This window comes from Corvus cornix, chromosome 14 (genome assembly GCF_000738735.6).
Source record: "Corvus cornix cornix isolate S_Up_H32 chromosome 14, ASM73873v5, whole genome shotgun sequence".
NCBI lineage: Eukaryota > Metazoa > Chordata > Aves > Passeriformes > Corvidae > Corvus > Corvus cornix.
In genome coordinates, this window is record NC_046344.1 from 3,655,674 (window position 1) to 3,862,500 (window position 206,827).

Sequence of the window (206,827 nt, forward strand, 5' to 3'; positions counted from 1 at the left end):
ATCACCATCCTGATCCTGCAAACACGAGGGTGTGAGCAGGTTCCTGAGAACACTTTGTTGGAGAAAATAGCCTCTAAATACAGGCAGAATCATGGCCTGGTACATTTACAATGCTCTCTTTCCCTGGAATACATTTTCCTAAATGACCTTTGCATTTGTGCTGCCAGACAAGTGACTGTATCCAGGTTGGTTTCTGACTGTTTTAAACTGATGCTGGACTGTTCCTTGCTGACTCAACCCTGTGTCACACATTGTGCTGGGTTTGCTGGTTTTACACACATAGCTTGGTAAGGTCTGGAAATTCACTCCCATCCTAACCAAAAGCATAATCCTCCACACAGACCTTTTGTGGGGAAACTGAGCTGCTGCATCCAGACCCTCACCTTCTTCAGCCTCTGAGTCACGAACCTGGAGCACTGACTTCTAACACACTCTGAGTGAAACCAGCTCAGCACAGTGTCTTAACCCTCCACACCTGTGCTGTGTTCAAGCTTGACAGCGTAAATGCTACAGGATCAGAGCTTTACCTAAGCCCAGGTTAGGCCAGGTTTTCATTTGCAGTTTGGCTTTTCCAGAAGAGGCATTTGCTGAATGCTTCATGCAATAGCCAGGATGATGCACATCATCATGAACTTACCACGGGCCAGGGCTGGGAGGAGGGAGGGGGTTTGGTTTGAAAGTCTCTGTTTAGCTTTCCATTAAGACTTATTGATTCTCTTAATTTTTTGTTCTCCTGGTTGCTAGGCAATTCCTCTCTCTCCTCCGCGTGCTGGAAGCCAGGGCTGCAGACAGAAATTTATATCTTGTAATAAAATCAAATAAAACAGAGCCTGTTGTCAATGATGAGAGGAGAGAGTTTCATAAAGGACAGGAGGAGCAGGAGAGCAGGGCCAGCAAGGGTCGATCAGCAGCATCCTCAGCATTTAAGTCTCATCACAATTACTCCAGACTTCACATGGGGAAACAAACAGCCCACGTGGGTGGAGGGAACGTGGAGAGACAGGGAGAAAAGTTGGAACTAAATGAGCCAGAAATGAAGATAAACTTTTGTTCAGTGGATAATCAAAGGCTTGAGCCTACCTCACACGTACAAGGGTATCTCTATAAATTTACTCCTGGTTTATCCAAGGGAAAGAGGTTGGGTATTGCCCCAGTGTTGGTTGGCACAATGTTGATCCAGGGCAGGCTCTGAGGTTCTCCTGATGGACATTGAATCCTGAGGACTGTGATTCCTGGCATAGAGCAGGGACTGCATCTGAGTTTATATCTCACACGGGGTAAAGAGCAAAGGTTGCCCCTGCAGGGCTGGTGGAGGCTGATGGGCATCGCTGCTCAGCCCCGTCCATGTCAGACTGTTCCCTCCTCTGAGCTTTGCCCCACACTTTTCCTGTGGGTAGCACCTTTCAGGGAATGTCTGAAATGAATTTGCTCTTACTTCTTGTGAAGTCTCTGACCAAACTCTGGAGATGGGTTGTCGCTGTCAACACATCACCCTCATTCAGATGCTTCCTGTCTCTCCACTGCTAAGTGACTTGGAGGTCTGACATAAATTCATATCCATATGTATATAAATACTTACATATTTATGTGTAAGATGTGTTTGTTTGTAAACACACACACTTTTAACTCAGTCTTTCCAAATCACAAGGTTGTTGCCTTAGAAACGGACGTTATTAATGTGATCTCCTGAGGTGCTAAGCACGGTGGCAGCAAGGGCAGCCTCTGGAAATGCCAGATACTGAGGTCAGGGCAAAGAACACTCAGAGATTCCTGGAAGCCTTTCCATCATCTTGGTGGTGACGCCCTGAAAATGCACAGACATAACTATACCTTCTCCTTGCCCTTCCCTATCAGCTCCTTTCACTGCCTTTTGTTAGGAAAGAGCTGTTTACACTGGGGTGTAGTTAATTTCACAGCCCTAGCCCTGCAATGGCTAAATCAATGCCACAACTATGCAAGTAAAGGGGTGTTAAACACAACCCTTGATGTGACCCGGGAGCGCATTCACAGCGTTAACGTGGGGAAGCATTACAAATTCCTGCGTGAACAGCAAACCTGAACAGAAATATCAATAATTCATGCCATGGCAACTGCATTCAAGCAAAACTCTGGAGCAGCAGATACATCAGGCAGGATTCCATAGGCTTCCTCAGCACCACAGCGGAGGCAGCTCTTGCAGCTGGAGGTTTGTGTGAACAAGCTACAGCACTGGCACCCGCACCTATGTTAAAGCAGCTCATTTCCGCTGCAGCATTAGTTTCCTGTTCAAAAGGGGAAAAAAAGAAAAAGGAAGAAATAAATCCTAGAGGTTTTTCTTCAAAAAAAGAAAGGGTTTTCTGGGTTATCCAGTTAAATCAAGAGTGGCTGTAGCTGGGAGGGAGGAATGCCACAGAGCAGAGAGCTCAGACCAGGGCAGCTAAAAATTCTTGAACCAAAAATCCAATACTGATGCCAACTTTCTCTCATTTTGAGCAAATTGCTCTATGGAGCCTGTGGGATTGTTTTTGTGTGGAACAGGGAAAAGCACACTCACAGCATCTGTATGGATAGGATGTGTTGATCAAGTGGAAGAGGATGATGCAGGAGATAATGGTGTGAGGGTGGAAAAAGAACTGCTATGTCCTGTGTCTGCAGAGCTGCTCTGCACCTGCAGCAGCCCTCAAAGAAGACAAAGAGTTGTGCAGCTCTAAAAGTGTCTCACTGCGGAGTGATCTGCAGATCAGGGTGCACTTCCATTTGCATAGTGGTTAGTTCTGTTGCAGCCCAGTGTTACCAGTGTGAAAAAAGTGGAGTCCTTTACTGCCATGATTTAATACTCATGCAGTTACCACCATGCAAACCAGACCACAGAGATCCTCTGTAGGGAAGCACAACTGGGGAGAATGAGGACAAGGTGGGGTTTAGACCAAAATCTCTTTTTCTAGATTTCTGCACCACCCTAGAGCTGATCACTGCTCTCTCGCAGCCATGCTACCACAAAAAGGAAAATTCTCCAACCACCAGCCCATCATGTGCTCAGGACAGCCTTTCAGTTTCTTTTCTGCCTGCCTCTGGCCAGCAATGGGCTGGTTTGGGTGTCAGCACATGGTTGCAGGGGCTGCTTAGTTGCTCAGACAGCATGGCCGGGAGCCAAAATACATCTGAGAGAGAGAGTGAGGGGGTAATTGATGGCGTGAAGGTGTTGGATATTTGTATGTCTGCTCCACAGCACCGGGGGAAATCTCAATGTAAGAAAAACAGCTCTGCAACAGTCCTGTTGTTGCACCAAACCCATTTCCTACGATGTAAAATATGACATGGAGGGGGCAGCTGAGGGAATTGGCTCCATGGCAGCTGCAGTGAACCAGCTGGAGCTATGCTGATTTCTATTGTCCAATGACAGGTTCTTTTCTGCTCACAGAGGAGATGAAATTAGACCAAGGAAGTCAATAGTTCACCTACATCCATGGTAGACCACTGCTTTTAGCATTATTCTTGATTTATGCTAATTAAGAGACTCAGGCCTGTGGAATCTCTGTATGGAGAAAGCCAACGTGTGTAAAGACAGTCGTACATCAGGGGATCAGCTCGTCCGAAAAAAGTCAAAGTGATTATTCAGAGTGGGACGTCATCAATTCAGTCTGAGTCTGAGACACAGCAGGACAGGTTCGGTGTGCAAACAGCAGGGCAGCACTTACCATGGAAATTGCTTTTGCTCAGTTCCAATAATTTAATCTCTTCCTGGCTCAAATGGCTCATCCTTCCAGGAACAGCTTGGAGACATTCAAGCAGGAGACTGAGATGTGCAATGTCATGTTCTAGGGTGGGGACTCCAGCAGCCAACCCACCTGCTGCCAGCTCTGGGCTCTGGGAACCAGGGGCTGCTCCAACCAGGGACACAGAGCAAAGAGGATGATGGAGATGCTACGGGCAGGACCACGGGACAGAGGGGCTGAAGCCCAGCACTTCATTTCTGGTCTGGAAGTCTCTTCAGCAGAGCCTGAGTCACTCAGAAGAAAAAAGAACAAACCATTTTAAAAGGGCACAGAAGAAGAGAGAAAACAGAGCAGTTATTGGCCCCAGCAGTCGGTTTTGTGTCTCAGACTGCTGCCTTCAGCTGCTGGTCCAGCTCAGGCAGCTGAGAGCACATCCCCTTCTGTAGCACTGCTCAGCTGTGATTTGAATAAAGCAGTAGATGGAAACAAGACTGTGGTTTTTCTCTAGAAAGAGATTAAAAATGTTGGCCTGAAGTGAGCTGCCAAACAGCTGGAGATGGTAATTCAGCCTCCCTACAATTAATTTTGTCCACAGAAAGTTGAGGGCCACATCCTGCCCTTTCTCTCGCTGCTGATGAGATTGTTTGGATGTCACTGTATGCTTCCTAAAAGCTCCCACAACATCAAGATACAGAGCATGCTGCTCACTTATCTGTTTATTTCAGTATGCTTTGCCAAAGAAAAATCAGCAAAGAATTAATTAACAGCAATTATTTCTAGCAACAACAGAGCAGCCCTGCTCCAGAAGCCATGAAAACAACATCATGAGACCCCTGTGGCCAAAAATCCTTTCTAAACAGGTGCAAAAATAAACAATTTTAGCAGGGTGTAAAAAGAGCCCAAGCCAGGTTGGGGAATGGCAGGAGAGCAGCCATTTCAATGGCTGAGTCGGAGCAATCACCCAGGTGACTTTTGTGAAGGAGCTTTAATAAACAAACCAGAGTGGAAGCACCAACCTGAGTGAAAGAACCAGCAGGACCAGGTTATTGCTGCCATAGAGGGTTTACTACGCCCGTCACCCTGTGTTATTAGTGCTGCTGAAGTGATTTACTGTCCCAGTCAGTCCAGCCAATTAGAGCTGTGATCTAAAGTACAGCCAGCTCCAGTTTCAGTGATAAACATCACCCCCCTGCCTATTACTTGCTAAAATAAGCCGAAATAAAGCCATCAATCCAGACATCTCTGTGCTCAAATTAGTCCTTCTAGCTGGCACCACCACACCTGCAAGTCTCCTGCCATGCCTGCTAAAAGGATGCACGTAGATGTTCCAGATGCATTCTCATTTTTCACCTGCCTGGTTCTTTTTCAGCACCCAGTGAACTCTGTCCCTTTGACCAGAACTTGCACCTCCTGTCAGCACAGCCCTGCAGTGCTCTGGTTCCTGTAAATCTCTGTGCTGCCCATGCACTCCCTGAGCATCTCCCTTCACACAGAGGTCAGGATGCACCTCCTGCCAGAGATGTTCCCCTCCATGCTGCATCCTAGCTGTTGGCAGCAGACGGTCCCTCTTCTCCACCAGACTCTGCAGCACAGTTTGGGGATGGGGAAACTAAACTAAACCCCACACTCCACCCACCTGTACCGCTCACACTGATGTCTGTGCGCACAGGCTGTTCAGAGCTGATCCATGGCACTGCCTCTGCTTTCCCATACAGATCCTGCCCTGGGACTGGGCTGCATGGACCCAGTACACCTATACCTCTGGATCAGACAGGAACTGGAAGGCATAGAGAAGGGGCACAGATATGTGCTGCCTTAGCAACCACTGTGAGCATGCACATGGACACAGGAGATGTGCCAAACAACGGGCACACCCTGGAGCCCGTGCTCTGTACGGGCTGGGTGGTGAGGACAAGGCTAAAGGCAACCTGCTTAATCCAGGGGCTGAAGTCAGCACGGCTTAACTCCCACCTCCACACTAAAGAGCAAAAGCCAAGGGAGGCAACCTCAGCACCCAGCAAGGAGCCAGCCTCATTACACCCCTGGGAATTCCTACTTGGTGCTTGCTCATGGGGCCATGAAGGCTCATTTATCAGTGGGAGGTTCAGCGTCCCGAGTTACCAGCAATTTTCTCAGCACTGATCTGATCCGCAGCTTCTCTGCAATCCTGAGTGGCAGCAGGAATTTTTTTTCCCCCATCTGGGTCTGCCTGCCCAAAAACTGGCTTCCTGAGTGTGGTGAAATGCTTTTCCATCCACCCAGCCGTGCTACCTGGGGCTGTCAGTGCAACCCAGAAGGGAAGAGCCCTCGGTAGATTGGCAGCAGATGGCTGCAGCACACAGCATTACATCAAACCCTCAGGGCCGTCCTGGTGTCCCAGATTCAGTAGTGCTCTCATTCTCCTGCCCTGCCCACTAAGGAGAGATGCTTCCAAACCCTGCTGAAAACAAGAGCATGGTTTAATAACTGAGAAATGTAAATTGAGCAGACACAACGGGGCCTGAGTCCCTCGCAGAGCACCCCCTCCCATGCTGCTGCCTTCCCACGCGCTCCCCTTGTTCAGCAGCTCTGCAAGCAGGAGCAGAACTGGGTGTGTGAGCAGGTTCTTGCTGAGCGGGGCTTGCTAGCAGCAAGAACACTAGGAATCCTCCAGAAATGAGAGCTGCCAACTTCTCAAAGGTTACTAAAATAGACAAAGGACTCAGTTACCCAAATGGGCTGCAGAAGCACCCCCACCACCTGCTTTTTAAACTCATCGAGGTGAAGTGAAAAGCCTGGGTCATCCTGTCTCCTTGCTTCCTTCACCCCCCTGCTCTTTCTTTGCCAGGCTACTTTCCACCACTGCTCCTATCTGAGTTTACCATAATTCATAAGGACCTGGACAGAAAAGCATCCACAATACAAGCTGGTTTATGGTGCTGCTCATTGCCAGGCAGCAGGACACGTGGCCAGATGGACCCCAACATCCCTCCCACTCTGTGTGGGAGCTGGGAAGGGCTGCCTGTGCAGGCATCCCACTGGAGGTGGGGGAGTGTGGGACACCAAGGACTGGATTCAGCCCACCAGATTTGATCAGCTGAACTGTTTTACCTCACAGAGAACTGTGGCCTTTGTTGGGCTATATGGAGAATGCCAGGCTTGTCATTCAGCCAAGCCCAGCAGGAATCACCAAGCATAAGATTGATGCACCCGCTAATGCAAATCCCAAAATCTCCTGGATAATGAGAGAGCACAGGCATCGGAACCTCTAAGGAGAGCCATAAAAACCTGTCCCTGTATCATCATCAGTTCCAGGAAACAAAAAATGCATCAAGGTCTATCAAGTCCCCTGCACGCACTCATTGGGCTTCTAGGTGACTTTCTATGAAGCTCCTATTTTGAGAGTGATCAATTATGCATTTCAAGCCATATGGCACCTTCATTCCAGAAGGAAGGCATTTTGTCTTGAAATCTGTAAGCTAGAAAATCTGCTGCATCCTGACAAAAATGCAATATTGCCAGTTACTCACAAAAGCAGAATCATTAAGAAAAAGAAAAAAAAAAGCAGGGTTAGTTTAATCAGATGTCCAATGTTCATTGAAATACCCTTGAAGAGGAAGTGTACCCTTGTATGAGCACTTCCAGTCTTTTTTAAAATTAACCTGAATCAGAGCTTTGATTTTTGTGGGAAACCTGATATAATATACAACATTCCCAATTTAGCAGAAGGATCTCCTCCAGCATGGATCTCCTCCAGGCACAAAATACTGAAGTCCTCTGGGGTCACTGGATAGATATGCTACCAGACATGACAGCACTCCTGCACACTAGCAGAAGTATCACTCCCATCCCAGGAATTATGGATGAGAAACTTAGAAAAATACTGCTCTCCAGTGGAGCCAGGAACACCCAAGGCACTTCTCAGAGCAGCAACAAGTGATGCTCCAGACATTTTTTATATGGGAGCAGGCTGTTCCTTCTCTCATAGCCTCCTACAACACAGGTTTCATTCCAGAGGCTCAGTAAAAATGGTGCTGCCTCTCAGTTATCTGCTTGGAGTGAGACAACAACGAGGTAAAATTTAAGAGGTGCTTTAACTCATTGCCCCTCACCTGGTTCAGCCAAAACCAAAGGCAGCAATAAGTAAAAGCTGTTTGGATTGCTGCCCCAAAGGGCAAATAATCACCAGCGACAATGTGGTCTCCCAAGGAAACCAAGCTGGTGACTACTGACCATGAGTGTAATACCCAGCCCAAGGAATTCCTTGGACTTGAAGCCGGCAGGACAAAGCAGGGAGAACGCTCAGGGGAAGGACCAAGAGTGAAAGTCAGCAGCCACACCCACTGCCTGCTCTGACTGCTCACAACCGCAAACATTCACTCCACAGGTGCTGACAGATGCGACTCTCCTGCTATGCCAGGTATGCCCTTCCAGGTGGCAGATGCAGCAACAACCCCTCCTCAGCACTGAGGCACGGCCTCATTGTGCTCCTACAAAGGACTTTGGACCATGGCCTATTTCCAGAGCAAGCACAGGAGGCTGTCTTTGCGTAGGCTTTTCTGTGAAAGCACACGCAGAGCTCTGGAAATGTTTATTAAACCCTTTCTTCCTGGTTCTGCAGGTCACTGTAGTAGTTTGGAGAGATACACCTAGAGCTCAAGGTCTCCCAGGAAGATGTAACGATGGTTAAATTGCAGCAATGTTTCCTCTGTAAATAACTGCTGTGATCAAGGTTAAGCTTTTTGTGGTTGAGTGGATTTTAATCTGAGCAAAGAATGCATGGGCAAAGCTCTGCTGATCCAGAGCCCTCCGGGGACTCCCTGGGACGGATCCCAAGCAGCTGGGTGCCTCATTAGGGTGTGAATGAGGCTTTGCTGCAGAAAAGCTACAGAAAAGACAATTACAACTCCCTGGCTTATTGATTTCTATTGCTATGGTAACAGCTCACATAGATCTTCACTCCAACACAGTCACCACTTCCTCCTGCTTCGGGCTATCCCTTCCACACCTGTGCAATTACATCCAGGTTGGCAGGCTGTACATCAATCCCAGCTGAACCTCGATTCCCAATGGTTTGCCTTTCTCCAAGTCGCAGGATCTGTCAGCAGGTGGAGCTTCACGGCAGAGCTGGCACAGGCAGCAGCACCTGGCAGGCTCCTCACAGGAAGATTGATGCACTTGTGTGGGACCACTCCCACAGCACAGCAGCTCATCAACTCCAAACAGCTCCACCAAGAAATCAGTGCCCTGACAAACTGCCTCCCCTGCAGGACACACACCTCAGCTCAGCGTTTCCAGAATACAGATTTTTCCCAACTTGATGACAGGCTCCTGGAGAGGTTCCTCCTCAGCATGGGCACAGGAAAGCTGGCTATGAACCTACTGCTTTCATTTAGCTTAAAACTTGCTGTCAGTTTAAAGAAGCACAAACCTGGATACCAGAAGCAAAGCTGCAATAAAGAGGTTTTAAATGGAAAGACTTTAATTAACAATCTGTATGTTGGCAGGAATTAATTGAAGAGCATTCTGGGAACTCTCCCTGATGACTCTGGTGTTGCAGGGACTTGTCCCATTGAGCAAGTTGGGAAAACTGTTTGACCCCAGGTCTGGCACTAATGGCTTTTTCCCCACCACTTCCCAGCTGCATTAGATCTCAATGTCTGATGTCCCTCAGCAGCTCTGAGCTCACCTTACAGCTCCACTGAACATATTCCTTTCTGCAGCCAATGCTTCCAGCCAGGACAGATGTGCCTCTGCCCATTCCCTGAATTTTCAGCTACCCACTCACAGCTCTGGCACAAGGGGACAGCAGCTGACTCACTGTGCTGGGAAGCAGGATGGAATGTGCCCATGGATCTGGACAGGATGAGGATGTGATCTTTAGGCTGGTGAAAGGTGCAAACCTCTCACCCCCACATTCTCTGTTAGGCTGGCAATCACTCAACACCTCAAAAACTTTGTAACAACCCAGAGGACAGAGCTGGCATCAATGTCTCAGGGAAACACGGATGGAATTCACGAAGGAAATGCTTGGCCAAACCACAGTGCAGAGTAACATCCAAAAATGAAACCACCACTGATAACAGCCCAGATTACTCCCCCACCACTGGTGGATTCTTTCAGACCTACCAGGAATTCCCTTTGCCTTATAATATTCAGGGAGCACAGAAGCATGAAATTTGATTTCTTTCTTCTGGAGATGCTGGAGATTATTTTAATTCTAACTTGGCATCACTGAAAGAAAGCCCTTATTCAGTGGTTTAATATAAAGTCTTTTAGTATCTGTTGCAGCAATACAATTTCTGCTTTCTTTCCTATAAATGTACTAATCTCACCAAAGGATATAATTTGAACAGTAGAATGAAGTGGAATAAAAATATGCAGCAGCAGGCAAATGTCCTTTTCAAACAGGAACCTGCTCTGAGCAGTGTGCACTCTGTTCCATCAGATTAGACAGAGCAACAATTTAAATCTCAGCCCCAATGATCAGTATGAAGAGCAGAAAATGTTCTTTCACCCTTTCCTGGAACTCAGTATGAGCAGATGCACAGTGGAGAGAAGCAGAAGCAAAAGCAGCCAGCCAGGGAGGTGAGATATATCAAAGAGGGGACACCAGCTAAAGAGGGAAGTGTGGGAGAACTGCCTTCAGGGCATGTATGACTCTCTGCAGGCCCTGGACCCTAAAGCTTAACATGCCAGAGCCAGATACACAGAGAAATTATTCCCTGGGTTAAAAGAAAAACAAGAGAAGCAGCGATAACAGGGCAGAACATACAGTGGAAAACACATCCAGAAGATTTACAAATTTATTGCCTGCTTGAAACACATTTCTAGGGGGCTAACAGGCCAAATTATTTCTGCTTGAACTCAACATTAATTAAGAAAGACTCTGATGCATTAGAACATGCAAGAGAAATGCCACTATTCCCATTTAAAGTATGAAAAAATTAGGTGAACACTGCTGGCAGAATCACTCCCTGACTGGTGTGTGGAACCAGAAATACTCTCCCAACAATGATGGAAGATGAAATGATTGAAAAATCACCCCACCCCGAGTACCCCCACAGGACCCCAGTGACTTCCACAGCAGGGTGAGATGACCCCAGGGATAGGGACTAATGCGAGTATTTAACAAAAAGCAATTTTAAAGTACAACAGCTTTATTTCCACGTGGAAAATAACTGCTGTGAGCATATCAGTACTGCCCACAGAGGAGTAATCAGTAGTTCAAGCCCTACACAATAAAGGATTGTTTGGTTTAGGTTTTTGTCCTCTTAAAATAAGACTTCACTGTTTTTACAGGGACATGGAGAACACTTTGGGTTGTAACTGTTTTGCCTCTAGAGAAATTAAAAGAAAGAAGTTAAGAAATACTGGAGCAAAGCAGACAAAGGCAGTACTTTTGCTCATTTAAAGAAAAATCTTATTTTAGGAAAATTAAACTTTGGAAAAAAGGTTCTTTCAGGAAACACTTCCTATTGCAATATGAACAGAATGTACAATATGTACTACATTCAGAGTTATGCTTTCCCTTCATGAGGAGCAAAGTTATCTGTCTTCATCACGACTTTTCAGGTTTTTCTTCTGATTTCTCATTTATCAGGTCTTTAAATCCCAATTTTTCCAGTGGTTCATTAGCCATAAGTTGCCTAAGTAAAAAAGAAGAAAGCAACAAAAATATATTTTAGAGTACACAGCCTATAACCATGAGAACAGCAGCATTTTCTATTTCATTTACTATTATTTACCCTAAACAAATCCAAGACATCTATACAGAGTGACTGCTGTTTGACAAGACCTCAGAAAATTCAGTTTTAAGAAAGCAACATTCAGGGATTATTTATTTCCCCCTTAACAGTGGTTTTCCAATTAAATGTGTTGTTTCCTCATTTTAGGTACTAAGTTTCCTCAGAAACCAACCTGACTCCTGGTTATCTTTAATTGCATAAGAGCTTCCTAAAATTCTACCAATGCCATTTACATTTTCAAGTGAATATGGCTTAGAACAGCATTTGTGGTGCCACTAGACTTTGCTGTAGTGCTTTTCAAACTCGTTTTTTATTTGCAGCCTTCCTCACCACGAGCCCATGCAGTGTATTTTCCCTAAATACAGGGAAATTGGTGCATTTCCCGCAGTTCCCTGACTCACCCCTGTGCTGGAAGCATTGCAAAGCAACGCACGAATGGAAACATCCCTGGAAAACCAATCACCAACACTTTCTTCACTTGAACTGAGGAACAAGTTAGACTTTTAACTCTCCTGCTTGAAACCTATTTCTAAAGGGCTAACAGGCAAAATTATTTCCACTTGAAGTCAGCACTAATGAAGTATATGCAAGAAAAATATCACTGGCTCTGATAATTCATGGTTAAGTTATACACAGCACCTTCAGGGATCTTAAAAACATACTCAGCGCTTATTGAGAAGGCCACGCACAAGGTGAGCCAAGTATGGGCTACGAGTTAAAAGTTTAACTTGTAACCGCAGTTGAAAACAAAAGAATAGCTTCACACTGCCCGTTGTGCAGGGTGGAAGCTGCCCGGGTCTCGCTGTTACCCCGCAGTACGGGCTGGATAACACCGAAACCACACGCCAGGAAACCTGCTGGTGCCACACGGGGCACCTGTTTCCTTCCGGGACAAAAATTCCTGCGTGACTGCGGGCTCACTTCCCCTCCCGGTCCCGCAAGGGGATGCCCGCTCTGCTCGCCCCGGGGCCCAGCGGGCTGGCCCGCAGCCGGGCCGGTGTGGCGGGGGCCACTCGCCTGTCCATGCGACACTCCAGGTAGGCCATGGCGCTCTGCCGGCAGGCCGCGCTCTCGTAGCCGCTGCGGCGGAGACACTCCATGAAGCGCTCTTTGAAGGCGCTGCACTCCCCTGCAACACAGAGCGAGGGCCGCGCTACCGCCGCGCTCGGGGGCGGCCCGGGGGCGGCGGGGCGGCGGGGCGCGGGGCAGGCCCGGCGCTAGGCCGCGCTACCGCACCGAAGTGATCCAGCGGGAACGCGCCCTTGTCCGGCGGCCGCGGCGTGAAGCTCTTGTTGCTGAAGTTCATGGCGGTGGACATGTCGCCGCCGGGGGTGGAGACACGGACGGCCCGGTCCCTGCGGTCACTCGCCGGTCCCTGCGGTCACTCGCCCACTCACTGCCGCCGCCGGGGGGAGCCGCGCGCCGAGCGCATCGAGCGGGTCACGTGACCGCCGGCGCGCGGAGGGGCGGGGCCGCGCCGCCATGGAAACGGCGTGGGCGTTGTTATGGCAACCGGAGCGGCGGCGGGAGCGAGGCGCGCGTCGCCAGGGCGACGCCGCCGCCCGCCATGTTGGGCCTGGCCCCGAGCGGGAGCCGCTCCCGTCCGTGCACCCAGGTGTTATAAACATATATTGTAATATTGGCTTCTCGCAAGTATTAAGGTAGATATTATATAATGTTAGAAATGCTTTTTGCTGTGTGGATGTAGTTTTCTTTCTTTTTAGCAAGAATACTAGCAACTGTAAGCGAGTAAGATAACCTCCAAGCGAACAGAGGATGAGGCCCAAGAGTGGCTAATCACCGCTCTGCCCGGGGGGCAAAGAGGCCAAAGCTGCAATCAGCCCTGACTGTCTGGGAAATTAAGAGGCCCACTCAACTATCAACTCGCACCTGGCGAGCCCAAGGCCAAGAATCAAAAGAAATAAAATCGCAAGGCAGAAGAATACGCATGCTCTACAAAGGCGGGAGCGCCACGCAGAACAGCTCCGGGAAAAGTTTGAATATGCATAAAGAACAGACAGTAAAAATGGTATAAAAAGGACTCACCTCGAGAATCAGGTGTGCTCTTGGCAGAGCGCCAAGGCACCCGGCCATTACCTCCTTGCTTTATTTTATGTGTCTCTTATTGTCTTTATATTAAACCCTTTAAATTCTCACAGGAGAGTGGACCTCGTTTTTCACACAGGGCTGCGAAATAGACTGGTTCCTCCTCACAAAACCCGTGTCATTGTCCTCATTCCCCTCTGAATGCTCCGAATGTCTTCTGTGTTGTCCTGTGCAGGACTTTGATGATCCTTGGGGGTCCCTTCCAACTTAGGGTATTCTGTGAGTCTGTGATTCCTTTCAGTGAATGGGTGGCTGTGATGGTCATGGGCTGCCTGCCTGGGGAGGGGCCCGGGAAAACGGTCTGTGCTTGGCATTTGTGCATTGGGAAATGGAGGGGGAAAGAGCCAAACTTGGAGCCTGGCGTCAGCAAATCCCTTCATACAGGATCCAGCCTTGTCCAGCCTTTCCCTTTTCTATCCAGGGCTGAGGCCGGGCTCCTCCTTCCCTTCTGCCCAAAGAATAAATCCCTCACGTGTCACTGCTGAGCTCTGGCTCTTGACTTAAAAGCCCATTTTCTGGACCTAGCTGCGGCTGGCATGTGACCCCAGAGCCTGGGGAATGGCACCGGCAGGAAGGCAGCACCAACTTCCCTTAGAAAGAAACCCAGCAGGATTTCGGATGGGCCATTCCCATTCCGCTCAACCAGCAGCCACCTGTGGTGGCCACGATGAGATTCCTCATCCCGCATGAATCCTCACGGTTTAAGTTGTGCACAAACCCGATGGACAGCGCTGAGTTGTTTTGTGCCTGCTGCAAGCAGCGGGAGAGCAGTGGGTTCCCATCATGTGGTGTAAACGCTGGTGAGACCAGTGACACCAAGGGGGTGTCAGCAGATGCTTGGGAAATGGTGAACTTCCAGATCCTCAAGATGTACAACGAAGAAAAACACCCTTTTTGCCTGCAGGTTTACGGCACAAACTCTGCAGATCCACAGTCTGCTTCTGAAAGGAGGATGAGAAATTGCTTTAATTTAACTCACTGGGTGTTAACCGTGAATTATGCTGGTATTTTTTCTTCTTTGCCCATAGCTGCAATTGGTTTAAGACAGTATTTTATCTAAGTTGATTTTCTTTTAATTAAAAGACTGAGCTAAGCAGAAAGAATTCAAGGCAGGGGAAAAAAAATGAAATAGCTTCAATTTTTAAGGACAGCCATTATGGAAATATTAACTGCAGTTCTGTTTAAAGTGTCTTTTGTTTATGCTTTGATTGCTTTCTTATTACAGTATTGAAATTGTAAATGGAAAATTACACCATGTTCTATTACATAAGCAACTGGTTTGCACAGCTTGAAATATAAGATTTGATTATTAGGTTTTCAGGGCTATGAACAATAGATGGGTTTTATTATACAGTAAATAGCACTTTTCCACTTGACTTCGTTATAACACTTAATGGTAAAAGGGAGATACTCCTCTTTCATAAATACATGCAGCAAACTGTCTCCCAGATTTCAGATGACCGAGCAGCAGGGAAGTAACTTTGCTTTATCTGGACAAGTTTAACTGAAGTGTCAAGGCACTTCACTTCAGCAAACTGCCCGAATTACGTTCCTTACTTTCTGCCACAGTGGCCAACTTGCTGATTTTCCATGTGATGAAGGAAGAAGTCAAAGGAAAAACATGTGCAAAGATCCCCCAGTGGAATTATTCCCAGGCAGACAGCAACAACCCTTTCCAGTTCTGTTTAATATCTTTACCAGTGATCTGGATGTTGGGATCGGGTGCACCCTCAGCAAGTTTGTAGATGACACCCAACTGGGCATGAGTGTGGATATTAGGAAAATTCACTTCCCCAGGCATTGCCACAGGCTGCCCAGGGCAGTGGAGGAGCCCCCATCCCTGGAGGTATTTAAAAGCCATGTAGATGTGGCACCTGGGGACATGATTTTAGTGGTGGCCTTGGCAGCGCTGGGGGAACAGTTGGACTCAATGATCTTAAACGTCTTTTCCAACCTAAATCATTCTATGATTCCCTGCAAAGGCTACATCAGCTTGCTATATTTTATTATATCCTTTTTTTTTTTTACCTATTCATTAACTCAGGGTCTTTCTTTGGAGTCTTAAATGTTGTAGTTACTCAAATTCAGGTCAGGTACAGTAGCAGGTGTTTGGTTATGATTACTTAATGTTTTTATTGCAAAAGCCAGTTGTATCTTCTAGAATTTCCTTTCAAGGTACAGGTTGTCATACAATCTAATACATGTGCTTTAGCAATTTAGGATATATTTTTCCCAAGGAGATCGAATGAAACTCCCATTAGATAATCACTGTGAAGAAAAAAACCTCATTTGCGGATTAAACCAACCAGGTCCAAAAGAACTCAACAAAAGCAGGGCCACAAAAAGTAGTGCTACAAACAGAGAATTAAATGCTTTTCACATATTATCTTTCAAAGGACTGAGAGACTTTGACAGCATCAGGTAAATCTGAAATAGCTGCTTCAGCAAAAGGGTGCCAAGAGAGATCAGATAATTCGTAGTGTTTCACAGTATCTCTAGTATGGAGCCCTGAGCCCTTGCCAAAAATTAGAATGCCCAAATTAGAAGACTTCCCAAACTAGGGAAAATCTTGGCTCTTCCCCTTTCAAGTTACACAGATTGATAGACTAAAAAAGAAATAAAAATCATTTGCTTGAATTGGAGCCTTTCATCATTAATTATGGACTGAAATAACATTTACAGCTGTTCTTTTCCAATGTTGTCAGATAGTGCTGAAAACTTATTCCACTATTGGTGTTTATCCATCAGCTGGACAAATGTCTCCTTAGAAGGAGGTATTACACACTCACCCTTACTTTTTGGAAGCACCAAATTGAATAATACTTCAGAGAAGAGCCTTTATTCTTTTTTACGGGCAGGGTGACGTCCATGACTTCCATTATTTTCCCTCTCTCACCACGCTGCCTCTTTTAAGAGCCTGCAGACTCAAATTATCAGGTAGTTAATTGGAAAATAATTTATTGACGAGCCATGAAAGGCTTGGAGTAAAGCACCAGGGGATTTTGTAGCTTGACTTGGGATAGCTGTAGGAAATTAATGAGCTGAACAAGACCAAGCACATTCAGATGCTGGAATTTGTGCCCTTGAGACTGCTGTTCCCAGGCCAGGCACAGAACACACCTCAGAGAAACATCCTTCCAGGATCACTCATTCCTGCACCTCACCTTCGTGCATGCTGCCAGCTCTTACATAAGGCCTCTTGCTACATCACTGCCACAGGCTGTTGTAAACCATTTTTCTCCCTTTTAATTCAGATTACTAGACAAGCAAAAATGCAGAATATTGGCAGAATAGTCTGGGGAATGGGGATTTCTGTTGTGGATGATTAATGAAATATTATTGTTTTGCACTTACAGGGAAATTGTAGCTTCATGCCAATAAGGTCAGGGCCTTAATATGTTATATGCTCTACAAAGATGTACAGAGTGATAGCTCATTTTCTGTTATTACTGAGCCAAAACCTCATCAGGTTAGAGAAGAACATTGTAGAAATAGCAATGCTGCACTGAGAGGCGAAATAAACCTTTATCTCAAACTGCTCACTGCAATTCTGGTACATCTAAATCCACATCTCCACCTGCATCAAGACAGGGGCCAAAAGTAAGATGCTGGAACCCTGCTTCTGTAGATACCAACTAATCACCCTTCATGATATGCCTCAAATTTCTCTTGGATTAATACAATTTCTGCAGTATTTTGTTGAGATAGACAGAAGCCAGAGACCCAGAACAAAAAATCCTTGGAGCTATGTTGAGGCATTTGATTTATCAGTTGTCTTTTGAAAATCAGCTCTTCATAACCCAGCCTACTCAATACTCACTTCCCAGGTCAGGCTGCCTTGACTTGGTGTAAATGTAGATCTGGAAGATCATGGTTCTAGCTACAGTTACAAGGGATTTTACTGCAAATATTTTTGTAGATAAGCATATTTAAAAGTACAGTACCAGCACCAAAGCCAAGGATGTCCCATGTACTTTCTCACTGAGTGAGACTCCTGAAGGAATGGCATCCATTCAGTACAAAAAGAAGGCTTTTATAAGCAACAAAGTTCCCAAGAATGGTAAATACTCAACACAAGTGGGAAATATTCTCACCTTCATTGCAGGGACAATGCACTAAATCTCATGCACAGATTTTTTTATTTTCTTCTCCCAGTGACCAGTCACATATAATCTTTCAGCTCAGAATATGGAAAAATAACCAACCATGAATCTCTTCCTAGAAAAAAAAAATATTGCAATGAAATAATGATTTAAAAAAATATTTTTCAGGAGTCTTTCTTCCCAAAGTAGATTTGCAACCCACACTGATTTGACAGATAAATGAAAAGAAGTTAAAGAGTTGTTTGTATAAAAATGAGCAAAGTGAACACTTGAGATACTGATCACTACCCTGTAGTGATCCTGTAGAAACAAAGATTTTCAGGGTGGGAAGAAGTGGGTGTAATCCAATAAAACAATGCAATAATGATGAAAAATTGAAAGAGGTCAGAGTCGGAAAGCTTTTGATTTCTTTTTGCACTGGCATTTGTCAAGGCAAGCAAAATCCATTAGCAAGGAGCAGCCTGAGTTTTAACACATCTGGGTCTTTAAAAATGTTAATGTTTAATAGGGTGTGCTCAGGCTTTATATATCCCTGATAACAATGCATGGGCTGATAGGCATCTCTGGAGGCTGTAAATCAGTGGCAGAGCCTTGCAAGGCACACAAGCACTTGGTGTTCACTCTCATGGTTTATTATGTTATCAGCAGTCATTGACTGAATTATGGCCTTATAACAACTCTTTCCCTGCATTATCCTACGGTTACTGTAGCACTGCTAACCTGTGTCCCATTAGAAGGTGATGTGACCTTCTCCAGATGAGCACACAGGAGTTACTGTGCTGTTTAAGGTGCAGGCTCATTTTCTAGGAGGAACTGATGAGTCCCCTGAACTGTGCCTACAAAGTCTGCTTACCTGAAGATGGTTCTGCCTTGGGCTGGTAGAAAGACAAAGACATGAGCAGAGAGCAATGTTTTCTCCCCAGTCCTGTGTGGGATCCTCACCTGCAAGCCTGTAGCTGTAGGCTGAGTTCAGGATTGCATACTGGAAGCTGAAGGATGTGAGGAAGAAATGGAGGTGAGGAATCACACTGGCTGTCTTTTAAAACTGCAAAGATTCCCTCCCTCTGGAGAGCTCATCCATCATTTCTCACAGCACACCAATCCAGCAGGCTGCAAGTCCATGGGCTCAATACTTGAGAAAGGCTCTCACCCTGTATTGTTACCACAGAGTGAAGTCCTTGGGAAGGTGCTTTTGCTCACTCTGGCAGCAGCCAGCTCTACTCCAACAGAGTTTTATGTAAACAGAAACAACAAATTTCCTCCTTTGGTACCCAACTAGCCCCATGTAGGGCTTTTTCCTTCCTTTGCTGCATATTATGAAGTCTCAGGAGTCCCAGTAGTCACACCATTTGCTCAGAGAAGAATCTGGCAGAACAGGATATTCTTGGAAATGTCTGGGAGAGGAGGGTGCAGGCCAAGACCTCATAACTGTGCAGCAAATGTTGAGATGGACGTGACCATCCATTGCCCTCCTTTCTTTGCCCACCCTGCCTGGTCCTCTTCTGCACAGGAAAGTTCCCCCTTGTGAAAAACTCCACTCCTGATAACAAGCCTTGGAGAGCAGGCAGACGTGCAGGCTCCTTTTTCTTGTCAATCTAGTTAGAGTTTATTGATTCCCCTTGCCTTTGGCTAATGTACTTTTATTATTATTAATAAATAATCATCATTTTTCCATCAGTGTAGCCTGCACCCCGGAGCCTTGGAGAATTCTAGCAAAAGAATTATTAAACTAAAGATTTCTAAAGGGTTGAACAGCAGCACGGCCCAGTAATCTGCCAGAATCTGCAACTGGGGAGCAAAATATCCCCACTGGGGAATATGGGATAGAGCATCAAATCAGCTCCTTCCCCCAAAGCCACCATCTCTAACAGTGGCTTCCTGTTCATGGTCACTTCTGCTTTGTTGTCACCCCCCAAGGATGCAGAGTGTGGGGGTGGCTCCTGGGGAGCTGTCACCCGGGCACGTGAGCTCTTGCAGGACCGTGCCCTGGCTTGGGACATGACTCAGTACCTGCAGGGCCAGGACTGCTGCCATGTGCTCCTCCTTGGCAGCAGCTGCCCAGGCAGCCTCCCTCCTCCATCCTCTGCCTGGCCAGCTGCAGATTCTGATCCTGGCTCCTCCCAAGTTACAAGGATTCAGGATCTCTTGCCCAATCTAGGCAGGATTGCCTGCAGGGGCAGGGGATGGTTTCTCCTAGAGGATTGCAGCTGCTCATGAACAGAGAGAGTCATCACCAAATGGTGATGAGCCAGACACGGCCATCCAGGCACACAGTTCTATGGGCAGTAAACTGCAAAATAGTGACTGAAGTGGTTTCAGGAGCATTTTGGGGTTGCTGGTAGAGGATTTTTGGGACAAAGACAATAACAGTGAAAACACTGCAATGAAAACACTGCAATGAAAACACTGATTTGTTCAAAGAGGTGTCAGGAAAGCAAAGAGAATCAGAACTGTCACCTGTAAACAGATCTGCTCCTGTCAGCAGTCCTGAATCCACCATTCCAGCTTCTCCATGGTCAGTCTTGTCCTCCCCGAGGGCTTCCTTGCCAGCTGCACCCTGGGCCCTGCATTATTGTGGGCTTTCCCTCCTGTGTCCTGCTTCCTCCATTGCACCACCAGTGGTCCAGCTGAGTCCTGTGACCTGGCACAGTGACAGCAGTCCAGCATGGGTCCTGTCCTTGAGTTCTGGCCCTGAAATCACACAGAGAACAACACGCCCATAACACAGATATTCACTGGAAAACAAATACCTCATCCCAGTGTTACAGCTGAAATAAGAGCTCCAGATTATGATAATCCATGGTTCAGAATAAAAGAGGGTGTTTTATCTGGCAGGAAAATTGAGTACATCTGGTCTAAGTGGACGTAAACAAGTCTGCAGAGCCCTTTTCTCTGTGTAAAGGCACTTTCCCAGAAGGTGTGTTCAGGCAAGGACAGAAGGGCTATAAAGGGACCCCAATATGCTCATGCCCACACCTGGGTCTGGCCATGGCTGTGCAGAGTTTCCTGCAGTACGTGGGCTCCAGCTCACTGCTCTGTTTGGCAGCAGGGCTGTTTGCTCTCCTTTACTTTTTCTCCAGCTCCAAGAAGTCAGTTTGCGATTTGCCCCCTGGGCCACGACCTCTTCCTCTGATCGGAAACCTGAACGTGGTGGACCTGAAAAAGCCGTTCCAGTCATTGACAGAGGTAGGGGCTGAGCGAGCAGGCAGGGGGCAAATGTGCAATTCCTGAAGCGAGAAACGCAGCTGGGGAAATAGAGATGTGGTTGTGTTTGCTTTGTGTGGAGGGCAGCAAGGAGATATTTGGCATACAGGTAGGCTGGCAGAACAACTTCACCTTCAGAGGTGCACATGCACATACTTGTATTTATATATAAATATAATACACTCCTTTCTTTATACACACTCAAACGTAGACCCCCCTCACACACACACACCCCCCTTGCAATCCACTCCAAATCGTTGGTGTTTTGAGCCCTTCAGAGGCTGCAGGTTGGGCCAGGCTGCTGCCATCAAGAGATGTCTCATTGCCACCAGACCTCTAGGAAGAATGGGTGGATAGAAGGGATGAAGCAAGAACAGGCATCATCCCCACAGCAGAGAGAAAGGGGGTGTCCTATGCACACTTATTTCCAAAACTAATTATATCTCTGCAATGCAAAGCACAGCTCTGCCTCCCCAGCCCTTCCCCTGCACACACTGCCCAGGGTTGTTAAGGACTTGATGCATGGATTTTATATGTCTAGCTAAACAAATTGCTTTTTCTTACACAGTTCCATGGATACTTATATTTCTAGAAGAGAAAAATAAAAAAAGACTTAAATATTAAAAAGCCAGGGGCAATGTTTGTTTCAGAAAGTGTCTGCTGTGTTCCCATAGGGAGCTGGGGACAAGTCAGGGGGAATTCAGATTTTATCTGGTTTCTGTAGAGACAGTTGAGGTGCTGTGAGTGATATGTCACATGCCCTGTGTCTGTGCTGCTTACTGGACACTATGATGGGGGAAAGCTGGTCCCCAGAGAACTCCTTCAGCCACTTGAACATCTGCAGTGAGAGGGCAGTGCAGACACTGAAATCCTCCAGTTAGCTGTAGAAGAAAGGGCATCCTGTGTTGCCAAAGTACAGAATTCCTACAGCAGGCACACAGTGCTCATCTGCCTTGATTTATGGGGCAGAGGATTGTGTAGAGATCAGTTCTGACGGGCTTCTGGTCCTGAGTTCCCATCTGATCCTGGGTATGTTTGAGGATGTCAGTATGAAACTATGAACTATTTTTGGCGGTGCTGGGGGATTTTATGATACAAATGTCATGTGATGGCACCAGACTGATCTCCTATAATCTACCAAGAAGCTTTATTTGGGCTTTCAGGCCTGCCACATTCAATACTTGTGCTGCTGAGCAAAACCAGAGTGGATGCCAAGAAGCACTAACGCAAGGAGATGGCCAAAGGAAGGCTCGGAGACAGCTGTGATTCCCTGCCCCTGGCTCTGCCACACACCCTGTGAGCTGCCAGGGATGAAAGAACCAGCACTAATGTTATCTCCCAAGCCGTCAAACCACCGTTTGATGAAAACAAATTCAATTTGTCTGGCGTAATAACAGGAGCTGCTTCTAATCTGAAATTCAATTTGTGGAATGTATCTAATGCATAGAAAATGGTAACCCAGGCATAGCAGAAACAAGAAGGCATTTGGAGCGGATGGCTTGCAGTGTGTTTGAACGAAGCCTAAAATACTGAGTGAATGATTAGCTTGTCAAAGCCACCTTTCTGGGTAACAGATGATTCATATTTAATTTGCTATAAAAGCCTAACGTTCCTGTGACATTATCTACCAGAATATGCTTCCTAGTTGGATTCAAGTTTCTGGTGGCCAGCAAATAATTTCATGATGACTGCAACACTACCCACCTTGACATAATTAGAGACAAGTGCTGTCCTGAAAGAAAGAGTTATTGTCTGGCTTTGTTTTTGCAGTGTTTGTGGCTTCAGCAAAGGTGTGTGCACACCCGCTTGCCTCAGGTCACCAGCACTACAATAAACAGGCCTGCCTGCTACAGCATTCTCTAACCAGCCTCCCAACGTGGTATTGCTGGCCTGTTACTGCAGAACACCACAGGAATGCTGTGGCATTTTCCTGACTCCCCTGCTAGGAGCACTGATAGCAGACACCTTGTTGTGCAAACAGGGTGCAAGCAGAGATGCTGGCAATCGATAGCTGTTGCTCACTACTTGAATTACCTGCAGACATCAGGCAGGGCTGGGAGGCTCCTTTTGGACTAGAAACCGCCTAGGGTGGCCAGTACTAGTGTTTGAGTCCAGATCTGGCTTTGAATGAACATATTTATTCACCTTGACAGCTCTCCAAGATATATGGCAACGTCTTCACTGTGCATTTTGGACCCAGGAGAGTTGTGGTACTGGCTGGATATGAAACCATCAAGGATGCCCTCTTAAATCATGCTGAAGAGTTTGGAGAGAGGGCAGAAATACCCATATTTAGGAAAATGACACAAGGAAATGGTAATTGACGTTTTGGTTGGATAAGTTTTGTCTCTGTTCATTATATTCTCACAGCAGAGAGCAATGTCCTCTTAGAGATCACTTTTTGTGATCTTAGGAGGTACCAGTGCATAAGAAAGCCTTACAAACGTTTATGAACCCCAGGGGCCATAAGGATGTTACACTTTTATTTTAGGCATAGCATTCAGCCACGGAGAGCTGTGGAAAACTATGAGAAGATTTACCTTGTCCACGCTGCGAGATTTTGGAATGGGAAAGAGAACCCTTGAGATCCGAATCCTGGAGGAAGTAAATGCCCTTATCAAATATTTTGAATCCTATCATGGTGAGTGTCAAATCTTTCAGCCAGAGACAGAGAACAGGTCTAGCAGAACAATAAAGATTAATGAAAGTTTAACTCTGAGCAAATGGTATCTCGTGGTTAAAGTTCAGCATGCACTGCAGTAGTTATTGAACCAAGGCCTTAAAACACTGAAACAGAGTGCCCTGCTATGCATTCTGGGTGGGGAATGAGTTTTCTTTGGGAGCTCAGGACTACATTTCCATAGGAAACCAGACTGAAAGGAACATAATCACATCATTATTTGTTTTCATTGCTTGAAATACAGGGAAACCATTTGATACGAAAATGATACTCAACAATGCTGTATCCAATGTCATCTGCTCTATATTGTTTGGAGAGAGGTTTGAATATGATGATCCAGTGTTTCTAGCTTTGCTGAAGCTGATAAATCAAAATACTAAGCTGTTGGGCTCCCCTATGGTGCTGGTAAGAGCCTAATTTTATGTTTTAGCTTTTAGGTTTTTGGGGGATATCCAGTTTCCTGGGTTCATTCTCCTGGCCTCCCACATCTTTCTTCTTGAGAACAAGAACATTATCAGCAAGTCATCCTGTACAGAACACATCTGTGGTTCTGTATCTGCAGTGCACAGATTCCCAGGCTCCTGCACTTAGTCTGTGAAGCTTATTAGTAAAAGAAAAAAAAAAACCAACAAACCAAAGTCTTCAGAAATGAACAATTTTATCCTCTTTGAAGTGCAGAAGCACAATCCCAAACCTGCCTTCTTGTATTACAGAAAGAATACTATTTCTGCAGGAATCCAGAGCTCCTTGGACTGTAGAAGGGGGGCAATTACAGCCTGAAATGGCAGGGCATAGGACAAGGGACCAGAAGTGAGATTTGAGATACCAGTATGTGTTCAAAAACGCCAATTAACAGTAAGACCTCTCTTGCTCCACAGTTATATAATTTCTACCCATCCTTTGGATTTCTCTCTGGAGCTTCCAAGACAGTGCTACAAAATATCAGTGAATTGAACGCTTTTCTCCAGAAGCTCTTCCAGGAACACAAAGAGGAGCTGAATGAAAATGACCTAACAGGCTTTGTGGATGCCTTTCTGCTGAAGCAAAAACAGGTACTTTAAAGCTGAGTCTCAGTGTCTTTCTGTTCCCTTAGCTTTGGCTTATTCTTAGGACTGGCCATCTGTCAGGGACTGGGAGTGAGTGGAAACAGAACAACTGCAGCAAGCAGAATATATCATACTCACAGGGAGCTGTGCTGTGTTCGCTCCATGGCCCCTCTGGAACTGCTGGTTAAAGGGATTTTGTTGTCGAGATGTCCCACGTGGGTGAAATAAGTTGCCACTCAGCACAGATGAGGAAGAGATCATCCCAAACTTTCCTGTGAGAATGGTACAGTGATAAACTGTGTTGCAGTAAATAAATTCCAATTTATTGGAATTATTTCTAATATCTGGGCCTGGGGATTGCACATATGCTTGGGACCAGACAAATTCCACACAGCATAGGCCCTAAGGCTAAAAGACTAAATGTTTAGTTTTCCAGCACATATAAAGCCACAGAAAACTAAAATGCAGATAAAAATGGTGGCAACACAGTCACATATGGGTGTCACTTGCTGTATTACCCACATGTTTTGAAGGAGTCAAAGAAGCCCCACACTGCATTCAACAATGGAAACCTGATGTTTTCAACTCTGGACCTCTTTGCTGCTGGGACTGAGACCACATCCACAACTGTGCGCTGGGGGCTGCTTCTGATGATTAAATACCCAGAAATTCAGAGTAAGGAGGACAAGTCTCTTGTACTATTTATTGCTGCATGCTTAAGTCTTTGGTTGTGGAAGGGAGTGGAACTCATTCAGTGTTGCCTAGAGTAATTATTCTGAGTGCTCTGGGAGATATAAAAACCATTGACTTTACAAAGGAATTTTATTCAGCTGGGTTGCAATAAACCAGCCCAGCCAAGTGGGAGAGGCTAAGGGGCAGCCTACAGGTACAGTAAAGCTCCCCCATCGTTATTCACCTGCAGGCTATGGGCTGACATCACTAAAGGTCTCCTCAGGAGCTGATTCTGATCTGGTTTCTGTTGAAGGTTATAGGGTAACAAAGGTGTGTAATGAGAGTCAGGCATGGGATGGATGGTACTGACTCTATTCAAGCTGCCTTAGCTCAACAACAAAGCTGAAAGAACGACACCATGCCCTGACTTACCCACTTCTGCCTTTCCCAGATATTTACAGTTTTTCCTTTTCTTCATCTCTGCCAAACTGGTAGCCATTCCAGTTGCAAGATGAGATTGTTATCAGCTTCTTAATCCTTTCCTCCCTCTAAGGAAAGATTCAGGAAGAAATGAACCATGTCATTGAACCGGGAGAGCTGCCTAAGTTGGAGGACCGGAAAAAAATGCCTTATACAGAAGCAGTAATACATGAAATACAGAGGTTTGCCAATATTGTCCCCATGGGCGTATCACGATCGACTCCCAGCGACGTGAATTTCCGAGGCTATGTGATTCCTAAGGTGAGCTCTGAGGCTGGCAGCTTATGCTGCACAGATTCCTCACAGCTTTCTTTAAAGCAGATGAAGAAACACATAAATAACTTAAAGACACGGTGATGCATGGTTTAATCTGTGCTGTGACCCTTTGTCTTGGATCCAGGATAATTATTATAAACTTACAATGGATTGTGGTCTGCTGCAGTTGATTGAATCACGATTAACCAGAGATTTAATTAAATCACACTGGTTTGAATCTTTTATGTCAATTGTGGAACCTCTACCCCAGCACCTTTCTTGAAAGATCTGACTCTGTAAGAAAGGAATGTTTTGTGGTCCAAAAAAATAAAACAGCAGCTACTGAAAACAGACAGAGCCACAATGGGGCAGGGGAGCATTCCCCAGTTCTATTTGTCATGTCTTATTTGCCTCTTCACATTGGAAAAAAAAAAAGTCTGGCTCAAGTAGGGGAGTGATCTCCTCTTCCATGAGTTTCTTTGATCTCTTTCAGGGTACTGAGATTATTCCACTGCTGACCTCCGCTCTGAATGATGAGTTACATTGGAAAACCCCAGATCAGTTCAACCCTTCACATTTCCTGGATGCCAGTGGGAACTTCATTAGGAGAGAAGCATTTATTCCATTCTCCATAGGTAAGAGAGGTGTGGGTGTACCATCTGGGACAAGGCTAATGGCAGTTCCCCCCGATTTCAGGAAAGTATGAAAGCCAGGGACACAGAACAGAGGGTAAGGGATTTCTGGTCATTTCTCCTGTCCACCATTGCTGTAGGTAACCACCTCTTCTTTGGGAGAGCTGGGAGACACTGAGTTACCCACAGTCACTGAACAATTTCATACACCTACAGGCTTCTGTGTAGTTTGAGACCAAGTCAGTAGTACCTCTAATATATGGAGAGAAGGAAGGGAAGATTTCCCATCTCAGCAGCCTGCTCTTCCAAACTGTACCTCCAGTTTAGAAGGTCTCAGACATCAACATTAACAGTTACAGTGCTGATCATTAACTTCTCCCCTGGTTGTTTTCAGGACGAAGGGCTTGCCTTGGTGAAGGACTGGCTAAAATGGAGCTGTTCCTCTTCTTTTCGGGCTTGCTCCGCAAATTTGTTTTCCAGCCCCCTCCAGGAGTGGATAAGTCAGACCTGGATCTCACTGCTGATGTCGGCTTTACCTTGACTCCCATGCCTCACCTGGTTTGTGCTGTGCCCTGTGAATGATCAAACAACATGGCATTAGAGTAGTGAGCACTTCAAGCTTGAAAGCAAATCTAGCTACAGTGGGGAGAAGCTGTCTGGCCCTGAGCTTTAGGGGAAGGAAGACACCAGGCACTGTTACTTTCTCTCATTCATGACATTCTCTCCAACAGCTCTTGCAATGTCTGTATCATGCAAACCCTTCCTGCTCTCAGAAACTGATTCATTCCCAGAACAGCACATCAGAGATCCTGTTTTCAGGACAGTTTGAAAGAGTGAAATGCCTTCAAACCTCCTCTATAGATGTAACCCATGAGAACTCTCCCCTGACAGCCTCTATGGGGAATTTCTCAGCCCAAAGTCCAAACCCTAGAGCAGAGCTGATTATCGATGGCCCAGCTGGAGACAAGAGACACTCAATGGATCTGGAAGTCTCCTCAGGATGGTTGTTCAGCTGAGCCTCAGACTGAGCTTCCATTGTGCGATACAACCTGCCTTATCTTTATTACAGAGTCCCAGACACAAGGGTGTAACATGGGCTGATGCCAAGACCCAGGCATGAGACAGTTATCAGAAAACATCTAAGTGGTTTGGGAAGTGGGTTCTTTCCAACTCACACCAGGCACTTTATGCTTAACAGCCTATTTATGATGGGGCCAGTTGAGCAGCTTTCTGCTTCTGCTGAGAAAGGCATTTCTACCCCTCCCTCACCTCTCCTGGCTCATCCTGGCTCTGGCACTTGTCCAATCCCTTACTGGGCCATCTTAGATCCCTAAAGTGGCAGAAAATGAGAAGCCATGGCAAGGGAAGAGTTTCCGAGTCGGTGTGGCTGAAGCGATACAAGCCTGAGGCGGTGTGAGGGCAATGGAGCTGGGGCTGGGCAGCAGGACTGCCACGCTCCACCAGAGAGCTGGGAGAGCTCAGCCCCCTGCTGCACTTGCACCTCAGGAGCTGTACCTGCTCAGGAGCTCTTCTCTACCCTTCAGAGAAAGGATCCTTCAGGGGATGAATCAGCTGGCATAAGGTAATTTCTCACTCTCTGCATTGACTGCAGGGTGAACCATCATCCACAGGCTTCTAATTCCAAACTTCAGTCTCAATTAGCAGGTGTGTTGTGATGAATAGGGACAGTATTGTCCATTCAACTGAAAATGGGGCAGTTATGGTAAACCTACAACATAAAACTAAAGCTGCTGTCATCTAAAGCTGATCTGTGCTGCAAATGGAAGGAAAGAAAGGAGGAAGAATATAAAGGGATGACAAAGTAGGGCGGCCTCGGGCCTCACTAGCTTTAGTTCACGCGACTAAAGGTAGCACTGTAGTAGTTATACTCCAGCTTGTACTTGTGCTGGTGTTGCACTTGGACAGGGGCTGTACCACATGCCCAGCTCCAGCTCCTGGGCACAGCTCAGGGAGTGCTCAGCAGGCTCTGCGACAAGGAAGCTGCTGCTGCTGCGCTTGCTTGCACTTGTTTTGCTGTTGCTCTATTTGCAGTCTAACTACTGCAAGCCTGACCTTATCACCTACTTGATCATTAAATATTTTGTTCTGTTGCTCTATCTGGTGTGACAGTATGAAGTTGATTTTGGGTCAAACCGATAAAGCTGGGCTGCACCACCTTTAATACACCCGCACAAGAGAGGTGAGCACAGGGATCCCCGGGGCAGCCTGCAGCCAGGACATGTTCAGCAGCACAAAAAGTGAGCAATATACTCATAGCCACAGACATCTCAAAGGAAATGGCTGAATATTTAACTCCAGAAAATCACAACTGCTGTGTGAGGCAGGGTGTAGCTCTGCATGCCTCTCTGATGTGGCCCCTTACAGTGCTTCGTGTGTCTCTTGCCCATGCTCACAAGGAACCCATCACAGTAAAATCCAGCAGGAGTTATCCAAGGGTGCTGTCTGGGATGCACTGCTGGTCAAGAATGGGACTGGCATTGAAGGGAAGGAGCAGAGACTTGGGGGGGGGATTTAAGTTACAGGATGCAGGGCTGCTGTTTTACTGGCCCAGGCTGGCTGACTGGCAGTGATGTGGTTGCCTTTAGGTGGCTGATGCTCCCCATCCTCACCAGCACCACCCAGGTCACAAGAGGTGGCAGAGCGCCACATGGGCACGAGGGATGGAGGACAACCGGGCCACGAGCACCCTGAGGGACCCGGCTGCCCCAGGAATGCACCCAGAGCAGTGTCAGTGCCTGGCAGGTGTTTTGTGCTCGGCTCTGTGTGCTCAGGCAGGGCAGCACGTAGCAGCGCAGCTCCGGAGCGAAACACGTACCAGACACATTAGTGAGACAGGAATTTCTTGTCATCGCAAGACTTTTACTTACCTTTGTCATTTTAATGCATTGCACTCAGAGCCTGGCTTGAAAAAAAAAACACAATACACTCCCCCTGGCTTTTCAGAGATAATTTAAGTCTCTTTCTGAAAGGCTTTTTTATGAGTTCAGAGGCTCCCAGGGCAAGGATGAAATACCAGGAGAGCAGCAGCAACACGTAACTTTTGCCCTGCAGGGTGCTGCTGGTCCAAGAAAACCCTGCAGGAACATTTTGCCCAGGCACAGGGCATGTGCCATTGCAAGTTCTTGTCGCAGTGCCCACATTCTGCATCCTGTGCCAGCCATGATCCTTCCTGCCTGTCTTTACAGCCCCATTGCGTTTTAGCTCACTGGAGCAGGCAGGGCTGAGTCATCCTAAGCATGCTCTGGGAGAAACTGTTGCCTCCAGCCCATTTCTTGGAAACTAATAAAAAAATAAATCCCAGAAATGTTGCGACACACTTGCTGCTTCTGCTTCTGGGTGGCTTTTGTGCTGCAACATCTCCACACGATGCAGGCAGCTCCAGTGAGTGCCCAGCAGCTGTTTGCTCCAGGACCCTGCTGCCTATGCCCTGCTCTGGATCAGATTCACCTCCTTCCCTGCCTTCTTTGCATTTCCAAGGCTGAGGGCCCATATTTGCTGAATAATGGCCTTTATATGATCTAACCTTTGGACAAATGTACCTTTAGCCTTGCGCTTCCTCATCGTGTAAGACAGCCCTTTCTTCCCTGAACAATCTTATTCCTCTGGCTGGTTATGCCCAACTTCCTCCTGAAAACCACTATTCAACCAGGTAGACCTCAATCATCTTCTACAAGATTTAAGCCTTTATGAGGGATGCAAGCTCCAGGTGTTTAGTATCTTTGACTTAAAATCATTGCATTCTCCTGTCTTGTTCCCTTCTGGAGCCTGCCAGGTCAGCTGGCTTCATTAACTTCATTAACTTCTTCCCTCTATCTCTTAGAAGCTGCCCTTGCAAAATGACGAGTCCTCACAGAAGCTTCAAATCTAATTTTGTCTTTCCATTGCACTCATGAATCCACTCATGATCACTTGATCCAAGCTAATTTTCCATGGCTAGCTATTACATGTCTTCTACCTCAGACACAAAGTCTGAACTCACATCCCCCCCAGGCAGTTCAGAGCTGACTTTATGAAGAAGTTTATGGGCTACAAGCCCCCAGGGATAGTTGGGCTTTACCATTATTAACAACCTTTGATCTCCACTTGACATCAAGAAAGCGAAAGTCTCCTGTAACTATACTGATTTTTCTCTCTAGTAACACAGAGATCTCAAATCCTACCTAAACCTGAAGGTTCTGATAGGATTCCAAGAGCCTTTTCATTTCCCTGTGTCAGCAGAGTGTTTGGAGGGTCATCGTACCGCTAATGAAGGACCTTGAGGTCTCAGGGAGGAGGAGGTTACAGAGGAATGCCAAGCGCCTTTTCCCATGTATATGTTCTTGCACACACATGCATGGGTTTGTAATTTGAAACTCTCTTTACTTCTGGACAGGCTTTGCAAACTGCTTAGACCACATTCTCTGAGGTGTTTAAAGAGGGTGGAGTATGCAGTATTTATTTAGGTACTCTACAAACCTTAATAAGAATTGAGTGCTTGTAGCAATTGCAGAGAGCAAACAGAAAGCCAGCTGGCAGAAACTGAACAGTGCCACTGCATTTTTATTGCTTCTAACCCCAAAAACCAGATTATTACTAAAAAAAAATGTCTTTTTTAATTTCATTTCTCTCTGATCCTGCATTAGTTTGTCTGCTGTGTGCAGCAGTATTATTAGCTGTAGTCTATTTTTCAACTGGCTATAAAAATTCAGCTTTTAAATTACCTCCTGGTCCAACTCCTCTTCCGATCATTGGTAACCTGCACTTGGTGGATCTTAGAAGGCAAGATAAATCACTAATGAAGGTAGGAAAAAAAACCCCTAACCCAGACCCTCATAGATTTTAAAGCTGCCTGGGATGTATCAGTGAGAACTTTCTGTCTTTTTAAATTCAAACTAAATTGTAAAGGTGTGAAAATAGCTTTATAATATCTTTCTGGGCTTCTTCTAGTCAATGTCTGTGTTGATGCAATGTAATTTAGGAGCAATCAACCATTAAAAAAAGACCTCTGGGTAATATGGGATTTCTTCATGTAATTGTGATGATGTACAGGAAGTCTATAATGCTTGTGGGATTTGAAATATTAATTTGACAGCTTGGAAACCCAGAAACTTTTAAAGCATTAGGATATAACTAACATGAATTAAATTGCTTCCCTCCTCTATGCCCCGGAGATCTGGCAAGAGGAATTCCACAATGCAGTGACCCCAAAACTGCTGCGGAGAGGGCCAAATCCAGATGCTCCGTTGCAAAATCTCTTTCTCTCTGGATGAATGGGATACGCATTAAAGTCTAGAAGGCAGTGCAAGAGAGAGATGGGAAGGCTGTGCTAAGGAACCAGAGGGAAAAACCTGTGAGCTCTTCCCCTAACCCGTAATTAAGACAACTTACCCCACTCACGGTGGTAAACTGTCCTTGTGTGCAGGACGAGGCTGTTCCTGGGGCTGCCGGGCATTCCCACCTGGCTTTGGAGATGACCCACACCGGGGTCACAGAGAGAGTGAGCAAACAGGCAGCGGGGGTCACAGCCGGCTGTCCACACGGCTCCTGTGACCCCAGCGCTCAGCAAACACGGGCTGTGCTGCGGGAGAAGCTGCTGGGGCTTTCTGCTGCCATGGGGTGAGGCTCCAGCACCTGGAGCTGTTACGGGCAGTGTCAGGGTTGGGGTCAGTTTACCCAGCAGGGCTGGGCAGACGCGGCTGCAGCCTCTGAACGGCGCTTTGGAATTACCTCCGCATGCTTCTGTCCCTTGCTAGGCTGAGTTTGGTGTTGCCTATGTTTGCCTTTGCTTTGGGATTACTCCAGAGGGGTTATCCCTCCATCTCACCCCACGCAGAGCAAAAAGTGGTGTTTGCACTAAGCAGCTGGCACCAGCTGGGGTTTGTTGGGTGGGTACTGCTGGGTGCCCCCTTTGTCCTGTGAAAGATGCACTGCTCCTCTGCTCTGGTAGCAGGATGCAGGAGTGCTTTAGGACATCAGGAGCATCAGACCAAAGCTTTCCTCTGTGACAGCATCATTGTTTGCACTGAACTGCCTTCTCTTCTTTGGTCTATCTCTGGTTTGCCAACTTTCGTTGCCATTTGAGGTCTAGTCTTTAACTCTGGGTGGGTTTTTTGGTTTCCATTTATTTTCTCCTTAACAGCAAAAACAGATTAGTGATGCACTGATGGGGTGGGGGCTCTTTCATAGCAAGAAGCCTGAATTCCATACAGATGCCAGTGAGGCATCTGTACAAAATGTTTGACCATGATGAGCTCTGGCTCACAGGCGTCCTTCTGCAGGTAGTGGCTCTGCAGCCATTCCCAGCAGGATCTACAATGAAAAATGTCCTTTCAGAAAGCAAGAGCTGTTCCATGCAGGTTTCCTCCCTTCCTGACCATCACAGCTCACCTCTTTTTTCAGCTTGCAGAAAAATATGGCCCCATCTTCACCCTCCACTTTGGGTTCCAGAAAGTTGTGGTCCTGACCGGGTACGAAGTTGTGCGGGAGGCGCTTGTGAACTACACAGAGGAGTTTGTAGACAGACCATCCATCCCAATATTTGACCAAATTCAGAACAGAAACGGTACTAGAGCAATGAGTGGGGGTGGGTGGGAGGGACGACACTGCTGCTTAGTGCCCATGATGATGATGGTGATGAAATACAGCCTAACTGTGCGTCCCCTGAGCCCAGCTTTTAAACATCCCCCTTGGGCCCTTCTGAAGCCAAGCCAACAGAAAATATTTGGCTTTCCTTGCACGCAATGACTCCTGGCTTTCCATCATTTTTGCTGATGCACTTGCAGCCCATCCATATCCTAAAAGCTGAAGGGTGGGAGGAGTGGGATTTTTAAAGGCACTGTGGTAATTGTGGGGTTAATCTCTGTGAGATGTTGGTGCAAGCGGCTCGCTGTCACCACCGTGTTTATGAACCCTCCACACGTTTCCAGGAGACTTTGGACTACCTGGCTTGGCTGTTCAGAGCTGTTGGGTTTTTGCCTTTCTCCCACTGCCTTTGTCATGTCAGTTCCCACACCTTTGCCTCCCCACAAAGGTTCTTAGGTTGACCAGCCTGAAACAGGTTCAGGCAGAAGCAAGAGGCTGAGGCTGGAAATTTACCCCCACAAACAATCCCATAGTTTTGCCAAGGTAACTTTCCACCCCTGACTATTTCAGAGCACTTTTAGCTCTTTGTCCATCCTCTGCTTCATCTGAGGCTTTAGCTTTGAGAACCAAAAGGCAGCTTTATATGCTGGTCACAGGCTGAAGCTGGGATTGGAATTAGAAACTAAATTACCCAGCCATAATATCAATAGGTGAATCTATCGCTACACAAATAAAAGGAATCAGTGGGAAGAAAGGTATTTTTTTGAGCTAATTTACATGTAAAGCATCCCTGTGGGAGGCTATCAGTATTGCACCATAAGTCCTTTCACAGTTACCTTCTCAACCCGAGTCTGAGGCACCCAGAGGTGACCCAAAGATGGAAGTTCTCAAGGGCTGTTAAGCAACAATGGTCACAAATTTTCCCATGAAACATTTTTTCTTCAGAAAAAGCCATTTTGTTGGCTGTGAAGATGGTCTCAGAAAAGGAATGATCCAGATGAAATTGCATAAATTAAAGAAAAATTAGAAATTGAAGTTTAGAAATTTGCTTCGACATTTTTAGAGCAAAAGGTTTTGCTATCCAAATTAAAACTACACTGCTTTAAACAGAAAAGCAGACATATTTAAAAGCCTCACAGCCACGATGAAGATGTGAAGTGCTGGTATACAGCTTTTCAACTGACCATAATCTGAGGTAGTTTTTGGATTATTGACTCAGTTTTTTCTTTACAGCACTCTGATGGGATGAAATAGCCATCCCTGCTTGGAGGTGCTAGAGATCATCGAGGCATGAGCTCAGAAACCTCCACAAAAATGTCAGTATTTTCACCACTGCTAAAAATACAGCACTGCTGGGAATCTCAATAAAACCATTTAGGGTTGAGGAGACTGAATTATCCCATCCCACACAGATAAATTACCTTTATGACTGGAATAGGATGAAGGGAGAAGCTTCAGAGATACAAGGTGCTTGAGGCCCTAGACTTGCAATCAGTGGAGTCAAAAATGTCCTGTGATTGACTCAGACCAACACCTCCCCCAGCTCTACAGCCAAGCCATACTGATCTGAAAGCCACAGCTGCCCATCTGCCACTCAGGAGAGGGCTGGGGTAACTGGGCTGGGAGGGAGCTTGCTTTTCCCAAACTACAGGCTCAGTGAGATGGGAAGAGTGGAGCTGAGAGGATACAGGGACGAGACGCACAGAAAGGGGAGACCTTTAGCCCCTAAATCCATGGGAAAACAGGCAGCAGAAACACCTGTGGAGCTCCCTGCTCACCCAGTGCCCTGTGTGGTTTGGTGTGGGGGGCTCCTCCGTGCCTGAACCCAGCACATTTCTCACGGGCTCCCCAGGTCTGTTCTTCTCCATCGGGGAGCTGTGGAGGACAACGCGGAGGTTCACCGTGTCCAGCATGCGCAACCTCGGCATGGGGAAACAAATGATAGAAGGCAGAATCTTCGAGGAGCTCCACTTCCTCATCGAGATGATCAAATCCTTCAAAGGTGAGCTGGGGACAATCCTGGGGCTGTCCAGCCTCCTGTGTGTCACAGCTGCTCCATGGCTCACAGCTTTCCCAACCTGCTCCTGCTGCAGGGGAACCTTTCAGCCTGCCATCCTTCAACTGCGCTCCCATCAACGTCACCTTCGTCATGCTCTTTGGGGACAGGTTTGACTACAAGGACCCAACGTTTCTCACTCTCTTAAGACTCATAGATGAAATTATGATTCTTCTCGGATCCCCATATTTAAACGTAAGTAGCCTGTCCCACAGATAAACAATTTTTTTACACTGGCATGTGAGCCACACCGACCATAAGATTGACTTCAGCAGCTTTCGAATGTTCAGAACCAGCCACCACACCTAAAACGTGACAGTTCTCCGCGTGCCACTTTGGTCACCAAAATCTCCCCTTGCCTACTTTCCTTTTGACCAACCTGCACATTTGTGTGGAGCTGAAATAAAAACTGAACTATGGCTATTTCAGCTTATGAAAATCTGCCCAGGAAGTCCCTGGGATGCTGAGATATTGCTACTAAAGACAAAACTCAACTGATATGTTGTGCCTTAGGAAAAAGCTGTTTCAGCATGTGCCAAGGTGATTCTGTGTGATATTTCTGCAGGCCTAACGCTTCTCTTCTTTAATTTCTCATTAGTATTTCAATTTCTACCCGTTCCTTGGATTTCTTTTCAAAACCCACAAGATTATGCTCAAGAAAATCGAAGATGTGCGTGTCATTTTAAGGCAATACATGAAGGCGAGCAGGGAGGACATCAACGAGAACAGTGTGAGGAGCTACATCGATGCACTGATATTCAAGCAACAAGAGGTATTGGACTGCTTAGCTCTGTTGGCTGTTTGCAATGTTTCCTTTGGATTTTCTAGCTGAAACAGTTGCTGAGTCTTGATTCCAGTCATGTCATGTAAATCTTTTGAAATCCATGCTGTTATTCCAGTGGTATTTAAATCAGATGCTAGCCTCTTACAATTGGTACATTTTTCTATCAAAATTAAGATACAAAAGCTACTCTCATCCACTCCTGAAATAGCAGCACTAATAATGTGAGATCACTTACTTGCTCCTAGTAGAAAATGCCTGAATTCACATGAAAGCTGACTCTGCCTTTCTTTTTATGAAAACAAATCAATTAATCATTGATACTGTTGCTCCATCAAGATGAATGATCCCCTTAAAGTAAGTACTTGAATGACAAATCATCAGTACAAGCCCTAACCTTGCCCTGCATCTTACTTAGTAGAGGCCTGGCAGTTTCACACATCAGTTGATTTCATTCAACACAAAATATTTGGGCTCTGAGCTTTTTCTTCTTTCCAGCTGGATCCAGGCTGACCCTAGGCACTAAGTATTCTACTCAGCTGTGTGGAGGAGGAGTTAGCACAATTCTAAAGCCCAGGCAGAAATGGCCTGAAAGGTGATTTTGAGCATTGTGGGGGATTCAAACCTGGCCTTGGGCAGGAGTCCCTCAGAGGTAGGATGAGCTGAATCTACTCTGTACAGGGCAGAGACCAGGCACTTTCCAAACCTGTGAGGTTGAGTCTGTGAACAGCACCTGGCTCTGGGTTTCAGCCTGCTTCCAGGGGACATGGGTGTTGAACCAAAACTCCACTCCAGACCTTCCACCTGTGGTGCTCTGTCTCTGGGGGATGCTGTGCATTCAAGATCAGGTCTATTTTATCACCCAGGTCACAAACACGAGACCACAGCCAGCAGTGCTTTGGGTTATGCAGTGTTTCCTGAGCTTGCTGAATACTCAGACTGATGGTTTTATGACTCCTCTTACATCTCGTGTTTTTCAAGGAGAAGAACAAGAAAGACAGCCTTTTCCATGACGACAACTTAATGGCATCCATACTTGACCTGGTCATGGCCGGAACAGAGACCATTGCCACCACACTCCAGTGGTCCATCCTGCTCATGATGAAATACCCAGAGATTCAAAGTGAGCAGCTTTTACCTACTCCGTCCATGGCAAGGCTGAAATGGGGAAGGGAGAGGCCTGGCCTCAGATCCACAGAAGCTCTTTTGACTTAAGAGCTGAATCCTGTCCCTTCACTGTGATGAATCCCTAATGTACCTAGGTGCTGATCAAAGTCACAATAAAGTAGCCCCTTTGACTTGCTAGGAGAGAGGATGAGTGGAAATCCAGTATGATGCTGAGAAAACAACCCACCCACATGCCTGAATTAAACATATCCACACTGCTGCTTTAAGAATCCTCTCTCTCTTCAAACTCTGGGAAAAAATGGGGTTTTTTCCCCCAAACCAAATCCAACGAGGGAGTTGGCTTCCTTGCTGGGACACATCCCTTTTGTTTGTTCCTTCCAGAAAAGGTCCAGGAGGAGATTGGGAGAACGGTGAAAGCGGGGAGCTGGGCCACATACGAGGACAGGAAGAACATGCCCTACACCAACGCGGTGCTGCACGAGGTGCAGAGGTTCATCACCCTCCTGCCACACGTGCCCCGCTGCACTGCTGTGGACACCCACTTCAGGGGCTACTTCCTTCCCAAGGTAGGTGACTGCTCCCTCCCAGGAATCCACCACCCTCCCCAGATTCACCAGTGCCACTGGAGGATGGTTTCTTTAGAGGGAATTACCGGACAGAGCCCAAAATCATGCCCAGAAGAGTTCCTGTACTGAGCTCGGAGTGTGCCACAGGACTCAATCCAGTCCTTCTCATGCTCAGGACTTCCCCACTCCATGACAACCCTGGTTTACCTCCTTGCTGCCATCTGCAGCAAGATACAGTGAAGTATCTGCCAGAGAACTTGCAGGATCTTGCCTTCCACTTGAGGTTTCCACAGCACCATGTGGGGTTTGGCTCCGATCCTTGGCACTGGTGGGACAGTCTCATTGATGTCTCTCCACTGGCTGATGGGATAAAACCCTCGTGGTCTCCACCTACCCCAGGTAGAGCAAATCTCCTAGGACACCAAAGTCTGTGTGAGAAAATGAACCAAAACAGAGCACTTTGCTATCTTTTGTGCCTTCATGTACTTTTCTTCCAGGGTATAATTGTAATCCCATCACTTACCTCAGTGCTGCTGGATAAGACACAATGGGAGACACCACATCAGTTCAACCCCAACCACTTTCTTGATGCTGAAGGGAATTTTGTAAAGAAAGGAGCTTTCCTGCCCTTCTCCACAGGTAACTAAAAGGCTGCTCTGCACAGAGCTGGGGCTATGGCAGGGCCATTTCATTACAATACACACTAATGAGGTCTTCATGTCTAAATACTGCCCCTAACTCCGTCAATAAGCAACCAGAAAACAGAATGGAATCAATTATTCTGCATCTGGGCAAATGGCTGCTCTCAGAGCACAGCTCTCCCACTGCTAAATATAGCACAAAGAAGGGTGGTAAAGAAGAAACACACTCTTTTCTTAAAGTGGGATGTGAGGATAAATTCCACAGGAAAAGTGAGTTTCAAACCATTCCACTTTGGAAGAAGGTGGCATTCTTCTATCAGGCTGCTTTTCCAAAGAAAGGGTTAAAGATGCTGAGAGGGTTGGAAGAGCTAAGGAGAGGAGAGGGCACACCACAAATGTGTAATAACCCTGTACAATGGCTGTGGCTGTGACAAAAGAGACCAGGCAGGAGCCTTTAGCAACACAGGCCCCTCTACTCCAAAATGCTTTAGCGCATTTCAAGGTTTCCCTCCTGCTCCCACTGCAGCATCTCGGACGCTAACGTGTGCATGGCAAACATTCCAGTCGGGTTTTCCATCAGGTAAAACACTCTGCTTTCACCTGCAGGGCGGCGGAACTGCATCGGAGAAAGCCTGGCCAAGATGGAGCTGTTTGTCTTCTTTGTAGGGTTGCTCCAAACATTCACTTTCCGACCCCAGCCGGGAGTTTCAGAGTCTGACTTGGACCTCACCGTCCCCCAAACGACTTTCACACTACGGCCTCAGCCTCAGGCCACCTGTGCTGTCCTGCGGGAATAACCACGGCCTCATCCAAGAGCTTTGGGGGTCCCAGACCCCAACTTTGCTCCAACTCACCATCCCCCCATGCTGCCTCACCATCACATCCCCTTCCCACTGTCTCCATCCACTCCCCCTCCACTGCTCCATGCCCCCCACAGGCTGCTCTGTGCTCCCGTGCTGTGGGGGAGATGCAAACACAAACCATGGTGCTGACAATCACACCCCACTTCTCAAGACAGACCGTGCATGGAGCTGATGAAGGGACCAAGCTGCTGGTCTGGTGGAGGGGATGCAGCCCATGAGCAGTAGGGGCAACACCCAGGCTCCCAAGGTTCACCACGTCACAGAAATCTGCCCAGAATCCTGAGGAAGAACAAACCACAGTTTGCTGGAAGCCACAGAAAGACACTGCTTGAGCCATCCATAGGTACCTCCTGAGCTTTCCCACATCTCACAGCAAAATCCTATCAGGATTTCACCTACCAGGCAGCCAAGTCAAACACCAAGAGTGAAAAAACAGATTGGTTCATGTGATTTGAGGACTAAGTTATTCCTGCCTTGGAACAGTGTCCTGGAAGATGCCCCAGGGTCTGCAAACCCATTCAGATAAGCAAGTGCTGCTACCAAGCTCAACACTTCTCCCCAGTCTGAATGAAACAGGAGCTACATTCCGAAGTTTGCAATTTAAATCATGAGGCCACGTGAGATTTGCACCAGCATCCAGTCATAAAAGGCTAATGACACAGAAAAATAAACTACACCCACTGCTAGTTTTACGCATCTCTGTCCTTCCTGACCTTGTTAATAGCAGCAAAGACTGTTCCCTCTCTTCAGCTATCCTGGTTAATGTTAAGAGCCCACATCAGCAGTCATTCCGGTGTCTGGGATGGTCTGGCCTTTGGAACCAGCCGTGCAATTCCCCTGCAAACGCCGTCTCATTTCACAGGGCTTGTTTTGCACACACACACATGCACAGAGAATTGGGATCGGGGATTAAACGAGACCTGGTTTGGGTTGGCTTCCTTTCCTCTGTAGCTCAGCCTGGCTGTTGTTTCTCTCTGTGGCACTCACATTCCATTATATTCCACAACCTTACTCGAGCTGACATATGGCTCAGGCAGCTTCCCATTCATTTATCTGCCTGTGACTTCCCACTCCTCCACATGCATTTTCTTATGTGTTTTATCATACTCTTTGTTTCCCCTTCATGGGAAGCCAATAAAGTTTTGATCCCATGTCCTCATTACATTTCCTATGCCTGGCACCCAACTTTGCAGTACACAGAAATGCAAACACCATGAAAGGTTGGTCCTGAGCCCAGAGTGACAACAAATAAAATGTTAGATGTATCCCATGGCTGAGAAGTTCTGCATATGCTCATCCTAGTGAACACCAGCTCAACAGGAGACCCTCCATAGCTGCAGGGTCGTTTCATCAGGGCAAATTGCTCAGCTATGGGCTGTGAGTCAGCCCTGGGGACAGCCTCAGTTCTTCACTTCTATGCCTCTTGCTTGCAGAGGCTGAACCAAAGGTTGCCACCACAGCCTCACTGATGCTGGTGCTGGCCCTCTGCTCAGTGCTTTGGATGGGAAGGCAAGGAGAGACAGGTAAAGCAACTGGGCAGCAAACCGCATATAAACCCTGTGAAGGAAGTTTTGGTCTTGCTGAAATAATAAAAAAAAGACTTTTGCCTTTGGCTTCAGAAAGGCCAGGATTGTTCCTGTTTTAACCCCTCCGAAAATAGTGTGACCTCGAAAGACAGGTAAGGCAGCAATGTAGTGCTCTAGGGGACAACAGTGGGCTGGGCTCAACTCTGCAGGATTCACTGGTGGAACCTCAGACCTGCCCCTTGCTGTGGGCTCTCAGGTCCTCAGCTTTCAAGTAGAGAGATGGATCCCTTCCTCCACGGCACAGCAGCCTTCAGAGCTGCAAACATCCAAGGAAAGCAGGTTCCTTTGATTCCTTTGAAAAATGCATCCTACTTGTGCCTGTGTCAGCAGATGGATAGAAGTGATCCCTCCCCAGCACACTGAATTACACAGCTGAATATATCTCCACGAAATAAAGTACCTCTCTCCCATTTATTTGCTCAGCCAAGCGATGGCAGAACATTGATTATGACTCAGCTATCTATTTATCTAGCAGAAAACATTGGCTCTCAGTGGTGGAAATACCATTTCCACATTCCTCAGTGGCCCTGAGGGTCTTCCCTGGAGCTGCAAAACATGTTTGTGCCTTGCAACTCTCAGCTGGATTGAAGGCAAACACCTTGAGGCAGGACAGGTACCTGGATGTTTAGAGTCAGATCTGAACAACACCAACTCATTTTGTGGCACTGTCCCACGGCCCAGCCAGCAACCCCCAGGGCTGTGTGGTGCTGGGACCAGGGGCTCCTGCCCTGAGAGGGGCAAGGACCAGGGACAAGGATTGCAGCGACTCCACCTGCAGCTCCTCTGCACTGGCCAGAGCAACGAGCATTGCACACAATCCAATTTCTACTTTATTTTTGCCACGAGATGGCACCACGATCCCTCCGAGTCCCAGCCGGCCCAGCCCTGTGGTCCTTGCTGGGCTAAAACACCCTGCCAGCACAAATTTGGGCTGGGGAAGGAGTCAGAACTAAGCCTTTAGGGTTTATGCCCCCCCTTCAGTCCACCTGCATTCACCTGCTGCACGGCTGGGCGCAAAGACACTCATTTCCCAATAACCTGGAAGAATCAGGTGGTGTGCAGGTGCTGGCTGGGGTTAAATTCATCTGGCATCTCCCGTTTCCCCCGTTCTGTCTGGCAGCACAAGGGTGAGCAGAGGGATCCCTGCTGCTCCCCGCAGCACAGCCACGCTCGGCTGTAGGCCACTCAGCATTCCTCCCTGGGGGCTGTGTCTGGCAGCCAACTTGTTCCTCTGAAGAACTAATTCCTGGGCTCACACACGCCAGTAAGACCCTTCATTAGTGAAGATACCCAGTTCACTGGAATTACTGACTAATATGTGATCTGGCCCTAACCCAGCAGGGAGGTGGAAACCCAGAGGTGTGATGGAGTGTTCAAAACCCACATGGATACAGCACTTGAGGACATGGCTCAGTGGGGAACATGGTGGTGGTGCTGGGGTTGATGGTTAGATTTGATTATCTTAAAGGTCTTTTCCAACCAAACCAATTCTGTGATTAAGCCACAACAGTTGTTGGCTGTTCCCCAGTGATGAAGCAGAGGAAAGACGTGGGCCAGGCTCCCTTGCTGCCCAGCTGCTCTCTGCTGGCCTCCAGCAAGGCAGAGACAATGTCCTGGTAGCTCAGGAGCAGCACTGCTCTGCAGGGCATGGACAGCAGGGAGTGAAGAGAACAAGGAACAGACTCCAGGTTATGAAGACTGAGCTATGGGAAAAGGGAGTTGTGTGCCTAGCCCTGAAGTCACACTGGCATTGGACTGAACGTGTAGGAGATGAGGGATTAGGGAACTGGCTCTTCCCCCAAAAGCCCTGTGCTTGAGGCTCACCCAGTCCTGGTGCTGTTATGCCCAGTGGGTCACTGGTGTGCTGCACCCCCTTCACCTGGAGAGCAGCAAGTGCCCTGGGGGTGAAGCAGCCTGTAAAGGGGTGTCAGCTGAGGTGCACCAGGGAATGTGTGGCAGGAGAGTGACAAATCTCCACACCTCACAGATCGCTGCATTGGGAAATGACAGCTTTTCCCAGTCCTCAAAGGTAGGGAAGCAGCCAGGGCCAAGAACTCAGTCTGTGTTAACCTTTTCTGCAGAGCAAAGGAAGGGCACAGAGCTCCAGTGGTAAAACACCTGCAAATCCCAGCTCCTGCTGAATGCTGCTTGGAATACCCCGGGACAGGAGGTCTGCAGCCCCTGGGGCAGGTAGAGAACAACCTCTCAGGTGCTTTGATCTTGAGTGGCAGCATTCAGTGCTTGGATGGAGGTGGACAGCATCCAGATTTTGGATGCTCTGGCACACATGAGAGGCTGTGAAGGTTTTCCAGGTGAGCATCACTTACAAAGTCACTGCGGAATACTTCAGCACACTGTGTAAGCAAAGCAAAGCCTTACTTTGATTCTTAGGGTCCTTCAGCAGCAGCAGGATGGCCCCATTGCAATGTTGAGGATGTTGTCTGAGTGCCAGCCATGAGCAGGGCGAGCGCAGGGGCATCATGATCTGCATAAAGAAAACATGTATTGCTCTTATTAGGGATATATGAAGGAAAAAACCTCTGTTGTTAGCATGAAAAGAGAGAACTAGGACAGGTAACCCCGGCTCCAGAGACATTAGGGTGGGGTGCAGGTGAGTAACAAGTTGCATCATACTGACATTCCAGTGAAGAATTTCTTCAGTTTTCAGAAGAAATATTTGCACACTTGAGAAATATTTGCCCCCCCCCGAAATGATCCAATTGCACAAAGTCATCCATTTTCCAACATCACATGGCATTTGTCTGCTTTAGGCAGTGGTTGTATGACCAGCTCAGGACTTCCAGCCGCTGCCTGTGGATCCTGGGAAGGCAGAAATTTGATGAGAGGTGCAGAACAATACCCTTGTAAGTTGAGGAGCTGGGGTTTATCTGTCTGTGTTTGTGTGCCAGGCCTTTCTAGGAGCCACAGGAGAGCCATGAAGGCCCAGGACACCACTGACACATCAGCCCCACTGTCCCTGCTTCCTGCTGCTGGTGGGAAACACTTTCCCCGTTCACACTGCCCGGCCCAAGAATGCGGATGCAATTGGAGAAAAAGGGCAAACGCAGGCTGATCCAGACTCCCACACAACTGCTCCTGTTGTGAAATCCACCACGTGGGAGCTGGTGAGGGGGATGCACAAACGCCATAGGAATTCCTGCATCTCTGTAACTCTGCTGCCTCTTCCCATGCCTGGAGGGAGGGATGTGTCTGCCTGAAAGTGCTGCAGAAGTGACATTGCCTCTCTCTCGCTCTCTAGCAAGGAATGGACTGTAGGTGACAGCTGATGACTAAATTTTTCTTGCTTTTCCTTCAGTATGAAGTATTTAAAGTACTAAAATAGGAGGATGATTACCCAAAATTTAAATATTTCTGTATGAACAGTCACAGAGCGTGTTGGTTAGACAATAATCTCATCAGCATCTCTGAAGAAGGTACAGCAGGAATCATCATCTGGTTAAAATGCCTCTTGTTTGAATACCAAAGCATCAATGTAGCTCATCAGGTTGCACTCCTTAATACTCCCTTTCCTTGCCTTGAGGCACTTCTTCAGGATTACACCCACCTCTTCTACCTTTTTCAGTATCATCTTGGGAGGTTTGAGGAGAATGGGTAGAAATTAAACAACTAAAAAGAAAACAGGAAAAAAAAATTTAAAAAAAAAGATAAATTCATCCATTATCTTATAACACTCAAGTGTCTTAATGGAGACATCATTTATGTGAGGAACCACATGACGTGGTTGGAGTCTCTTTTTTGCTAACTAAAAAATTTTAATGTCTAAGAGGGCCTCCTCTTAGTTAAAATTCTCTACAGAAATAAATGGGGCCTATCAGACTTGTCTAGATAGAGCCTATAAACATGAATTAAAAAAAATACAATTAAGAGAAAGTGATACTAAACTCATGAAACAATGAAATTACATTTTTAAAGAGGTAATAAAGCAAAATGATAAAGCATTTCGCAAAGAAAACTCCAAATGTTTAGTAAGCCAAAACACTGCTGTTTTGACGGTGGATATTGATTTTATCTTTCACATGAATTATAAATCAATTACACTCAGCATCGTTAAATTTCACAGCACAATAAGCAGCTGCATTTTATGTGCAGGGAAGTTACTTACACTATTTCTCAATGTTATAGATAAACTGGCTGCAGAATAAGATTCACAAATCTCTTGCTCTTGCTAACTGGCTAGAATTTCTGCTGGTTGCTGCAAAACCTGAACCTAGAAACCCCCAAATACACGTGCAATTGTCCCTAAGACAGGAGGTTACTTCAGGATGTTCACACAGCATCCAGCAGAAGATAACTGGAATGAGCCTGGCTAATTGTCTTTCTACATCCACAAATAAAGTCAGTTTTTCAGTAGTTTTATCACTGGTCTGTTTTTAAAGAAAGGAACTCTGGCTATGCCTTCCCGGAAGAGACCTGATATCCCTCCTCTCTTCCACCTTAGTTTGGACTGAAAATCCTGGGAAATAGAGAATGCTGGTGTTTTGTGGTTCATTCTGGGTACTGCTGCAAAAAATACTGACAAAAGCAAAGAAGAAAACAAAAGCCCCCACAAAATCCCAGGTATGCAGCGTCTTTCTGGGCAGGAGGCATTATTTTAGGCATTATTTTAGGCAGTTGTGTGCTGTTCGCACCAAAGCTCTGGGTTTGGCTTGGTTATAGCTCTCTCTCTGCAGCCTGACACAGTAAGAAGCTCAATGCATGGGATTTGTCTCAGGCTGACTTGCTTTTCCTTAGAAAAATGACCCAGCTGTTTCAGAGAGCAAGGCTGGGAGCAGATGACACTGCTCCATCCCTGTTGTGAACAGCACAAGGGATTTCACTGAACAACTTGTGGTTTAGAGGATGAACTGTGCAGGGGGACAGGAGCAGAGGCAGGGAGGCAGCTCTGCTGACAGCTGGGGAACTCCCTCCTTTTGGCTGACCAGCAGCCAAAAAAAGTGCTCAGTCAAGAGGGCACGGAGGTGTTTGGGTACAGTGCAGAAACCTCTCTTCCCAGGAGGGCTCTCAGGGCTGAACACAGCCTGGATCTTCATCCAGTCACTGGGAAATAGCACAGGTTACCCTTCCTCACTCTGGGCCTCCCTCTTAGCAACAAGATGAACCCCCCCCCCACACACATGCTGCATGCATTATATACATATTAGGTCATCAAATCTTTCTCATTCAGCCTTGGATTGTTCCCTTCGTTTTCCAATGTCTAGTCTTGGGCAGTGTATTAGTTTTTAACATGCAATTCAGAAACATGTCAAAATTCTGTTTACAGAACTAATTGTTTGAGGTACAAACAGCCCGTGCTGCTGCACTCTTGCCAGTTCTTGCAGCCTTTATCATGAGTCATCGTGATCCATGCTCTGTCTGAACTCCCAGTAACTGCACAGGGGATTGCATAAGGACCTCAGCCTTTGCCTTGTCAAAAATCATTTCCTTCCCTCTGCACTGCAAAAAAACCCAGCCTTGAAATGTGACCCAAGAGCCCCTAAAAAGCAAAAATACTGGTAAGAGAAACAAGAAGACCCCCAGATGTATTTTTCTTAAGAAAACAATGTCCCCCAAGCCCTACAAGAGTAGCCCTGACAATAAGGACACAGCTCAAATCTCAGCTCAAGACTTTTACAAACCCTTGCACTTGTAACAACACGTCTGAGAAGCAGCACAGCCAGCACATCCTTATCTGCCCAACCTGCTGGCACTGTGTGACAGAATATGGCTACAGCTGCTCTGCCTGCCCTTGCTGCCAGCCAGCAGCACCTCTGGGAACCCCAGAGGGACAGTGAACACCGGGTGTGCCTCTCTGCAACCGAGAGAAGGAGAGAAAAAGCAGAGTGTGGAGGTCACCAAGGCGAGTGACAAGTCCTGCTGGGCGGGTGAAGAGTGGCCTTCGGGCAGCATCTGACAGTGGGACGACACAGCATTTTAGTGAAATTACCCTGATCTCACAATGGCCCTGTCAGAAGGAAAAGTGCACTTGACATCTGTTTTGTTTGAGTCCTTTCAAATCACAAGGGTGTTGTACTGCTCCATACCGTGCTCTGAGATGGTATCAGCCTTGAGGATGCTTTGGGATTGTTCCAAAGGGCAGGAAGGGTCACACCTACACTGGACACAGCACCCATTTAAACCTGTTCCCTCTGCCCATCTCAGGAGGGGCCTGGGCTGACTGGAAAGGACATGACCTCAGCTTGCACCAGTCCTCTGCACCACCCAGGAACACCCCAAAGCCACTTGTGTCACAAGCAACAGCATCTGTGGTGAGAGCAGGAGACTGGGAGTCTGGATATGCACATCCACATCCCTGCCTGGACAAGGACTTGCCTGTGTGGCTTTGAGGAGACAGGGCTGTGCCCCGGACAGCCCCGGGGCGTGTGTTGGGCTGGTGTGAATGAGCCCTTGTGCCTGGAGCCCCACTCCAGGGCTGGCTCAGCTCCTACCCTTCCCCACCAGCATTTCTGGGAGGTCCATGCAGAGAAGAGGTAAAGCAGGACATGCTGCAGGAATGGCATTGTCACACAACGTAAGAATTACCAAAAGCAAGAGGCAAAGAGATGTCACTCTGACACTAAAAATGTGTTTGTGATTCCCAAAGAGAATGGAGAAGGAAGCAATCAGATCACCTCTGCCAGCCCTCAGCCTGCCCAGCAGGAGGACAGGTTACTCATTACCTGCTGGGTGAAGCAAACGAAAGAGGCAAAGCTGGACAAAGATAACAGGTTCTTAGATGGTCTACAAAAGCATTGTCACCTCAGAGGCATAGGTTAAAAATTAAAATGAAAATTAATGTTTATCTAGGAGTAAATGATCTCTCAAAAAAACCCAAAACTTCCCCTGTCAGGGCAGGGTCATGTCACAAGTCACAAGAGACATCACAGAAAGGGAAGCCCAGAAGAAAAGGCAGGGAGCTCTGGGACTGAACCACCCACAGGGTTGCAGTTGGGAAAGTTATTGCTTGGGTTGTGTAGAATTATTTGGAGGTTGAGCCCATCCAAATCAGACACTCTTGGACAAAGAGGATCAGAGAGCAGAAACTGAGGTCTCCCTCCCTGCACCTGCCCTTGGAGCCAGCCAGGAGCAGGTGGGGTTGGGGCCATGGACAGAGCCCAAGACTGGCAGTTCTTCCCAAGGAAACCCGAAATCACGAGCAGGCAACGCCTCCCACCTGCACAGCCCCGTGCTCCTGCACTCCAAACTGGAGCCAAGAGGACGAGGCCAGGTCCCAGCCTGGGTTTGTCAGGTTGCATCCCAGAAGATGCCATTCCCTCTCTCTGCAAGGAGGCTTTCCCTCCCCACTGCTGCCTCCACACAGGCCTCACAGCAAGCCCAGGGGTGCTGGGGGCTGTGCCAGGGACACTGGTGGGATCCTGCTGGACACGGCAGCCGGGAAGCAGCCGCAGCCCCCCGGCGTGGGTGGCCTCGGCAGCACTCTCTCCTCACGGCCACAGCTCGCAGGTGGCCACAGGAAAAAACTGAGCCCTCCTTCATTTATTTTTCTTGCAAGCTGTGTTTTAGATGTTCCCCTGAAGGGCCCTTTGAGGCGGCACAAGCTGCCCCAGACCCTTCTCCTCAGCTAATTAACACGTGCCGACAGCCGCGACCGCTGGCGCAGCTGAGCCAGAACAGCCTTGAGCAAGCTCTGGCCCAAACCCACACCCCCAAACTTACCTTCAAACTCCTCTGAGCCTCCCACAGCCAAAATGCTGCTGACCCTGAACCCAGCAGGCTCCTTTAAGCCATTAATCCATGTGCAAGCTTTGCCTTCCAGGCTGGAGCTGCCTATTGTGAACTCGGGTCTCAGAACAGAGCTCGGGGGAACCAGCTCTTACTGGGTTTGAGAGGTTTTGGGTTTTCTGTTCAGAGCTGCAGGTCAGGCATTTGTCAGAGGAAGGTTAAAGTGTTTTAATGGTGTTAAGTGTGATACCAGCTTCTACAGTCCTGTGTAGATTGTCTTTAAAAAGCCCCATCCTCTTTCTCACTGCGTGGGGTCTGTGACACATTTCAGGGAGGGCAGCTCTGCTCCAGCAGCAGCACTTGAATGTGAAGAGCACTCCAGCTAAAGAGATGCCATTATCCCTGGTTTAGAGAAGAAAAATCCAGATGGAAAAGAAAAAAGATTGGTTCAAAGGCCACATGAGACAGTGACAGGAACATGATCAGAACCACAGTCACCACTAACAGGTGCACCAAAAGGGGCAACAGAGTAGACATGCCCCCAGCAGATAATAGATTACACAATCTATCACAATTTGGGTATTTTATCACCCATGAAGAACTTGAAATGTGACTTGCAGTTGCAAAATCCAGCCTGCGGTTCCATACCTGTGGTCTCAGCAGTGGCAATACTGAGAAACGAGCTCATCTCCATCTGAGAGCTGCTTTAAACAGACCCTGACTGCCCTGGAAGCATTTCAGGGATTTCCAAATTGTGGGGCTCAGAAATGCTAATGGATCACTGCACGGCATCACCAGCCAAAGGGGCACAGTGCTCCTTTGGAGGTTACAGATTAATATTTAAGCTAATCACTAATTTCAAGTTAAAATGTATCAGTATTATCTGCCTGGGTTAACAGCACAGACAGGCATCAGCCTGCAGTGAGTGAATGAGGCACTTGCCCATTTCAAAGCAGGAGCACAGCACCAGGCAGCTGCATTCCCTCTTGAGTGATTCTTCAGGAACCAGACACAAAATCCTTAGAGGTTTGCTCCATAAACCATTAGCCAGTAAAAGTCTAATTAGGTTAGAGACATATGGCCTGAACCAGTAAAAAATTCAGCATCAGTGCACACTACAGTGTTATTAACCTCACAAAATGTGGATGTATTTCACAAGCTGCTGGGCTGAACATTGAAAACTGCATCACATTCAGTCTTCAGCAGTGAGACTTTGCTCTCCTAAGCCAGCAGAAATGGCAAAAGGCAACAGTTTTGCTAATGAAAACTGGTTTTTTCTTGCTATGATATCAATGATGAACATGAAGATGATACAAAAGATCTTTTCTGAACAGGCTTTCCCAGACACTGAAATATTCAAGGTTAAGCCCACCTGTACAGGTGAGCTGAACTGTTACCCCAGGCCTGTGAACCTCAAGGAGACACTCCCACCTCCTCACCATGCCCCCACTCTCTGGGCAGATGAGCAACCACTTGGACCCACAACTCCTCAGATCCAGGCAGTTTCTAACTCCAGAGAGAGGGGATGTCCTCAGCTTGCCATCTTGATTTGTGTTTCATCTCATCTCACTTATTTTGGGCTTATGTTGAGTGGAAAGGGATTTAGAAGGAGCTGAATTCTGGGATGTGGGAAGATGCATCAACTTCAGCAAGGCCAACTCTCATCCCGTTGATTTCAGCTGAGTTTTCCCATAGTTTATATTAAGCTTGCCATTAACAACAGCAGGAATTCGGGACAGGCTGCAGCGGCTCCAATAACATTCACTTTCCCTTTCAGGTGTCCCAGTGATGATGTGTCCACATTCCCTCTGGATTTAAAGTTTCTCTGGACACAGCAGTGAGCCACACACGGCTGTCCCTGGCTCCACAGGGATCTGAACTAGTGCAGCCACATCTGAAATGCTGCTCACACAAAGACATGCACGTGAGGGAGATGGGCAGAATTTAGCCCTAATTTGCATGTTCAGTCCCTGTAATAAGCCCTGGGAAGTGTCTTTAAAAGGAGACTGCTTCCTAATTGCTTCTTAAAAAAGCCTTTAACGTGGACTCTTTGGCATGACTCAGGGGTGCATTTCTAAATCCAGTTTCTCCCATGAAGTTTACTCTGGCTGTTTGGTTGGGTTGCATCCATATGCTATTTTTATTTTTTTGATCATCAAGTCTGTTTACAGCATGGAGGAAGAATATGGGAACAGAAATAAAGCTGGGCCAAGCCCAAAGGAATGAGCCCAGCAATGGCACTGCCAGCATCTCTGGCTTGGAGAGCAGGAGGCCCTGCAGCTGTGCCATTCCTCAGTGAGACACAATTCACTCTTCCCTTCTGGTTGTGCATTTCAAACCTCAGTTGTGTTTGATTTACCCATCATCTGCAGACTTAATAGCAAACAGTTAAAATGCCTGCATGTCCTTCTGCTGCCAGCTTTGGATCTGCGGTGCATTACAAGAGAGAATATTCTCTAGAATACACAGGCTGAGGGGACTGGCTGTCACAACACTATCACTTTTGGCTTCCTTAAATACAGTAATCAAAGTATTTTGAACAGTAGCCTACAGCTACTGAATACTTTCCTGTCTCAAAATAGACACGAGTCTCCTCCCACCTTCTGCCATGAGCTCTTTGGTCACTCTGAGGTTTCGGTGGTCCAGTCCAGTTGCCTTTGCAGTATCCTGTGAGCACAGCCCAGCTGGTTCCTGGCTCTTTGATCCAAGTGCTACCAGGTTATTCTGCGAAACAGAGTCAAAAGGACACAAAACATTTGCAGGGAAGGTTTGAAAAAGGAAAGATTGTCTATGTTTGCATTTACATTTTTAATATAGTCGTGTTGTCTAGAGGCCAGATTTGGGGAATGGAAACCAGGAGCCTGGTTTCTATTTTCAGCACAGCCACTGATTGCTCCGTGTTCCTGGCAAATCTTTTAATCTCTTTTCCTCTGTTTTACCCATCTGTAATAAAGGGATCATCAGACCTCCCCAGCTCTGCCTTGTGTGGCAGCATCTTCTGATGAAACACGGCAAGGACGAAGCATTAATAATCATTCCATACATAAGAGCCAAGAGGTCACAGGTATTTAAGTACAGTTTAGCCATTCAGTGCCCCTTTATGCATGCAGCAAGCTTTGATGTTAATAGAAGTTATATATTAAAATGGAATGGAAAAGTAGGCCCTTCAGGGCACAAAAATAACCATATCCAGAGCACCATTAAATAAATACAATATAAAGATGAAAATCAGTTCAAATACTGAACAAATTGAAAGGCAAGGAGACATTTAAGAGGAAAAACAAAGTCATGCAGCCCTACTCCCAGCTGACCTCTAACTGCCCTCAGCACAAAATCAGGGACGAAAAGGAGTGTCAGGCACCAAAGGAGACCCTACAAGTGGTCCCATAAGTGGTTCAGTGTTCCCAGTCCTCCATTTCTTTACCTCTCTGGCACCTTCCTGAGGAGGTGTCAAGGAGGTGGGTAAAGGACTGAGCTCCTTAAATGCTCATGTTTAATTGACCCTGTGAATTATCCCATCAGTCCTGCATCCTCCACATCAGTCCATTTGTCCTTTCCTCCCACAGAACCACCCTGGGGCTCCTTTGACGCCGCCATCCTGCACTGCCAGGCACCAACCCCCTTTCTGGGCTGTTCCATGAAGCCACTGCCTTTTGGATCCCTGCAAAGTGGTTACAGCTGGGAAATGGCTACCTGGGATCTGCCAGATCTTCTCTGCCTGCTTAATGCCAGCTGTGGCACCTCTGGCCAGATGTTCCACTCCCACTGTCCCCATCCCTCGTGTGAACATGAACGACCTCTGACACCACTCTCAGACCAGGGCAGGAGCCATTCCTATCATAAGCAACCTTTGCTCATTTCATTCACGCGAGCAGCTGCAGTGGCAGATTTTGGGGAGGATTTGAGGGATCTTGGTGATGAGCAGAGATCTCTCCAGTGGACCACTGCAGACAGAGGAGGGTGTATCTTTAAAACCTTCAGCATCCTCTTGTCTATTCCTTCAGTCCAGTTAATGAAATCATTTCAAACAAATCAGTGTTGCCCAACACTGTTCAGCAGTCAAGCTGCTTATTCCTTGCACAGCCTCTTGGCTCATCTCAAAATAAGGGGCATATGCTTTTGGGGCAGAGACCAGCATTTATTTTGAGAGATGCTTTAGGATCAGGACAGTCACTGCTAGCTCATCACATTTACTATTCAGGATTATTGGACCACAAGCGACCTTTCGGGTTCTTAAGACTTGGATTACGAAGGGCTTTATGTACTAAGCCTAATGACTTGAATTACAGCCTGAGCATCCTGACAATCAGAAAGGGACTACAAGCTTTTTACTTTCTTCTATCCACAAAACAGCTTGGGCCAGATTTTGAACCCATTTCAAGGCTATGTCAAGCTGGTGCCCATCAGAATGATCTAGCTGAGTTGCAAGAAAGGCAGGATGACCTAGGTAAAGGTCATGTCTGAGAGAAATGGCAGGGTTTTCTAGATAAGCCAGCTGGGACATCTGTCTGCTTTCCTCTGAGACAATTATTTGATTATTTCCACATGTTAAAAAAATCACTCTGAAATGCTACAGCACATTTTAATCCGTGGGGCTGCAGTAGCAGTACGTGGTATTTTGTCATTTTCAAATCTCAGTGGTAAAAAGTTTTATGGGATCGACAATTACCTTCCTGTAACTGGCTGAACTGGAAATACCTTTCAGTTCTCAAAACAAAACAAAACAAATTTCAAAATACAAGTATCAGCAACTTCTGTTACCCCACTCCAAGGCACGTGGGCTGCTGTTGCTACACACAGTTCCACGTTAGTGAAATTGGCTTCCTGTCTAAAACATGTGAAGTTTCTGCTCCCCATTACCTGCACTCAGGTGCCCTTTTCCAGGACCAGTGACAGAGCCCACCCAGCACCCTCTGGATTGTTCCTGTGCACAATCCAAACCACCAGTGCCTTCAGCTGCAGAGTGGGTCAAAAGTTTATTTTGACCATTAAAGCAATTTTATAAGGGAGACAGGACCCACGGCCACAGCAACGATGCAGATAAAGGTTTTTAAAGGATTGATCCGTTCTGCCGGCTGCAATCCCGTTCCATTAGCAAGGAGGGGGAGGGAGCACTGGCACCAGCAGGGCAGGAAAGTGAGGACGTGCTGTTTGCAGAAGGACAGCACTGGTCACATTCCCCTCATTCCCCTGGAGCAGCAACCACCTGCAGCACCCATGTGGGGAAGAGCACAAAGCCAGGCTACCTGCCACCCTTTCAGCTTCTGCTGAGACCCCTCAAAACAAAAGCCAAACAAAACCGAACTGAGACGCTCTGTCTGCTCTGTGTTAGTGGGGTGATTCAACAAGAGTCACTGTTTTCTCATTAAACAATGTCAGAGATGTACTCCTGAGCTCTCTGCGGTCACTTTTCCCCCCTCCCTTTGTCCGAAGACAGCTGCAATAATAAAAAATGGATTTAGCAAACAACAGGCAAACCCCTGGTTTTTTTAGTGAGCCAATGAGTGTCTCCTAGGACTGAACCAATCTCTGGAAATACATGTCAAGTTCACTGTAGTTTTCCTTCCACATTCTGTGCTCTACAGTTGGCAGACCTGGCTGCTCAAAAGAAAAGTAACACAATAAAGTGCACAGTGCTGCACAGGGGGTAATTTTTGAATGAGTTTTATCAGACTCAGAATCCAGACAGCAATACCTGTCCTATTTTAAGTTTATGCATCTCCTAACTTTGATAAGCTGTCTTCCTCCTCATCGTTGCTAATTTAGCCAGCTGAACTTTTCCATCTATCAGGTAAAGTAAATGATAATCTGCTCAGGAGCTTGCACAGAAAGGCAAGAAGGATGCTGGTGCAATATTCATAATGCAACCATCTGCCCACTGCAGAATGTCCATCTCTGAGATTAAACAGCATGTTAAAAGCACTGGAAATTCAAACTATCTAAAGTGTTTTCTTCTTTTCAGTCATAAAAATATCTGGCAGTGGTCTGAGTTCTGACTGAGGTGTGTGTCCTCTGCAAGGAATTAGTAATTTCTAAGAGCAGCATCTCCATGCCACTGTTCCTTCACCGTGCTCACGCTTCCCACTGCTGAGGGGCTGATGAGCAACCCTGTAATTTGGCCAGTGAGAGTTTGTTTACAGGAAAGGACAGCCTAGAGAGTGACAGTGACCCTCCATGATCCTGCCTGGCACCTGCACCCAGGAGCCAGAGGAGGCACACACACGGACTGGATGCTGGAAAGCACCAACACACGTGCCATTCCCCAAACAAGAGGCAGAGCCTCACAGGCCTTACCAAGGCACTGACAACCATCTGTTTGAAAGTTTCTTTTCAGTCATCTCAGACACTTTTCAAGTGCTTAAATAATTTCTACCATCTCACTCAATTTTTACAGGACACACAGTCTGGGATGAGGTTCAGAGTGGCCTCATCTCTCCAAACAAAAGCATGTCCAGATGCAAGGTCTGAATTTGTTTGGTGGGACATGTCCCCAGGGAACTTTTCACACAAAGACAGAAAGTGGAAGCACAGTTGGGGTCATGGAGGTGGTATGGGTACAGCTGGGGACCTAAAAGGGAAGTGTGAGCAACATCTGCTGATGAATGCTCCTGCTTCCAGCAGGCACTGAAAGCTGCCAAAAATTTTTGGTAAGGGTTACAAGTAACAGCTGTACTGACCTGAGAGGGATCACAGCCAAAGAAATGATGGTTCAGGCAAAGCTGTGCAGTCAAACTGGAAGTAAGCATAGCCTTTGACAGTCCTGCAAGCTGCCACTGAAACAGGAGAACCTTGGACACAGGCTGCAGGATAATCACAGACAGCGTCTCATGGGATGCAAAGGAAAACCTGAGCTTTACCATCGCTTCAGGTTCATTCTTTAACTGAAACCAAAGCAGGCACTTCCTTCATGGGACTGGCAGGGAGCTGCAGGCAGGTCAGGTGGGTGACAACGATGGCACTGCTGGCCTGAGTTTGAACATCATCCACAGTAACTTCCACAGCTGCTCCATTTTACTGCAAGAAGCCCAGAAGGTGGCCCATGGACTGCAGCCCTCCAGAGGGTTCTGAGGCTGCTCTGAACACACAAATCCTCTCTATTTATGTTGTAGTCACGGCATCATCACAAAATGGGACCCTAAGTCCTTCCTGGCACTGAGATGTCACCAGTGCAGTGAACTGGGCCGAGGCTGCTGCTGAGCACGCTTAGACACTGGAATTTCATCCAGATTTTGCCTGTTTAATGCCAGCAGTTCATACACAGGACCCTGCTTGCAATCAGCCCTGGTATTTTCAGCTGCCTTGGCCCGAAGCACTAACCACAAGTAAGACTTCAGAGAAGCTCCATATTTATTCTTTGTGGCGTATCATAGTGCCCCATTAAACAAGGACAAAAGACTTCCTTATGTAATAGAGATGCTATTTGTTATTTTTAACCTTATGGCAGCCAGGATTTGTGCCAGGTGGCGTGCTGCCTTAACCAAGGAACTTCAGGAGGTTACATTCCTTGCTGTCATCCCTGCCCTCTGGCAGTCGATGCCCATACATGGTTTCCTGGCTGCCTGTCCTTGTGCCTATCTGTGAGCATTTATTTGTGACAGCCCACGGAAATACCAGTCCTGTTGAACAAGGTAAGTCAGGATGCTGATCAGTCCTTCCAGGATCCTGCAAGAGCTTCTGCTTCTCATAAAGGGTCCTGTCTATGTGAAACCCATGAAGTCTGTTTCCACGGATCTATGCTACTAGAGAAACACCATCGCTGTAGCTGTAGTTTTCAATTTCTCCAGATAGCTTTAAAACATCTTGTTTAGTCCGATTAAGCCCGTGGAAAGCAGACAAATAAAATGGTGGCAACTCCCCGCAGCACAAGAGTGAGAAGAGGCAGCAAAGGCCATGGAGAGCACTGAGCCATGGGCTGAGCATCCTGAGCAGCTGGGATCCCGCAGCCTCCCAGCTCCCGGCGCTCCACGGACTCACGTCACTGCTCGCCTGGCAAATTCCATCAGCAGCATCACCGGGCCAGATCTGGGCAACTTCATGGAGCTTAAGCAAGCCTGGCTCATGCAAAGGACGCTGCCAAAGCCTGTTGTACCTCCAGACCAATCCAGGGAAACAGCAGTGCCAACATCCTTTGGGTCCAAAGGAGCTCAACAGCAAATGATGATTTTCACAGTGCCATGGCTGGTCTGGCTCTTTGTAAGCAAGTAAGAGCGACAGATCCTGTGTCCCATGGCTTACAATTTTATAAAATACACATGGGACCATGAGGAGAATAGATGTAAGTTGTCACAGATGTGGTATTTCAATTAGCAGCAAATACTCATTAAAAAATCAGAATAACTAAAGCTAATAGGGAATGTAACTCCACCTTCCAGTGAACAGAAGGGTAACTGGTAATTATAACTATGTGCTCACATAATTTCAGGGTTTTTGCTTGTTTTCCTCTAACACAATCCCCCTTCATTCAGTCTCAAGGCTGGAGGCACAGAGAGGTAGAATTTTAATTCTTCTGGCCATTTATATACATGTGGCATTTCTTGACCTTTAAGTATTTGATTTTGAAACCTATTTGACTTTTTGACGTAGGTGTTTTTGTGGGTTTTGTTGGGGAATGCCAAAAATTTTCTGCATGTAAGGCAAAAGAAATCAATAAGAGCAACTGTATGAGTGTTCTTCTGTTTGTACCCAGAGGGGCCTCCCTCTACGTCTGTGACACCAGTTAAAGTTTCTCAGTAGCACAAGCTTCTTATTCAGCTTTGTTTTGACAAAGAAAGATAAACCACTGTTTTGCTTTGCCCTTCCCCCACCATTTACTAATTAGTTTTATTTAGTTTGCTATTCCCTGCTCCTTGCAGGGGAAAAAAACCCATACTTAAAAAAAATAATTATTTTAAACCGCATTAAGTTGTTGACTATGTAGGTTCTTAAAAGAATTTAAAATAGAACATAATTATAAATCACTGAGAAAATGAGCTCGTCCTACACAGGCAAGGACATTTAATTGTGTCCTTGTATGACTGGAATCACTGTAAACAACTAATATTCCTATTTGCAGAGACAGAAATAACAAGCTCATTCAGCTGTACAGAAAGGGAGACATAAAAGGAAACCAAAGGCCAAACCAGAATAAGCCACTGGAAAGTTTTATGTCAACAAAACTGGATTTAAATTAAGTAACATCAATTTGCTATTTTGACTGTAAATGAATCAGAACATTAAAACATGTTTTAAAGGGAACATTTTTGATGAAACATCTATGACTGGTTCCTACACCAAAGGGATAGGAAAGTTACTACTTATTTCTGTGTAGGATCAAAGCCCAACTGCAAAGTTACTTCTCTGGCTTTGGGACTGCTTTGTAGATCTACATTTTGAAAATGAGAAGAGCAGCAGAACTGCAAGGAAAACACTGAATAAATGACTTATCAGTTGCACACAAAGGAAAACACAGCCCTGATGACATAATTAAGAAGTTGCATCACAGCACATACGCATGAAGGACTAAAATTTAAATTACACGGACAATTTCCATTCTTATGCTTTCTAATTTTCTGACTGCTTGACTTTGCAACTTAAATCTCTTTTATGATTGTTGTTTCTGACACTGATTTGCAGAAATGGGAGCAGATTTTAACGTTTGTTATTCTGCCTTACTTGGTGGCAAGGTTTAGAAAAACGCACAAAACAAAACCAAAACCCCCAAGTTCAAACCAAAGATGTGCATTTCTAAGCTATTTGAAATAATGGGAGAGGAGTCAATAGTCACTTTGCTTTAAAATCAAGAGAAACACAGCAGAGCAGTTCTCCAGTAAGAGGAAATAAGGAAATAAACCACACATTCAACAACTACAAGATGCCCTTTCCCAATACAAACAGAATCCATTTACCCAGTAATTTTACAACGGTGATAACAAATTAAAATTGTGGGCAGACAGTGGAGAACCAAATAGATACACAACCCATAGCAAGGATGAGCCAAATTAAAGGGAACTTCTTACACTGTCAAATTTTGAGTAATTAGTACTTCCATTAGAGGCACACTTCCAGCTTTAAGCAATTCTAAGTAATTAATGTTCCTTTATTTTGCCTGGAAGTCCTGACTTCAGCATTCTCTTAGGACATGCATTCTGCTAGCCAGAGCTACACAATGCAGATTAACTTGACTAGAAGGTGATTAGCACAGGCAGATGAAGATGTAATTTGTCATTCTGTACCCACTGCTACTTCCAGCCTGGGATGCAATTTTATGTAACACAGCAGACTGATTCAAACAGAGGCAAAGACACGATTTTGTCCTATCTGTACCCAGATGATTGTCTAAGATACCAGCAATGTTGAGATTTGAAAATTGGACATGACCAAACGACAAAATGTGAATGAAGTGCCAGATTACATCTTCCCACACAGCTCCAACCAGCTACAGGAATTCAGTAACTGACTGCACACTTAATAATTTAAGATAAATAATTTTAAATGCATGATGGAGGAGGTTTTTCTATACTTACTCATCACATAATGTAAATTTAGGGATGAAAATGCCAAGCTGAGCAGGAAGCAGAGGCTGGTGTGGTGGATAGTACATGGACAAGGCAAGATTTGCTTGCCAGAGGCACTACAGCATTTGCACAGTCTGTGGATAAGCTGTCTGGGTCCTCACAATCTTTTCTTTACAATGGGCCTAGCAATACAGATCCCCCAAAAATGTGGGTTCTTGCATTTCCTGCCTGTTTTGAAGATGACTTGTTTGCCCACCAGCTGAAGATTCTTGAAGAAAAGGTGTGAAGTAAAATAAATGAAATGGAATTAAAGTGCCCTTTTCTATTTGTACTACAGCATCAAGTATTAGACAACTCTTAGAATATTTCATATTGAGCTTTGACATGCGAGACACAACCCCACCAAGCAGCAGTTTTACAAATCTTTTACCCAGTTTCAAGACCCCTCTGACCCTTGGACAGTACCCACACCAAGAAGCACGTGGCAGAAAGCACCATGCCTTGCTTTCTCTGCCAAACACAACCACAGCAGCAATTACCTTCAACTGTAGCTTCTGGATTTTCTGAAACTGCAAGAAGCAGAACCCCAAGACCATGATCTTCACCCAGCAATTGGTGGGACTGAAGGGAAAGCTGGAATTGCAGCTGAGGAAGAGGAGAGACAAGCAGGACCTACTCCCAGAGGTCTATTACTGTGCTGGTGAGAGCCTCTCAGTGTTCTTCTCCAAATACTACTGTCCACATGGACTCCAGATTGACAGGCCTTGTGCTTTTAATATCAATTGATATAAAATTAACTATGACATTCTTGATCTACAAAGCTTCTTTTCTTACAGATTTGTCAGCATTTACACACTGTCAGAACTAAGATCCAAGAAAGGCATATCTCACCAAATATGTCAAAATCATAGAAGGTTCCCACATTTTTGCCCAGACCTTACCTTTATCACCTTCTTTACAATTCTCTTCCAAAGTGCACTTGCAATGTGCTTGTGCTTTTGAGCTACAAGGTGTCTCAAGTGCACAACGAGGACCCAGATTTTTGTGTGACAGAGAAATCAAAAGCGGTGACATTCAAATATCTTGAGGGAGAACAAAAATTCTTCTCTGACATCTAACATGCAATGATAAACTCACAAAAAGCCACTTTGCAAACTTCATCCCTGAGAAATTCCTATTTTCCCTCATGAAAAGAAAAAAGTATCAGCTTCTGCTTGGAGTGACAGCAGGTTTTCCCAGCTGCATATTCTCCCGTGTAAAATATATGACCCAATGATCTTTACGAGTTCACTAAATGTCAGGATCACTTCTTTTTATTACAGATCCTTTACACCAGGTTTCTCACTGCAAGATCAATGCTATACGGCTCAGAAAGGCTTTGACTGTGCCCCGAGGCACTGTCAACAGCTCAGTGAAGAACCTGGACACTGCTGCTCAATTCTGCCCATTCTTGTGCCAAACTCCATCCCAATTATTCTTTTAGAGCAGGGCATGCTGGTTTTTAGTCTTTTTTTGGCTGAAAACATCCTCCTCAGCAAGTCAAAAAGCATAAGTTATTTGTTATTAGTAATATATTTCATACTTTTTTGTGATTTGTACTAAGCCATGACTAGGAAGACTGTCAAATCCACTCAAATGCTTCTTATTGAAAAATCAGGCCTGCATATCCATAGATCCTCCCCTCCTTCACCCACCCAAATTAAAGCTGTAATTCCCAAAGACAGACACTCTTCTGAAACACCACACATTTCATATAGTTGTTATTAATAAAGTATGAACAATGTTTGCAGAAATATTAAAGAATCAGGTCAAGAACTCTGTCTGAATACCAGTGTTATTAAATAAGCCAATCATCCAACTTTTCAGTAGTTAATGTCCTTGGTTTTTACTTGAAAGCCTCATTTTCAGCACGTTCATAAGAGACAAATGTCCCATGCCAAAAGGAATGAACCTGAATTAACTCTTTTGGATGCCAAGTGCAGGAGGAAGAGGAAAATGCAATATTGGCAGGCTGGATAGAGCACAGTGCTTCTGATCATAGGGCAAGTTTAGATACAGTCTGATGATTACAGCACATACAGTCAAGGATTTGATCTGTTCCCATCTGTGCATTATCTGAGTATCTAAACAATTGCCCTAATGCATTTGAAAACTTTAAAATATAAAAAGAAAACTAACAAAGCTGATGGTATCTCCAGATCACTGTGTGAAGTACTAATAAGCAACTGTGTTATACAACCCGTGTTCAACAGACTGAAAATGATCTTTCCCAAATCCAAATGACATCCTTCTGAAGCTGAAAGTGAGAGATTACAGCTGGCTGAGCACACACTGTACTGTACATTCATTTTAAAAGCTGCCATTGTAAAAGACTCTCCAGGCTTGATGTTGGGTTTCTTTGCTCTTCTTATTAAGAGCTGCAAAGTTCCTCATATTTAGCAGTAATTACAGGGGGAGATGGAGAAAAACTAATGAGACAGAGAGAGGTTTCTTTTTTTAAAGAGGTGCAGTAAGATTAATAGCAAGACTATGGGCTATATATGTTATTTTTATTTCATCACCTCCAAACACGATAAATATTTTCAATTGGAAAAAATTATGAGTATAAAATTTAGTATTATCTTTACAAATCCTTTACAGCCTCTGTATGTGACATCCTCTCCTTCCCTCCACCAGACAACAATTATGACACAAGAATACTCTCAGGACAGCAGTTGCAGAACTTGTCTGATGCGCTCGCACTTCTCCAGCAGGTCTGGGTCTTCTCCATCAGAACCATCAAATTCCTTCATAAAAGCTTCTGCTTTCTGCACAGTTTTGTCTCGTGCATTGCCCTGAAGCCCTTGCAGATAATCCAGTAAAATGGTGAAATACTTGTCTGGAACCTTAAAAGAAAAAACAAAAGGAAGGAAAACCAGCTTTATTTTCTCCCCTCTCAATACTTATTTACAATCACATCACAGCAACACCTGAAAGACAACTAGGAAAACGGCATGGGCTTTGGTGTTTGCCAAAGTCCAACTCCAAGTGGAAATCCAAGTGGAAATGTTTCCTGCCAAGGTTCAAGCTGCCAGGAGGGAAGGACCCTGGTGAGAGGACTGTCATGTGCTTGGATGGGCAAAGCATCTGAGAGGAAATGCTCAGCAGATGTGGAAATGCTCATCAGCAAACGCAAACACTGCCTGACAGGGAGCCCAAGGCCCTGAGGGTTGGTGGAAAAAAAACCCAAAACACATTAGCCAAATCCTCCTTTTGGAAACACAGATGCAAATCTTACTAAAATCAGTGAGAATTGCATGCAAATGTCTGAAGAAAGAATTTTGCTGGAATTCCCCTTGCCCTTACCCAAAATTGTTTGCTGAGATACCACCCACCATTGCACACTTTGACAGAATGCTTATACAAAGGAATAGAACTTAATTTGAAAAGCAAACTGAAATTAAGACATATGGAAATAATTTTTAAATCATGCTGACTAAAACTGATAGGCTCTACTACCGTGTCCAACATTAAAAGCACTTTAGTCATCTACAATTGCCTTACCCCTGTTTCACTCCCTTTCTAATTAACTAGTCAGAGATTTAAGTTTTAGCTTATCTTGTACAACATACAATTTAAATGATCATTATATTAATCTTGACAATAACTTAGCAAAGACTTTGGAATGATTTATTCAGTACTTCATACTGAAGTGCTTTCAAAAGTAATAGGTGAGCAAACCTACGCTGATCTTAACTTCGTGTTGTGTATCTGTGGAACAGGCTCCAGCCAATAACAGGATATTTTTTGCTGTGAATCATGAGATGTTAAGATGATCTCATCCTGCAAATATGTTTCTCCATGTTTAACTTTACACATATAACTTGACATGAGTCAAGTTAAACACATACGTAAGTATTTAAAGGATTCGAGACTAATTATTCGAGGGCGGTTTCAATTCTGCAAAGTACCAACATTTCAGAGAAGACAGAGCTTCAACAGACACTTAATTTACAACTTACTTCTCCAGGGACATTTGGCAGCAGAACTTTGATCACTAAAAACTTCTATCACTCCAAAAGAAGAGGAAGAAAGAATATTCCAACACTGCCTTCATCAATCAGGGGTATTACAAAGTAATAAATCAAAACTAAAGTCTGTGTTCAGCTTCCAAACTTGTACACTATGGAAAACCTTCTAATTCTTCACACAAACACTCTTGCATTAAAGAAACAATACAGTTACAAAAGAAATATTAATTTTACAATGATTAACACTGAAATGGACGATATATGAAGCGTTGCTATACTATACAAATCAAACACAGTGAAAGATATCTGTATTTTTGGAAGTTTTCGCTCACAGTAAGCTGGTACTAATAACAGATGAACCCATTTAGACACAAACAATTCCAGTGTGACAGCGCTCCTTTAATACACATACTCAGTACTAAGCTTTTAAAGCTCAGCAACATTTCCATGTTTCAAACCTTGGCCAAGTTATCTCTGTAATTTACAACTCTTGTTCTCAGACCTCATGGCACAGACATACCTGTGGAACTACAGTTATTATTATATCATTTAAGCAAAATGCTTGAGGGGGCAATTGAAAGCCTGCTCTAAATTTAGAAATACTAAGTGTGCAGACTTAACATGTGGCTGCCTGAAGCCTAGAAAACATTTAGCATTTGGCCCTGAGGGTGCTCAAGTGTTCAAAAGGTCTGATTTTTTCCTTTAACATAACACAGCTCTGAGGTTTATTTCATCAGGAGCTCAGAACACAGCACCCCGTGGGCAAGGTAAGGTAAGATCGTATTTCCTCCTGGCTTACACAGACAGTAGAGCCACAGCAAGGACTGGAACACACAAAGTACCAGCAAAGAAAGTTAATGAAATCCAAATTCTAGTTCCTCAAATACAGTAGTACAAAAGCAGTCATTTCAGGGGTCTTGGCGAGGTTTTTCAAGGAGGAACACAATCCTTGCTCCAAGGTCAGTTCAAGGCTGGTTTGAAATTGGAGATCAAGATCTCCCACCACAGCATTGGCAGTTGAAGCAAGGCTTATGGGATTTTGTTATTATTCTTTTGTTAAACTGTTTTGACCATTTTCTTGTGTCTTCTTCTCTCTCACACACCAAATCTTGCCTCTGTCCTAACTTCCTAATATGCACTAGAGCTGATTAATATGGAAATAACCCCAAGTGAAATAAATACGGAAATAACCCCAAGTGAAATAATTCCTGTCTTAGGGAAAAAGCAGGAAACATTACAAAAGAGTACCAGGAAAAGAACAGTTATCACTTTTAAATTATCCTGTGCAACTCTGAAGTGTTCAGACCTGGAGACCTGCAGACACCCACATATTTTGCAAAGCAAACACAGACACCAGCCCAGAGCAGCTCAGCTCGTTGCCTCCAGGCTGCATTTTGGGCCACCTTCTGCAGAAGCTTCAGACAGCCCTCCAGGCCCTGAAGTCCAGAAGCTGAAGACTGTTCTACTAACGTCCTAAAAATGCTGTGCCAGATGATAAAGACCAACAAATGACCTAGTGCTTATTTTATTCTGGGTGCTGGAGAAGTTTACACACCATAGGTACACAGGCCTGGCTGGGAAGCTGTCAGCCAACCACCAGATGGATTTTAAAGGAGCTTAAAAAACCATTCATCCAGCAAACAATTTCAAAATCTCAACTTATTTCTTAGAGAAAGAGGCCTATCAGTACAGGAAACTCAATTCAGGCCTTTGCATGGCTCTTCAGTAGGCATCCAAGTGACACCGTGAGATCAAAGATGTGGCTTAGGAAGGAAAGAAACTTATGTCTCCTTTTGTACTTTAGTCATGCTTGGATTACCAGCAGATTTTATTCTGTAATGGACAGGAAGCTGAATTTGGGTATAAAAAAATATTCAAAAGAAGCTGGGTGTGCCCTCCCTATGGTCCTGATGAAGAAAGAGACTTCATCATACGCTTAATTATAAGCACTTGGCAGTTGTACTAACTTCACTGAATCTGGATGCAGATGTTAATCATTCTCTGAAGCTCATATTCAATGCTTCTCTGATTATTAAACTACAAAATATGTGAATTTAAATTAACCAGAGCACTTCCATCAGAATTTAAAATAAAAGGAAATTTCATTTCAATGTTGAGAAATAAGGAGATAATCTGTGTTTTGATACATAAAACAAATGCTACTTACAGTTCATTGTGTCCCAGTGTATTTCAACACAAACCCCAAAGTAAACAGGTAAAAGAAGCAAAATCATCCCTCTGCCTGCCAAACAATTTCTAGGTAGCTTTGAAGAGCATACACTGATTTTGAGAGGTTGATAAAGACTTTTAAAGGAGAAACTTAAAAAACAGAAGACAGAGCAAACAACGCAGAAACCAAAATCAAATTTGTACTCTGCAACTCATCTTTTTAAAGTATTTACACCATGTGAACATTTTTGCCTTCATGAAACTCTGCTGTTAATTATCTGGCTGTCTAAAAAGGTAACACCCAGAGTCAGGTGATTGGCTTAAGAGCTGCTGACTAATTTGAGTCAGGAAGATTGGTATGAGTAAATGTTCAAGTGCACACAAAAAAATCAGCAAAACCTAACTGAATATCAACAAAATGAACCAATAAGTGAGGCACTGTGCAAATGGGCAGATGTTTGTTCTATTGCACAACAAAATGAATGACCTGAAATCCTCATTTGATACCATGACGGTCAGACACTTATTGGAAATTCAATTTATGTTGTTTCTTAAGTTATGAAATGAATGGATTTCTGTATGGATGCAAGCCTGGCTTCTGGTTATACTTTATGCTCTTCACAATCAACATCGGGTTTCACTTATATTTAAATGAGAGAGCTATTTTAACATCTTGGCAATATGGATGTACATCTTCTGTGGAGCCAGAGATATCTGAAACAATATGAGAGCTGCGGTTTGCAGTATTGGGTTCCACATTAGGAAATTCAAATTAAGGATATGACTCAAATTCTCAGCAAACTCCAGATTTAAATAAAACATGAATCTGCTCTCTTTATGCTTGATATCCATCAAGTATAAAAATCTAGCATACACAGGACAATGAACACCAACAAAATAAAAAGATCAATGATAAGCAATTAAAATGCTTCAGCATCTTGGTTAAAAACAAACTAATTTGTAAATTATTAAAAAATTATGAGACAAGTGCATGGCTAGTACTAGGAAGTTTTGGTTAATAAAGAATAGCTATAACTAATGAATAAGACTATGTCATGTTTGTTCTGAGAAAAAGCAGCATGAATACAAACCTTGTCTTTATCATACATGTGCAGGAGAAGCCACGTCTGTCTTGTCTTTTGAAACTTCCATTCTTCTGGGTTTTTAGACCAGCTGTAGAAAATAAGGAAAAAAAATTGCTTAAACTGTGATATCAAACCATTCTTTATTTAGAAAATATTCCCTACAATTCTTCCAAGTGACTCTTTGTATGCATGACACGGAGTTTCATGGCACTGTGGGACACAGATACTGGCACATGTTTTGTACAAGGCCACCTGGCTTCTGTGCCAAAAAATCATAGGAAGATATCATAGCCAAGAAGGTTATAAATTTTCCTCAGAAAGCAGTGATTCCTTGAAGTTAAATATCAAGTCCCACTCCCCAGCTTTGGCCCATCCTTTATGAGAGGTCATTGCCCTCGTTTGACCAGGACAACTGAGCACCCCAAATCTTTACCCCTGCTGCAGGGCTCAGTATCTGGGGAGGTGGAGGGGACAGGAATCAAGTTTGGGCTTCAGAAAGTTGGTATTTCACATTTATCAGAAATTTATATGAAATTAAGCAGCCTCTGAGAGACTTGTGCTACAATGGTCACCTCAGCAATGGCTGCAGCCCATCACAGATGGCTCTTCTAGAGCAGACAAAATTCATCCTTCAGGAGCAAATGTTTTAAGGCTTGGGCTTGTCTAAATGTGTGACTTAAATGCTTATATTTATAGGCTGGAAAAATGGGGGGGTTATGTCTTTCATGAGGAATACTTGAATACTGTTAAAAGTGAGAGGCTAAACAAATTATTAACATCTGCAAATGTTTTTTGGCTGTTCAGCAAACACATTTTCAATATGCAAAATTTTAGCTGGGTTAAAATAGCACATTTATGTGCATCTTGAACATGTTTTTAAAGCTGGTATATTCTGGTTTAGATGAAGAAAGAGGCATTTATTTCTATAAAAAAATGAGCAAACCAGTAAATCTCGCTATAAAATGAAGACTACTTTTTAAAATTATGTGCTTGAAAATATGTATTGTAACACATACAAAATCTGACAGTATGCTAAAGTATCACTTGAAAAGAAAGAAAAAAAATATAAGGAAAAAAACCAGAAACTTTCACATTTATTTGATTTTTCTCTAAAGAAAAGTAGGTCTCCAGAGGGTAGCATGCAAGATGCCATTAATGTTCCAGCTTGTTTTACACAGCAATAGAGAGCACAGAGATCAGTTGAAAAGCCAGCTGGGTAGGAGAATTAGTATTGTTTAAACACTGTCAAGTCTAATAAAGCAAAAGAGTCCTCATCTCTGGTGAATGCTGCACCAGCAAATACATTGTTCAGCCAATTCAATGAAAGAGAAAAAAATGAGACAACAAATTTGTACAGAAAGGTTTCATGGAAGCCTCTGAAGAAAATCTAAAGAAAAAGATTATTGTCTTGATGTTCAAATTCAAGATAAAGAACCACAGCTTATCATTAGTTAAACATAATAAAATAGCTTATAACCAAAATATAAGGTAGAAATCAGACAATTAACAGTAAACCAGGAAGGACAGACAAAACATGAAAAACCACAATATATCATCCTTTACGTGCTCAAGTTAAACCTACAGATGAGCTGATTTAGAGGCTTCTTTTGGAACACTGTCAATAAATAGGCAGAAGTTTGCAAAACCAATATTGCACAAAAGCAGAAGGCCAAAAAGCTGACTGAAAATGTTACAGAATTAAATAAAAAACTACTATTATGGTGAAACCATCCCTTCTCCCACTGCCACCCAGCTAGAAACCACAGTACTTGCAAAGCAAAATCACACAACCCTTGGTGTCACTTGTCTTTGCAGCAAAGTGCCCAACTGGACAACAAATGGCACCTCCTGAAGTGAGAGGAGCCAACAGAGAATGAGGTAAAAAAGGCTTTTCCTGTGGGTGCAGTTCGTGGGGTCAACAACCACCTGCTCATCTGTACCAGGCAAACACAGCAACTCCTAACTGAGCAACTGGGACTTCTGCCACCAGTCCTTCACAAGAAACAAAATAAAGCAATGACAGGACTTGCTGATTTTTTTAGCGTGTTCTTTCATGAGGTTCATCCTCAAGAAGAAGGAGGTAAGTTTAAAATTCTTTTCTACATGAATAAAGCCTGGAAACAGTTCACATTACAGTCTTTGCAAGGTGACAAGAACAAGCTGAGTGACAGATCTGTGACTGCATCCCAGGAAAACAGGCCCTCTGCTAATGGAAACCTTTAAAATATGTCTATTTCTCTAAACCATTCTATGTATTTCAACCTTTGTGATGATATCCATTGGTCAGACACACCACAGAGTACTCTGAATCTTCTGCTCTCTGCTAATTTTATGTTTCTATCACAGTATCACCTGAGTACTGTTGGCATTAAAACTTGAAAAATACAGCCTGATTTCATTTAATCTCCTATAAAACTATAGGATGTTAAAATATCTTTATTACCTAGTTTATAAACAACTGAGACCAACAAATGAGTGCACTATAAGGTTAATTGCTCTTATTAACCTATTACCAAAACCATATGCTCTCTTCTACGTGTTAAGGCAAGTGATTGTACTCCTGCATCCAAGACTCCATATGGACTTCCACTCCTGTGAATTCTCTTGTAGAAACAAACAAAAGCTTTAGTATGTCTTCCTGGAAGGTTCTGCTCTGTATACACCACAATAATTCACATAAACAACAAATACTTTACCATAATCAACTGCAGAAAGTACATTTGTGTCCATTAGGGCACCAGAGCCTCACAAGCCATTTCTTTCATTTTGTGACCTGTCCTATTAGAATCAAACACTAAATTATTACAACAAGAAAAACCAGTATTTTCCTTAATAGCTATAGGTGTACTTGTATTTTCAGAAAATACTCCTAAGTTTTTAACTGGTACGCCAACCACGGCTGTATCAACAACTCCTGTTTCTTCCTCTTCAGAAAAATGGTCCTTCTCTTGACCCGAATTCCTATCAAACTGTGGGCAAAACACTCCTGATAATGGGTGCACAATCTTTAATGCAGATACCATGACAGTTGCTCCCCCAAACAGTTATTAAAATAAAACTTTTCCACTGATTCCTCTGATTATGACAGCTTTTTCCTACTCCTGTGACAGCTTTAAAATCTATGGAAAGTATCGCTCCATGACAAAGTGAGAGCAGTATCTCTTTTTATCAGGATGACATCATTTGTACATTTTTAGAAATGCTCAACTTTTAAACTAGAGAAGTTCAACCCTTGCAACACACGAGAGGTCTCATTTTGCTGTTTACATGCAGATAAGCTTCCTTGACATATTACAGCAGGAGAAAAGGCTTTTCCTTTGACTGATCAAATATACAGCGCAAGACCAACTACGTTACAGTTAAACCCCCTGTTTTTACAGACAATCACAACCTCTTTCGCAGTTTGAATTCACTTGGTAGCTTCTAGAATTATCTGTGTCAGGATCTAATACAAACTATGGAATTGGATGAAAAATATACATGTGTAAAACATGTATTTTTCCAGTGTGCCTCGGGCTAATTTTCAATCCATTGTACAAACGCTAATCGCCTTCTTTAAACAGCTAATGTTTGAATCTTTCTCATGAGCTCCCGCTCATTGAAAAAACACACTGGTTGACTTTAGTTAAAGAGAACTTAAATGTTTGTGCAAATGATCATCCTAAATGGCTTTGAAATTGAATAGACGGAGGAAATGAATCAAATAAATCAAGCAGCTTAGGAAATTTTACATTTGGGCTTTTGTTTTTTAGCAGGAGAGTCTTATGTAGAAAAGCTGCCCAAGATTCTCACTAGTCTATCTCATAAATGACTTTTAGTGTCTACAGGCATCTCCCATAAATCTATTCCCAAAACACAGAAATTGAGGCAGTGTAAGTAGGCAAGCAGAAGGCAACAGGTGGTGTGCAGGGCAGAGCTCTCGCTGGGATGTCCAGGGAGAAGGAGATGGGGAAGGGAAAGCAGGAAAATTGGTTCCAGAGACACAGTATGAGAAAAACATTATTGTTTTAAATTGGATTCAGGAAGTCAACACAATGCATCTGCTGAGACTACTGGCCAGGACAAAGCTCTCCAGAGCTGTCACAACTGGCAAATAATCACTGAGTGCAGAAAAGCTCTGTGCTGAGAACCAACCCTTTTACTGATTCAACCTGAAAAAATTATCATTGGGTAGGAGACAAGTTTCAAGAAAACAGAAAGACTGACAGGGATGTGACTGCTGACACCTTCCAGAGCACACGAGAGCACTGCCGCTTGCCAGATGCAAGGACACGTAGCCTCACATACATCCACTGCTCCAGGTGAGTGCCCCTGGCAGAGCAGCCCACCCTGGATACACCTTTCAGCCTGGCTATCTATCCAAGGAAAAGCAGATTGTCACCAAATTGGGATTTCACCAGCATACAGCCCGGGTTTAGCATCAGGGAATTAACTTGAAAGGTTTCTCCAGCCCTGAGGACCAGCTCAGAGCACAGCCTCCTGCTGCTCTCCTGTGATTTATCCCATGCCTGACATTCCCAAGTTTCCCTCAAAGGAGAGACAAAGCCATGGGTCTGGCCCATTACACCAAAGTCAGGGCTTAAACTGAAAAGATCTATGGAAAACGTTAAAAGCAGCATTCTACACTACACAAAAATGGTCCCGTTCTTCCCCCCTCATTCATCTGGGTTCTTTTCTGTTCTGATACACCAGTTATTCACCAGCCTGCAACCTGTCCTTAAGGATCACCTGTGTTCTTCTACAAACCCCCCAAGGAAGGCTGAACAGGAGTTATGGCACACGATTAAGGCTTGCAGGAATCAGGTTAGGTGCATTATTCCCCAAACTCTCTGCAAACAGCATCATTTCTGAGCTCACTGCCCTACCTGTAAAATGTGGATAACAGGTGTTTCCTCAATAAAGAACAACCATACTCCAAAAAATTCCCTTAAAGATATTTAAAGCCTTGCTGAAACACTTGGCACTCAAGGGATCTGCTGGAATATTTCACAGTGCAGTGCATACAAGAGCAGCCCCTTTAAAACCCCATGCCCTGGTGTTTAAGGCAACTCACTGCCCTTATAAGGCCCGAATTTGGAAACTCTGAATGCTGTTATCAGGTCAGTCCAGAGGTGAGCCCAATGCACATATGGCCAACGGGTGAGCAGGGAACACTGCACCTCAAAGAGGCTCCCTGGAACCCCTGCAAGCAGCATGGAGGGAGCAAAAATTTGGCATAAGCTCGTTCTTGTGGGAGAAGAGGCACTTTGTGGATGAAGGTTTTATATAGATATATAAAAAATATATGGATATGCATGGAAGCTTAACATATGCCCCAACAGTGCATAGAGTGAAGCAGGAATAATAATTTTTCCTCCAGTTATAACACATACAATTATTTAAAGGGAAATGTAAAAGTATTTATTTTTATTGGGGGTACTCAGAGTTTCTTCTATTTCTCTAAGGGGCATTTAAAAGGGATTTACTTTTACAAAGATGTTTTTTGAAGGTCTGGTTTTCCACACAAAACTGCATGCCCAGAAAGCTGCCTCATGGTGAACTTCATCGCTCAGTCCAATGTAAGAAGAAATGTCAGTTCAGGTGCATGTGATGCTGATTGTCCTCATTTGGAAAGAATAGGCAAAATTTAAATTCTGAATAGATTTTCAGAGACTAGACTGGAACAGCTGTAGTTAAAATCCTGGAAGCATAGATCTGTGGCAAGACCCAATATTAGGCATAAGAGACAACTGTAGCCTTTAACCGTGTTTTTCTCATGTTATGGATGAGTCTGTTTATTTCCCAGCTCCTGGAGAAAGTTAATATATTTATGCTGATATTCTCAAATCCAGTTTGGAATCTAACTAAATTGTGACTCAGATAAAGGTTTTCCTTATTTTCCTGGAAGAGAGAAAAGACACTAATGGAGCTCGTTTGCCAAAAGAAAACTTTCTAAAATTGTCAACAGATTTTAGAATCGGTGCCACATTTTTGGTTGAAAATCCTGGCACCATTTTTCAATCTGTGGTTTAAAAACATTTTTTAATATATTCTTCCATCTGGTTTAGACACAGTATAATAACTATAGACTTGTGAAAAGGCAAGAGGAGGAAGCTTTTTTTTTTTCAATTTAGGAATCACACATGCAGGAAAAAAATAAATGTGCTTTTAAGTGTCCCATTTTCATCCTGATGTCCAGCATTAGGACAGATTGTATCTGTACAGCAAAGAGGTCACAGGATTTTCTTAGAAAGTATTTATAAAGTGAAAGGAAGGGGCCTTTGTGCCATAAAGCCAAGCTTTGATTAAATCTACATAAAATGTTTATCACAGCTTATCTTTTATTCTACGTACTTTTATCACTTGCCATTATTTGTAACGTTTTATATTATGTTTGCATCCTGCAGCTTCAGCCAAGCTAGAAATCCTCTTCCTCCCCCACCACAGGCTCTGTTCAAACACAACATGAGACGTTCCCTTGAAGAGCTTCAAGTGTAAACAGATGAGACAGATGACTGGTGGGAAGAAAAGTTGACCCAGAAAATTGTACCAATGCCTCAAAACCATGCAGCAGGTCGTGAGCAGAGCTCCTATCTCTTACACCTGGAACAATACACGTGGGGTGCCTCCCTGTGATTCAGCTTCTCATAGACACCAACCCACCTGCAAATGCCAACAGCATTCCACTGGGGAAAAAAACCTTTATAACTTCTTTAAAAATTATTGTCCTGATACAGTTATTTACTTGCTGATATCTGCATTAGCCCACCTGCAGCAAAACTGCATTTTGATTTGAAAATATATATATATATATATATATATAGCAGTAATAACATGCTGAGAACTTGCTGTTGTTTTCAGTAATAACAAAAAGGTCAGGCTTGAAAGCCCATAGCTACTATTACTGTATTTCTAAGCTAAATGTGCTTTTTATTTTACATACATTCATAAAAAGAACACAAAGCAGGAGTTGAACTATCACCGAAGAAGAATAAAAAATAGAATTTGAGCCCTTCACAGCCCTGCAAGGAATATACAACCAAGTGCTATCCCAAAGTCCCATCTCCTCTCCAGATGTCCATCTTTTCTTGCACTTAATTCTGGTCACACTGATGCCTGAACCAGAAATAAGGGAAAGGGAAAATGAAAACAACTGTTATGCCTCCCTCCCATGAAGAACATCCTGGGGGGTACGAGGAGATAAAGAGGGCCTCACACTCTGTATGAAAAGCATGTAAGGAGCCAGCTGCACGTAAAATCCTTTCCAAAAGTTGGCAAAAGTCCATTTATATAAATGCTTTCTGAAGATCAGATGGGGGATATGCTACCCTCATGCTACCCAGAAAAAACAAATATGGTCAATTCTCTTCTCCCTTACTGTTACACCAAAAAATCTCTGACTGTGGTACAGAACACTCCTGCAAGGGCACAGATTCAAGCTGAGTAGCTCATTTTCATTGCTTTTAAAATTTTAAATCAGCTTCTAAAACTTTAAAGGTTCATACAAACAACAAAATAAAACAAAAAAGCACACCAGCACCAAAAAAACCCACAAAAAACCCCCCCCAAAAAAACCCCCAACAACAAAAAGAACAAAACAAAAAAAAAACACCCCAAAACCCCAATAAAAAAACAACAACAACAAAAAAACTCCAAACAACAAACCACCCAAACTTTTGGGTTTTATTAATAAAACACAAGAAGTGTATGAAAGTGTCATGGTTTTCCATATAGCGATGCTAAAAAAAAAAAAAAAGCTGGAAGAGAAACAAACTTCATGTGAAACTTTATCTGTGAAAGTTTTTGAGGAGGGATGAAGAAATGGCCACTTGGAGGAGGATTTGGATACTGAAGATGTTGGCTGATTGATTTTGCTTTGAACCAGCCAGGACACCCAAGAACCAATTTATTGCTCGTTACACTGAGTACAGGTTTGTGCTCCTCAGCTCTGCACGGGCTGTTTCAGGCTGCCCTGAGGCTGCAAAGTGATGCTGGCACCCTGGGAAGGTGCCTGATCCAGCTGGGGCACTGATCAGCAGCACTGCTGAAAATGGGCTGTCTTTTTGTACCCAGATGTCTTCGATTTGTCAGGCTGGGTGTTCCTGAAGGCCTAAGGGATTTCCACAGCCAACAACTGCTCTTCTGCAGTTCCAAAGTCCAGAGCAGGATTTCACTGTACCAAGAAAAGCAGTGCTCTCATTCTGCTAAGGAGATGCCAAATGCTGAGCTGCCCTACATCCCAGAACCAGGCACGCTCTTCCTTTCTGGCTCAGCATCCAGCAGATCTAGTCCCAGCTGCAGGGAGCCCAGCTGGCCTTCTCTCCTCCCCACAAGATTCAAATCTTGTTCTGCACGTTTCCCAATAGGGTTTCCCCACCTCCTTGAGGAACAGGAGCTGCTTAGAGGGTGGATCATGGTCTCAGTGAACCTGAGGGGTGAAACCCAGCCCAGCTGTCTGGAGGATGGCCAGGCAGCAGCATCTGTGAAGAGACACCACCAGTGTTCCTCTCTTTGCCTGACAACCCTGACAAAGAACTGGCCTCAAATCAATCCCATCCCTTGTGGTGTCCAAGGATTCCCTCATGCACCCTCCAGGAAACGGGAAATCCCTCCCTCAGATGGAAGCTGAACCTTGAGCCTGTGTTGCAGGACTGGCCTTGTAACTCCTCTACAGAGCTGGCCTGTTCTGGTGGCCATGTCCTGCAGGTATACAGCTGCCAAACTGCCAAATATTGGACTGTCAAATTCCTACTGAGCCCCTTTACCAAAGTGAGCTCTCTTAGGACAGTACTGAAGAACTGCTATTTATTAATTTGGATACCAGCCCTTGATGCACTGTTGCAGCAATTACATTTGTGGGCTTTTTAAATTTTAAATGAAATCCATGTATTTTTATTACTGGCTAGTTAGGCAAAGTTCATTTTTGCTACTCAATGTAGCCCTCTTCAAATGACCCATCACACAAGTGGCTCTTACAGTGCATCTGAGAAGTACCACAATTTGGGGCTATTCTGGACGAATGACAAGAATATATATAGAAGCCTTAAAAAAACCCCAAAACAAAAAAGACGTCAACCATCCTTGTCATTTGGTACATCCCAGTTTGGACATCCCACGGCTGCATTCATTAGGAACTATGGCAGAGGCAGATGGAGATGGAGTGTTGCAGACCCCATGGCATCTGAATCTCCCAAGTTGTAATCTTACAGAATGATTTACTCTTCTTTTTGCAGAAGAGCTCTAAAAAGGGACAACATCAAGATCAACCTAAAAGCACTCAGCAGTTCACAGCCCACTCACATTTTTTCAATTTAGCTGAGATATTCAGCTATCTCTCACTGCACAATAAAATCTGCTGTCACACCAAGGTGTTTAGGACAGTGTAAGATTCCCCTCTTCTAATACCCTGTGACATGTGTTGCACTACTAAGATTTTAAGTCGTGTATGCTTAAAGAAATGGATCTACCAATTACTGCTTCCTGCAGATGGCTCTCATTCCAATTCAATTTCACTCATATAAAAGTAATTACTGATACCTTTTTAGGCATCATCATATTAATATATGTGTGAAGGAGGAGACAAGTTTTATTAAGGATCTAGTTTTATTATTTCAAAAATATTTCTTGTTATTCTAACTCTGGTTAGGAAGCCTTGACAGCTCCCTGGAGCTAATTGATTAATAATCATTGCCAACAGCATTTTAAATTTTAATTTTGGCTTTGGCTGACTAGTCTAAATGATTCCCTAGAGCTACGAAACTCCTCACCACTACTACGAGTATTTGGGCACTGGATGAATAGTTTGAATGTGTTTGAGGAAGTGAGTAGCGGTGTTAATTCTCCCAGATCTGAATTTTATGACACAGAGAAAACATAAAAACTCCCTTTTGCGTTTCTGCCATGTCAAGAACCTAGTCTGAATGGAAGAAGATGGGTGAGCACAAAATGCCTTTTCTCAAAGCCAGAAGGAGGGTTAAGGATGGGATGCCTGGGCTTGGAGCCAGGAGTGAGGCAAGGAGTTTGGGGAGCCTGGGGGGAGCAGACTTCAGAAGCTTGGAGAAAAAGCTGTGCCTCACACTCCCTCAATGCAAGCTCACTGCAAATGAAATTTTCCCAAAATAAAGCAAATAAACCTTGCCATCTGCTTTTAGTTAAAAATATCAAGAGGTAGTTTGTTGTAATATTTATATGTGAAATGGATTATTTTAATTATTCTGGTTTTATTGGACCTGAACAGTGCCAAATTCTCCCCCAAGACAAATGGAAAAGATCAAAGTGCTTGTGTGAGGTTTTCAGTGAGGACTGAAGATGTCTCCTTACTGTCAGGATCCAGTCCTGAAGCAGACTGGTCTGTTATTAAAGACTTCTGAATCTCCCTAATATGTCTCACAAGGTTTCTAAAATTAGTATCAGATGAAATAATATATTAAAGCTGCTTAATTATTTAATCATTCAATTAGATACAATCTCTTTTGTATAATACTATGGAAAGATGAAAGCCGGAACTCAGCGATAAATATCTAATGGCTACATTTAATAAACTGTTAAGAAAATTCATTTATACTAAATTTTATTTTACTGGAAATGAGTTATTAAAAAAGGAGACATTAAATTTCCTTAACCAGGTTTGGAAATCAAGATGTTCTTTTACGGGAAAGAGAATCAGACAAAGAAATCTTAACTATTTTTACCTGAGTATTCATGGATTTAATGCGTGTAATCTAATTTTCCTCGTCTGAGGAAGCACTTTACAGTCCAGCAGTTAATTACTAATACAACTTATAGTTGTGACTACATATATGTGAAGAATTATGAGAAGTTGTAACCATCCTGCTGATAAAATTATCAATAAATAAAAGCAAACTAAATTTTGGGGAAAAAAACCCCTAACAATTCACCAAGAATGCACTGGAAGCCTCCTCAGGCATAAAGTCATCTGAAGTGTCACCATACATCCATGGCAAAGCTGGGAATTTTTGTTCCTAGTTCTATCAGCAGCAATGAAGTGGAATAAAGCTGTTCTGATCACCTGCAGCAATACTGGCAAGGAGCACAACTGCAAGGACACCCCAACCGTGGAAGACAGAAACCCCTCCCAAGACACCCATGGAAAGGTTTGGAATACTAATCCATTAAGCCTGCATGCCCACCAGAGACTAGTGGCCTTCAGGACTGCCTTGAAATGCCACTACAGAACAAAATCCATGCAAACTTCACTTTCAAAACAAGCAACTGAGAAAAATCCTGCAGGTCTGTTGGGAGCAGGCACTGGTACAGGGCCAAAGACAACAGAGCCTGTGCTCAGATGAGAAGAAGGTTATGTCTACTTTCCCTCATATCACTTGTCTGAAAGGAGACCTTTGGACAGTACAGGGACTTTGGTGAGTCACAAACTTCATCACTGTTTAATTTATCACCTGAAAAATGGGGTAACATAGCACTTTCTCAAAAGCTGTCATAACGAGAATAAATAAATCAGTGTCAAAAGACTTTTCATTTATCAAAACGCAGTTGTGATATGCTATCAGGAAGGGTATTATGGAAAAGCAAATTATCATTACTGTGGTGGGGAGAAGATAGAGACAGTATGGTTTTTAAAAAACATATAAAAACCCCTTTAAAGATGGGGCTGAGCAGTCAGGTATTTTTCAGTTGATCCTGTAAATGATAGATGTCAGATGAAAGGATTTGTGAATTCATGTTAATGATGTTATTAAATACAGCATTTCCATATGAGAATGTTTGAACAAAATGCCCAAGTAAATATTTTGACAGCTTTGTTTCACACTGAAAAAATGGTAGAAGTGCAAAGAGACAGAAGGTTCCAAAGTAAATCACTCTGCAGCTTTTACTGAAATATGCTTTGAGAGGTGTACTTGTGACCTTCCATAAAATTAATTCAAAGATTTAGAAAGACAAATAATTTGATTTAGAGCCATAAAGCAGGATTAGAGTTCCCTATTCTGATTTTTCTGTTAAATTTAGTCACCTTTTATGGTTATGGAAATTAGAAATCTCTTTCCTCCGCATAAACTAAATAGGACAAGGAGGAGATTCTGAAAGATGGAACAGCTACTGACTCTGACTGAGAGAAGTTTAGCATGGACCTGAGCTTCCCTTGCTTTCTCCACTCAAGCCATACATTAGTGCTAATCAAAAAGAAAGCTACTCCAAAACCATTCCCTATAGAAAAGTAGTTTATGCAGGATAATATTAATAGCTAAACCATAAAATGTTTGGTTCAGGGAAAGTTGTGTTAGTCCAGCTGCTTTTCCAAAGCTCAGTTGAATGAGTTGCATCATAAACATTTACTAATTTGGCTGGAAAATCATGCAATCATTAATGTTTCTAAAACTTACTTCTGAATGAGTTAAGAATACCCCAGAAATACTTGCAACATCTCAGAACTTCCAGGTATAACTAAGCTTAAAAGTCTTAGAAGCTGACATATCAGAATCTCCCAAACACCTATTTTGTCTCTAGAAACCAGAGCTACTTATCTAACCAGCTGGAAATGGCAAAATACATCCAAAAATATTTTAAGTATCCAGGATCTTCACAATTCAATCCATGACTATGGAGAGGACTTGCTAGAGATTATTAGAATGAAATTATTTTACAAAGTAATTCTATCCATCTGGAGCATTTCCAGGATAGTATTACAGATAAGGTTTGTTTTCTTCCCAGAAATTATTGGTAAAAATAGCCAAGATTGGCTCTGAGCCACTTAAAAGGGGGGCTTTGTTGTTGTTCCTTCTTTTGGTTGCTGTTTTTAGAGTTGTGTAGTAAATGATACTATTATTTGTCAGCATTACCTTGAACTGACAAGTTTGTCTTCAGCAGCAGCTCAAGAAGCCTTGGTGCCCACTCTGGCTCCGGACGTCACTTATAAATCAGCACCATGCAGTGCCTGAGCTCATTTGCAGAGAGCCACAACTTCTTAATTCAGGCTCATCTGAGTGTGAAACTGGTTACTCAGTTTCCAGACCCAAGTACTCCTGCACAGGCACCTTCCTCTGTTCAGTGCCAGTGCAGGCATCTCTTTAACCATCTGCATTGCAAAACTGGATTTGAATGGAAGAGCAGAAGACCTTTTTTTTTGGTGTGCACTCTTCACACAAAGTCTGGCTCACTCACTCTGGATAGCTGCAATATTTATAAGTGGAAAAAGACCTGAGATATAGATAAGGAACAGTAATCTGCATGATCTCACTAAATTAAGAGTAAGATATTCATGTGCTTCTTGCAAAGCAGTGAAATTGTTGTATTAGAACCATAAAAAGCAGCTAACCTAGCAGGAAGTTAATAACAGTTTAAAAGCAATTTCTGCACAATCTGACATCCTGTGGATGTCATGTGGGGGTTAGAAAAACACTGGCATGTCTCCAACACATATCTCCATATCACTTGCCATCAAGATACAGAAAAGTGAATCCAGAAGTCAAAGACTCTATCACAGGGAATGAAAATCATCGACTCAGGCTGCCACCAGACATCTTGATTAAACAGGCAGAAGCTGTATGGCGCTGTTACTGAGAGTGTAATGTGACAGTCCCAGAATCCTAAATGCACAGTTTGAATAATCAGATGATAATGAGAACACTGACACCTGGAAATGGGTACCATAAAGCCAACTCTGAAACAGGAGTGTGTCTGCCTTGCTGCACGCTGAAGTGGGATGAGAAACCCTGAAAAATGTATTGTGGCTATAGTGGTATATTCATGCCAACACTGTCATTAACACAAAACTCAGTAACAATTTGAGGGGGTGAAAAAAAAAGAAAATGCTCTTATTGTTCAGAAAAGTCCATGTGAAATCTCAACATTCTATGGCTCAAAGAATCCAATGCTGTTGCCCACAAAGCAAAGCCAGAGTGACAGGGAGCAGGGAGGAATCACAGACCCTCAGTCCCTTCTGCAGGAGCTGGAAGGCAGCTCCAGTAAAACCACATTTGTTTCCAGGTGTTGCATTTCCAGAAGGATCACAGGCACAGGAATTCAAAGAAGAGCAAGAGAGCACATCAGGGTCTGGAAGGAGCAGTAACAGATGAAGGATCATGGATGTGCTGCTTCACTGGAGGGGCAGTGAGACTGAGAAACCCAACACAGCCACAAGCAGGATGTAAACACCAGGATGGGAGAAGTATTTACAAACTATGGGGAAATACAATGGTTTAAAAAACCTTGCTTAATAGGTTTGCTGCTTCATATACCCTACCAGGAAGCTTTGTCTTCTGCAGAAGATAATCTGCTTGAGCACGATAACGGAACAGCTCTAAGCAGCACAAAATCTGTGGAGTGAATACGCCCCCTCCACCTACCCCCACCAGAATAACTGCTGGCTAAAAATAGGAAAGGTGTGGGCATTGCAACAGAGAGCTTTGTAGAGCTTGTGAGTAATGTCAGGGCTGCTAGGGAACTGCAAACAAACTGAGGTGGCTTCATCAGATGCCACCCAGTATAACTGAAGTTACACAAAGGAGTGTAGGATAATGATAAGGTAACTCACTCTTAGTAAGCTGAGACTCCTTTACTACAGAGACAGTGGCTGCCTTGAAAATGAAGATCTGCCCAACTATTAACATCAAATGGAAAACTTGCAGCCTTACAGACACACTGATTTAGGTCAAGGAGAGGAATCCCACTTAGAGGCAGGTCAGGCCCTGGTAGAAATTAAAAGCCAACCAATATAGAAACTTGGAGAAGTGCTAAAACAAATTCACTGATCTCTAGAGTATTAGGAAAAGTGCAAGCCTTTGAAATCAGATAGCAGCAAGTGCCTGCCCAAGTTCATATAAAACAGCCACAGAACAACCCCAAATGCAAATTTATCCTGTATCTGACTCTGGATTCATGAGCCTTCTTATGGAACTAATGAATATGACAAAATGACTAAAAGCATGTAGGAATAGATTAATTACATCCATAGTTAATGCTTGCCCCAGAACCTTTAAAAAGTAGTCCTGGGATTATTAAAGCAAAACTATTCCCCTTCACTATTCCCCTAATCTTTGAGGAAATGTGGCTCTTTCAAGACACCTTAAAGCCCCAGTTGTTGAAGGGAATTCAGGAACGCTGCTGTGTCTAATTACAAGGGTTTCTCTTAAGTTCACACACTATTTTTGTTACTGGCTAATTGAGATTCATCACTTGAGCAGTTCTCCAATACTTTATGAAATTCAAGGTAACTGGTGAGCTTAGATACATGCTGCACCTTCCAGTCAGGAAGCAAACTTGAACTCCATCTGGGAGAGCAGGGGAAGGAGAAATGCCACTAAATGCTAATGTTAGTTGCTATCCAACCCAAGGAGTCAGTCTCTGGAAGGAAAAAAGAAACCTGTGTATGTTTAGATTTCTAGTGCATCAGTTAATATCTAAAAGCTTAAACTGTTGATGGTGAAACATCAACACCAGTGCCAAGTTTGAAATGAATACAAATTTAGGCCAGCAAGCAATGAGAAGGACTAAAATTCAGAATCAACCATCAAAAGCCATCACTGACCATGGCTAAACAAGTAACCTGTAAGCAGTAAAACAACTTCAAAACATTATGAATCAACAAAGGAAACTAAATGTGACAGAAGGCTGCTCGAGGTACTTTAAAATTAGAAACCGGTTTTCAACATCAATGAGCATGGTTGTGTTTGTGCAGAAGCTCCTCCAACAGAGTCACCTGCCCCAGATGGGGTTGGATGAATGGGTTTGTGATTTCCTGAAGGGCCACCATCATCTGAGCTGTCTGGCCACAAATCTCAAAAGTTGCTGCTTGCTTTACAGCCCAGCACAAGCCTCTCCTTGTTCCTTCAAAAATCAGCAGCTTCTGAGTGAACACTGATCTACCTCTTGATTCCCTTCTCCAGACAGCCTCTGCTCCAGAAGAGTAAAAACTTTATATACTTTCTACATGTTATTTCTGTTTCTGTATCTGTATAACATATGACATATATTAAAAAATACCAGACTATAAAAATAAATGCTTCCAGCAACACCCCTCAGATTTCTGTATTCTTTGAAAGGAAGAACAACATTTCAGCTTTAAAATCTCCCAGGCTTGGCACTGTTTGTAACAACGTTTGACTGAGGACCAAGATCTGTTTCCATTCTGCAAACCCAGCAGATAAACCACTGCCCTGGGCTGTCCAGGACTGTCAGCAGTGCTGCCACCACACTCAGCAAAAACCACCTTGGGATCTGCAGAATCAGACCATTTCCCCACGCCATGGGAAATTCTGCCTGTCTCTCACTTTTGTGTTTCTGTAACATGCCCTTGGTTTCTATTATTCTAAAAGCATCTTTTTACTTTAAAGGAACCTCTGACATTCTCTGAATCTTGCCTGAATTCAAATTAGACTTGAGAAAAATAAGATCTATATAAAGAAAAGTGACATATACTACTAGTAAGACATCAATAATTTTTTTTTAAATTGTAGTTCAGCACCCTATTTTTCAAATTTTAGCACATGATAAATAGTACTGCAAGGCTTAGGTAATTCACAGCACACATCCAGATAATTTAATCTATTATTTCTACTTCAGATAATATCAATCTTGTAATTTCACATTCTTTTAGTGAGTTCTTTTCAGATCTCTCTCTATTCCTTTGATGGGTGATGGAGAAATCCATATGTGCAGATCCATATGGCAATGAACTTTCCAAGCCAAACACAAGAACAGCAGCTTCTAGGAGAGGGTGGCTTGCCAAGACAAACAAGTTCTGCCAACATTTTAACACCACAGAAGGTCAGTCAGGTTATAATTAAACCTAATTACCATTCTCAAGAATTGCAACATCTTTTCACTTGAAGTCACCTAATACTCAGAAAAGGATGAATTTTTATTCTAGCTTTCCCAAGAAATGCAGCAATGAGACAATCCAATATTCCCTTTAAATCTGAATCATCACTTACCATCATAAAGAAACAAGGCATGTCATCATTAAAAGGAAGAGATTTGAGCACTTTATTTAGCCACTAATACTTCCTCTCTCCTGCTTTCCCCTATTCCTCTGCAGTAATCGTACAGGGTTTTTTTCTCTTCTGTTCAGTACCACTCTGGGGTTTTTCCATTATTTCACTTTCTTTTTTCCCTTTTCAGAGTTTTATAACCTTTCTGCTTCAGCTCCCTACTTTTAATCCTCTCTGTATCTTCAGATCTTCCTGTCTGCTCCGTGGGTAAGATGAGGATCTGACAGCAGTGACTTTTCTCTACCAACTGCTGCCTTGGAAGAGAACTGTGCTGGGAACCACCTGAACTCATCTCACCGAGGAAAAGATGAGATAAAAATTGGTGAAGCAAAGACTTTTTTTTCTCTCCCCCTTTTCTTTTCACACAGGCCAAGAGAAAGTGGGGGGGGGGGGGGGAACAGGAGACATTTGGCTGCTTTTCCTCCATCAGGAGTGCAAACCTGCTCATGCTCAGCCTGGTCTTGTTCAAATGAGCAAGGAGCTGAAAATCCTGGGCTGTCCAAGTCACCCAGCTCACAGGGGAGACCCTCCAGCTCCTCATGTACAGTAGCTGGGTGCTGCAGTCTGAGCTGGCATCAGCTGCTGTTGCATGTGGCCATGTCATGTGCATGGTGAAAAAAGCCTCTCCCAGCTAGGATGGCCTTCCAATAAAATGATAATTTGATCCCTCTGGAGACTGGAAAGCATCGTTTGTTTTTAGACTCAAATAACAAAACTGGAACACCGGACGACCTGCTCAGCCTGTGGCACACTGTGCCAGCACGGAGGACTGCAGCAGAGGGGGCACACGCTGGCAGGGCTGCCAGAGAGAGCCAGAGCCTCGATGCAGCCCTTGGAATGCAGCTCCAGCGCTGCAGGGCTGCTCTGAAAGCAGCAGGAAGAGCAGGATGCAGGGAGCAGCCCTGCCCTGCACACTGGGTGCCTTATTCCCTCCCGTCAATGCTCTCTTCATGAACTCCCCTCGACTGACAGCATGAGGCAGAGCTTTGTGAAAGTCACCTCGTGCCTCCTACAGCTGTGCTCTCCTGCTGCAAACAGCCCCCCAATTAATAAAGATGACTGTTTCAGTTATCATATGCTACATCGAGTTCCACCTGTCCTGCAGGAGATTCACGCTGCATCAGGGAGTTCCGATGCTACTTCACTTACCAACACTTATGTCATGTAATATAAAATGAAATAAAAGGCTTTTATTGTAGGTGGGGCAAAACACAAATCCACAGCACTCTTGTTTACTTCCAATTATATTAATCTCTTGCATCTATATGATTTACTTACCCACAGATTATACATGTCTGTAGCCCTGCAAATGCACATAGACTGAAATCCTTCATCCACTGAATATGCTGGAGAGCTTGCAATGTGTTTCCAGAACCTGGATTTTTGTTTCCCCTCCCTAGCTAGTATATTACTTCTCAGATTCCTTTAAATCCAGTTATTTCTTTTGCAGTCTTACTGGGTTGGAAAAAGGTCTGAGGTGTCAGAGGACTAAGTTGTTTTTCTGTAACTTACAATGGTGCAAGATGGTCCTGGCACAGTTGGGGCTAGAATGGTGACTATTGGCTGTGTTTGCTTGGCAGTTCAACATCTTACAACTATCCCTGTTAAGTCGACAAAATTCAGATTGTCTGTTGCTGAAATAATCCCTCACAACCTATTGCTGCATATACAGCCCATAGACTCTGTATTACAAGACCAAATGACAGAGCTGCTTTTCTATTTCAAGGTAATTTGGTACAGGTTAAGTGAAACTCTTGAATCAAATTAGTTCAAATATTAGTTTGAATATAATTTCATATTCTCCCACGTAACAAGACAAAAATGAATACAGGTAGAAGTGGAATAACAAGCAAAACCTCACAGCTCGTTCCTTTACTTTCCAAACCTGAAATCCATTATCTGGAGATCCACCACTTACAGAGCACACACACCAGAGAACAGGCTGAGCAGATGGTTCAAAGCTAACTGTCAATCCATTTGCAGTTCAAAACAGCGGTGAACTACTCCAGCTGTTTTCCAGATCAAAAATATTATTGTCATTTTGCTATCGCTGCATGCTGAGGGTTATGTAACAAAAATGCACATGTCCCTCTGCCTGGAATGCAATTAATTTCCTCCCTTCCCACTGCGAGTGGTAAATAACAATTCAGACAGTCTGGATGCTTCAGTTTTGAGCACAGGCAGGGATGCAACCCTGGAATTATTCCATCTGGTAACCCTCTATTTGTAACATGCCAGTCTTCTGGAGGTCTTACAGCCAGGGTGTATTTTGCAGTTTGGAAAAAAAATAAACATTATCTTCCTGTTTATACACGGCCTCTTACTGTCTGTGGGGTACCCTGAGTGCTTCACTGCAGTTCTTCAGTTTAACCACAGACTCTGCTTTGTGCTGGAATTTTAAGTCTTCTAATAGGTGTGCTAACTGGATGAAGTAATTGCTTCCAATCAGAAATCAGCCACTATACTTGCTGTGCACTTTGGTATGCAAAAATCAGGCATTGTACACTTATTAACTTTAAAATAGTGGCAAAATCCTGTCTTAATCTACAAATATCCAAACATTCTGCAGGTGGTTAAATTCAGACTCCATAATGCTTAACCACTCCATGGAATTTGCTTATATAAAGAGAACAACTGGAAGTCCTCTGCCTAGAACAGCACACTCAAGAAACAAAACTCATTTGCTCAATGCAATCTTTTTTGCATTGTGCCTTTCATCTCTGTAAGTGCAGCTACGCCTGTGATATTTATGCAACAACCAGAAGATCTTCAGGACAGGAGCTGCCCTTCTACAAAATGCTTGCACCATACTTAACCTCCCTCTGTTGTTGAAATACAATGGGGTGATCAACTGTCCTCCAGGGTGTCAACTGAGATGAAACATTAACTTAGTACTTAACTGCAGCCAATTTCCTTTAACGTGTTATTGCTTGGTACAGCTTGTTCTGGGTTACTGGTTTACAGCTTACTTCTGTAGGCAGCACCTGCAGTGGTTTTACTGTTCTTACCTGGTTAAATAGGCCAGGGCCCGCTCAGATCCCGATGGCTTTTTGGGCTCCACCTTTTTAATGGGGATTCCAGCTTCCCTCATCAGCTGTTTCTCCTTCTTCTTGCGCTCTTTTTTTAATTTTCTTTCCAGTTTTCTCTTTTCCTCTGGAGTAAGCTCTTCCTCTTCTTCTGCAATAAGCTCTTCCTCTTCTTTTGTAGCCTGAAATAGTTAACACTTAAATGAAGTGTTTACCTTTCTATAGGAAAGTGAAAAAAATACGCATAAATGTAATTAAAGGGCACAGGTAATACTCAAAACCAGAAGGTTTAGGTTTCATATTTGTACTGTTCACTGTACTTCCATCACCTCTCTGCTCTGCCCAATTCCCAGAACTGCAAATGCCGCACTCAGAGAGATCTGTCAAACTGCCCTCTACAGATGCTGCTGCTGCTCTGAGCACTGCTGGAACCCGAGCACCTTCCAGCTATGTATTAAACATAATTTCTAACATTTCTTGCTGTTCGTTCTCCCACACTCAGACCTGAGGAGGGTGTGTGAACAGCAGAGGCTGTTTCACAGAGGATGGAGGGTTTGGATGTTTATTCAGCATACACACATTTCAGTGGGAGCAGTAGGGTTTCCTTAAGATCCTCAGTTTGTGTTTGTTGTGTAACCACACACTTCCCTGGACTGAGAAAACCTCTGTGTGCCATGCAGAGGCTTCCTCTCGATTCTGCCAAGGGCAAAGCTGTGACAACCATCACCTTCATCCAAGACCTCTTGGAGATCCTTTAGCAATCTCGAGGAAACATATGGACAATCTTCAATAAACACATACAGATACATACCTCACAAAGGCTGACATTTCTTTAAGGTTGCAGACAGAACAGTTAATTATTCACATCTGAAACCATATTACCATAAATATATGCATCAGTATATCCCAAATGAAAATAAATATTTCACGTACAGATGAAGAGCTTAAAATAGTTTATCTGACTATAAACACTGAGTTTATCCTGGAATATCCAGTGTGAGATCACGTTGTGTAGAAGTAAAATGCTGTTCTGTAGCAAGACAGGATTCACTCCAGGCATTCCTAGATGTGTGAGGGAGGTACTCGCTAGGCAAGGTCCTTTGCTAGAGCCTGGGACATCCATGGATGGGTGAGAAAAAGTACTCTTCCTCCTCTCTCTGCTCCTCCCTCACCTGTTCAAAAAACCTGTAACTGAAACCTGAATGCACAAGATAACTGCTTTATGGCAAGATTGCTTAGAACCACTGTGTAAGTCCACAAGTTCTTAGTGTTACATTCCTTTGTGTCAGTCGAGTGTTCTCACACTCAAATCCAGACAGAGAGCTAAATAAGGTTATTCTTGCTGACATTCGACCAAAGAATGTTAAACAAGACAATACCTGAACACAATCTTAGTTGCCAAAGACACCTGCTGGGCTCTAAACATTTGTTCAGTGTCAATTCACCTATCATCTGAGCTTACTCTGACTCATCTTTTCAACTTGGTGTTTTCACAGACTGAAGAAAGGTTAAGGAAGCAGAAATCAGAACAAATGGAAGTCGGACACTAAAGTGGAGTTGCTTTTTCTTGTTTAAAATACTTTTTAGCTACTTTTATGGAAAAGCCAGCATTCATTGCAAACACATGCAAAAAAAGCAACATATGTTGCATTTGTATGGAAGACATTCTGTAGTTCACGCTGAGAACAAAATAATATTTAGGGTGAAGGTAGAATTGGATTGTTACACAGGAAACAACGTTTTCATTTGAAAAGCCACCCTGGTACTTACTAAAATAACAATCCAGCCACACAAAGCCCTGGAAAACACTGAGGGTGGTCATTTATAAAGTGTTTGTAAAAGATTACTACAGCAGCTGTCCAACAGACGACACACTACAGTTAATCTTCTTTTAAAAATAATGTAATGAATTTGTTTACTTTTCTGTGAGCCATGAAGCTTTCAAATAAAGTGACTGTGGCACATCATTAGAGCCAGCCTGATAAAGAGGCCTCTGCCTCTCCATACTTACAGTAAATGCATATCTCAGTAACTCCCCTTCCCCCCACATTCCTCGCATTATCAAAAAGCTTTTTATCCTTCTCCCTGACCGCTCCATTAAAAACAAAACAAGTTGCTCCCTCCCTGTAAGTCCCAACGTAAATACCGAGCCCTAACAACATTTGTTTCCAGCATGGATGGGCCGTGGGCTGTCTGACACAAGAGTATTGTTCTCCTGCAGGGCTGTCCTGGCAGGAAAGAGTCGGGATTTACAGCTGGAGGTACCTTCTGCTGGCCCACAGCATCACCCAGGGAAAGCTGGATACGTCAGGCTTCTGCCTTGGACTCCCAGCACATGTACTGACACAGTCCTTACAACAGCTCAAACACCTTCTCTAGTTCCAAATATACTTTTATCCATCCATGTTGATTTGGTTAATTTAGTAGGACGGGCCACAATCTGTCCTAGACTGGTTTTTAACTTGAAAACCTCAGGTTTTATGTGTTTCAGAAAATGCCTACGTTTGGTGGTATAGTCCCCACTGAAGCTGAGGGTGATTTTATCACAATTTGTATTAAAAAACCCCCTTCCTCCAAACCTGGGACTTGAAAGAAAAAAAACCAAGCCTCCCATTGCAGTTTAAGTCCTAGCAGTATTTATTATTTATTAATCTGTTGATGCACCTCTCCTTTCCTTAAATCAACAGCCTTAGTTTTTAATTTTGTTTTCCCAAAACCAGTGGTGTGACTGTTCTTCTGGAAGATGTTTGTGACCCATTTGGATTAAGAGTTTTAGTGTTATATCATTATTTAAACTAAAAAAAAAAAGCCCAACCAACAGGACTTCATTGTTTTGAGGTCATAAATATTCCAGGTTGTCTCCTCCTATATTTATAAAGTGACATCACAATTTGTAGCACTACAATTTAGCCTTAACTACAACATTGTAAAGTCCCTATTTGAGCATGTGAGACACTTGTTTATTGACATGATAAATTTAAACCACATGCACACAGAAAAACACAACACTTGCTTATTTGCAAAGCCTGCTGAGAGCTACCACACCACCTTGGGTTGTGGGCTTATTAGATCTCAATCTAAACAAGGTCAGGCCAGGTCAGCACACTTGAATGAATGACATTCAGAGGAGAGGCAGTGTTTTCTTGTGATTAAAGAGGTGGGAGTCTTCCACTTGGAAACTTTCCAGAAGGCCTGAAAAGGTGCTAAAAGGGATATTGCCACTGAATGCCATTTTTTGAGCAAAAGCCAGACCCCCAAATCTTTCACACTTACACTCATAAAAGCCCATGTCAACTTTGCATGGGCAGGAAGATGTGAGCTCAGGCACCCTTGAGCAAATTCCCAAAGTTTGTATCATACCCCATCCATCTCCAGGCAAAGTGCTGTGAGTGCCAGTACAGTGCCTTTCACCAGTGCCAGTCTCCAACCTTCTGAACTGTGGGTAAATACAGCAATATGCTCTAAATAGTCCAAGACATCTGACTCAAAATAGCTGGAGGCTTCAGCTGTGGCAGTTTTAGATGCCATTTAAAGTTTTCCATCATTCTTTGTAATCTGGAAATATTGCACAAATTTGAAACATTTTATGAATGATCTTCAGAAGTGAGCTTACGATCATAAATGGGGAGCCAGCTCACACAGAAGGGAAACTTTTAATAGTATAAAGCAGCCCTGCTAAGCAATACAGAACAGAGAAAAATAACTAGAACTGCAAGAGAAACCAGCAAAAAAGATGCTCAGGTTCTCTTGAAGATATCTGACCCTTTTTTTCTGCTGCAACAAGAGTGGCAGAACCAAACAGGTGCAGTTTTTGAGGGTAGCTTTTGTATCTGCGTAAAAGCTTGTACTGCCAGGGGACTATGAACTGCAGTAGCTGAGCAAGCAGCACCAAGAGGGGAATAACTGCACTAATAACAGCACACTAATTGTGTTGTGCTTCCATAGAGCACTAAGTGCATTTTTAAATTTGTTTCCAGTCCTTGACAGACTCACACTTAAGTAGAACTGAAGACATCTCCTAAAGACTTCTGTTCCTCCTCCGCACTTGTCACTGCTTCAAAATTCCATGTTTGCATCCCTAGTTGTCCACTGCCAGCACAGAATAATGTTGACAGAGTCAGAAACTCTGAGGAATTGCCACAATGAACAGAATACTCATCTATTAAATTTTGCCTTTGGGATTCGTCTCTGTAGGTCTGAACTTCCTGCCTGATCAGGGTTTTGGCTTTGCTGCCAAACCTACAGAAGGAACCACAGACCAAGCCACAACACCAAATTCACTATTTATTAGAACCAGTGAATCCAGCTCCTGCAACACCAATACACTTTTATCCTTTTCTCCCAGCGCAGCACCACAAGTCTGTACAACAGCAAGGCAAGCAACAGCAGAAACTCAAAGGAATAAATAACAGTGACAAACATATAAAAAGAGCACCACATTTTTGAACTCCAGAGAGTTCAAAATGGAGGGGAAATGGATTATATGGCTTATTTCATAGTAGGAGCATTGTATCGCCTTGTTTGTTCATGAAGCTCATGTTATTTCATAACTTTTTACATGGAAAAATGTCAAAAGGGGCTTTGTTCACTGACCAAGAGCTACTGACACATCACGTAATGGCCTCTGCTTAGGAGTAGCCTTTTGCCCCCCAAATGCCCCGTGAACGGTATCAGCATGCAAAACGTCCTGTTTCTGCCTCACACAATACATATGAACCCAGATAAATAACTGGCCATCTGCCAGCCTAAAAACAAAAAGCGGAATCTATAAACACAGTTCAAAACCCACAGAGAAGAAAGGCTGGCAGACCCTTAGACACAAGGTTTGTAAAAGAAAGATTGACAAATGATTTACTATCCAAGGCTGGCCAAAGAGCTGTGCTACAACTACAGCTAGAGCATTTGCATAGAACAGTTCATGGCCATAATGAATTTAAATAATTATTTTCTATCATTCAGCATCCTATGAAAAGAAGTAGTGTGACCAGAGAGGGCATATGAAATTTCATTACCATGCAGAAAGCAAATTTTAAATGAAAAGCAACATGTAGAAGTACTCCTTAAATAATGTCTGTGGTGCTTACAGAGGAAGTTATATACTGCTCAAAGTTTTATACTGAACTTTTAGAAGTTATATACTGCTCAAAGAAAAAGATAAAATTTTTCATAAAAGCTAGGTGGTTTTAGAATTTCAACTCCTTGCAAGAAAAACACTGGCAACAATTTATATTAAGCTGATTTGGAAAGCTTTCTGTAGATTCAACCCAGGCAGAGAAGCCTCAAACAAGTTCTGCAGGAAACCAGATTTAAGTAAGAACAGCATTTTTATCTTTCTGCTCCAGGAAAGGATTCTTTTTGTGGTCATGTAAATGTTGTTGGTTTTTGTTGTTTAAAAAGCCTCCTTGTGTATACAGCTATTGTATCTCAGGAACACAAGTGATCAAGGTAGCACCCTAAATTTGCAGCTGTAATTTAGAATAGATGCAGCTTGATGAGCTTGAAATGTGGTTTAATTTACAACTGTGTGATCTTTGCAGTCTCAGATTTACAGCCAACTGTAAAGAACACATAAAATGTTATCATTAGCAACTGCTGAATAAGAAGGAATTGAACAATTTACTAAATTACATGAAAGCATTTACAGGCACACAGAATACACAACTTAAAGAATGCAGCTTGTTGAATTCCACTTTACAGACTGTTACTCCTATAAAGTACATACTCCTGTGCTGTGGCAGATTAAGTTCTAAGGCATAAATTAGGATCGTATTGTATTTCTCATTTTTCTCCACCAGTATCACAGCCCTGAGTACAACAGAAATACTTGAGACAACTGCAAGCTTGGGGAATGCAGTTTTGCTTCATTTGCAACTACAGTAGGGCCAGGAATTTGCACATATTTGTTGAAGGATTTAGCTTACTCCCCTACTCTTAATTAAACCATGTTAACCAACGAGGAGAACGTGGAATTAAAAAAAAAAAAAAAAAAAAAAAAAAAAAAAAAGAACCCCCTTGGAAATCATTTGTATCCACATCCCTGTGGCTTACACACATCCCTTTTAACCCCTCCCCAGAAACGCAGAGGAATTTTAATAGAAGGAGCACGAGACTGTCGCAGCACTCGGCGCTTCCATTGCCACCAAAGTCGCCCCCTTTAGTGGTGCTGACAATTTCTTCCGAGGCTTAAAAAGGCTTTGGGCTGCGAGAGGAGGTAGAAGCAGAGCAGAGGCTGTTTTGAAATCCTTGCTGGAGAATTAGAAAAAAAATAAATAAACCAACCCCAAACCACGAGCTCGATCTCCTCCAATGAAAGAGGTACCACAGGGTGTAGGCAGGTTGCCAGGCGAGCTCGGCAGCGTGACCGCACTGCATTGAGTTTCTTTAATGAAAGCCAGGAAAGAACACATTACACAGTGTTTCTTCTGAGAGCCAGCGAGCCTCCAGTGATTGAAATCAATAAAAACAGTCGGCAAGGGGCCCAGTGGGGGAAGAGAGAAATCTCCACTACAGCATTCAGTTTGCTTTCCACTTTCTCCCTCCCCCTCTAAAGTTAAACTCCGAAGATCACCATGACAAGCTACTTCGCTTCCAGCGCTGGGAAGACACTGGTGGGGATTTAAAGGAAGCGAGCGCTTTCCTTCGCCTCCCTGCCTTTGCTCTCCCCCCAGCGCGAAGGAAATGAAAGGCTTGTTTGGAATTTGAATCCCGCCTGGAAAAAACTTCATTGGACAAGTGCATCGTCCTGCATTTCAGGAAAGGGATGGATTTTACGGTCAGAGAATGCTAAAAGGTGAGAGGGGGAAGAAAAGCAGGAATCTGATCCAGCCGGAGCCCACGAACAGGGTAGGATGTCCAAGCCGGTAGAGGGGACCTCCGGAGCTGCGGGAAGGACTGCGAGCAAGCGCCTGAGATCATCCGCATCCTAAGGCACCTGGAACGCTGGGAACACGTGACGGACACGCCGGCCCAGGTAAGCAGAACCTGCTTTTGACAATCCTGTGTCCCGGTCCAAAAGCCGAGAGACCCTTCTGCTCCAGCCTGCACAGTCTGCCCCATGCCCGCCCTCGTTAACCTCGGGCGGCTTAACGCTAAGCTTGTCCCGTCTGAGAACCGTGTCAGGCCACTAATCCTCACTGAACTATAAACCGTGCACAAAAGCCCTTTGTTTACCCGTTTTGTGTTGAATTTGCGAGCTGACAAGGTAGGACAGGGCCACTGCACAAGTCCAGCCCCCCCAGGAGCTCCCGCTCCACGCGGGCCCGCTCGGAGCAAGGGAACACGGCTGACACCGCACGCTGGAGGCTGCCTGCGATCTGAGAGAGCGCCACTAATGGGTTTCTAATATGGTCCATATTTATCTATTTTATTTATGTATTTCAATCACCATAGCAGCCACATACAGCACATACTTGCACCGAGTTCCATGTGCTGCTCTGCACCACAACTCACATGCACGGGGGGGGGGGGCTAGGCTGATTGTTTTGTCAAAAAGAGCTTTGCAATTAGTTGTTAACACAGCCAAGGGGGATTTCTGGCACGTTGTGTAGGAATGACCAACACAGGTTTATGCAGCACGTGTGTATTTGCCGTTACCCTCATGCAAACAGGCTTTATCCCCAACAAACATGGGCAAGGCACAGATAACAGCTGTAGATCACAACGTTGTTCTCAAGATTTTGGCCAATTTCAGATGATTTATGTAGACCTCAGTGAGACATGGAGAGTGAAATCAAAGCCTGCCTTCTGCAAGGCAAGCAGAAATGATGATAGCTACATCTCTTCTCCAGCAGAGGCAGGAATTCACTGGGACAGATAATAAATAGGTGCCTGTGGAGCAAGAGCAACAGTGCTTGTCCCCTTGATGCTGGTCATCATTAGATGTTGACAGCAACACACATGCTCACTGCTGGAGAGAGCTGGGGAGGGATTGGATGCCTCCACTTCCACTTAAATGTTTCGGCACCTCTTTATCCCCAGCCTGTAGGGTACAAAGTCTGGCTGGCTCTGAAGGTACAGAGAAGAAACTTCCCAGCATCTCCTCCAGCTCAGTACCAGCAGACAGAATGCATGAATTTAGTACAGCAAGTGCAGATGTGCATCTGCAGGTGCAGTGTTGCTCTTTCCTTGGAAAACACACACTTTTAAAGGGTCATTTTGTTATTTTCACATCACACAGAAATGGATGACTCACCCACTCAAAGAATGACCTGGAGAACACCCCCATGACCAAAAGTAAAGGGCATAAGTTGAAGCATGAACTATTCTAATAAAGCTATGAAAATAGCTGAGGCAGTATTTAAATAGTAAGAAGTTTCTAGACTAATTTATTAATCCAGTTTTGAACTTTTCACACAAAGCAATCGCAAAATTATAGCCAAAGGTGTAATTAAAGAGCAATAATGTACAACAAAAAAGCAAAGTTATGGTTCATAATAGAATAGGACTCTATATAAAGTTCTGGGCATACCCACAGACCCACAATTCATTTTGCAGAATCAGTTCTCTGTTTTGCCTCCCCTGCAAAGATCCTTTGCAGAAATGACAGCACCTTCATAGCTCAGGAATCACAGCAATCATTCCCACACCAATCAACAAGTCTGCTTTGCTCTGCTCTTGGAGCTAAATTTATCCTTATGCAGAGGAACTCATTAAAGTCTTTATTTAACATTTCAGACACTGAAAGCTTAGGTGGGACTTACACAACACATATCACTTGTACTGACATTCTCAGGCTCAAGTGATATTCCTCCCCATTACTCCCTCAGCAAAAAAATATATATATTATGTTTAAAGCGTGGGATATTTTTGTTCATAGTGATGCATTTTTCAGAAGCCAAGTGGCACGAGTGTCCACTCTTAACAGAATATGTTCTTTTCAAACACACAATGTAAGAAACAAATGCATTTTCTCAGTCAGAAGCTGTGATCAAATACAGATATCCTAGCAGTCATACCAGGGTTTTTCAGTCATGTCAATGTTATTAAAGCAGATTCTGTGCACAGTGACCTATCCTTCAGACTCTCCCTTTGGAGTACGGAGATCTGGAAGAATCCCATCTTGCTTTGCTAAGTTAGGTCCAACAAAAAAGAACTATTGGGAAGCAATTTGTCGTGTTTCTACCAGTCTTGGAGGTCCCATAACATCAGGAGTACTTTGTCCTCAACAATGAAACACACCATCATCATAATCAAGAGCTCCTAATAGTTCCTGCCAGTTGTCCTTACGGCAATGCTTGTTGGCAAAAGAGCTGTGTGAAAACAGTCCATAAGGTTTTGAAACAGTCAGCAAAGTAGATGAACGTATTTTAAAGGTGGAAGGACAAACATTTTGTTTCAATCTCCCCCATATAAGTCTTTATGAAGAAAAAGATCTGGGATTATGCAAAACAAGTTGAATGCCCATCCAAAAAATACTGAAATTCAACAGTAAAGGTGCCAACACCAGAGTCTGCTGAACACCTGCATAGCCTGTGTTAGGTGAAACAATTATTCATGCCTGCACTGGTGGAAAAAGAGTGTTGCCATCCCTTTCAAAGAACATGATCTGACACTTCTTGAACATGGTAAAGCTTCAAGGTGTCTCCTTTCCTATTTATACCAGTGGTTCATGTTCACAGTGCTGGATTCACTCAGCTGAGTATATTTAGTTTGCTCAGTCTCAAATTGACAGCTTCTCTGTAATGTACCCATTCTGACTTAAAAATGGAACATAATTAACATGCAGCTGGAGAAGGCACAGTTTTGCCATTTATGGGAAAGACTAGTGAAGCTGAAGACTAAATATTAAATAGAAAATAAATGGTTATTGATCCCTAGGAAAGGTGGCTTTCCTTACAATCCGAACGGGAATCCTTCTATCTGACTTAGCAAAGACATTTTTGTTAGAAACAGCAAGGTCATCAAAGCCCATAAAAAACTTCATACCTCCTTACCAACGAGTTGTCACCTTCTTCAGCTGCAGAGTTAACAGGATGTATAGCTACAGGGAATGAATGTCCTGGGATATATATATATACACACTGTACTCTGAAACACCACGTATCTTCCCAGACCTCAAAAAAACTTTTATTCATTAATTCCTTGTTAAGTAAAACCAGCACCATTTGTAGTCAGCTATACTAAGATCTTCTTCAAAACCTAGCTAAGTATTCCAGAATGGGTTTCATCCATACCTACATTTATATACCCTCAGCTGCACACGCACATGTAGGCAGGAACACGCAACTTTCAATTTGCGATGAACAAGACCCCAGAGAAGACACTCGAAAAAACAGAGTGGGCAGGATTCATTTCTTTAGCAGAATGTGATCATTTCATGATTCAATCACCCTAAAATAGACACCCACAGCAGCCCTTGGAACACGAGCAGCATCTCAGCTGTCCTGCACCTCCATCCTGAGCACAAGGGTATCAACAACCTCGGCTCATGTCTTGCCACTTGGTTTGCTTTACAATGGGATAAGTGGTTTTGGAGACAGAGAACTGGACCCTCAGTTTGGTTGGGAAAAGAGAGACATCTTAACACAAAATAAGGAAGAAATGTAATGGGCATTACTGATACTTGCATTTGACTTCCTGCCTAGTGATAACCAGAGATGGATGATTAAGACTGTGACAATTAACTTCTGTGAAATGATTCTTCTTCTAAATATATATAATTTCCAGTAATATACAGAACCCGTATACTGAATTTGGTAACGTTTAGAGAAACAAGTACAATAAAGCTGTACTATAAAACTCAGGCACAGTTCAATTGCCACTGAACATCCTGTTTTAAGAAGGTCTTTCTCAAGAAGAATGATAAAGGAGGAATGTTTTTAAGAGCTGGCATGAATTACACAATCTAACTTTCCTCCAGGTTTGCCTGCTGCTCTTCAAATCCCCATGAGCAAGTGCAAGTGGTACTTAACATGACTGGTAGGGAGAAAGAATTTGAATTTGTTTCTGAGTTTGAAATGGTCTCCTGGAAGTTCCTTACAAAAACTCCATCCATAATTTCAGCATTTTGAAGGTCTCTGAAAATAAAGTGCAATCCATTCCAAAACCCTATTTATTCAGCAGCACTCTACATGTTCTTGTGAGCTCTCTGGTAACTACACATCTACGAGACCAACTTTTAAGCTCTCCAAATTTATCACACAGCTGAAAATACTGAAATGACATTTGGTTTTTACAGCATCAGGTGTGCCTTCATTATGCATTCGGGAGGTAGAGCAGAAAATTGAAAAACAATCATGATTTAAGAAGCTAAATTAAAACCTGTTGACTGTTCAGTAAAAATGCTCCATAAAACCTGTTTGTATTCCAACAGACCACACTGAAAGGTATCATTGTAAAAGCAGCACAAAACAAGGTGGTGGTGGTGTTTGTTATTTTGGAATTAAGGCATCTAGCAAGTTATCTTAGAACAAAATTGTATTAATCTACATTTCAATAATAAGTACCTTAAGCATATGTACAAAACAAATACTAGAATTTACATGGATTGAGCCAAGCTTTTCCTGCTGAAGTTACACTTTACACCTATGATCAACCAGGTATAAAGACAACAGGAAACAGCAGCTGCCCACATAATTTTAAAGTTAAGTACAAAATGGAGAGGGTAACTACAGATGGGATAATATGTGAAGTACAAGAAAGCCTGGACCCACCCACTAACGGGAGGATTAAGTTTATCACATACCTGTTCTGTTACTGTGTAATTTTGCAGGGATCAAAAGAAAGTTTTAAGATAGGAACAACAAGGAATTTCTTCATGGCATCCAGGGCAGCACAGGACTGGAGATGGTCATTAGAAAATGCAGATGGTCAAAGGTAAATGTTTGAGCTGTTAGTGAACCAAGAGTCAGCATTTCCATGGTGCATAGTGATAATGGCTACAGTGGGATTAGATGGCAGAGCTTTGAAAGTGAAGTAGTTTATGCCTGGCAGGAAAAAAAGAGGGCAAAGGAAGAGAGAGATTTACAGCAAATGGAAGGTCCATCTCAAGGGAAATCGTGATCTTCAAAACAAAATTTAAATAAAAATTAACTAGTCTGGAAAAAAGCCAAGATGTCAGAATTCTTTGTTGAATGGGAACAGAAAAGCTTCGTATTTCTTTTTGTAAATGCAAACAACAAAACATACTTTGAAACAGAAAAATTAAACTCCAATCAAAATGAAAATACGGATTCTACCTTAATGAGAGACATTCCATTATTATGAATGTGAAATGAGCAAGCAGGTATGATACTTTTCTGTTGAAGAATAAATTAAAAGGCAATATGTTTCCTAAAACAGGTTAAGGAAAATTGCAATCTCCAAGGGAAAAAAAAAAAAAATCAAGTTTGACAAAGAAATTTCCTCATCTTTTTTTTTTTTTTTTTAACTTTATTTAAAAATTTAATACTTTCCCTTGGAATACAGGGAGTTAAAATTGTACTGGAAGGTCATAAGGTAGAAAATGGAGATATGATCTCCTGCCAGGGATGCAGGAAGCATGGTTACTGAATTGTAAAGTCAAGGAGAACAGGGAACACTGGAAAAGTTAGGGAAGCCAGGAAAATCAGAACCTGTTTTTCTATCAAGATAGCAAAGACAAAACATTGCACTTCCTGCATAGATTCTTCCAGATTCACTCAGTGAACTCGTCAGTTATTTAAGGCTTTCCTAACATCTGTCATTGACCCTTAAAAACTTTTGGCTCCAAAAATTCCAACGCAGTTTTGAAGCACTGACTTACCTCCCACTGTACATGCCCAACTGGGCATCCAGGAACATTCAGAGGTGACATTCATGGCAGATTCCAACTTCCAAGTTACAGAAAGTTGTCACAGCCACATCTATGTAATTTAAGTACTTGATGACTTAAATCTGCCATACCTTATGAACAACAGGAATAGAAAATCTGAAATAAATACATGAAGTGCATGAAACAGGGCCAGCAACAAGGCCAGGAGAGATTAAGGTTGTGCAGAATGATGAGAGACCCAGGCCCCACAGCTTCCACACAATGCAAAGCTGAGCTTAGCCACCAAAGGAATTCTGCAGGAGACAAACAGTGAGCAAAGCTGCAAGTAGTAGGTAACAAAGTTTGCATAACATTTTTCAGCTCCCAGCTTGGAGTTATTTTAGGGCATCTGAGAGTTTAGAAAGGTACCATACCATGGTTTAACTACTGTAATTAACATAGCTAACAGTTCTGGTCTATGCTTTCTGATGTTTAGGTGCATGATTCAATTCCAGTTGCATTTAGGGCTTCTAAATTTCAAGTGTTTTTAAGCATCAGCAGAACATTCTATTACTGCATTGCTGGGCTAGGTTTGGCCAAGGGTGAGATGTTGTGGTTAGCAATATCTAATGACTAATCTGAGATGCAATTTCATAATTACTTCAAGGATTTCTGCTGCTCTAAAGAAGGCACTGGGAATTATTCTAACAACCAGCCCAAAGAAGAACAGTGATACATACTGAGAATTCAAACAGCATGCAAAATGGAGAGAAATGCATAAACTCTGCATACAGGAGGCCCTCACTGGCAAAATATATAGAATGTTCTTAAGCTGACAGTTTTATAACTCTAAATGGTTTTGCAAATGAAATCCAAACAAAAGAGCAGAGATGTACTCTAAATCACTCAGCAATTGCTGCTTAGAAAAACCAGCAACCACTAACTCCTGCAAACAAAAACAGTTGCCTTAGGAAAGCTTAATGAATGGAAAAGATGTCAGAGTTTTTGTTGTTCTTCTTTCAGCTTTATTTTTCTATATTCCTGAATCTATACACATAATGATTCAGTTCACCCTGACAAATACTGTATAACCGACTATCAATCACATCAACTTTTTATATGTTGAGAGCAGTCAGATACCAAGTGATAAAGTGAGTTCAGGCAGAGGGCATATGTTAAGCAGCTGTGAGTCCTTTACTCTGTCTGTAACCTAAAAGCTTAATGTCATTACACAGAGCTCTGATTTCTTCCTTGCCTGCCTTACACTAGAATACCCATATTATATGGACTAGAGATTATTAACTTAATGCAAGAAATACAGCCACATAGTGACTGCAGCAGAACAAACAGTATGCTTATAAATTAGATGGAGCATATTCTGCTTGCAGTGAAAGATTACACAACCAAATACTTCTGTTTAGGCTCCAAAGAAAGCTTTACACTTATGAATAAAAATCTCAAGTAATAGTTCTAGCAACAGTTTAAACCTGGATAAGTCAGTACTGCTGCCAAAAGACACACTCTCCATTTTGTCCCACCTCTTCTCCCACCTTGGTACAAGTGTTTGCACAGTTTTGTAAACCCATTTGGGTGAAAATTACCTCTCTGTCCCTTCACAAAGGTTACTTTAATACCAAATCAGTTTGTTAATTTGATTCACTGTGAACATTTCTGCCAGCAAAAAGAGGAGGTGATAGAAAGGTGCAAGAAAGTGCAGGTGCAGCTTGTGGGATCCCATTTTTTGCACCCTCTGCCTAAAGACACCATTCCTTAAAAAACCTTAAGTGTAAAATACGTAATGTTGCTATATGTATCCTACCTTTTACATACAGGGGTGATGAACTGTAGCTTGTCAACTCTCAAATTACCACAGATCATTTGGTATTTGTTGCTCTTTAGTAGCATCATGCATTGCTGTTTTGGGCTTTCAGTTATTTCCCTCTAAATTCAAAATGATGGTAAAGGTCTAGTAAAGGCAGGAAGCATAATTTTTGCTTCCAAGGGCCTGAACTCAGGTGTTTCATATTATTTAAGAAAAGCATAATTTTGATTTCTTGCAGACACAAGTAAATTTTTTAAATGGCAACAGACAGCCAGTACAGCAATTAATAAAGGTCTTAAGTGTACAGGACTCACATTTCCACAACGCTGAGAGTATTTGTATAAAAGGGAAGTTCCCCCTTTGTTCTTCATCCTCTCAAGTGAACTGCTGGTTCAATTAGTTTCTGCTTTGGCTGCTGTTCTCTGGCTGCTGGAGCTGTGACTCCCTCAACTGCAGTGTTTCACTGTCCAGCACAGACACTGATTTCCTGCCCATCAGAAACTCTGAGGCACAGCCAGAGAACAAACAGGCAGCTGCCACTGGAGCTGTCAAGGCTTTGTAGCCATTTCAAGGTGTAACTCCAGAGAGAAGATGCTGGTCGACTTCCTGCAGTGCCAAATGAGCAACAAGATCCCCTTCACTCACTACCTACCCATCAGTGGTCAACAGACACATCAGAAACAAGTCCTCTGTGGCAGAAACTCATGGGTTTGCTTGCTCATTCAAGTGGGTAATGGTAGCAGTCAATTATTGAACTGCTCCAGCAGTTTAACAGATGATGACTGAGCTCAAAATGAAATTTTACTTGTATCATTTAACTAATTAAACAAACAAATACTGCCATCTAATAATAACTCACACCCATAACTTCATTAAGATACCTAATGTAATAAAGAACATAGGTTATCTTCATATACTGTACAAATCCAAATATATTGCAAGATGTGGTCGAGGCAGTTAAAGAACAGCAAGTGTTGCCATCCTCTGTCCTTCCCTTGGCGTTTCCTTTCGGACTTGCATCACATCTGAAGACACCATTCAGTTCAGCAATGACTCAAAGCAAATTCCCCGTTAGGAATTAAGCTCTAGCAACCTTTAAAAAAGGTTCACGATTCTGTAAACAGAACATCCAATAATCACCCAAGTCTGTAAGCTCGCAGCGGGCACACACTGTGATAGGAGACAGCCCCAGCAGAACAGAGCAGAGCAATTGTAAAAATCAACTGACAGTTTGAAATCTTAACTGCCAAAACATGGAAAAATGTCTTTGACATGCCTGTGTGTCCCTGAGTCCACTCCTGTTACTGGCTAATTAGTAGGAAATCTTAACTAACAGTGTGAAAAAGGAGTTCACAGTTTCTACTTCCAGGACAGGAAGAGGAATGGTGGTATCTAATACCAATGATTCAAACAGTGCCAGGATCTTGAAGCACAGCCATTGAGTTAGAAGTTAATCAGACACCTAAATTGAGAATTTCCACTTGGGAACTGTGTTTATTTAGTGTCAGGACAGACTGTTCTGCTTTCTGAACCCGCACACATAGAAACATGTTTATCTCAAATTCAAACTAATGTTGAACTATCAGGTAGTATTTTTGCCAAATATATATAGGTAATTTAGAAGTACTTCAGCCAATCAGTGTATCTATAGTAGAAGTAAGGACTTAAATTTGACACACTGGTGTAACTTTCTCAAAAGGGTAAAAAAAAAAAAAAAAGAGACTGTGTGAACTTCCAGTTTAGCTGTTTTATGAAGACCTAAAAAAATAAAAATTAAACATTTGTCTGACTTATTTTCATTGAAAGGGTCTTTTATTTTGACCACAGTACTTAGGGCCATCGGTGCAGAAGTAATGACACAGAGAAGTGTTCAGGTATAAAATGTCTAATTCCTCAAACATTACATTAATTTGTTTTCTAAACCTAAAGCAGTATTTGATCAGTTGAACAAATACTTGAAATGCATTTGGCTAGTTATCTATTTTAGAAAGAGAACAAATTTATTTAAAAGGATTTCTTTTACCCTTTGGTCACCACAGAACAGAAGTTAGATTGAGCTCACAGGATTTTAGGATATTTTTTTTTACCTGGTCTCAGATTAGACCCCGCTTAGGAGGTTATTGCTGTCAAGACACCAGTGATAATGGGAAATGTTTTAGGAATAGGAGTGCTTTAACAGGAGAAGACATACATGCTGTAAGAACTGATAATGCAAAACACTCTTCATTTACCACTTAAATAAGCAGGGCTGGTTTAGGACATCTACATCACTGGACCATTGAGGTAAAAGGAACAGACTTTTGACAGTAGGAGCACTCATATTAAAATCTGTGCAAAATTTCTGACTTAACTACAAAAGACAAAGCCTGAAGAAGTGAAAAGTGTAGTCATATCAAGGTTTGTTTTCAGTTTAAAACTGGCACATGATCAAAAGACTTGAGACACAGTTGTTGCTTGCAAATGGATAATTAGCCTGAAACACTTCCTAAGCTGATCAGCCAATAAATTTACTAGAAATAAAAGCAGAAAAATATCTAATACAGCTCCTCTTACAAGCAACTGTCAAGGGTATTTTAGGCATTTTTATCTATTCAAAGGGTACATCTACAGCCAAACTGCCTGTATATCTTTCCTTTTTAAATAAAAAAACTACTTTACATCCACATTAGGAGGTGTCAGAAACATAACCCATATAAAAGAGCACACAGACCTCTAAAGGCTTCAGAAATCCTTCACCCCTAGTAAAAGCCTTGTATCTTCCATTACTTTCCTTTCAGCTTCTTAGATTAAGGTTTGTATTTGGATTTCAGTTCAAATTAGGCTTAATGTTCCTGGTACTGTCACAATGTCAAACATTTATAATTTTCCTCATTCTGTCCAAAATCTTTTAAATCGTCTGTCTTCCTTGCAAAGCTGCAGTAGGACACCAACTGCAGGTTCTCTGAAATATTTCTGAAGTTACACTGAGGGAGATGCCATTTGTGAATTCTGCTGGAGCATATGTTCAGTATATAAAGTTATTTACGTGCTGTACAATAAATAACCCAGCAACATAAGCTTTCAACACATTTGGAAGTAAAGTCATAAAACCAGTCTTGTTTTGGCCAAAGTGCAAAAATTTATTCGCAACAAATGTTGCAAATAGGAAGCCACAAAATCCACTACAAAGACAGACAATTCTGTAGCATTTTTGTGGCTCTTCCTCCAGAGTGATTATCAGAATTTTAAAAACCAGGCCATATAATACCTGACCTTCTGGGTCATCAGGGTTTTTTTTTGTATCTGTGTCCTCATGGCACGTGCTCAGCTGTAGATGACAACCAGCAGCACGAGGAGTAAGCCACAGCAGCACTTCTGGGCCTTCATTAACACAGAATCCAGGGTACAAAGGGCTCCACAGCAAGCGGAGAAGAAAATGGATTTATGGTATCAGTACAGGCAATACATTTTAAAGAGCTGTAGGGACTCCACAGTAATTAAGAACTTCTTGGGATAATCGTTCACAGAGTATCTGGCTTGTGGTGACTCCCAGGCAGGGATCTTGCAGAAATGAGTAATTAGAACCTATTACAGTAAGATTAAGATGTCTTTGCCTGAACAAGCATTGGGTATAGCATCATCCTTCAGGAAGAATGATGGGTGAAGGTGTTAGCTGCACTCCCACCAGTTCTTCTGGAAGCTCTTAGGTGGAGACACCTCTGACAAAGCTGCAAAATTCATTTAATGCTCATGGGGACACTCTGGGTTACACACACGTGTGTCCACTTGGTTCTGCAGCTGGTTGGTTATTTCAGGAGCACATTGGGCAGGGCAGGTACCACCTTGGGTGGGAAGATCTCCAGGGTTAGTGACAGGAACACTGCCCCTGGGACATGATGGAGCACTGGGCTTGTCCGTGTCTGTCACTACCAGCAGTACTGGACAGTTTTGGAGCACTGGGTGTCACCAACTGCGTGGTTTGATGCCAGAATTTTGTATGATGCCTGGATCATTTGAGGAGCTTCTGGTATAAGATGCCAGCTGGATCACTGGCTTAGGCTTTCCATTTCAGTTTACTGAAGAAAGCGATCTTCAGTCACATTCTCTCCTCCCCAGTGTTTGAGTGGAATGAATTGAAGAGGGGGAAGGACTAAAAATACATGGAAAACTTGTAATGATAAGTCAGTTCTGAATGCTCATAGAGCTCACATGGCTAACATGAAATCCCTCACAGCTGTGAGTAATTAAAAACTGTAACTCAACAGATAAAAAGTGTTTATAGGCAAAACCACAACTGGATCCTCCCTTGCAGCAAAACTGTCTAGTAAGGTCTGGACTTCTATATTTGCTGATATTATATCTGAAGGCATCTCGGTTCAAATGGTTTCCTGATCAAAGATAACATATGGCACCAGAAAGAAACGAGTCTCTCCATGGCTGCAGACTCACACCACCTTCAGCACTGAATCACACCAGAACCTTTAAACTGGAATGTTACTGAAATGCCAAATCTAATGCAGATAGCAACACTAAACTTGCTGTGCTGTGCCCAAAAACTGCAAGAAATCAAACAAAAGAATTCATAAGCTTTACAAAGAGGATCTGTGAAGGGCACTTTACCCTGGGACCAGTTACAGTTCCAGTCTGGAAGTTCAGAAAAGAAAGGAAACATTAGCATTTTTGTACTCCAAGAAACAAGGGGGAAACAAAAATCTTTGAATACAACTCTCTTTCTCAGCATCAGATTCCTTATACCAATTCATCACAAACCTGTATATTTCTGGTTACTCAAACAGTTGTGGGCTAATATAGGGGGGGGAAAAAAATCACTAAATAAGTCAGAGTTCATCCCTACTGTTCTTAAAATGTGGGTGACACAATGTAATAATTTGAATTTTTTCATTTAGAATGGTATCTCTCATATAGTTTGTTCCTTCTGCTCTGATTTACAGTTTAAACCCCCCAAATTATAAAAATACATTTCTATTTTAGCCTTTTTGGGTTTGCTGTATTTTTTATTACTTTATCAGGCCTTAAAACCTACAAATGCCTCTCTCTGACTTAAAGAAGAAAATACTCTCTTGTGTACACATGCAAAAAGAACATTTAGTATTCAATCCTTTTAGCTGCAAAATCAAATGCCCAAAATCAATGGAACACAAAGAGGAATCAACATCAGACACACATTTCAAACACATTACACAAGTGATTAAAGAAAAAAGGGAAGAAGTTTAAAATAAACCTACTTGCATAACAGCCTGTGTACAACCCCTTGAGACTTTAGAGCAGGATAAATATGTTTCAGACGGTGCCACTAATGTGACGTTTTAATGGTGTGAGAACGATAAACAAAACTTCTTAGAGATAGATAATAAATGATGAAAGACTGTGATACAGTTTAAAGGCCCAAATAAACAAATATGCATTGATCTTTTTCTGCCAAGAGTGGACATCACACCACACCTGGTGATGGATGCAAGAGAGTTGAGAATGTTGTCACTTTTTCTGGACAATGAAGCAAAACCACAGAAACCAGCACGAGAAGCAGCTAAGTTTAGCCACCACATTTGGCTACATATATTTATATCCTATAAATACATGGGCAGCATCTAAACAAGGATGCAACTGTCATTCCCTTTGTAAGAAAATGATGAGTTGTACTATGCTAATAACGTACTCTGAAGGAGCGAGGAATCAGAATTGATTTTCATGAAACAATACCGGAATGTGATTCCACACTTCAGTAATAATATTTTCTGCTGTAAATGTGCAGCAAAGATGTGTGCAGCCAAAGGATGGTAAATACAGATCCAGGGAGTTATGCAGCATCTGGTCCAACCCAGTTACCAGCAAGGGCAGGGGAGGAGGACACGGGAGGACACGTTCTGAGCTACGATGCCTTACGCTGATAAGGGAACTGGCTGGAATTACTCTTGTATGAGCTCATTTCATACTGTGAGCATGATGCTATCACAGAAGTGCTTAAAATGAAAGCCAACACAGAGATTCCCGTTAACTCTGCTTGACTCGGAAAGAAAAAAAAAATAAATTTACACTGAAAGCTTTGTCCTCATTCTTATCATGAAGTGTGAGTTACACAATATGCCATCACAGGAACTGCATGTCCCAAGAAAAAACTCTTTATTTCATTTAATTTAGAATGAGACAGAACTGGGTCGATATACCACCATGACTGCTTTGTTTGTCAACAAAGACATGTACTATTGCCTATAACTCAGTTTTAGGGGTATATTATCTAGCAGTTTGTTTTTACTACTGGAAATTGTGTAAGCTTGGACAAGGATAACATTCAACATTATCAAATGAGAGGCACCAGAGTTATGATTTCTAGGCACAAGTAATAATTGGATTGGAAGGCAAAGTTCAAGAAAACAGTAATACTCTTGTGTATTAACAGAAGGCCTGTTCTGCTCTGTAGTGCACTACCCAAGGCCATTTCCTTCCTTAATATTAAAATTCTAATCAGCCTTCATTTCATCTGCAGAAATTTATGACCTAGTCCAAGTTCTGTGTATAGATTTAGAAACAAACAGACATGGAATATGAGACCCAGCATGTTATAAATTCTCAATTTAACTTTAAAAACCTGTACGTGCACAGGGGGAGAATATTTAAAACACACCGAGTTCCACACAGTGAATTATTGCTATGAACCCTGCAAATGTCTCTAAATACAGCTGTATTAATTCCAGATTTGATATTAAGAGCCTAGATATCAAACTCTGAGGAAACTGGACCCACTGTAGAAGAAACGAAAATGGAGAACTATAACCACAAGAAGAAATTCTTTACAAATTTACCTTCAGCAGTGCTTTCCAAACTGTGGGGTGCTTGCTGCAAGCAATGTGCCTGTTTCTTCTAAGCAGCTTGTAACAGCTGCCAGAAAACCTGAGCATGTTCTCCTAAGCATTGCTGCTGTTTAAGTCAATGCCTTTGGCAGGATCTGGGTTTGAGGACTTCCAGAATACTTGAAAGTAAGCTGCTGCTTCTAAACAGAGAAAATAGTTAGCTCACTCAAGCCCTTAGCTGTTGGGGTTTTTTTTTGCTCCCAAGGAGACACCTCTGACTTGAGTATCGTATCTCAAAATTAAGCCAACAGCAAAGAAAAGGAAAAGGAAGTCTGGGAAACGGAACAAAAGAATGTTTACTCTGCAAGGTAAATCAGGGAAATGGCTAGAAGGGCAGAATTACAAATCTAAATGCTTGAGTCTCCAAACAAAACATTAAAACATCAAGCTCACTCTTCAAAGAGCAGTAACAAACCCTGAAGATCACAAGTGTGAGGGTACGCGTCGTCTTCATGCCTCGACATAGCTCGAGAGTGGGTATTTATGTCAAAACAAATGGGTGGGCCACTGAGAACTGTGATGTGGCAAATCAACCACACCACTTCCCCCTTGTTGCAAAATCCCATTCTTCTTTTCTGTCTCAACAACACGTTCAGCCCACCTCCAGCTTCTTCCTGCTCGACCACGGCAGCACTCACCGTCCTCTCCTCAAACTCCGTTCCGCAATCCTCACCTCTGGTAGTGCCAGTTTCGCATGACACACTCGAAGCTCTGTGTCCCAGCAGCAGGGTAGCTGAGAGATAACCCCGTGCCATCAGGCAGGTACCAGCACAGGAGGCAGTGCAGGCATCCCACTGCCTGGAGTGGTCACGTTCACGCAGCTGCTTGGCAAGAAAGTGCCCACGTTCAACTCCCTGAGCAAGCCCGGGGCAAAACACGTCCCCTCCTTGGAGCTGCCTGGCCACACACGGTGCCATGGAGCTGTCAGCAGGTTACAGAAGGTGCTCTTCAGCCATCAGCTCTGCAGCTCTGACAGAGACACGTGTGAAACGTCAGCTCTGTGTGTGTGCGCGTGTAAATAAAGGCAGGTCAGCCTCCAAGGCTGGGACATTGCACAAAGTCTGGTATGGGATGGGTTAAATCTTAGGGTGCATAAATAATTTTCAGTGACCACGTCAAAAAAAGAATGGATGGTGAAGTGCAAGAAACTGCTCCAGCTGGTCATGGAGCCACTGCTAAGGAATTCAGCCGAGTCCCCAGGCCATAGCACTGCCTCCAGACACCAACACCAGCTTTTAAATCCACAAAAGCTCCACTACCTTACACTAAACTCAGAACCAGCTTGTTGCAATACTCTGGGAGAGAGAGGAAATAGAAGGAGGAAGAGAAACCTCACTCAGTCCATGCAGTTCGGCAGTAAGCAGAATTGTCTAAAATCCACGAAGTGAAATTGCATGTTAATTGTAAGGTAGTTTTCAGTATTTGAATACAATTTCCTCAGCATTCTTCCACTCCGTAAGACACACCTGACAATTAGAAGCAACTCTGCAGGTGCCCTCAGCCTGATCCACCTGCATGTTATCAACACACAAATGTTGATTTGCCAAACTTAGCATCCTGCAGATGCTGTTCCAGCAGGTGCTGCTGGGGCCACTTCTATTTCAGGCCGCAGAAGCAGTTCACTGACTGACCAGCAGCTCTAAACTACATTTGGGAAAGCGTCCCAGCTCTCAAACTTTTTGTTTAGTCTCTCTGAGCATCTGTGAATAAATAAATAAGAAAATTCACAAAATACCACTACAAACAAGCAATTGTAAAAAGTGGAAGTTAAGAATGTAATTAGATTATGACATTTATAAACGTAATCATAAAAAAAAAATTCTACAAGTTAAAGCCTGTAAATGAATCTTCATTTATATAACAAGCAATAACAAAAAATCTCACTGGACATATTAGTAATTGAGACTGACCTTCAGTGACTGGGTGCACAGACAAACCTTTTTAGGTGATTTTTCACTTCTACTGTGTCTCAATTTCCTCAATAAAAGGGTGGGTTTCCAAATGCTGGGGAAGGTTTGGTGGTTTTTTGTATTTAACAGACTACAGCCATAGCAAAGACTGCTTCTCTATTTTTTTTGGTTAATTTTACAGAACTAAAGCACACAATCAAGTATCTTCAGAAAGGACATGGCACAGCTTTTATTCTGCCTGCTTACTCTAGATAAGTTACTATTAAAAAAATCATTTACAAAAAACCAAAAAATCCTGCCCAGCCAATAAGCACATGAATTTCAACAGGAGACAAAATGCCAAAAATAACAAGGAGTTATGGGGAGCAGACACTCACTGTATGTGTGAACCTAGAACTGTAAAATTTAGTCTCAAAAATGACTAAATTAGGATTTCTCTACACAACAAGTTCCAAAGAAAGACACTAAACTCTGCCATTAATATTTGCTATTGTGGAGAGCAGACATACGGTAGTGAAGGCAGCATCTGCCACTTGGAAACCAGCTGAGTGACTTCAAACCTGGCATTTGTGCAAATCTGTGCGTACTATAATCTAACATAAAAATATTAATTGAGAAGCATATCAAGTTAGGCTTGTCAGCCTTAATATTTTTCTGGTGATTTGAATGGGGCCAGAGAATAAGATAAGTATCTGTACAAATCCAGTTGGCTTTACTTCAAATGCAAAAGCTTGCTTCTAAGCTGCACAAGAACAGGAGCCCTATAAAATCAAATTTTGAATGCAAAGCCAAGCCAGTTCTGCTCACCATTTTCTACTCTGAATCCTGTCTGCAGCAACAGTTTCTGGTGAGCTCACTGTACTTCCCTGAAATACTGTACAACATACAATTATTTTTGTATTTAAAACAAGTTTTGATTTTTTAAGTTTACACTAATGAAATATTTTCATTAGCACTGTTGAGCTAAAGATTACTGAGCTTTCTTTGCAGCTTTTAGGGAGTTTTTTAATCAAGCTGGTCAGTATTCCCCATCTACCAGTGAAGATCAGCTTAATTTGTTTAGTAGCTAAAACTTGGAGCGAACAACAGTATTTTCAAAACAAATACATCAAGTTAAAGCAAGGGCAGTTGTGGTTCATCTGAATCACATGGCTCCAGATTTCAAATCTAAGCTAAGGAAATAGAGGTTATGACATCCTGCAGCTGCGACAAGTCGTGTTCGTAAAGCAACGTTAAATCACGACCACTTGGCCAGTTCAGGCAGCTGCTTGTGTGGAAGTGAAAGATCCCATGAGAGCATTAAAAAAAAAGAAAGGTTCTGGTGTCCTAGCCAAGCCCCCCTTCCTTCACTAAATGCTACCAGGGACTAAGCTTCTTCAGAGCAAATGACCGTGGAAGGTTGTTGCCAAGTAATTGCTACTGATTTATTTACATCCAATAACGAGAACAAGAATCAAACACTTGGCAAAATACACGGGCAAGTAAATTACAAATGGCCTTCCCATGCTATAGAAGTGCCAAGTGCCTGAGCCTGCCCCTCAGTAAGTTGGTTTTCAGAAAGATCCCTTGGGTGGTTTGATTCACCATAAGGCCGTGCAAATGCTCCCATCAGCTCAAGGACACGTCAGTGGCAGGGAGAAGCAGCTGGAGCTTCATCAAGGCAGTGGTGTGGGTGCTGCAAGTTAGGGGCACACTTCTACACAGATGAAAGTTTTCATTCAGCTGGGAGTCTCAGGAAGGAAGAAAGGATTGGGTCTGGAAATGCTATTTTCCAGTCTCCCATTTTTGTAGCATTCATCCCTGGAAGTAAGGCCAGGTGTGCTGGAGCTCTGACCAACGTGGTCTGGTGTGTCCACAGCAGTGGGGTTGGAAGTAGATGATCTTAAAGGTCCCTTTGAACCCAAGCCATTCCATGATTCTGTGATTTTAAGATCTATTTATTGATATGATAAATACTGTTAAAACACCTGAGAGTTGGCATTTTCAGTTACAGCAGAAGGGAAAAGTCTTTCCAAAATTTTGTGAGAGGGTACTGGTGGTTGAAACAGCGGGACCATTCACTGCTCCCCTGAGTACCAAGAAAAAAGTGCCTGTAGCTTTTCCCTTTTTCTTCCTTTTCTTTTTTTCCCTCTTTATTTTTTTTTAAGCAGGGAGGAAGCATGGAGCAGTAGTACTGATTGGGGACTTTCATGACACTATCTGGATGCCAGTGTCATGCTGTGTAAACATGTGGATCCATTAGACAATTGTTGGAAGCAGTGAATTCCAAATTTGATCTAGTGATAGGACTCCTGCTGTTTGGAAAAAAAGAAAATGGGGTTGCGAAACCACACAAGGAAAACGCTTCAGACTTCTTAAAAAAAAACCAAAAAAAACAAAGAAAAGCACAGCGTGAACAATGATGAACTGGATGGCCTGCAGATCCCAGCCTCTGGAGAGTCCTGACACACAGAAAAAAACCACCTGAGCCCTTAGTTTGATAACTTTGTAAAACTTACTCCAACCTGAAAGGATAAAAACATTTTGCATAGAGAAAAATTCATATCCACATGCAGAATACAGAAGATTTTCCTTGCTAAACGACAGCTGCTCCAGTGATTTTTATCTTCTTGCACATTTCTTGTGCAGGCTACTGCCGGAACTACAGCCGGAGCTCTCCGGTATTCCCAGCGAAGCTGCCTGGGGAAGGGAGTGGTACTTAACTGCCTTCCTTTGGTTTGTGCTGGCAAAGCAGCACTTTTTGCTTTGTAGTATTTAATGGCCTAAAACACACGTTGGAATTAACTCCTTCATTAGCTACACAGCTGCTGCTCCTTATCGCTTTCATTTTTCTTACCTGTAGCACTGCAAAATTTTATGTTCTGATTCAGAATTCTGTGTGATGAATACAATACATGAATTGTATTTGTTAGAATATCAAATGCAGGCCTCATGAATAAAAGTGTAATTACACGTGACCTTTGAAATCATACTCCATTCTTTATGCTATCTAGAAATAACTATGCTCATTCTGTCCTTGCCACAATTTCATTTCAAACTGATTAACTAGCATTTTATTCCACTCAAGTTGCCTACATTAAAAAAAAAGCCAGCGAGTTCTGCTCCCAGCACAACTGCAAACCCACTTTAAGGCTGTCACTACAAAACTTGTTATTCATCTCCACAGACTTACAGATGTGAAAAGCCGTGTGTATAGCTCAGCATTTCCATTATGATTCATGTTGTGATTTAATCAATTCTGAAACATTGTTTACTACATAAAAGAAATTGTACTTCAACAGCAAGGATCAGAAAGCAAGAAAATCAATCGGGAAGGGCTCCTGAGTAACTAAGGAGGAACACACTGTCCTTGGGAAGCTGCAGGAGGTCAGCAGTAGCAAAGCTTCTCTTTGGAGACTGCTGGGTGACCACAGAATCTTTCTCCAGCCCAGCCCTAAGAGCTCCCTGAGCACACAGCAGTGGTCCTTGGAGTGCAGATCTCAGTAATGCACCTTGCTATGCATATGAAGAAACTTGTGCAACTCTGCCAGCTGAATTCAACAGTTTCCATGTCTAATTCTAGTGATATCCATACCCCCATGCAGAAGAAGCCACAGGACACCACTAACGTACTGAAGAACTGCATTACTCAGGGGAAGCCATCTCTTGCAGCCTCTCCTTACACAGCTGGAGCTTCCAGAGCTCCAGATGTGTTACAGCTGTGCCCAGGTGGGACTTCAGCAGTGAGAGGCACCAGCCAGGAGAAGCTCTCCACAGCCAGTTTCTGCTCTGAAGCATGGGGCAGCTGTCCCACTACGTCCCTGAATGCAGCTTAAATTTGCATGAAAGTATGAACAGAAGAGCTGCTCCTTCTTTGCATGGGTTTGTGGCAGATTTATTTTTGTTCTTGAGAAGCCAGCCAGAGACTATGATGGACCAGCCACTACTGCAGGGTTTTACAGCCACCAGAGTTGGTGTTGGGCATCTCCACCTGTGTGGCACATCACAAAGACACGTTGGCCACGAAAATCCCTTTCTCTTAAGATCAAGACCACAGAAAAATAGTAACAGTTTGTCCTTCTATTTACTATTCTCCATAAAACTAGGGAACTAAAATTACAAGCAAAATACTGGTTGCACTGTTTGTTTTTCTTGGGTCCTTAAATGCCAACCACAAGATGTCAAACAGAGGGCAGAGAGGCCAAGGAGAGCAGGGGAGCTGGGGAGCCTTGACTGGAAAATGTGGTAGTAACAACCATAACTGGTGCTAATAGTGGAGAAAAAGTGCATCAGAGTGAGATCCGATCTTTCACAGACCAGTGTTGCATCTCTCAATAAAACTTCATTACAAAAAAGAATGAAGTGGCACAGGCAGCTATCTTAAACCATTTTTTCCCAAGCAAAGTATTCTGCTTACCTCAAAATTCAGTCATAATTGAACCCTTGAACTAGCTAATCTTTCTTTTTAGGGGAAAACTCATCTACTCATAACAGTTGCCTTTCTCTACAAATATTACTGTTCAGTCATCAATCTCAGCTAAAACCTCTTTAATGCCTTATGTATGCCTGTTTATATTTTTTTTTTCTACTGCAATACATATGGAAATTAGTGCTTTACTTATTTTTTCTTCTCCTTTAGATGAGTTGTATCTGCATACTGAAATAGCGGTCACAAATTTTGAGTGGACAAATGTATTAACACTTCTTATAATGCCATAAAATACAATTCTCTTTATTTTTTCCCCAAAGCATGCAAAGGAGCAAACACATACTCAGTAAAGTGAAATAATATGACACTGTGTGCCAAACCCACCACTTTTTAGAGTGCCAAACCAAAGTGACATTTATCATAGTTGCATATTACAGGGCAAATATTTCACATCAGGACTGTTATATGTCAGTTTTAACCCCCCAAGCACAACATTTTTAATGAGGAGAAGGAAGTTATGGTTCTCTTTTTAGATCAATCTACAGCTTTTATTCAATATCTCCAACTCACAAGTGTAAACAGAACCATCAGCCCCACTGTGGCGCATTACAACATCAAACACCATGAACAATTACGTCACAGATTTTCTAATCACCGGATGAAACACTGGGCATTGTAAATGCTACACAGAAGATGGTATAGGGAGATGAAAGACAAAAAAGTAAAAATTATCTGTATTTACCAGATTTGACTAAATTTTGTTTTCATTTCTTTCAATCACCTAGAACTAACTGTTTCACCTTTTTTTTCTCCTTTTCTCCTCCCAGTGGCTCCATCTCAGAGTGACATTTTCCTGGGCTGCACCTCATGTAAGTAGAGCTGTAGCAATACAGTGTGATTATTGTTGTGCATGCTTATTTCATCAGTGTAAAACTGTGAAAATACTTACCAAAATTGGGACTTTCAGACCTGCTATTTACTTCTGTAAAAAGGTACTGGATTACCAAGTCCTAACTGAAGATTTAGCTAAGGTAAGTAGTATTAACTCCCAGACTGTGCTTCTCAAAGATCACAAACCAGCCAACTAAATAGTCTTATACAAAGTTACATCCAATTTACTACATCTTTCTAACTCTGTGAAATCTGGACTCCATGGAAATGTCCCATCATCCCTGGGGCATTCCAGGGCTCTTTGCCAGGCAGGGAAACCTCTGCAGAAACAGACTGGAGGCACATCAGAAGGTTTAATGGGCATTACTTCTGCAAACTGCTTCCCAGTCCAGGTGAAGAAGGAATGGAGGCTGCAGTGCCTCCCTGCAAGAGCATCCTGACAGTTAAACTTGCCTGGAAGCCCAGGGCCCATGGGAATGAGTGTCATTAACAAGGGCTGATCAGGGAGAAGGGCAAAGACAAAGGCAAAGCCAAGCCCTTGTTGGGCAGCAGGGAAGATGCACACCTTTAAGAAAGACTTTTAACCTAAACTTAATCTGTTCAGATTTAAAGGACAGACACAAAACTTCATCTTGTCTTCTCCAAGTGGCCAATTCCATTCATGGGAGCACTGATGGTGCCAGCACCACCAATGCTCTGAGGGGCTATTTGCACACAGCAAAAGAATGTGCTTGGGTACAAGGGGTGGCACCTGCTCAGCACAGAGAGGAACAGGGGACTTGTTCAGCTCGGTCTAATGAGTAACGGATGAGAAGCCAGGAATTATTTAATGTTAATTCCAGCTCTGCAAGTACCAGCTGCTGTTCTGTTACTCTCAGCAAGTCATTTCATCTTCTTCATGTTCTCCTGTGTACAGTGAATGTAACATTTTGGTGCCCAGTGTCCAACTCTCAATTGAACATTCTAGTCATAAATGCACTGCCTCCCTTCACTTTGATAAAGTACAGTCAGCATCAATAGATAATACTTTAAAAAAATTCCCTTCCAACTCTTGTGAAACAGGAGCTGACTGTTTATCGAGTACTTATTTTTTATGTCAGTTTACCATAGGGCCTCTTTAGCCACAGGCTTACAGCTGGAGGCCCCAAGGCATTTTTTGGGAGTGGAAACTTCTTGAGCTCAGCTCCTAACAAATTTCCAGCCTGCAGTATGTTTTTCATTAGTCTACATGGTGTTATAATAAATGATGCACTTCCTCTTTCATTTTATGATTTTTTTTCTTCAAACATGCAACAATTTTTCTGTGTCTGTTTTTTATTACTTTCAATATACTCAACCACACTAATCTTAGAGACTATGTATAAAAACAGAAAGGATATCTTGAGTAAGATATCAGCTACAGCAAGAAAAGCTTTTAAGTTCAAATTCTCCACTGAAGGCCAGTCATAAACCCATTACATGTATGAGCTCCATGGGCAACCACTCTTTCAGAGGGTGTTGTTAAGAAAATAAAAATCTGTTACACCAAAACCTAGAGCTGGTGTAGAAAAGGCTCCTCCAAAATACTCACCTGAAAGACATTCAGCTAAAGAAGTCTGATCCCACTGGCAATTCTCCACTACAGGTCCCACTCCGTGTGCTTGCCTATTTTACATATATTTTATATATAGTTGATACACACGTTTTTTTAAAGATAGCCTTCCTTTTATATTTTACCCTCTCTCCATAACTTTTAATAAGAATCTATTCCCGGGGCCTGACAGCACCAGGAAAACCTGGCTATGCCAACAAGAAGAGATTCCAGTCAAACATCATCATGTCTGGCATACTGTGTTTCATTTACAAATCTTTGATTCCTAAATGAATGGCAGTTCAAAGTACACATGAAACACAGATACTTTCTGCTTATGTACACAGAGATTGTTAGAGATTAAACCACTTTTAATTAAAGACTTAAGCAGGTGTCAGTTCACGATACTCTCTGAATTTGGTTTAAGAAGATCTGTGTTCCACAGTTACCCAGCAGCACATTAAACACAAGCAGAATCAAAGAGACCTTCCTAAACAAAGCCAGGAAAAGCCACTTTGTAAGAGAGTTTGAAGTTTGCTACTACTGATCTGTCACTTATGGAACGTCACGTACTTACTTGGGAAACATTTTAAAACACTTAAAAAATAAACAACCCCCCAGTAAACAGCCCCATGAGACAGAGCCCCAGGCCACACAAGACCTATTAATTTCAGTGGGGTTTGTTGTGCCTCTGTTTATGCATCTAACTACACAGAGTTAATTTGCAGTATCAAGGCCTAAATCAGATAATTTAAGAGCATTCTGGACTCAAATAACAAAGAGTTTAAACATGGAAATGAAATTGCTTCCAAGTAATTTTTCTCTGTCATACTTCAGGGTGAGAGCAATATGAGGGGCACCCTGTTTCTCCATTACTCAAAGAGTCTTCATTTCTTTTTTTAAGGGAAATCCAAAGATTAATTTAAAGCCATCTGATGAAAATACCTTAATATTTACCTTCACATTTTGATGTAATATATAGTGAATTCGAGTGATTTCAAAAGTTATCCTGGATGCTTCTCATTTCAAGATGTTAAATATTGGCTCTCAGAAATTTGCATTACACATTGTCTGACAATATTTGCTGCTCTGGAGTACATGAACTGACTTTCAATTCTTACAGAGGTAATGATAATAAAGTTTGTAGAAGCTGGGCACAGGTGACATTTTAGAATTTCATAGTTATTATAAGTCCCTCCTTTCCAGGTCCATAAAGTAAGTGTAAAAAATGGTTAGAACTGCCAAATGTATAAATTCTCTTGATCCTTTTTACCTGTTACATCATCAGTTACAGCTACTCTTAGACTGGTCTCCCAATCACCCTTTAAATGAGGGCACTACAACATCCCAGCAGCAGTGTTACAGCCGACACCTGAGCACAGTAAAGGAGCACACCTGTAATCCTCAGATTTTATAACTAGTAAATCACAAACTGAACTTCCAAACCCCAAGAGCATTATAGAGCTGTGGGAAGGAAACAGTGAGGGAGGCAGAGCCAGTGATTCCCCCAGCTGACAGTCGGTGGGATGCAGGACAAGCAGGGGACAAAGAGCCAGAACAAAGACCAGAACAAAGGCTGCTGACCAGCCAGGGCTGTCATCTGCAGCAATAAAGTACCAGCCTCCCAAATAAACAAAGTACCAGCCTGCATCCCAAATGTTGCTTTATGGAAGGCACCGTTTAAAGGTGGCATAGGATGGTTAACATGAAAGCACAATTTCTGGAGCTTCAACTGCTCCCAAGGGGAAAACTGAGCGCTCTTGTATAAACCACCTTTCCCTTTTGCAGTTAATTTCCTCTACTTCTTTACTTACTACAATATTGCATACAGACAAATCTGAAAAAAAATGGTAGAAACCAAGATCTGTTTGACTGCTTCAGCAGTAAGGTACAAATCTGCAGTAACCATGAAGGCTCAAATTACATAATATCCACCAGTGCAACCAGGAGTTACACCCAGCTCCTGAATTTTATCAAGTTGTCTGCAGACAGTGTAAGGAATCTCCCTTAGCCAGGAAGGAAAAACTCCTAAATTCAGGTGAGATTCTTTTGTACAGCTATGGCAGGCACAGGTTACAAAGTGGGTCTTTGTATGGCTGCTCCACCTCCAGCTTTATTTACTGGGAGCTGGTTATGTAACTAACACAAAAGAAAATAACCATTTCTGGGTTGTTTTCCTTTGCAAGCCCTGGGCTGCCAGGAGGAACTGAGAGAATTCAAAAGAGCTTCCCTTCTGTTGCTCTTTTGGGTGTTTCTCTTTGAAGTGGCACCCTGAGTGGCTGCTCATTCACCAGTTTTGTAGGTAGCCTTTAAAGCAATACTTTCCACTCTTCAAGCTTAAGCACAGAAACGTACAATTAATTAAACCAAGTTAGTGGTGTTATTATTTCAGCCTTTCATTTCTACTTGGTGTAAGACTCTTAAGACGAAAGGACTCTTTGTAGTAGGATTTCAGACACTCTGGGGAAAATTATGAACTTTAAGACTGATCTGATCTGGTTCGTGCAACACACGAACAATCTAAGGAAACCATTTAGCTACTGCTTAAAGGAAAATTCATTCCAAAATCTAGAATCAGAGTCAAACTTTGCAGTGTTACTGTGCTGTATTTAACTGATGGTTTAACCCTTTGTTTTGACATGCTATTCTTTAATCACTTCTTTTCTGCAAAAGAAGACTCAGCCTAAAATATGGAATTATTGCAAAGTAGATTTCCTGGCTGGGAAATCTTTGGTAACAGATAAATGGCTGCTAACCTGCCAAATGGCCCAAATGCAACAAAAACTGCATCTGTTGCTGCTCATAATAGTAGTGGCCAAACACCATATTACTGGTTTCCAACTATTTTCCTGGTGTGAAATGTTTGTAAACCATCCTTTTGCACTGCTGCCGAACTCCAGGAACATTCTCCAGGACAGTTCTAGTCCTTAACTGAAAAAAAAATATTCCCACATTATTAAGAATTACTATGGAGAAAAGATCTCAGTGAATCTGTCCTACTGTAATGGCTCACTCCCATTTCCACACACTGTGTATGTTGTTTATTTTCATTCTTTGAGCATGGGATTTTATAGCCCAAATTATCTCATTTTCTCATAGTACAAACAGTCCAATTTTCATTCATTGAGGTCAACATTTTTCTTGTGTTCTTCCTCTGTTTTCTTCTTCCCTTTAAAATTTGCTATTAACAACAAATACAATAGATTTGTGCTATCAAGATACCTCTTGGGGTAGAGATCTATTCATAAATTGCTTTTTCACATGAGCATAGATCAAAAGTGGCGATAGTAAAATGGTACAGCTAGAAGAAATGTTGTTTTAACTCCATCCATTCTCCATAACCTTTAGATGAAATAGATCTACAATCATGCAACCTCCTCTTCGAAGATTTTTGTGCAACAATTTTCTCCAAAATCTAGAAGGCTTCAAGAAGTAATGTGCAGTCAAGCAGATTTTAGAAGCTGGTAGCACTTCATGGTCAGCTGGCTGTAAAATCCTGCTCACCACCACAGTCTGGAGCTTGCAAACTTGGTGCTTTACAGCTTTTTTTAAGGGTTTAAGGCTGGGGAGACTGCAGCCAAGCTTTTTTTAGGGAAGACAGTAATACCCTGGACTTTTTCCTTTGCTTGTACTTTCTCCTGCTTCTCCTGTGCTGCAAAGGGAGCTGTAGTTCGTTCAGCCTGTCCTGCAGTGCCTTCAGCCTGTCCTGTAAGCACCGCAAAATACACCCAGAGGGTTAAAGCCCTTCCTCCCTCCCTCCCTACCACCTGAGGTCTGCAAAGGAAAGAGCTGCTGAAAGCCTGGTAACAGGAAAAGGTCAGGAGCTGTGTATTATATCCTGTAAGTTTGGATTAGCCCACAATAGCTAAATAAACTGATTTGATGTCTAGTGACATTTTCAAACAGTAGCTAATAAAATTATCCAAAGTATGTAGAGACAAAAGATGCACACAGACACACCAAAAAACGTCTCTAATACATCCACACAGGCAACGACCTAACAGGGAATTTCAGCAGTTTGGCCACACAAACCAGGGTCAAATATAAAAGAAGCCAAGTTTAAAATCCTGCTGACTAGAAAAGACCCAAATACTCCTGCCTTGCCCATTATTACCACTCTTATTGATATGCACCTATTAGGTCTTTTGCACAGAACCATGTTTTCGAAACAGAATCATGGTCTTTCCAAAATAAATAAATAAAAGGCATGCTACTGACACGAGCCACAAGCTCAGAATACTTTGGGAAAGCTTCTCTGAATTAGCATGGTTAGCAGGTCTGAGGGATTTTCACTAAAAATTACATAAGGATCCCGGCTCACATCAGCAGAGGCAGGAGCTGTGATGGAGGAGGTTCCCACTCCTGTAATGCTGGAGCTGGCACAGGCAGGGTGCAGTGCCCTTAGCATGAGCTCCTCTCTGGTCCCACCAAGCAGGTGCCCCTCGCTTCCTGGCAGCCCTCAGCAGACAAGAGGCTGTGCTGGGGCCGTGGCACATCCAGCTGCCACAGCCAGTTTCATCTGGAACGGCCCTCAGGGAGAGCTGGGTGAATTCCTCAAACCAGAGACGCTGCTTCTGAGGAATGAATGTATGATTAATGGGGTTGCAGCACTGGTACAATTGTGGTCGCCTTTTTTAAGTTTTCCGTCAAAGTTCTTGCAACCTGAAATACTATAGCAGATGAAAAATGAAAGCAACTCAAAGCTGTGCCCATATAAAAGGCAGTGCTACAGCCAGCTAATCTAAAATTTGCAAATAAGTCTTGCTTACCTCAGCTGATTTGCACATTCAGTTTCATTTTTTTATGTAATTACCAAAGCATTTTCAGACTTGCTATGACCAAATATGAACTTGCTGCATATTCACACTAAGATGAAACAGAAATAAACAGTCTTGAATTAATCCCATTAATATTATACCTTGCTTTACACTTAGAACAGTAACACTGAAAAATGAGAAGGGATGTCAGTGGGGATTGGCTTCATTCTGTGCAATGAACCAGGAGATCTTTGCCCACACCACAGTCTCTTTATCACGAGCCACCAACTGTTTGCATTCCTTTGAAGGTACCAGCTTAAGATAAAAGTATACTGAGGAATATTTGTGATAATCCTTTATATGAATAACCACTCTTTACAGACACTCTGCACATGGATATGAAGGGCTGAAACACACCCGCTAATTCACTAATACTGTAGTGATGCTTCAATGAAACCACTGCAGCTCATAAAAATAATACTCTGGCAACCACAGTCCTGAAAAACTACTTTCACTTTAACCTTGTGATTTGTTTATTCCACCTGAATCACTGACTGCCTAAGTTACTGCATAGAGCACTCCTGAAGGGTGAACTCCTCAAAGTCATTATAATGTCGAACAAAATTGAACAGAACTTTGTCTTGGTCTTATTTAGCTTCTGTAAATAAAAAATATTACTAGAATTGTCTATCAATTAGATGTAGCAGCACATTAGGGACATCAGCACCTTAAACATATGGTGACTTAAACATCTGAGCCATTATTCTGTAAACAAAAACCTGCACTGTTCACATCCCACTTTCACATTAACAAGTTACCTGTAATTACAAACTTTAGGGCTGTGCCTTAACTTTACAGAACCATCAGCACTGAGAGACATGTTCAGGGTAAGATGGACAGGGAACTGCCATATTTAATTCAGTGTATGAATCAAGCCAAAAGCATTGAACAGTACACTGCATCTGAAAATTAATCTTGTGAGGAGACCTCCAAGGCTTCTGTGATCCCTTGCTGCTTAGTGGTGACAGATAAACAGTGCATGATGTTCTCTGCGTGTGTCTCACGCTCACACCAGACTCCTGTCCAGCTGAACCTCTACCATGTGCACAGCAAAAATATCTGGCTTCTGCTTAAAGGTGTTCTGGGTCCGGGCTAATTTTCCTGGCAGGTCACAGAAGAGGCTCCACCTTCACTGAGGCTTGTGCTTGCTGACTTTGCAATGAGGCAGAGTTAAAAAATAAGTCACAAAAGTAAACCTCAACATTTCCCTCAGTCCCCTTGCAGCTGTGTGGCCAGGGCCAAGTCTCAGCACAAAACCCCATCCATGGGTCTCCCCACGGATTCCTCATTCATTTTAGGGTTAATCTCCTTTAAGGTTGATAAGTAAAAGCATATCAAACTTTACTGCTCTGGGGAGGAAGGAAAATATAAGAAATATCCGGGAAAGTTCTGTAAGTATGGATATTGTTAAAATGCGGAGCTTTATGGTCAAAGCACAGCAATCACAGCCCCACAAGTTCCCCAAGTAACTCCAGGTGATCAACCACCACTTGTCACTACAAGCTGTAGTTACAGAACGTAATTGTGTCAGGGATTCTGTATCTCTACACTCAAACCTTGTGGAAAGTCTGCTGGACAAACCCAACCAGGCAAATGGAAAAGGTATTAGGTTATGGGCACTGCAGACTGAAAGAAGTGATGGACTGGCAGGGCCCATAAGAGCAAGCAGTTGCCTCTATAAAAGCAAGAGAGCAGCAGACTCAAAGGAGCCACATTATTGCCTCCTGCTCTCCCTGGAGACCAAAGGAGTGCTATTCCATCTCCCAATATCTGCATTTTTCTCCTGCAAAAAGCCGATATGCTAAAGTTTATGAGGTCTGAATTTCAAAAGGAAAGCATACCTCCCCTTCAACTCCATGCCCAACTGTCACTGGTATTATATCAAATATAAATTAACAACACAGTTTGGGTTTTCTTCTCTGTGTTTCAAAATACAAACCATACATCACGGCTTAACCAAATGAGGGATAAGTATGAAATACTACAACCATCAAAAAAGGAAAAGGCATAATCCTGGGCTGCCCCACACTGTCTCCTCAAAGACATGTTACTTCAGATCTTAAAGAAGTGCTTGTTTATTTAATAATTTGCCCAATTTCCAACAATAGAATATCTGATGGAAAAGACTTACATGGGACCTACAAGCAGACCTGCTGTGTGATAGACATTGTAAACAGAGACTTGAGGGGGTTTAACTTTAATATAAACAATACAAGCTTAGCCAAAGGGAACAAAAAAAAAATGGAACTAAGGAAATACTTAGATCAATATCAATACTCAGAAAGTTCTCAGGTGTTAAACGTAGAGCCTGTCTCAGAGTCCTGTTGTGAAGTTTTAGCTTCTAAGAAACTGCAAAATTAAAACCAAGCAACTAATGGTATAAAATAATGAAACATTTATATTACATACACCAAAGAAGATACACATGCTAACAAGAATGACAAATTCTTAATTCATTTTATGGGTCAATTCCTTTTTGGTCGTAAGTAAAATCATATATTAAACTTTACTGCTTTGGGGAGGAAGGAAAACACATAAATTATTTCTTCATTACAGTTTAAAAAGGAAAATTATTTAAGGACTATTTGTATTCAAGCTAAATAGATGGAATAATGATATTACAGGCTTTTTATTCAAATGCAAAGAATTTACATTTACCTACCACCTCATTAAAGTCAGATGACAGAGCAGCACCATTTTCCTTACATGATTTTTTTCCCCCCCAATTAAAATGTTTCTTCTGAATGCTTAGAAGAATTCTGAGGTTTACAGTAAAGTATATTTTAAAGCCCACACTGGCTCTCTTTCAGGTCTAATGTTGGTTACTGTCTAAAGCCTCCAGAGGCCAAGTGGATGTTGCAGGCTTTTGCTAAACAGCCTTGTGTTTCCAAGGTGGGAAGGGATATGACTCCCGGCACACACAGCTGTGATGAGCAGCTCTGAAGAAAATCACATTCACTAACATCATATTTTTGTCAGCTTGGCTCATTTTGCTGCAGGTCCATGACTCTGTTAATGTGCACAGAATAGCTGCTCCCATGGTCCAATTCTGTTCCTGTCCCAAAGCTCTCCCGGTTTGATGCAGCCACTGTTTGCCTCCCGTTCCGTAATGACACCAAAGGCTGAACTGTTCCCTGAACCACAGTGTGTCCTTCCCAAAAAAAAAGGCCTCTCCAAACCCTTTCACAAGCAGGGACAGGGTACACAGCACCGTGCCTAGGGCAGGATCAGGCCCTGGCTTTGCCAGAGCCCCCTGTGCCAATAAGAGCGTGCGGCTGCATCTTAGGGGATGCTGAGCCCGTGTGTGCAGGGCAGCCACAGGGTCCAGTGCCACGCCAAGGGCACAGTGGCTCTGCCACTGGTTGCTCCTGCCACAGGAATGAGACACTGCAGCCTCTGCTGAGCTCACTCAGAAAAGGGTCTGGCTTTCATGGGCAAAATGTTTCTGCCGGCCACCAAGGGACAGCAAGGCAGTGCCTGCCAGGTGAGGTTTTAAGCAGTTCACCTTTTAGATTGCTTTTAGTTTTTAAGAGCCTAGAAAGAATTTACATAAATGCATCTAAGCCTTGGACCAGTAAAAATGAATAGTGCCACTGTTAGAAAACAATGTTTGGTTTTCAGAGAACAGTTCTTTAGGGAAAACATCACAGTTTGCATTTATCACACTCCCACTTTTATCCGGTCGGCCAAAACAAAGTTACAGTAGCTTTTCTTGTGCATATCAATTTTCATGCACATTAGGCCGGATTTCTCAATGTTTCTTTAGGTGATGACTATGTGCTTTTACATTTTTTTATTAATTGCTCTGAATATACAATATCTCAATGTTTCTGTATATTAAATCTAGAAGTATTACAGAAGAGGAGAAGTATAGCAGAGGAATTGATCAAAAGTTAATCCAATTAGTCTTTAAGAGAGAAAAAAAGTTCTCAATGAAAGTGAGATCCTTATGAATATTTTATTAATGGGATAAAAATGAACATGCAGCAAATCATACTGTGAAATATTACTGCAAAGCAGATAGGCACAGCAGAAACTAATTAACTAATTAATCACAATTAGGTTGCACTTTCATTTATATTACAAGGGAAGGTAAGCCAAAGGCAAACTTCAAAGCACCAAAAATTTCCTAACTGCTTTCAGCAGAAGCTCGGAATAAGCAGAATGACTGCTGCCCTTTTAGCCTCCATAAGCATTTTTAACTACACTCATCACTGTGATTTTTGTAAATCTGTTTTCTACCGTACATAACAGAACATCTACTTTCCCTTGGGGCTCTGTCAGCTGAACTTTACATTGTTCTGAGAGAAATGCTAAAGCGGCATAAAAGGCAGCACCCTATTTGTCATGCCAGCATCACATCTGTCACGTGTCTGATTGGCTCCATCAATTAAGTCCAAACAGAATTCCACGGATTTCTAAAGAAGTCAGACCGATTCTGAAGTGATGCAACAAAGTTAATCAAATGTCTGGACAAAGTGATTCATGTAAACATCAATGTTTGTGATTTGCACATCAGACTCATTCATGTGAACTCCTGCATGCAGGATCTGAACATCAGATAAGAGCTTATCAGAATACTCTGCATATTTTCCACAACAGCTACAACAAGCACGGCTCATGTAAGTGAAGACAGACAAGCAGGCTCCAGTGACCTCTGTACAAACTGTGCTTTACTCTTCTCAGCACCCAGTGCCTGTGTGGGCTCTGTAAAAACAACCATTTATCAATCATTAGTAAGAAACTGGCTCTCTGACAAACTAATTACTCCTCAGGTTTCCACCCATTAGCACAGGAGGAAGCAGATTATACATTTATTTTTGTGGTGGGGTGACCTTGGCTGGGCACCAGGTACCCGCCAAAGCCATTCTATCACTCCCCTCTACAGCTGGTCAGGGAGAGAAAATAAAATTCAAGCCTCGTGGGTTGAGAGAAGGACAGGGATCAGAGATCACTCACCCACTGTCATCCTGAACAAAACAGACTCAGCTTACAGAAAAATTAATTACTTAACCACCAAATTAGAGTAGGGTAATGAGAAATAAAACTGAATACCTTCCCAAAACCTTGCCATGCAAACCCAGTGTAATTTTACATATCAGGGCTCCTGAAGTAACAAAGCTGCTACAGAAGTTGGTTTTGCTTCCTGAAGCAGGCAAGACTTTAAAAACAGCATGTTACCTATGAAGGACACTTAAGAAATCTCTACAAAAAAATCTGTTCAGAATTTAAAAAGTTATTTGCTGTATGGCACGTGACTGGATACACTGCAGTTAGTAAGCACTAGCATCTATTTCCATGCCATTAATGTGGCTGTAGTCCCACGAAGGAATTTGTACAAATCCTAAGCATGGCTTTCCAAAATACCATGGGATGGACACAGTGTGGGCAGCAGGTGGCTACTGGTAGTAGACTCCAGGTGTAACTTCACAGATGTTTTTGTAATGGGAGGCTTTAGGTTTAGAGTCCAGATTTACAGAGGTCTCGTACTCCTTTGCACATTTCTTCCCCCAGAATTACTCTGGAGGGTTTTTTTTGCCCTGGGAAGTATTTGTCCGGCCTCATGTTGGCCTGGAAAAACAACACCCTTTAAGAGTATCTAAGGAAGCATCCCCACCCACAGGTCTGTGAAAGGATGGCCAAGGACTCAAATGACAGCATCAAATACTTAAACCTGTCAAACTCTTTATCAGCATCCCAGAACAGAACGTGCTAAAGGTTATTTTCAAGTCTGAAATATACATATGGCTGCAGTGGGGGGTCTTATAAGAAATAGAGCTTATTGGTAGGACATTTTGATGACTAAGGGGTAAAAACCCCCTGTCGCTGATGGAGTGGAGAGTGGCACATGAGAAGCAAGAGATGGACAAATCAAAACTCATTCATGTCAGTAAGATGCCTCAAGCCCCTGGTAAATGAAAATTCTTCTTCTAAATCTTACCATCTAATAATAACCAAGCTTGGATCAGCATTAATATTATACTAGACCCCCTAGAATGTAAATTTTAAATCTTTTATTCAGACATTATAAATGGAATAAGATGTAATCAGTAATTATGCAAGTTCATCCAGGAGGGAGCTAGAAAATGCTATTTCCTTCACCAAGCAGTGAAAATTAAAAGCCACAGGAGTGTCAGGAACAAGATGTCTCAGACTTGCCAGCAATTAACAGAAAGATATGTTTATCTCCAGCGGATGTGACAAATTTTGAAGTCATTTCAGCCTTACTGTAACTCTGCTGAGGGCTGATTTTTCCCTTCAAACTCTAAACTCAAATCAGTTTTATAATTCTTATATATGCTATCTGATAAAGAACTATGTCAATATTTCTGCTTTTACTGGAAACCTGGTCCCTGCAGTCAGAATCTGTTCCACAAGAGTTTCCTACCCAGCCAACGTGATGGTCTGGTTGATAAGTCACCGAGTCACAGCTTTCGCCAGTGTTTCTAATAGGAAACAGCATTATGTTATATTTTCCAGGAAAAGTACCATCTGTTCCTCCTGTCAGTCTCTGCAACTGGCACCAAAAGATCTGTGGGGAATGTTTCCGTGTTGCCAAATTTCAGCAGAGTTCCCTGCCACAAGCCCTGAGCACGGGTGAAGCTGACAAACAGTGGGAGAAGATAAGAGCTGCTGTTTCCACCCTGCCAGCTCGCCGGGCCAACTCATTTACAGAGTAATTCCAGCACAGTCCATGCACCTTTGACACTCTCTTCCTGGACTAAATTCAGTCAGCAAGGCCCAGAATTGGTATCATTTGCATTAATTTGGATTGGCGAGAATCTGTCCTCTTTACTGGGGCGATGCTGATTTACACGAACCAGAAGTACAAACATTCCTTACCTGGAACCTGTGCAATTCCAAAATGCTGGAAATGCAGAGATCCTGGCACTTGCTATCTTGTAAGAAGAGGTGCAAATGACCTGTCTGCATTTATTAAAAGACAGTACCTAAACAAAGAATTTTACCATAAAACTGTCTTTTATATTATCTCAAATATTAAAAAGGCCTCAGCAGAAGTTTCTAGGATCTAATGACCTTTAGATAAAAATGGGAACACATAAGTTTCGTAAATGTTTTTTCCCCAAAACTAGTCTTAACTGACCTGCTGCTCTACAGTTTAAGCGTCTGTAGATACTGGGGGCAAAACTCCTTATATTGAAACATGGATGATTTTAAGTTAAGAAAGATTCATTAACGAAATTTATCTAGTCTATTAGCTTCCTGAAGTCAGAACAAATGAACTAAATACTGTCATTAAAAACAGTGGGATAAAGTGTCTACTAAGTCCCAGCTGCTCTGAACATCAACATCACAACAGTAAAGATGCTTTCTGAAGGTGTCTGTAACCTTTCTTAGATCCACTGAGTTGCAGTATTTCATACAAAAAGAATCTGCAACTTACATTCAGTTTTAACTGAAGGAAATTATTTGCTTGTGTGCTCTCCCAGAAACTGACTTTTTCTGTATTTTTTAATTAATTCTTTTGGTTTCTGTGGCTCACCAGTTATAAGTACACTGAAAATTCTCACGAAGGTTAAATTTTTTTTTAAGTTTGTTTTCAGTGAAGCAATTAAAAGAATTAATATATATACATAACAACTTCCAGTCATCCTGACACTGAATTTTCTTTAAGGTTGTTGCTACTTAGTTTTAAAGTAGAATGGCTGCATCAAATTCAGCTTCCAAGTGCTCTGAAAGCATGGAGCAGAAGTGCAGCAGTGCTAACTGGCTGTTCAGCACTCTGAACGGCGCCATCTACTCTGCTGATGCTTAAAAACTGTCACTTCTTGTATTCCAACTGGTCAGCTTTATAAAATCCAGAACCCAAAGCACCATACGTAAGCTGATTTTCTAATACTGCATTCATTCTAATTATTCCTGTTATTTAATACGCTGTAAGTTCCTGGAAGTGAATATGAATACTAGGAAAATTACTGGGGTTTTGTTTTGCACATAACTTAATTTTTTTTAAAAAGTATTATCTAGTGGATATTTGGGAATCTCCAAACTCTATCTCATTTCAGGACCCCTGGCAGCTAAGGATGAATACAGGTAACCACTTTGTAAATTCATTTTGCCTGAGGGAATCCCCACCTTTAGAACTGCACAAAAGCAAGGTATTTCACTTTCTGCAGTGATGAAGTCTTTAAGTATTAAAAGCTGCACTGTTCACTCTAGAGTGAATTCTTTCTCGCTGCACAGAAACATTAAAAAAGAAACAATATCATGTTTTCCACATAGAAGCTCTTAGAGAATTCAGTGATAAAGCTAAGTCAGGAAGAGGTGGAGCAGCCCATCAGTGCCACTCATCCGATGCTGGGACAGGGAGAACTTAACAAAACATGAGTGAGTTTATGGAGTTAACCCGTGCAGAGCCCCTGGTGCAGCTGTTCCCCAGCAGCTGCCAGGAGGGCACAGCCACTGGCAACCCAGATCCCCCAGAGGCTCCGCTGCAAAGAAATGAACAGCACAAAAAGGAGGGTTTATCTGGAGTGGCAGATGTGCCTGGCAGATAGCATCTGTGTCTGAACAAGGGACTCCTTCCACACAAATCTTCAGGGGCTGCAGTGCTGGGCTATCTCCTCTCCACAGCACTTTTACCCCACAGTGCTTGGTTATAACAGCCTTCCAGAGCACCATGACACTGCCACTCTCCAGCAGATCTAAAGGGCTCTTAAACACACTATTTAGCAGTTTTGCTTATGGTTTCCAGGGTAGTTGATCTTTTTTGTCTTTCTTTATTGGAGTGTATTATCTGTTCTCATAAGCTTTAAGGCTGCTTAGAAATTGAGGGGGGCAGCAGGGGGGGAAGAGAACCTAAGCAAATACAATTACTCATTTCTGATGGATACACACGTTGTTCTGAGCAACCTTCTATGAACTCTGAAACAGAAGAAAGTTCTGCAGTTCTAACCTATTACAGAGTATGTGCATCCTAAAAAAACAGTTGCCATACCTTAAAATCAAGTTTTCCTCTTTCTTCCAAACCAAATGCCCATCTGAACTCATTTGTTGATGCTTAGTGACCAGCAGCAGCAATTTGCAGACTTACTTTTGACATGGCCTTACATGAACTCAGATTCCCAAAGAGCTGAACAATCTAAACAGAAACCAAATGTGCAGCTGACATTGTTAATGATTATATTAATAGTTTTACATATTATTTATATATTTAATAATAACAACAATGATAAATAACAACAACAAAAGGTCAAAACAGGGGAAAAAAGCATCTACTTAGCAGGTTGCCAAGAGGCCATGGGCAGTAAGCAGATTATCAGGGCACAGGTGGGATCTGAATCACCAGGTAGCTGCTATACAGATGATCTACCACAAAGACAGTGCTTACAGAACGAAAGGATAAACAAATGAGACAGAGGTTGCCAACATCTGTGGAACAGTAACAAAGTTCACCCAGCAAGTGAGAAGGGTGCCCACAAGAAGGAGGTCTGAAGACAATACATGTTCAGAATTTCTGGAAAAGCAGAGTGAGCAACCTCAAAGGGTGGCCAAAGCAAAATGCAAAGACCAATTTCAGGAACACGGGTATCTCTGTACTCGTGCCACGTGCAACGGAAATGCGCCCTCACAGTTCTTGAGAATGTCATTTTTATTGCTGATTTCAAAATACCAAAGTTCAGCCTGAGGTGTCCCACAGGAAAGTCACAAAGTAGAAGTGAAAGTGTGTCATGCGTGGAAGCCCTGTCGTAAGCTGCATACGATACTGTGTGTGTGTCATGTGAGCAAATAACGATGGGAGGTGCAACGTCCATGGTAAGGGGTTCATCAGGGAGAGATAAAGAGGAAAACACTGGCCAGGCAGATGTGAAACTAAAGGGGTATTTTAAGAAACCAGGAAATGTACATAAGAATTTAGGCATGGATAGAAGGAATGTTAAAGGAAAAACACTGGTGCAAGGCAAGGCAATTACTGATAGAGCTGGAAATGGGTTCACAGCACTCAAATTGTGCAGAATCAAGCCAGGAGTAGGCAAGAGTTGGGTTATGTAAGTCAAAGATCTTGGGTTTATTGTTTTAATTATTTATTATTGTTATGCTGCTACTAAAGCAAGATATACAGCAAAGGGAAAGGGTTTAGAAAACCAAAACCTGAGCCTAATGAAGGGTGAAATGAGTGGGACCAGAAGGTTGGGTGATTGCTCTTCCATGAGTTCACTTGCCACGAGTGGCAAACTCCTTGCTCCCTCTCTTTCAACTGACCTACTCTTGCTTTTTGATTTGTACTTCTTAAAATAGCCAACACAGGCTTATTATATTCCATGCTACTTTGTATCACGTATTCTTGTTGTTTGATCATGCCTTCTCTCACCTTACATTGCACTGAATTAACCACATTACAAATGGAACCAGTATCAATTACGAACTTCCCACTTGCCAAACTGGTCAATGGTTGCACCACAAAGACATAAATGATAGGGTTGGAAGGGGCCTGTTTTTCAGCCCAGCCCCCAGTATCAAGCAGGATTTTCTTCTCCAGTCATGTTATAAGCATTTTATCTGAGCTGTATCATTGTATTACAAACAGCAGCAACTCAGCAACTGCATGAGAAAACTACACTGTGAAACCTACTTGCCTGCACTGCTGCAATTTTTTTTCCCCTCACATCTAACCTGGGCTATTTCGTTTTTCTTTTCTGTATATCCAGCCAACAAGTCACTTGTTAATCCCTATGGTATGTATATAAGCTAGTAAGCCTGAAGAAATGTCATGTTACCCAGACTGAGAGGTAACAGCAGTGTGACACTTCACTCTCCAGCACTTCAGAATTCAATCTCTTCCCCTTAATGTACAACAAACTGTAGGTTTGTTATTTTCCAGAAATATTGATCATCCACTATTTAAAGTTTTAAGACTCAATCCATAAGTAATATTCAGCATGACACTTCCAAAAAGCACCTACCAAACCCTGACAAGGTGCTGACAATCTACTAAATCATGGTTTATATATGCACAACAGCACTTCTGGCCATGATTTTTAGTTTGCTCAGCCTAGATCTGAAGCAAATCTGTGCTGCCCAGCAAAGCTCTGTGCAGGGCCCAGCCTCCCCCAAGGCAGCACCGGGTCTCAGTCTGTAGGAATGAAGAGATCCTGTGGGAACTCAAGAAGACGTGACAAAGGTGCAAGTGCTTGGCATGTTTAGAGACTTACCTTGTTGGCAACGGCTTTATTAGCTATGTACTTTATTAGCTGTTAGTTTATAATGATACCAACAGCTTGTGAAAACACATTCAGAGGTCAGATAAACCAGGTAAGAGCTACGTCACATAGAGATGATAATAGAGCAAGTAGACAAACCATGTATTGTATAAACAAAAAAATCTGCAGAGCAAAGAGACATTGCTGCAGCTGGATAAAGGGTTGGTTTTTTAAGTCAAATAAAATAATCCGAGCGTAGAATGGTCATGCTTCACACTCTTACCCAACCTGCTCTGCAACTTGGTGCTGCATTATGAATGAAAATGTCTGAAAAAGCCTGACTGCAGCTATGGACTCTGTAATACAACTGAGCAGAACTGTCATTTTTTTCTCATTATTTAAACTTCATTTTACACATCTTTTCTAAAATAATCTTTGCCACCAATTGCTCTCAACTTTTTGTGCTGTGTTGCAGTAAGTTTTTTCTTAAGTGCTTCATGCACATTGTTATCTAAATAAAACCACCTTCAGCTTTAATGGAGTGTAAGGAAATTGGCTTTTGGCCAAGTATGAGCACTCTAAAAGTGCTTCTACATGAATACCTTTCCTACTTTGCTGATTCCCTGGTGAACTTAGGATGATTAAAGTCCTTCTAATGTTTTGAAGCACCAAAAACTTGGTGCTACAGTTTGTAACATGAAGTTATCCGCAGCACACAGACAATTCTGTCTGTGGACTATGTATCAAACAGGAACAGGGGTATTTTCTGCCATTTGGGAGCTGCGGTGGTTTTACAATATTCGTAATGAATATTCAAATACAAACTGCAGTCAGAGTAACTCAACACAAACTGGATGACCATTTTTAGACTTCACAGAATATTCTGAGTTGGAAGGGACCCACAAGGATCTAGTCCAAGTCTTAAGTGAATGGCCCATACAGAGATCAAACCCACGACTTTGGTGTTATCATCATCATGCTCTAAACAACTGAGCTAATCTCAGGTTTCGTGTTTTTCCGGTATTTATTCCATAAACACCTGCTTATTTTTTCAGTAAGGGATGCTACATTGGTGTTTATTTGCTATGGAATAAAGCCTTGGACTTTCTAAATATAACACAAATTATTTGGAAAAGGCAGCTCTCTGTTTTTGGTAATATCAGTTAAAAACATACTTCAAAGGTAGTAAATTTATTTAATTAGTCTGAGAAGTTTCCATATGAACAATGGAACAACCACAGTACAAAATTCAGTATGGCATGAATTACCAATCTGCAGTTCAAAAACTATTTCAAGAAGTGATCCATTTTAAAGTTGTGGAAAATATATACATTCACATCCATTAACTGCAAGTGACATGCAAATATCCATGAGATTAATCACCTTTTTTAAAAAGGAAGCAGACTAGAACTCATAACACCATCACAAAATGAGGGTTATGTCATAACACCTTTTCACAACACCAAAACAATCTCCAAATTCAAAGTAAACGCTCAGAAACTTTTCTTCCTGCCTGGTTTTACAAGCTGGCTCATGTCTGCCAGCACCACAAGCACCTGTGCACTTTGTTGTACGGGAGTTTTTAAATACTGATTGTTCAGGATATATGGCCTATAAAAATGAAACCTCAAAGCTACACATTCTCACCCCGAGTTCAAAATAAAGCCCACGCTCTGGAACGAGGGCTGCTGACTGCACTTGCGGAGAATGGCACGGGCTGTGCATCATCCCTGGAGAACCCCAGCGCCGATGACAAAACCATAACAAACCCGCGTGCATTTTAAGCAGTAAATCCGAAAACCCAGGGACTACAAAGCGAGCCGGATCCAACAGCTCCGAGCACAGCCTCTCGCTTCTTGAAACTGGCTGTAAACACGGGAAGGGAGGGGCCAGGCGCCTGCCAAGCCAAGCAGAAACTTGTGAGTAACTTAGAGAGGCAAAACAAGTGCAGCGCAGGCAGCGGCTCCCAGCGCGGTGCCTGGCGCTGGCCGGGCCAGCACCATGTTCCCCGGGAGAGCCACGCCGGGGCCTGGCGGCCGGCTCCGTGCCTCGGGAGGGCGGCTCGGGGCAGGGCCACACGGGAATTAAAGGTGAGAGAGGCTGCGGAGCACGGCGGGGCCGTGGGAGCCGGCGGCGGGCGCGACGCGCGGTGCCGCTGCCTGCCCGGGCGGGGGCTGCGCGTCCAGCGCGGTGCCGGGCTGGGAACGGGAGGATCCGGGCAGCGCTGGGGCCGCCGCAGCCGGGGCACTGTAAACAAGAGGCTGCAGCCTCCACTTATGCAACAGAGGCAACCTGGGGCTGCAGAGCTGCCGGTGGCCGCGCAGGGAAGGGGGCAGCGGGGACTGAGCGAGCCGCGGTGCTGCGCGCAGGGCTCTGAGGAGTGACCCGGACTCTGCCGTGGTTGGGAGGGACAAAAGGCACGGCTGGGTGCGAAATGCTGAGAGGGGCCTGCGGAGCACAGCGCAGCGAGCAGGTTCAGTGCCTTCGCTGGTAAGTGAGCATTAAACACGGGGCATTTCGGCTGTAGCGGCAGAAATACCTCGCCTCGGAACTTAAAAGTCAGCAAGAAAATCTGAGAAAATGCTTTGATTTTGGATTTTATTTTTGCTCATTCCAGAGGTAAATACTGGCATTTCCCTAAGATTACTATTTAACAAGCAAATCGTCTGCCATTTCTATCATCAAAACGGAATTGTCGTGTTTAACTGCACTTACAGGACGTAAAGGGAAAAAAAGGGCAGTGACTAAAACCACTTGTGAAACCAGACATCCCCCTGCTCTGTAAAATACAAAGCCTGGTAACAAAGACTGTTGATCTTCTGAGATACAGGCAAGTTATTCAGTGGCTGATGTAACTCAGTCTGGAGTAATCAAAGCTACATGCTTAAAGGATAAACCTACATAATGGAATTATGTGATTGTATCCATGCCTGTGCTTAGTCACCTTTGCACTCACGAGAATGCATATATTTGCAATACCTAGTTCCAGTCTGCTGCTTTGCTTGAATCGAGTCGTAACAGTTGAATGAGGTGTAGTTTTGGTTCCCTTCAACTGCGAAAAACAACAGTTTTACTTTTTCTTTCTTAAAAACTTAACAGATGCTGCCTGAAAACAACCTGGGTTGTTTTTGGTGCTCAAAAATAGAATGAGGATGGAAAGACAACATAGATATGATACAGTCCACTCATACACAACAATATAGCTGAAGAACTGATGTGAGAAAATGAACTGAAAAAGTCAAGTTTTCCCACAAAGGCGAAAACAAGCTTTGAAAACAACAGAACTTCTGGTGCTGTCACAGAAGCCACTTCTCTGAGGAAATCCAACATAGGACAGTGGAATAAAAATTTGCTTGCCTGGCTAAAATTACTGTATTTTTAGCCTGATTTCTGGCTCAGCTTATGGTACTTAGAAGAAAAATGCACACAAAACAACTGCAGTGGGAAATGTGGAAGTTGACACGATTTTGGGACAAATTCTGTACTATGGCTGAAGAGTCAAAGAATTAGCACCAGGGAGATGCAGTCACGTACCCATATGCTTACAGACCCCACACAGTATAATTTAGCCATCTGTTTCATGGAGTGTAGCATGTTGTCTAGTAGCATTCATTTTCATTGCACAATGTTTACTGTGGATTGATTAAATCTTGCTCTCTCTCTGGAAAGAATCCAGGTATGTGTGCTTATACTTTGCTATAGGTGCTGAAAGGGAAGCACACAAAACCACAGGAGTATGTGACAGACAGGGTACGTGACATGGGAAATCACCTGCTGCACCAGCTCTGCACTGCCCCTGACATGGGCTGCCATGAGTAACAGCCATGATTTTAAGGCTGTGCCTGTTTTGAGTTGTACTTCAGAGATTATTTCTTGTTTCTGCACTTTGGAAAGAGACTTTACACAATTGCTTTGAAGTTCACTTGGTTTCAGTTAAAACGCTCTCTCTTGACTGATGATAAAGCAAAGATGGCTGGGCCACAACTGCTGATAGTAGCATACTTTTTTAAAGAATTCGAGCTATTTTCAGAGGAAATGATAGCTGATTCTTGCCTTTTTGGAAACTCAGACTGCCCTGATATTAGGTTCCCTGGACTACAGAGGTCCATTGTTTTTTTGAAACTAAATGGTTATAAGGTTGGAAGTCTGAATACAAACTGACCTATTTAAAAAAAAAAAACAAAACCAAACTCCCCCTCCTTACACCTCATTTCCCAGTATCCTCTAGTCTTTGTCAATTTTACCAGTGATCCAGTACACATCCACCATACTGCCTTGGATGTGCCTCTTAAGAAACTCTTTTTTCAAGGTAAAGCTTATTTAACATCTTAAGAGATCTCTATTTTCCATCATATTGTGAAGATTTGTGCTTCAGCTTATATCCTTCCACTCTTCAGTAGTTACCCTTATGTGTTATTAGCTATATACAAGGTACTGTTTGACAGGGTTTTTTTAAATTGTATTACTGTTCATGCTATTCATTACAACTTACTTCTGTTGAGTGTCCTGTATCAACTAATTTACCACTAGTTTCATTTAAATTACAACTTCAGAACGTGTATTAGTCTCATGAAATTTTGAATCACAGTTGACTTTCTTCTAGACTAACAACATCAGTTATGTGACATGTGTAATCTTTAAATTCAAAATGTTTTCTTCACAGTACTCTGCATTTCATTTAGAATGTAATATTTTAACAACACTTTCACTGTTTCTTGCTCTACAGAAAAGCTGGTAACCAGCAAAGAAGACACAAAAGCTAAAATCACTATGTGGAGCTGTGAAGCCTTAATCAACAGTACTGAGAACAGTGAGGACCAGCATCTCTGCCATGACTTCGACCTTGTGCTTTCCATCTTTTCCCTACTCTACCTCATTATATGTTTCCCAATTGGCCTTTGTTACAATGGCCTGCTGGTCCTAGTTAACCTCTACAACAAAGCTACTATGACTATGCCAGATGTTTACTTCGTCAACATTGCCGTTGCCGGTCTCATCATCAACACTCTGGCACCAATGTACCTGCTAGGTCTTGCCAATACAAAATGGGCCATCTGGAATTCCAACAATGAAGTTTATATTACCTTTCTTATTTTATTCAACGTCTCATCATTAGTTACCATGTACTCTACCACACTGCTCAGTCTGGACTACTACATTGAGCGTGCTCTGCCCAGGACTTACATGTCCAGTGTGTACAACACCAAACACGTCTGTGGGTTCATCTGGGGCGGTGCCATGCTCACAAGCTTCTCATCTCTCCTGTTCTACGTCTGCAACCACGTGTCCACCAAAATAATTGAGTGTTCCAAGATGCAGAACCAGGAAGCAGCAGATGCCATCATGGTGTTCATCGGGTACGTTGTACCCGCCATCGCTGTTCTCTACGCGCTGACGCTGATCCTGCGGATACGCAAGGAGGCCACGCCACTGGATCAGGACACTGGGCGCTTGGATCCATCAGTGCACAGGCTGCTGATTGCCACAGTCTGTACCCAGTTCACCCTGTGGACACCCTATTACATTATTCTCTTGGTAAGCACATTTACTAACCTACGAGGAAGAATTCCAGATGTAAATTCCATTCAAATATTACACTTCGCCACGATTTTGTCAAAATTCCTGGCTTTCTCCAGCAGCTTTGTCATGCCTCTGCTCTACAGATACATTAACAAAAACTTCCCCAACAAATTACGACGGTTGCTTAAAAAGATACACTGTGGGAATCAAGGGTGTTCTCACGAGCGCACAGTGGTACAGCAGGTCATGACATAGGTGTGACACAACCCCTGGTGCTCTGTGACTGCCGCGCTGGGTGCTCAGTGCTGGGACTGTGACACTGCTGTGCTGGCACTCAGACATTAGAGAGTCCCAACCAAGAGGCTGGAAGGAGCTTCCATTGCAGTTGAATGCAAGAGTCTTAATTTTCCAGTAGGTGTTTGCTGAAGTGGTGTGAGGCTCTGGCCTGTGTGCTGCACTACCTGTGACATCTGATACCTTAGTGCACTGAACTGGTGACAAAGGATAAACTCTGTTTTCATGGCTCTGATCTTCCTGTCTGAAGAAATCAACTAAGCAGTTTACTGAAGTCTTGACTGAAGACACAGCACCTTGTATCTTGTATAGGAAAAGGTATTACCTTGTTTTCTGTACAAAGTGATAGTGCTATCCTTGATGAAGTAAATAGAATTTTTCAATGAAGATTATATAGATGATCTTTACTGAAGATCATATTATCCAATGATACATGTCCAAATAGTAAATGTTAATTATAAATTAAATTATTTAATTTCTTTCTCCCTCACTGAATCCCCTCTAAAAGAAGCCTAATTTACTATTTTCAGAAATTATTTTCTCACACAAACTAACCTGTTTTAATGTTTATGGTAAAGTGATTTTTCTTTTAGCTACAACAAATAACAAAAATGTGTTTTAATTTTCCAGTGCTTTGTTTGTATCCTAAAACATTTCAGGAATTCAGAAATATTTATTAACTAATTCTGAGGGAACTTAGAGATGTTCGTTCCACATATTAAAATGAAGGACACAGTCATTTACAAAGTTAAATCAGAATTTAACTAGTAAAGATTGTCTGGCTAAGTGTTATGGTCCACATATGTTCATGTAACAAGAGTAATTATCTTAAAAAATAAATATGTTTATGATTAACATTTTGTATTTTCAAGGGATATGTTTGCAACAAATAAATTAAACTCTCTTTAATCTAGGACATCACTGGAGTTTTGGAAATCATATAAAATTCCCCAATACAGGAATCCCAGTCAGCAACAGCTCTTTGCTGACCTCTCAAAAAAGCCTTCCATTGGGATTCTTGGATACACAGTAAAGTCTAGTTTCACACTAGGGATGAAGAAATCCAATCCAGATCACCAAATTTTACTGATTATATGAAATACGTAAGAAACGCAGACATGCTGCAGGAAGCACATAAAGAGTTACAACAACAAAACTACAAAGCACTGACCCAAAAACTACCTGTTCTTGTGCTGCTGTTGCATTAATGACAGGAGGGGGGGTACAAGTGAAACTGATACTCTCCCACTGGTGTGGGGCCACAAGACATTTCTGTCACTTGATACATGCTACAGCATCATTTTGTTGCTTAATCTGTCACAGCACAACTCAAATCCCATGTGACTTCATTAAAAAAATGTGACTTTTCAAGCTTCACGTATGGAGCAAGACCAGAACTGAACATTTCCCATTGTTCAGAGCACAGTCTTGTCTGGTAACTGGTCCTAGTCTGTCAGCAGAGGTACACACTGAAGTCTTACATGAAAAGCATGTGAGGAACAGACCTTTCAGACCTTTTCCCTTCAAGCAATTTCTTCCCATAGTCTTCTTTGCTTATCCTCTTTATCTACAAGCGTCTCTAAGTTACCAACATCCTGGTGGAAGACTTTCCATTAATCGTTAGTTTTTTAATAGCTTTTCAGATTTTATTGAATTTTTTTAACCCTTAAAGCCTACAGAGTAAATAACCTGTTTCTGTGGTGTTTTCAGTTTTAGCCTGTTGATGAAAGCCATGTTAAGGAATGAAGCTGTTCCTTATCACTGTGTCCCAGCTCACACACTCATTTATAGTGATTCTATGCTGACATACATGATACTGGCTGCTTTCTAGGTTTTGCCCCCCTTGTGAGATTTTCTATAAATTTCTATACATCTTGAGCATTCAGGCTCACTTCCACACAGAAGCGTTTAAGAACAAAATCTTTCCTTACAGCTGTCAAGCAAACAGACTCCTTCTTCCCATCTGAGGAAAATGAGGTTTCTTAATGCACCACATTAAATCTCTCATATAAAATCTGTTAAAGAAATTCTCTGCCATTATGCAGGAAGGGAGGAACTGGCTTATCTGGTGTGAATAGAGGCTTTCAGAACTGGGACACTGCCAGAACGGTGTGGCTGAGCAGGCAGCATTAAGTGCAATTTCAACTTCCATGTTGCTTCCTCACTTCCATCTCCTCCTTCTCTTAAGGCATCTTATTTTCTGTCTCTAACAGACTGTTGCCTTTATTTCTGTTCTTTTCTCTCTGTGTTAAACTCCGAGTTTCAGATCATGGCTCTTCTATAATTTCTCTTTATTGTTTTCACTTCTCTGCACAATTTATTTAACTTTCCTTTCTCTCCCATCCCTGCTTGGTCTTGCACACCTGGTACCATTCAATACTCATGTTTACTTCTTCACACTGACTCCTTTACGATGATCCACATCTTATTCAGTGATTGGACATTACAAACAAATTTATGTACTAAAATGGAAGCTGCTATTTAAGAGATGTAGAAAGACAGATTTTTATGTAATTTACCCATGGGGTATCAAATCTGTTTTTTTCCTAATCTTTTTTACTGCAACGGGTATTTGTCTGTATCCTTGATAAACACTGAATGTCATGGCAATCATACATACAACAACTTGGATAATTTAATGAACAAGACTGGTATCCACTCAACCTCCTTTAAAAGTTAATTTGATGTATTAGTTGCCTCAAAGAAACTGTGCCATGGATCTGCCTGGCTGCTGTTCTCTTGAGCAAATTCTGAACTTAATTGCAGCACTCTCACCTGGTATCTCTTAAAAAGCAGCATCCTAAAAAGAGAGAGCTTTGCAATATTTATATAAAGAACAGTAGGGGGGCAAGTGCAGTAAAATACTTAAGGAAATACAAGGTATCATAAATTAGGAAGAACTTTTATGGACAAATCTTTACAAAGTTCTCAAGAATGGGACCTTTCCATTTCAAACACCTGAAGGTTTCTGGTGACTGTAAATAGGGGCTTACCTATTACACATTTAAATAGATATGAATAAAATACTGTATATATGCAAGATAAAAATCAGCCTACTGATGTAAAAAGAATCTGCAAAGAGTTTATTAAATTATTTCTTAAACTGTATCATTTAAATGTAAACCTCTGAACAGGAAGGTGTACTGTATGCTTCTGTATGTATATAATGTGTACTAGAAAGTAAGCACTAGTTAAGTGCCATTATTAACAGTGTTATTTTCTCACAGAATTAAACTTAATATTTGAGTTGATCTATGGCTTATAGCCCTCTTGCTGAAGTGCTAATTAAGTCAAATCAATGAACTAACTTGTCATGCTCTCCTTCTGTGTGAGTTACTAACACAGCTAGCTCAAGACAGGTCCTTGTTGACCAACTTCATAGAGGTCCTAGTTTCAAAAGTTTACATTTCAGAATCAAATTTTGTTGGGCTCTGAAGATGTAATTTCAGTTAATTAAAGAAAGTGATCAGCCACTAGAAAATTCCTGGTTCTATTGCGATGAAGAGACGTGGACTCCAGTATCATGTCAAGATACTACAGAAATGGACTTTCTGGAAAGCTTCATAAAGGAAGCATTGGCTCATAATACACTCTAAATAAAAAGTGTTCAGGTATATGTGGTCAATAAAATGTGTGATTTTATTTTTGTTGTTTTTGCTTTCTTGATAAAAACCTGTTGCAGACAAGCTTAAACCTGTGTGGCTTCACTGAATCAAAACATAACAGATTGCATGATTTGGATGTCAAATTTCCAGGACATAATTTGACATTATTAAAATCTCATTATTTATCAGCATGAAGTTGGCTGGGAATAAAAGCTAAAAGGCACATACCTCCCCTGATTTTTTTCAGCATAAAGTATCCTGCAGTTAATGAGACAGAGTTAACAGTGCACCTGGAGATCAGTGCAAACATTGGCCACATCCTGACAACTTCCTTTCCTTTGTGCTGCCACAATCAGTTTCCTGCAGAAATTCTCTTGGTTCTCAGAACAACATAAAATAACCCACACCTCTGGCATCCCAAAGAAAACACAGCTTTTAAGAATCTAAGGTACCTCATACCACATTCATTGCAGTAACCACTGCACATAACCAAAAGATTACTCCCTGTGGATCAATTCGTTTACCCTACATATATGAAAATATTTTCTTGGCTGTACTTTCAAAATTATTCATTTGTTCCCTTTCAATGTTCTGTGAACTGTAGAAAGACAGCAACTAACAGCAAACTCTATTTAAAATAGTTATTGCTAAACCCTTTTAAGAAACTCTCAGTCCAAGGCACGCCTGAGTTTTAAGTCTCAGTCAGAAATAAATGAAAATGGCAACTATCAAAGTGGAAGTTGCAATATTACACCATTTAATCAAAGCCAAGTATCTGACAGGATGCCCTTACTTTCACACAGTGTTTTAAGGGGTGTGTTCTGCTACTTTAATAGGAGAGCCAGCATCTCTGAACAACTACAGAGCAGGGATTTTCTGATCCTTCATTCCACAGAGCTTTTGGATACATCCAACAAAAAGGCTGTTTCTCAGCTGGATTAGTAAACCCCCTCATATACAACACAGATTGAAGGATTTTCAGTGAGAACATAGTTACTAGGCACCAAGTTCACAAGCCCACAGGTTTTTGAAGGGTGAACAACTACATATATGCAAGGGAAAAGGGTTGATTAGGTACAACGAAGTCAAGATGTTTACACCAGTACAAACCAGGCTGACACAGCACCTGAATCTGCCATTATCTGTCAATACAGAGACTTCAGAAGTCAACCACATTTTGGAACAGTCACAGAAAATACTCATCCAACTACTGCATAACAGGAGAATAGGCCCCAAGGTTGCAAAGAAAATTCGACACTGCTACCACAAGCCTCAGAAGGAAGTTACACCATTTTTTTTCCTTGTTTAAAACTAAGACTGAATTAAATTTTTTTTTGTGCTGTGGGTATGTGCACAGGTAATGCCCTATTTATCACTGCTTAATAAAAATGAAAACAGCCCAGTGTCTAGGCTGGAGACCTCGTGAGCTTCACTGCAGCAGCATGGGACTGGTAAGAAAAGCAGAACCCGCCCAAGTGCCACTCTCAGTTCCACTGTTTGCTGGGGACTCGGAGAGGAATTGATTCTTGCCTAAGTTTCTGCAGCTGTGAAGTGCTCAACACACTGATAGATCTGAAACATCTGCTCCTAGATTAATTTATGTTGTTTCTTAATAAGCAAAAACCTTGTGTATTTCTTGAGTATCTTGTGCAATACCTTTTCCAAGTGAAAGCAATCTAATGGTACAAACCCAGCTGTGCAGACTGCCATGGCAACAAATCTGAAGTGTGAAATGTTTCCTCTGATGAATTTCCTTTAGTTTTCCATTATATATCAAAACACTTTGACATATGCTGACTACATGCTTTTTCCATCAGGAGAGCAGATCTATTATCTCCTTTGTCATCCTGCTTTCTTCCCACCAAGTCTTTCCCTTACCTTGAAAATCCATGTGATTTCCTTATATTCCTTCCTTCTAAAGAACTGGCACCTTTAATTACATCCGCAAGAATTGTCAAAAATATTCACAGTCTGCAGCAGGCAGAATTTCCGTACAATTACAAATCATGACAGTAAAACACTTTAAAGCACCAGATTCTCATTAGAGTACTTATTAATTAAGTATAAAAATATATTTAAAAAAAACCACCTTTCTATCAAAAATTCTTTAAAGCAAGATTTATAACCAGAAGTGAATCCATTTAATCTAGTTTAAAAAGTACTTGCACGCTTTTCCCCCTCTTCTTAAATACATTATCCCAGAGGTGCTGCCAGTGGCACTGATGGGCTCAGCCTTGGCCAGTGGCAGGTCCATCTTGGGGTCAGCTGGAATTGGATCTGTTGGACATGGAGAAGTTTCTGGCAGCTTCCCACAAAAGCCACCTCTGTGCCTTCTTCCCTGCCTCTGCTATCCAAACCTTGCCATGCAAACCCGGTACAATTACTAATTACAAAGTGAATTGAAAAGCCTAATTTTAGTCCCCCAAAATCTGTAAACTTAAGCTAGAATTTATCTTGAAGTCGGTAGAATTTCTGCACTGTTTCTTATGTCCAAAACCTTTAAAAGATCATTTTGAAACGAATTCTGGTATTGGTTTATGAAAGCTGTTTTAGAAACTCCATCTGGTGGTCACTGGCAGAATGCTCTTTCAGTTCCCAAAAGCAGTAAGATCAGTAAAATTAGTTCGATTTAAATTCATCTTTAGGCTAAAAAAACACAACAACTCAGTCCCAGTTTCTGTTAAACACAGATTTGTACAGCTGGTGCTGTCTGCAAGCAGTGAGGGTATTGCTACAAGTATTTAGAGGAAACAACATTAACCTCAACTTGTACAGCCAACTGCTGCTGTGAGGGAGAGGCAGGTAAGAGACAATTCTGTTGCAAGAAACAAATCTCAACAATGGTTAATTTTAGTTTTGAACCTAAGAGAAGGATATTTAACCAGGCTACTAGGTCTGACTATTCACAAGGAAGAAATATTTATTAAAAAGCACATGTTTCTTGTATTGTTTCATGAAACATCTGTTACTGGTCATTGTGGTTGACAAGATGCTCGAAGACCAAAGGAGGTGCCATTCCCATTCAGCTCGAGAGTATTGTAATTCTTTCTAATTAAGTATGGTCTCACTAGTTCACAATGAAATAGATTTCTTAATTAAGAGAGAAGTCTGAAATTTTTCAGGTCCAGCCTATGTGCAGTTAAATAATCATTCCAGCACCTGCACTGCTATGCAGAGACCAGCTCTCTTATTAAAACTTGCCATTAGAAAAAGCTTTTTTCCACCCTTTAGTAGAATGTTATTTTGAAATACAGGCAATTTTTGAGCTCTTGTAGCTGAGTTACACAGATGATTTACCTGTATTGAGGAATTTATTTTGTGATTGATAGAAACATTACTGTATAGTAATAATAATAAAATACTGGTTAGTAAAACAACTCACACTACAAACAGTGCTCCAATAAGCCAATAATAAAATCACTAATAGTGAACCACAGGCAAGGAACCCTGAGATGTGAAGGCAGCAATCACACAGCAGCCAGCATGGCTGTTCTAGGAGAAAAGGAAGAAATGCTGATTTACAACTGGCCTCTGAGGTGCAGGTAATCATTAATAACCAGTGCTTATGGATAAACATCACCAGCCTGGGCTTTCTTAACCCCATCCAAGTAGAGAGAGCAAGACTATCAAATTTTACAATTTCACATAGCTCAGTGTACCTTATAAATAAGGAGAAGCATCTGAATTCCATTTTAAAAACCACACTTAAAAAACCCCTTCCTAAACCAAACATGCAGGGAATATAATACAATAAAGCCATGCGAGGTTTTTTTAATTCTAAAATGAATCTATACACAAAATTTCTTTAACTTTCTTCCAACTAGCAATTCTTGGTTCTCTGTACAACTTCCCTCATGTTTTGGGGTTTGGTGGTTTGAGTTTTTTGGGGGAGGGGTATCCTTTTTAATATCAAAGGCCTGATGTTCTACAGTGTTTTAATCAAGGACACAAATTTGCTTGCTGTCAAGTAAGACTAAACACAGGTAAAATTAACAGCAAGGCCTTTCACAAGAACAGTTTTACAGAGTGACTGGCAACTGTGCATCAATATAACAAAAGCCTTAGAAGAGCTGCCCCTCTCAAAAATTAGGGTTTTTTTCCCCCAGGACTTTTGAGGTATTGCATTAATGTAAGTGGCTTTAATGTCTTAAAATGCCACAAAGAAAAGCTTCCAATATTTAAGCTCAGCCAAATAGCAATCTTTGACTAGCACAGTGGCTTATATCCCACACTCAAGTTATTTCTTACACAACAACAATAGAAGAAAAATTAAGGTGGAAATACGTGACAGTTGATGAAAAACATCTTTGAAACAAAATTGCAGTGTATTGCACGATTCAAAATTCCAGTAACAATGCAACTGCTTTTCATCATCATACACTGGGGTATAGGCAATAACAGTCATTTAATATTCCAAAACAATCCTATCATTCCACACAGGGATGGTTTTCTTAGTAACCTTACATCCAAAAGGCAAGAAAAGATACATTAATTGAAAGAAGGCGGCAACAGTGTGGTCTGAAAAGAAACTTCGGGCTTCTCATGCAGGATTAGCTCCCTAACAATAATTATCCCACAGAATCCAGCCCAGTCCTTGGACTAACTGCAGATTGATGCAGCCTCTGGTCCCAGGATCCTCGATCACCCTGTGGCTGTTTGATGTTGCACCAAGCAAACAAATGCTCTAATGCTCAACTGAGCGTTGCAGCTCTTTGCTGAACAACTGATCACCATGATTCAGAAGGAAGGTGAGCAAGACAGGATCACCATCTCCATAATACTTCACAGGATGGATATGCCTGAAGCCAGAGAATAAAAAGACTGAAATCTCCAGGGTTGCAGCATCTCACAAGCCAGAAGCACTGAACGGTGTTTGTTAGAAAAGATGGAGAAGGTTCTGTCATCTGGCACACATGGATAGGAAAGAAAGAGCCTTCACTTCAAATTAAACCTCCTGTCAGGGATCTGTGCTCTGCTAAACACATCAGTAATATGGGTCAATTAAGAGAAATTATTGGTGTTGGTTAAAAAAAAAAAAATCATTCACATCTGCTTTCTTTATGGCAACATCTGTCACCCAGTACTGGAGATATTTATTTTGCCACATGAACAGTTGTGTTCAAAAATAAACCCAAGTTTTGCCCACCACAGCACACTGTAGGTGGTTAGTGGCTGTACATGTTATCAGCCAATCCTGAAATATTGGCACAGCATCTCACAACTATTTCACTTCTGTAACTTCACCTTTCCTGCCTCCATCCTATCCTGAAAATCACTATCATACACCCACCTTTTCCACTGAGAGCAAGTAAACTAATACATGAAAAGAAATTTCACCAAAAAATAATAAATCCATAAATCACTGATAAAAATAATTATGACATTATGCATCATCCCAAACACAATCACTTAACCATTTTCTGCAGCTTTATGAAACCCTTATACAACTGAGCACTGGTCTGCTTGCCACTATCCTCATATGACTTGTACCCTGTGATCATTTAAGCAAATTAAACAAACTGGTTTATTGTTTTTTTCTAAGGAAAGATGCAGCTGGTCACACAACGGCAATATTTCTGCTTTTCTTTTACTAATGCATTAACTGTGACAGTAACAGCAAGCTGCTGCCAAAGCTCCACCTGGGAGCTCTTAACATACCTCAAAAATTGTTTTTGTTTCTGTAGATGAGACAGAATTGCAGCTATCGAGATGGGAATCAGCAAGGTCTAAACAGAATAAAGAATACAGAGTTGGGAAACTTTGATTTTCTAACCTCTATTTCTCCTCTGGCTTTCAATTTATTCCATCATCCTGGAAGAATGAATTTCTCAGTAGCCAAACATAAACGTGATGCTTTCTGATGTGCGAGTCTCTCAATCTGTGTACAGTTCTGAAACAGTGCTGTGCTACTTGCACCTGATTCCAAGTAGGAAACATGTTCTTGCTCCCTAAATACCACTGAATAATGAAGTTTAATAGAAGTTTCAGACAAAGTATGAGCTAATGTCTGTAAATGTGAATGCAACTTTGAAGATGGGAGCTTTCTCTTCGATTACTTTTTCTTTTTAAAGATGGGAAGTGTAAGAAATAGCTTCTCTCTTTTTACTTTTCTGATTCTATTTATACCATCTTCTCATCAGCAGATAAGTTCCCTTGGAACTCTGCTTACCCAGCCCATGCATTGTCACACCCGAGGTTACTGAATAACAGGAAATGTGGCCTCAACACTGCTGTGTCAGGGCTTATCGGCACCGGAGTTACTCCTTGCTCCCCGACTGCTCATTAACTCAGAGTCACTAAAACCTTTGTAAAGAGTGGTTTGAATATTCCTTGAATTGGTGCAGTCATTGATTTGCCTTTCTTTTACTAATAAACACCAAGGGCACAGCCAAATAGCCTTGTGTGTACACCCACCCAAGGCAAATTCAACAAGATATAAACCCTCAGCAGTTTGCTCCTGGCTCACAGCCAATAAATAATATTAGTTCCCCCCCTCTGCCCCCAGCAGGGCCCAGAGTTATCAATAAAGGACCTATTCAAAGCAATTCAGTGGAAAATACAGCAACAAAACCATGCTGCAACTGTTCAGCATTGCCTCAAGTGCACAAGTGATCCATTCTGGAAGCTCAAAAGTTAAGTTGATGACCAAAACCTTCCTGAAATTTTTCTGTAATTTCAAAAACAATCATTTCACTATGCCTGCATGGTTTGGTGTGCTCTCTGTACAGCCCTCAGTCCTAGAAAGAATAAGGTGACACTTGAAATTTGCATCTTTACTGAAAAACCAACAGAAAAAGGGAAGAGTCACCTGATTTGCACGTAACAACAATGCACATTTTTTCTTTACCATTCTTAACTATGAGAACTTAGCATCAACAGAATGAGCCTGGATTAGGGTACAGCTCACAGGGAAATGCAACATACAAAACACCTGCACTACACTGCCACTGTCCCCAAGGTTTTGGAGGAGCTACTGCAAATAAAAGGGAAACAAAAAACAACCTACCCAGTCCAACAAACTGCTACATATGATAATCAAAACCAAAGGCTCTGTGTGAATTACAGTATTCTGAATAAAGGCCATTGGAATGCACATTTCACAGAGCCCCTGAACTACTGAAGAGCTGTTCTGGAGGACAGTTCCTTCACAAAGAACATGAACCTTCATCCTGAAAATCAAAATGTCTCTGAGCTACAGCTGCAACCCAAGACCCTCCATCTAGTTTACCTCTAGTCTCAAGAAAGCATTCAGGAGCAGTAGTGCTAACCTGCAGGTGGAAATGTAGACCAAGTGCTAAAATATCTTCTCCAAGTAACCCACAACTTCAATTTTGAAATCTAGACCCATATACATTTGTCTCATTTCATTTTTCTGAAGTGTTTTGGCAGTTTCCATGTGTTTTTAGTGACCCTTGTTAAAGTACAACAAGTAGGAAGCTATGAAAACAGAGTGCTGATACACCGGTCACAAATTACCCTCTCAACCCACGAACGCCATTGCAGGTTACTAGAAGATTACAACAGAAATGCCCTTCCCCATGCGCTGGTAAGAGAAAACATGATGCTACTGATACATCCCAGACAGATGGGCTGCACTAAAAAAAATCATGAGCCAAGCCTTTCTTGCTTATTTATATCCGAGGCTTTAATAACACTATTCAACATGGTCATGCTGAGCCAGACCTGAAACATCCTCCATACTCAAAATCTTGTCTTTTAACACCTCATGGGCATTGCAGAGCATCTGGAAAAATAATTTATTGCATGTATACAATAACAGGAGTGTTCCAAAAGCCCTCGGAAAAATAGAAATACACCTATTTTTAAGCAGGGATCTTAATGCTTTGACATGCCCTGCTTTGTGTTGAGTTCTTGTTGTATTAAGCAAAGGGCGTGGTGTGGTATTTATTCCACAGGCTTTTCCTTTTCTAGACCTCTAGCACTTCAAACAGCGCACTGGGAAAAAATGCAATTGCAAAGGCTGGCCAGTGAGAGTAGGATTACTTCACGAACAGGAAAAAAAAAATCCACTGGATGGCCTCACATACTTAGAAATGGCAGGGACAAACACTACTTTTCTGTTCTAAAATATCTCACTGCAGAGGAGAATCTGAACTTTAAAGTCACATGATGATGAAACCATAGGTTTGCTAAACATGCAACGTGTATGGTTTGAATGACTTCAACCAAGTTCCTGTTCCCCTTACAGAACTGCATGTTTTTTCAGTCAGCAAGCACCCGGATTTTTCACTGTGATGTACAGCAGCTGAAGAAGTTATTGTAATATACACACTCTGCTTTCTACAGAAACAGAAAGCTCTATAAGCTCCAAACAGTAATTGTATTTCAACTGACATTTCACAGTGAAAGGCTCAGCCTGTTTTTTCTGTGGAACATTTCCTTGAAAAGGTAAGTGCTTTATATTATTTTGAATATGCAATGTTTTGTTCAAGAGGCTCAAATAGTGAAGCTGAGGTCGTAATTAAAAACTTTTTGTTTTCCCTTCTTTAACAACACAATTTGAACTACACAAACTGAAATACTGTATCTGGGAAAGGTCCTCAGCTGAAATGTGTAATAAAGCTGAAATTTGTGCTAAAGCTGGGCATTAAGTAGAGAAAATGTGAAGACTGTTTTCCAGTCAGTACTTCACTCCCGTTGAACCAATGGGAGCTGGATGATGAAATACTGTTCAGTGGTCTGGACAAACGACTCCGACCATTGCCTAAAACCAGTCTTTTAAAGGATGGACATTGTCAGATAATCTTAACCCCACTACAGGAATTGTATAGGACAGGAAACACGTCAGTGATGCTGCTTGGAGATTATGTTTAAGTTACTGTTAGTTCCTTTATATTCTAGAAAAGTAAAACCAAAAGCTTTCGGTTTCTCAGGAACTGGTACTTTTCCGTAAGTTAAGGGTAGGATTTCTTAAGTCTTTACAACTTCAAATACTTGCCCAAGAGTAGGAATTGTGATCTTACAAGAAAGAAGAATACAGTATTTCACATTTCAGTCTCTTACATAATGCAAGCTGCCTCCATCTTTTAACTTGGCAGGCGTAGTGTGAACAGAAAGGGCATCTTCACCCCCTGGATCATGTGTTTTTCTCAAGTCGATGCAGGACATGCCCACCAAGAGCACAGTTTCACAAGCAATGTTACATGTATTGCTTTATGACTGGATGAAAGAATATTTTCCTTCTAAAGGCTGGTGACAGAATGCAGAAAGACTGCCCTACCAAACCTTTTACAGAGGAAGAGTTCTGGCTGCCAGGGAGAAACTCCCCTGGTTTAGGAGCTTTTCCTTCTAGACTTTAAATAAACACAAGTCTCCTTGAAACCAAGCTCTCCTTTTGCAGCAGTTAAACATCAAAGTGGGGATGAGGAACCCAAACCCAATGAAATCTTAGGGACTGGGTCCCCTCAGTACTGAAACTCCTTTCACAACTTGCTGTTTTTAAACTGCTTTCTGAACACTGTGCTCACTGTGTTGGAAGTGAAGTGGAATGTATTCACCATGCTTCAGAAATTAAAATCAAACATATTTGCTTTAACTGCTGAATTATAGGAGGGAAACAGGGATAGAAAGAGGAAAAAAAAAATCCAAGGAAAAAGTGAGGCCACATGAAGTTAAGGAAGGATTTGTAATATGACTGATGGCCAGTTAAAGTAAGGGGGACCTGGGATAAAGAGACAAAATACTGGAGCATGACAACACAGGGAAAGATAATGCAAGTAGCATATTGCAAATTTCCCTCACTGACTAATCGTAAAACAAACAGAAACAGACCTGGCTCCTGCCATAGTTACCGGTGACTTAAGTGGAAATAACAAAGCCAGTTTATGTCACACTACGTTGTGAGAGAAAAAAAAAAATTCAGGTCTTGAGGTGTTTGCACTGTAAGCTACAAACACCACTGAAAGAGTAAAGGACTGGTCTGCTGTCGTCACCCCCTCCACCCACACCACAGCAGAGCATAAACATTACGTGCATTTTGAAAAAAAAAGTATGTCCCAGCAGTAAATCCAAGAACCAGGCAAGAACTGAGGGAATACCAGATCTTCTCACAGCAGAGGAAAATGACATAATAAATTCCCTAATTTTTTTTATGATGAAAGCTCCAAGTATTTTGAAAAAGAAAATGTGGCCAGCTGCATGAATACTCTGAAATAAAACACGTGAGAAATAAACCACCCTCTGCTGCTCCCACGGAGCATATATTTTTATTTTAAATTAAATTAAATTAGTATTTCCAGAAGTCTATAAAAACTTGCAAACATTAATATTACTACAGCAAAAGCTATGAGCTCCTTCATCCCATTGTTATTCTAAGCATGAACTTGATGTTTTGGGAATGTTTTCAAACTGGAAAGACAATTTCTTAGAGCTGCTTTACATGATAGATGAGCATCTTACAGTCACAGGAATCTCTAAAGCTACCCATTCCGATGTAAACAACCGTGCAGAGAGGTTGTGCCATCTGTGACTATTCCCAATCCATCAGCTGCAAGGGAGTCAGGCTGTTCTGGCAGAGCCCAATCCATAATTCCAGCTAAAAGACGCTAATGCAGCCACTTCATGAGGTGGTGGGCAATGCATCTTGGAAAGTGCTATGTATCCTCAAATTTCACTGAAATCATTATGAAGAGACAAAATATTGGAAAAAAAAAAAAATTAGATTGTCAGGAAGTCAGAAATATACAGGTAGGTGTGACCCTTTTAGAGAGAAGGGTGCACTTGTATCAGCTGGTAGGAAGAGCTGGGCATGTCTGATGGCACCCCCTGCACACAAGCCTTTCCTACCACAATCTGAGCTCCAAATTGCCCTTTGCTCTTTTAAACAGTGAGACAGCAGAACCAAATCCGAAAAGAGTCTCTGACATTATCACTGTGATTCTTTTAAGCTTCTAGGAATAATTTAAGGGGGAAAAGTTAATAACTACGCATTGATTTTAATCTTATTTGCCAAACTGAAAATATTTCAGAATTAGCTACAAACTGCTAGGAGATATTTTGTCTTCTGTAATAAACACTTTATTGAATTCAAACAAGAATTACACTCACAACTGACTAGCCACAGCAAAGCTGCAAACAGCTTGCTCTTTCAGTAAAATTTTGTTTGTGTGGGAATCCTAAGGTGATTTTCGGGACATTCCCTTTAGAACAGCACACCTAAAAATTTTTCCTTAGCTCAGAATTTTAATACTTACACTGATTATAATTATAAACCTATAGTTGCACTGTTATTTCCCCAAAGTGAGCATATTAATTCTAGGTTGAATAGATTATTTTTTAGTTCAATTCCCTCCTCAGATGAGGTAATTTAAAAGACATACACTCAGGTTAGGATAATAATATTTAGAAGGAGAGGAAGCATCAGTGTTAATTATTTAACAAAAATGTTAGTGTCTGTGGTTACAACTGCAACTGTTTCAGGCATCTGTCTTGACACCAAATGAGGGCAAAACACATCCTTAGCCTCTGCTAAACACCGTGCTGGTTTACCAGTAACACATCACAATGTGCAAGCAGGTGGGCACAGGAAGAGAAACCAAGATGATGCACTGGCTTGCACAGCAAGCTGCAGTTACTGGAATATGCTGCATTAAGCCTTACTTTGTCTTAAAAGCCCGAAGAGTATTTAAATAAAATTTAAAATACATTGCTGTGGTCAAAATTGAACTCGGTATCAGTACCAAGGCCAGGTCCTGAGCAAATTTATTCAAGTTTTGGCATCTTTTTTTTTTTTCCTGTAATTTGATATAAGGCCATATGATTTCCTGTGAAACCCCAAACCCCTCTGTTTCCTTTGCAATGATGTTACCAGAAAAGCTGAATGTTGCTAAATTATTCTGAGATTCCCTGCAAGGACACTGAACATAGCTGGCCCATAAAAGTTGTTGAGAAGACAATGGAAATGTTCACAGTGCCAAAACTGAATTCTTATACTCAGCCCTGCAAAAGGCCTGATGGAATTTGCAGGCAACACTGAAGGCTCTGGTGGAACAGCTTTAAATGTAAGTATTTCCTAACCTTGAATCTACAGTGTGGGATGATAACAGACTTTCTCAGATGCTCAAGTGGTCATAATCCTTCACCAGATTACACTTCAAATCTCTCTCCTAACAGGAGATCAAAACTCCATTTACAGTTTCCTTCCTTCTTGAGACTCCACCCAAGTATTTAAGAAGAAATGAATTGTGAAATTTAAAGTTTTACAGACAAGAATTGCTCATATTTAATAAACTATTTTTAAGCTTCAAAATTTCATTGACTTTTAACTTGCTTCAGAAACTTCTGCCTGTTTTGCCCATCAGTTCTTTCCTACATGGTGCACCCCAGCTCAGAGGCTGGAACATAGAGTCTGACCAGCCAACCTTTCCCTCCTGCAAGAGCACCTGTAACACAAAATGTTTTCCCTGGGTGCATCAGTCCTTCCTGTAGTGGAATCTCTCAGAAAATAACCTTTTCTAGAAAGGAAGAAACTCTGTCTTTAAAAAGGGACAAAGAACACTGCTGAATCAAAACATAACTCCACGCTTTTCTAGAAATGAAATTATAATTATATAAGATTATATACACATTTAATCAAAGCCACTTTGATAAGTCAACTTTTCTAATTAAAACCAGTATTAGAATTCCAATTTTGAGGAGAGATTAGAAATATCAGAAATGTGAAGTAGTGTCAGAGGTAACGACCATAAATTAACTGTCAAACAGTATTAAGACACTGACTTATCTATAATGAGCACTGCTTAAAAACATTAATGCATCTCTATGAATTTTTACCAGTTTAAAATTACTTTCACTTTAAGAGTTAACATCACTAGAATCCCTTTATGGAAGAGGCATTATGTACAACTAAGTATGTAGCTTCTTGCCACTATGACTTACAGAAACTTCTGTAAGGAGAACTCCATGGTCCTGTCTTTGCCTGCTTGTTCAGACCAGCTTTATGTAAAACAGAACAAAGTAAAAACACCAAAGTCTAACACAAAATTGGAATCTTTGTGAACAGAGATTTTTCTTTTTCCCCACAAAACACCCTACACTGTAAAAATGCCCATTTGTTTAACTTTTTCCAGTACTGAGGAACATTTTAATCAGACGTTCCAAATTAATTAGGAATAGTGAGTTCATTATTTTATGTTTAAATATATTTATTCTTTGCAACTTAAAAAGATGTGCTATTTTCTGCGTCAATCAGTACAAGGTGCACAGAAATGTCCTCTTAGAAAATTGAGCTAATTATGCTTTTAGGTGGTCTGGAAAATGTATATATCCATATCCATTACAGTTTTTCATGAGTACATATCATGTTCTCATAAAAGCTTTTTGCCTTTAAAAAAAAAGGAGCCTCCAAGCATATATACAGTAGCAAAATCATTATATCTACATATCACAGAGTCATTACAGCTAACAGCCTATCCATATAACTCTCAAAATTCCCTATTTCCAGGAATTTATAATGCAGCTGTAATAAATGGTCCTTGCTAAAACTTTATCAACAGGTTTATAATGCACCAGTAATCGTTTTCTCAAAGTCAAGCATGCAGAGCAGCATTATTTTTTGCCGTTTTATGCAATAGCTACACCTAAGAAATGACAGGGTTATTAATGTATAAAGATGTTTTAGTATAAAAGCAGTTTGTTCATAACAGTTCTTAAACACTCTCATTAATTTTATATGGGCTCCTCGGTACAGACTGCAGTTATGAAAGGCTTTTTTTCAGAACAGAAAGGAAGCAAAACTAAAACAAAGAAAGGAATGTGGCTTGTGCCTCATATTGTGATTATCTTAGCATTTTCCTCAGTATGTGGTGTGAGACTGCAGCTGGGTTCAAATGATACAGAATTCCCACCCTTGTGACAGGACAGTGGAGCTTTTTGTGGCTGGAGCTGCTGCCCACACATTGGATTGCCCTGCAAACTGCCTTGGCCTTTCTTGGTGAGATGGAGAGGAAAAGAAGCTCCACCTAAACACAGCCAGCTCCTTCCTCACCCCCAATATTCCATATATTCCACAGGCAACATGAGTGTGCTGGATCCTGGCTGTCTACAAAACTGAGCTGCATCAAGTGAGGAAAAGGGGGGAGTGGTGAGAGCAGAAACCACATCAAAAATAAAAAGGCAGATTTCTCTGCCTAAAAATATAATTTCAAGCTAACTTGGGTAATAACACAGGAGTGTAAAACCCACCAAGAAATTACTGCATTTATTCTGAACAAATGGTTCATATGCCTGGCTGCACACAATATATTCAATGCAAAAAAAAGGCATTAAAACTGTACTTTAAAACTTGTTTCACCTTCCTTTTCCAGTTCAACCACCACTGAACAGGAAATAAGCACAGTGTGGAAAGAAGGATGACTTTTCACAACATGACGTGGATCAGCTACCCAAGCAAGAGCCAGCCTTTCACTTCCCAAGAAGAAATTGAAGCCTTCATAGCTTCTCAAAATATCATATCCAGACTCATGCACTGTTACATTGCCTTTTTTGTACCCACAGGATTAACAGCTGGCATATGTATTTTGATCATTTTCATAAAGAATTATTTGCAGAACAAAGGACAAGGCTTGGACTTACTTCTTCTACACTTCACCATCAGCAATATCATAATGATTTTTTTCTCATTTACTGTCATCACTAGACCAGACTATTTAACAGCAACCCACCTTGCCTGTAGTGTCCTGTCTTTTTTTTTCAACTTTGCTTATTTCAATTCTCAGTATGTTTTCATTTTGACATCTCTCACACTGTTACTGGAAAGATTTCCATCAGGGACTGCTCTCTGCAAAGCCACACAAAGACCCATCCTGTGTGTCGGGTTTGTACTCACGTATACCTTCTGTTTGTCCCTGACGGAGGCAGTGCTGGTTGGCACCGATAATTATCAGCTGGAAGCACGCTGCCAGTTGGACCCACTATTTGCATGGCCTGAATACGAGATTGTTAAATTCACCTTTGGGTTTGGAATCCCATCACTACTTCAGATTCTCTGTTTTACTGTTCTCTTGGCTAAAGAAGCACCTGCTGGAGCTCCAGCCTTGCAGCAGCACATCCGCACTTACGCCGCCGTGTACGTGATCAGCGTGACAGCATTTATTTGTCGCCTCTTTTATAACATCATGGTTCTCTTCAGGACAACACTGAAGCTACAGAGGAGCATTGGAACTACAAAGAATGAGCTTGTGATGAACATTGCAGAAATAGTGTTGTTCTGTGAGAGCTGTGCTAGTTTGGTAGTTATACTTTGTTTTCATAAACCATGCAAGGATGAAGTACTGAAAGTCATACAAAAGTGCCGAAGAAAAACCAGTGCCAACAATCACCTTGAAATACCAGAAACAGCCACGACCCATCAAAGTGGGTCACAGTAATCTGTTCTAAACAACTGTCAACCCACTTCACTTTTTAGCTTGTGGGTTTTGGTTTGGTTTTTTACTTCTTCAAAAAAAGGGCAATAGTTCCTTCTTTAGAACCCAAACTTGGCCTATTTTACAGCTAGCAGTACTGGAAGAAAAAAGGTGGTCAGTTCTAGTACTTATATTGATCTGTGAGAAAACATCCATGGTCTGGGGCTGTTTGGGGTTCTTCTCACATATACATATATATTTAAATCATCTATTTTTCTGCCAGCATTGCTTCAAAGTCAGGTAGAAAGATGAGTACTGTTGCCATAGAACTGTGCTTCTGCAGTAGTATCAATGCCCTAGCAAAGCTGCAAACAAAAATGTGGCAGAAAGCAACTTTGAACAAAGGTCAAAATCTGCAGCCAGAGCATTTTCTCAGGTGTGCTTCCTCCTTTGACTTCTTAACCTACAAACTACTTATTTCTATAGCATTGGTATATAACTGGTGTATGTAATTCCAGTAGCAGCAGCAATGAAGTTTTTGTCTGAATTCCTGTGCCAAAAAAAAAAGGAAATCAAATTAATGGAAACACGGGTCCATAAAGGAAAGCTTTGGGTCTTTTGTGAGGCACTGAACTGGAAAGATCAACAGGATGGCTAATTAAAACTTGTGCAAGAATGAAAGCTTTTTGTTAATGTACTCTCAGCTTCCACTTTGCATTTAGACTTACAGCAATTATTGATTTAAGCCATTCCTGATGAGTTCATCAGAAGTATGAAGTCGTTGGAAGAGTCACATTCAGTAATACACTAACTGGAAAACAGAGAAAAGCCAGCCCAAAGCAGTAGAACCAAGTGTGCTTTTAAGAAAGCAAACAAAACCCAAGCCCCAGTTCCTAATAGGAATCAAGGCTCTGCTAGAGACAAGATAGACAGAAGCATTGTACATTTAGATGAGAGTTGATGGGTAAATGGTGCAAGAAGAGGAAAAAATCTGAATTAGAATAAAACAGCTGTGGTGCAGGAGTTTGGATGAAGCCCTGCAGGATCAGTAGCTGATGCAGGCTGAGATGTAGGTGCAAAGGTGGAAATGCCTGCTTTGAGCACATTGCTACTGCCACCAAATCTGGCCAGGAGCCACCTTAGGCATTTGGCTTTGGCTTAATCTTTTCCTCTCACAAAGGTGGAGAGAATAGAAACAGGAAAAGCACAAAATTAGACTAAAACTTGGACAATGATGTAAGCTTAGATTGCAAAGTTATAAAAATACAGTGCTGTGATGAGGAAGGTTCAAGTAACTTGAAGAGTTCTGAGAAAAGCTATTTTGATGCTTAAATCTATGCCTTTGTATGAAACCCGGGTGCTAACAAGAACTGAGAGGGTTTTTTTGCAGTTGTATCCTTTGAAAGATTGTCCTGATGGGGTCCAGATTTGTGTGGGGAGCTGGTGTAAATCAGCATGGGCTGCCTAAGAGAGAAAAGCAGGAACTGATTGATCAAGATGAACATGTTCCACAACACAACAGCCAAGTGCAGAAATGGAAGAATAATAATAATATAGACCTAGTATCCAGAGATATGGATCTAGTCTTGGACATCCAAATCCTGAAAGGTATGGACCATGACTGTATCACATGCAAATGAAGGGCAATCTGCAGTCCCACTATGACTGTAAGGACCAACATTTCCACAAGATGTAAAAATCAATGGGTAAGATGTCTGCATTACATTGTCTCAGCCTGTTCCCCCGTTCAATTTTCTTCTGCTGCCAGCAGGAACAGATGGATAATTAAAGAACTCGACATATAAACAGATCGTTATAGAACGTGGTCAGAAAGGAAGTACGTAGGTAAGAATCATCTCTTTGAAAACTAGAGCCAATTTCATACTTGTGAAAGGAATTCTCAGACGGCATCAGAGGTTTTGTTTTGCACCTGAGAAGAGAGAGATTAAACAACACAAAGATCAGCCTTGCAGAAAGAAGTTTGAAGAGATGAGTTGTAAGAGCTGTACATCAGTGAAAAAGCTGACAGACTGAAAGAATATGTCAGAAGATGCAAGCTGTTTATCCCAGCTCAGAGAGTCAAGAGTTTCAGCTGCACTGTGGGTAAGGAGGATATTTTGTAGCATGGGAATTATGTGCGAATGATTCTACTTTATTTACAGCTTCCATACCTTTTATATTTAAAGATGAAAGAATAAATATTGTATTGTTTCTGAGTCCTGAGTTACTGAGTCCTGAGTGAAAGGTGCCTAAAAGAAAATCGAGTCAGTGAAAGTTGGCTGGGACCTGGAAAGTGGTCTGATGGCAAGTGAATGCCAGTAACACACCTGTGAGGCGCCACAAGGTTGAGCAAGGGGGAAAGGTTGAGCAGGACAGGAAGGTGCTTCACAATACTCTCAGCAAGGTACCCAGCTAGAGCAGAGCCATACTCACGTGTCTCAGACAATAAAACCTGCACTGTTAGATCCAGGATCTGAGAGTGAGCACACCTTGACAGGATGAACGACTGTGTGTGAGTCTGTGAGCACTCCTGGGTAAAGCTCCTGGCTGCCATCTGTGAGATGTTAGTACACGTACTCTGCTCTCCTCCCTGTCCACGTGGAAAAAACCTGAGTATTTTCTGGATGGCTGGTTATACTGCCATAAGGAAATCTCTCTGTACAATGAAAAGACTTTGCAACTGAGTATGAGAAAACAAAGGTAAACAGGAGGGAAGAAGCTGAAAAATGCAAAACAATAACTCAAATAGTTATGAGTGTAAATTTTAGCAATACAGAAATGTTTTCATAGAATCATTCTTGATAAAGTCAGAGCTTACATTAAAGTTTAGGACAATGAACATGTGGTCCTAGAGAAAAATCTACTTGCATCCAGCTAGAATATGAGAGCAAACAGCCCTATGTGCAACAGGGAAGGAACACAGTCTCCCAAAATCCTTCTAATATAGTCTGATATGAGGGAGAAAAGACCAGCTTTAGCTAAGATTAAAAGTAATATTTTAAAATAATTAATAATCTGAAGAGTATTTTTAAGAACAAAATAAAATCTCCATGCTCTGAGACTTTTTCCCTTATGCAACCAGCAGCTCAGCTGAACCCTTACTTCTCCCAGGCTTCACCCAGTTTTGAACAGTATGTTCCAGAAGAAATACAGCATATATTTTTATAGGCAGGCTGTCAAAATTAACTGAAGGGATATACTGGAAAGTTCAAAGAAGAATATTTTACTTCTGTACTGGTAATATTTGTATCTTTCCACAACTTTGGTCTGCATTTGAAAAAAACCCGCTTTGTTCAGTAGAAGAAGAGAAATGATCAAGCTGCTGAAGTTAAAGCATGAATTTCTGAGTTGGTAACATGTTCTGGAAAAGAACACATAGACACTCAGGACTCATCATTACTGAACCAGCTGGCTCAAACTTGATCTGATCCCATTGCAAACAACAACGTTGCAAACAATTTGAGCTAGAGACTGGATGTGCACAATTGAATCACAACTCCAACTGCTACATCCTTCCAAGCCTGCCCTTACTTACATTCTAATATTAAACTTACAGGCACTGAAAGGGCACCAGTATTATTTATCTTGATTTTGAGGTAGCTGCAGAACATTTGGGGCAGGGTGAAAGCTCAAGCAATTCAGCCAAAATAAGTACTCTATATAATGAGTCCACCATATACGTTGCACAACAAATAAATTCACTGATGCGTAGAATGAAAGAATGCATTTCACTTCCATGGTACAAAAGTGTCCAGCAAAGGACTGCCAGACTCAGTTACTAAAATAAAAATGATAGATGTTTTGCAAAATTTTTTTAAATAGCATTTGAATAGAGCCTGAAGTCCTGAGATGGGGCTTTGAGCAATCTGGTTTACTGGAAGGTGTCCCTGCTCATGGCAGAGAGCTTGGATCTATATGGTCTTTAAGATCCCTTCCAACCCAGACCATTCCAGGATTCTGTGATCTTTCACTTGACAACATTTTGTGGCCCCGTTTAGTAAAATTTTTAGATGATCCCTCAAGAGTTTTGCAATACATGCTTTAAGAAAAATAAGAAGGTTTTACCAAAGAAAAATAAAAAAGTTTTACCAGAATAGTTTGAATGAGTTTGAACGGATGTTGTCCCTATAAAATGAAAAGGCTGAACTTTTAAAAATTATTTTTAGTAAGAAAAATGCATTCTCAGAATTATTGGCAACTGAAAAACCTAAATACACAAAATACACTCCATCCAAGGTTTTCTGGAGGCACAGAAGCACAATTAATTCCAGCTCAAGCTAAGTTTGATTATTTGCAAGAAAGATTATTTGCTACTGAGGCTGGACAGGATAAAGTATGAGGGTGCTCTAGAGCAGGGTAATGGATGCTGATGTCATTCAGTGGCTGAAAAAGGTGAGAGAGAATTTGGACATCAGTGTACTTGCAAAACCTCGTGAACAGTACAACAGCATCTGTATTTCCTTTAGAGATAGTTCCAGGAGAGATTCTTATACAAATCTTATTTCTTCTGCAGATGATTAGATGTATTACAGTGTAAGCATTCCAACACAATTTTAATTTATGCTTCCTTCCCTGCCATGCAATACAATACCTTACTTTTTTCCAGCTCTCCATATACCCTTGCCCTGATCTAATTTCTCCAGGACTCAACAGCTTCATACCCAAAACATTTCCACATTTCTGACAGAATCCAACAGTCTCTTGCATCCTAGAGGGCTTATCCTGCTTATCCAGCTGGAGAGGCTGCCACAGAGTGCTGGTACAAGAGCTGTGATGCATCAGACCTTTCAACATTGTTCTCTCCCATACTCACACCTCCCACTTTCTTCCTCCTCAGCTGCCACCTTTTAGCAGCACAGTAAATGGCACATATGTTGAAGTCTGCTAAATTACACAGACTATCTTCTATGACACCCCACATTCAGCCTCGTGGTGCACCAGAAGTACCTCACAACTACACCAGTGCTTCTGAAAGACTCTCCGGTGTTAGACATGTTTACTGAGATATTTACAATGTTTTACACATTGACTGCTGCATAAAAATAAACCAGGGAAATTCTGAATGCTGGATTATTGGGGTCTGATGTGATACAAATGCTACTGCACCAGTTGCTTTCACACATGACCCCAGCAACAATCACAGTAAGGTAAGACAGGTGGAACTTTAAGACTCAACACTGTCACAACAGTGACCACGGATCATTAAGGCAGTCACTGTGAAGTCCTGTGGAATACCTGCAACTGACAGGGAAAGAGCAAAAGTATAACGTTCAGCAGCTGCTAAAATTACTTTGAAGCATTTTATGGAATATGGAAATGACAAACAGTGAGATTAAGATAGATTAATCAGTAACAACAATCTCACTGCATAAACAAGGGCCTGAAAATGCTGTGATCTGTTTTAGGAAACGGGATTCAGAGGATTCGCATGATCATCTCATAAAATATTTAGAGAAATACAGAACTCATTAATTACAGTATAATAAGACAATATACAAAATTACCATAATACTAGATATGACCTCTTATGTTTCATAGTTCTTCTCGCACAGAAAACAGCTACTTCATGGGTCTTTCAAAAGAGAATTTCCTAACAACTCTGGAAGTATGGCAAAGTGACATATTTCTTACTGTTTCAAACAAGAAAATTAGCATTCAGAATTATAGATTTTAATAGCAAATCAGCTGATATTCACAGCTAGACAAGCAAGGCCAGACAGACCAGCTGATTATCAAATCCAAGCCCCCACAATAACAAACAACTGACACCCAGAAGTGAACATTATACGTGAAGAAAAGTAAAAAATCCTTCAGGCCCTTGAAAGATCAGTGGAAGCTCTGAAGGACAGAACTAAGTACAGCAAAACCACATGATCAACAAACAACAATAAAGACTCTCTTTAATCCTGTTCTTTTATGACAGCAAGAAATTAAGACCTTCAAAGCTGGTATCACAAGATTTTTCTAACATTTATATTATTCCAGTCCTACAGTGCAATCATATTTGTACACTTCCCAAAGCGAAACACTTCAGGCTCTGTCCTTATCATCCTCCTGTATTAAAACACTGCATTCCACACACAGTGGAAAACTTCTTGTTCAGAAAAATTTTACCAGCACCAATCTGTGCAAATATTCTTTTGATCTAAATCATAACTGATTCCAAAAGTATTTAGGAAGAGCCATCACGCAAGAGCATCTTAAAAAACTTTTTCAGTAACACAGCCAAAATCCTCTGTTCCTATGCACAGCGTGTTACAGAAAAACCAGCAAATAATATACCTGCCTCAGTGAAGGCAAAGTGCTTCTGCTCCCAAACCATTCATGTAAAGCACTTCTGCTTCACTTTTCTACAGAAATCTTTGTAATCTAAAAATATTTGACCACTGTAATTGGTGTCATACATCTATTAGAATGACATGTTAATTGCTTACTCCACACTTCTGAAACTGTCACATTGCCTTCCTGAAGTCCTAAATGCTGAGATCCCATTCATGTTATTCCAGCAGCGGCAGAATGCTGCATCGATGTACACTTAAACGTTCAGGTGTCAGATCAACATAATCACAGAAAGCAACTTCCACAAATAAAATATTGCTCTTTTCTGAGGAAGGTTTGACTTTCTTCCCTTTCTAAGAATCCTGGCCACCAGTAGGTGGTGTTACTGGAAATGTCAAGTAGGGTTTTTTTACCCCCTGCAGATGAAATGCAAAATTCCACCAGCAACACTGGTGGTTTAATGCAAAACTGAGGCTCCTCATTCTCTGTAGAGTAAGCTTATTTCATCCATGTGATCTTGAGCTGAGCAATTCTAAGAAGTGAGAGAATGACAACATATACCTGAAAATTTAAATACACACAAGCAAAATGGGATCGACTTGAAGGTAGGAAAACTGAAATTTATCTTGGCAGTTCAGCAAATGACTCTTCTCAGATGCTTGATGTCTTCAATCAGATATTTCCTTTTAGACTGCCCAGAGGCTTTTAAAAAAATAGCACAAATAACAGTAATAATTGCTTTATATCTATATAAAATATGCTTCATTGCAATTTCCAAATAAATCTCTTAATTACTGATCAGCTGAGCTCTAGCTTTGAACGGATTATAAAACTTAAAAAAACCACCAGAGGCAGAAAGGAGGATGCAATGAACAGGAGGCAAAATAAAACCGACAAATACGAGAGAAAAGATACTTGAGTAGTTCTAGTAAAAAAGAAACCAGCAGAAACAGGGTTAATTCTAGCCTTATAAGGCTGTTCAGCAGCACTTCAACTGCACACAAATTAGAACAACCCTGGGAATCTATAAAGCTTGTTTTATTGCCAAGGACATGCAGCAAGATCTGCATTTTGCTCTTGTAAACTATCCTTTATTTAATACGTTCTAAAGCAGAATAGACTTTTATATGATTTTTGGTTTTACTGCTGAATCATCAACAGGTGGCATCCACTGCAGCTCTGCACACCTAAATGCAAGTTTTTACCGAGAGGACAGTGGAAGTTGGCACATCCATTACGTGTGCACCCAGCAAGGACCAGGCTGCTGCTGTCTGGAGGAAAATCAGCTCTGAAGAAATGGAATTAAGGTAAAATAAAGTGTTTCACAGTACATAGTTACCTGTAATGCTTTTAATTGCTGGGCTTTTGGCGGCCTTTCAGATGTAATTAAAATCTGACCACAGACCGACCTTTTAAAATCAATTGCTCGGGCTGTTAACTTATCTTTTATTGTATTTAAATCTGTTTTACTGCCTTATTCACAAATAAAAGGATCTTACATAAAGACAACAGTGACTTCCATAGATGCTTGAAACAAACACCGAACCGTCTTCTAATAAGTGTAATTTCATATGGATATTTTAGCAAGAAGATTTACACTATTAAAATGATTCAAAACACAGCAACAGGTACTGGGAACTCACGCCTGTTTCATTAAGAAATAGAAGCTCTGGAATCCATACCTTTATTTAAGCATCTGTAGCTATTTCTGATTACTTGAATACATTTAAGGAAACTCAGAGCTATAATTTTGACTAAAAATATTCTAACACTCCTACTCCACTAGTGGTCTGCTCTTTCCTCCCCCAGACTGCACACTGGCAGGATTTAAGTCATTAAAATGTGAAAATAGGCATGAATTTTACTAGCAAACAATTTTTTTAATATGTTTTCATGTAAATAAAAATCAAGGCTTTGATGGTAAGAGGAAGATTAGAGCAGTTCAAAATATTTAAACCTTAACACAAAATACTGTGGTTTGTAATTTTCTTGCTGTTTTATTTGTTTGGGGTGTCTTTTGTTTAGCTCTTTCTTTTTTTAAGTAAACTTCTCGCAATGCTTCAAGTGCATAACATTCAACATTTAGAAGTAAACAAATCTGGCAACTGGTATTTTCCATTACTACCCGGAAGTCAGTGAAACATAATAAATCACAACGGAAAACAAATAGAGTATAATAATGTTGGTGTAAATCAATACGCTGCTTGCATTACCTTCATTTCTAAAATTTGCCTTTCCCTCCCACTGAAAGCAGCAGGAACCAACTGCTTTTCATCTCTGTTGCCTTCTCAGCCACGGACTCTGCTATTTATTAGTCTTACAAGCTGATAGAATAAATATATAATCTATATATGAAAAAATACAATTTTTCTTTAATAGGCTAAACTCACTAATCTGATTTCTCTGTGTTTCTGCATTTTCTAATACTGAACCTTGAAGGGGGTGCACAATTTTGACAGACCTGCCTTCACGATGTATCATCATTTAGAAGAAATTTAAATTCTTTTAAGTGAACCTTTGCATATGTATTAGAACATGATGTTTCCTACAACCTCAGCTGTGATGTTAGGTTAGCAGAAGCTAATGGCACATGGAACAGTGCTGGAATATGAGATTAATCGTTTTCCATTTGCAAATTGCAGGTCCAAGGATGCTCATTGATTATTAAAAGAAAACAAATGGAGCTAGAATTCCACAGCCTTCCAACTTGCATGAGGAAACACTGTTGATGAAAAGCTTGTATTAAAGAGACCCAAGTACCACTATGGTAAAAAGATTCCTACATGATCTTAAGGCATACAGGAAGTGCAAATTCTCTCATTTGCAATGTATATAGTGTCCTGTAAAACAAATTAAGACGTTCACTATTTGTAGTATTATATTTCAGTCAGTTTTAAGATAATTAATCTGACTTCTAAAGCATTTTAGTTTCCTATACAAAAGTCTGTATCTTATTCAATTCCAATAAAAAATGCTTACTAGGAATTCAGTTGAAACCAACCAAAAACCTGGGTTTTTTGGTATTGCCACCAAACTGTGAGTACTAATACCTTTTCTGCAGATATTTTAACCATGGAAACTTATTCTGCCTCAATATCACCTGTTATATGTAACAGCACAACTTTTAACCTGAATGGATCCCATTTGTGTAACGAAAGCATATCCTCTAGATTAGCTGATAAATCAGAACACCAACAATATGTTATCGGCCTTTTCTTATCGTGTCTTTACACAATATTCCTTTTTCCTATCGGTTTTGTGGGAAACATTCTGATACTGGTTGTCAACATTAGCTTTCGGGAAAAAATGACAATTCCAGACCTTTACTTCATAAACCTGGCAGTGGCTGATCTCATTCTAGTGGCTGATTCTCTCATTGAGGTGTTTAATCTTGACGAGAAGTACTACGATATCACCATCATCTGTACCTTTATGTCTTTGTTCCTTCAGATCAACATGTATAGCAGCATTTTCTTTCTGACATGGATGAGTTTTGACAGATACCTAGCACTGGCCAAAGTAATGAGGTCCAACCTATTTCGCACTATGCAGCACGCTAGATTGAGCTGTGGGCTCATATGGATGGCGTCCATTTCGGCAGCTCTAGTCCCATTTACAGCCGTGCACTTACAACACACCGGAGAGGTCTACTTTTGTTTTGCAGATGTAAAAGAAATCCAGTGGCTAGAGATAACCCTGGGCTTTATTATCCCCTTTGTGATCATCGGTCTTTGTTACTCATTAATTGTTCGAGTCCTTATAAAAGCACACAAGCACAGGAGTCTCCGTCTGCGGCGACAGAAGGCTCTGCGCATGATTTTTGTTGTTGTCCTGGTTTTCTTTATCTGCTGGCTCCCTGAAAACGTCTTCATTAGTGTCCAACTTCTCCAGAGGAAAAGCGAGCCCGTCTCTTCAAACAGCCCATCCTTCAGGCATGATTATCCTTTAACAGGACATATTGTGAACCTAGCAGCTTTTTCTAATAGCTGCTTGAACCCCTTAATTTACAGTTTTCTGGGGGAAACCTTCAGAGACAAACTGCGACTGTACATTGAACAGAAAACAAAAATGTCAACACTGCATCGGTTCTGTCAGGCTGCCTTAACATCTGTCATTCCTGACAGTAATGAGCAATCAGAAGTCTGATTTAGTGTCATTGTATAAAACACATGACTGTGAAGTTGTGCAAATAGTGAACAAAATGCTTGCTACTAACAGAAAAAAAAGTGCATTTGTGTGTGTATATATATATATATATTGTATCGCCCTACTGAGTATTGAAGGTTTATATTCAAAATGTTTTTATGACAAGACTTTAATGTAGAAGAATATGTTTTAGTCAGATTTATATTTAATTATGAACAGGATTATTAAAAGCTGAGCACTGAAGAAGCTTTATTTTGTATTATACATGTATGAGTGACAATATAAGAGAAAATTTTATCAACTTAGGAAGACTCTAGATGTAATCTGATTATCAGAGATGATACTTTGCTGGTGTATATAAGGTACTTCCACTGAAATAATGAAGCTGCCGTAACAGCGAGGAAAAATCATTACAACATATTGATGTGGAGATGCATAAAACATTGATTTTTTTCCACCCAAACACGTTAAGATAAATGACTCTGCTTACAAGAACTACATAGTACTATCGTCACTGTATTCTAGCATGTCTTCCATTATTAGGTTTTTTTAATCTTAATATAATCAAGCACAGTGATGAGTTTTTGTCTCTTAAATGTAATCTACTGTTTACATCAGTACTTGATCAAAACTAAAATCATCTGTAACTATATGCTCATCTCAAAGAACTTCACAGAAGCAAAATGTAGTGCTTCATTCTGTCTTTTAAGGATTGACCCAAATAATCTCTCCCAGAACAAACATAATTGGCCCTTTTGTCAAAAATGCCAGTGCACCAACACTGAGTACATTCACACCTGCCTTCAGATTTGAGTGCACATTACATGAGATCTCCTCACTTTCTGTGAGTCTCTTCTGATTGCCAGAACAAAATGCTGTGGTTTTTAAGGAAGTATCACTTTCTGCAAAAGATATTGTAGATATTGTGTAGGTATTGCTTATGAAAGTGACGGGAACCTCAATTTTCAGAAAGGAAGAACACACGTAGTGGAGAGTGTGATTAGTGATCATCAGGTCTGAACTTTGTGCACACCCATCCCACCTCCAGAAACCACCAGCCTTTCAAGACTGTAAGATGCATGTTGGATGCTTTGATCATTTGAAGATTAATTACAGGAAGCAAACAAATGATAGCACCACTTACTGGAAAACTACAGTGTTTCCTTTCTTCTAGCAAATAATTGGGTTTTAAATCTGATTGATGTTTAGCACAGGTTACTCCTGAACTTGTTCAGGGGAAGCTATAAAGTTCCTAGAAATTAGCATGCAAGATCATTAAAACATCACTTGCTGCATCTCTCAAGTGAACAAACTCATTTCACTTCTGTGCTTATTGACTGAAGCACCAGAGCTCAGCAGAATAAGATGCTCTGTCCTATTTTCAAATGTCGTATATTAATTAATTAGCACAATAACAGATTTTAAAGGATTTTTAAATGTAGACCTTTAAAACAATGACTAAAGCCACTAAAGCAATAAAGAAAACAGTGAAAACGATGATTCCACTCATATTTCTCACGAAATATCTCAAGTTTCCTAGTGGAAGTTTTGGCCACAAAAGACCTGACCTATAAACAGAAAGGCCACAAGACGATGATGGTTGAATTTGAAATAGATAGCTGGATATTCCAGCAGGAACTGCAGGGTGGAATCTGTGGCAACTGCAGATTATTTGCAAGCAATTGCTAATCACAATCTAAAGAAAAATGTCCTTTGGTCCCATCCTCCCTGTAGAACACCAAATAGATCTCCTCTCATAGCACAAGTTGCTAAAAAACACTTAGCAAGTCATCTCCCACCACTGTGCTGCATCACACGTAGCCCTTTCTCGTCAGTATTTTCCCTTTTGGAATTAGCCACAATTACTCAGGTCCCATGGATTGCCAATAGACATTAATCACACCATTAAGGATGGCTATTTCAGACAACAGCCAGCTGCAGGAAGGGATAATTGTCTTGGCAATGCAATTCTGAGGAGTAGGACACATCTTGAGCTTACAGATTTATTAGGTTTGTGCAACCCTGACACTTGCCACGAATAAAGAACTTATTTGGCGTTACAGGAACACACTTTCCCAGTTGTAGTTCTTGCTTGTTTTGGTTTTATAGGAATATGATCCTTTTCCCTCCTCCTTCCTTCCAATACAGTGATCATGTTTTTGATCAAGGCTATGGTAGAAGCCCTTCTGCTACTCCTGCAGAACACAAATCAAGAAAAGTCTTTGTGCAGAAGCTTAAAATAATAAACAAACAGCAATACCAAACGCCTGCTCAGGCATCCTACAAAACAGCTTGTTTCGAAGTGATCAAACTCAGTAACATACAGTGAAATCTAGGAAAGATCAGATTACTATAGCATTAAGAAAACAATATTTACTCAGCCCAAAACAACTTATGGCATGTTTAAAACCCAATTACAAATCTACAATACCTGATGATTCCTTAGTGCTGATATTTTGGCACAGGCTTATGAACTGTGCCTGAAATTACTAAATTTAAACATACTTCTTACTTTAAATGCAAAGCACTCTCCCAGCTGAAAAAACTGCACATTTATTCCCAAAGCTTTTTTTTAACAGTAACTCTGTACAAGTAATATTTACAGAAATGTCATACAACTTCCATGTGTTTATGTACACAACATGCTTTCTGCAAGCCTCCATCTTGCAGTAACTCGCTTATCCATGGACCAAAAAGATCTCAGCTTGGTATGTCATTTTCTTTAATTTCAAAGAACATAATCACCAGTAAATAAAACCTTTTCTAGAGTGCAGAGGAAAAAGGCAATGGGAGCAAGAATTTTGGTACAACTTCTTCACTTTTTTTTCCTCTGGTCTCTCACAAATTGTTTAATTGCTGAGTTTAAGGAAAGGATTCCATATGCCTTTCTCAAACACTGGACTGATGACAACGATGAGATTTAAAAACCTGTTTACCACAGATGCTTACAATCTTTGCTGTAATAGTCTATAGCAAGTTCCAGCCATGAAATGTCTAGTGTTAGGAAAAGCTCACAGAAGAGAGGAGAGAGGGAATAATCAAAAATTCCCTGAAGCCATTAACTGCTTTTGAAAATAATACCTTAGCACAGGAATGCCTTGAATGCACAGAGTATAACTGAGTATCTAGAAACAAAATCAGTGCAAACAGCACAAACTAGCAGCGATCTGGACCTGATGCAACTGAAAGCAGCAGGCTTCCCTCAGCTGTGTAAAAAGATATGAGCAAAAGAGTTATGTGAGACCTTTTTAACATGTTGAAGAGATTCTGTAACTGCATTCTTTTAAGTTTTAGGAGATACACTAAATACTGACTGCAAAGACGCAACATCCACGCCTTGAAAATGCAAAGTCGGTCAGCCTAAAGATAAAGCTTGATTCATTTATGAAAAGCATTACAGGATGGGAGGGCATGTGACAGAGAATTTGAATCAATGAGTCAGGCGATCCCAGATTCTGTGCAAGGCGTTGATATAATACGGGCAAGATGCAAGAAAAGTCACCTCTCCCTTCAAAAGCTTGAAAAAAAACCTGAGCACAAAGTTTTACAAGAAAATGCTTGTAAAGTTTCAGACTAAGTATCTGTGTTTCAAACAAAATTCACTGGCTGTACAGTGCAGGCTCTAATCTTTTTTCCAGCCATCAAGTTGTGTTAGAGTCTAACTGAATTTTTTCCCGTGTAAGGATTTTGCTGTATTCTCTCAGCTGTTTATTAAGACTGCAAAAGGGAAAAGGTTGTCTGGTCAATTTTAAATGGTTAGGATTGTCACATAAAAAATGTGTTAGAGTGGTTTACCGTAAGTAAAAGCATGTCAAGTTCAACCCTGATTATCATTAATTCCATTGGAACTTGTTTCCGCATAACTAAAAACAAGTGAGTGCATGAAGAAGCAGGTTTGAATTTTAATAGCTACTCATGAAGGTGAGCCAATGAATTAATTTGATTTTGATTGAAAACAACAAAGATAAGGGCTTGATTTGAATTTAAGGGACAGTATCCTTCCATTTCACTCTAAGTCTTACCTTACCTATTCAGACCATCAGAAAAATATTTAATGTTTTCACCACAGAAGAGCACAGGGCCAAATTAACTGCTTATTTGTCCTTTTTAATGTTCAAATTGCAACATCATGTGATAGGGAACAAGTCACTTTTAAGCCATGCACACAGAATACCTTTTCTCTACACCCTTAAGCTCTGCTGTCAGGGAGGTGTGTTGTGGCACATGCCCTGTGCTATGTTTTGAAGAGAGACACACCAGATATGAAAATCTGAACACCCTCCATCCGTATTTATAATTTAGGTGTCCTTTCTTCAACAGTATTACCCAAACTATTTATTCCACAGTGACATTTAATACAACAAACTTTTAACCCTTGGGTTTGGGCTTCCTTTTAGACTTCCATTCCGTCACATGGCAGCATGACACAGCCAGGAGCTCAGAATAAACAGCTGCATATTGAGCCACCCTACGTGCCAACACAGGAGCCATGCCCTCTCAGGACTGCAGACTGTGCAGGATCAGCTCTACTTTCAACTCCCCTTCTTACGTGCTACTTCATTTATTTTACATATGTCCACTAACTGCCACTACAAAATATAAAGATGCTTGCCTGAGTCTCACAAAGTCACCTGCCTGTTTAGAATGGCTTTTGAAACTGTTCAACCCCCACGATAAAAACCATATTCAGGTTTCCAACCTGTTTTCTCACATTGTTCAAACACTCTGCTACAGGTATATACAGACATTTCAAAGGTCCGAATTAAACTACTGAGCTGTTCATTACCAAAAAGTAAAATCCTACCTTCTCAAAATAAATATTTAATGCAGCAGGGTAAGCCTTTCCAAAGCAGCAGCTTTGCTTACAAGTCCCAGTTCACTTGACCTGCAAGCAAAATCACCGAAAAGGTTTAAGACCTTTCCAAATTACATTGAATGTGTTTTCTGGAAGGACTATTAAAAAACTGTGGGGAGAAAAAAGACAGAGTAGAGAAACAGGAAAATTATCAGGATATTGTTGAATTGTCCTTAGAATAGGAGTTAAGGCGATTTTTACAGAAAGAGCTCAGTGGTAGAATTGCCTAATAGTGCTGGAGATAGATTTGTTTTCTGCCTCAGCAGCAGAAATATTTCCTTTCCCAGGCATTCCCTCAATAGAAACAGTAATTTAATGGCAAATCAGATTTTCTTCCTTTCATTCTCTCTCCATTCAGAACTACAAAAGAGAAATAGCCTGTACCTGACTACAGAAACCTTTTAACTCTTGTGCTCTGAAGTGCACACAGCAAACTCAGAAAGAAACCAAGGAAAGAGCTCACTTAAACAATGTGATAGTATTCCAAATATCCACCTGTCAACTGAGTATCAAGGTGGGAGGAAGATACAGACAGTGACGTGTGGGGGAACTTAATTTATAAACTTGCTTGGCTTCCAAAGACAAAGTCAGAATAATTACTTCTGATATTACAAGTTCATTCTCCAGAACAGTGAGAAACATGACATGTTATTTTCTTATGCTAATTAAAGCTGCCTGATGATGGGTGACACTGTTGGGAGTGTTGTGGGATCAGAAGCCCAGCCTTGCTGGCAGAGGCACTGCTGGAGGCAACTTTGGAACACACAGAACCTGACAGCATCCTCAGCCCAAAACAAGGTGTCCACGAGGACCACGGAAATCTGCCCCGTCCCCTGCTGATCTGTGCTCTTCTTGACTCTCACAGATACTGAGTGAGACCTTTTGTGTCTTGGCCAGAGATTTCATTCCAAGACCTACTGGATCAGGACAGTTGACTGCTTCTATTCTAAGCCCAAACTAGATCATGACTTAATCTAGACAAATCCTTGTAAAGAAGACAACCACAGTTTAAGCAAAGCATGGTAAATTTTACAATTAAAAAACCCCAACTTCACAAGTTTATTTAAAAATGCCTTTGGAGTACAGGCTTGAAAGCCATGAAAGATGGGACTTGCATAATAAAACAGGAAAAGCTTGTCTATTCCGACGGTATTTTTGAAAAAAGAATGAGCCAGTGAGGTGCATGAAGGCTCCTAAGTTTACAAAAAGCCCATGACCAGTTTCAATGACCTTTGTATTACAGTTCAGTGCAACAGCTCTGTAACCACCGAGTTATTTTACGAGTGGGTAAGGATGAATAACTCCCCTTTAGCATTCAGTCCATAATATAAAGGTAGGATGCAGTAACAGTTACTAAAAGCATGTCTTTTCCACGGATGCTTTGGATTTTCTCTTCTCTTTACATAACCGCTCTGCTCCCTTTTAAGCAATGCAGCTCTAAGCTCTCAGTACATTCTCTGAACAGCTTTGACATCTTTCAAACTCTGAGATGGCAGGAAGAGCTGTCTGCCCTTATGTATATGCTGTTTGCAATAGCCTGGTTTACAGATGCAAATTATTAAGATAATGCTGAGAAATTTAATAAAACACTGGTTGATGCTCTTCCGTTTGATGTCCTACAGAACTCCTGTGGGATTCAATTAGAAACAGGTAAACGCATTCAAAGACAGAGTCTGGTTCCCTTGTCAAATACCTTCATGCTTGTACCCTCGATATTTCAGGCAGGTTCTAAAAGTCAAAGATTAATTTTCTGTTCTAATTACTTGTTGGATATAACAGACAAGCACTTTCCAAGTATTTATTAATCTGTGTGGCTTTGATCTAATACCCAAGAGCCATTTTATCTATGCTGTAATTTATTAACATACATAAATATACACTGATCTTTCATGTGGTCCACAATATTGCATCTAAACACAAAAGGCATTTTGAAGGAGAAAACTTCTCACTTCTCATTCATACTATGGAAGGAGCCATCACCTCCCTTTTATCTGGGCCAAAACACTGGGGGGTTTAAATTTTTGAATCTATTTCATCAACACACAAAAAGTCATATTTTATAAAAATCATTATACCAGACTCCCACATTGTTTAAACAAGCAGCAGCATTTCATCAGTGACAGGGCTGCTTTTTAGAATAAGCTTATTTTAAATATCCAAATCCATGCCATTTTAGGTTTTTTGAACCAATTAACATTAACAAAACAGTATGAAGAGCAATAAAGAGGAAGTAACAAATCCACAAGAATCAGGCCTCCATTAATATATTATACTATACACATTTCCAAGTTTTAAGCCCTGTCAAGAATAATTGCCTTTGAATGCCCATTTCTCTGCTCTTTATCCTGTATCAGAATGCAGCAAACATCCTTTCAAGCTTACAAGTTAATTTCTTGCCAAGTGAATGCATTTTGTGAATTCAAACATGTTAACGGGACTTTTTTTTTTAATTGAAGTTACACATATTTTGAGGTTTTGTGCCAAGTTTTCTATACTGAACAATTTGGGCCTTTTCCAGCAATTTTCATTGATGATGCCTCTCTCTATGAGGAGTTAGAAGTCATCAATACAGAACCAGAACAAATTTATAATTGGAAAAGGGCAAAACCAGTGTTCTCACTGGACTGGAGCTGGGTGACACAGCCAAGCAGACCTTGCCTTTGCTCCTTCCACAACTGAACACTCAACAAATTCAACCCACAAGTGAGAATCCTGTCCTGAATTTCAATTTTGTTTAAATATTTGCAGCTAAGGCATGAAAGCAAGGATTTATACTGGAAATCCAGCAAGAACCATCAAGGAAGGTCTCACCATCAAGCAGAGAATGAGGGCTGAGAGGAAACAAGTACGTGCTCCAAGAAGAGAAGGAAGAATTTCCCTTCTTAACAGCAAAGAAGGGACTGTTGTGTTTCACCACCAAATTCCCCATCAATTTAATACCCTGGCTTTATTAATAAAAGTGGGGAATTAACTTTGAATGGATACAGATTAAGGCAAATACCCGGAATTAGCATGAAACTCTTGCTGGCTAATATGTAATGAAGAATGCACAATTCCTTTAAACACAAGTAAGAAATACACCACATATTGTTTATACCAAACACAGTTGGGGACGTGAGCCTTTCGCCTGGGAAAACCATCTTCAAAGTAGCAACTGTTTTCCCAGCTGTGAATACTCTTTCCTGGGAAATCTATTCGTACCATTACAAAAATAATTTTCAAAGGAATGTAAAATTATTCAGCCTAATCTATGCACATCCATATTTCAGACAAGATTCTGTACCTTCTTAGACATGTCTGTTTACAAAAGGCCTACTATTCTCTATAAACACTACATGGGTGTCACAATTAAATTTACCCCTTTTTTAAATAAATAAATGTATGGTAATTTAATAAAATAATCTGAAGCAACTCTATCAATATTCTGATGAAGAAGTGTTAGCAGGAAACCAATGCTTCAGTCCCATAACCAGCTGCCCTCAAAGTTTGCTGTTTTGTGGTTGGGCTTTTTTTTAATTTTATTTTCCTAATTTGAGAAATATTGCATAGATAAGAAAGCAGATTAACCAAGCAAGATGTCACACAGTAAGCCATAAATGCCACATGGATTTAGAGGTTCATAATTATTTCCTATAACTATCAGAAGGCCACCACACAGAGAGGCACTAGAAGCCAGTGGACCAGCAAACTTGTCTCTTTGTGCAAGTAAAAAAAGCCCAAGCAAATAACCCAAGAATAGACATTCAACTGAAAGGCAGCCCAAAGCAAAGAGAAATAGGCCCAATGTTTTAATTATAGACTGACAAAACGCAGCAGATTAACGAGAGCACAGTAATATCCATCCTGACATTTAGCTTGGCCACTTGGAGAAATAGCTCCCACCCCCCCTTTATCACTGGGAAACTGCTTTCTGCTGATGTATCTTTCCATCAAGGCACAGGGGGAGATAGAGGGATGGGGGAAGATGAAAGATTATGTCATCTTCTCTTCATAACATGGACAAAACTCTATTTGCATGTTAAAGATACTTTAAAGCTGGTCAAAAAAACCCCCGTGTGAGACGAGATTCTTATTCTAGGAGGTTATGCTAAATAAAATTAACTTTTTGGAATTTATTTCCTTTTTTTTTTTCAATATTTAAGATTTTTTTTTTACATATTCCTTGAAAAAAAATCAATAACCCCAGATAACACTAATGCTTACAACAGAGGATTAAGCAAGCACAGCAAAACCAAACAAGTGCAGGAAGAGTGGACAGTGGAATTGCAATGCAAACAGTTTCCAAAATATACTTTTAATGTGTATAAGATACAGTTAATATTGGTAGCCTGGTAATCACAAGAAAATCCTGCAACATCACACTAAGTTGTTAACTTCATGGCATTTTTTTAGGATGGGAAAATATAAACCAAGTTATTTTGATGGCTACAAGATAAGCTTCCCATTAATTAGAAAAATAAATTAAGGGAACAATAAAGGATTACTGAGTTTGTTTGCAAATCATCCACAACTCATTATTTCACGAACAGGCTTTGGGATGAATTAGTGGGTTGTCAGACAAATAAATACACTGTCTGATGACAGCTTTGCAGTATCTGCTGGATCAGTTTGCACCAATGTCTGGTTTGCATTCATTAAACATTCAAATTATTACCCCAGTTACCTGATTACAAGCAGCATTTAGAGATCATACCAAAGCAGCATTCCTAGTTATTCCACCGAGCTCATGCCCAAGATGTTTATCTGCACAGCTTAAACATAATTTTATGGGGTTTTCCACTACTACAACCAAACAGTGATTTTAAAGAATCTTTTTTTTTTTTTTTTTTTGTGGTTTGCTTTGCAGCTTAATAATTATATATTGTTCTTTATGATAACCTCCAAAAAGCCAAACAGAAAAACCCTTTCTTTACAAATTTTGCCATTTTCCATTTAGTAAACAGATCTTTCTGTTTGGGCACCTGCACACTCCGATGAAAGAACCACCATGAGCTACTTGTTTATTTGCCATTGTTTGTAGTATCTGTATGGAATCTCAAAAATTAAATTCCTTTCCCACTGATCCTGCCTTTAGCTGAGGAAAATGTTGATTCCTCCTCCTCCAACCACTTGCAACGCTGAAGATAACAAGAAAGTACCCACTGGTTGTATGAGCACTTCCTAAAGTACCCTTCAACCCAAGGGGATTTGATTTATAAAGATTGATCGTCCCTTAGTCATTGTCATTTTCCTGGAAGTTACAATGTTTACTAGACTAAATTGGGAAGGAACAGGAAATTAATATTGTTTTCCACGGATTACAAATTTTGAGTCTTGCCTAATAGATGTTCTGTTCTGAAAGAATTTCCTACTGTTCTGCAGAGAGCCAGCAGCTCTGCAAACAGCACTGCAGCAACAAGAGCTGCCCATAAACGACGAGATCCTTTTGACACAGTAAGGTCATTCTGGGCAGAACTCAAAAAGCCCTGGGAAACAAAGCAACCACACGTTGTTCCCTACCTACAGAGCTACAACTGTCAGGACTGCTGTTCCAGTAAGCTTTGCGGCATTGAGGCAGCTGAAAGTAAGGCTGAAAAAATCCATAAACAGAAGCAAAACAGGGGTAACTGCAAAGAAACACTTCTAAGGGTTCTGCTTCTTCAAGATGACACGTTAATGACACTGTAAATATTTTTTTTTTCAGAGAACTGAAACAAAATTAACTTGTCAGAAAAGATCCATCAGGAAGTTGTTACCTAAGAAGCCAATATTCAGCTTCAAACCTCCAGGCTAGATGGCACATTTTAAATCTCTTTTCTTCACCTATGTTACAGTTTGAAAGAAGAAACTTAAACATTCTGGTAGTTCAACATATAAGTATGTTAGTAAACTATAAAAGTAATTAAAAGACATGTAAAACTAATGTTCAGTGATTTATAAAAAAAAATCTGTTTAAAAAGTGGGATTATTTCAAGTAGGTAAACAGAACAGTAACATTAGGAAAATCTATCAGAAAAACCACAAGGCTGAATTAAGATCTAAAACTTAATTAAACTTTAAAACTTGGCTCCACTAGAGATGTCTTATTTAGAGCTGTGTGGTTCTAAGATCACTCATGAAAACATTCATATTGGTCTTGAATTGCTTACTGCTATTTAGTGTAAACAGAAGAAATTGAGTAGATGAAAATCAATAAAACATCAAGATTACTCTGAAAGGTCAAGCTGTTCCAAGGAAAAATGCCTTAGTCTAAGGCTGGTAAGAATTTTTGAAACAAATTTCTTGAAGGAATGATCAGTGTACACTAAATCCAGTCACTTAAAACACACCTCAGCTTGCCTGCAGCTCTGTTACAAAATCAATTAGAGATTTGTATTTTCCACTTTGGAGATTAAACTTGCTGTACTGGAATTGAAAAAAAAAAAAAAAGTCAATCACAGGAAAGTGACTTAATAAACCTATAAACCTCCATCCCACCAAACACTTTGACTTCTTCCTACCACATATGAGACTCCTTAGGAAAAACTGGAGCCTACCCATCCTTACTTTAAGAATTTTCTTTAATTCAGTTACTGCATTAAAAGCCAATCACAGCTCATCAGAATCCAGTCACCATAATTCAGGAATTCCTGTAGATCTAGCAAAATTCCAGCTTTTTTTAAAGTAACAGAAATCAAACTAAAGAAAGTAAGGGGCATAATAAACCCTCTCAGCAGTTGCCTTAATTTTTGTTCCAAATTTCTTACTTGGAACCATCCACACTGAGCACAGAGTTCCTCCTGATCTTCCTGTTCACACAGACCAGTTTTACCTTGGTCTCTACTACCCTTTCCATGCTGACAACGTTTGATGACCAAAAGCACTTTAAAGCATAATTGCCAGTGTGCCTTAACCAAGCATTTCCCACAAAGCTGGGCGTACTTACACTGAGTAACAACCAAACTGCCAAGCAATTAACTTTCTTTAACCACTTCTGAAGTAAAATTGTTTAAGAGCTGCCTCGCATTTTTCATTCTCAACATTCATTTCAAACAAATAAAAAAAAAAGTGGTCTATTAACTTAGACTTTCCTGCTGTCAACAGTTACAGTTTATAAAGCTGATGCCAAGAAATGGCTTGTCATAGACCTTATATGGCATTCCCAAAAACTCACTATATACATGTTCAAGCCACCCACTGGCATCAACTTTTATGATTCCAAGAACTGTTGTGCTTACTGGTGTTCCCTAAGAGTACTAAGGATTCTTCTTTCCATGACTATTTGCTCTTCCTTTCACAGTCCTACAGTCTGCACAGCCCACAAAACTCATTTGGGTGTTCTAAGAACTTAACATTGGACATCAGATGGTCCAAAGAGGCCCCACTTGCCAGGGGCTTGAAGCCCACCTGGAATGTTTGGCAGTTTTACATGAAGTTATACAGACTGTCACAGGCAATAAAATTTTCATTTTGACATTTCAATTTCACACTGCTTTATTCTGGAAAATTATTTTCACTCAAATTCAACTTTAGCACTGCAAATCCACAGTCTATAATGCAAAGGAAAAGAGAAACATTCCCTCTTATTCAGCTATAAATGCAAAATTTCCTATTTTTGCTTTGACAAAGATGCAGTCTTTTCCTATTTAGGAACATTTATGCCGAGTTCAAAATTCAAAAATGTACAGACCTCTGAGTAGCTTCTGCCAATAGGCTGGCTTTTCTTATTTTAAGCTTCCCAATCTCTAAATGCAATACCTAGAGACACTTATGAATGCAAAAGTTCTTTAAATAGGTTCTTGCCAATAAGCTTAACTAAACTGTAACAGCAAAATAAGTACTAATTTTTAGTTATATGATCTGCATTGACCTATACATCTCATGATAAAGGAAGTAACAAGCAGTGTTCACATCTATTTTATGTTAGGCCAGGAAACACAAGAGAATTAAGACCATGGCTTCTTGAGGTGATCCTCAAGAATTCCTGAGGAAAAAAACCTGCTTTCCCTCTCTACTTCTTGAACTGCTTTCCAGTTCTTTGATCCTCATTCCACAGAAACCACTAAAGAACAGCAGAATTGGATTGTCCTGTTTATGCATAATTTCCATCACAAAAAACCCCCCAAAAAACCTTCCAGCTCCAAGTTTCCACTTAAGTAACAAATTGAGATTCCTAATTTCATTCTCATAAAACAATTCATAAAATGTTCAGCAATACAAAGGGACTGCTGACACCTTCTGGCCACTTGACATTCTGTCCAAAAACCAGGAGAATTTCCAAGAAAACATCTTTCATGCTTTCCCAGGCACTCAGGATCACATGAAGACTGAAGCTACACCGAGACTGCCATATGACAGCTCCTCACTTGGTTCACATTTCACCCACATCCATTCTCTGTCACAGAAACATCCAAAACAAACAGAGATCACCTCTCTGCCTGCCACGACTGTACCCAGATTTGGCTCAATTCCTCTTTTCGTTTTAGCTTTCACTCTAGGCATATTGCATCCAAGGAATCACTGCAACTGAATTCAACACTACACTCACGTTCAGAACAGAATCTACAGCAACAACAAATCCATGTCGTATTGAATTAAAGAGCCAAACCTGCAGCTTTTGCTTCTTCTTCTTCGGTTTAGTTTCCACTTCCAGCTCATCCTTTTGGGCCACATGTTGCTTCAGCTTTTTTCTTTTTTCTGCTTTCTTTTCTTTGTTTTCCACAATCATTTTCGGCATTCTAAAATGCTGTTCTGTAACAGAAAGGTTCAAACCACAGTTAGAACCTTTCTTAATATTAAACGGCAGTCTCACATACAGAGAGTTATACTATAATTACACTGGTATGGTAATTATTTGTGACTGCTTAACTGTGAAATGTACGTCTGCACTGAAATTTGGGTCATTTTGGAGAATGTTCATGTCTCCTTTAGGAATACATTGTAGTTAAGGCACTGTAAAACTCAAATGCCAGTCTCCTGTAGGAATCTCCACACCTTTTGTCTTCTGGGGCCCTGTTGTGGAAAATGCCTCAGTGACATATGAATTCCCCATACTTGAGGCAGTGGTTTCTGCAGGTGACAACACACCACATTCAAACTGTTTGATCAACTGTCTACCTCAGGTAACACCAATGAGACCTCTCTCAACGCAAAATACATTCATGTGACTATTAGTCATCTCATTAATACACATCGGTGTGCACTCACAAGTAAGCCTAATGGATTACTAAAGGGTTTTAAGCCACTACTTCTGTTTAAACTGCAGGGCTTTTTCTGTTTTCATACAGGTTAATGTGGTACAACTACGCTTGAAGAATTGTCTCGTTAGCTTTAATTTTAGACTGACATACGGGCGAAGGAGTTGCAGAAAACACGGTTCTGAAACCAGGTCTAGTTGTAACTCCCTACTATTTCTTTGTGAGAAAATCGGATTTAAGTGGCTTTCCCCAGTTACCCCAACACTGTCACTTTCAGCGTCAGTTTCACTACACAGGCAACTGTCGTCTCAATCACAAATATTTACCTTGAAACACACTCTGAAATATAAAAGCAACCCACAAACCCACGTTGGGAGGTTCCCAACACGGCAGAAGCTGCCACGGGAGGGGTTTGGCACCTCAGCGACACCGGAGCCACACCTGGCACGTGTCGGGCACGGCCATGCCCTGGGCAGGAGGGCACCCCAAGGCCAGCCCCTACCCCCGGCTCCCCTGCACAGGACCCGGCTCCGCTTCATAACCAGCTCGCCTGGATTCGCTTCCCGACACGCGAACCCGGCTGCGCGTCCCCACACACCTGCCTGGTTCACATCCCAGCGCACACCCCCGGCTCCGCCGCAGCCCACTCAGCCACCGCCACACGTGTGGCGTGGCCAGGCCGGGCCGGGCCTCCCCGCCCTCCCGCAGCTCCGGGCGGGCAGGGGAACCCCCGGAGGAGCCGCCGCCACCCCGGGAGGACCCAGGGCTGCGCCCCCCACCCGTTCCCGCACGCACCTCCCGCAGCCGCCGCCTCACACATTCAACTGAGCCCCACGCTGGCGCCCCCGCCCGCCCCCTGCCTCTCATTGGCTACGGGGACAGAATGGAGGCACCTGGTTGGCTCTCGGGCTGTCAATCACCCCGCTGGCCAATAGGGAGTCCCGCTGGGAGTTAAAGCGCCCACCAGGAACACGTGTGCCGAGGAACGCTCTACCGGCTTCTGGCGGCGCGCGTGACGCCATCTTCCCGCGCCGAGATCCGCCTGCAGCTCCGCCCTTTTGCCTGGGAGATTCCCGAAATCGGGACCGTCCCAGGGCCTCACCGGGATCCACCGTGACCGTGGCAGGGATCCACCTGCACCCTGCCTGCGATCCCCCATGCCCTGGCAGTGATCGTTCCGTGGCCTGGTAGGGACCCCCAGCGCCTGGCTGGGTTCACCCAGGGCCGGACGGGGATCCCCGGGGTCTCACGGGATCCACCCAGGGCCGGACGGGGATCCCCGGGGTCTCACGGGATCCACCCACGGCCTGACGGGGATCCTGGGGCCTGGCAGCTCCCACCCCGCACTGTGGGACACCCGGTGGAAGCCAGCCCGGCGCTCCCCACACGAGTCGGGTGCTGCTGGTCACAGCAGGGTGGCGTGGGGGCTGTGGCCGCCGCTGATACACTGAGGTGTGGCTCTCTGGACAACGGCTGTGATCCCTTTGAGCCCGCAGATCCTAAAGGCCAGGTGCTAAAAGATCCTGAAGTCTGAGCCAGCGTTACCCGTGTCCCTATGGGCTCTGGTGGAATGCGTGGGAAGAGGCCAAGGGTGTGGTTTGACAGGACGAGAAAACACCTCCGAGGACAATTTCCAGGCAGCAAGTTGGTTTCCATGCTTTCATTTTCTATAAATATCACATGCACAAACTTTTCCACCTACTCTTGGCAATTTAAGGGCCAGAATTTTTGCCACAAACACACACATAGATGACACATTTTTTTCAGGACAACCTGAGACAGCGTTGTTGCTTCCCTTTGCTTGGATCCCAGCAGCAGCTGAGATTCTGGATGTGGGAGCAGGTGGTGCTGGCAAACAAGTCCCTGTACCATTGCAGGCATTGATGGGAAGAGGTAGCTTCTGCTTTCCTCCTCTTCCACCTCCTCCCCACACTGAGGTGCCCTCCCGTCCCCCTGCCATTGCTGCTGGGCTGGGAGAGCCTCTCTGCCCTGGGCTGTGACCATGGAATCCCCTTCCCAAACCACCGGTGGGGTACATGGAACCAGTTAGAAATTATACACAAAAGATTTAAAATGTATATAAAATACAGCAATGGGCTATGGCTGAGTTAGGGCATTGGCACACAGAGGATAAGCAGAGGGTGGTGGTACCTAAAACTGAAGTTGTAATTTAAGCTTTTGCTCCAATGTGGCTAGGGAAAGAATGTTTTCTATGTTTAGACTTCCTAAAATAAAGACTGTGTTACTGCATATCCTATTGTGACATCCTGTGGTTAAGCACAGTATTACAATACTGTCACATCACAATCTTGGCTGCGTGATTGCAAAAATTAGATTATATGAACGTTGGAACTCATACCTATATTACATGTCCTGTTTGGCCAACTAGCTGTGATCTTCTCCAAAAAGACTTCTCTAGCATGAGAAATCACACTGGGCCAAACATTAATATGAGCTAGCACAGATACTTGTTCTGTGCTGGCCAGAAATTACATCTGTCCTTTCTTAGGAAAGGCCTATGACTCAAGGCATTGACTGTTTACATGCTGTCCTTGTGAAGGTCCATAAATCCACATTTCCTCCTTAAGAAGCATTCCAACTCCAAGGATTAAACTGTTTAAAGAGAAGAGACACAACGGCCTTGGCACAACTGCAGTACCCCTCAAGGCTGTACGAAGCACATGCATTAACTGCACTCCCATCTCTTACAGAATCACCAAAGATTATTATTCCCAGGTCAAGGAACTCGGCATCCTCTGCTCTGCAAAGTGCTCCTCCTCCCACCTCAGCAGCGCTGGGCACTCACAGCTGCAGGGGATTGAAGGGGCTGCAATTACCCTCCAGTTTGTCCTAAGCCAGCACTCCAGCCCAGCAGCCCCAGCATGCAGAGGAATGGCTCCAATGACACATGAAATTGAGGTCCTGACCCCCTGACACCGTCAGTAAGCCCTGGCATTTTTCTCACAATTAGCTGGATGAGAGGCCTACTTAGATCCCATCTGGGGAATTAGCATTGTTCATTAACAGCACATTTCCATTTCATCAACCTATAATATTTCGGGCCTCAAGCTAAGCAGCTGGATACTCATGCAGTTTTAAAGAGCCTGGAGAGCTGATCAGGATAATAGATGGAGCATTATCTGTTATGACTGCACTTGTTCAAGCTTTTCAGGAAGACAGCAAGAGCAGCCTCCCTAAACAATGCTGTGTTTTGGCCTTATTCTCATTACATGAGACACAGTTAATGCTACTTTCTCTGGCTTCCTTTTCTGCCTGAAACCACAAAATATATCCCTGCAAATCTAGATTTCTGTCTAAGAGGCAATCAGTGTTGAAGAATTATACTGCACATGCCTCTGTGAGCACTAGCCTTCAGACAGGGCCTGAAAAAAAAAAAAAAGAGGGTATAGCTTTATAAATAAAGTTCTTCCAATGACATTCAGAAACCAAGAGGAAGCTTATATAAACTCGCTTCACATTGATGTGAGGGATTGAGACATATGACACTAGCTTGTATTTCAGATTCTCATTTTGGGAGATTCCTAGTTCAGGCTTGGCCTGACCTAAGCAAAGCTGGCTGTAATTTGTACCAGTTGTAATCTTCCTCCTACTACCATCCCCCAGTTTACTACATCAAATATTTTTCATAGTATTGAAGTTCTTATTCCAAATATAGGAACAAGTAACATTGGCTTGGAAAGGGAAACAGTTTATTGAATGCACACAAAATTATGATACAAAAATAAGTTAATTGCATAGAAATTTAAAGAGAGAGAGAAAAGATTAACTCTAAAATAAAGGTTTGATCCAGATGTGAAGAGCCTCTACTATCTGCACCTGAAAGACAAAAATGCACTGGTTACACAGCTCGAACTTCCAGTCACAAGGAGTTACAACATGCCAGGGAAGAGCTTGGGCCATTTAATTTAATTCAGGTGTCTGCTGTGCTTTCCTCAGCATTCTGATGACACACCACTTTTCCAAACTCACTGAGCAGGTGGGAGACCAAGCTGCAAATACAACAATTTGGTGTCCTCATGCTTGTGGCTATGTGGCCACTTTAATCACTGTGGAGAAGCAGGGATTTACCTGTGCTGTCAGAGCCCCTGTGCTGCACTCCCAACAGCATTTACAGGTCAGCTACCAACTCTAGAGCAGTTAGAGGTGTGACAGTGGCACTGGTGCCCGTGTGGACAGCAGCCAAGTCTTAAGAAATGTTTGCTTTTACTCCTTGTGCCGCTGATACCTGTTGTGCTGACGATTCCCATTAGATGGCACTCCAATTGCTCCCGGGGACTTGAAGGTGGGCTGAGAGGCTCTCATCAGAGCTGCATATCTAGGAACAAATACAACCAGGCTCAGCACCCATGCACTCTGTAGTTCCACTCTTCCATCCAGTTTAATCATCTGCATCTGTCACACATCTCACACTCCTACTGCACAGAACAGTCAAGGTATGTCTGCCTGCAAGAGACAGATCTTTTATTAAAATTAAGTTTAAACTTGGCTTGTCAGGGTATTGATTATTCGTGGTTACTTCAAGGTGCTGGACAGAGCTTTAGGATTCTAGTATTTGGAGCCAGATCTCAAAGGGTGCTTGAGTTGGCCAGCGATTATTCTCAATTAGGAGAGACTGACACAGGTAAGCTTGAAAATTCAGGAAAGCATTTGATAAGCCTTTTCTCTTGGCTCAGAAATTAAGGCTGACATTTCAGAAATTCAGCCTGAGATGCAAAGAGGAACTCACGGCTATTTTATTGACATGACCTGTAGTTTCCAGAATTCCCTGTCTGTCCAAGCTCCCCACCAACCCCTGATACCAGTCCTGAAATCTCATCTTGAGCTGAAGTACCACAAGTACAGCTCACCCTGCCTTGGAGATGGGCTGGCTGCTCCCTCTGCAGTCGTGATCCAGAGGATGCCGGTGTTTGATGCAGAAGTTGCCACCACACTGTTCACAAACCACCTTCATCATCTCTTTCCTTTTGCAGCCTGGCTTTAAGCATTTGTTTGTGAAGATCTAAGTAAGAGAGGACAGGAAGTTGGTAATGTTTGCTTTCTCTGAGCAATGACCAAGTTGAAGCACAAATGTTCAAGTGCCCTTAGAGCTAAGATGAAGCAGAGCAAGTTTTTACACAGTCTGCTGCCAGAAGGCCCAGCTTCACAAGCATTAGGAAGAGAGTTTAGACTTCAGCAGCAGTTTTCTTACCTTCTGCTTTTGCTGTGCTGGATTGTATTTGCAGTCCTTATCTATGTGTGCTCCAACCACAGTATCTGGGATTTCTCCCTTCTGCACTGGGATAGGTGTGTTACAGAGGGGACACACGGGGACCTGCACATTCTAAGAACACACAACACAGATCAGAATCACAGAATTACAGAATTGTTTAGGTTGAAATAGACCTTTAAGATAATCAAGTCCAACCCAATTTTTCTGTCTTTCCTCTTCTCTTACCCATAGGTGATAGAAGCATATTCCTAAGTGTTTCATGGTCTCATTTGCTAATGCTTTTAAAGATACACTTCACAACAGTAACTGCAAATCAATTTCCAAAAATCATGCAGACATGCTTTGCCAAATCAATTTGTAGCAACATATTTGGTAAATTGACTTTAAATATCCTTTTGGCTTTTCTGGAATTACAGCCTTTGAATACCTCAAAGCCCAAGTACAGGCCAGAGATCAAAGTTTGGCGCCACTTGTTCTATTTATTTCTTCTGTAGTTTCATGTTTGTTGTCCTTCAATTTACAGGACTTGGACTGCAGAAAATTTTAGACCACAATACATTATTTAAAATATAAAGCACTCCTCTCTAAGGAGATGTACTATGAGAGAAAGAAACCAGAATCTATCAGTAGTGACCTCTGAAATGTCATGTTTCTATATATTTGAAATCTGGATGCATCATTAACTTGCATCTTGTGGTTCTCCCATCCACTTTTATTGAAACCACAGATGAAGGTTCAGAGCAGCCCTTACAAATGACTTAGCAATTTGCAGGGTGAATTACTGATTCACGTCATACAGGAACTCACTTTCTTGTAGGCAGAGCTGCACTTGTGGTCATCATAACGGATGTGATCTTTACAGAAGACTTCCCCACATGCGTCGCATTTCAGAGGAAGGAAATCTGGGAGAAGAATAAAAAAGAAAACAGATTTTTACGGAACAAAGTTAACAACTCTAAGGCACAAAAGGCTACAAATAAATTCTAAAGAAATGTTTGTCTAGTCACAATCCAATTATCTCTAAAGAGGTTAGATCATTCTTCACAAATATTAAAACTGAAAACCCAAGAGTGATAAGTTTTCCTCTTTTTATCTGCAGTGTAAGACGAACACAAGCCATAAGCACCTCAGGAGCTCCTCGAATGCAGAAACCTTAGTAAGCAACTAGTCAAGAGCTAAGAGCTGAAGTACAAATCCAAAGCCCAGCTTCAAAAATAATTTTATTCATGAAAAGCCATCCCTTAGCAGTTTGACACGCACAGCAACAACAGCTAGCACTCTTTCCCTAGACCTACTGAGGGGGCACTCCAGCAGCAGCACTGGTGCGTGCCACTACCCACAGCAGCCCTTACAGCCTCGGGGGACAGGAGCGGCCCCCCGGTACACGCGTTACCCCTCCGTGACGAGTCCGCCCGCGCGGGCGCTGCTCGGCGACTTCAGCCCGGGGCTTCGATCCGAGCCCGCACTTACCCAGCTGTTTGCAGGAGCGCTCGGAGCAGTGCTCGCCCAGCCACGGGAGCTCCATAGTGCAGCGGGACCCTCGCTCCGGGGATGGGAACACGAACACGGGCACGGACGGGCACAGAGGAACGGGCGCAGCCGCCGCGGCTTTATCGGCTCCGGGCGCTGACTCAGCGCAGCCTCGTGCCGAGTCACGCTCCCGCCGCACGGCCGCCCCCGTGACGTCACGGCCGCCCGAGCCAATGGCGCGCCGCCGCCGCCGCCGTCTGCTGCGCGTGCCCGGCGGACAGCCAATGGGAGGCCGGGGGGCGGCTGAGTCACGGCTGGGGGCGGGGCCGGGGGATGGGGAATGGGGGATGGGGAATCGGGATGGGGGATTGGGGATGGGGAATGGGGAATGGGGAATGGGGAATGGGGAATGGGGAATGGGGAATGGGGGATGGGGAATGGGGAATGGGGAATGGGGAATGGGGGATGGGGATTCGGGATGGGGATTGGGGACGGGGGATGGGGAATGGGGGATGGGGGACGGGGGATGGGGGATTGGGAATGGGGATGGGGGATTGGGATGGGGATGATGGAGATGATGAAGATGGAGATGATGGGGATGGAGATGATGGGGATGGAGATGATGGGGATGGGAATGGGGATGGGGATGATGGAGATGATGGGGATGGAGATGATGGGGATGGGGATGGGGATGATGGAGATGATGGGGATGGAGATGATGGGGATGGGAATGGGGATGCGGATGGAGATGATGGGGATGGAGATGATGGGGATGGGAATGGGGATGCGGATGGGGATGGGGATGGGGATGGGAATGGGGATGAGGATGGGGATGAGCATGAGAATAGGGATGAGGGTGGGAATGGAGGTAAGGATGAGGGTGGGAATGGGGATGGGAATGGGGATGGGAATAGGAATGGGAATGGGGATGGGGATTGGGGTGAGAAAGGACTTGGGGCAACAGGGCAAAGGGAAGGGCATGCAGTTGAGTTCAGGGTGGAGGTGAGACGGGTTGGTAATGAAGGCAAGGGCTCTCCAGCTTCCGCAAGGCATCACATCCACAAGCATTGCTGCTGCTGTGAGTTCCCTGTTGTGCAGGTGCCCAAAGGGATCAGAGTGCAGGGCTGTCATAGCCATGGGACACATGTGGGAGAAGGACACAGTAAAGCCCACGTCGGACTGGGATCACTGGAGTGCCATAGCCCTTTGCCACTGCCATTCTTATTTCGGTTTTTCGTCACAGCTTCGGCTGCTGCACCATCCCTCTGGATTGCAATGCTTAAATTATGGTACTTCAAAATAAATTCAGAGAGCTTAATGAGAGCTCTGTCACAGCAGGCTGGTGCTCAGGGCCCTGCTGCAGGACTTCAGCATGGGCTAAACTGGTCAGGGTGGACAAGCTGCAACGGGCTGCAACTGGTTTGAGTGGACTGTGCTAACTGGTTTGGGTGAACAAGCCTCAGCTGCAGCTGTGGGTTTGCACAAGTCAACCAGGAACTTTCCCACCTGGTCTCTGTTTTCAAATGCTTGTCTCACTTTGGCAAGGCACCTTGAGATCAAGGTGTATTTTAGAAATGCTGATCTTGGAGGTGTGTGACAATACTGGCTTCACACGGAACAGAGGAGGACTATTGATTTCATGACATTTGCTACAGGATTGAGAAATGACAAAGTGTTGTTCTGCCCCTGCTCTCTCCGGAAAACACCTGACTCTGCTGTAGTGCATGACTCAGATGCAGAGTGGAGCCATGAGGTCGAAGGGGCGCATTAGGATTGCATGTGCTGACTGCCTGCACAGGCCACTTTGCGCTGTTAAACTCTGGGAATGGCATGTGCCACTCCTCCACCTTCCACGTCACCCTCCAACGTGGCACTCATGTGACTCCTGCTGTTCGTGCCAGCTGACAGCCAACCCACTTGGAGCACTTCCCTGCTGGATTAAATGATACCATGTCATCGGCTAGACACTCTTCCCACTCTTCAATTAATTTTCTCTCCTGAACCCATAAGATTACCAAATCTCCTCATGTAAACCCTTACTCCACAGAACAGCTGTGCTGACAGAGCACTGGGTTCTGCCACACCTCTTTGGTTTGTGAAGGGCAGGCTCTGATTCCACCTCCTCCACTGTGGCGTTTGATGCAAAGCCTGGTGCTCTCAAGCCCAGGGAGAGCTCTGGGTGTTCTTTAGTGCTCCTTTTGGACACAGACATGCCTGGCGCTCGATGATACAGTCCTGCAGCATCTTCCACCAGGGTTCTTTGGCCAGTGGCCTGTGATTAAAAAGACTTCATTTGCCTGGGCTGAGCCAGTTCCCTGGTGTGTGCCAGGGGACAGCCAGAGTATAGCACTCTCCTCTGTTTCTTTTGTTCTTCTGACTTGGTTGGTTCTGGCAGTTTGGGACGGGTGAATTTTAAAAAGGAAGAGGAAACAGCAAAAAATACCCAAATACAAATAGTAAGAGAAAGTCTAGTTATCCAAGGTGCTTCAAGAGCTTGGCTCTATTATGTATCAGCTTCCTTATACGATTTACACAACTCAAAAACTTGGGAGGTGCAAAAAAACCCCACATCCTGCAGAGCTCACAGGCTAATTTGTTTCATACAAAACATCTACCCAGTACCTGAGAGGAGTGGGAGGCCAGTGATCTCCCTGGGAAGGCTTGCCAAAAAGTAATGGGGTGAGCTAAGCAGAGAGGAAGAGGCTGGTGTCTTCCCTGGCTGGCTGAGAGTGCCCTGCGGACTGGAGAGCCGCTGCCAAAGGGATCATGTTTTGTGGTGGAGAAGGGAGGAGTTTGCTTATGGATAACAACAGAAATGGCTCTGCGCAGATTAGATGCTCTTAAGGAAGACTGTAAATCCCAAGTCTGGAAACCCACATAGTACAGGCAGCCGTCTTAATAGAAATGAGGATTAGAAATTAGCTGAGGTCTTTAGTGATATTTTTAGAAGGTTGCTCCTGACAGGTTAGGCTGCTGAGAACCAGAGGAAAGTGCCGAACCCTGTATTACTTGGGAAGGGATCACACAGTGCAGTGTGTGATTAGAGGCTGGCTAGCTTAGCGACAAGGGGGATAGGTGGGTTAGGGCTGATTCGGGAGGAATTAGCAAGGGAAATTGCTTGGGAAGCAGAATTTGATTAGGGGCAGCCAACGTGGATTTGTGAAAGGAAAGCTATGTGTAACTAACTTGCTGGAGTCTGGGGGAGGCACCGTTCCCCGGCAGCCTGTGGAGTGTTAGTTTTACATAACCTGATCTGCAAAGGGAAGGCCTGGCCCCTTTGCTGCCAGAATGGTGACGCTGGGTGGAATGGATGGGGATCACCTCCCTCCCCTGTGTCTGCACAGACTCTCTGCCTCCTCTTTCCCCATCCATCCCTTCTACTTCCTTTCTAGCTTTCATGGGAGGAGGCCTATTGCTTTTCCCCATGTCCCATACTCTTCTCTTTGTCTTTCCCTTCCTCTCCATCCAGTCCATGGGACTGCCTCTTGTTGGTGTATTAAACATTACTATGCACCCCACCACACCAGCATGGTCTGCCTTAGGACCCACATTGCATCCTAAAGGGGGGATAAAAGGCTTCTGAAGAGAACATTCATGGGACAGCAGGGGAACAACTGTCCAACATCACTGCCAGATACAGACACGACACAGATGAGGAGCCAGGGATGTGGTTCCATCCTGTCTCTCAGAGCAGGGTCTGTTCCCTTCCCACCACCCTGGGTTATGACAGCACAGCACAGAGATGCCCATGGCCAAGACAACCAGGTCCATCCACCTCCTCTCTGCCTTGTGTGCCCCAATCTCCTCCCAGCACCGTCCAGAAGACACAGATGAGTCCACTGTCCCTGGTGGCTCCAAGGCCACCTCGTGCAGTCCTTCTGCACCAGCATCCTGCTTGTTGCTCCAGCTGCAGAGCCACCGCTGTGGCATTAACATTCCAGTGACTCCAGCTCTCATTTGCCTTTTCCAGGCCTCTGAACTCCAATCCCAATGTCCTGCTTTTCAGCTCATAATTTCCTACCAAGCTCTTAAAACGGAATTTTATTTTTATTGCAATGACCCTGTGGTGCTGCCAGATCCCTCTGTGGAGGAGACATGACATCTCCATTACATAGCTCAGATAAGTGTCTTAAAGAGACCACACACAAAGGAACCTAATGGTACCTATTTTTATTAGGTTTATTACAGGAGGGGAAGTAAAGCAGTCCGATCTCCCCACAGGATACTCCGTTAACAGCAGCAGACAGAGAGGAGAGATCTGTGGAGGCGGATCAGTTTTCCAAGAATATTAGCTACTGCTGCTCTAAAATTAGAGTCTAGGGAGAGCAGACAGGTTGACATAATTGAAAGGGCTGTCTTATGGGATGACATAGTTAAACGAGTCCATGATCAGCTTTAGAGTGACAGCTCAGCGACTTCTTCTAATCCTCAAAGGAGCACTGAGTTGCGAGGCTGTGATTTAACTAGTCCTGGATCTTATCTTGTGATGATGTCAATATTATTAGAACCCGCTTCTGAAGAGATGCCTCCAAAATCACTGTACATGAACCGACTGGCGTTACAGGCACGATTCTCCTGCAGCTTCACCCTGCAAAGCCCGTGGCTGATACAAACACTCGTCTGCTGCCCTTCTTACATACCTGATTCTGTCCCCGTGGGCTGGGCTACAGGGGCAGGCCCAGAAACAGGATTAAGAACCTCATTTCAGGATGGAGCTGATAAATGTCCTTCAGCCGCCCATTTTATTCAACATAATTTAATAGCAAACACAAACTAACAAAGTTAGAGGTGAAATATAATAGCAGGAACCCCATAAAAAGTAACCTAATCTGTAAGATAAATAGACAACACTTTAGCCTGGGGAGATAGCAAATAAAAGAGAAATATGAGCAGAGCCATTCTCAATTCATAACTAACTTTAAAGAGAAGTAATGAAGATGAGTTCTCCAACTTTTAATGCCCTAAGATTCTTCTCCACAAAAAAATAGAAAAGCATTTTTAATGTCTTCCCCATACATTGGATGTCCCCAGCCAAACATCCTGGATCATTCCCACACAAGGAGATATCTGTCAGAAAGGGAAATTATTTGGAGAAACCCTACTGCAATTCCTGATGGAGTGGGAGACACCAGGGATGGAGCTCTTCATGCTGGTGGAGCCTCTTGGTTGCCTTCAGTGGCCACCTCCCACTGCCTTGTTTCGGGTGCACAACTCCAAGCACCCACTGCCTTCATGGTGGCATTAGTCTGACGTTCATTATTTTAAGGGGTTTTAGCCATTTTTTTGTCAGTGCATACTTTAACTTCAAAGGCTGGGATTTTCCAAGCAGCCTACTGCATTTAGGCACCTAAATCCCATTGAGTTTCAAGTGTGTATCAGCCCTTAGGCTCCTTGGTAAATCCTTGCTAAGTGCCTAAGCGCTCATCGGCAGCCCCCGTTCTGCTGCCGGATTTACACAGATACCATTGTACCAGCAGGAGCTCACTTCTTCAGTAGAACAGTCTCTTCTTTAAAAAACCTCTCCCTAAACTATGAAATAAACTGGAAAGGATCACCTCTGGTGGCTAATTTTTGGTGATATATACCTGTAAGGAATATTATCTCATCTCCTTGGGTTATACGAAAAAACCCTTGGCTTTGTCGGCTGAACTTCAGAGACAAAATGCTCCCAATTCCAGCTCTTGGACCTCTGGGGAAAATCTCATATTTGGTGTTTTAGAGGTAAACCCCATCATATTTCCCACTGACTCGGATACCCACTATGTCTCCAACCCCCTTTTAGAGCACCCAGGAAGGATCTGTACAGGAGGAACAAAAATATCAGCAGAATTAATCCATTTGCTTTGCTGTTTGGGAATGCCCCAGCTCAAAAGGAAGGAGCACAGAGAGCAGTCAAGCTGGCGGTGGGATGGGTACAGAGGGTAGCTCTGAAAATGCTAACTCAAAGGGTGGGAGTCATTGCAACAGCCTTTCTAATAGTAGTGGAAAAATAAATCCCTTATCAGGTGATTTCTGCTCGCTGATCAAACACTAATGTCTTACCTAGCAGAAAACAGGTTCAGGGTCTCCATGGCAGATTTCCTGAGATAACAATTGTCTTTTTATTGAGTCCCTACTGCAAACAGCATGACAGGACCCAGCAATACTGAGCCCCAGATTTCCTAGGCATCAAGGGAAGTTAGACCCCAAATACTTCTTACTCATTGCATTGCTGGTTCTGAATTAAAGCGTTTCACTGAAAACCAAGACTCTATTCCTTAAGCATTTCAGCTGATGATGATTTAGTAACAAATGCCTTTGATATTCCTATTTTTGTGTAGATAAATGGAGCCATCTTTCTTCCTGATTTGTAGCATTAAGAAATAGACCTGAAACCCTCACAAGTGGGGTTTGGTTTATGCTGTCAGCACATGAGGGGACCAAAGCCATTTTTGGTACGGAGGAGTGGGCCTTCCACAGGTCAGCAGGGGAGGATGAGCAGGGGGGTCCTGGCAGAGCTCGGGAGCCAGAAGGAAAAGGACAGATCCAGGGGGGAATAGCTGGACAGGGGAGAAGGACCCCTTAGGTCATGAATCCCATAGTGGGCAGACAGCTCTAAAGAAATCATCTCCAAAAGTGATGACTCTGATTTGGGTCATAGCCGCTCTGCAGACCATACTGGAACTAGGAGGATAGGACAAGAGTTTTGGCTGTTCTGCTTGTTTTCCCCCACCCACCAGTCCCAACCACCCATTTACTGGTGGCCTTTACCAGCCCACGGTGCGCGCAGCACCTTGGAGGCACCAGCAGCCCTGGGAGGTGGTGGAGCACCCGCGGGGTGACGCTCCCGTTGGAAAGGTGTCCATCCCACAAGGACAGGGACGCGTGAGGCTCGGAGCCGCGTGCCACGAGGTGGCACCATGTCCCTGCTAACCCGCACGGCGGGGTCACCTCTGTGGCCACGCAGCTGCTGCAGGGCCCTGCGCACCTGGAAGAGCGCTGAAATCCTCACACTGAGATTTTGGGGGGGTTTAAATAGCTGGGCAGCTCTCCCTTCTGTAAGACCCAGCTGAGGCAGGAGGTGGTGCCCTGTCCCATGGAGCATCCTCGCAGTGAGACCACTCACCTGTGAGAGCCCCCTGCATCTCCTGGGGACATCTGGTCACCTGACAGCGCAGGCACGAGGTTTGCAGGGTTGTGGTGCCATCTCCCACTGGTTACAGCTCTCCTCAAGGGGGTCCTGGGCTCCTGTCCCTGCTTTGTTGGCACTGGGAGAGATGCCAGTGTCACAATGACGGTTGTGCCTGGCTGGTGTGTCTGACCTGGTGGTGTGCACTGGCTGTGCCCCCGCCCCCCAGGGAGCTGCACGCAGGAGAGCTCATTTCTCACAAAGAGTTTGGTCATCAGATCATAGAATTCTTTAGGTTGGCAAAGACCTTTAAGCTCATCAGGTCCAGCCATTGACCCAGCACTAAGTCATGCCCGTAAGTCAGTGAAAAAGGGAAAGCTGTGCACCAGTATCTTTATCTTGAAATATCAAACATTTAGCATTGTGATGACATCCTAGGAGGGATTCAGGTGAGCCTATATCGCTGAGGAACTTTAAACTTCATGCCTTGGCATGTTCAGATCACCTCCATCTTAGAAGCACCAGTGCAGAAAAGAGATGCAGTGGGTGACAGCCCCAAACACAAAGAACTTGCCCAGCACCTGGTTAGTGCCTTGATTAGGCTCCTGAGCTCCTGAATGCTGAGTTTCCACAGCCTAACCCCATCCTGCGGCTTAATTCCCTATTCTTCTCAGGGGGGTTCACTCCCAGGACCTGTCTGTCCCCACCACACTGCCCTGAGCTCTACAGACACAGACCTAATGCTGACACCCGTGGGACTGACTGCTCAGGTGCTCCATGGAAAACAAGGTGACTGCTGCACCCAAGTCTGCTTTAGTGAAGGAAACATGAGTGCAAGCCATAGGGTCCTATTAAATGAAAATTCCCCACTGGATGAGGGGTTTTGCACATGCCAGGGAAGCTCCAACAGCTCCTTCTGCTCTTGCTTTAGAGGATGGAACAACCAACCAAAAAAACCTGTGCCTCTTTCTGAAGAGGAAGCAGAGGGAGCATCTCAAAGGGAGCTCTCCTGCCTGGGCTCGCTGTCCCTGGCAGTGTGCTCTGAACAGTAATAGAGTGCCTGGAAATACCTGCATTATTCCTGACACAATGCTTTGCAGCTGAACAATACATTTGCCAATTCAATTTATTCAAACAAGTTCCTTGGGAAGACAGCAAAGCAAATCCAGGTGGCAATTACCAAATTCAGACTCTGCCCTGAACTCGGGGAAACAAAGGGGCAAGATATGAGAGAAATAGCAAGTTCTGCTGGAAATCCCACAACGGCAGAATCCTAAGAGCCTTTAATCACATGCTTGCTGGTATTCAGCTGAAAAACCCCTGTGTCATTGGGCAAGGAGACAGAGCAGCGTTGCAATTGCTCTGCTGCAGCACTTAGCACTTTGGAGTATCTTTGCTATGAAAATTAAACGCTGGTTTGTTTTCTTTTGAAAGCACAGCAGTACTTGGGCTCCACGGCCCGTCGCAGTGACATGTAATTGAAGAATAAGTGCATTCAGGAGCTCCCAAGACTGACAGTGCTGCCAGTCCTGCTGTGTTGCACGCTGTCAGGCAGGGAGGAGGCTGCCTACAAGCTAAGATGAACTATCAAACCAGTTCAGAGCTTGGTTAAACAACTTCAGCCATGTGCTGAGCCTCAGCACATCCCAGTCCCCCTTTCCCAGTGTATCAGCACAGACACAAGCCCATAGCCCAAGACTGGTCCCTGTATCCAGGACACAGCTCCAAGAACAGCCTCCTGGATGGCTGGAGGGAGAGACAAACCTGCCAGGAACCTCCACTTTGGCTCTGGGTGTGTGAGAAGGAAATTTCTGTTGCAGACGTGGAGCTACGGAGAATTTCCTCTCACCAAAGCCTGCAAACCCCACAACCTCAGCTTCCCATACCCCATTCACAGTCAGGGGCTGAGCCCCCCGGATCATGCTTCGTCTCCTCGTCCCACTCCGCCCCTCACAGCCACCTCCAGGACAGCTGTAGCTGTTCTCCCAGGAAAGCAGTTACACCAGGAGTGAATTTGGCCCCAGATGTAGAATTAGGTTAAGCCAAAAGGTGGCAGCATCTTATTCAGTATCGATTTTGCATGAATATTTCTCCTATTAGCCATTTTTCTTTCTAATCATAGAATGTAAGTTTGTAAATTACAGAGGTGGAGAGTAAATGTATTGCAACCTCTGGCAAATTGATATTTTTGCAGCAGCAGTAAACTTTTTCTAATGACAGATAATTGAAGGGAGCAAGCGTCAGATAAAATTCATAAAGATTTGGACCTACTGGAAAAAGACAAATGATATTTAATGTTCAGAGTTGTAAAGTAATTACCCTGGGCTCCAATATAATAAATAAAGACACAGTAAATGGAGTTTGGCTGACCAGGTGCCTTGGAGGTAGCACTGTGCAAGGCCCTGCAGCAGCTGGGGTGGTGGAGACGTGACAGCTCCCTCAGTACAGGGGAACGTGTCAGGTTGGTGTCACCCCCAGAAATGCCCTTTCTCAGGGGAGGAAGGAAGGAGCTGCCTCCCGTGCCCGCAGCAGAGCCCTGCATCCCCAAACCCAGATGCTGCATGTGCAGGGAGCCATCATCACCCACAGCCCTTCTACATTTCCAAAGGCAGAGGAGTGTTTGGATACCCATCCATACCCCTCAGAAGAAGCCTGGTGCAGGTTCTCCAGCAAACCCACAGCCTCCTGTTCTCCCGCTCCAGCCAGCAGACATTGGTCCCTTCCCCCAGCACCCAAAAGAGCAGCTGGCAACTAAAAGAGGAGGATGACCCTCTCCCTGAGGTAGTCACTGCCCTTTACCCAGGGGAAACTGAGCCTGTGGTGATGGGCATCCCAGCCTGAGCTCGATGTCCTTCCCATGCAACAGCAGCACACATCAGAGGGGCATCAGAGAGAGACTGCAACACCCAAAACCAGAAGATACTGGCCCTCACCCAGCTACAACTCCATTTCCACCAGCTGGAAAAGACCAGAAAATCCTTCTCGTGTAGTGAGGAACCACCTTGTCTCCCCTTTTATAGCCCTGCCTCAATCAGCCCTGTGATGGCCCCTTCGCCTGGCAGGGTATGTTCATTGCATGTAGCACCTCACTGTGCTTCTAGGCACATCCAGACCTCACTCACAAGAAAGAAAAAAAAAGGAAAAAGGCGGCAAAGCCATATCCTACTTTTTTTTTTCAAAGCAGGATGTCAGTGCAAGCTTCCCTAGCAAAATAAGTACATTACTAAAATGCTTTTAATGCAGGCAGCATCCGTGGCTGCTTGGCAGCACACGCCAAGTGCCCCGATGGTCAGGAAGAAAACCTGCTCAAGCACACGCCAAGCTGGGATGTCCCAACCCAGCCCTTCTTCAGGGCTCCTCCAACACCATCTCTGAGCAGCTGCCGGCAAGCCATAAGCCCACAACAAGCCTTGTTTCTGCTCCACCAGCAGTTCTCTACTGCTAATGTGCCTCTGCCCCTTTGAAGAAGTTGCTTAGAAATTCAGCAGCAATTATGCAAGCTTTAGTATTAAAAAATGCACGTGGATCTGAAAGCAAATATGAAGCTACTGCTGCTGTAACGCTAGCTTTAAGCTGTCTACAGTCCCTAGAAATTCTCAGTGGGATGTTTGAGAAGGATGTATATGTGTTGACAACATTAAATGATCCATGGCTCAAGGACAGAATTGAAACCATACATCTACTTCATACAGGCCCTGATCACTGAGAGAGTGTTTTTCTTAAACTAACCACGGAAGGCCAGGCCTCGTCCTGCCCAGAAAGGCAGGGGTGGCTCAGGGAACAGAAGGTGCACACACAGTCCTACCACGTCCCGGTGTGTAACAGAGCTCCAGTGAAAAGGGAGAGACACATGGACGCCATCAGCAGGAGAAATGTTATTGTGGCTGCCCCATCTTTGAGGGAAATTGAGCATGTCACTTCGGTGCATCACCCTCTTCTCATCACCTCCCAAAGAGGCAGCGCCGCTCGCACGCAGCCGCGCAGCATCTGGCGAGAGGGCGAGGAGGGGCAGGGTGCTGCGAGATTCACTGGGGTGAAGATTTGCCCACTGTGCAGCACGAGCCCCAGAGCACAGCCCGGGATGCCCCTGTGCCACCCCTGGCACTGCAGCAGGAGGAGAGCCCCCAGCAGCGAGTGCTGAAAGCTCTCGAAAGCTGTAGCCTTTTCTAGACATGAAATTCTCAAGGACAAGGAAAAACTGGCAGACAACAGGGAGGATTAGGTGGTTCCCCAAGGAACACAAGAAACGCTGTAAGATTGTGTTGTTGCCCATTTTGGTGGGGTGATTAGGCAGTAGTTGATGCTGGGAGGATGATTTCTATTAGGCAATTTTGCGAGCCTTAGCCTGGCTATTAACAGTAGGTGGTGGGAAGTCACATTTGCCTGGATGCAACAAAACCAGACTCCTCCAGACTGCAGTGCCCAAAATCCAGGCCTGACCCAGGGAAGCACTCTCCTTGCTCTCCTTTCCAAAGCTGGGTGCTGGTGCTTTCTGGTTCTTGCTGCTTTGCAGCACGCTGCTGTGAGCTGCTTGGGGAAAACCTCCCTCCCTGGCTCTCCTGCTACTCCAACCTCATCCCCCTGGTCCCTGACTCAGGTACTGGTTTCCATCATTTCTACTATTACCAAACTAAAGGGTATTTCTTTGCTCCCTCGTTTATGCAGAATGTTTATTTAATAGGCTGGGCAGCTTCAATTAGGTCTGTGATTACTCACAGATGACAGCTCCAGCATAACAATGTTTACTCTCAAACTCCATCTCCAAGTATAGCCTGTGATATATTTAAGGAGAAGGTATAAAACCATTAATGTTGAAATAGCTTTACCTATGACAGTGAAGTTTCTCTAACAGCTGGCAACTGGATAAAAATGTACTGGGGTTATCAGCCCCCTTCACCCAGATGTTTAGTTATGCTACTGAAAACCTCACGTGGTTGAGTTGTCCAGATGTCTTTGCCTTGTTGCTGACACGTGGAATTCCTTGCTACAGGACCTGTATTGTCTAAAATAAAGTTTATTAGCTTTAAGTGCATTTTCATTTGTTCATGAAGCATCAGGGCTGGTGGCTGGAAGTGAAATGCAGCATCTTTGGGTCAGATGTGCCCCTAAGATGCTTGGGGTGCATTGGCAGGAAGGTGTGTCACAAAAGGAACATCCAAAGCCGTCGCCTCAATGTGGTTTTGTTTCTCAGGAAATGCCATTGACAGTTCCTAGTCTCCATGGCTCTGGAAACTGCATTTTTCAGAACCCAGAGTCTGTGTCTTTGTAAGGGGCCCAGCATGGGTGCCCCTACAAGTTTGGTACCCCACCCTTTAGCTGGGTGAGAGTTACAGTGCTAGGGAGTGGGGAAGGGGGCTCTGGCGTGGCTCAGAGGCAGAGGAGGGGCCTCCCCCATCCCACCACCCACTGTCCATCCAAGGGGGCTGGACTGGCTGTGCAAAGCTGTCCCAAGGAGAGTCCTGCCTCTCTTGTAGTATCTTATAGCAAAACCAGCTTCCATACATCCCCGTGGGTTAATCAGCTGCTTGGAGACTAATTAGTGCCAAATGCTCTTATCAAGAAGACACAGCTGGATGCAAAGCCAGGCACTGCAATGGCTGGGATGTCCACCCCTTGCCCAGGACACAGCCTGGTCCTTCCCTGAGCCCTCCAGACCAATGGTGATGACCCCAGTCTGGCCATCATCCTGGAGAGGGAATTGGCAGCAGAGGTTTAGGAGGGGTAAGAAACTTCCTGGCTTTAATTCACTGAACTCTTTTGTTTCAACCACATTTAATATCTTAGAAATTATGAGTCACAGGGACCTGGGTGAGCCGAAGGAGAAGGCGTGATCTGTGAGGCCAATTAAGAGGCCGATGGCACATAGTGAAACGGGAGCCCCTCGGGGGAGGCCAAGGTTACATAAATAAGTGTGTGAAGGAGCAGCACTGAATCTGCAGGCACTCAGCCGCTAGTGATGCCCCTTTGAATCTGGGAAAATTAAATATAAATAATAAATGTTTAACCACACAGCAAATAAATACAATGAGGCACCTTTAAAAATTATACTAATAAACAGCAAGATGTTGTGCTTCTGCCCGGGGTGGCTGAGCATCTTCTGCATATCGGAGACAAAGAGCACAAAAGAGGGGGTTGTGTTTAGGGGGGCCTGCTCAGCTGAGTTGTCTTCACCCCCAGTCTGCCATCCCTGTATAGAACCCTGGGACAGCATGGAATAAAACGCCCAGCAAAACTGGAAATAAAATAGTGCCAAGCTCAGCAGGTGAATGTCAGGGCCTCCAGAGCAGAAGCAGCTCACCTCTGCCTGTGTGATCCTAATAGGCTTCTTCTGGGCACCTGGGAGTAGGATTAGGGCTTGGTTCTCAGAGGAGAAGCCCAGAGGCTCCTGGTGATGTTACAAATGTTCAACGTGAGCTGCGAGGTCCCCAGAATTGCTCCGTGTCAGCACTCACTTTACAATAAGAGCTCTGCTTCTCGGCTTCCCTGCTTTTACTGCTTTCTTGAAAGAAGGGGAAAAATGAAATGGAGATATAAAAAATAAAGGGGTCATTTATAGTTAAGCACATTAGGATGGGAGCGAGAGAATAAAGCGGTGAGAATGGCTCAGGCGGGGGCCTACGGGGACTTGTTCTCTGGTACTGGCACGGTCTTTACTAGGTTGCTTGAACCTTTTGCACTCTGCTGCAGAGCTCAGACCTGGGCTATATATCAGCAGACTTGCCATGGTGTGCAGTGGAAAAGCCTGTAGCTATCCTCAAACCCGCTTGTGCCAGGAGTTATAGTTCGTGGGTGACTTTTATAGGTGGCAAAAGCAACCAGCCCAGGCCTGGGGGGTGTGGCAGAGGGTGTGGGTTAAGTGGGGACCAATTCCCCTTCCTGCGATGTAATTTCATTTCTGCCCAAATTCTGCAGGGAAGGAGTAGGGCAAAAGACCTTCCTTGCTGTGGTTAAACATTCCTGGGCAGTTTAATTATAGCCTTTGTCTACTTAAACACTTGCACAATAAACCCACAGAGAGCTGCCATCCCGCTATACTTAGTTACCAATTTCTTTTCTTCCCAACCCCTGAGATTTGGTTTCCCATTTACTAGAGGTCACTGGAGCCAAACTTTCCATGGGGCTACTCTGGTTGTCACCAGGGAGCTTGTGCCAGCACAAAATGTGTTCCTCCAGTCAGAGTGACTCAGAGGCAGCTGACACTGGTATTTGGGTTTCTTTAGACCTCTGGGCTCTGATTACATCTGGTTTTGATGAGCCCTCATATCTGTACTGAGCCCCCACACCTGTACTGAGCCCCCACATCTCACCAATCTCTAACTGCTTCAGATTTCCACTCAGGAGCGACTGTTCTGCTCATGGCAAAATCCAGGTCCTGGATTCGCCACCACATCTAGGAAGCACCTGATTCCAGTGACAAATGTAGCACCCAGAGCTCAGCGCTGCTTTTGACACACGAGCACAGACATAAATATTCTCCAGCCTTTACATCCTTTCTCCATTTTAACTCATGGCTTCATTAGACTAATTTGTTTCCAGGTTGGAGGATGAATAATGAGCCTCAGCCTGTGGATGCATAATTAAATTTTGATAGTGAATGTTTTTATCTAACCTTGTTTTCGTTATTATCCTCAGTACTTGAATTACAAGTTAGAGATTTAGGGCTGCAGGTTTGCCTTCACATTAAGCCTGTGCATGTATGTGAGGTGTGACAGTGGTCTGCCACCTCCCAGGACAATGTCCAGCGGTGACACCATGGGTGTCATTTCAGTCAGGTCTAATCATCAGGGATGTTCAGGGGAAGAGAAACAGTTAATGACAAAATGGTTTTTCCCCTACCACAGTCGGTAGAACACACAATCCCTGGTCCGTGTGGGGTCTGTACACTGCTCCACAGCTGGATGGCACATCCCCATGGCAAGGGTCACCTGGAGCATCTTGGTGGGACATCTTGGTGGGACACACAGTCCTGCTGTATTTCCTAATGTGCCCAAACTCCATCTGGGTTTTTGGGTATGTAGTTAGCTTTGTTTCCACACTTATACGCCTGCAGATTCCCCAGACTGTCCCTGTCCCCCTGTACCTTGCAAGTGGCTCCCCAGCATTACATTAAGGGCCCCGTGCCCTGGGTCTCTGTGCTCGCCAATGATTTTCTCCAGCCTTCCCACTGTTCTTTTCAGCACTGCAGTTCCCATCAGGCTTTTTCCACTGATCTTTGTGGCCTCTCCATGCTCCCTCCATTGTCAAGAGGGTTTTCCATAATTCCCTGACTACTGGGGTGGTACCTAAAGGATGCCCTCTGGGCTAAGGTAGGGAACAGAGCGCATCTCTCAGGCTCAGCTCCTGCTCCGGATGGGAGCCGGAGCGCTTCGAGGAGCCCGAGCAGGTACTTAGTACAAATGTTAATGGCATCATTGTTTATATTGTAGGACTGCAAAGGGTCTCCTGGGTCATCTGGGGCATTGCCCTTCAGTAACTCAGTCCATATTCAAGCTATCCCAAGGGTATTTTTAGTCGATTCATGAAACCTTTTAGGAATTCAGCCGAACGACCTCCATCAGCAAACGATTCTTTTGGCTAATTGACTTCACTTTCTGCATGCCCTCTTTTAATACTGCCTTTAAAGTTTGAGGCTTTTTCTTCCTCCCTCAGTGTCACCCACTGCTCAATTTCAGCAGCTGTTTTTTCTGGTTTTTCCTATTCCTACCTCTTTATCTGCATTACAGTTGATTCCAGAGCGCTCACTGGTGAAGCCCCTGTGCTGATGGAGCCTCCACACTGACAAAGCCCCTTTGCCTGCAGGGCTGAGCTTCTCTGTGCATGGTGAGATGGTCTCCCCCAGGAGATGTTGGACACAGACTAGACAAGGTGACAAGGGTGGGAGAGGACACAAAGGTCACCTTTACCCACATAAACCTCCAGCAGCAGAGCTGGGAACAGTCCTAGGGGCAAGCTGCCTCTCAGCTCTCATTATGCTGGCTCCAGCTGAGCAGCTGTTTGAAGGGTCCTTATTTTCCTTGATGTCCTCAACTTTAACTAATATCACAATAACAGCAGAGAGTGAGGGAAAAGAGACAAGGAGAATTAAATACACAAACTTTTCTTGGTCGTTATTCTTCTACTTCGATCCACTGCTCTGTGTCATGTCATCACTGCATTGTTACTTGCTACAGAGCCAAGTTTGAGCATGTCATGGGGAGATTTTTGGGAGATAAGGCTGTGGGAAGGGCAAGAGGCTGCAACCAACACGCATCTCCCAGTTGAAGAGGTTGCTTGCCAACACTCATCCTTGCTGCTAAACGATCCATGTCCCTACAGATCTGCCTGTTGGACTGAGTGCTTGGTCCCTACTCAGCTCCATCAGAATGAGCAGAAGTTAAACACAAAGCTTTTGCTGATCCGACTTGATCCTTTCAGTGTGGGTCAGGGAGCACCCTCAGCAGCACCCACAGGGGTGTAACCTCCAACACGGGACAGCACGGGACAGTGACACTTCTACTGGCATTGGCCCCTCAGTGACCTGTTCTGCATCCATTTTCCTCTCCATCTTCTCTAGTTTTGGTGAAAGTGAATTCACATCTTCCTGTGATGCACGGCTTTGATGCAGCTGTGAACTTAGCAGAGGATCTACCCTGGGAGTGGCTTTGCACGTGCAACTTTCCTGAAGGAAAAGACATGGAAGGAGGGAACCTGGGGCAGGGAACATGAACTAACTGGTCAGACTGGAGCTTGAATGACCTACGTGAATCCTTGGCATCAGCCAGGCAGTGTTTCTTTTAAATAAATTATGCAGTAGTGCAAGCTTCAGAAGACATTTTTTCTTCCCAGGAAAACTACATTTCAGAGAAAAAATAACTGTAAACCCAAGATGGTCAGATTTGATGAAGTCAGCAAAGCTGTAGCCAGGATGAAGATCATACTCTCCACATCAGTCTCCAATTCATCATCAGAGCCATTTGGTAAATATTTGCTTCTTCTAGTGATCAGCTGAAAGGTTCCTTCATTCCCACAATACTGTTACCTTTGCAAATTACTTTTATTGTAGTGAAAAGCAAAAACCTAAATCCTGACTGTTTTTAATTGAAAACAAAGGTGAAAAAAAAAAAAGAAAAGGCTTTTGCAATAATCAAAGTGTGGACTGTAGTTTAAATAAGTGCTTTGTAATTTTCTCCCCAGTAGACTGATACTTAAAAAACTCTGCTAAGAGAGTATTTTTGCATAACTGCGTCTGTCCTCTGCCTGGCAAATTGATCAAACCAAGTGGATTCACAGGGCAGAGGTGAGCAAGTCTTAATATTCCTCCTTCTCCAGCAGAAATCAAAGATTTTGCTGTTCCCTGTGATGCAATCACAATTTGGTGTGTTTGCATGGGACTAGGCATCCCAAGGCAAGCCAGGGGATGCACAGGTAGACCTGAGTGGGAAAACAAACCAGGATTAACGTGGTGCAGCACCAGGACAGAACTCAGAGAGGTCCTGGGACCTCCATCCCTGGGGAATGCAGTTCATCTCTGCATCACAAGGTTGTGGTCAGCTTGGATTCACTCTGAACTTGGCCTTGCCTAGAGCAGAGGTTTTACCAGAGCTTTCCAGACACAGCTTCCAACCCCCATGTTTCTGGAATATTGTGATGCTGCAATGTCTTTGTCCTAGCACAGGCTACGCCAGTGGTCACCAGTTGGTCACTGCAGATGTCCCCCCTTGCATTTGGTCTCCAAAGAGGGCTGGGCTCCCACCAATGCAGCTCTCCCCACCCAGCACAAACTCCCTCCTCCTGCACTCGCTAACACCCGCTTCTCAAAGAGCCTCAAGTTTTCCTTGGGGAGGAAGGGAGTATTAAAAGCTTTTCCAAATTATGTAGAGGTCTTTGTTATTTTAAGATACTTTCGTTTCCCCCCTTTTCCGTTTGACTTTGTTACCTGATGCTTGAGGAATGCATTTTCCCCTCTATTAAATGTTTTAACCGCGTACAAGTTCCATCTTAATGTTAGCATCTTTAATAGTAGAATATTACCATATTAATTGCTATTGTGAACCAGAAGATACTTATATCATCCAGGCTTTCATTACCGTCACGGAGGGATTTTTCCTACTGAGTCAAAAGTGACCACTTTCCTTAATCCCCTGTTTAAAAGCCCTACTATTCCTCCTGACATGCCTAGGACGAGGGTGGGCAGCATTTTCCCAGGGACAAACTTGGAATTAAATGAATTCATTTCCCAAGGAACAGCCACCCCTTCCCAACCTGCTGCGGGTTTCTCAGCGCTCGGGTGGTGGGGCAGTTAGTTTTTAAGCAATTAAGAGACAGCCACCCCCACCTACACACCCGGGCCTCCCCTGCCCGTGGCGGGGAAGGGAGGACAAGCGGGAATTAGCCGGGAGAACAATAGGGATTCAATCAAGCCCGGATCAGGTTGCAGCCCTTTTGTCGCCGGGACTCGTGCCGGGGGTTAATGGGGCA

The 206,827-nt window shown here is 42.8% G+C and overlaps 8 protein-coding genes and 2 long non-coding RNA genes across 18 annotated transcripts; 5 read left to right on the plus strand and 5 right to left on the minus strand.

Moving 5' to 3' along the window:
- Positions 1-10,466: 10,466 nt before the first annotated feature.
- On the minus strand, positions 10,467-12,883 carry LOC120410814 (cytochrome c oxidase assembly protein COX19). Its single transcript, XM_039560646.1, has 3 exons — positions 12,659-12,883; positions 12,440-12,551; positions 10,467-11,323 (listed from the first exon to the last, which is right to left on the minus strand). Exons 1-3 carry the CDS (start codon positions 12,738-12,740, stop codon positions 11,236-11,238), a joined length of 282 nt encoding a protein of 93 aa, XP_039416580.1. The 5' UTR covers positions 12,741-12,883; the 3' UTR covers positions 10,467-11,235.
- A 4,767-nt stretch (positions 12,884-17,650) lies between these two features.
- On the minus strand, positions 17,651-25,048 carry LOC109143617. The gene is made up of 4 exons (XR_002043916.2): positions 24,700-25,048; positions 20,089-20,322; positions 18,485-18,620; positions 17,651-17,746 (listed from the first exon to the last, which is right to left on the minus strand). It is a non-coding gene; the product is annotated as an uncharacterized LOC109143617 (long non-coding RNA).
- Positions 20,589-28,386, plus strand: LOC104685039 (cytochrome P450 2K4-like). Its single transcript, XM_019281761.3, has 9 exons — positions 20,589-20,817; positions 22,989-23,151; positions 23,327-23,476; positions 23,760-23,920; positions 24,394-24,567; positions 25,095-25,236; positions 25,787-25,974; positions 26,462-26,603; positions 26,995-28,386. Exons 1-9 carry the CDS (start codon positions 20,620-20,622, stop codon positions 27,180-27,182), a joined length of 1,506 nt encoding a protein of 501 aa, XP_019137306.1. The 5' UTR covers positions 20,589-20,619; the 3' UTR covers positions 27,183-28,386.
- A 2,511-nt stretch (positions 28,387-30,897) lies between these two features.
- Positions 30,898-40,379, plus strand: LOC104684832 (cytochrome P450 2W1-like). Of its 3 annotated transcripts, none has more exons than XM_019281762.3 (9): positions 30,898-31,401; positions 33,000-33,162; positions 35,035-35,184; positions 35,276-35,433; positions 35,837-36,010; positions 37,001-37,142; positions 37,529-37,713; positions 38,242-38,352; positions 38,961-39,046. In XM_019281762.3, exons 1-8 carry the CDS (start codon positions 31,204-31,206, stop codon positions 38,320-38,322), a joined length of 1,251 nt encoding a protein of 416 aa, XP_019137307.1. In that variant the 5' UTR covers positions 30,898-31,203; the 3' UTR covers positions 38,323-38,352; positions 38,961-39,046. The 3 variants fall into 3 exon arrangements, with proteins under 3 accessions (XP_019137307.1, XP_010390726.1, XP_039416504.1); XM_010392424.4 differs by having other exon boundaries at positions 30,902-31,401; positions 38,211-38,352; positions 38,961-40,379; XM_039560570.1 differs by lacking the exon at positions 30,898-31,401 and having other exon boundaries at positions 33,000-33,067; positions 38,211-38,352; positions 38,961-40,379.
- Positions 40,380-58,235: 17,856 nt separating this feature from the next.
- Positions 58,236-93,265, minus strand: C14H7orf50 (chromosome 14 C7orf50 homolog). Its single transcript, XM_039560528.1, has 5 exons — positions 93,050-93,265; positions 92,496-92,588; positions 86,192-86,391; positions 66,247-66,328; positions 58,236-61,861 (listed from the first exon to the last, which is right to left on the minus strand). Exons 1-5 carry the CDS (start codon positions 93,263-93,265, stop codon positions 61,679-61,681), a joined length of 774 nt encoding a protein of 257 aa, XP_039416462.1. The 3' UTR covers positions 58,236-61,678.
- Positions 92,499-141,802, plus strand: GPR146 (G protein-coupled receptor 146). Of its 4 annotated transcripts, XM_010392421.4 has the most exons (3): positions 92,499-93,179; positions 114,734-114,775; positions 137,073-141,802. In XM_010392421.4, the coding sequence occupies exon 3, from the start codon at positions 137,117-137,119 to the stop codon at positions 138,119-138,121; it is 1,005 nt and encodes a 334-aa protein (XP_010390723.1). In that variant the 5' UTR covers positions 92,499-93,179; positions 114,734-114,775; positions 137,073-137,116; the 3' UTR covers positions 138,122-141,802. The 4 variants fall into 4 exon arrangements, with proteins under 4 accessions (XP_010390723.1, XP_039415923.1, XP_010390724.1 ...); XM_039559989.1 differs by lacking the exons at positions 92,499-93,179; positions 114,734-114,775 and adding an exon at positions 130,928-134,436; XM_010392422.4 differs by lacking the exons at positions 92,499-93,179; positions 114,734-114,775 and adding an exon at positions 134,549-134,836.
- Positions 141,803-149,800: 7,998 nt separating this feature from the next.
- LOC104684829 lies at positions 149,801-159,343 on the plus strand. Its single transcript, XM_010392419.4, has 2 exons — positions 149,801-150,174; positions 156,090-159,343. The coding sequence occupies exon 2, from the start codon at positions 156,135-156,137 to the stop codon at positions 157,149-157,151; it is 1,017 nt and encodes a 338-aa protein (XP_010390721.1). The 5' UTR covers positions 149,801-150,174; positions 156,090-156,134; the 3' UTR covers positions 157,152-159,343.
- A 4,520-nt stretch (positions 159,344-163,863) lies between these two features.
- Positions 163,864-169,615, plus strand: GPER1 (G protein-coupled estrogen receptor 1). The gene is made up of 3 exons (XM_010392417.4): positions 163,864-164,011; positions 164,568-164,713; positions 166,049-169,615. Exon 3 carries the CDS (start codon positions 166,479-166,481, stop codon positions 167,550-167,552), a length of 1,074 nt encoding a protein of 357 aa, XP_010390719.1. The 5' UTR covers positions 163,864-164,011; positions 164,568-164,713; positions 166,049-166,478; the 3' UTR covers positions 167,553-169,615.
- An 11,441-nt stretch (positions 169,616-181,056) lies between these two features.
- Positions 181,057-182,436, minus strand: LOC120410781. Its single transcript, XR_005603103.1, has 2 exons — positions 182,358-182,436; positions 181,057-181,116 (listed from the first exon to the last, which is right to left on the minus strand). It is a non-coding gene; the product is annotated as an uncharacterized LOC120410781 (long non-coding RNA).
- Positions 182,437-185,250: 2,814 nt separating this feature from the next.
- On the minus strand, positions 185,251-188,462 carry ZFAND2A (zinc finger AN1-type containing 2A). 4 transcript variants are annotated; one of them, XM_039560699.1, is made up of 6 exons: positions 188,263-188,460; positions 187,600-187,694; positions 186,772-186,903; positions 186,431-186,582; positions 185,809-185,898; positions 185,251-185,399 (listed from the first exon to the last, which is right to left on the minus strand). In XM_039560699.1, exons 1-6 carry the CDS (start codon positions 188,315-188,317, stop codon positions 185,390-185,392), a joined length of 534 nt encoding a protein of 177 aa, XP_039416633.1. In that variant the 5' UTR covers positions 188,318-188,460; the 3' UTR covers positions 185,251-185,389. The 4 variants fall into 4 exon arrangements, with proteins under 4 accessions (XP_039416633.1, XP_039416632.1, XP_039416634.1 ...); XM_039560698.1 differs by having other exon boundaries at positions 185,256-185,898; positions 188,263-188,461; XM_039560700.1 differs by lacking the exons at positions 185,251-185,399; positions 185,809-185,898 and adding an exon at positions 185,905-186,026 and having other exon boundaries at positions 188,263-188,462.
- Between the last annotated feature and the right edge of the window lie 18,365 nt (positions 188,463-206,827).

What these genes read in the sequence shown, in the direction of transcription:
- LOC104685039 (XM_019281761.3), top strand. Translation starts at nt 20,620, where the DNA reads ATGGCTGTGCAGAGTTTCCTGCAGTACGTGGGCTCCAGCTCACTGCTC. An exon ending in TGGGCTCCCCTATGGTGCTG is followed by an intron (nt 23,921 to 24,393) that starts GTAAGAGCCTAA and finishes CTTGCTCCACAG; the next exon opens with TTATATAATTTCTACCCATC. An exon ending in GAGGCTATGTGATTCCTAAG is followed by an intron (nt 25,975 to 26,461) that starts GTGAGCTCTGAG and finishes GATCTCTTTCAG; the next exon opens with GGTACTGAGATTATTCCACT.
- GPR146 (XM_010392421.4), top strand. Translation starts at nt 137,117, where the DNA reads ATGTGGAGCTGTGAAGCCTTAATCAACAGTACTGAGAACAGTGAGGAC.
- C14H7orf50 (XM_039560528.1), bottom strand. Translation starts at nt 93,265, where the DNA reads ATGGGGCAGACTGTGCAGGCTGGAGCAGAAGGGTCTCTCGGCTTTTGG. An exon ending in TGGAGGAGATCGAGCTCGTG is followed by an intron (nt 86,392 to 92,495) that starts GTTTGGGGTTGG and finishes TAACTATTTCAG; the next exon opens with GCTACAAAAGAAGAGGAAGA. An exon ending in GCCCTGGCCTATTTAACCAG is followed by an intron (nt 66,329 to 86,191) that starts GTAAGAACAGTA and finishes TATTTTCTACAG; the next exon opens with CTGGTCTAAAAACCCAGAAG.
- LOC104684832 (XM_010392424.4), top strand. Translation starts at nt 31,204, where the DNA reads ATGTCTTTTTTAATTTCATTTCTCTCTGATCCTGCATTAGTTTGTCTG. An exon ending in AAGATAAATCACTAATGAAG is followed by an intron (nt 31,402 to 32,999) that starts GTAGGAAAAAAA and finishes CTCTTTTTTCAG; the next exon opens with CTTGCAGAAAAATATGGCCC. An exon ending in GGGGCTACTTCCTTCCCAAG is followed by an intron (nt 37,714 to 38,210) that starts GTAGGTGACTGC and finishes CTTTTCTTCCAG; the next exon opens with GGTATAATTGTAATCCCATC.
- GPER1 (XM_010392417.4), top strand. Translation starts at nt 166,479, where the DNA reads ATGGAAACTTATTCTGCCTCAATATCACCTGTTATATGTAACAGCACA.
- LOC104684829 (XM_010392419.4), top strand. Translation starts at nt 156,135, where the DNA reads ATGACTTTTCACAACATGACGTGGATCAGCTACCCAAGCAAGAGCCAG.
- ZFAND2A (XM_039560698.1), bottom strand. Translation starts at nt 188,317, where the DNA reads ATGGAGCTCCCGTGGCTGGGCGAGCACTGCTCCGAGCGCTCCTGCAAA. An exon ending in GCGCTCCTGCAAACAGCTGG is followed by an intron (nt 187,695 to 188,262) that starts GTAAGTGCGGGC and finishes TTCTTCTCCCAG; the next exon opens with ATTTCCTTCCTCTGAAATGC. An exon ending in GCAGCTCTGCCTACAAGAAA is followed by an intron (nt 186,904 to 187,599) that starts GTGAGTTCCTGT and finishes GTGTGTTCTTAG; the next exon opens with AATGTGCAGGTCCCCGTGTG.
- LOC120410814 (XM_039560646.1), bottom strand. Translation starts at nt 12,740, where the DNA reads ATGTCCACCGCCATGAACTTCAGCAACAAGAGCTTCACGCCGCGGCCG. An exon ending in GTTCCCGCTGGATCACTTCG is followed by an intron (nt 12,552 to 12,658) that starts GTGCGGTAGCGC and finishes TCTGTGTTGCAG; the next exon opens with GGGAGTGCAGCGCCTTCAAA. An exon ending in CTGGAGTGTCGCATGGACAG is followed by an intron (nt 11,324 to 12,439) that starts GCGAGTGGCCCC and finishes TTTTTTACTTAG; the next exon opens with GCAACTTATGGCTAATGAAC.